This window comes from Rhopilema esculentum, chromosome 12 (genome assembly GCF_057945365.1).
Source record: "Rhopilema esculentum isolate cy_ngs chromosome 12, ASM5794536v1, whole genome shotgun sequence".
Classification (NCBI taxonomy): Eukaryota; Metazoa; Cnidaria; class Scyphozoa; order Rhizostomeae; family Rhizostomatidae; genus Rhopilema; species Rhopilema esculentum.
In genome coordinates, this window is record NC_142826.1 from 2764214 (window position 1) to 3009133 (window position 244920).

The following is a 244920-nucleotide window of genomic DNA, read 5'->3' on the forward strand; positions in this document are numbered from 1 at the left end:
ACAAAATAAGTAAGACAGATGTAAAACTATAAATGCAACATATGTAGAAATGGAAAAGTTGTAGAAATGGAAAAGAAAGGACCTAAATTTCTTATCTGATTTGAACAATAGACTAAATTCTTCCATAAATAGAGTTTATCTGATTTGAACAATAGACTAAATTCTTCCATGAATTCGTGGTACTTCAATAGCCATTGATTTAACGAAAGAATTATCTGTAACATAATATCAGCAAACTACCTTTTTTGTGGTTCGTCTGACCATAGTCAATAGAAAAAGTTTTTCTATTGACTATAGTCTGACTGAGTAAAAAAGCAATCCTAGTTTCAAGATTCTATGTCCAAGAATTCTAGATGTCCCAGAGTTTTTTTAAAATAGAGATATTTGTTTTTGACTGGGTTGATTGTTTTTGACTGAAAATCATAAAAAACTTCTTAGCTTTTCGCCTCACTTTAAGTTCTAACCAAAACGAGACTATTTCGGCCAATTCTGTTGTTTTCAATGAGGTGGCGCATGGGGTAACAGTGCAAATGAAAAACATTGAATGGTACGTGGCTATTTGATGAACTGCTCTCGTTTTTTAATATAAAATCTGTGAGGAAAATTAATGATATAAATTATTGTGGGTTTTAAATGAATTGTATCTACCATTTTTGTCCACGTAGGACCAAAAAAGTGTGTAGCTGTCTGCTGATGACGTAATTAGTTTACCCTAGCCCTAACCCTAATCCTAATCCTAACCCTAACCCTAACCCTAACCCTAACCCTAACCCTAACCCTAACCCTAACCCTTTACTTAAAATAATTAATCATACTAATTTATGACTATTAATCATGCTTATTTGTGACTATCAGGTCGAGCAGTATGGAAACTATACAATTCCTAAAAAAGTAGACTAGCTAGGCCTTCATTTTAGATTGCCTAAAATAAATACTGCTATGCCAAAACTTGCTGCCCCGAAATTAATGTGAGTTCCTATAAGATCTGCCGAGAGTTGTTATTTTGGCCACCACAGAAAGTGATAAAATCGTTTCATTTCTTGAAAAGAGATGAGCTTTAAAAACAAGACATGCTACCAGCAGATATCATATATACAATGATAAAAATGCACACTTTGGAATTATGTGTAGTCATCAAAGCTGTGTAGACACTATTTGCAAAGTTTGTTTGGGCAGAAAGTGAACAAACCACATGTCAAATTGAAATTGGAGTATTCTTGGATGTATTTTCCCAGTGCTCCAGATTTATATATGCCAAATAACAGCAACATGTGAAGGGTATTTTTTGTCTTTGTTAAAGCTGTTGGGAGTAAAATACACATGGAACAAGATGATCTAATTTTTTACCATGCACAAAGTTTTCAAAGTTTGAGCAGATTTTGGTTTACAGAAACAGTTCTCATCTGGTTGGGTTCACCTAGTTCTTATTTTTAGGAATTATGAAAAATGTTTATCATTGCTACATTGTTTTTATCACCACTAACAACGCTACTAATGTTTTTCTCTGAAATGTACACCTAAAAGTTACATACTGTGTTTTTATTGTTATTAGTCTCAGCCGCACACAAATTTTATCTGTGTTATTTGCAAATGTGCAATTTTGTGGACATGCAACAGATCCCCTGGGCATCTTTCAAAGATTCCAATCTGGCAAGACATGGTAAAGCTGAACTAGAAAGCATGCTAGGGGTGCACCCCATATCATAACCACCTAGAAATTTTCTACCAGAGAATCAGTGATCATAAAGGGGGGTCACTAACAAAGGTATCACAAAAACAACAAAGTGTAGAACTTTTTCATTCTCCATCTATTCTGATGGTATGAAGTGTTGCCTGATGGAAGCAGCATGGCACTCAGTGTAGCTACTTAGGGCCATCCTGTTTTATACACCAAAAGCATATTGTTAAATTTATATAATGCCCTTTCTTGTGTAAAATTATCCTAGTTAAATTGATAGGTAGCTATGAGAAATCTAAATAAAAAATCATTTGTGGCTCTAATGTTTAGCTTTGGTTTCTGATTTTTTCCTCATTTAAAGCTGCTTTTCACAACACCTCTTCATATGATTAAAAATGTTTGAGCAAGTCAGATTTTCAAACAACTTTTTAATTGAGAGAAATAATTTGTTGGACAATTTTGTGTCTGAATATTTGACATGCTAAGAATTTTTGCATTTAATGTTATTATTTTCACTGTATATGAATAAAAATAGTGCAATTAAACAAACAAATCATTGACACAGTACAGTTATCTTCTGATTCAAATTAAATACCTGACTTTGGAATTTTGCAAAATCCATTCAATGATTTCAGAACACATTTTACTGAAAAATTAACATTTTCAGACTTTATTAAGATTTTGTAAAAATGTTCTAGCAAGACTGTTTCTCATTATTTTATTTGTGTGTTGATATTTATGTCATTTCTATTCTCATTGGTAGATAATGCCAGAAATCTTGCTTTTTTGATTTGCTAATAGACTCTTCTTATAATGATGCTAATGATGGTTTATCATTAATAGGTAACAAAATGATGAAATGGATCCAAGCCATCACGAGAGACAAGAGGAAGAGCTGCAGGTTTTGCAAGCAATTTACATGAGCGAGTTTGAAGACCTAAGAAATGAACAGCAGATTAAGGTATAGATTTTTTAATTGTCAGATCTTCATTAGCATAGCACACTGTAAATATGAAATGATCAAAAGAAGTTAACATAACACCCCAACAAAAATGAGAGCCCATAAAAGTAGTTTGCATTAAGGTTTTTTGGCCTCTGTCACGAGAAAGCTTTGATAATATAATTTTTTCCAGAGGAAGAAAGTGCCTTAGACACTCTTTGTATAAAGTCATTCAAGTCTAAATAAAATTGTACTTTACTGAAATAAATTCTTGTCACTTAAGCAGTTGAAAGATTCCACTTCACTAGCTAGTCAAGTTGATCAAAATGCTTTATTTAGTTGCAGAAATCTTTCAATTTGTTCAATCTGGCTTTTTGTGGGTGTTCACCCCATCCCAATTCACCCCAATTGAAAATTAAACTGAAAATGGTAAATTTTCTGGGCCCCCCAAAATTTGATTTCCTGGTAAGGAAGAAACATTCAAGTCAGCTCTTTTTGCATAGTACTCTAGCAGAGTTTGAGCCGCTATGGTGGATCGGTGAATGTTCCGCTAGGAAATTTATCTTCAAGCTGGAGTTCTTCAGTCATGCTCAAAGACTGTTTATCATTGTTTTGGCACAATTATTGTGAAAATTTCCATAGAAAGTGAATAGAAAGCCTTCTGTCAGTGGTTAGGGTCTGAAATTGCTGTATACAGCGTACTATCATCACCAATTTTTGAAAATTTTTCAGTGCCCCCACTACCAATTGGCTCTCCTCCAAATTTTCTCTGAATCCGCCCCTGAATGTAATTTCAATAACTTTAGGTATTGGCTGTTATACTCATAGCAAAAGCATTTAGATACAATGCTGCTGGCTGGTTAAGATCATCAGCTGGATTATACTACACTTAAGTTTTGAAAAGGACTTTATGCCAAATACGGTCCATTCTTAGACTTACTCCATGAGCCTCTGTTTCGCTCCTGCCTCATTTGACGGACACTACAACTGTTATTACCAATAATTTTTAACAATTTTCAAAACCTTTTGTTTCTGCGTATTGAACTCAATCTGTATTGGTGAATCATTTTTGATTTTGGCATTTTATTATATCCAGGCCGGACACCCTCCAATTGTTTGTCTGAAGCTGACACCACTTCAAAGTATAGTAAACAGAGATGTTTATGCCAAAGTCGACCTTGTGGTCAAATACACAACAAGATACCCTATCGAGTATGTTACTTTTATTTTTTAATTATTTGATCTCTTGAAGGTTGGGAATACATAATTTTATATTTACAGGTTTCTTGCAGATCTTAAAATTTATCTATTTGCCCTGAGTAAACACTAAACAGTAAGTGTTTCTACAGCATTTGACTTTTCTTCTGTCGTTGAAGTTCTTCTCAAGTTATAGCCATTCGTCTTAGAGATGTGGATATTCTCAAACAAACAGAAGAAACAACCTTCAATTTTAGACAGCTGTTGTTGCATGAGTCATGCAGAGCAACAAGGTCTTGTTCTAAGTGCCTGCATGGTATCGATATTATAGATGGAAACTGAATCAATGACATAAGATAGAAATTTCAAGAGGCTTTAGTTTCATTGAGTGTTGAAAATGACAGGATCTCAATCATTAACAGAAGCCATTGCTCCCTCTAGATTGTATATTAAAGGCGACCCACTGTCTTTAACGAGCCTGAATCAGAGTGGCGAATCAGAGTGATAAGTCAAAAGCGATTTGCGTCTTCACTCATTGATCAGCCTATGTTTATTTTAGCCCTCCAATTTTACGCCTGGAAAACCCCAAAGGCCTTTCGAATGGGCAGATTGGTACCTTGAAGAAGGATTTAGATGAACAGGCCAAAAACCTCATTGGGGAGGTAAGTCTCTGTGTGAAACTTTTGTTGCTTCGGTCACTTTTATCTTAGCCAAGAATAAATGCTTAGAAAAAATGTCGTAAAAGTGGTTAAGCGTTATGATTTTTTGCTGCTATGCTTTAGCAAATCAACAAATTTTTCTGAACTTTGACTGAAAGCTGCAGCCTGAGATCTGTCGTTGGAGCCAAAAGCTACCAGAATGTTAAAAATATTAATTTCTTTCAGATAAGAGATTTCAGATTAATTTTTCTACTTCGTCAACTTTTTCCTCCATTTCCAGCAGCATTCCTGTGTTGAAGCTTACGTATCCTATATTCCAACGATATTCTATCCCTATCATCTTGATACTATGATCATGCAACTCCTTTTGCATTCTATATCAATCTTTTTCGTGGTCTTCCTCTCGGTCTCCTTCCTTATTGTCAATCCTCTATTTCGTTCAACTGCATTGCTATTCTTGTCCATTGTGGCCAAATATCGATGTCGTCCTAGCCATGCTTGTAAGACTTCAGTACAAATGTTTGTGACTCCAAGACCTATACCGAATATCCTCTCTGCTTATCTTATTTAGCCACGGCATACCCCTGGCAATCCGCTAAAATTTTCGTTTGTCTGGTCTCCAGCATCTGTTCCTCCTTCCTTTGTAGTTCATAAGAGCTTTTCCAGTAACAAATCTAGTTTCTGTCAACCTTCTTGGCCTTTTCTTACCATAAATTTTAAAACCTCTCCAGTGAGAGTTCTTAATGTTTTGTTGACTTCAGGTTATGGTTCTACAGCTGGCACAATCAGTTCAAGCTTTCCTTCATAAATACAATGTTCCTACACTGTCTTTCCACGAGCAAATGCTCAAGAATCTACAAAAAGAAAAGGAGATACAAGAATTGGAAAGAAAGAGGCGAATTGCGAAGGATGAGGCCCAAGCTAAAGAGTTTGATGATGATGTTGTTAGTATATCACTTGGTTTTGCTATTTTTTGTATCAATGTCTCTATTTGCCGCAAAATTTCCAATTGCGTGACAGATCATGAAATACTGGATGATGACAAAAAGGTTGATGCAAATTTTCGCCTAAAATTTGGATCGAAAAGGTCTTTGGGTCAATTCATTTATTTTCAAGTTTTGCTGTTGCGTCTGATAGGCTAATTCCGAACAACTCCTTGTGATCCTAGAGCACCTTTTTATGTCTGTTTAGGCCCTTGATGCAGTCTATTATTGAAATGACATTGGCATGAAAGGCAACTACGCCGGTAGTTATAAAAGAGGCTGGATTTCAAACTAGAAGGCTGTTTGGTTCATCCAACTCCTGTTTAACGCAAAATCTTGCCTCCTGTCCTTGCCACCAATTTCATTTTACTGAAGGCACGTGTCATGGAAGCTGATTCCTGTTTTTCTTATTTCAGAGCAAAATGGTTCAAGTTGCTTTACAAGAAAGAGAAGAGGCTCTGAAAGAAAAGGGGAAAAGGAGACAAGTGCTGGAAGAAAGCGTACGTTTTCATTATGTCATCAAAAATTTTTGCCTTTTCTTATCTATCATCTGGTTGAAATGAGGTCCATTTTGAATGCATTCCGTAGTAGAGCAGGACTCGGAACCCTCCTTTTGTCTCTCAGACAATTCATGAATTTAAGAAAAAAGACTTCAATATGAGAAGAATTCACCAACGAGATTTTTCGTATCTTTTCATACCTTTTAAAAAAGTTTCATGTTGATTTTAAGACAGTTTGCTTCCACACTGTTTGGACAGTAAGTTCGTTTTGTTTTAATATTTTAATATATTAAAAGAAATCATTATCTAGGACAGATGGGTTGTAGAGGCCCTCGCCCTACCCCTAAAAATACGCTGAAATTGTCCCTGGCCGAAGTAAAAACTCTGCAGAAATATCTGGAAAGATCTCGTGAACTAGCATTGTGTTTTTACTTTTTTTAGCTTCTTTTGATCATAAGTCCACAGTACCTGTGTGACCTCATTTTGTTTATTTTTCAGCGGGTTGGCTCATTAGAATCAGAGAACGGTGCCCCGCTAGGGTCTAGTCCCCCAAACAGTGGAAGAAGACGAAGAAATAGTGATAGCTTTTGTGAAATGGAGAAGCCTTTGGAACGGCGAAGGAGCATTAGCTGTACTAGAGTGAAGCAGAAGGTTGAAGTTGTAGATTTTTCAAGTAAACTAGGGGGAAAAGTTGTGCATTGTGGCAGGTGTATTGGTAAGCAGCATCCATTTTTGTTCACATTTTGTCTTCTATTTTGATTCTCCATAAATGGTCGGTCAACAAACTGGTAAGATCTTAAAAGGTTCTGTTCTGGAAGATTACCCCACGCCGCTCTAAAAAGACCGACTAGTGCTACATCTAGTGTTACCTTGCAGAGGGATGTCAGATTATTAACAAATTATTGTTTTGGATCTGAATTTCTTGTAGGACATCATTTCCAAGGAGCATGTACTAGAGATGGTTTGGACCTTGACAACGGGTGTGTCGTTACCGCTTGTGAATGGGCACTCAAAGCCAAATGCGGAAAGAAGAAGCCATCCTTAAGTTTTGCTGGCAGCTCTGAATTAGAGGACATCTCAAAACAGGTAATGCGACAATCTGAATGACGCGTTTTTTTAGCAAATAAGATGTCCTGTTATTATTTGTTGCTACCTAGCTTCCGAAGATAGTTTAAGGACACTGGGAAGCTACGCTTATCGAGCAGTCATCTGGTCTTTCCTCCCGATATGACCATACCTCGTGATTTTTACGGATCGAATTACAGAGAGCTGACAACGCTTCTGATTCCAAGTGAAAGTAAGCGAACCCCTCACCCTAACACAAGTGGCTAACCAGCTTTGTATTTTCACTTGTTGGTTAGGATGACACAGCAAGTAAACCCATTTTTTACAACACAATAAACAATAATTTACGTAAATCCTTATCTTTGTATGAACGTTTCATTTTGTATTATTTAGGTTCAAAACATGGACCAGGAACTCTTATATTTGTCATCAAAACTACAACACGAAAGCCTGATTCGCTACCACTCTATGTCCATCGAAGAAAAGAACGGAACTCTATATGTCAGGGTATGTTTCTACCAACCATATTACGAACTTTTATGGAAGAAAAAAAAACTAATATTATATTGCTACAGTCGTCTCCCGTTAGGTCGTACCCCGGATAACTCGGGTTTTAACTAAGTCGGACGGAAGTTACTTAAGTTTTCAGTGCTCATTGGCTTTTCCAACCTTAAGAGGCCAAAAGTCGTGTCCCAGGTAATTGGGACATTCGCCAAGTCGGATTAAATGAACAACTTAAAGGCCTGATTCTGTTGTAGTATGATTATGAAAAATGTTAATTAACTTGATTTGCTTCCAGATAATGAAATATCCAGTACTTTTTTTAATATGACCAAGAACGAATTAGGTTTTTCCATATTATTTTCTCTAATTTGGTTATTTAATGCCCCTAAAACGGCCCTTGTTATCCTGATTTAAAACTTTGTTTTTGTTTCTCAACAGCGTTTCCTGTGTAACGTGACAGTTTTTGCTAATCATATTTCATTGTAATTTTCCCCATCAGCTTTTTGCTCAGCCCTTTGCATTCTTTATAAGTCTTTTACCCTAATGAACTAATGCTAATTCAAAATTTACATTGAATTTAATCTTCGTTATTAAACCAGATTCTCACAAACTATATTAACTCCCTAGCTTATTCGACCCTCAAATTTTTATCGTAAATTATTTCCAAAAAATATCATATGAAGGATAGTTTGCTCCGTTATTTAAAGCAGTCTAAATACAAAGTATCTGATTTCAGATTTTGATGGACAACATTGATGGGTTTAGTATAGCTGACTGCATTAAGCCACCAGGTTTGCCAGTTGACACCATCAAGAACTATGCAAAGCAGCTCGTCCAAGTTATTAATTACCTCCATGGAAAATCAGTTGTTCATCGGGATTTAAATGTAAGTAAAAACCGATTTTTTTGCTCCTCAGTATTGATATAGAACCAAGTTATAATATAATGCCAGGGTTACAGTATGACTATGAAATGACACCCTAAAAAATGTTTTCGGAATTGTTGAATATGGACCATGTATTCTGCGAAATTTATGATTTACTGCTACAGGTGAAAACGTATAGAATTATCCAAAAAAATTTAGATTAGTCACATGAACACAATTGCCTTCTCTGTCAAATGCATTTGGCTTGGTTGTAAGATTCATTAATCAAACCAAACTAGTATTTCTTTAATAAACTTCTTGTATTTCACTGGCCCTATCTCAGCAAATTCGTAACACATTTGGCAGAGTTGATACAATCAATAAGTAATTTTCAACCGGGTTTTTTTTCCTGTTGACAGCCATCGAATATCTTTGTTTGCAAATGGAACATTTTGAAAGTCTGTGGCTACGCTGTTCTTAGAAGGTTAGTTACAGTATTTTTATGAACTCTCAAAAGCCCTTTGCCATTATTGTTTTAATCAACCTCCATTTGTCCTTCAGTTTTGTTTTGCACACTAATGGCAATCATAGCAATCCAAGACCTGGAAGACTCTTTCTCTCTCTCTTTCTCTTTCTCTTTCTCTTTCTCTTTCTCTTTCTCTTTCTCTTTCTCTTTCTCTTTCTCTCTCTCTCTCTCTCTCTCTCTCTTTCTCTTTCTCTTTCTCTCTCAGCAAGTCCATCCGAGGCCTTACATTCAAAACTTCTCTTATTTATATTCCTGCATATAGAGAGCCTTTTTAAATAGAATCGTCTTTTCTACTAAGACGAATATTGACCTGCGTTTATACGCTACGTTTATATTAAATGGAATTTATTCTTATATGATTTTAAATGAAATGCCTTGCGTTTCAGAAGTTATACCCCCTCGCATTTGTTCATATCTTGCAAAACAACATCGACCATTTATTCGTGTGTCTTGCATCGTTATATGCTCTTTGCCTAGGTTGTCTGATCTCCATAACCTCTTGCAAGAAGAAGGCACTTCTCAAGATGAGTTTGCAGATTACCGTAAGCTGGTTAAGCCTGGAAAGAAGGGAGACATCTTTAATTTGGTAAGCCACCTCTCTATGTGAACGCGTATGTATGATAGTGATCAAACATCTAAAGGAAATCCGTAAAAGATACTTTAAGACAATACTGCAAAAGGTACTTCACTTCGCAAAACACCGGAGCACGATGTTGGAAGAAATTTTCACCATTTTGAAATCTATTCCAAACTAATAACAGATTTTCTAAGCAAGTCATACTAGTTTTATTTCAAAATGAAACATGCTGGCGCTTTGTGATTGCATTTTCGAGATTGTTTTGTTTGAAATTTAGATAAGCCCTGCTTCGCTTGGGCCACATAGAATACAGTTTTATCATTATTGTCGTTCATTACCTGTTTACTCGTGTTTTGTGAATACATTTGAATTGATTTGATAAATTGAATTTAAGTGAATTGAACTTGGCATTGCTGACTTTTGTGGAATTAGTTATTTTTATCTCTAATGATTTTTATTGAAGACGAAGCGGCCTACTTTTTAAAACTTTTTAAAAATCGGTGGATATTTTTCCTCTTTGTATTAAATAGATGTTTATATTTTTTTGTATTTAATAGATAACTATATATCTATATATATATTATACAGTTGGTCAGTATTTTATGACACATCTTGTTTTAACAAAGAGAAAGTTTTAAGAAGACAATTTTGGTTGGGTTATTGAGAAAGCAGATCAAATGAATCTGAAAACTAAGAATAACTGGAATTACTCTATTAATTTGACTTTAGAATGATTTTAAACCTTAAAGTGTTTGTATTCAAGAAATAAGATCTATTTTAATAAAATTTACAATCTATCGCTTGCTAGATATTTTCAGAGCTCTGTTGGTCGTATATAATCTGCTAATCTATATTAACTTTTTCCAACATTATGATGTACTTTGTGACATCATGATAATTATTATTTATCATTAGTTATTCATCTTAAGCTTATTCATTTTTACGTCATTTCCAAGGCACAATCACACTTGATAATTTCTGTGAATTCGTTCCATAGGGCTTAGTGATATTGTCTTTGGTCCAAGGTAAAATTGCAACTGGTTACCCTGTGGAGCTTCCTGCTGGATTGCCTGACGACCTTCAAGATTTTTTGCTCAAGTACGTTCTCTTAGTTCCTCAAAGCTGCCAATTTTGTTTGCAAGCCTTTTATTCGTTTACTTTATATTGTGATATTTTATGAAATACTCTGCTATGATTTACTGTTTCCTGGGTTGTCTGCTATTTATTTATGCTCATCTAATAAATTCTATCTCCGAATCTTATTCTTGCTAATTTTTACTACCTACTTGTATCTACTTATCTTCGAATTACCTACAGGGTTTTTAACAGTGGTGTCAAGTAGAACATAACCTTATGCTGATCGCAGTTGGTAGTTATTCAGAGAAAATGCCTGCTCTTTTTACCCAAAATGTAGCATTCGTCGCTAAAGTTTTAGTATTGCATTTTAGTAAAAATTTTAGCCGACCAAAGCATAAATATTTTATTAACATGCTTGCAGCATCAACTTTTTAGTTGGCTCATGATCACAATTTTGCATTAAAGTGCAAAACAAAATTCTGTTTTGAAATAAAATATTCTACAATTGTGAACTTTCCCACAAAGAAACGACGTTTCTGAATGAATAAATGTTTTGATTAAATGAATGCTTCACCAGAGACGTGATTATTCTATGATGGTAGAAATCACCGAACAGCGGACGCTCATTGCATGACTGTTCGTTTTAGATAGGTGCCGCTGCTCGCAGTTTGCTTCTACAATGCTTTGGTCATAAAAACTTTGGAGAATGTTGTTCATGTCTTTTAATTAAGTGGCTTTTAAAGGCATTTGTCCGCTATAGAGAAGTGTCCGTTATTAGGAGGTGCCCATTAAAGGAAGGTGTCCGCTGTAGAGGACCTGTAATAGGGAGGTGTCCGTAATAAGTAGCTGCCCGTTATAGGGAGGTGTCCGATGTAGAGAGGGCCTGTTATAGAAAAATGTCAATTATAGAGAGATGTCTTATAGAGAAATGCCACCCCTTATAGGGATTTAGCTATAGAGAGATGTTTCCTTTATTTGGAGCTGTTCTTTATAGGGATGTGTCTGTTATAGGAAGGGCCTGTTAAAGGGATGTGTCCGTTGTAGGGAGTTTCATTTGTAAGGAGGGCCTGTTATAGAGAGGTGTCTGTTATAAGGAGGTGTCCGTTAAAAGTCGGTGTCCGTTTTAGGGAGACGTCCGTTAAAGGGAGGGCCTGTAAACGGGAGGTGTACATTATAGAGAAGCGTCTGTTAATTGAGTTTTCGCTGTAGCAATAATGACAGTTATCTTATAGATCATATGTCAGTAATTTTACTTCTTTCTACGTATTCATATTGACTTGCAGATGTCTGGTTATCGATGAAAAAGAAAGATGGACAGCATTACAGCTTGCGAAGCACCCTTTTCTCATCATTGAAACGCCTCACAAATCTCATTCTTTAAATAATGGCGTTGGCTCTAATCAAGCTATTGCAGAGGATGACAACGATGGAGGTGAAGAAAACCTGTTACCTATGATTAGTGTATTAAATATCCCAAGTAAAACACGACTGATGACTGACTTTGCAATCCTTGAATCGCTTGGTCAAGGGGGCTTCGGTGACGTCATTAAGGTATGCAAAGGACTATTTATTCTTCTATCATGAACAAATTTTTCACATTTTGCAGCTTTTTATAAATGTATTTCAAAATAGCACGGACGAGCGGAAACATATCATATCATACTAAAGGTTGACTGGTTTAATACGCAATACTGCTTTACTGGTTTATCCAAGGGTAGGAAGAAAGCTGTAAGAGTTGTTATAGCCATTGCATTGAAAGTGTTTTTAAAGCATCGATTAAACCATAATCAATAGAAAAAACTCTGGTCTGGAAGTCCTTTATTTTATCCTTTTGTTTCGTGCGCCGACTTAAAGCCAGCCTACTCGTAGGTCACGTGATCAAAACGAGTGCACAAACAAATTTTGATATGGTGGATGCTGATGTTTAAGTGCGGAGACAAGCCTTCAACTCAAACTCAAAGCTCAAAATCTTTTTCACAGCATCAGCAGGCCGATCACATTATACTAAAATGTAAAAAGGAAAAATGTTGGGTATGAATACAATAATAAGAAAACTTTTAAAGACGTTATATCGTAAACTTGTTGGTGAAGGATACATGGAAAAAACTCAAAAAGAGCTATCGGGTTCAATCAAGATTTTATTTTGAGGCCATGTATCCTAATGGAGGGGTTTAGATTTAGAAGCTACTAAGATTTTGATTGAATACTTAACAGAAAGTAATGACTAAAATTTGACTAAAATCAGAACAAAAACAATAACAAGATGAAATAGTACTAACACAGAAGTAGCGAAATGAAGTAATAAAGTTTTACCAACTGATAGTAAATCTACTGCTTTTGGGGCCACAACAGGCTCTAGCGTCCCAGCTTTTGACACGCAATCAGCATTCACAACATCAGCTGGACGTGTACCCAGCGAATAGTTTAGATTTTATATTTTTGTCGAAAAAAAGCTAGACGAACTGTTAAACGACGAGATTTTTCCCGACATGGATAATTTAGTATCAGAGAACTCAGTTGTGCAATTTGCAAAAAGCATTACAACAAGAAAAAGTGGCTGTTTCTTCAAGAAAAGCAAAGAAGAAACAATACATCGGTGTTGCCATTGCAGCTGGCCTATCCCCCAATCGGATATGTCAGATGTTGTAAAATTGGTAAAATTTTAGCAAACTGATTTGAAACAAAATAGCTGCTAATATTGGGTCTGCCCACAGGCAACAGTCATTCAGAAGCCTGCCAAAAGCGATTTTTCCTCACCAACTTTTAACGGACTCTTTAAAACAATAATTAATGGAATGCTATGCAGTCTTATCGGTCGGTAGCGAGGGCGAACAGTTTTTTTCTACTTTTTTACGGTACGGTTCTGCAGTTTGCATATGTTCTTATTCCAAATTGTGCAGCCAGCTTTTTTAACTTCTTTTTGTTGAAAATTTGGGAGACGAATTGTACAGCTTCTTCAGGAGACCACAGCAAGTGGCCTTAGAAAAGCCATTGCCGATGAGCGATAAAGATTTCGATTGCCTACAAGACTCATCTGGCTAGATTGAAAACAAATTTTTGAAAAAGCAAGAGACAGCCCAAAATACGAATATGACATTAACCAGACTTTAATTAGGTTGCTGGACAGCTTCATTGAAGAACGGCCTGTGTCCCAAGGACTGATAAAATCAAGGAGGTTTGATAAGAGCTAAAAATGAAATCGAGAAAATCTTTACTCAAGCAGAGTCAGAATGTCTTTCGCAGATACGCACTTTGCCATTCTTCAACCTTTCTCTGAAATTAGCATCAAATTCACGATATTTTAATAACACATCCAGGATATCCCTTCGCCGTTTCGAATAAAAACGTTTTTCTCTTCCTTTCACTCCACATTTATTAAACGCATCGTTAGCTCCAGGCATGTTAATAATATAGCATACTTGATGATATGATGATAAGTTGAAAATATCATGTTAAAACGACACGAAAATTAGAAATTTGAACTCTACCGAGCGAAAGTTGTGCACTCATTTTGACCACGTGTCATCGTTAAAATGAAACAAAAAGTGAGAAACAATGGGCTTCCAGACCAGAGATTTTTCTATTGACTACTGGCACTTTTTTAGTGACCTTGAATGTTCTCATACGACAATATACAAGAATCGAATCTCTGAATCCATCATACAATTTCGTATCAATTTCTCAAAAACCTGATGTTTTTTCCATTCAACAATCATGCATTCGGTCGATGTAGTTAGAATACCTTACCTTGTCAATAACAATGACTTTTTGGGTTTTTCAAACTTGCTTAGCAGTTGTGAGTTGGCCTAAATTATATAAAATTACCTCCATTGGCTATAAAGGGCACTTTTGGACCAGAAGAAACTTTTAGTATCAGATTATCAATAGTTTGTACCCCGTAAGTAATCTGTTGCCAAGTGAAAGTTTGAGCCAGTCAGCCACTGACGTAACAGTTCCGCCGGTCCTATAATGTTCTTTAAAAACAAGAAAGTCTTTTTAACATGTTTCTTCTCCCTGGAACCGTGGAAGCTGGGCGAGGGCGTGGCGGGGGAGTTTAGCCCCGATAATTTCCAAAATGTACTTAAAACCGTACCAAAAATCACCCTACTCTTGCATGCTCAGCCCCCCAAAACGTTTTAGCCCCCTCAAACTATGCTCTGCGGTCCTAGCCTTCTACGGATTGAACCCTGAGTCATTACCTTTTTTAATCCATCTCCACTTTTCGATACCTTTACCGATACCTATAGAGTAACGATATACACATAAGTTACTCTTTGGCTACTCCGTTGCTTCTCTTATTAATAGAAAGCTTTCTTATATTTCACATTTTTAAGATTAACCTAGAAATTCAAAGGCAATATGTCACGACGTTGATTGGTTATAAGAACAAAGGGATTTTGATTGTTTCCAGTCCCCCTTTAATTTATCGCATTGTAAAAAGTATGGCGGAGCGCTACGAGACAGATTGCCTTTAAGGTCTAGACGATATTTTCATCCGAAGATGTTCAGATTCGCGCGCTCAAAAGTACCACACAAGAAAGTTGAAATGATGTTGCTTGAACGAATCAGACATGGTAGACCGATTTGTGTCAGGCAGCAATGGTTGAATGGTTTACCGGGTTTATAAAAACGGAGCACATTTGGAGGACCCGGGCATCGATCCCGGTACCTCTCGCATGCTAAGCGAGCGCTCTACCATGTGAGCTAGTCCCCCATGTAGAAATAGGTTATTTTGGCAAGTATTTGGTCTCATATGGTTATTTTATCAGTTTAAGCCAAATCCCCTTCAAGCCGCACAAGCTCTTGTTGTTAACCTTGTAGCCACAAGTCTAGTAGAACGAGAAAACGAAATTTTATAGCACTTCTAGGGGTTTACGCTGTTATGGAAGAAAGTTTCCTATAGCTACATCTAAGTTTCTTTAAAATTTCAGTTAAAGTGTCTTTCCTGTTATTAATGAATTTTTTGCTCGCGAGTAATTTACCAAAAACACAGCGTGATCTTTATCGAACTTGCCAGAACTACTTCGCAAAAATAGAATCTCTGGACAAGTCATGTTTGCCTTGTTTGCTCTCAAACTGCTTTGAATGTTGCAAATTAAAGTTTTTTTGTTTTTGTTTTTGAAAGGTCAGGAAGAAGCTTGACGGCTTGTTGTATGCAATAAAAAGGATCAACTTGAATCCGAAAAGTGCCCAGCTGAAGAAAAGAATTATTCGAGAAGTGAAACTGCTGTCGAGATTGAACCACGAAAATGTGGTTAGGTAAGTTCAAGGGCCTTCATGTTTTTCTTTCTTAAAAGGACGTAAACATGATAATCAAATGCTGCTAACTGTAAGAAATCTTCTATTGGGGTTTCTCAAGGCTCATATATAGGCCCCATCTTTTTTATAGTCTCTTTCAAGGATCTCAGACTACACAAAACTTCGTTCGTGTTGCAAGAACTGCATATTTTGATAGCAAAATATTTTGACGCACTGGGAAACTCATTGCTATAGTTTTTATCTCAATTATAAGACCATTTGATAAATATATAAACCTATAAATCTATACATGTAGATTTATAAATCTTTTCTGCTGACTAGTTAAAGGTGTTAATTTTGAGTGAAAGGTTAGATGAAACTTTGCTTTGTTTTAAAGTTTTGCCAAAATTTGCCTTAAATTAAGAACCTTGACAATGCTAAGAATTGTTAGAGTGAAACGAGTTAAGTTGAGTTAAGTTGAGTTAAGTTGAGCTAAGTTTAGTTAAGTTGAGTTAAGTTAAGTTAAGTTAAGTTAAGTAAGTTAAGTTAAGTTAAGTTAAGTAAGTTAAGTAAAGTTAAGTTAAGTAAGTTAAGTTAAGTTAAGTTAAGTAAGTTAAGTAAAGTTAAGTTAAGTAAGTTAAGTTAAGTTAAGTTAAGTAAGTTAAGTAAAGTTAAGTTAAGTTACGTTACGTTAAGTTGCATAACCTGGAAAACAAAACTAATGAAATTAAAAGAAATTAAAGTACGAAGCCCAAATTCTGGCCTATTTTCTTTGCTTTTTGTGGAAGGAGATTTTCATGAAATAAATTTAACAAGTTCCATAAACGAAGATAGACGGTTTACCTCATTTTGCCGAGATTTGCTGTATGAGTTTTTGAATGGTCTAGCAGCGTTGAAGTGAAAAGTACCTAGGATTGGAGGTGTGTTCGCAACTGTACCTGTGCTATATGTGTATTCAGTTATTGGGGTATTGTATTCATGATACCTAAAACTCTAGCATAAGCTATTTCTGTTTTTTTCAAAAGTCATTGGCCTTTCTATCCGTTCTTATCCTGACTTATTTCCCTCTTTCAAACTTCCCTTCTCTCCCAAATCCCTAGCCTCGAGGCGCCTCTCCCTATAGCCCTTGTTGGGACTTGCTATAGGCTCCTCAGCCCCTCTTAATTACCAGCTACAGAAAAAAGTTTTGTTTCAAACATAACATGCGGCTCTAATTTTGTCCTAGGTACTACAGTTCGTGGATCGAGGCAGAAGATATTAGCAAGAGTGAAGTTAACTCTTCGGATTCCCGCAGCCGCACCGAGAGTATGCAGCGTAAACGCGCGGGCAACAGTGTAAATGAGAAGGCGGAGAAGGAAAACATGGAAGACAGTTTGATGAAGTACAATAACTTTGAAGAGCCAGCTTATGTAGATGCCAGGGATGATGCGGATAATTCATGGGCAGACGACGAGAATCATTTCAGCGAAGCCTCTGGTACTGAATCTGATTCTGAATCCGATAGTGAATCCGATAGTGATGATGGCGGGAATAGCATTCACAGGAAACCCAAGAGTCCCGGTGGCAATGCGAGTTTATTCTTGCAAAAGAAAGACGATAGGACGGAATCGTCTGAGGGCGTTGTGTTTGCTATGGATGAATCCATCTTTCTTGAGTTAGGAGAGCCGTCAGATTCAGAGGTCAGTATATGCTTTGAGCCCTTTGCTTACTGCAATAAATCTGACGAAAACTGAAGACGTTTAGCTAGGCTTCTGTTTAAAGGCAATCAAACGATAGTTATGTGGCATTAGGCATCTCTCAAACAACAATTGGGCAATCAATTAGCGTAACACTACACAAACGTTTTTACTGGCCAATAGTTGATTGACAGGTTGCTGAAGCCACTTTGGTATTTTTGATTGCCTTTAAGTTAGAAGCGAGTGCTAAATCATATAGTTTCTCTCTCTCAGTCAAAAGTATCCCTGCAGGTCAAAGATTTCCAAGATTTCTCTATTACCATCATTTTGTATTTACAAAACTTACAAAACGGCATTTGGCAAAATCATTTTGCGGCTTAAAAATGAGGAGCCAGTTGTTCTGAGCTTCATACAAATGTTAGCTTTGTTATAGTATATCGCTGTCGCAACGTTTTCGATTACGTCATTTTTACGTTCCACCGTATTGTTTACTTTCAGGATGAATGGAACAGTGATGATCTACCAACTGCAGAAACGTCAGAAGCAATCTCCTCAGAGGCAGTCCTTGCGCAGTACCTGTATATTCAAATGGAGTATTGCGAAAAGAGCACATTACGCAATGCTATTGATGAAGGATTGCATCAATCTGCTGATCGCATGTGGAGGCTTTTCAGAGAAATTGTCGAGGGATTATCTCACGTCCATTCCCAAGTATGCGTCTATTTTGGTTGCTTTAGTTTAGCTTCTCTCTGCTCTACGGCATTTTTGCATTTGTTTTATTAAGTAGCTGCAAGAGTCTCAGGGCTACCACAAGAATCCTCGCTAGACTCATTCTTCATTTTAAAATTTAGCAAGATAAATAATCGGAATAATTTCCAAATCCCATTCAAGATTTGTCTACCTTGTCAAAAAGCTTAACTTAAGTTGGAAATCCCCTTTGTTGGACCATATCCTTACTACCCCCCTCCCCGCCTCCCTCGAAGGATTCAACTGTACGGGCTTAAACCTCACTGGATTAGCATTTCATGAACATATTTACTTTTCGATACCGTGAACATAGTTGTTTGTAGTTTCGTTTTTTTAAATCTAAAGGGAATCATACATCGTGATTTGAAGCCATTTAACATTTTTATGGATTCACGTGATCACGTGAAAATTGGCGACTTTGGATTGGCTACATCTCATCCGACGGTTCCAGTCGATTTCTCCTCCGTAACGCTTAGTTTAGCCTCGGACAGCCGAGTATCAACAGATTCATCTAATAGGATGACCGGGAAAGTTGGGACTGCATTGTATGTCGCACCGGAAATTGACAATTCAGGCGAACGTGTCAAGATAACGGAGAAAGTTGATATGTACAGTCTTGGAGTAATATTCTTCGAAATGTGTTACCCGCCGTTACCAACTGGGATGGAACGTGTGAAAACTCTTGGTCTACTAAGAACAGTAAGTATTCATAGACCGTATACTGAGGCAAAACGATAAACCAAAGCATTTTTTTGCACAACCTCATCTCTTTTTGAGAGCTTTCTAAACAGAAAAACTGTTTGTTTCCGTACTCATTCGTTACATTACAAACAGTGCAGTGTTGTCATGTGGTATCTAAAACTCTGTTTGCATGTTAATTTTTCAAGCCCTACCTTGCATGATGTCCCGTTTAAGTATACCGAAGGTTGCATTCATCAAGGTTCATAAATATGAATTCAAGAACAAGGTTAGTGCTAACCCGATTCTCTAGGATACTTTAACTGACTAGTGTCAAAGAGGCCAAATTTCTCTTGATCATAAAAATCATAAGGATTAAACCAATAACCATTAGACCTTTCCCCTAATTACGTCATGGCGCAATACATTCTGGTACTTGTCGTTAAACCCGCGAACATTTGTTTATGTTTTGTACGGCGATCAGGCGAAGTTCTGTTATTATCCAACGCTCTTTGCTCGAGTAATCAAACAGATCACGGAAAATACGGCAAAATATACCGAGCAGCACATCTCAAGGTTTCCACAAAGCTCTTGCCTGGAAATCATCGCTGCAGAAAGTCGTTCCGACGGCAATTTAACCGGGATCTACGATACGAGAAGGCCTAGGCCAAACGAACGGAAAATTGAAAAATATGGGACCAAGGGGATAATGCTTCTAGTACTATGTAGTTTTGATTTCAGTTACTTTAAAGCCATTTACAATGGTTGGATATAACCCCTTCTTTTATGGGGGAGGGCAAGAATTATATGTCAGCACAAGAAGAACTCAAGACAAATTTCTGCAGTATAAACAAAGAAATTCATCATTCTTAGCAGGGTGCTGCAGATTTTTCTATCAGATTGGAAACAGAGCTTCCTTAATACTAGATGCATTTAATTGAAGGACAAACCTTGGCCTTTACAAGAAATAACAGTTTCCTCCTAGGAATATTGGGTTTCACGAATATGGAACGTAAATATCCTTCTTTTCATAATTTATATCCATGTTTTTTACTTCTGTAACTGCCATACCTAAGGTGCACTTACGCTGTTCAATATTGTTAGTGAATGCTCAAAGTGTCTTCCATTGAGCTGTTTACTTCAGAAATTTGGTATAACCCTAAAAGACTTGGTCCAACCTTTCCTGTCAATTGCATATCTTTCGAGGCCCGTATCGTCTTCTTGGCAATCGAGAGTGAATTGCTTGTTTTCCTCATTTGGCCTAATCGCAAAACCAGAAAGACTTTCTTTGACATCAGTTCCAGGACAAGAGCTGGGAGAAAAACTAGAGATGTGCTGTTCGGTACATTCTGCCGTATTTTCCATTATTTGTTTGACTATTTGAGCAAAGAGCGTTGAAAAACGACAGAACTTCGTACGATCGCCGTACAAAACGTGAACAAAAGTTCGCGGGTTTAACTACAAGTACCAGAATGCATTGCGGCATGACGTCATCAGGGGAAAGGTCTATTATATGGACGCCAGCAAGTTTTGATTTTGCTTTGAAGGTGTTCTGAAAAATACCAAAAAAATTCAAAAGACACTGTTCAATGATTCATTTAGTTCAAATCGCATTTTTTTCACAGGAAAAAATATTACTACCGGATGATTTTGAAGAAAAACCGCGTCCGGTTGAAAAGAAGATCCTTAACTGGCTGTTGAATCACAACTCGGATGAAAGGCCTACGGCCTCCGAGCTTCTTGAAAGTGGATTGGTTCCACCTAAACTGGAGGATCGCCATTTTGACGAGCTTCTAGCCCTTACACTAAAGCAACCAAGCTCCACGCGATACAAGCGTCTTACAGCAGCTTTGTTTAGCCAGAATCCTGACCCTGTTACAGAACAAATATATGACTTGCAATTCGAGAAACGGCAAGAAGGAATGCTGCTTGCATGCAACGCGCATGAATATGTCGAGAACGCTTTACGTACGCTGTTTACGCGGCACGGTGCTGTACACTTGGATATACCATTGTTAATGCCCCAAAATCGTGTATTTGAACAGCAAGATTGGATTGCCAATATCATGGATCCGGAGGGTATAATTCTATCGCTGCCGTTCGATTCAAGAGTAAGCCTTGCGCGTTATGTTTCGCGGAATAACATAAGGAATATTAAACGTTATAGCATCAACAAAGTGTTCCGTGACACAAAAATTAGTCGCACCCACCCTAAGGAAATTAAGGAATGCTCTTTCGATATAATCAGCGATTCTTCAAATTCGATGGTGCCTGATGCGGAGGTTCTTTTCGCTGTGGAGGAGGTTATTAAGTATTTCCCATGTCTGAGACAGAGAAATTTTTACGCACGGGTTAATCATACGAGTCTTTTGAAAGCAATTTTGTTACAAGCTAATGTAAATGAAGAACAGTTAAGCAAATTATTGACATTATTGCAAAGCTCAAAGGGCGATAAGGATTCAATGCAAAAATTAAAAAACTTCTTGACTAGCGAAAATATACCGGAACACAGCATTGCAAAAACACTCTCGATGTTAGATATTGAGGGTCCATTGAAGAAAGTTCGTGAGTCTCTACATAGCGTTCGAAAGTCAAGAGGCCTGGCAGGGTCTCTTGCAAAACAGGCGTTTAGCGATCTGACAGCGCTCTGCAAAAGCGCCGAAATGTTCGGTCTGCAAATGCAGGTCCAAATTCAGACACGCCTTGCTTATAACCTCAATGTTTTCTCTGGGGTTGTGTTTCAAATCGTCGCCGAGCATAAGCGTAAAGGAAAACTTGGAAATGTTGATATATTGGCGGCTGGTGGGAGGTATGATAATTTGCTGGAGACATTTAAAAGGTCTGGTGAGCAGAAGTACGTGCCACACGCTGTTGGAGCAAGCATTGAATACGAGAAGATTGTCAATGCCATCCTGCTAGATGCGTTGGAAACCGAATGTGTCCCCCCTGAGTTGAGCAATTGTGACGTCTTGGTTGGAGTTATGGGTGAATCGATACCTGCAGAAGAAAAGCTCAGTCTTGTTAGAGATCTCTGGGGACTGGGTACCTTTCTTTTTACACTATTTTGACACCTCTCTTGTTTTTGCTTTAGCTCATTAGAGCACGTATAGGTATTTTACTGGTTGTCAAACTTTGTCCCCCTTTGCCAAATGAAACATCATTAGATTATCATAATTTTTATTATCAATTATCATCAATCATCAAAAATCATAATTAATCATAATTAATCATAATCAGTTATAATCAATCATAATTAATCAACGATCATTTCAATCATCATAAATCACAATGAATCATAATCAGTCATAATTAATCATAATTAATCAACGATCATCATCAATCATCAATAACAATCGTCAGTAATCGTCATAATCATGATCTCTTTCACAGACATACGTCTGTTCTTTTACTTTCTGTCATCCTTCTTTAGTTTTTTATTGCTCCTCAAATAGATACTTTATTGTCTTAGACTGGAATTAAAACAGTTGTCAAGATTTCGTTTAACTTATTCATGTATGTAGTCGTTTCTGTTTTCTCAAGGTATTAAAGCGATGCTCTCAACCTATGACGCTGATAACAACTCTACACCTGAAGTACTTCAAGATATTTGCAAAGAATCTGGCATCAATCACCTTGTTCTTCTCAAATCTTCAGATATGGATGTCAGAGTAAGTGTACTCGGCATATCGCAAACAAGCATCCAGGATTAGTTTCATAAACCACACAGATAGCATGAAATTGCAGTTTATAATTGTTTAAAAGCCAAATGTTCCAATATGAGAATCAGTTGTCCTATGGTTTAGAACAATTTCTGGAGGTTTCTTTAATTTTTGTTGCTGGGCATAAAAGGAACGTTAAAATCTGTTACGTAATCGTAATTTTCTTTATTTCAATTACATTCCTTGTTTGCAGTCATTCCCTTTTGAGACGAAATTCTCTTCCTGTGATTATCGTGCCCGCATTCTCCCTTCTACGTCATTCCAATCCTCTGACAATTTTCCACTATGTCCCATTTCACTACCTCTCATCCTTGATTATGTTTGTCAATTACCACAACCATAACTTAAAACTTTTGCTATGAAATCTGATGAATTCTTATAAAGTTTTGTAGATAAGTTTTGCTATTAACAACAATCTGGTGAAAGTGTCGGACGGATCCTTGGGGAGAATAATACCCTATGCTTCCAGCTGAAAGCATTTTTTTTATTAGTTTACCTCCGTATCTAAATTGCTTTAAGGTACTTTTAAAAGTAATTTTGGTGAACGTTCTCTTCTAAGAACATGTTGAGACCAATTGCCTCTGATTTTGGTAATGCCAACCGATGCTACCAATGGAATTGAGAGTTGAATCACATAATTTGCTTTTTAGGTTCGAAGCAGAGAGAAAGACTGGTTCACCGAAGTCAAACTACCAAGACAATCAATATGTGATTTCTTGCAGCAAAAGATTTCTGGTAAATCTGAAACAAAAGAAGTCGAATCGATTGTTTCAAGGGTAAGAAGTTTGTTATTTTTCCCACTTAAAAAGCCAATGAAACGAAATTTCACATTCGCTGTTTAAGGCCTAATTTATTAGACTTAAATTTGCTGATTCAAATGATGTGTATCATGGCTGAACTTAAGCTTAGCACCTTCGCAGAAAATGCGTTCGAAATCCTTAATTCACCAGCTTTGCATGTTACAACATCGATTTGCAATGTGACGTCTCAATGTTTGCACTCTTTAAACTACTGAAGCATACTTTTGAAGGTTGGATTAGAGGCGAATAAATATACTATAGCAAAGTTGATCTTGTACAATGAAAAATATTGATACACGATCACGTTTAGAGCATATGTAATCTTTGTAAAGTGTTGAGAGATTAACGCAGTACAGTGAATAGAAATATCAAAGAATGCTGGAATGAAAGAAATATGAAAAACAAGGTGATGCCGACGAGAGAAGTAGGTAGATGTAGAAAGATGTGGGCGTAGCTTGATTGCAGGAAAGTCGAAAGCGAGCTTAGAAAAGAGGAGATAAGTACGAAGCCCACTCAAGGCTAGAAATTCGTCCCTTCATCCAGTTTTGAATTGAAGATCTCTCAAATTAACTTAAGATTTCTTATAAGATTATCTCTCAACCAAAACCCTCTTCGACAAGTTTCTCTGTAATCTTTGATAGGCTACCATCATTGTTAATAGGTTTCATGAGCTAAGGTTTCATGGAAATTACTGTTTACCTGTCGCTCATTTTGTGTAAGTGTCGCTCATGCACCGTGTCTTGTAGATACAGCTGTACTCTCTTTGGTTAGTAGTGTGGTATATGTTTAAGCTGCGGTTTTGATGCCTTATAATGCCTAATAAGATTATCTCTCAACCAAAACCCTCTTCGACAAGTTTCTCTGTAATTTTTGATAGGCTACCATCATTGTTAATAGGTTTCATGAGCTAAGGTTTCATGGAAATTACTGTTTACCTGTCGCTCATTTTGTGTAAGTGTCGCTCATGCACCGTGTCTTGTAGATACAGCTGTACTCTCTTTGGTTAGTAGTGTGGTATATGTTTAAGCTGCGGTTTTGATGCCTTATAAAACTTTCAACAGGAAACGTTTTAGATTTTACATCGTTGAAGGTTTAGTATAATGGACTGCAATGTTTACCCTCTTTGAATTATGAAAAGTAAAATTGAGAAAGTATTTAAAAATATTGATTTATCCTTAATGATTAGGTAAGGTTGTCGACTTGTGACTGTTTAGGCGATTCCCACCAAATATGGTTGCAATTTTCACTGAATGTGGTTGCAATTTTCATTGAATGTGGTTGCAATTTTCACTGAATGTGGTTGCAATTTTCACTGAATGTGGCGTCCGTCTTGTTTCTTAACATCGCAATTATAACTTTACCCGACTTTACCCATCCTATTTCTCAGTGTTCAAGTTTACACGTCACCCTTTGTTTTTTGATCCTGAAGTGGATTGAGAATGGGCGCTTACTTGTCGAAATGATCAGCGCTCCCTTACACAGAAGGATTTTTCATGCTTGTACTCATGTGGGCGCTTAGTTTTTAGAATGCTTAGTTGCTTTCTCACTGTTTGTAAAGGTTACTGACACATTTAAACTTTCACAAAGTTTTCCCACAATTGACCCCTTCAGAAGTACTTGATCTACTCTTCCAGTCTCTACGTTGTGTTTTCTTTGCTTCGCTTTGTAAATCATATGTGTATAGCCCATCTCATTAAGCCTTGCATTATTTTTAGTTTAGACGTAATATAATAATAAAGGCTTCAAATGGAAGTTGTTAATAATTATTGGTTTTACTGTCCAATTTTTTCTTCCAGGTTTCTTCTACTCAACAACTCCAGCTTAATGATACGCAGTTGATGAACATAACTTATATTCTTCAAGATAAATCTCTGAAACGAAAGATTGAAAGTCAAGTGCAAAGCATTTTGTCCACTGTCATCCACCAGTCGTTTCTTAAAACACCTGTAGAAGTGGTCGTGGTACGTATGCAACCAATTTTGTATTATGTCAAGTTGGTATTTTAGATCAGGTCACTAGGTACCGGAGCAATAGCAGTCTGCAGAATTGTATTCTTATCATGTTTACTGAAAATGCAGCTTTTGGTAGGAACCAAGTTAGTTTCTTTGCCTTAATTTGCATGTTTTGTTTACAAATGCAGCTTTCCAAATTAAAGAAAGAGATAAAGAAAATATACTTGCCTTTCTTGATATTTTCGCGTTTTTTATTATTCATCCCTGTTTCATCCTACAGTAGAATCCCGTTATAACGTACTCAGTTATTACGTACTTTTGGCTATAACGTACTGGTGTGCTTGGTCCCGGCAAAAGGTGTGCTTGGTCTTAGTCAATTTCTACTTACCCTCGTTACAACGTACTTCGGATATAACGTACTTAATACGCTGGTCCCTTAAAGTACGTTATAACCGGATTATACTTTATATTGATAGGAAATCTGATGACATTTTTTGCTGTGATAAGATTTCCTAGACAACATTAATGCATTCTTGTTTTCTTTTTCTAGGTTGATCTCCAACCCATAGTTATGAAGAACTTATTTGCACACTTAGATATAGACGCAGAAGACGATGAATTTGAAGCAAGTGTTTCGGATATAATAGACAAACAAAAGCTTAAGAAATCCGCATTGTCTATACACAGAATTTGCTCTACTTTAAGGGAAATCAAAAAAGAGAGGAACGTCGTATTGCTATATGGGTACAAAGATGATTTTTACAGAATTTTTATTTAAGATTGTAATGCTGAAATTTTTGGTAGATTTGTATCAATATTTATTAAAAATGAAATGTTTATCTTAAATAGGGGATTTTAATTTTAATGGCGTATTTCTGTTTAACATTTTCATATATACCTCAATTTTCTTTAAAATATTTATTTAAAGTAGGCATATAAAAATAGCTAAAAAACAAAAGCTAATTCAAGCCTACTACAAAGTACAGTTGTTTAAAAATAAAAAAATAAAAATACATATTTATCTAACATAAGAAATAAGTATAAATACATATATACATATTTTACAATGTTTTTACAGCATTTTTGGCATTTACAATACAATATATTTATCCGTTCAAGAACCCAACCTGACCCAACCTGACCCTTCGGTCAAATACTATCGTGGAAGCAATTCAGTTTCATGGATTTCATGGAGTTTACTATTGGTAATGTAAAGAATATTGAATATACTTCGAAGAGCTTGATTCATTGCGTGCCACTGCCACAGCAAGACGAACTCAATTTAAATGGCCTTCTTCAAATATCAAAAGCCTTAAGAAGAACCACAAATAGTTTGCTATTGTTGAAATAATTGCCACAAATAATTGCCACAATTTTCATAAAACGTTGGCAATCAAAGGTACTTTAAACCTCAAAGCGAACTTCTTAGAATCAGACATTTCATGATAAATCTATTTTGCATTGTCCGCCAAGACTCAATTGTTTATAGCAGTAAGGTTGTCGTCAGTTTATTCAAACTGTTTCTTTGCTGCATGTCAGGATAGATTCTATTTCTCAAAGTTGTAAGTAATCGGTATGATATTTGATTCCCTTATCATCGTCATCATATAGGGTAGGCTAAAAAACAGCAAATTTACAACTTATCAAGGCTTAGTATTTGCATTTCAATTAAAATTGAAATCTAATCAAAAATTGAGCCTTAAAATTGAATCTTTTAAAAGCAACATAAAATAAAGTTTAAGTTTGCACTGTTAAAAGCCTAACTTGGATTGTGTATTTTGCAGAGCCTAAATTTGCATATGTTCCCTTCAAACAATTTTCTGGAATATGGAAGATACTTTATTTCTTTATTTGTTGTGGTAAAATCTGCCACAATTCTTCTCCAATCTAGGGTCTGGTCTCAACTCCGAAACACGTGGCTCACATCTCTTGGGGCCAGTGGTGGAGCCACGGGGGGAGGGGGGAATGGTGGGACTAGTGTTTCAAACAGGAAGAAAGTGTTTCAAACAGGAGAAAAGGGCATGGTCAAAAAAGGGCATGGTCCCTAACACACCTTTTGTCCCTCCCCCGCTTATCCCAGGCTGGAGCCGCCACTGTTTGGGGCTGGGTGTCATTTAGATTGTAGCTAAAATTTCGTTCTTCAAAAAGATTCTTCGTGGAAGGTAAGACTAGATCCAATTGGCTTTTTAGATCTCTGTCAAAAGCAACTGTATGCCTCTCACATGGATGCACCTTAGTTTGCCTCAAGCGAAGTCAAGACAATTTGCATAATATTTGTATGTAATGTGTAAATAAAAGTTTTTCTTTTATTCGAGGCCCCATCATAAAACGTCCAAACATGTTGGCTGTAACTTAAATGATATAGGAGAACTCATTTACTGTTGTAGTTTTCCATGTCCACACAACAGCATACGCGGGTAAGGGCGAGGAGTTTTTGGCTAGTCTTTTTTACCGAGGCTTTATTTTTTTCAAGGTGGTGATCAAATTTTTACCCGAGAGGATTCTTCTCACTACTTTTCTTTACAGATGCCTCGCCGTATTGATAAACAATTCAGTATTTCTCATTCCAGAAATTGCTGCAATGGCATTTATCTTCATAAAGTTATTGGGAAACCATTCAAGTTTCGTGGTATTATGTTCGAAATTGACAATGACCACTTCTATGTTGGGGCCACGCGCAAAAATAGTTGTATCATCTGCAGATCTGCAAATTTCTAGAAACATTAAAACGTCCATGTTATTGGAGTATGTCAAACAAAACTGGCCCTAAGACAGAACCTTGTGCTACTCAATGCATGATTCTTGTCCATTTTAACAATGACAGCAGTATCTTGGAAATGGCAAAATAAAAGAGAATTTTTCATCAGCAGTAGCATAAAGATACCTCTGTTTAAATTTCTATTTAGTAGGAAATTAGTTTTAATCTTTGATCACACAGCAACACAGATGATATCGATAAGATTTTTAGAATATTCGATTAATATAATATTTGCCGCGATCGCAGTAGCGTAGTTAGGGTGGTAAGACCTAGGGGGCAAAGGCAAGTTGAGCGAGGGAAATTGGGGTCCACACCCTGAGTAATGCCAGAAAAAGCCCATTGTCAAAGATACTTTTTGCCGTTAAGGGGCATCGGCCCCTTCCCGCCTCCCCTCAATGCGCTACTACGCGAGCCCTGTTCATACACTCTGGTAGCTTTAAGCATACCAAGTGGAAAATACATCTCCAAGGACTTGTAATCAATCTATAGGGAGAAAAATAGACTGCCATCTCGAAATCTCCAAGCGGGAGCCCTTCTTTATAAAAATGCGCTAAATCCCAGAAGAACCTATTCCTTATCCTTTGGGATCATGGCAAGAATGGCTGCACAATTTTTGAGGCTACAGCAGGGCCTAGTCATTGAATTCAAACTTTAGAATTTTGCGATCAAATCTCCAAACAAGGAGTCAGCTGTCAAGATAGGCCATGTTGCTCGTTCCCACAGAGGCCATTCCTTAGGTAATGTGCGACTTTTTCTTCATCTAAAATTACATTCTTCAACGTGCGCAATCAATAATTAATCTGGAAAATGATCTGCTGTCAATTCGCCAAACTTGGTCACGTTTTTTTATGAATTATGCATTGATTTTATGAAGTTTCTGTGACTCAGTTAAATGTTCATCAAATCCACGCTACCGCTCGTCACAGTACATTTCGTGAGCAATTTACCATGAAAGAGCAAGCCATCTGCTTTTTACATGCCTGGCTGGATGTTAACTGGTAGCTTTCAAGCGTGTGTTTACAAAAGGATTTGCAAACAAACTCTTGTTTTTGCAAAATGAATCTGTCATGCAAATCAGGGTTTAAAAACTCAACTTTCTGGCATCGCTCATTCTGACCGACCAGAGATACCTTGAAAAACTCCGATGTAAATAGTGGATAAAATATAAACTCCGTTTTATTGCCAGGGACGCTGGAACAGCCAAGGGGCAAGGAGACAGGCTTCGGCAAAAGGCTGTTGCAGAGCCATGGGGGAATCAATTCTGTATTTTGTCTAAATTCGACAAAAAAATGTTGGGGGGAAGGGTTATATTTTGGCAACGTACTTTTAGTGACGTAATCCTATGATCTTCAAACTGCCTTTATATAGCCAAAAGTTAGTCTTGAATGTTCCCTTCAGGTAAAATTGGCGTTCCTTGCTGGTAAAATGGCGTTTTTTGGTGCTGTAAACGGCGTGGTATAAAAATGTTTTCCTTGTTACGCCCCCCCCCCCCCCCCCCCCAGGTCGTAGTGGCTGGCGCCGCCTTTGGCGAAAGGGCAACCAAAAAAAAATTCCCAGCTCCTACTAATTCTTTTGTAACTGTCTTATAGAAACTTTTTGAGAAACTTCATCATTAATAAGGCCCGCCGCACGCCTCCTCCCCGGCGTATCTGTAAGTTGCGTGTCTGGTTGGAGTTATTCAAAAGATGCTTAGGGTCAGATTCTGAAATTATCCACTGGCAAATAAAGTACCAAAGTATGACATTATAAGAAATCTATTTTTTTTAAATTAAATAATTTTGACCGATTCACCTTCAATAGCACCACGAAATAGCTCTATTATTGCAAAACCAGTAAAAGCTATTTCAAATTAACTGAGCTATAACAATTGAAAGAAGTGAGTTCGGTTAATGGACTTCTGCTGTTTTGGCCTGGTTCATAAATTTACAACCAAGTCTGTGCTCATGACGCTATATCTAATAAACAAATTACAGTTTCTTATTTTACAGTATCTAAAACTTAAGGGTATTTTGTAGTGCTCTTTTGGGGTTTTTGATTCAAATCTGAAAATAATAGAAATTGATTTTAATTGCAGCATTACTTTTATTTGTTCTGATCCGCCAAGAGAGGGACAAATGCCCTAGGCCTCAAGAGAAAAGTTAAACATGTTTGCTATCTGCTTAGATTAAAAAAGATCTGAATTATGCTTACTGCTTCCCTGATTACAACACGGCACACAATGAAGAGAGCATCAAATGGCAAAATGACGGGATATGCTTAATCTCTACCTAGTTGTAATGACGTCATCATAGGCAAGCGACCTCATTGCAACTAGGCAACTTTACCAATCGGATTTAAAAACGCAAACATTTCACAGCTTACTAAAAGCTTTATCGTCTCACACTCCTCAAAGTATAAAATGTCAGAATAAGGGTCCGAAAAAGCAATATGGAAAATATATACCCAGTCATGCATCAAACTAGGCCAATCAGAAAAATGCAAGCACACGACTGGCATAGTTGTCCAATCAGTGTTTCGTGCTTATAGAAAAATTGCCACTGGAGTCCAAGAAAGAAAACGAACTCCTTCTGTCTAATGGCGGCTTTTTCGTTTGTATGTAGATCAATTCGAAAACTGCTAGATGGAAGGCCGACCGGGCACTGCCCATTATCTGAAACATGTCGTCATTATAGAATTTGGCACTATCTGGGTTTTGTAAAATATGTTGACCGATGGCAGAATCAATTGTTTTAACAGTGTTTCTAGACCTATAAGATCAGGGAGGCTGTTCACTTTGAGGAACAGTTTTGTTTTTTATGTTGGAAGGGACATGGTGTTTTATTCTATCCACCCATCTTTAGGTTTGTGTCCCACCCCCAAAAGGTACCGATGGTAAGGCATTCGCAGCAATGCTCTGATGCCTTTCCCTTTTTGATGACAGGAAAAAAAATAAAGTAATCTTGAAGGTACCCCCTTTTCCCCGATAACGATATGGTTGGACTTCTAATCAATGCCTCCACGTCCATCTCACTGTTTCCCTTCATTTTATGAATGATTTTATTGAGACCCTGCATGTTAATATAATAATACTCGCATTTGAAGACTGGATTCCACCATGAAAGATAATATGACAATGGTTTGCCATAGGAGTGTAAATATTTGCTATATGCAAGGCATCAGATATTGCTTTGATAGTACAAAACGTAAAATACAAGCATCTGTACCAGGTAACACTGAAATCAGTATGACGGAGCCTGCCATGTTGACAGTTGAAAAATTCAACAAAGCACAATAGGCAAGAATCATTCTGAAAAATAAAGCTCTGCTATTCTTATTTGTAAAGACGATAAAATGCAGTTAAGTTAAGTAGAGTTAAGTAAAGTTAAGACTGCATAGTTTCTATGCATAGTCTAAAAGTATGTATAAATTAGGGCCAGCCTAATGCTTCAAATCTGTCTGAATCTTTTTTGGATTGTTTTTTTGCATCGTGTTTTAGCAACACTTTTGAGAAACAGTGTTGTAGCAAGCAACGTCAATAGACTGTGGGGAATTTGAAGAAATTAAAAGGGGGCTATCATTTGGGGTGGGGGAATTCAAAAAAACTAATGCACTAGCATTCAAAAGTTGGATATTCAAAATAGAGAAAACCCAAAAACGACCTCGGTATTGTGACTTTAGTCTATCACGGTATTCGTTGACGCAAAAACTTTTTTTTTGGTTAGTGTAAAGCTCTACCATTGGATGGGAGGAAGATTTTGGAAAAAATTAAAACATCAAGTGTGAATTGCTCCCGGTATGTGCCTGCTAGAAAAAAATTTTATGACCCTGTCCTGGAATAAAATTCTGTTAACATGATACCTGAAAACATGATATCTTCTTTCGGCATACCTGTGCCGGAATAAATTATAATCCTGTCCCGGAATTTTCAGACGAACTTCTTTTACTATTCTACCCAAACTTTCATTAAAAAGATAAAGATTTAGTTATCTTGAGAAAACAAAAGCATCAAATTCTAGTATTTCATTTTGAAAATCAAATATGTTTTTCTGACTGTATATATTCCCTTGTTACGAAACAGCGCCCCACATAGTTTACATCAGATGTTGATAATGCCTCTGAAGTTAATACTCAAAATATATTTTCTCAGCTGAGGAAAAAAATAATAATTTTCTGTACTTTGTTTTAATGAAGATTTTACCCATCATTCACATCAAAACTAATAGGAAATACGCTACTGCATTTTTTCGAATTTCCTTTCGTGATTCTCTTAGTTGGAAGCATTAAATACAAAGCTATGACGTAGTATGTATTAGTCATATGATGTGGAGGGGAGCGAGCTGACAATGTGAATGCAGGTACTTTTGTATGATGTTTTCAGGCAGAAAATTTGCATACTGCTAGTGTTTTGTGTTGGATTTCATTGCAAAAATTGCATCTCGGAAACACATGGATTGGTATGAGTAATTGCCGAGAACAGCTAGGCAACCTTTCGTGTCTGTAACATCCCGTTTCCTTCGAAGGATTACCGAAAAAACAGAGATAGCTGGGCAATTTTTCAGAAAAACAAACCGCATTTGCTATAGAACAATTCAAAACAGTGAAGATTGTAAATCTCTTGCTTTGTAACCTGTGGTTTATTCGTAAATATCTCTTTAGGGGAAAGCTGTTGCGAATCAATAGACATGCGTAGTAGCTACCCGGATAGCATGTTAGTGCGCAGTTCATCTATAGCTTGTTACAGCGGAGCATGTCAAAGGTCAGTTTTGCGAGGACAACTTGGACGTGCAATGAAATGATCCTTATTATCCGCGCAACTTCAAACTATAAATTGTTTTAGTTATTTGACGAACTTCCATCGACTATCTCAATGTTCGGAAATGTGATGTGGCCTAATTCTTACTGCAGCTTGTTGCAAGACAATTCGCGTGCTCAAGAAGCAGTTTACAACAATCCCCTTCAGCAGATTTCACCAGAGTTTCTCTTAGGGAGGCAGACATGCAATTATGAACGGTATAGAAGAAGACCGAACCATCGGCCTAATCAACAACAAAGGTTTGTTTCACTTGCCTCTGTTAATAACCGCATCTTTATATAATCTCAACTGCTTTTTTTGGAAGCTCCTTCACGGAGTTCAAGCTCGCGTGATAAAAGCGTCCAGTAAAATTAGCTAGTTATGGGCGCGCCTGATACAAGCATTTTTTCGAGGCTATTATTTCGGGAAAACTCATCTTTTGATGAACTATGTTAAAGCGGTTCAACGAATAGAAAGAACATTTATTGCAGTGTTTAATTTGAGTTTTGTTTTGTTTATGTTAGCATTTAGCTGCTTTTTGGATTTTCTCGTGACCAAAGCCATGCTAAATAAACTTGCACAGAATTTTGAAAACAACAGCGTGGCCTATGAACGGTTGTTATAATGGCCCAAGGCTTTATTTTGTTGTTTAGCAGTCCTATACTGATCAAACCTTCCACCGCACGTTCTTGATCAGTTCATCTCTGATCGACTGTCTATGATTCATGTTCTGAATACTTTCTTTAAAGATTAAATGCAATCTAATTTTTTCTGTGAAAGGCAAGAAAGATTATTTCCCTACCTATGATGCGGATTACTTCTTTTATTGTGGAAACGGCTGTGGCTAGAAAACATTGTTAAAACAGCTATTCGAAGCAATTCAATTAGAATAACGTCTTCTCCGCACTTCTTTCGATTTCATTTAGTCATCATCAAACGGCATCAGTTATAAAAAGATACAGATTAAGCACTTCATTTCAACTTTATACCCGGAGAACGCTAAATCTGACTTCCAACTGCCAAAGCAAGGTATTACTAAGATATCGTTGCCATATACTTTGCTCACGTTTCTGTGGTTTATATTCTATGCGTTTACAATTAGCACAGTCAGAAGTTGTATCACAAGCTCTCGGTTTAGCCTCTGCTTTCCTTGCCAAATGATTAAATGTTTGCAACCAAATCAACTAACATCCACTTGTTTTACTAAGTAAAAAGTTGTCCAATGCTGACCAAACTGCGTCAAAGCTTGCATGAAAATTCCCCGGAGCCCTCAACCCGCTCATTTCTTATTCTCTGTCAACATACAAATGCTCCTCTAGCCTCTACAGAGATATCATTTGCTATTTTGCTTACGATAGAAAGCATGCTTTTATTGGAACATGATAACTTAGTTTCATGGCAGTGCTTCACCAAGAATATGCTAGAGTCGACTAATTTGTAACCGCGCTTGGTAACCTATGGCCTATGGACAGTGTTTAACCTATTCGGCCTTGCCCGAGATTGCTACAATGGCACGTCACATTCTGTGATGTGAAAGAAAGCAATAACGCCATTGGCGTTACATTTTAGAACATTTTAGAACAAGAAGCATAAAAACTTCTTCATAAGACATTTATGTTGCTTTTTGTAAGATAATGGATTCTTCCAGATAAGTTAAATTTTTTCGCGAATTAAGAAGAGTTCTCCTTGCTATGGACGATAATTTCAGTGAGGGACTTCCCTGTCCTTTCAGAAATTAAGAAATCGATCTTGCGGGCTAGGATACAACTTTTTCCTTGAACAGATGAATGTTGAGCCTAAGAATAGACATTTCTTAACTAATCTTGACTCGGCGCAAAATGGCGGTCGTGTTTAGAAAATCAGTCATTGCTTGATTCTAATATAGCAATCTAAGCAAAATAATTTTTTGAAATGAGCATTTTTTGCTGTTGATAAAAATTAAATTATTGGTTTTTCTTTGCATGTTTGCTAACCAATAGCTATGATACAACTGTACAAATTTTTGTGGATTTCACAATCAGTGGACAAAAGCCTGCCACACCCTGATTTCACTTGTCGTCAATATTCTTGCAGATGGTAGTCCAATTCATTAAGTGTAGAAATCTATTAGATAGCAAAAACACATGAAATTATTCTTCCATCGTTTATGTGCATGAAAACTGCTTTGGTTGATACTGAATGAACCAAAAAATTTTGTACCAAATGGGGATGTAATGCTAATAGGGGGTTAATGCACTAATTATAACGCCACGATAGTTAAATCAGTCATCTAATTGTACTAGTTATTTTTATGAATAATTTTGCGGATCTACCCCCGCTACGCTTGTTCTTTTGCGAGCTCCACGCTCCAGATGACTGACAACTGTTAAATGAAAAAAGATTTGACAGTCATATACGGATCATAATGATAATCATAATGCTTGACGTGGCATTTTCATGGTAAAGCTATTTAAATTAGCTGAAGTTCTCTGCTCTTAAGAATACCAAAATATTGCAGTTGTCGCTGTCTTTGCAATTGATTCTTGACTGATTACTTTAGCGTCTAAGATCATTAACGCAACCGCAAGCCTGAAGTAACATTTGACCAATTATTTAAAGATAGCGTTTTTTCACTTTTAAAAAGGAGGCTGAACAGCCTACATTGAGATCGGCAGAGGAACTTCTTAAATCTGAAAGCTGACATTTCTCAGAAAGTTGTAAACCAAATCCCCTAGCTGTATGACATGCATTGATGTCAAGGATAACAGTGATTGGTTTTGAATGCCATGTGAGTAGAGGTACACATGTAAGTGAAATGTTTAGCAGTGATTGGGTCTATTGGGTGTGCTGCTGCACCATACTGCGAAGACATGTGCAACCAAGATCAGATAATGCATATCGATTCATCACCACACCAAGTTTCATTGTCTGTGTTGGGATGTTCAAAATAGAATCATCAATAGATATGGACCTGTTTTTGTTTACTTTTATGTAAACAATTTTCATTGAAGCTAAATTGTGAACTAAATCTTCACTTTGACGCGAACCTGTTTAGCTTGAATCTAGACGACGCAAGCATACCTTTCTTTAATCTGTCTATGGCATAGCCAGAAATCTGTAAAGGCGTTGTTGAATAGAAAATCAGCAGTGGCTGATTCAAGGGGAGGGGGGGGCAACTAGGGGCAGTTGCCCCTCCCTCAACGAGTTGAAGCAAGTCTGGCACCCCTTTTTTGGAAATTGTGCGCCCCTTTTGAAGAATGAGAATCAGGTGAAATAGTTTCTGAGACCGATAGGTTAATTTTCGTCAAAGATTACCTCAAAGTTATGTTGTTTATTCCGAAAATGGATCTGAAATTGTTGTATACACCGAACACTCGTCACTAATTTTTGCAAATTTTTTAGCACCCCCACTACCAACTGTCCCTCCTTCAAATTTGCTCTGGATCCGCCCCTGAAAATCAGAGTAACTTTAAACTGGCCTGAAGAGACAAAATTATCACAAAATATCGGCCTACATAAAACATTTCACTATACTAATGTAAAACAATGTATCATTACAATTCAACATTTGTTTCGAGGACTAGAAATAATAGCTTTTAAAGGAAAATCTTTTGCTAGAATTCGCCAAAGATTAATTTTCTCCAATGTTTTGATGAAGATGAGGGCAAATCAGTTATAGACAAAAGATTAGGCCAGATAAAAATTTCAGCTTGAGATACGAGTAATTAATGTGGAGTTGAAGATATTCAGAATTTCTCGTTGCTGATAAATCTGTCTTTCAGCAAAAACATTTTTGATAGCTAGATTATTTCATCTTCATTGGTAAAGATTGATTAGATTTGATTAAAAGATGAGGTATTGATTTTTCATAGAAGGAAAATCCAGCTGCAATCTATAGCCATTTTTGACGGTTTTCTTTGAGATGAGACCGGTGGTTGCCTATATTCATCGCATTTCATATTTCATTAATTTATATTTAACTCGCTTTATAGCTCTTTGAAGCATTTTTGGAATCATACCAGGAAAGCAGAAGTTCGCGGCTTGCTTTGTCTTGGTGATTCATTAGCAAAGGTCAAAAGCCCAAGAAAGCAATAAAAAGGAAGGAAAAAATAAATCTAATGTCACGACTCAAGGTCATCGTGTAGAATAATCTAGAAGTTAAGAAACTGGATTGTTCCATCTGCCTAAACATGCATTCTGTGTGGTAGTAAATCTGTTCACAAATCCATTCAAACTAAAAGTGACCCCGTTGAAGTCTTTGTGTGGATCACCAGCACTGCTTCAACTGGTTCTCAGACACCGGTTTCCTTTCTAAAATTCACGCTATATAGATCCAGACCAAGCAGTCTTGATTGATTGTGACCTTATTGTATTCTACCGGTGATCCACTATGAATGTTTGTTCGTACCGTCTATTAAACATACTATTTCTAAAAATCATTTTTGCTAAATACTGGTTTTCTATCGTGATTTCTAACATGCTTTCTATAGTTTTGATCAATCATTGGGACGTATTTATTTTTTATGTTAATTTATTTTTATCTACTTCCACATAAACAACTATTCAGCATCAACAACTTATAAAATGGCAAAAATAACAACTACAAAACAAAATAAAATATAATGACAATACACTGGATGAAATATAAATAGAATGTATTGGACGAGTGGGCAAGGCCACCGAGAGGTTTCGGAGGCTTTGGGGGAAAAACAGAGAATTTTTTGAGACCACGCCCTTAAGATTACCTCAAAGTGCATTTCAGAATATTTCTTGCAGTAATTTCTTGCAATTGTTTAAAAAGTTTTACTATTCTTATTTGCTACACTTGATTTATTGCATTCTTAAAAAATGGAATTAATTACTTTATGAGGCCCCCTAGACCTCCTAGTACCAGTAAATTGAAGTTCCGGCTGGCTGTTCTTAATTTTTTGCAAAACTTTGAGGCTGGATGGTTCTTGATCTGTTCTTAAATTATTTGGGTTGTAAGCAGTGCAATCGCTAGCTTTTGTTCTCAAGGGAAGAGTTCGGAACCCCATTTGCCAACAAAGTGAGTGAGCCATCCTTTAATTAGTGACAAGTATGAAAATACACCGAAAATGCACCCCTGAATGGTAAAATACTCCTCAATTTTTTAAGGGTTTCGCAACTTTGTTCAACTTCACATTTAACTGATACTAAGCCTCGGCTTGTTATTATCTTTTACCTTAATTTGGGGTTCCTGTTTTCATAAATTTATTATTCCTACAAAAAAGAGTGTAATGGCCTTTAAAAAATTATATCTTCTTGTAACAAAGTAGAGCATCAGCACAAGAGATGCTTTTTGAAGGGGGAGGGGGAGGGAAAGGGGGAGGGTAGAGGTGCTGGCTCTAGGAAAGTTTGCAAACTCTTGTGGTAGTTTGCTTTCGTTATCTTAGATGCTGCAATCTTAATATTCTACTTAACCATCAAAGTAGTGGAGGACTACAGCCCTCTCCTCCAGCCCCCCCCAGCCCCTACAGCTCTGGCCTGTAGTGCAAATGATGCACTCAACAGCGTTTACTTCGTATCTGAAATATTGAAAAAGCAAAATTCCCTGACGTTACACCATGAAACTCGTTAAAAATCGTGAGAAGAAGTATAAAAACTTGAAAGATGGGAACATGTAACATGGATGTCGCGGCACTGGGTCCAGTCAGCATGTCAAAATTCTGTTCTGTTCCGTCCGGTCACTACTTTGAGCAACTAGACAGGGAACAGTCGCGTGGAATGACCTTTTAATGAACATGAGACCGAGCGGATCCCAACCTAATTGCCTCTCACAGTTAGTTGAAAAGCCATGGTTTTTCCTGTAAAGGATGTTGTCTGTTATTCTCGGTATATTTAAAATTGATGAATCAGCCCTTGACTGACAATAGTAAAAATTTGTATCAAAGCTAAGCCTGATTTAGCTATTCTGTTTCCTCGCTAGATTTGACTGTTTTCTCGCTAGATTTGACTGTTTTCTCGTTAGATGATTTGACTGTTTTTGCAAGTGAAAACTTAAATTATTTCAACTAGCGCCACACAGAGGTTCTGTCCTTAAAAGTGCTAGGGGGCAGCGTTTACACGAGACCGGTTCCATTTGGAACCGTACTAAAATGGACACGGTTAGGCCTTCAGTTTACACACGGGACCCGTCGGAGCCGTTCCAAACAGAACTGATAGCCGTACCAAACGGGATCACTTCAACTTCAATTTGGAATCATTTCAAATTGCTCGTGGCCCCACCCAAGACCATACCTATCATAACAGCCTGTAAATTTGCATTTGTGTTGAAGGTTCTCTAATGGGTATATGTAATCGTTCAAACTATTCACCGACGCTAAAACGCTAATAGAAATTTTTCAATCGTGGAAAATCAATAGCCTGCTAAAGACCTAATTCACCATGCCAAGTTAAGAATTGGCCCAACCACACACTTACTGGCTTGTTAAGGGGGCTAAACCCCCAAAATCTCTCCTTATCTTAACAAGGGGCAGAGACCCCTCCCCCCCCCTCCACGGCACTACTGATGTAACATTTTGTTAACTCCGGGCCACCTGTTTTAGGAACCCTCTTGAAACCTCTTTTATGAATATAGAGCCAAAGAAAAAGGCTTCTTTTCAACAGTAACCATTCAAACAAAGTTACTATCGAGGAAGATAACGACACTCTGACGACTCTGCACAAAATTCTTTCTTGCGAAATTATGTTGGCTTGGATAAATGTGCAGCAGACTAAAACAATAATAGGCTTTTCCTTGAATGATATAGTCGAATGTTTACTGTTTAAAAAGACGTTTACTTCAATCATTATTTGAAAAGAAAAATTTTAAATATTGACAGAAAATCGCCACAAGACCCAATTCCTAAGAAATTTAGCATTCAATACCATGTTAATCCACTGCAAATAAACATGCTATTCCGATTCGCTACCAAGATTTCTTAAGATAATCTTTAAGACGGAAATTTGATCGATTATATTAGAAACCTGACTGACAATAAAATGCATTTTACACATTGGAATAATCCTTCCTCTGACGTAATTATGCCATATTGATGGGTAGGGCCTGGAAGGGTGTGTAATGAGCTTGTAGAATTAGTGGGATAAAGAAGCTGCAAAGGGCCGTTGTATCCTGAAAGAAATTTCTTGCAAAGACCCTATCCGGGCAATAAATTTGCTATGATATTTCAAGTGTTAGGTGATGCAGATAGAATATTGGCGGAGAAACCTAGCAATTTCTGTTTAGAAATCGCAGTTTACAGCAGAAGTCTACTTGTTTAGATACCTGAAAAATCTTATAGGAACGCTTGTTGGTGTTGATTGGTTCAAAAGGACATCTTGTGAGATATAGGAATACCGGGAATCCTCGAATTGCCCCCCCCCCCTCGAAAAAGCCCCCACCCCTCGAATAAGCCCCAATCCTAGAACTACAAACTGTCAATAAGCTCACTTTCGTATAAGCCACCCTCGAAAAAGGCCCCCATCCAAAAATATCAAAAATAAATAAATCATGGCACCAAATGTGCGTTTAAAATTACGGAACTATTAAGTAACTTTCAGTACTATAACTTGATCAAAAGAGGTCCAAAAATAAGGAACTTCAAGAACTAGGCCTCGAGCTAGGGTCCAAACATAAAAAGCTTGTATTGAAAACAGAATGGAATCATACGTTTAAAACATAATTTTCTGATGTTAATTGCTGCTTTTTCAATTTCTGGTATTAGTAGTTGTTCTCTAAAATACAAAAACAAAGGAAAGGATCAGAAGAGTGCAAAATTTCCCGATCGGGCAGTTTTTCAGTTTCCCCAGGTCCCATACAAACTGCGTTTTTGTCCCCAGTCAATTTGAGTTTCGGTTTTTTGTACGACATCTTATCCCTGCCAGTCTACGGCAATTTTGGTGCTGCTGATATGAAGAAAAATGCTCCTAGGTTGTTACACAAGGATGAATCAGGACCTCAACTCTTTTGTTTCAGGGTGAAGTGCAATTACAATGATGAATTATAGTTATTGTTGGTAAATTCAGGCTCTTGGTATTTGCAGCTCAAAGGTGAAAGGCTTCTTTCAACTGAGTTGGCAGCCTTCCCAAAGATCTACCTAATGTTTGAATACCTACTTGCTAGTGGATTACATATCCAGCATCACGCAATCCATTTATACAGGAAATGGGCTTGTTCCTCCGTATGAAGCATCCAATATACTTAAAATATGTTAGCACCGAGTATTTTGTCACGTTACGCAAAAAGATTACCCAACGCCTTTGAAAGCAAATTTTGTAAAATCTGTTTTGATTTTGAATTCTTCCCTAAAAACTTTCTTTACTTTTAACAAAACATTTAGCTACAATCTTGTCTCTAGCGTTTATACACAAATTTGTAGGGGAAACTGTGATATTATTTTATCCTACATTTTCAGTTAGTTGGTGGAGCCAAGTTTTACTATTGACAGATGCTTTTGCTCACAATCACAAAATTTATGACAAAATGTTTAAATGTCTGCTTACTGATGATATACTAGTGAGCAAAGCACCTAGAAACCTTGACACCTAGCTTCACGAATTTATGTTGATCAGAAAAATTTATGAAGTGCTAACCCAGCATAAATACTATTTAAAATTAAACGTAATAAAAATTAGTTACTGTGACGATTCCTTTTGCAGCAAATCAAGATTTCATTCAAATTTTAGCGGTTTTTTCACTAGAAGCGTCAAGATTTAATTCCTTTTTGCGTCATTCTTAGGCAGTTAGTTTTACTTCTTGCATTTATTAATTAACAAAAACAGGCTGCAGCTAACCAAAATAAGTCCGATTTGCTCTGTCGTCACATTATCAAACCATTTGTTGTTAATCAAAACATTTGTTGCTAAAAATCAAATCGAAAGACTATGTGGATGACATTTTAGTCTCCACTAAATTGTGACCTTTGCGATGGTGGAAGAGTATCTCATTGCTTCTCGTTTTAGTGTGAATTATTTTAAGATTTCAATATCTTTTTTTCAAAATACCTGGCATCAGTGCATTTGAGAGAGTTTTTCATGAAAATAAAACCATTATTGATATTTGTGTCTGACTAACTGTCATTGCCTAGAGATGAACCTTGAAAGTGAATTTGAAGGTGAAAGTGAATTCTTTACCAGGGCTTTTTGTTGTTAAGAGAATTTGGACGTAGTTTGTTATGTTCACGCTTGAAGCTTAATCTTGTTCAATAATTTCGGCATTCATTGGCATGTGCACATAATCTTATTATCAGAATAATTAATTAGATCTACTCCCATTAGCTAGGTTTGCAACTGCACCGAGGTAGAAGTTCTAGGTAAACGCACTTTCAAATACGGTGTCATCGCCAAACACCATGTCTTTGCGATCATAATAGAACCGTGCAGACTTAAACCTTCGAAAGAAAATACATGAGAGTTAATACGCATTCAGCGCGAGCAATGTGGGACAATTTAAATTCACCATTAATCTGGCGCAATCCTGATCCACCAACTTACATAATGGGCCTTTATGTATGGCAAATCGAGTTGTTTTCTTAGATGAGGAAATTCCACTAACTGGTGTGATTTCATTTCCTTTCGTGATGTGAAACTAAATTTGCCAAGCCACCAAACTGAAAGAAGGTCAATGGTGTGACCTTCGTGACGATCAAATTGATTGTTTGATTGAGCTTGACGATAAACCTGTATTCCAACCATCTTGGAATCACATGCTCGTCAACTCATTCCTAGTATTAAAATTAAAAATGCTCTAAGTATCTACAGAAAGCAAATATAGATGACATTGGCCTCTCGCTAACTTGATGCTCACGCCATCAGGTTGTTTGGAAACGCAATGATCACCATGACAACAGAGCAGATGGCATAAACAGGAAATCCAAAATCTTTGTTTTCGTGTGTGTTTTAAAGTCCTTGAATTTCCTAGCATCATAGAGGGCCTTCGGAATGTCACATGCTTTGCAGAACAGTATGCCTTGCTTGCTAACACAGGGGAAGTTCTTCAACAAAGCACACGAAACTACCACTTTCTTTTTCTTGGTGTAACAGGGTTTCTTGGTGTAACAGGGCTGTTTACCTGTATTGCGAATAAAAACACTAATTGAATTTTAGTAACATTAAAAGGCTGTTCTCTATAATCAAAGTTAAAGCTGAAGCCTAGGTGCTCCTTCCAAGATAAGAATCATTATCATTATCACACACTAATTAAGTCTAACATAAAGTTATTCCAAGGATTGCATAAGACAGATTACTTACTGCAAAAAGAGCACGCGCACTTGTTTTTAAGGAACCAGGTTAATCAAATTCTTGAACTGTCTAGTATTTTGTGCTGTCTCTTTTTATTCTGAGAGTGAATTCCAGATTTTAGGCCCTTGAAAACTGAATGATCTGATATTGTTGGTAGATATGAATTTTCTATGCAGAAATAATCGGTAAAAAAATAAAGTTGGTCACTTTCTTTCTAAACGCCCCCCAAACAAAACTGTCTAAGCACATCACTGTTGGTAGTTCTTGCTCCTCTCTCGAACTGATGATTCCTTTGCTAGAAATTTTCGAAGCATTTCAGTCTAGACATGTTATCTTTGTATGAATCAGAAAAGGCAGAAGTTCAAAGCTACCGCATGATAATTTCATAACTGTCTGATAATACTACTTATGGGCTCTAAAGAGTCAGCTTTCGCAGATTTCCCTTCTTGGAACGTTTTCAAATCATGCGCCTTTTAACCTTTGACCTGCAGACCCAGATAAAACTGAGGTCATATTTTGATATTCTGTTATTTTGATAGTGCAATAAGCCGGTGAAAAGTTTGCATTTCGCAATGTTTACTTCCTGTTACTAGAATCTCGAAATGGCAAAATGCTTTTTTCTCAATCTTAACTATCTGTCTACAGTGAGTATTTTTAAATTCCAACTTTGAAGCTTGACAACTTTCCCTTGTTTTGTCAACTTTATGAAAATGATTCTCCGTCATGTAGCCACTGCATGGAATTTTCATTTTAACCATTCAAAACTATTATGAATTTTATTCTGCTAACAATTGCATGAAATGTTCTGCATAATTATTTTTTTAAATATGCTTGTGAAGGTTAGCGTTTGGAATATTACGATTTAAGCTGGTTTCAGGTGGCAGTGGCTCTTCGTTTGCATATAGTTGTTCTGTTGGAGCAAACAAGAATTGTGTTGAAGTTTTGTGACCTCAAAAGCGAGCTCAAAAGTAAACGAGAATGAAAGTAAACAAAATATTTGCTGCTGGCTTGAATCAAGGTCGATTCTCCGCCATCATAAATTCGTATTTGGCCAACTTTTGGTGGGAGGTAACGCTCCTTAATCGCCATAAGTTCCCCTCTGCGTAAAAAAAGCCACTAAAATTTAGTAGATATATGGATAACAAATTTTGCGAGAGCAATGTTTATATGCTAATTGGTTGAAAATTTCTTCATAAAAGGTGAAAGTTAGGATGGGTTTTTACCGATCTTTTGGAATTGGTTACAGAAAATGCCCAGATTCTTTCTATGTACAGCATGTGAAAACACAAGTCTGTTTTTTGGCATAAAACACAATAAAAAACAGTACAACAATAACATAATGGGTTTATATATTGCGTCATTTTATAGCCTGTTTTCACGAGATGGTAGAATGTCCACCTTGTACTAGTATTAAAATTATAATCATTAATGGTCGACAAAAAAGAAAACGTGTCCAAAAATTGTTGGTATAAAGAAGTAATGAGTGAACTCAAAATGATTGATATCAACCGAAAAGGATGCCAGGTCAAAGATCTAACAAAAGAGCAAAGGGAAAGAACTACAAAGGAAAGTACATTGATTCTCTTTGCAGAAGATGTGGTTCTCATGAAGAATACGTTGAGCACCTAAGGGATTGTCCTTGTTTCTTTCAAAACCCCAAGATGGAAAAGACTTGTCTAGCTACAAATAAATCCAAAGTTTTAAAAAAATCAACAAAGTCCTACAAATTTTCTAAAACAAAGGGGCTAAATTTACTCAAAATAATGTTGCGCCAAGCTTTTGGTACCAAGTTGCAGGGTAATATAACTGCTCTGAAATGGAGATTTATTTTTCTTATTACTACAATTATTAATAAATTTCACTTGAGGAAACCCCAGAAAAAATTTCTATGGGAAGACAGACACGCCACAACTGCAAGATTTAACCCAAGTTAAGTTTAAATACATATGGCTAGGGCAATTCCTTCACAATTTTATCTAGGGTGTATTGCTAAAACGATTTGCTATACTAGTATATTAATATCGATATAAATATGTCTAGAGGTAGTTCTTCTTTGTACTATAACTTATATTTTAGTTAAAATCTTTAAAAGGATCTACAGTGGCATGGCACATTTGAATTCTATTATTGTCCCACAAGGCCACCCAAAAGCTTTGATAACTTTAAAATCCCCATGGCGGCATTGTATGAACTTATCTTTGTATAAGAACTTAAACTCTTTGTAATACAAGAGAAACAGCGGAAAATCATTGCCCGTAAAAATGCAAAATTCACTATGCCTACTAGTAATTTCTGACAAACCACTTAAGTTTCAAATTTCTTCAATTATCGATGCAAACAGTGGACTTGTGTATTAACCCAACATGATAATATAATTTGAGAGATAAAGTCGATGCTATGCAGCAATAATTTGCCGATCTTTTGTGGTTATCATTACATAATATACTTTCCACTGCCCTTATATGCTTGCAATGTCCGGCATCTACTAATCTAATTTCTATTGTTTTTCTCGAGAACTAAGAGAATTGGCGTCTACAAGGAAAATGTCTCATGCCTTTTCTCCATTCACAAATGGCAACATTGTATATTGTATTATGACTTAGTCATTGATCCTAACTAAATTATTTTTGAGTAATAAGACTATATTGAAACAATCCTAGGGCTCAATGGCAATAGCGATAAGGAGGTTAGGGTAAATTCCTGCGCAGAGGTTTTTTTAACGACATTGTCGCAAGTGGTCAAACAGTCTTTGGGAGCTGGGACACCTGTAAAACCACGCCAACATATGCCAAAACGAAAACGCTTGAAAATAAACGGGGCCACAATTGGTTATGTCCCTCATAGCTTATAATCTAGAGTTGATACCCTAATGTTCGACATCAAGTATGGGGCTCCACAGAATGCTGCCTCTTAATGAATAACCCAAGCCCCTTTGCTACTCCTCTGACTGCACAACATGACCTGGTATTTGTGTTGGTTATGTTTGTTTTCAATAGTTTCCTTTGAGGTTTGCTTTGTGATATTTGTTAAGGATTGTTAAATCTCTCCTTTCGAGCTTATCCCATTGAAAGATAGAATGTTGGTATACCCCGATCAAAAGATGGAAATGTTTCAAGTGGGTTGATGTTTCTTTGATCTTTTCAATAATATTTATTATTGTCATCATAAATAATTATTGTCAACACCCTTTAATCGTTTGTAGACCCGATCAGTTTCTTGGTGTTAGTATTCACCTAACAAAATATAAAAATGAGAAAATAGTTGTTGAAACTTTACATTATGGATAGATCTATGGAGTCAAATTGTAATTTTTAGGTGACTACTAAAATAATAAACAACTCGCGATAGGTTCCAAACTTTCTATTATCCTTGCTTCGCATATATTTCACATGGTGTTTGAATTTCAATACTTAGCCATGTGGCATGTGGAACACTCGATTGTTACGTAATTTTCTCGCAATCCAATGTTTGCAATTTTGTGCGTTTGTATAAATGACGTTTGAAGAATCTAAGTAGATCCGACCAAAGGTTGCAATATCTAAGTTTTGGTTAATATACAGTATTATTAGATAGGTGATGATGTCTTTGAAAGTTCGGGTCGAAAAGCTTTTAAGTCCTAGGCCAAATTAAAAGGGTGGAGAGTTTGTGAATCTTCGAGAGCCCGTCGGCTTAGAGGATCCTTTAGATTGACGCGCATCTTTAATATTCTGTCCACTTTTATTTTATATTATCCATTGATAACCATAAGTCACTGCCTTCCTGTCCTGTTCGTTGTAATAAAGTTTGTAATATATGTTATCTAGTTTGTAATGTATGAACTTCAAATGACAAATAAATTATACAGTTTTTCATGCAATGCACCTGGGACTTTGTCACTTTTTACATTGGAGGTTACATTGAGGCATTTACATTCAGCATCACGCTCCTCACTTTAGCAGAACCCAAAAACCTCATCCGTAGTTGGATATCGTCACATTCATGTGCACGTCTTGCTGCAATGTTTGACAGCATGGTCATAGGCATCAGGAGTGCTAGAACCCACCAGAGCTTTTACATTTTAGTACCCTGGGTACCAGACTCACTATATATAAATATGATATGAAAATATTTTTATACATAGTGAATCTGGTACCCAGGGAAACATTTTAGAAAATAAAATTCAGAAACAAAGCAAAACGGCGACGATAATCCAATGTAATTCGAAATAAATTAAATGAAACGTCTACTAATATTTTGCACTGCATTGAATCGGCATACAGGGCTTTATCAGAGTAAATACTATACATTTTGTACAGCATTGTATAGTTTCATGGAGTGACTTGAGTAAATTTATTTCGATCAATGTTTAGTGAAACGAAGGAAGCAAAAAGCCAGTTATTAAAACCTCCAACTAAACCAAACTTGAACATATAATATGACATGTATTTGATTTTTATAAAAAAAAGTACATCTTTTTTTCTTTTATAAATCGCTGCTTACGAAAATCAGTCATGTTTGAAAGAGTGAATTGAATCTTCCTTAAAGTATGACGTTTTTTCTTCATTTTTTTTAAGTAGCATCATCAGTTTGCTCATCTGTCAACAACCAAGAGTAAAGCAACAACAACAGGAATTACAAATACATTCATTTTTTTATAAGAAACAAAGGTCGATGTTGAGTACTCCAGGTTCTTAATGTTCTGGAAATTTCAATACTCATTGTTTCTTAAGAGTTTCTTAATTATGATGTCATGAATGATGTTATGAAATGTTCGTGACCTTTTTTATCACGTCAAGAGATTCACTTCCGTTCTGACACAGTATTTAGATGTGGGAAGTATACTTTTATCCCTTGTGTCTTAAGTTCATGTTCTTGATTTTTTCAAAATTTTCCTTGTTCTCAGTTTTATCACGATTTCATATTTTCTTAACTCTTTTTCTTGTACTGGACTGTCTAGTACTCGTTTCTTAAAACCAATTTCTTATAAGAAAATGAGTGTACACGTGACTTTTAAGCCTGGTAAAAATCTGTTGGGGCGATGAGATCTCACTCCAATTGTTTGAGACAAAAGGCTTAATGATTTGTTCGTCGAGCCAATCAACGTCGAGGGGCAGGGACGCATGCGTATTCTAACGAGTTATCCCTACAAAATCCCTGGCCATCCTCAACACTCAAAGCCAGGGAACACAACGAAATAACGTGAAAACCATTTCTTTGAACCTTTTAATAAAGCCTCTTCCCATCTTCACCTCGAAGAGTCTTCTAGACTTCCACACTTGTAAGCTCTAAGAAACTTTTTATTTTCGAACAGAAAAAGATTCAATAATTTATCTCCTGTACCAGTTTTCTAACGAGTTGCCTTGTAGTTAATTATTTTTGACGTATTTTATGAAATGTTTTTAAGTGTTTTTAAATGATCTAAAAGTGGGCTTGTTCACAAACATTTTCAAGGCCATCTCCTCCCCAGACAATTACTTTTGTCATGACCTTCCTTTGCTCTCGTTTTTCCATACTCGCAAAATTGCTATGACCTAGGGAAGTACAAGCACTGACTGCTGAGGATGCTCTCGAATGGATACGTGTCTCATTCAATAATTCTAATAGTACTCGTAGATGTAAATGGCCCAGTTATTTGTTTTGCCCTAAACGTATGAGATTTGCGACCCGTGTCCAATTCAAATCCAAGTGATGCACCAGTAAGTCACGGTTGTAAACAAGGCTGCTTTCTGGCTAACAATGCTTTTCCCAGACAGAAATCGGTGCTGATGTTTGTTTTCTACGACTGGTTAATGGGGTTCCCCATGTAATCCACTCTTTTGTAGTTGAGACATAGTCATAAAAAGAGTAAGATTAGAATGAATGAAAAAGCAGCTGCGAAATACAAGAATGGTCTACGTTCAATGTAAGTATGAACTGTTTAAAACGAAATAATGACCAAGGATGGGGAATCCACGACTTACATTTTCGTGATCATCTCAGACATTGCCGGGCTTTGAGAAACCATATGCGAATTTTCGGAAGGACCAAAGGAACCCCACGTGCGCAGAACATTACTGGCTAGACGGTTAATCATTTCTATAATGCTGGTCTAGACTTCAGCATTTTGTTTAGACTTTCTTGGTTCTAGCCACTTCTTTGAATGTCAATTGTCAACAAACATCCAAAACCGCTTTTTGAAGATGTAATGGCAAAAAAGTAAAACAGAAACAGTTGCCCTCTATATTTCTTCTTGCGATTTCCAGAGAGAAAATCAAATCAAAATCAATCTCTGATTTGGTTTGGCTTGATTTGATTGTTAAAGTTGTCTGAAAATGAAGCTGCATCATTCCTACCGTAGACCAGCTTGCAACAACAACAACTGTCCTGTCGCTGCTTTGATATGTGGTTAGTGGCTTGGAATAAAAGAGGCTAAGAGTTTGGCCCTCATTAAGCCTTTCCAAATTTTAGTTCTCTTTATTCCTTGATTGCGCTGAGACATTATATCCTGAAATATTGATAAAAATTCATATAAGGTGCTGGAAAAAAGAATATAATTAGTAGTAGGGAGAATATATCTGTATTCTTTTACACCGTGCCCCTTCGTGACCAGATGCAAAGCCATTCTTGCAATGTTAAAGAGAAATCTCTCGCTTCCCCGGGTCTCTTACCCAGGGTAATAGAGATGTTAAGTGATGACGTCACAAAAGTCTATATTTAGAATTTTTTAAATTTGTCCCCATAACCTGAAATAGCATCATGAAATACCTCTAAATCTGCAAAATCAGTTAAAAGGCATTACGAATTGGCAGAGATATGACCAGATGAGCACAAGCTCTGGCCCCATCAAACCTCTGTAATTTGATCTCAGTTCATAACTTTATGAACTTAGCCGAAGAAAAAAAATCCGTTAGCAAACTTAAAATCTTGGCCATAGCTCACCCGATTTTTGACAAATTTAACTGATTTTGCATCTGTAGGAGTATTTCATGGTGTTCTTTCATGTTATTTGGTCAAAATTCGAAAATTCTAAAAATAGTTTTTCTGTGACGTCACACTTGAGAACTCTATAGCAACGAATTCTATTTTCACCATCCGTGCATCCCTAGCGCCACTCCGTGAATCATGCGTCAAAACATCTTTGTATTGAATAGCAATATTATCAAGTTTTTAATAATATATTAATTTATATACAATTTCGCCATCGAAATATTTTGCTTCTAATTCTAGTGAATATTTAACTAAAAGATACCAGTCTTGTTCTGGGGTTATACACAGAAACAATAAGGTCGCGACTGGGGTAAACATGATCTTAGCATAAAGCAACGAGTGCTAAAAGTAACCAAAACAAACAAATGCGTTTTATATTTTCTTTCATGTCGAAAATAAACAACGTGATAAATTTTGCGCGACTTGGCAGTTCAGCAACAATAAGATTGTGAGCTGCTTAGAAGAAATACCATGGTTACATAAGCAGCTCAGTTTGCAAAGTCCGGTGAGATAAAACATCCGTGAAATTTGAAATTGAATAAGCGAAGCAGCGCTGTAATTGTGGCATCAAATGTTGCAAAAAGATATAGAAGAATGAAGTATAAGTTAGTTCCAATTGCTTAACATGTAAATAAATAAAATCAAATTTAGGATGTATTGTATACATACATATATATCCAGAGTAGAATTAAATTTAGATTCAATTAAATTCATACTGTGATTCAGGCTACATATTGAATTACGAATATACACAATAAAGTTTTTGGTACCGTGAAATTATGTTTCCGCTATTTCACACTATCTACAATAAATATTGCTTATATAAGCTTTGATCGATAAAAAGAAGCTATAAACAGAGCTGGGTTATTATCATGGACATAAACTAAAAGAAATTAACAATTTAGCTTTGGGTGTGAAGTTAAAATTTTTGCTTTGTTTACAATTCATTACATTTAGCAAAATGTTCATGACATTATGGCCAAGCTATTTTCAAACAAATAGGTTTTCTTAAACACATGGACGTGAGAACGAGAGCACAGGGAACACGTACCCCCTCCAGGGCTGCCAAAGGGTGAGGGGTGACGGCAAATTGCCCTAGGGCCTTCAAGTTTAGAGGGCGCCTCGAGGTTTCCAGTTTAAGAAGCAATCAGTAAAACTAATAAAATTCCTAAACAATGGTACAACGTTTTAAACGATTACAAGAAAATGACTGCAAGAAATATTCTGAAACTCGTTATAGAAAGGGCATGGTCGCCAAAGATAATAGCAGACCTCGTCTTTCAGTTTTGCAACAGGGCCTCCGAAACCTCTTGGCCGTACAGCTCGCAACTAAGCCAGAAAATTGTATCCATATGATCATTGTAGCTAGGCCTCCAGAAACAGCCTTTCTCAACCTTTTTGGAATCTTTGTTAGGGTGCCAGTTAAACAGGTTTTTTAACCTTATAGAATACTTGTTAGGATGACCCTCTCACTTTTCTAATGCTTCCTATGTCCTAAATTAAAACGATTTCAGTGAAGAATCTGAATGTGCTCCCTACTGGAGGCATAGCTTTTCCACTGCTTGCAATTACAGTAGTGGAGCTATTTCACCAAATCATCATGATGAGAGAAAAATATAATGTTATGTTTCTTTTGGCAACACATTTGCATTGTGTTTACTCTTTGGAACGGGTCCGTCAGTGGTTGGGCATCTAGGGTAAAAGTAGAATTTTGCTTGTCAGTGGTGGGGGAACTCGTAGGGCCTGGTGGGGGCAATTCACCCACCACTGAATATGTTAAAAAATGCCCTGGTTATAGACTGTTCGGGTTATTTTAATCAGTTGGTTTATATAAGTGCACAAAAATAAAATAGCATTCTATTGTATTTTAGGCAAAATGTAAGAGAAATGATTTAATAGTTTAAATTACTAATTCACTTATTGCATTTCAAAGCTTGTTTGAATATTGACATCAAACGTAGTAACCCCAATTCAAGGTACATTTACTAACCCCAATCTAGGGTATTTAATTGCCATGTTTATGCTAAACTGGATTTAAAACGTATCTTAGTTCGTGGAAGAAAATTGTTCATGATCCTAAAAAATCCAAATTCATGGATTTTTAAGCTGTGTTTGATGAAGTCTTTGCATTATTGGTATAGAAGAAAATAAGGCAACAAAATAAAAAAAACATTCACTTTGTTTAACCATTTAAGAAAAACCTTTTCGTTGACGCATGAAGATTATTGTGGAAGATGTCTAATAATTATCCGAAAATGTCTAATTATTTCAAGGTGCCATGGCAGCATCAGGGATGTGTTAAGCTATCTTAATTTCCCTTTCTGTCTGAAATTCAGGAAAAAACACGAAGAAAAGTTCCAATTAGCTTTTATCTAAATGGATTGTTTTCATTTATATCGGTATTTCATTCTCTGTAAACAAATCCAAGTTGTAATAACTTCTGTTAAAATTATTCAACCAACTTGCAACTACCCTTTTTTCATATAAACCTGCCCTTATTCTACTCAATTGGAATCAAATTCCCCCCAATAATGTTTTATGCTAAGTTCCAAACATGTTTTTTGATATTTTGAAGAGACTTCAAAGTTTCAGAATCCTTCAGCACCAAGAACAAAGGTTCTTTGATAAAATGTGTGTGCTTGCAAAAAATGACTATGAAAATCTTTCCTGCTTGTTAGAGTTGCAATTAATGAAAATTGTCTGTGATATTGCAATTAATGAAAATTGTCATGAAAATCTTTTGCTGAAAATTTCAAATCTATTTATCTTAATTTAGTTTAAAGTTTTCTAAATAATATGCATTTTTCAGCAAGCGAATAAAAGCAATTCATGGTTTTTATCTATATGAAACAGCAAAGATAGGTTTATGCTATTTGAATTGAGTTTTGCAGAAGTCAATTCCTCGAAGGTCAGTCCATCTTGAGGCACATACTTGCAAACAGGGCCACAGTGGCTTGATGGCGGAGGCTACAACCTCAAAAAGCTAAAACGTTTTTGCAAAATTTCAGATACCTTGCTATTTTTTTGTGCTCTGTGGGAAGAATTTTATCGTTTGCACCCCCCCATAGCTCCCATTATGTTTTTTCTCTTAGCTTCCTTTAAATTTTACAAAGCCACAACCACCCTTTCCAGGGCTTTGGGGGCAAGGGGCTATTGCCTCCCAAATTTTTCGCTAAATAAATAAAATCGACTCAGATTATATCTTTAGATAACAACAAATACATTGAACCACAAGAGGTCCACATGTAAAACGACATCAACAAAATGTTTTTCGCAATTGGGGCTAGAGGGGGTAAGAGTAAATTCTCTTTACATTGTTGACCCCTCAAGTTTAGGATCAGTAGCGCGGACCCTGCTTTCTCTTACTGATAAATGCCCCTCGGTAATCCCTGTGCCAAGATTTTGTAGGTAACTAGAACAACACAACATTGAAGAAGAAAACTGAGTAGGAAATGCCGAAAATGTATTAAAATGAGCCCAATACAAGGGGTCCAAAAGCCGTGAATCAGCGCAAAAAACAGCCAAAAGCCACAATCTGCAAGCATATTAAGCCAATTAACACCGAAAGACGCAAGATGCATCTTGTGTGGAACCGCAATTCGTGGAAAACCAATTGCGATACAAACGATACTTTCAGTACCAATAAAAGATCGGGGCCCTAATGCTGGCCTACTTTTCTAATATCCCGGGGCATTCCCTGTTCTTTAGATTTGTAATTCAATTCAAAAATATAGTTTCAAATTTCTGGATATTGACATGAAATAAACATGGATTGATCAAAATTTATTTTCTGCAAATTATTTCATTTTTAGCATATCAAATTTCATCCAGACCCATTCGTTTTTCCGGGCACGACCTCTGTCCTGGCCCTTTCTGGAAATTGAGCCTCTGAACCTATAGGCTGAGGTTAAAGGTGCCCTAAACAATAGTTTCATTGTCCTTTTGTCCAAAACATGTCTTGAATTCATGTAAGGTGGTTTTGTTGTCCAATCAAATTACGCGGATTTCTTTAAGGTGTCAATACTCCATGACCATGACAAGAATGAGAAGGAGAGAGCATGTTTGAGGGAAGCTGTTTTGTTATGATAAATCAGGCCACTTTGCAAGTTTTTTGCCTTGATATTTAAAGAATCTTTCAACGATCTGTTGTGTAAAGTCACGCAGTTTAACTTTGGCATGTCATACGCCACACGATGAGCGGAAATTCGAGTAAACGACGACGAAAATCGCAAGGGTAAGCCATGTTGTGTTGTGATGATATAGGCCACATCAAAACAGCCATGATGCGCCCTAAATTCAGAAAATATCTGATTTATTTTGCATTCATTATTGCCAACAGGCAAGATTTTTTGAAAATAGAGATTCATTTTTGCTTTTTGTCTTTAATATTTGCCAGTTTTATCGTAAAACTTATCCTAATTTTGATGACAAGTAAAGGCAATGCACGAGCTTCTAGGAGTTGTAAAGCTGTGAACTACGCATGCAGGGCAAAGTAGAATTCCCAAGGGCCACTCGTATGAATATTTGTATTAATGTAAGATAATCCACTTGAAACGAATTTGAATAATTATCTATCTAGTTTTCTTCACATTACCTCAGGATCTTGCGAGTTTATTGATACACTTTCAAAGTGCTTGACCAACGTGCAATTATTGCGTCTCAGTTCACGCCCCGCTACTTCAATAAGATCTTACACCAAAATCTCAGAGAGGTAGAGTTCATACCATTTGATATTTTCAAACTTGTTTTCCTAAAGTTATTAACTTGCACGTGCCCTTGGTTTCATAGTTGTGAAACACCAACGTTAGTAGCGATGTTGATGTCCACATGCCCTTTCCCGCTCCGAAATGTTATTCTTGATTACACGACCAAAATTTTCAATACAAAATCTATACCTACATTTTTTATGATATTTGCACTTGAATCAAGAACCTTTCTTTATGAAATATAAATATTAAAATTCGACTTTTGACAGAAATTTGAGCTATCAGCAATGTATGTCTTGCAATGAGTTGCCTGCAATCTTGCATCATGAAATGCCAGACAGGATAATTTCACGTGCGGTGGACCGTGGAGAAATTCCTGTCTGCTTCCAAACAAAAATGAGACAATAATAAAATTCCCAGAAAAGCAGCTATCCAGTTTATTCTAGGCTTCATGCTAAAAATTTCATCAGTAAAATATTGCCAGATGCCCTTGCTTTACTTCTGATATCGTTAAAATGGCGTGCGATTTCCCGTTACTGGAATCGTGGTTGCGTGCAACCCAGGTACCGTTGCTTTTGCTTACTTTCCTCAAACACGCTTCAAGCATGTAGTCTGTTTTGCATAAACAACAAAAGTGTACAAAACCGTCCACAAATAGGCGGTCTCAATCATATAATTAAGATTTCCAGCTCGATCACATTCTTACTATGTGTACGTAACCACGTGCTCTTCGAATAGGTATTTAGATTGCAAGACAGAGCTATTATTTTGTTCCAGAATGACACCAGATCAGACATCGTTCATGACTCAAATTAGTCTGAAGAGAAGCTATTGCGAAACCGCAGCACTGCATTGTAATGCCCTTGCCCTTGTTTTGCATCCCTAAGTTTATCGAATCAGACCTTCATTACGCCAATCTTCAATTCTGCTTCCTCGTACTTTTTCGCTTTCAAATATTTTCCCCAAACGAAATTTAGTTGGTGCCATTCCCGAAGATGCAAACATTTAGTGAATTACCCATCCCCGTGATTTCTCGACTCACATGTGCAGAGGTGAAGCTTGCCTGCTCGTTGTATATAACTTTATATTAGATAATATGACTTCTTTTTAGAGAAAAAGCGTAACATGGTTCAGACTCTTATCTTCAAGCCCACTTAAAGAGAGGAAAGACATTGTCTTGAAGTTTGCTTCTAGCTTTTTCAAATTGTGTAATTTTGCTTTGAACTTTAATTAAGTTATTCCTGTTTACAAAATGAAGAATTGCTAGAAACACTCAAATATAAAAATTAGTTCGATGTGCACAATATAGCAAGGCCTAAAAACAGTGGTTATTTCTTGCCTAAAGATTTATGTGTTTAAGACTGGTTATTGGTCTGCAGTCTAATATAATGTCTTTCTTTTCATTTATCATTTGTCACTGACGTCATCTAGGAAACAAGTGGGTGGATGCACAAAGTAATTGCTCCTGTTAAAAGTGAATTTCCATAAATTTAGATGCATTTGGATCTGTTGAACCATTAACAGCAAATTTTAGACATCACAGGATTAAATATCATGTAAGATATCATGCGATTGCATAACATTGTGCACAAAGGTGTAGGAAGCACTTCAAAAGTGGGGGGGGGGGGGGGGGGGGTTGGTGCTTTACCACTGTTTCTGAACGGGGCTCCCTTGTTCCTTCGTCTATGACTGTGCAGTTTTGTACATTCAAAGCAAAGGTACAAAACTATGTGAAAGAAGGAAATAATGATTGTATCCTCTCTATTACATAACGTTAATGTAAATACTCCTGATTGTAGTTACATGTTTGTCAAAATGGTACCTATGATGGTAGCCTTGTATTATCAGGAGTTTTGACATTGCTACTTGTTGAATGATTTGCCAATATTAAAGTAATTAGCTATTAGGTATTTATTCATGATAATTTTGTAAATATTTGATCCTAAAAATTGTTCTATTTTGTTGGAAGATAATTTATGTAGGCTTTCATGCTTCTTGTTAGGTAATGAAACCAGGGGGTATAAAACTGAGAATTTAGGCTATGCTTTCTGTTGTTTCTGCTCCACGTGCTGTCGTACAATATATTTGCAGTGAAGCATCTAGGAATGATAATTGTTTAGCTGAAACCTTGATTATACTTGCTAAACTCTTTGAAATTTAAGAGTGATGCAGCATGCAATGCTCATGAACGATTTTAATACTGAGTCCTGGTTTGAATCAAGAGCTCTTGAAAACCCTTTTGAGTTTGCCTTCTTTAAATTATTGCAAAACAACTGAATTTTGCTTTTCACAGCATCCGAACCCAGCTCGTTGTATAAAAGTCATCGTGTAGTCATCTGTATTTTTGAACAGTCTGGACAAATCATATGGAGACAGCAACAATTTAGCGATATCCCGTGGACTAGATAATTTTCTGCCTAAACGTTTTGGTTTGTTTTATTGCGTTGCCTCTTCCCGTATTCACGCAACCTTTAAATGAATAACTGGATGACTTTGAGCTAGCTGAAAATGGAATTTGAAGGCAATTAAAGGACTGCATTTTGACTTTTTGTATGCATAAGTAATTGGATGAAATAAAAACCTCTATCTGTCTGGCCTAACAGCGGTATTGTAATGGTATGAAAAGAATAAGGGTGGTGCTCATTATGAAGTTTGGACATTTTCCTTTCATCTTCAGTGACATGGCCATTCCCGCTTCCATGCAGTACCGTAACAAGGATAGAATTATTGACAGGATAGTATTGTTTGAGAGCAATGAACGAAATAAAGATTGTTTATTGGAACAAAGAATTTGTGTGATTTTAAGAAAAGCGCGACCCCCTTATGTAAAATAATAGCTACGGTCCTGGGACCACGTGTTTCTGTTCTAATTGTTGAACATAACTTCTTTTGAATGTTTAAGACACTTCAAATCGTTCAAATCAATTTATTTCAAAAGTTTAATTTGTTGTATAGCATCCGACCTATGCAAAATACATAAAAAATTCGCAAGAAAATCCTGTCTTTTTCTCGCTGGAAAACTAAAGTGAAAAAATATCACAAGGGTTATACGTTTACGTTTAAAGAAAGTGCAAATGATTTTAGTTCAACTCTTTGCTTTAAAAATGACGCTTAACTAATTCCTTACATTTCTTGTAAAATTGGAATATTTTTAAAAAATCGTTTTTCTTGAGTGTAAAATATGTTGGTGCTGTCGAGCAGAATTCATTGTCTTTGAAAATTGTAAAAATTTGTCTGTTTTCTCCAGTTACCGCACCTCGATAAATCCTTCGAAGCGACACAGAGACAGGCTCAATCAAGAGCTCGAGAACCTCTCCAAGCTTTTGCCATTTCCAGAGGAAGTTATTGCCCGCCTGGATAAACTCTCTGTACTGAGACTCAGTGTCAGTTACCTACGGAACAAAAACTTTCTCAAAGGTAAGATAAATACTGAAATTTTTAGCGAATTTTGCCAGAATCAAGTGCCCTTAATAATGAGGTCCGATTTTGCTGTATGATCTTTTTCAACGAAGAAAAATATGAACAGCGAATCACTTAAAAACGATAGAATAATCGCCTACTGTACATTGCGTTTGAATCGGTATTAGATAACCTTGACCGCCTTGCCAAAGAATTTCAGGCTGCAAAGAAATTTGGAAAATTACAGTTTTTATTTCGATGCCTCCTTTAATGACGCTGACCAACTTCTGACCTGCTTTCTACATACGCTACTCAGTATTTGAAGAAACTGGCAATTTTTTTTGCTTTCCACAATGTTCTGAACATTTACGCAAACAGCAATTCGAATATCCATCGTTGCGACTACTCAATGCTTTTTGCATAGTATTATCAAAATAACTTTGTTGAACAAAGGGTGAAGATATCTCTGATTATTAAGAAAATTCACCAAATATACCATAGCTATAAACAGAATTGCCCCCTTAGGGTTGGTTGTTCTAGTGTGGCATTATCTCTTTATCCTCTTGCCCTACAGGACAGAATAGCTTACTTTTTTGTTCTTAGATTGGTACCAATGTTGCCTTTTTCAACCTGACATACCTCTATGTATAGCATGACAAATACAGGAACATTGCTAAGGGGTTTCAAGCATTTACCTAATCGGCAATAACTCCCCTTGATCCAAACAGAAATCAAATGTAATGTTAAGCATAGCTAGACAGTTTGTAAACCACACCCACAAGGCGCTTTTATCAGCTTTTGATAATTTAAGTAGGTGTTAAAACTTTTTGATAAACGGAAGAAAAACTATGTCCTTTTAAATCTAGAATCTGTAGGTCGTAATACGGTTGCAGTAAACGGATTTAGGCGATCTTGTTATCCGATCAGAAAAACATACTGTAATGGTTCGAATATTCACATAAGGTTAAATTTAAACTTGATGCTAAAGAGAGAGCTAATTTGAAAGGGGTGCTTATTGGAGAAGGGGCTTTCTCCAGTCGGACATATTCAGAACTTAAAGGAGATGGCATATTTGACCCGCAGGATGTATTTGAAAAGAAAAAAATTTGCGACTTAGAATGTGTATAGAAAATCTCTTGATAAAAAGGCTATAATAGCCAACTGCATCTAGATGCTCTAATGCAGAATAAGTTTCAAAGCAGCTGTAACTAATTGGCTGCTTTTTCCGATTCTGACTGCAAAATAGGGAAGGGCTTGTTTGAGAGGCCTATTCGATAGTTGATGTCAAAAGGCCGGGCTTGATAGAATTTATTGCCATAAGCTGTCATAAGACATAAGCCTTGTCATTGTTTCAAGATTTCAGAGGTTTCTCTTGTTAATGTTAGCATTTACGTTTAGCTTTTAAAGATGACCATAATGGAACTAGATCGAGAATAGTAAGCAGCTCTATCCCCCCCTCCCCCCAATATTCGCAGTCTTCTCCTCGGATTGGAACCCCTTTTTATCTAATTATGCATCTAACAGTTATAAAGTTAATGTATTCTTATATTAATTTTCTAACTCGTGAATAAGATACCAACAAAATGAAGGGCAAAAAGCTCCCTCAGAAATCATGCCCTAGACATAAAAAAATCAGTCATGAGGCTACGTTCCCACATCATCAAGAGCGAGCTGGGCCGTTGGTGCATCGGCGCAAATCGCTAAACCTACCACTGATTTAAACAGGAAGCGGTTACTTTGGAATTTTCCATAATAACCCCCAAATTTTATTGATAAAGGGGAGGGAATGGACAAGAAAAGACCTACCTAATAGCATCCAAGTGAATGCTAAAAACATAAAATAATGCCTAAAGGTACGGGAAGTTTTATTGAAGTCATCAAGAGAAAACAAAAAAAAACAAAGAAAGGGAGGGAGGGCTGGAAAAATAAACAGCATTCTCTATTCGTCGCCTTTGACCAAGCAAAGTGAAACCAACACTATGCCAAAAAACCTTGAATACCCCCAAGAATAACCTAGGGAACGAAATCGTGGCACATGAGACCAAAAATATGAATAACAGTCAATAATCAACTCAAGAGTAACAGCCATTGCAAAAGCCCCTCGTGAAATTAACTCTGATTAAATTTCATTAAATCATCATTTCTACTAGTTCTGTAATAGTGTGCTCTTATAACAATGCTCTGTAATGGTGTGCACTTCCCAGACTGCATTTTAACCTACCAATGTTTTCGATAATGCTTGGTTTTTTTTATCATAACACAACAGGTGCTTTTTTTGTAAGATGATGAACAACAAATAACTGTTGAATCTTGAGCTACTTTAATGTTTTAATTGTTAATTAGTGATACAATCGAATTGAAAAAGTATTGTTAATTTTATGAAACAATCAACAACGTGACCTGATTGCTTAAAATTGGAAATTTAGGGTGAGCAGAAGTATTTCAGGCACATGGCAAACAGTTAAAAAGCGGATTAAAGTCTTCATTCCGCGCATGTTTGTTAAATGGAAGCCTTAAAGCTTCTTAGATATTGTCAACGGAAGAAGAAATGCGTACAAGGCAAATCATTCTGGTTACGGCAGGTGTGATTCGACCCTGCCATGCTTGAATCTATTAAATTCAAATTGAAAACAATGAAATTCCAAAGGCTAATCTTAACCTATAACAAGGCATCTAACACCCCAGGGAATGCTTCTTTCGTTTGCATTGGCATAAGTGTTAATCAAGATATCAGCTTTCTTTTCATTGGGATAATGGCATTGAGATTGCGCAAATGAACACAAATAAAATGAATAAATTATGCATGGCATACCAGCTAGCAGTTCAGGTTCACTTCGCAGATACCACTTTATATTTCGCAAACATTCGATAACGCAGCTCGTTGGCTGGTATCACTGGTAGTGTTATCTACAAAAATGCTAGCTTAATTGACTCGATTGTATCATAGCGGCATCATTGGCCAAATTTGTTTCTATTTTTATCAAATTGATTGTGCCTTCTGCAGGACTCATGCCGTTGAATTTAATTGTATGTTTGGAGTTGCGATAGGTACAACTACACGTTATAAAAACTGGTTTATAAGAAGCTAGTGCTAGGATGGCCAAAAGTTTAAGAATCTTTAGTACAGGCACAGGAATATATAAGAAACTGTAAAATTTTCATTTTGAAAAAAGGAGTCCATTAAGTGTAAGCTTTCCAGATGATCATCCAACGCAGTTGATGATTTAGAATATAGAAAAAACACATGTTTTAACAAACAAATTTTGATATTCATGAGTTTTTTCATGACAATCTGCGTTTATATTCTTCCGACTATGCTCAACCTAAAAAAAATTAGGCAATTTAAGAAGAAGAAATAAGGATGCCATGCATAATTAATTCATTTCATTTGTGTTCATTTGCGCAAGCTCAATGCCATTATCCCAATGAAAAGAAAGCTGATATCTTGATCAACACAACTAAGAAACTTTTAGTATTAAAACGCAAATATGTGGAATGGATGCTAAATTTAGAATTTATTTAGTACTTAGTGCTGATTCAAGTTTCTTGTAAGAAATTGTACATACAGAGGATGTTCTCAGTTTCTTCTTGCGATTGTAAACATTTTAATAGCACTTTTGGTTGTCTCCATTTTTGTTTTGTGGGGATGTCGAAATTTTCTGTTTGGGAACTAAAACTAATTAAAAGCTGGTCACACCATATCAATTCAAATAAGTTTGAAAGAACTTTTTGGCAACTATTTAACTATAACTTTCTCTGTTTCAGAACACTTTTGTTTCTCTGTTTCACAACACATTTTGAAAACGATCGGATGCTCTAACCTTCGGTTTTTCCTTTATTTACTCTATGCTTAACAGTTTTTGTTGTACATTTGGATGTGTGAGTCAGTTACAGTTTTTTTATACATGTAAACTATAGATAAAATAAACTAGAAACTGTAACACCGAGAGAAACTCTACCAGTTATATCTCACCCAATAATTGACCAATTTAACTGATTTTCTATCTATAGAAATATTTTATGATGTTTTTTAGGTTTTGTTGTCAAAAATAACTATTCTAGAAATTAACTTTTTTGACGTCACATTTAAATTCCAAATTTACTCCGAAATCGTAAAAAGCCATTTTTAGTTGACTGTAAATCTGAAAAGATCGCGACCTAACTAAAGAGGAGATCATTGCTTGCTGTTCAAGTACGAGGTTTAATGGCAGGCAGATAGATCGATTTACCTAACAGTGACCTTTGAAGATATATTCTCAAGGCCTGTTCAAGCCTTGGCTCGATATTCTGCTAACAATACATCTAGCCAACCAAAAGCAGCATTTCTGATAGAATTCATCTCTGATGCCTACATTTATCGAGTCAAGTTCATTTGGCGAAAATCCTGTTAACGTTAAATACAAGATTTGATGCAGGTCAACACAATGAAATTTCAAATTCGCAATGAATATTTAATTCACAGCGTGGATTATTTAGTTATCAAAACAACGTACACAAATTACTGTTAACTCGATAAAACGCAATTATGAAAATACAATTAGGACACAAAAATAACGAAGATAGACGCAATTAAAGTTCGATTATGCAATCTTTCCGACACATGGAAAAAACTCGCAAGACTCTTGTAGCCACATGTCCGTGTTTGACATACGCACAGCTAGGTTTTAATCAATTAAGTTTTAATTTGTAAATACCTGAAAGATAATTTCATTAACCAGTATTAGAGAATGACCAGTTAAGATAATATATAGCGCATGATTAAAGCATAAAAATATAATAGTAGAATGCGATAATAAGAATTATAATACTTAAGTGTCAGACGAAAAGTTTAGCATGTTTCAAAATGTTTGTTTTTTTGAAAGCCATTTTTAAATTTTATACCACAAAAAGATTATTTGCAAAAATATTTCTCTCGAAAGACCTTAAACGATCGTTCCAAAAAGTGAGTTGGATATACTGGATTTCTTATCATAATTGTTGGCGGTCCCATAAGTACACATTGATAGGGTGGATGCATTCGATGTGTTTTTATATCATTGTTGGCATTATTCACAACTAGCATAGTCCTTTCTGTGTGCTCCAAAAGAGGTCAGTTGGAACAACATATCTTATAGTCAGTGGCATCGCTTGACCTTCAGATTAGGGGAGGGGGAGGGGGGGGGGTTGGAGAAATGAAAAGTTACCGACGAAGACATAGATCGAGGAAGATCTAGGTGTCATTTCACCTACTGATAGATGACTTACCGACGAAAAAGTGATTTTGTGGACAAACTGAAGATGTCCCGACCCATTCATGAAGTATTGGGGGTGTCACACCCCCTACGATCCCCCTATTGCTACGCCCCTGCTTGTAATGCCTAAGTTATTGTTGCCAAATCTTGATTGGATGCTTTGTTCTCTTAGTACAACTTGTTACTTGTAAAGAATACCGATAGTTGCATTGCGGTGCCTGCTATTTTCATGCGTTTTTTTCTGCAGGTGCTGCGGCGGGAAAGAGTCCTAAGGCAAAAGAAATAACGCCGCCTTTGGCATTGCCAAATCCAAAAGGGATTTTCTCGCAATTGTTCAACGAGGTTTGTTATTCGAGATTAAAATTCTGCTGCAATTATTGCGAAAATCATGTCAACATATTCGAGCATTACTAGGTAAACAATAGACAACTTAATACTTGGTAATAACTAATCGCCTACTATAAAACCTTTTTCATCTAAACATCTACTGTAAATGGACTACGATAAATAATTTCATCACGGGATTTGCCCGAAATGGATCATGTGGGAGCTGTTCGGTCGTCAAAGGGATCCGACAGACTAGGCCACAGCTGTCGTCACCCAGACCGCTTTGATCGCCAAGTGGAAAGAGAAATGAAACCTTCAGGCGGTTTTAGATTTGCTAAACCTCCCCAGATACTTTCTTGCCCGGATAACTCGAACTTTCGCTAGCTCGAACTGTTTTTGATTCCTCTTTGAACCTTCTCCAACGCACCAAAACCCCAGAAATCGAACTTTCAACAATAAGAACTGATTTTTCGTTCCCCTTGAACCTTCTTCAATACGCTCGCATATCCAAGAGTTCGTTGGATCGCATAGGTTGTCACGTACATCTGGAAAGGTCCATGTCAAGATGATCGGAAATGTTTTGGGCGTTCAAGACCGAAAAAAGAAGCCCCTCTCTTGATGGGAACAGGTTTTATGCAAAGTGTGGCTTTGAGGGTGCTCCAGCCCTTTTACAGTGACAGCTAGTAATGCTAGCCTTAAACGATTTGATAGTCCTATAAAACATGCGATGGCAGTATTTGTTATATGTTACAAGCTCTAAGGCAGTATTTCCATACATGTACTATTTTGCTCTGTCTAAACCAACTAGAGTACAAGATAGCTTGGTTTAATACAATCAAATAAAGAGACACTGTAACTGAACTTCTTGTCACCATTTCATCAAAGGTTCAGCGTCAACAAAGTCTGTAAGACCACTGCTTTGAAATGTTATATCAATTTTAAAAACACTAATAATAACTTCTCTTTTCAAAGATTTCTTCGTGAATATTTTTCCTATCATCATTTCGTTATGAATACTATCTAATTTCAATGAACTTCAAGCACTTTCACATTTGCGGACTGTAATCTTTTTATGTTTTGTTTGTAGGCCATCGACGGATTCCTGATCATCCTTACGTATACAGGTGTAATATTTTTCATATCAGAAAGTGTGAAATCCCACCTTGGCTACTCCCAGGTAAAAATACTATGACGCACATGTAGCGTATTTCCTATTTCACGTATTAATTGTCCAGTAGACTTTCACTACACTTTTTTATTCACCTTTCCGTGTGATGTTGTAATAAATCTGTGAAAGTTGCTGTCTCAAACTCTGACCATGTTGTTTGTTAGAAAGTCTGTGAATTGAAAGTTTTTTTGCTTCCATTTTCATCATTTTTTTAGTTAGGTAGCCTACAATCTATGAGAAATAGGTGTTTAATGTCTTCAACCCTATTAAGAGAATCGTTTTATACATTTCTGCTGTGTTGCTTTAAACCGCTATATTATTTGGTACCAGAGTGTATATGATGTGACGTCATACCCTCTTTGGTTAAGTAAATCGACTGGTTAAGCTTTGTGTTGCTTTGTTGTTAAGGCATCGAGTCAATGAAAATAATCGTCCTTGGAAAGAGGTATCTGCCTTCAGTCATTTGTTTCGTCACTTCAACAACCATTTTTCTGAACTGGCTGTTAGCGAAGCCCGAGCTTTAAAATTACGACACAGGGCCTTGGCCTATACCATTTCCTTTTGCCATTGATCTCTAGCTTTCCATGTGACTCCCTTTCGTCATTATCCTTGCTCTTACCGTTTCAGTCACAATACCTCCATCAGAGTTTGTACTCCTACATTCACGATGATGATCATGACGAGCTCAGGGCTGGCCTGGAGCCAAGCCGAAAACCAAAGGTGAAACATCGCATATAAATCCTTATTCAGTCATATTTTGCAAAAACTGCTCACAAAATTTTTGATAATTTGTCTTTGTTTCTGTGAAGAACCTGGTTGTTTTATTTCAAATGCATCTCCAACCTTTGTAATCATGGAATTGTATTGAAATTGAACAATAATGCAAATTCTAACTAGCGATTTTCGCGACGTGTGCAGCTGTTGGATGATCATGTTTAGGCTGTATCAACTAACTCGCGAATGTTCTTAATTTTTCATAAACTAAGCTCCCTTCAGTTTTTGATTTTCACTGCTTCTAAGCTGATGCATATTCAGGAGAGGCATATTCAGAACAAAATTTTGTTTCTACCTTCCCTCTTTAGTCCGGATAGCTTAATACTTATTAAACTATTTATTTATCAACGTCTTCTACTTTAAGCTGCTACTCAGAGTTTCAAGCTTAATGCGATCATCAGAACAGTTGCCTGACATAATGCGTGTACAGCTCTGCCTAAATGGTATGGAGCACTTTATGACAGACCAGTAAACAATAATTCTCATTATTAACATTTTCCAGATTGTTGAAATTGATGAAGATGAGAACGAGGCTGAAGACGAAGCCGCTATTGGTAAGACCATGCTATATCTTACTGGTTTGGCTGTAGGATATAACTTATTGGTTATTTGGGACTTATTTCTATTGTTGATCAAACCGAAGAAAGATAATTCTGTACCAAAAAGTGTGACAAATTTCATTCACAACTTAAAGTTCACTCGATCAAAAAGTGTGACAATTTCATTCACAACTTAAAGTTCACTTGATCAAAAAGTGTGACAATTTCATTCACAACTTAGAGTTCACTCGATCAAAAAGTGTGACAATTTCATTCACAACTTAGAGTTCACTTGATCATGTAGGTTTTTGCAGTGCAAAGTGTTTATGGATGAGCAGTTTTTATTGTCATGTATGTTCTATTCTAGAATTACAGCACAGAGAGTTTGTTATTCGAATGAAAAGTGTTTTAAATTCAAGCTCTTCAGATATGTACAAGGTAAATTGAAGTTCGTGAAAGATTTGGAAATCTTTCCCCAAACCACTCCTTTTTTCATTACACTGTCCTTTCTTCAATTCGTTCTAGTCAATCTGTCAATTTCTTAGTTGTTCGAAAATAATTATGCCCCTGAAAGGCCTTCAAGTATTGTCTGAAAGTAAAATCAGTGCCTCAACCTTTGAAATAAACTTGTTAAATTGAAAATTATTAAATTTGATATCATGATTTTAAAGGCAATCTGTCTCGTTGTGGATTGGTTAACAAGAACAATAGCTGGAACAATAGCCTAAACACGATTCCAGCGCTCCGCCATATTTTTTACAATGCGATAAATTAAAGGGGGATTGGAAACAATAAATAATCCCTCTGTTCTGATAATTAATCTTTGAGTGCAACTGTAACCTGCTGGGCCATTCGCTGTTAATTGACTTTGGTTAAGGCCCTGCTGCTTTTCCCCAAAGTAATTTTGTTTGAACTATTAGGAAGTTTTGTTTACAATATCTGGTGGTGAAAGATACCTGAGAACTTCATATTCATATTCCAGTGAAACATAAATGGACTACTATTTGCATTAAATGTTTTGAAAAGCGCCGATGTACAATTTCTGGCTTCATGTACGTAGGCAAGGACATCCTATAAACTGTGATATCAAATTTTCTCGCAATTACATTAAACTGCAGCACATGCAAACGAAAATATTTGAAGGCAATATAACGGTTTGAGAGGCCCTTAAATTTAGAGAAATTTAACCAGATTTTGCTATTTTTGAGAGTTTCTTGCTTTTAAACATGTTAGTTCTACGTACCATCCTCTGCATGACTTTCCACCGCAGTTGTAACTTTTTTGCGTCGGTTTTTGAAACAAACAACAATATAAATAACGAAAATTTAAGACATCATCTAGACCGTCAAGTTTCAACCATGAAAATTACTTTGCACAAACAATGACAAAATTCATTCTTTTTTACTAAGATCGAAATCAGGGCTTATTATCAGTTTATCGCTATGCAGTGCAATGGTATACTCAATAAATTTTTCAACAAGATTCTAACATGCTATTTGCATTCCCCATATATATCTATAATGGTATCGTTTTTCATCTTGCAGCCTTTTAAAGTAAGCGGGTACATGAGAAAACTAAATTATATGCTGGATGATGGGCCAGACCAGTACGGTTTATTTGCAGTGTGTCAGCCCTCACGGCCTACCTACTCGATGCTCGAGGTGCGCATGAAGAGCATGCTTTTCTGCAGCAAAAACAAAATGGACTTCACATTCCTTGATATGGATGCAAGGTGAGTAATAAAATACTCTAACCTTGGCTCTGGTAGCAACCCAAAAGGGCGTAATGAAAAAGAAGCCTGCAAATAAGGTCTTTAACTGCACGATTTTAATTTTTTTTTCTAAGGAGAAAGATTCTCGCAAAATTATAAGTTTGTTTTGTTAGTTAATTATTAAGCAAGAATCTTCTAAGGGAATCTTGCTACCAAATGCTAAATTCAGATAGCTAGTCCACACATTATCTACAACGAATCTCATTTAGCAAATAAACGATATAGGTTCTTACGACACGTAAGCTTTTGTAGCCCTAATTATTTGAATTGGCCATTAGCCAGCATTGTACAGTATTTCATATCCTGAAATCTTGCCATTCCAAGTCACTGGCTTTGATATAATCCTTAAAAAGAAATTATACACATCTATCAGTGTCATGTGATTTGTGAAACCAGTTGTGGTTTTTATATTTTCACCCATTGATGTATACGGTATATTTGTTTTAAGAGGGAAAGACTTCTTTGGCTACTCAAAGAAAGATTTGTTTGGCAGATCGAGTTACGTCATGGTACATCGCGCCGACCTACAGCACCTGCGCTGCAAGCATACTGAAAGTTAGTTCGCTACTATTAATTTTGCCTTCTCGCCTTTCACCAATTCTTTTGTGCTATATTTAACATTCATAAGGTTCTCTGAACCATGATGTCCTTAAAATGTGAATAATACGAGCCTCCATTTGCTTGATTTAGGGACAGAAAGGCGAAAATGTACAACTGCGACCATCAGTAAGAAAGTATACATAGCTCCCAAGTTACCACAATTCGCGGGTCAGACCCGCATAAACTTTTATAAACCTGCTGACCCGCGAGGCAATTAAAATAGTAAATTATAGCGTTACAAATATCTAAGCCTACGATAATAGAATGTTAGCTCAAAAGATGACTTGCCATATACACGAAGGGATATTGACACTCTAATGAATTCTAAAAAGTTGGGAGCTATTGTCTAACTACGACCATCAGTAAACCTAGACCTTTTAAAGTGTTCTCCCATTTTCCGTGTTTTGTATGTATCAATATGGACGATGTTAGTTGGAACGATATATTTCTGAAATAGATAGAGATTGAAATTAGAGTTTACGGAAGGGCCAACAATCTCCAAATATTTCTAGTGATTTTTGCCTTGGATTTTGAGAGATGGTTAGTTTAGGCACAAAGTAGTCCATCGCCATGTTTTGTTTTCGAGATTACGAAAAAAGTCCGAGTTTTAAGCTTTATCTATCATTAGACTCAATAATTTGCCAGTGAATGTAAGCCGACTGCCTGAGAATTAAAATTAAGACGTTGTCTGCAATTTTTCTAAACAAGTGTCAAAGCTGTCGAGAAAGATACTTGCCTTTATAAAACTGCCCAACATTTTGTCCGCTAACCAAGCAAACGTTGTATGTAATAGGCACGAGCTTTAACACTGAACTCTCTTGACCTCCGTCAAATCTTGTCAAGTGTTTTCGTACAGGTAGAAAAAACCCAGACAGAAATCTGCTACAAGCAAACTTGAGTGGTCTAGTCAAAGTAAAATCGGATCAGCCGTTGTACCGCCACGGCGTTTCAGGGGGGCTCGTACTATTGTCGTGGTAAGGTATTGTTCTTTTGAGAAAGAAGACAAGTTGATCTGGAGAATGAACAAATTGATAGAATGATAGCTCCGGTGTTGAAGATTTAGAAAAGTGTGTTTTTAAATGCGTTTCTTTTTGGTATACAGTTAGGATTTATCTTTGAAAATGCTTATTTCTTGTTTTTTCCTTATTATATAGGCCACAGCACATTTTGTTTTAATCGATAAAGACAAATTCTGCGAATTTTTCTTTATATGCTTGCAAATCTCATTAACTCGTCATTACACTGTTCTTAATTTTGCATGTTGTTGTTTTTCATGTCGTACGTGTTGTTTTGCCTTTTGATTAAAGGCTTAATTTTTCACCGGTGGATTTGTCTCTTATCAGGTCTCGTAGCCTTGTGTTGCCTGGTTCCGTTAAATGTTTTTTAGGCTAAGGGATTGTCTAAAATCCTCTTACAAGTTTTTCATTAATTTTGACAATTATATGACAAATCATTATTTATTTTGTAAAGTATATTGTCGTAGCTTTGACATTTTGAGGCTAGAATTATTTATTATGTCGAAATATTCAAGGTTATATATTGGTCCTCGATTGGAGAATTGCTACGTAACATCTGTGGGGTGGGGTGAGTTTTCCAGCGCGTTACCGAGAGAGTGGGCATCCCTAATTCATTATAGCTTAGTTTTGAAGTAACCTATGTTATACATACAATGATTCGCATTTTGTAACTGATAATTACGCTTTCTCGTTAGTTATTCACCTCGGAAGGACCACAACAGCAACGTTCAGACTGCTCAGCAAGTCAAATGACTGGACATGGATTTGTGGTTACGCAAGAGTTATTTATAAAAATAACAAAGAAGACTTTGTTGTCACAACCAACAGGGTAATGAGGTGAGTGGCTCTCAAATATATCAACAATGTCCTTGAAATAGTTAAACACCACACCACAGTATTGTCATTTTCATTCTCCAACTCGACTTGCCACAACCCATTCCTTGCTTGAGTTTTACTAGCGAATAGGATTCAGAAAATTCTTAACAAATCCACAGCCTGTTCTGGGTTACTCTGATTTGATATTTTTCTTGCATCTATTACATTTGTTTGGCACAAAATCATTTTGATATCTCCATGAGTGTCAGCTTTAAGTCCTCTTTTCTAAATGATGTCATGGCTTGCCCCATCAGCCAGTGCAGTGTTGTTGGGTCTTCTTTTTGCAGTCTTCACCTTATGTTTTTTCCTTTAACATCTTTGCATGCATCGTTATTTTTTCTGTTAGAGCAAGAGTGCAATCCATGGGTGTCCTGACATAGTTGGAGGGCCTCGCGGTTCTCAGTTCTCCCACTGTTCTCTGTCAACTAAAGGAGCTTTTTACATAATCCAAGCCTTTTTCCATCACTGCTCCGGTGCTAGTTTTTTATGCTTCAAAGCGGCTCATGGCCTTTCAGATACGGTTTTTGTACTTAGTTACTTTCGCATGGTTTCACTGTTTCCAGCGTAGTCATCTTAATCTCTCTGACCCTTGTTTCATCAAAATGTCCTACAGTGCAATTTAAATAACCATGTTGTCCATTGCATTGTCTGGCCTTCATTCATAACGGGGGTCAATTTTGATAAGTTATTCAGAACTGTCTACTCTGCAAGCTCATTGGCTTTCTTGTTTCAGCTTGCTCATCAGGAAAATGGCTTGTTTTTTTCGTCACTTGCTTAAAATCCCTCTAGAACACAAGTTTTTGTATTATAATTTCATCGCACCCCGACTCAGAGATGCTTCAGCCTGTATTTTGTTGTGTACCATATAGGTAATATCGGAGGGCGTATCATCAACTTCCTATGCATTTGAAGGGTGTGGCACCCAAATCCAATCATTATCAAACAACCCCCCCCCCAATCATTGTCTTTAAAATCCGTCCAAGATATTCAAGTTACATTGTCCCTCTCCATACCGAAAATACGCAGGTCGACTTCTATCCATTTGGGTTGCTACTACGGAAATAGTTCAAGTTATATGTTAAAACAGAGTACAGTTTCACAATTCTTACAGTTTTCGAGAAAAATCATCGATTTGATTTGACACTATTATTGTCTGTGTATGATATAAAGTAACCGAGGAGAAATTTCGCTCCAGAGAAATTGCGCCTATGATTGAACAAAATGTTTTGTTTTTTAGAAAAATCCCCAAAAATCTGTAAATGCCAGAATTCTTCAAAAATAATTATTTGCTGTTAATGTAGAGGAGTATAACCTTTAATGTAACTGTCCTTAGCTCTTTGGAAAGTTTGCTGTTCGCCTTAAGACTTGACTCATGCAACCATAATATATCACCCGGGACACGAAAAATGTTTGCTTAATGTAAGATTTTCTTTATTTAAAAATACTCACTAACCATTAAATGGATAATTTTGGAATGGTTATAAATCAGGTCCTTTTTAACATACTAACTAGGGGGTAGTTGCTTCTAAGCCTCAGTGACTTTCAATTGTTTCAAACAATAGGCTATTGTCCCCCTCTTTGAAAAAGGAAAGGCCTGCCCTAAAAGCTTTTTTGTCTTCGAATAGACTGTTATAGATAACATAACCTTAGATTATGACAGCAAGAAATCGATGATATTAATTTGGCCTCACATCATTATTTGATCAAGAATATTAATTTGGTGAGACTATTGACGGGCTCATAGGTCGGAACCTTGATGGCTCGAAGTAAAACTGGACTGTCTGGAAATTCAAAACCAGATACGTAAGCCCACTTGGATAGCAAAGGCATAGACCCCCGGCTGTTACTGACTGGCCTCGTAACAAAGAAAACGACGAATGAATTATTGATAAAAGGATTTCATGTCAGTGGAAAAAGTCCATGTCATGTTTCTTAGACATGAAACAATCGAGGTAGTCCTGGGTCTTTTCTTTGGCTTATGCAGAATATTTTTGGTCGCTTTCGAGCCTGCATATATTGGACTAGGTAATTATTTCAGACTTCCCTGCAGCTTTGTTATTCGATTTTTCCGCTTTTTTGCTTTTTCCTACGTGTATCTCATTCTAGACAGTTAGGTTTGGATTCTCTGAGCTTAGTGCTTCTCAATCTTCACATTTCGTATACGGCTGCAGAACTGTTGCTGTTAGGCTAGGCAGTATTTTGTCTCCGCTTCCCTGCTGCAAGGCTTTCTGCAGTCGCAGGCGACTTTTTGCCGTTGACCTTGACTGTAACAGCCTTTTGTTCTGACATTGTTACGATAACAGGGTACGCTTGTTTTGTCTTTTGTGACGTATACTGTTTCGAAGAATGGGGCATTACAAGCCCTCGCTTTTCAATGTCTGAACCTAGGCCAGTCGCAAGGGGCTTGTTGGAGCGTCAGAGGTAACCGGCTTTACGTTTTTCAAGCTCATTTTTTATGCAAAGTTAATAATACTGAGTACCTTGCCACGAAATATTAAATTGGGGAACTTATTTCATTAACTGTTATGTTGAGACCTGCTACTTGCAGGCTAAAATGACATGTTATGTCCAAGTAACGGATTAATTTCAGGATAATGCATCGTTTATTTTGTGACCCAGTACACAGAAGTACAATTGATTCAATGTTTTTGGGCATTTATTTCTTTAGTTGAAGTTTCAATTTTTTATTTTTTCAAAGCACGTCCATCTTTTATGCGATCCGATTCTAATTTAGCCTTCTTATCGCTAAATTTTGCAGTTTTTTACCACGCTCAAAACTTTGCAGCTAAAGAAAGAATTTGACCCATTCACCCAAAGCCGAAACCCCTTAGGCTCGCTTCAACCTACCCAAAACAGTATTTATTCGGGGATAATTATTCATTCTCTGCTGTTTCTCATTCAGCTGCCAATGTATAGTTGTTGCATGTTATCAGACTCTGGAGTTAGGCTACCCAAGAGGAGGGTCACTGCGTAAATTGACAAGAATATATAAAGTGACAGGAATTTGCCATCGTGCTTGAACTTTTCTTTTTTCTGTTATAAAATAAAACAAACTGTACATAACTTCCATTTATAAGAAACATCTATATAAAAGATGCAAGGAAAACTTCGAAAAGGGCAAATATGGCAAAATTTCATCCAGAGAAAAGTTCAGGCGTTTTCTGTACTCAGATAAGACTTCTATTTGTGTATTTGAAGCAGCAATCGCTTGCTGTAATTTCTTGTCTGTGCAATATATTTGTCTTTATGTATATTCGAAGATGCCTTTTTGACTGCTCAGTTGTGACTCACCTTGGCTGAATAAGACATTCATCCAGACATTACATGCATCCTCTGCTTTACACTGTCTTGCTATGTCTAGCTTTGCGACTAATGTAACGCCCAACTTTGGTTTTAGTTTGCTTGCATTGTGCCCTTATTATTAACGTGTTCGTTGTAGTTACGTGGATTTTTTGCTAATGTCATTGTTAGGAAAAGGACTTCCTTTGGTTAGGGTAGCTGTACATGGCCTAAATGTTTTGCTTTATAGGCTCATTCTAGCTCTCTCAAGTATTTTGTAACGAGTGCAGTTTCGATTATAAGAAAGGTATGTGCAGCCTCAATGAGATTTCAGTAGGTTCCTTAAAAGGTGCCATGCTCCAAAAGGTGCACCTTTGTACCTAGGAAGAAACATCTAATGAAGGTTGCTATTTTTTTAGCAGAAGTATGCTTCTCAAACAAGAAATCTCTATGTACTAGCCAATTATTTTGGCGAGAAAATTCAGTCTGCGTCATGAGAAGCAGTTTTTTTGCATAGAGCCCGTTGAAAATCTGCCCCTGGTGCTTTCCAGTTAGCAACAATTCCCAAGAAATCACAGGTAGTCTGGAAAATGTTTGAAACGTTTGAAAGTCTGGGAAAAACTGATGAACCCTGAAATAAATTTTGCCAATACAAGAAAAACAACATTTTTGGCTTCCTTTTACCTTACAAAGATTATCAAGTAATGCCCAAAGGCAATTTTATGTTGTCTTCAAGCTGTGAGTGTAAATGTTTATAACATGCATATATGCGCGAAATCAAGCAAAATTATTAACCGTGTCTCCATTTTAAAAATTCTCCTCCTACGATTATGCTGGTATCTTATTTTGTAAGTACAGCTTACATCAATTTTTATTCTTCAAAATCCTTTATGTTACTTTAGATTTCAATCAAAATTATAGATAACAAATTGTTGGGCTCATTAGTGAATTAAAGTTTCTCAAACTATTGTCACACAGTTGCAAGGATCAGTCTTCAAAAGCATGCTTTTTAAATAGCGATATTTGTGCTCCATACATTGAAAGCACATTTTCACGGGTTTGTTCGTCGTGTGAGTTCTTGTTCATTCGGGTAAACCTGAAGGTTCGCAAACGTATTTTCCGCCTTTACCAGCAATTGTCAAGAAATATCACAGAAAACTGGGTCAGGCCAAACAAGTTGTTTTTCAAAAATATTTGATGTTTTGTTTTTCTTAATACATTCATGGCTCCTTTCTCCTTTGTGAAAGTTTTTCCATTTTCACATTGCTTTCCCACGTCACCAAATTCTGTAGCAATAAACATTTTGCAATCTTTTGAAGGGGGTTTGTATATATCGTTTCTCCCAGTAGTCTGAAAATAATTTCATTTCCGGTCGGTTCTGTTCATTTTCTCTTTTCACATCATTTGAGCTCGATTTTATCAGTAAAAAGCCTTATTTGTAAATATAAAATACGCTATAAAGTATGAATATAGATATAAAGTATGAATTCCTGAATGAGATAAAAACAGCCAGTAAACAAAAAGTAGTTTTGAGCACACGTGTAGAATAAGATTATTCTAGACAAAATTATTGGACTAGAAATGAATGTGTTTTCAAATGCAAGCTCGTTATTCAATGTTTTTTAATGTTTATCTGCAAGTAGTTTTGCAAATTACAATGAAGGCATTGATATTTGATTGTGGATTTGTTACAGACATGAATATAAAGGCGTGCCTTCCTAAGCTCTTCGGTAGCTGTAAGAACCGCTGTTTATAAAGCCGCTGTCCAGCCTTGTGATAGCTTTTAGCAAGTACTTTGTTTTTATGGGGGCAGCTAGACCCAGAATTAGTTGTGTAACGGAGAAATCTGGGGAAATAAGGTAAAACTGAAGCGGGGCTCCTATCTCGGACTTCAAGAAAATCCAATCAGACGATGTAGAGCATGTCAAATACAGTAGCAAGTCAAAAAACTGAAAATTGTTTTGGCTAACCTGGGGAGCTGAGTTATTTGCTTTAGTTAAAGATCTTTCAAACTTTTTGAAAGTAAGGTGAAAGTAGACATAGATTTAGAAATAATTTTAGCTCCCCTTTACTTCGGAGGCACTTAGTTAACGAACTAAAGTGCCCTAAACTGCGTTACGCCACTGCCTAAAAGAAATCATAGCGCTCGATGGCCGAAGTCTGTCTAGGTGTTCACTGAAAGAAGTGGTTGCTAAAGGGTGAGATACGTTGGTATATCAAGATTATTCTTGCGAAAGAAATATTTTGTAGATAGATAAAAATCCTGAGAGTTCTGAGATGGAAATTCCCTATAAATTTCATAGTCTCCAGTATATATATTTAGATATTTGTAGATAGATGAAAATCCTGAGGGCCCTGAGATGGAAATTCCCTATAAATTTCATAGTCTCCGGCATAAATGTTGAAATATTTGTAGAAAGATGGAAATCCTGAGGGCCCTGAGATGGAAATTCCCTATAAATTTCATAGTCTCCAGCATATATGTTGAAATATTTGTAGATAGATAAAAATTCTGAGAGTTCTGAGATGGAAATTCCCTATAAATTTCATAGTCTCCAGCATGGTTGGCACTCAAGGTTGGTATCGTACGATTTTATTGGTTCGGACGTCTTTAGTAAACAGAGTAATCCTATTCAGCCATCTTCAACCGGACACCTTTGCTGCAAAATAGTCTGTCTAAAAATACCCGCTGTCTGGAGATTTTCCGTAGCCAGACAGCAACCTTTGACTTAAAAGGGTGGAAAGCGAATTCGGCGTGTTTCCACGAAACAGTTTCGAGTGTGTTTCTTTAGAGGATTTAGTTAAGGGCGCGCAGGCACGCACCCAACGTGGGTTGCGAGAGCGGTTAATAGATATTAAGCGCAGGCACGTTACAAGATATGGAAAGGGAATTTTAAAAACCAGCATCTTTGTTAAAGGTAATGTGTCCATATAAAAGGACTGCGTATACCCAACTTGTCAAGCCACCCATCAAAATAACAGCTTGCGATTGGTTAGTATTCTTGCAATGCAAAACTGCTCACTTGAAAAGCTAACCTCGCAGCAGGATAGATAAAAAGAACGACCGTAATGGCTGAGGCGATGGCGATTCGCGCGCCCAGCTGCTACCACGCGCGTCAATTTCTGAAAGCGAAAGCTCTGCAAGTTATGGATTTAAGAGTCAAATTAAATTCTGATTTTGAAAAGGAGCAAACTGTTCAGACATCTTGGATGAAGTAAACCTTATGGTGTACCTCAACGGTCTGGTTTAGGCCCTCTACTGTTTTTGCTACATATAAATGATATGTCGTCTTTATACAGATGACACAGACATTATCATAGCTGAGAAGAGTTCTAAAATACTTGAAAGCCAAAATATAGAGCTAAGTTACTTAGTTACTAAATTTTCCCCACCCCAAAGCATTTGGCATCTTTTCACGTGTAACCCGAGCTCTGTGGAATCGTCGAAATGTTCGAATTATACGAAAAGTGTTCGATTTAAACGATATGTGTTCGAGTTATACGAGAAGTGTTCGATTTATGCGTGTTTCCAAAAATCCTGGATTTTGCCTCAGTTATCCCCACATCAGCTCTGTTTAGCCCTTTTCCATGTCATCGCAACTTGCATAGAAAAACGCTTTTGTCAACTTATCTGGTCTTTTGATAAGAATGTAACATAAAAATAGGCAATGGTGCTAATCTTTCAGAGCTCAGCACATGGCTGGCAAAAATTCCTTGAACTTACACTCTTCATCCCCAAAACAATTATCACTGGAAATGACTTGAGTGACAGCCAAAATGGCCCTTCAGTTACAATAACTTTTTTTAGGTAAGGTTACTTATACCACCACCAGAAAAGTTCTTTCTCGAGAGGGAACAACAAAATTGGTCGAATTTTGAAAAGTTTGAATTAAAGAGATCCGAAAAGTTCATATAGGTTTTATGAGTTTGCTAGGGTTTTTGAAGGGACCTGAAAATTTTTTTCGAATTAGAGAAAGTTCGAGTTACACATAATTGAGTTAAACAAGAGTTGGCTCTATTCACTTAACTAGCTCAATCGATTATCTTTTGGAAATTGCGTTCTAAAGAAAATTTTTATTAGATGTTGCAATAATTCATTATTGGTCCTTTCCCAGTTGCTTCCAAATCTAAATGCCCCTTCTGAATTTGTTATTGTAGCGATGAAGAGGGTGATGCAATGATGAGGGTGAGGGATTCCGAGGATATTAAGAGTCTGGCCCGAATCGGATTGAACAGAAACGATTTCGGAGAGGAAGAGTCAATGGAGTATGGGTTCCCACTCACTGCACCCATTGATTTTCACGCAATAGACCTCGGGCCTTTGCAGTTGTATCACGGGAACAGTGATGCTGTTATTGCAGGTACATTGTAGTTTTTTAAGTTCTTCTATTTCTTGTTCCTCTTTTATAGCTGTGTTATTGTTTGAGGAGAGTTTTATTTGACTTTCAATGCGTTGCGTGGTTTACTTCAAAATTTCTCAGTCAAAATACAACTTCAGACTGCAGGAAAACTTTTGCATAAAAAATGTAAAGTCTGTTTGTGTGCTGCTATGATAAACATCCACCATGGGTGTTTTGGAATTTTGCTCATCCATGATACCCTGCCAAACGGAGCAAAACCGTGCAGTAAATTGGATGGATGAAACTTGCGTTTTGTTTGTTGCTTCATTCATTGAAATTGCTCATGTACTTTCTTTAAGCTTAAGTTTGAGGTAGGGACATACACTTGGTCAGATATTAGGGGGCCAGCCTATTGTTTTGAGAAGATGACATCACATTTTCCCATTGTTTTGGAACAAAAGACCATTGTCCTCCAAAATATTGGGGGGCAGCTGTCCCTTCGTTTCCACCAGTAGTTTGGTGTTATTGTCATCAAGGCTAGAACATTCTTGAGTTTTTGTTATTTAGATTTTGATGATGATTGGTTTTCTTGTTATTGTCTTGTTATTGCATACCACCAAAATTATATAAAATTTAGGTTTTAAAAAAATTGACTGCAAGTTTCCCTTTCAATTCTTGCACCCAGAGAGTCTACATCACCCTTCCACTGGTTCTGCATTAATGATCAGTTTTTGCAGTAATTTGTATTCTTGTAGACTGATACAAAATCTTGAGTCATGAGTCAGAGTTTATAAAAACAATTCAATTCAATTTATACTTTGAGGCTTTTCATAGATGCACACGTATGTATAGAAGACATACACTTTTGCATTCACATTTTGTCACTGTCAAAAGCAACATTTTCCTGCAGGTTCAATAACTGAGCATTCAAACCCAGATGATATCTTAAAAGAAAATCCAGAAGAACTGTTTGATGTGTCTGAAGATCTTCTCAAATCTTCCCCAGAGAACATTCTCGATTCACCAGAAGATTTCTCTGACACTTTTGATATGTCTTCTCCTTCACTGCAAGATCCAGGATGCAATTTCAATCTTGTTCAGGATAATAGAAATCCTACCACGTGTGCTTCTGCTAGATCAGAGTCTATTAGTACGATGAGTGATATCAGTGTTGAGCAGCAGATGCTTGCCCAGTTTCAAAGGCAGCAGTCTACCAACAGCAGCATTTGCAGCCCTATTAGGCCAGATGGTAAGTGGAATTTGCTAGTTTTCTTGAAATCTTTTTAAACATTTCTTTAAAGAAACTGACCTTAAAACCCAAACCTTGTTTATGTTTGTCAAAAGCAGATTTTGGTACAAAAATACTGATTGCATAGGCTTTTGAACTGCTTTTGAAGAAGAAAAGGTTTTTGATGAAAGAGATGACAAGCATTTGAGCCTAGATGTTGAACTAATGTGCCATTTGTTTTTATTTCTCCTGTCAATGTCTCATGTTTTCCTTAACCGAATTTTGAAAACATTCCTCGGCATGGTAACTGCATTCTTTTTTGTCCAAAATCCAACAGCATTCTTTACAAGCTTATGAAAATGATAAATAATTTAGCATTTTCTAATCTTAAGTAATTATCCTTTCCAGTAATAGAATTCTGTTTCACAAGTGGATTTAAAGCATTAAATTGTTTACCTGTTGACAAAGCATAGCATTGCATATTAATTGATTGGTTTTGTAATACTATTAGGTGAATTTTCAGTAGCATAAGTCTAAGATTTTAATGTTTTCTATCAATTGCTGCTGCAAAGCAGATCATTAAACAGCATACTTCTGTATATTTTTGTAGTCAGTCCCTTTATGTTTTATTCAGTGCCAGGGTCAGGCAAAAATCAAGAGGCTCTGAGTCAAAATACATTACAGTGCCTTCTTCATTCTGCCTGGGGCATTGTTTAGTGGTGAAAAAATTAACAAATAGAAATGGTCTGATGATTTGTTCTTGAGGGATTTACCCAGTTTTATAGTGGCTGTAGTGCAGTCACTTAGCAGTTGAATTGTGCATTTATGATGCAAGTATGAAAGTTGGTACAAGTACACAATTTGACATGCTGAGTCAGATGAGATGCAGACCCCACCTCAAAAACGCCCCTAAAGCTATTTTTAGACTGGGGTACTTGTACCCAGTCCTCCTTTGGATCTTCCTCTATATCTTTTAAATTATGCAAGTTATAAACCCGAAACTTAGTATTCTGCCGTAATTTGACATGCTGAATAAGATGAATCATCTTCCGTGAAATGGGCCTGCTTTGCTTGATACCATTCTGAAACTTTATTGTCTAAGTTCGTACGTAGCTATTGGTCACTAGTGAGCTCAAAAACAAGTATCTAATCTTACCCTTATTGAAAAGAGGATTGAAGTATGTTTGATGGGAAGTACCCTATTTGGTGGCATTGCTTCAAGGAATCTTCAAGGAACCTCATTGCTTCATTTACTGAAATACGGTGACACGACGGATCGTACAGCAAAACCAGTGCCTTTGAAACAATAAAATCTGTTCATTGTTATCCTTTGGGAATACTTTGTTCGGAGGCTCTTGAACAATGATTTTTTTCCAAAGCCAGAAAAATTTATGCGATAAAAAGATGGAAATATCATTGAGAAACAAAACAGATAGTGAAAAATATCAAAGAGGTTAATTATCAGGCATTTGCTCAAAGTCATTCATCCTGGCAAAAGTGTCGCTTAGCAAAGGAATATTCGGCAAATGCCACCAATTTCAAAGTGGAGAGTTAAAATTAATGAGTCGAGCTTGAATTTAATGGTTTAAAATCTTTGATATTTCGGGGTCAAAAAAAAAGGATACTGAAGGTCAGAGCTGCAAAAAATATTTTGCTTTCTGGGAACCTGGGAACTGGACAAGAATCTGTGAGGTGATAGTATTGTGTACAATAGCTGTATAAATACCACACACAAATTCCTGCAATCGCGTCTAATTCATTGGGTCTAGAGAATGTTTCCAATAAAACATTGTAAATTGACTGTTTATTGCATCTTTTTTATCTTTGGCGAATATTGACTATGCGAAAAAAGTAACATCTCAATATTCAAAGGACAAATACGTTGTGAAAGAACACGAGGATGTATTTCAATACCCATCAAAAATGGCTTTAAAAAAGCCAAACATTTCACAGTATACTTGTTAAAGCTTAAATATATATATAAATATATAAGAGTATAAAAATTAAAGAGTATAAAAATATATACCCAGTGGTGGATCAAAATAGGCCAATCAGAAAAGCGCAAGCACATGGCCGGCATAGTTGTCCAATCAGTGTTTCGTGCCTATAAAAAAATTGCCACTGGAACAAGCTTTTTTCAAAGCCATTTTCAAGTTCTGTACCGCCGATAAATTGTTCACCAAGACCTAAATCAGACTCAAGTGCCATTACATTGTATTTGGGAATTGCTGCCTAATGTTTTTTTCTTCTCTTGAAGGCTCTAGCATTGGATTTTTGAAGACATCTTATCCGTATAATATATTAAAAACGTTGAAGATTGAAACGGACGTTTCACACAGTAAACGTGAATAAATTATTGTCTCAGTTAAAAGGAAACTACTGGTGTATGTAACATGTTACAGAATTTTTGTTTCTCAAATCACTTTTCACTTTAACTAATGCAAACAAACCTTCATCGTGAAAACCTTTACGCGGCCCCTCCCTAGGGGACCTTAAGGTGTTGCTCGAACTCCAGCCTACATCGGTTACGCCACTGGTCAGTAGCACTTGATAGAGCAACGAAAGAACTGTTACCTGAAGAAAAATCGTCCAAACAGATTTTGCATCTTTTACAAAATGAAGAAACTGTGTGACAGCCAGTAAACGCGTACCTAAATAAGAAGCCAAAGCAAACCCTTTCTTTTAGTGCGTTTGTGTAAACGTGGAGTGGTAGCCTGTGGTAGCCATCTTTTGTTATCTCCTGTTCCAAACTCAACCCAAAGCTGTACTCCGCTGAGCTGACGAAACAATGCAATTGCTATTATGAAAACATCAGTGTCAACCGTTTCGATTGCGACTCTTCCATGTCCTGAACTGGAAATACTCTTCACGTAGACAAACATTCTATTATCAGCTTCTTCGTGGTTACAAAGCTCTTGGGGACATTTTGGGGAAATATCATCTTATTCAGCATGTCAAAAAAGGTATGAGGTAGAACAAGACGGAACTGGATAAGAGTATCCCAGTCTAGAAATAGCTTTAGGGGCGTTTTGAAGTGGGGTCTGCATCTTATCTTATTCAGCATGTCAAGTTATGGAAGAAAAATAAGTTTCGGGTTTATAACTTGCATAGTATAAAAGATATGGAGGAAGACCCAAAGGAGGACTAGGTACAAGTACCCCAGTTTAAAAATAGCTTTGGGGCATTTTGAAGTGGGTTCTGCATCTCATATTATTCATCATGTCAAATTGTGTACTTGTACCAACTTTCATGCTTGTATCATAAAATGCACAATTCATCCTTTTTTGAGGTTAAGCAGCTGCACTACACTTCTGGTCAAATTTTCTTTTTTAAACTTTTCCCATTGAAATTGCCAACTTTTTGTCAGAAGGAAGACAGGGAGGATGTTTTTCTGTTCAAAAATCCTGTTCAATGAGGGATGGTTGTATAAGTAGTAAGGAAAAATAAAGCTAAACAATTATAAAATCCAATGTGTTGTAAATAGAGTTGTAAAATAATTTAAATGTTTAGCTGATATTTTGGCCCAGCATACAGCTTTGCCAGAGTAAAATCCCTGATGAAGACCTGTATGCTGGGGCAAAATACAAGTGTACTACAAAATTTATTTCAAAATTCAATTGTATGACATATTGGATTCTCATCATCGTTTTCCTCCCTTTCACTTATCTACAACTTTGATGGCAAGAAATTGTGACAGATTTGCATTTTTGACTGTGTTTTCTAATTAATTTGTAAAACTTTGCATAATTTCCATTTTTTGAATCAAGAATCATGTATTTTTAATCAATCCTGTGGCTGGAAAAGTTCAAAAGCATTTGATCTATCAACAAAGTTACTCAAATTTGATTTGATTTTTGATAGAGTGTGATTTATGCAAAGGTCATTTTCTTGTAGGCCCATTAGATCGCGCAAGAGAGTCGAAGAAAAACTCACTCACCCATCTAGCAAAATCGTTAACTGAAATGGAAGTTAATTGCCCACCTAATGTTGTTGCACCACCAACTGAGTCAAATCCATATTTAGAGATGGCATACATGCAGAATGTGCAACAAAATAACATGTCAGCTATTACTGGAAGACAAGTATCACCTCCACAGAGTCAAGGACGATCAATTACAGACCTGACATTCAGTGCCCCACAGCAAAGAGGTTACACAAACTTTGATGGATTTATGCCTAACGGTTCATATTATGGTGCTCCCCCAAACACAACATGTGACTTTCGTGAATTTAAAAGCCCCTTATCAACATACCAAGGAAACATACGTACAAACACAGTTGAATACACCAACAACTCAATGCATACATCACCAAATTCATTTCAAAGTAATTACTCAATGGGTAATGGAAAGACCCCTTCGACAACAATGCATTTCTCCCAGTACAATATGGAGAGGCCTCCAAACGTCACCATAACTACTCCAGAATCAAATTTGCAGGATTTGAGAACTGTTGTTGCGACAAATGGCAGATCTGAATCTTCTCCAAAGTATCCCTTCTTGAGCCCCATGAGCCCAAACCTAAATTGGAGTAACAGCCAAGGACATGGAGATGTTAATATGGAATCTGTTGACCCTATAACACTTTCAATTTATAATGGAAACATGCAGCAAAGTCAGTTAGCATATAATATGGGGCAAATAATGAACATGCAGCAACAACAGCAGCAACAACTTGCCTCCCTTCAAAGGCAGGAATTTCCGCAAGGATTCTACAACCATGACCAAGTGTCCTTTCGAAATATACCACTACAGCAGAATCATCATCCTGGGCTAAAATAGATAGCATTTGTTGTCTGAAAATCTGTTGCAGGATCCTTTATGGGTGCTCTTCATGATTCTGCAAAGGGGTGTGACACTTTCCTAAGACATGAAGTCAAGTGACCCTAGACAGTGAGTGCATTTGCGCAGCCATTATTTGTGAGTAGCCCCAGAGGACTTTTCTGTGACAGCACATGATGCCATAAAATGGGTGCTGTTTGGGAAACAAATGTGGCTGACTACTCAATATTTTGAGCACAAAAGGTACTTGGGGTGTTTAACCCAACACCCAACAAAGAAAGCTGCTCAGAAAATCAAAACTCATCCTGTTTGTAGGTTAAATCTGGGCATTTGTTTGCCATATTTCACTTGCTAAGAATGATGTATTTTGAAAAAGCACATGCAAGTTGCCCACAATGCACAAACTTCAAATTTGACAGTTTTTCAAATTGTCAACTCTTGATGATTGAAAAAAACTTGTCACCTGTAACCACAGGAACTTAGCAATTTTTATTGCCAAATGAAAAAGAACAGTGTACTTGTAAACCAAGGCCCTTCACAAGTCAGTCTTAAAAATGAGGGCCAAAGCATTCATAGTTTAGATTGATTGGTGCTTTTTGGTCAAATTACATCATTACTCAGCAAGTAATTGGTAGTGTGAATTTGCATGGTAGTATAGCTTTGATTTTTACTTGTTAACTGCTCTGGACTTTTAGATTTTTCATTAGGCAAATATGCTGAGTAAGTGATGACTTTCTCTGTTTTTTAAAAGGGTGGTTTTTCATTCAGTAACCATGATTTTAGTTTCAGAACTGAGCTTTAATAATGTTAAGATTTTAAGCTTTGTTGCAAATCTGTAAAAAATTGAATGCTCCATGCGATCAAACAGCCTACTTCTTCCTCAGTTTAAATGAAATATAATCTAGGAGCTCTTCTTCTTCAGTTTCTGTTAAAAAGATAAAACGAAAAAAGAATGTCCTTGAATTATGAGTTTTTACCAGTTATTTCTGTCAAGCAGGCATGTTTGAAGTGCCTTTTGTAAATATAAAGTCTTTTCTTTGTGCTTGTTATTGTAGACAAATAAACTATGGTTGTCATGTGTCTAATTATGCTTTACATCTTTCTGTTGGACAATAATCAAGGACAGATACCATAATTTTGTAATTGTGTGCTTGTAAATAGCTACTTGGATGAGTGTAACTGTTGAGTATTGTAGGGCTTAGCATCCATGACACTGAAACTTATACTTCATGTATATATGTGATCGAAATATGCATGCCTAAAATAAATTCTTTATCACTTGTTGTTGTATTCTGTTGCTGGTGATATTGGGCTAGGCAGGGATTTCTAAAGCTAAAATCTACAGACTTATTCTATTCAGGTTTCTGACAAAGTTGTCTTTCAATTATGACTCTTTAAGAGGACAAATAGATGTCTTATCCTAAAAAAGAAAGGAAAAACCTTCACAATAACTTGATTGTTTGACCTATTAGATATATTGCTCTTTAGATATATTTTTGAATTTTGAGATGTCTCCACTTCAGCAGACAACTACCTCTTAAAAAAAATCCATTTTTGAAAATGATGTGTACATTCGGTTCAAGAACCTTAGTTTTCAATATTGATTTGAAATGTCCATGACAAACCTGTCATCTGCCAATGCTGTCAGTCTATGTTTGCAACAGTTTTTCAAAAAGGGAATCACAACATAGCATGGAACTGATGTAATTCATGGCTCAGATCTCAGTGAAAAAAAAACCATTTCCTATTTGAATTTTTAATATATAATTTACAGAGGACCACAACATATAATTTTTATAAACTAGTTTATGAAAAATCTTCAACCCCTTGTGTATTTTCCCCAGATGTGAAGCATGAAGACAAAAGCGATGAACAGCAAACTCATGACCAATACAGGAACTGGGCCACTGAAAAAATAAACAAGATAATTAAAAACTTCAAGTATTTTCAAAGGGAGTTTGAAAACAAATTTTTTGTAGGAGAAAAACCTTTCATGACAACTTCAGTGTCAAACTTTTGGTTCTTATTTTGCTAATAACAACATAAACATTTGATGGTAAAGTTTGAAAAAGTATGAGTTTAAATTGTTTTAAGCAAGTATTTTAAAAAATGGATACAAATATGCTGACACAAATATTTCAATGCAAAAGCTGTTATAGCACTGTTATATCAAGACATAAAGGTCCCTATCACAAGTACAAATGTGGTACAAAGATGATACAAATTACTTACACTTTTATTCCAGGGGAATCCTCTGTATAAAACCTCCACATGTTTTGTGGTGAACTACCAGTTGTCCTCCTTGCAGGGGCTGCACTGGTCCCCTTCCTGAAATAGTATAATTTGTTATCAACAATGGTGTCATAAGTCTCTGACAGCTATTTTCCTTCATAGTATGTTCCTTCATATTTAAACAAGCTATTGTTTATATGACAAGTAATTGAAGAATAAAGCTTGAACATATTTGCTGTCATTTTATGTGTAGTATACATATAAAGGAAACCTAACATTGTTATCTGTGTAAAGAAAAGTCTCCTTATGATGTAAGATAGAGGTTATAACATTGCAGATTTCAAAAGCCGTTAGAAAATAACATGTTGCTGAGTGAGCTCTCATTAAATCTAATTACTCAAAATTCAAGATGAAGATTCAGTATAAAAAACTTTTCATTCCCAAATATGCTGATTTAACATACTGCTGTTATTCACAAAATGGTCGATAAAAGGGTACCTATTTCTAACTGTTGATCCTGATTTGGGGGCACCACCACCTGCTTTGGGGGATCGCCCACCTGAGCCAACAGATGTTGCTGATGATGACTGAACCTGTAAGAAATAAATTAAATTACCACACTTTAAATTCTATTTTAAGGTGATATCATTTCTGTTTCAATTACTTGATATTTTTGGATAAATCTGAAATGATGGTTTAAAACTGCCAACATTTAGCTGGGTGGCAATTCAAACATTACAAAGTTGTCATTCAGAGTTACATCATAAAATACATAATCGTGCCAATTCTCAGTAGTCTGTTGCATACATATCCCTATTTATACTGAGAAAAGGATTATTATAAAAGCTACCTGTAGGTGGAAATTTCAATGAAAAATAATATAATTTTTACAGCCTCAATTTATTAAAAGAGGTCTAAGTGGTGATTTGAAGTCTTTTTCTCACAACATTGTAAATATTCTAGATATAAAACTGAATTGGAAAATAAACTAAAGGGGATTATTGCATTTTGCATGCAGCCACAAAAATCCCAAAAAACTGTTATCTGAAAAATCTCTAGTATATTTCTATTTCTACATTCATTAATACACTTTCTTAAACAATGTGCTACATTGATGCTCAGATGAAAGTTCCTTCTAAATAAATTACTTAATTCGGTCATAGCTTAAAGTTATAAGATTTGCTTAAAAGAAAATAAAAAGAATTCATCGAGAACAAAAGTATGTTGTAAAATTGCATAGCCCCTGTGGCGAAAATTTGAAATCAATCTTTTGGTCAAATATACTCAGTAAAACGAGCCACCAACAATACGTTGAGGAAAATATTTCACCCGTTGGGACTAAACGATTTAGGCCATTCGTTTACGAAGGTTGACGACACAAATTCTATCTAAAAACATCGAGTTACCGTTTCCACTGAAGCAGATAATTCTCTTTGCAACTGTAATTCTAAATGAATAACTTACCATTTTGATAATTGATTATGTATTCTTCGTTTTGTCTATAGAGATTTTGTCAACCAGCAGAAACCCGTGTTTGGCCAAAAGGAAGTTTTGAAGTTGAAATTTCTAAATGATTCCTTTTGTTCTCGTGTTGCTGACGTATGTTACCTGAAAGAGACTATTTCCTCCGCAGCAGCGAAACCGAGACTGTGATTGTTGTTGTTGCGAAAAATGGTTGTATGAAACATTTCGTTTTAATTTTTGGAGAGAAAAGCATTGAGAGAGATGTCATTTTTCAGTAGATTTAGAAATCCTTCAGATAAAGATAAGGTGTGTGATTTGATAGCCTGTTTTATAGCTTGTCTTGGTCTTTGAGAATTTGAAAAGCGGATGTTACCCTTGTTGTTGTTAGTCATTGTTGATATTTTCTTTCGTATGTATCCCAATTGATTAATAGAAAGCTCTAGATAACTACGATAATTAACAGGGACTGCGGGAGTGAAGGCAGGGCTATGGGTGCTATTACCCTCTATTGATTTCCAAGATGTACCTGAAACCATAAAATAAATCAGCTTGCTCTTGGTTGGGTTTTTAGCATGTTTAGCCCCCCACCAATCTGTAATATGTTTCGTGCTCTTTGCAAAAATGGATCAGTGTAATCATGAAACGATTGTATCAAGAACTAGATTGGGACAGACTCTTCCAGAGACACTGACTTCAAGAGCATATGGTATGATAGGAGCTCCAGCTGCCTGCGTTTGGGCAGCGTATGACATATAAACAACCATTGGTGGTGAAAAGGATGTAGAATCAATATCATTATTTTAAATCACAAAAACTGAAATTTGAGGTCAGGGACAAGGGTGTAGAACTGGGAAGGATCAGGGGACCAAGGGAAGCTACGCCCCCTTGTTAATTTGAAAATTAGTGGATATTGTAAATGCTGTTTTATAAGTTGTGCCGTGCCGTGCCGATCCATGTGTTTTTAATTATTTATTTATGCTATTTTTTTATAATATTTATACAGGTTTAAGGTTCATACATATATATATGTTTGAACCTATATATGTATGAACCTTTTAGGGCTCACAAGGACGTTGAGATGCCTCAAAATTTTCTCAAGCTTCTGACAAAGAGATTAATAGATTCTTTCTGATGTTTGCTAGAAGTTACGGACACCTTGAGTGTGAAGAGCAGGCTTGGATTCAGGGCATTGGGAACAGTGACATCAAGATCTTCAGCAGCTATAGAGCTCTAATAACTGCTCACACTCAAAGCAAATATGAAGGGGGTTTATGAAACAATATGTCAATATGTTACCCTTAGTGATTTCAAAGTGGTGAAATTGGAGTTCCTTCAAAAGAGCTGCTGCCTTTATTGAGCAAGCATTGAACAGAGCTAACACAAGATTCAGTTGACAAATTTGCAGTTTTTATGGAGAGCATGTCAACCAGGGTTGGATCATTTTTTGTAGAAAAGCAACAACTAAGCACTTAAAGAGGATCATGAAAAGACAAAGAAGACAGTTAGCATCTGAATGGAGTTCTCGTAATATACATGGCTTCCCAAAGGAGCTTTGAATACTTTGCAGGGCACTGAGAATGGTTATGGAAAGACAATTCCTGCATCTAGTTTTTTCAAGCATCAAGAACCCTTGCAAGGTGTTTGATCATGAGGCAATGGTTTGCAAAATGTCTGTCCTTAGTTCTCTAATGGAAAGCTTTCAGTTAGCTGAGAAGACAAAAAGCTTGATGATAGAGGAAAGATGAGAACACACCTTTCTTCTCTTCCACAAGTTTATGCACATTGCCATAATTGAAGATGTTTTCTGATGAATTGCCACTTCTTCGTCTGGTGCTTCATTCATGCAACATATAGAAGAAGCTTTTCCCCACCACCAATTGGCTTAGCTTCTTAGAAGCAGTTTAGAAAATTTTATATCTTCAGTTTTATAACGTTAGTTGTTATGTTTATAATATATAATTGATGGCTCAAATATCTTGCTAGATCTTAAATCTGTCAATATATAGATTAGCAAATTTCATGTTACTATGATAAAATGATAAAAGTTATGTCATTTTTAGGACTCAAAAAAGGGCTGGGAGCCTCCAAAGATTTTACCAGCTGAAGAAACAGACAGTCAAGTCACTTCAGATCAACCTCAAGATACCAAAAGCAGTTTCAATTTTATCACAGGTGATGATGAATCCTACACTTGATATACACTGAATGATTTATAAAGGATGATTTCCATTTGCTTCTTTGTCTTGCATGCAAAATATTTTTTGGGAACGGTTTTATGAGCTGGGATGCATGCTAGTCAGGCCTGTCACTATTGGGGGTGTGTGGGGTGTGACACCCTCCCTTGAAAAATAATTCCATTGTAAAAACGAAGAGTTTTTTGCCATCTTTGGGTAAATTGTCGCCAAATTTGCAAACTCACAAGATGGTTCACCCACTTTGTCAGCAAATATGACGTGGAAACCCCCCTTGAGCACAATATCTAGTGACGGGCCTGATGCTGGAGCATCAGGTTAGAAAACTTCAAGGATCAAAGAGATACCTGCATAGTTGTAGCCAAGAATAGATAAGGGGAAAGGAAAGTGTTATCAGTATATTTTAAGCCAAGGTTTTAATATCAGTATAGCAGTATAGTTTAAGCTAAGGTTTTAAAGAAAAAGGAACAATTACATAATTGTGCTTGTTTTTACTTTGAAATAGATATATACCTTGAAGCATGCTAACAATCTCATTATGTTGAATGCAAAATGTCATTATCCATATCAGATTATGATTTACAATACCCTACTTGAAATATGGCTGTTTGAAAATATTCAGACTAATGCCATAACCCGAATAAACATTCATTAAAGATTTTGAAGCTAAGAAATTTAACCAGTCCTTATTGAGTCAGTGCCAAAATATCTTTAACAAAGTATTAAAAAATTTGCAAAGTTTTTATCAATAGAAGATTCAACTTAAAAACCACTGATGTTCTGTGTATGATATTGGTATTTAGAAAGCATTTTAAAGCCTGCTCTTGTGGACAGAAAAATTAATATAACATTAACATTAAGTCACTATAACATTAAGCATGACACTCAAGAGTTACAACTTAAAACTATTCTTTCTACACACTAATACTTATATGTGTAAATTGAGCCTAAAAATATTGAGCCAAGTACAATCAAAGAAGAGCAGCAGTAAGATAACATTCTAGGTTCTTTACAGTTATGAAAAATTGGGTTTTTTTTGCTAAACATGTATTTTAAGTAGCCAAAGGTGCTTGGTCCAAAATAATTTTTCTAAATACAAATAATTTTTTCTCTTGTTACATAGAGGCAACAGTCAAAGAACCAACGAAAACAAGTTTTTCATTTCTTGATGGAGGTATATGGACTGCATTAGCTCAACCTCTGACTTTTAATTTAGCAACTAAATTTAATGAAATTCTTCAGCATTCTATCTATATTGGCTTTACTCAGAAACTGACAACAGAAGATTTTTCTGTGAGCCAAAGTTTTGCTTATTTTTAAACTTTTTTGAACAGAAATTTTTATTTTATGAAATGTATCAGAATTTTGATTCATCTCATAGAATATCTCATAATATGTAAGTCTATGGAATATCTAAAATGTTATTCTTAAAATATAAAACCTTTCCAATAAATATTTAGGAATGAAATGATTTCTTGCTTATATGCTCTTATGATGTAATATTTATTGCAGACAATCAGGCCTTACATAGAGAAACTGACCTTCCCACACATAATGCTGGGGAGGTGTCACAGTTTTCAACATTATTAGGTAACTTTCTATCATTTTTTATACTTTGAGCTTTCCAAGAATAAGAATCATGCCGTGTTACTGTCTCCCAGTAATTGAAAAATTTAGGCTAAAAGCATATTGGCATTATAATTTAGGTTAAAAGCTTTTTCGTCTGACACTCCTCAGAGCATAAAACGTCAGAATAAGGGTCTGAAAGAACACGATAAAATATATACACCCAATGGTGGATGGAAATAGGCCAATCAGAAAAATGAACCTCAAGACCAGCATAGTTGTCCAACCAGTGCCCCCCTGCCTAAAGAAAAATGACCACTGGAGTACAAGAGAGAAAACGAACTCCTTCTGTATACACAATAGCAGCTATTTTGTTTGTATGTAGATTAATTCCAAAACTGCTAGATGGAAAGACGACCGGAATCTGGCAATTATCTGAAACATGTCGACATTATAGGCTTTGGCACAATCTTGATTATCTAAAAGATGTTGTCCGATGGCAAAATCACTTGTTTTAACAGTGTTTCTAGACCACAAGATAGAGGGGGCTGTTCTCTTTGAGGGGTAGTTTTGTTTCTTATCTCGGAAGGAACATGTTGTTTTATCCTTTCCCCCATCTACTATTTAGGAAAACCTCAGTGGCAGTTGCTGTTCTTTTAGTCAATCTTTTATAAAAAAATGAGGTCCGCATAATAATGAAGGAAACATGTTTTTTCCTTGTGCCTTTTAAAGATCAGTGACTTGAGGATGGCGGTCAACATTCTTGGTGAATCTTTTCATTGCGCCGTAAGATTGCTAAAATATTCTAATCAAATACAAATTTAATTAAATACAATTTCTTGGATTTATAGAGCGAAATGAAACACAGCCAGATGAAAAATTATCAGAAGAAGGCCCTGGAAAATCACAGTTCTCTTTTATATCAGGTATTTTTAGCAATGCTGCTCTTAAATATATATTATGTTGTCAATTGAGAAAACTGAATTTTTACCATTGATGATGTTGTTTCATTATTTGTCATTTTTGGGCAGGTATACAAAATTTACTCAGTTGATTTATCTGTCAGATGTATTTTTCGTTTAAATTTCATTTTTCCTTCATTGGTCTAATCATACATTGTTGGATGATTGGAAAAATCAAAAAGGCCAATGGAAGAAAATGTGCTGAAATCGGCTAAATTTCATGTTGTTCTATTTTTAGAACAGATAGCGATATTAAGCTGAAATCTTCAGCTTGTCTTAGTTTTTTGTTAGGCAACATTTATACAAAGAAGTAATTGATTCTTAGGATGCTGGGTTAGCAACCTGTTTCATTTTGAAAAGGAATGACCCATTAGCTATGTGCCTGCGGAAAATTACAATAAAGCGCCTGCTTGGCTTTTTTGCATGTGTTAAAAGTGGATGAACCATTTGAAAAATCTGACAAATTTACTTTATGCTCTTTCCAGAGACCCGTGATGAATCGATAAACTGTCCGTAAATATGTAGGATCACACAACAAAGATTTTTCGAAATAACACAATTCTTGAATGTATACCAACAAAAAAATATTTATAAGCGATACAAGAAAATTACAATAATTCCAAATCTCTCTTTCGTCCAATAATCAACGAGTCCTTTTCTTTAATTTATCACGTAGTGCAGCCAGCGGCTAAACAAGGGCGTTGTCAGTTCTGTCTTAGATAACGTAAACCTCTTTACGATAAATCAACATAGTTTAAATTTCTCCAATAAATTCAGGTAGCACAGGTAGCGGCTAAACAAGGGCGCTTTCAGTTCCATCAAATTTCAAATTATACTTTGTGCATCGGCACTCAAAATCCTTTCGCAATCAAAATATACTTCGTGCATCGGCACTAGATTCCCTTTACTTTGTGTGCATCGGGACTAACTTCTACTTTACTCGGTATGCTTCGGCACTAAATTCACGTTGAAAATTTAGTGGCTTTCCTTGGGCTTCGGCCCGATAAAACAACCTTTCGACTGTTTTACAATTGTGTTTTCTCGCAAGAAGAGCGAACGAACGAGTGCAAAACAAACTTTTGTCCATGCTTCAATCGGGTTCGAAACGGAACAGCATTACCATTATTTATTGCTAAGTTTAAATTCTTTTTCAATAGCAGGCCTAAAAAGGTTTTTTTCAATTTTGGTTTATAGCTAGTGCTGCTGCCAAGACAGCATCCACGGAAAAGAAAAGGGTGGAAGTTACGCCAAGAAAGAAAAAGAAAAAAGCGGTGCAACCTGGCTATGGCAAAACGATGGAAACAGCATCAAGTGACATGTGCGTTTCGCCACTTTAAAATTGTCCAAAGTGATAAATGTGTAATTTGTCTATAAATCGAATCGATTGAATAAAATGTTTCTGACTATTGTTATTTTATCATTGGAAACTCATCTTAATTCTGTATGTGTTGACAGATACACGTTTAAAACTGCAATCTCTGTGTAGATCCTCATTTAAAAAACCTTTTGAGTCTGTTTAGGCCATGTGATAATGTTATAAGCTTCAATAAATGTTGATTGGATTTGTTTTGCATTTTAGAATACAGAAAACAAGATCATCATCAACTACATCTGCATCAGAAACAAGATCCGAAGGTAAATGGATTCTTAATAGCAATATTTATCTCACCGAACAGGAGTGTTAGTTAAGCCACCCCTCCTCTGCTCCCCCCTCCATGGTCTCTGATCTTCTAGAGACAATATGCATGGTACTAGTTCTGAGCATCTCAGACATGGTATAAATGGAAGTATATCTGGGACAGGTTTTAAGCTGATTCTCGAGATTGTCGTAGTTATTGCCACGCCATTATCATCAGCCATTGCAATCATCAGCAATCATCATCAGCCATTATCATTAGCAATTTACGTAGAATTCTAGTACATTGAAACCTCCAAACAAAGTCTTTGTTGTGGACAGATTTTCCTTTGTTTGTTTGTTATTTGTTAATTGAAAAATCTTTGGACAAAACTATTCATCCGCTGTCTGGAGATGTCTGTTTGTGGATATGTCCCTTATTGTTCGCTGATGAAAATCCACGATGTACAATACGCGAAGGTCCAAATGACAATGCAAATTTCTTGTCCTGATAGAAAGCTGTTAAAGTTTGTTTTTGGAATAGTAGGACTCAATGACTGCTCAAAACTTAGCGATTAGAAAGCGACCAAGCCAATTTATTGGGAATGCTTTGACTTTAAGTAGGACCAAGCCATTGCGAGAATGGATCGACACTTCTAAGTCAAAGTTACATAGGAAGCAATATTGACAAAATACCGTTAACAAAATTCGACAAAACTCTAATTTCGTCTTTGACTGACATTTTCAATGACCTGAGAGTTCGAACAATCCCAAATATATCCGATAAATTGTTCAACTGGCACAGATGTGAAGAAATACTTTTCTACTTTTATCTACAAAATACTTTTATCACAAAGTGCAAGAAGGTATAAAAATGCTGTAAAGAGTATGGATTCATTTCTTAGCCAGGAATATTTGTAAGATTTAAGTCTATTCTTAGAGTAATTCCATATTGATCTAGGACATTTACGGAACTGATAAATTTGGTACTTTTCTTTTAAGGTTCGGTTGAAAGCGATGTAATGAAAATAGACGAAAGCAAAGAAAATGACAACGATATTGAAAATAGAGAGGAAACGTTTATGCATCGCAAAGAGTCAACAAGCAGTTACGATAGCAGTGCGTTTACTGTTTTATCGGACGACGACGGTGTTAGAGGTAACAAGAAAGCAGAAGATATAACTAGAGACGATGGTTCTAACGTTGCTGGAGCCAGAGATGACTTAGCGGGAGACGGCGAAGCAAGCAAAATGGTTGATGCTGTCGAGCGCAAGGAACTGGTTGGCAATGAACAAATAGATAATATGAATCAACCAACTGAGTCAAATGTACTAGAAATAAATGAAGAAAGCATGCCTGATGTCGATAGCTCTCTACATGAAGTACCTAATGTGGCTTACGAAGACACAAAGCCTGATGTTGTTGACCGTACAACTGCCACTGGCAACGAAGAAACCCTTTGCAATGGGAAACTGAATAATAAAACAATAGAAATCGAAACGCATCTGGATCAAGGACAATTTTCTTGTTCAGAAGTAGCAAAAGAAATTATGAAAATTGGTGATGCTATTGAGAAAACTCTTCTGAATAAAGAAGAAATTTGTGTAAGAGTAGAAAGATTGAAAGAACTTGGTGATATTTTTGATAAATCATATTCATCGTATCAGCTAACACTTGACGAGGAAGAAAAAACAGAACTGTACTTGCAAACGTTGGAATCAAGAGAACAGCTTTTAAGGTATATTGTTTCAAGTCTACCTGTATTAGATCAAGCTCAACGCAATCAACTGGAGTCTCTGTCTCTTGTTGTCGCTTATTGCCTCTTATTGTCTCTTATTGTCTCTTATTGTCTATAGCTATTTGTCTCTTTTTGTCTCATAGTGTCCCTTTTTTGTCTTTTAGTGTCCTTTTTTGTCTCTTGTTACCTCTTAATATCTCTTGTTAACTCATACAGTCTCTTAATGTATTTTAGTGTCCTTTTTGTCTCTCGTAATCTTTTGCTGTCTCTTGTTAACTTATACTGTCGCTTATTGTCTTTTAGTATCTTTTTTGTCTCTTGTTATCTCTTCATATCTCTTGTTAACTCATACTGTCTCTTGATGTCTTCTAGTGTCCTTTTTGTCTCTCGTTATTTTTTGCTATCTTTTGTTAACTTATACTGTCTCTTATTGTCTTTTAGTGTCTTTTTTTGTCTCTTGTTATCTCTTCATATCTCTTGTTAACTCATACTGTCTCTTTTATGTCTTTTATTGTCCTTTTTGTCTCTCGTTATTTTTTGCTATCTTTTGTTAACTTATACTTGTAGTGACCATTGTCTAAACGTAATCATGTCCTCCATTGTGTCTCTGTCATTAACACTTCCCATTGTCTTCGTATCCACGTAACGTAATAAACAACACATTTGTAGCGTCCCCTCGTTTTTTTTTTGTATACGCCATGTATTTAATTCAGTCAGTAAATTTATCAAGACGCAACGGTCACGCAATATCGTCTCTTGCTGGCTCCGTGTTTTCTGCACGTTAAATCAGACATAAAAACGACAGCATTCGCAACAACAAAACCAAAATTAAATATAGGAACTTCGCCAATCAGCGTTCCTATATACTGTCCCTTATTGTCTTTTAGTGTCCTTTTTGTCTCTTGGTATCTTTTGCTGTCTCTTTTATCTATTGAAGTTTCTAGTTTTCTCTTAGTATCCCTTTTTTGTCCCTTATTACCTCTTATTGTATCCTTTTGTTACTTGCAGAGTCAATATTAAGTTACGGGTATTCTTTCAAGCCTGGCTTTTATGTAATTTTATCATTTGAAGCTGCCGTTTGATAAAATAATTATGTATTTAACATCTTTATTCGGCAGGGAGCAGTTGAATAGTTTGCGGAAATCACACATTGGACTGTTATGCGATCTAAAGGAAACGACGTTTTCAAAAAATTATTTAGTGTCCCAAATAGCACAACTACAAGATCAGCAACAGTTGGCAATAAAGCAAGATGATTTTTCTTCAGCCGAAAGTATCAACCATCAACTGGAGGAAAAGCAGAACGACTTGAACAATTTCAAATACAGGCATCCGATTGTAGAGCGACGGGTTTGTTTTTTTTAATGCTGTTGATTTTATGTGTCTAGAAACTTCTTTTTTTCTCAAAGCTGCAATGCCTGCCAAAAATCTTGGTACACTGTTAACAGTGTTCAAGGGCAAATTTAGCCAACGCAAATGAAAACACCACGAAGATTTCTGGACTTTTTGTGTACTGTTTGCAGGCATTGTACATAATATTGAAGTTCAGTCTTTATTGGCATTTTGAGATTCACTAGAATGTTCGTCTCCTATAATAGAACTAAAGAAACATTTATTTGTTGTACCGCGACTTTTACTGTGATTGTCGCCCCCAAAGATGGATACTCACCCTTTAACGACCAGTTGATACAGCCTAATTCACCACAAGTATTTTTTAAGGCATGGAAACATTTTTTTGCCTTAGACATTTCTTACGTGCACAAGCTATCTCGTGCTTGTATTCTTCATTTTTGAATTCTTGCTTCTACCGGGTATTCAAAGAAATTTTACTTTGGGAATTGGAGCATTAATTTTGCTTATATTTCTCGAATATAATTTACTTGCGAGCAAGCTACAAATACAAAGGCTCTTTATCTATAAATTATCGAGCTTCGGTCTTCCACAATTCATGCAACGCTTTTTGCTTTGTGATGTTACAATTTTCAGCTGCTTTAAATGATATTAACTTATTAATCTTTTCTAGGTATCCGAACTTTTCGAGCAATCTAACTTGACCATAAAGACTAATTTACAGGAATGCGATACTCTAGAACGTGAATTCGAAGAAATAATATCAACAGAAAGAAAAAGTTTAAATGAGAAGATAACTAAGAATGACAATAGCCTCTACAAAGCTAAACTGTTGCTAAGCGAGGAGAAAACTAAGCTTGATCGAGAAATGGGACACATTGCATTGGATAAAGAGCACCTTTGTAAAGGCAAAGTGAAACTTGATAAGGAAATTATGGACAGAACTAAAGAAAAGCAAGAGGAAAAAGTTAGATTAACACAGGAAAGAGATGTTATACGAGTAAGTAATGAGATTTGATAAATTTGTTTGTTTGTAAATATTGATCATCTTGGCATCATCAAAAGACCTTGTAATATGCCAAAGGTACAACACAAAGGATCTTATCAACTCTTGATAGTTTTCTTAGATGCCAACCGCTTTAAAAAAAACCAAGCAGTTTGGGGCATCTAGATAATTGTGAAAATATTCAAAATTCATGCCTAAAAGTTTATGATTAAAATTTTGCCGAACTCTCAAGTTCAATTTTTTGTATTTTCTTCTTTTGCACTTTGTTTGTTCTCCCATATATTATTACTTACGTTAGTTTAATCACTCATTGCCATTACGTGTTCATATATCACAATTTCTTTTACCTTTTACAAATACTGCTAATCTTTATGCATTTTCATGTCACTCTTTTTATAACGACCAAAGTTCTGTTTTGATTGAAAATCGCTTCTTTTCGATGTTCCTGTTTCTTCATTTCAGGTGTAATTCAAAACTTTGTTTGTTTGTTAGTTTTTTGTTCTTATCAATTCTATATTTATGTCTGTTAATTTTATCCTTGATAACCTTCCCTGCGATTCTTTTCAAGATCATCTGTTATTGTATATTGCAGATTTGAACTGATGGAAAACAGCAATTTTTTGTTATCTATTTTGTTTCCATTAGAATGAAATTCGAGAACTGGAGGTAAGATTAGAGGTCTTGCGAAAGAAAGAAGATTTATTCAATTTGGATATTGACACGGTAAATCTTGCTATTCAAGAAATGACGAAAGATTTTCTACCACAAATGGAAAGGCTGGAAAAAGAAGAAAAAGAAATAATAGCTAAAGAAGTAGAAAACAATTCGAAACTGGTTGGTCATTTTACTCAATATTATGCTTTCTATTTAGGGCTGTTAATAGAGAACTCTCTGTAAAAAAAGCCAGAATTTAAACCAAAGGTATGACTTTGGCAAAAACTAAGCTGCTTTTGTCGTACATGTGGGAGATTTTCTGAAAAAGCACACCATGTTATTCTCTGTGCTACAAATGCTTACTGCTTTGTCTATGTTTGGGCTATAACGTCTAAAGCTGGAATCTGACAAAAGTAAAATTTATTGAATTACCCCCTTAAAATGTAGTTTGGTAGCTTCCATTTAATTTTTTTCTTTTGCTTTCATTTCGTTTGATTAAAACCATCTAAAAACTGTGGTTTTTTCAGGTCTCAGTTTCCCTGAAACCTGTTCTTTTTTTACTTTGACACGACCCCCTTACCACAATTCTTGTGCTATGAAAATATTAAGTTGGCTCCCACGCAAAATGATGTTCAATATCCACTACTTTTCAAATTAACAAGGGGGCGTAGCTCTCCTTAGCCCCCTTATCCTTCCCGGTGCTACACCCTTGCCCCCGATCTCAAATTCCAGTTTATGTGATTTGAAACCATCTAGAAACTTTACTTGTTCTTTGTAGGAAATGCTTGAAAAGGAGAGCAATGATTTGAAAGAGAGGCAAGAGAAAGAGGAAAATTTTGAGAGACGGTAATTAAATTATTTCTAAATGGCACGAAATGGCGGAACAAAAGCTTGGGTAACTGAAATATAGTGTTCATGCAACATTCAGAGCACAAACTGTGGAATGCCGGACGAAAAGTATACTTCAGCTACATGTGTTTTACTTTCTTGCTTTGTTTAGTCCTAGCGCTTTTTTGAAGTTTGTTAAACGCAAAGCTTTTTGATTGATTAAATTATTTAACGACTAAAGAAGCAATTTACAATATAACAGTCTTACAAGTAGGATATTCTTGAAACTTATAAGAAATATTATGTGGAATATTTTTAAGGCTGAACAAGACTGCGCATCTCTTCAGAAATTGTCGCTAACAAGATGAAGGCGTTTTTGCCCAGCCCTCGCTAGAAGCCCCTTGACCGCTGTCGCGTACATCGCAGTCCAAGCCTTTGCATTAAGCAGAGACTTTTCAAGATCTTCCTGTTGTTATAACACTTTTCAAATATGTTTTGCCAGTGACATTTTATTGCCCCTACTATCAGGTTCAATGTTTCAAAATTTGGAAACAAAATTATTTTGTTCACATCTCTGTCTGAAAAAATTGACATTGCCTAGGAGGGTTTGCATTTTTTAACGGCAATTTTTAGTTGGCAACTATGCAGTAAAAACAACAGTTTTGAGTTTGAATAATCGATTTTAAGTGTTAAGTTTCACTTACAATCATATGATGGGATGGGAGCATTCTTTTCAAAAGTATTCGAAACGCCACAATATCCTGGTTTGCTATAAGACTAAACCAGACGCATATCTTCCCAAAACATTGCCGTCACTTTGAAATTTTGTTTAAATATTTTGCCTATTTGGTTGAATGATTACCTTGGTGTTGACAAACTCCATCGTCGAAAGTTTTCAATGCCTTTTCAAGGTAACTCTGCTTTTAATGCCGCTGTATAAGTCAAGGTCTCAAGGCTAAAAGCTATGCTCCGTAATTCAAAGCACTTACAGTACAGTTTCTAAATGCTGTGGTTTAGCCTGGACTGAGGAGTAATCTCATTATTTTATATATTTTGCAGCTGCAAAGATAATATTGGAACCTTATCGACAAAAATAGCGTCATTGAAGCAACTAAAGTTAGAGTTGGAAGAAAATGTCATACATTTGAAGGATGTCATTGACTTAGATCTTATTTGCTTTTCCCCAAGTGAAGAGCATCAAAGGTTTGAATCATTATTATCTAACATTATGTTATGTTTCATTGTGTTTCATTATGTTATGTTATGTTATTTTATGTTATGTTATGTTATGTTATGTTATGCTAAGCTATGCTATGCTATGCTATGCTATGCTATGCTATGCTATGCTATGCTATGCTATGCTATGCTATGCTATGCTATGTTATGTTATGTTCTGTCATGTCATGTCATGCTATGCTATGCTATGCTATGCTATGCTATGCTATGCTATGTTATGTTCTGTCATGTCATGTCATCTCATCTCATGTCATGTCATGTCATGTCATTTCATGTCATCTCATCTCATCTCATGTCATGTCATGTCATGTCATTTCATGTCATGTTCTGTCATGTCATGTCATGTCATGTCATGTCATGTCATCTCATCTCATGTCATGTCATGTCATGTCATGTCATGTCATGTCATCTCATCTCATCTCATGTCATGTCATGTCATGTCATTTCATGTCATGTCATGTCATGTCATGTCATGTCATGTCATGTCATGTCATGTCATGTCATGTCATGTCATGTCATCTCATGTCTTGTCATGTTAATGTTTTGTCATGTTAATGTTATGCTGTGTTAAGTTGCATTATTTCATAGCAGTTAGTGTTGTTTGATATTGTATACTATTAAAAATTCTAGCTTACAGTTTAAATTATGTCTTTTATTACGTTACATGCATATAAGAGATTTTATTTTTAATATAATTTCTTTTTGTAGTATGATTGATAAATTGAGCAAGCTTTCAGAAGAACTAAGCACAGCCAAGTACAAGGTTTGGTTTTTGTAGATTTGTTTGTTGTTAATAACAGTTTTGACAGTCGACAACATTTTAAGTCTTATTGTAAGTGTGTGTCTCATATTAACTGGTATTTCTTTAAGGATATTGATTGCGGTGCACAAATTGCAAGGATGAAAAAGAGGCTTGATGATATCGAGGCTCGCGTGGAAGAGTTAGAAAAGAAAAAACAAATTGCTGCATCAGGTACTTGTAATATTTGATATTCCAAATTATTTTCGAATGGATATCATCTTTGGAATGGCAGTCTTGCACAAAGCCTGCCATGCCTGCTAGAAAGTTCCAGAACTATTCCGTGTTAGAATGTGTGTGAATGGTTGAAGCGCCGTTCAAATTTGAGCAGGAAGTTTGAGAAGGATTTTTCCTGTTATCTCCGATCTTCTAGAATGTGACAAAATTCCTGAACTTTTAGACCTTTTCTTTTACGTATGTAGCTGTTTCAACCCAAACCTAGCGTATTTTTATCATTCTAGCATCAACTAAGTCTTGATTCTGTTAACTCATTGTTGATATCTGTTAACTCATAGTTTACCATCAAAGTTTTAGAAAGTTTTGACCGTCGGCAATGTAGTAGTTTTAATCAATTTACAGTCCTAGACACATTTAATCAGTTTTACACTTTCAGCGAAGTCTTCAAGTAAAATTGGCTATACCTTTTGTCATTTTTGGGCATTTCCAGTAATTTATCTTCGTATTTTAGCGCGTAATTTCAAAGCGGCGAAGAGTATAATTGAAGAAAGAGATAAAGTTTTAAAAGAGGGACAAGAACTTCAAGAGCAGCTACGCCTTATTGAGTCTGAAAAGAAAACACTGAACCTGTCGATAGAGGAACTAAATAACAAAATTTCCCAGACCAACGAAAGTATTTCTTCAACTGAGGCTGATTTGGGTAAGAAATCTCTTAATATTCTTTCATGAGTAAATAATATGAACATTTTGTTGATCGATGCATTACTGATACAGTCGCTGTCAGAGAAGTAAGACGTTTTTGCCTAGAAGCAATGAATCTGTATCTCATTAAAGCAATAAAATTTGTCAAAAAGCAGTATGATTCTCCTTTGATTGCATTCAAGGCCTTATATATAGGCACTATGTTCCGACGAATTTCTGTGGTCACCTTAATTCCCATTGGTTGGATTATACAATAGGGTATTGTTACCTATCCCAGTCGGCATGGCGGGAATTAAGGTGATCCCCTTCGTACTCTAGGCTGGTAGGCTCGTATCTGAGAAAAAAGCGCAGCTAATGTAAAGGTTCTGTAGTTCGATAATAGAGGGCTGTATATTTCTCCAGATACTAGGCCCCTTGCGATAACAATTGCAACGAACGATATACATATTAATTCAGTTTCGCGATACTCGTGTTCACTTCAATTCTTCAGGTTACAATCCTTACTCACGATTATAAGGACGGTTTCGCATTGCCAAAATATTCAACTATCGTTCTACCAAATATGGTAAAAATGTCCTTATATAACATGCAAATTCTTACACACACTGCAGAGCTTAAAACGAGACCTGTTGACTGATGGGACATGTTTCATTTAACCTTTAGAGGACACTTTATTGCTGTGTGTTTGCATATGTTAGAGGATTCCAGATAACGTAGTTTTGTTTACTTGGTATTTCAAACTAGTGAGTGACCGTTGTTTCTATTACCGAGTCCCCATTTCTTTGAAATCTGATAGAGAGGCATAGGGTCGATTTCTTCGCATTGTAGAAAGGCACTGTCGTGATTTATTCACAGCTTCTGTTGATATGAGAGTATTATCCTTTCTTGAATGATTTCTTCACCATAGTAGACAGTGTCGTTGTGAAAACAGTGGTAAAAACCTAAGTTTTCTTATGCGGTTTACTTTCGTCTCTCATGCCTAAATTCTTAAGTCGAAAGTCTATGAATTAGTTGCTTACATAAAAAGAAAATATACATAGTCATACCAATTTTTCAGTTTCGATTCTTCGACCAGCATTTCACATAAAACTGCAGATGAGTTTTTAAATTGAAGTGCCAAAACGAACTAAAATAGCAAAAAACACTGCTTATTAAACTCTTTCGCCTCTAATTACTTCAACAGAAGAAGTCTTGAGCATTTCTCGTTTTTATAAGAATTAATTCTTTGGTTTGTTAAAACCCAGTTCTGCACCTGTTAATATTTTTTATTTTGATGTTCCAAGTTCCCAACTCTTGGTTGACTTTTATCAACTAATTGCTGTTGTCAATTAAGAGGGAACTATGACTCAGCGCACACTATGACTCGAAGCTTTGTTCACACTATACCGGATTCGTTTGGTATCGGATTCACGTCGACTCAAAATGAATCCGGTATATTGTAAACAAGATTCGAACTGCCTCTATCAAGCGTGTGAATTGTAAGAAATTTAGAATCGAAATGGGGTTTCCCTCATCTCTCTTACATAGTGAAGAAAAATCCTCTCTTTTTCCGTTTACAGACAAAAATATAAGCTCGTCTTTAGTCAAAGCGATCAGCAAGTTACAAGAATATTTGACAAGGTAAGCGGATATTTTTTAAGTCGACTTCAGATGAGTGAATTATTTATTAAACATTTTAATTTTTAGAATCATAGTCTAGTTTCTGATCGAATTTCTGATCTCTAACATCTCTAACATCCTGATTAAATATCTGACTTTGACTGTTGCCTGAGAAAAACTGCTTCCTTGAATCTGTTTTTCTAACCTGTGTTTTTCGATTCTTTGCAAGTGTTTTTCGTTAAGCTTGCCTGAAAACAGTAATAATTTCTTATGGCACAAGCAGCTATTGAGCATCGGTCATTACTCGTGTTTATAAGAACAGGTTGTGAAATCTTCTGCAAATACCGAAAAAAATCACTCCGAAGCTCCTCGATATGAAGGTTACTATTCAACACTCTGTGCCCGATTGATCAATGCCTTAAGGATTGCATATGGCATTCTTGAATACCAAATAATGAGAAATCATTAAGGGTATCTCGCATTGTTCTAGGGGGCATTATGCCCTCTTCTAGCACCAGTCTGCCAATGTCTCTTTTTATTGATGGTACATTTGGGTTGCAGATACGCAAACCATAACGAGAACCGCGAAATTGAGAGTCATATCCTTGTTCGTAGTGCTTATTTTGCTACGAAAAAGCACCATCCATGCAAGACTGGTCTTTGAATGAGGCTAAACCCGTTTTAGTTACGCATACTCAGCTGTGCATGTTAAAAAGAACCATTTAATCTATTAAGCACCGGGGCAGTGTTTAGAACTTTTGGCTTTGGATGGGGCGACTAATAGATAGAGGCGTTTATTAGAGAGGGGTATTTATTGAAAGCTGCAGAATAAATCATTTTTTTCAAACCAATCAACGCTAAATCTGAAAATACAAAATCTAATTGATTGTTAAAAAATCACCCTCCTCTTTTCCTGAATCCATTTCAGTTGCTAAATTCTCCTCTACGATGGAATCTGATATTTGAAATGGATGCCCTTTTTAAAACATTGTAATTATCCTTTGAGACATTAGTTTACAAGGGCAATGCTCAACCTGGAAATGATTTTATGATTTTTTCAACATTGCTTATAAAAGTGATAAAAAAGCACGAGATTGCTCTTTTTTGCAATATTTCAAAGAATTGTAATAAAAGTGTTTATGTGAGGTTTGGCGTTTATTATACGAGTTTTGTTTTATAAGGGTGTTAATTTGAGGGGGGTTTTTGTTAGAGAGAGGGCGTTTAATGGATAAAATCAGGTAATGACAAAAAAATATTCCATGTATGGTAACACAGGACATGGTACTGCAAAAGTGACTAAACACTGATCTGAGGTAACGAAAAAGCGACACATTTTGAAAGAAGATAATGACTTATAAGAAGGGGTTTTGTTATCACTAGCTTTAAATAAGACCGTTTTAGCATTTTTATTTGAGGATTTGCCTTAAGATAAATGGAAACTATATGGGGATGTTTCACAGATAAATAAAACTTCCTATGATGTTTGATTGTGACGCAGAACTTCCTCAAACTAATATTTCAGCAAAAGGGTGTGTTTATCGTCTGGGTATTTTCTTCAAAGCTTCATTAACCGCAAAGATTTGCTCTGTTCGTACATCGGTAGTTTTAAAATAGCATTTCACTGCAATGAATGTCCAAAAAAATTGAAGTGTGACCCATGGCTGCGTCAGATATTTTTTCGCTACAAGAAGTAAATAAATTGTTACGTTAAAGGGGGGGTAAACTCTGTTTTTATAAAAGCAAGATAATTTTTGGCGAGCCTCGATGTTCTTATTTTTCGGATGATTATTCAAGGCGTGGATGTTGTTAACGTTGTTCTAATTTCAACATTGATTTTTCTAAAACTAGATTATACTGATTCTGATACCACTAAATAAATGTTTGCGTGGCATTTTCAGTAGCAACATTTATCAGCTGATAAAATCTATTCTGTATTTTGAACACGAGAGAACATTTTCAAAATCTCGTTGTTTTTTCTTCTTATTTTTCATCTGAGGCTTGACATGTTCTTATGCTGTTCTTATCTTTTTGGCAAATCGAGCCTCTGCTTGTCTGCATTCATCGGTGGCGTAACACAGTTTAGGGCACCCTACTACGTTAACTAAGGACCTCCGACATAAATGGGCCCAAAGTTATTTATATATTCATTTTTAAAGACTTTCCTTGATTATATTTACGCTCAAATAAACCTTATTTTCAAAAACTTTAACTATTTAAATAGCTGAGCTACTCCTAGTTAACGACAAAAAGTCAATTTTATAATCTTGCTATTGTGTTTGCATGCTCTACAGCGTGGGGCTGGACTTTTATGCAGACCGTGAGCATCCATAAATAAGGGCCCCGTCTCAGTCTTTCCTTAGGGCTTCAGATATCTCCGTTACGCCACTGATTATGTTAACTTATGTTGTTTATTGAGGTTGTCTGATTGCAACTTAATGTCGAATTATATGTTGTTACGTCACAAAGAACAGCAAACGTTACTTTGTTTATTCTAGATCAAATACCGATTCCTGGATACGACCATTTATCCAATTCGAAATTCAAATTTGTAAGGTAAGCGTTCTGGGAACCGATAAATGTCTCAAGCTATCTTTCGATCAATTATTGGCCAATGAATAATTGTGTGAGAGGTATCACACTCACTGATTGGCCAATTAATGATTGACAGATGGCTGAAACTACACCGTAGAAATCATCCATGCTGTCTACTGCCCAATGTGTCACTTCTTACAAACCTCAAGAACCAAAAGGCAAGGCGTGGCCCTGGTATGGCAGCTTAATTTCCTTTGCCTTCGATGGTTTTCTGCGGTCGTCGGCCATGCGAACGTAATTTCATGATTTGCTCGATGTGAGTCAAAATGGAAGTAAGGAAGGGAATCGATTTTTACCAATCATCTGCTATGTTTGCTCTTGATGTAATTTTAGATACCTTTGATTCTTCACTATGGTTTAAATCAGTGTTTGCTAACCTCTTGGATCCTTGGCTCATTTTTCATTGAAAGATCACAAGACACTCCACCAACAGAAAATGTTAAAAAATGAAACTCTGTCGCCAATATTAACAATTTAAAGTCATCAGTGGCGGATTTAGGGGGAGGGGCAACTAGGGGCAGCTGCCCCTCCCTCGACGAGTTGAATCAAGTCTGGCGCCCCTTTTTTGGAAATTGTTCGCCCCTTTTTTGGAAATTGTGCGCCCCTTTTGAAGAATGAGAATCAGGTGAAAAAGTTTCTGAGACCGATAGGTTAATTTGCTTCAAGAATTACTTAAAGTCATGTTGTTTATTCCGAAAATGGATCTGAAATTGTTGTATACAGCGTACTCTCGTCGTCAATTTTTGAAAATTTTTCAGCGCCCCAACTACCAACTGCCCCTCCTTCAAGTTTGTTCTGGATCTGCCCCTGAAAGTCATTATCGTCGAAGTGTTTTGAATAGGAATCAAATAAACACAAAGAATGAGTATTCTATAATCGAATAAAATGTTTTTATTCGCTCATTGTAAAACCTGGGCCTGTTTTTAAACCAATTAGGTGAAGTTGGAGAATTGGAGAATTTCCCAAGGTGCCGCAGCACAGTGGTTGAAAAACGCTGGTTTGAGTTGTCATAGGGCTCGTATGATTGCCTCTTCAGCCGGTTAACTTGGTCATCTGATAAAACAGCTATAAACTTAATTTATAAGACGAAATCTAAATATTGAATAAAATTGATAAATACTCTAGACTATGACAGATAAGGTAACGTACGTTGTTTCAATTCTTTTCAACAGTGAATACATGAAGTGATTTGCTGGGCACTAGGTTCACATAGTCACTGAGCCCTCCAAAATTTGTGTCAGTTGTCAATTACAAATTGTTTCAGCCTGTCAAGCTCTGAAGTCAACTTCGTTTGAACAGATCATAAGGCTGTTTTAATGAGACCATTTATATACATAGATTTCATACGAGAGAGGAGTGTAGAACAGGTTGTTGTTATCATATTGCGCGATTATAATTCATATTTTCCGTCAAAATTTATGAAGTGATGAATTTTTACAGGATGGGCTGAATTTTATAATCAAAAAAGTGGATTTTGGTTTTTGGTTCTGTGGACTTTTTACCTGGCCATTTTTTAATTCTGTTTTAAATGTTCTGTTTGAGGATGTGAATTTATTCTTGAATCGTGGATTTGTTTTTAGCATGGCGAAAAATTGCTTGTTGTGGTGAATCTTAATGTCTTTCGTGAATAATACTATTTTAATTGGGTACAAATGGCTGAAATTCAGACTTGAGCGATGTTTTCAAAATTATTACATTGATTTCGAAATAATTTTTGAAAATTTTGATAGGCCCATTATGAAAAGGGATTCTTAGTACTAGGTTCTCAAACACAACTTCCTGGAGGATTAAATAAGATTTTAGGGCTTTATGTTTGTATTTTAAGTTCTGTAAATTGTAATTATTTGTCATATATTGTATTTGCCGATGGGTTAGTCTGTTTAGGGAATATTATAGAAAAGGTCTAAATTACAGCAGTTAGAGATAAGCTAACATTCTAAAGTTCAAATAAATTTAAGACGAGGTTTACGAACTGAATAGTTGTGAATAGGGTTACAAAAAGATAAAGTTTTTAAGTGGTATGAACTCTCAACGACAAAAGAATTCTACTTAAGAAAGAGGGAAAAATTGTCCCTTTAGCAGGAATCCGGACCAGTCTAATTCTATCATTTACTTCAGGCCATCTTTTTTTTCGGGCTTTAATTTGTAGACAGTGACACCCGCACTTTAGCTCTTCTATAATTTGCTTCCCTTGACTGGAAATAAAGACTGCCTGCCTGTACCAAAGAAAATCTTGCTTAAATATCTGTCAAACATGTGTTGTCTGAAAGGGTCTTAAGAGTATAATCTCTTCAATTACCTTACGCAACAAAGGATTCATTTCATTTCATATTTAATTATTTGCGGCTATCAATTAAAAAGGTAAAGCTATCAACTATATATCCAGAAATTGCTTTCCAAACTGCCCTGTACAAAGAAAAAAGATAAACCCTAGAATTTAACAATACAAATATACAAAATGAAATAACAAAGTAAAAGCAGTTAAAAGTACTTGAACGAACGCCAGGAATAAAAAAGGTCGCTTTATGTTCTGGAGTTTTCGAGACAGGATTTAAATTATTTTTGTTAATTTAGATTTTGCGTCCAGGCCATTCCATAGTTTCGCCCCTCTTAAAGAAAAGCATTTTTGGCCACATGTTGCTCGTAGAAACGGGACACGGAGATCGGTTTCGGTGTTTCGAAGTTCCCGGCTACTGGTTTCTGATAACCAGTCGAACAGGCACGCAAGATACGAGAGAGCCTCATTATTTGTACACTTGTAAACCATTTTCAAAGTTTCTTTTACAATCAAGTCATGAACTGTCTGCCAGCCCAGTTTCTTTATAACTGGAAGAGCAGAATCGTTGTACGGGCTTTTAGGATTCTGGCCGCACGATTTTGTAATTTCTATAGCTTTTCTAGTGCCGTGATTCCGCATACCCCCCCCCCTCCCCCCATACTGGGCAACAATATCGAAATTATGGCTTTACCAGACTAATCAGTTATAAATAAATAGGAGGTGCTCTCTCCTCGATTAGCCTAGCTACTGAGGAGCCCCTCCTTAAGAAATTCCCCTACATACAATTCCTTTGTCTTCTTGATGTAATACTATATATTGTTTCTTTTAGGTTTCTTGTGTAGCATTTATCTTTGTATTAATTAGTTAAGCATGCTATATTTAATTGTATTTAAATTTTTTCTTTTTTGGATTGTACGTAGTGGAATTTTAAAATTATATGAAACTGAAAACTGGAATACACTCTTTGCACTGACTTTATTGGGAGTTTATATAGTAATTTTTGCGGTGCGATTTTAAACCTGCCTTTACGTAACCATAAGTTGGATAAGGGCGTTCCCTCTTGGTAACATTGGGATTCCTGACAATAAAATGGGATTGTCCTGATATTTTTATTTTGCCCCTCTCTTATGATCAGTCTCAGATTATATTACTCTCCAAACTTAAATATCTGTAAGCATCAAATTTTTAGCATTTAACATATATAATGTTTTTTAAGGATATTATCAATGACATCCATTTGAAATACGGTTGGTCAAAGCCAGAGATAGAAGAAATTGATAAGTGTCATACTCCTTGCGGTGTTCTTGCATCGGAAGATTTAACTGCAACTGTTGGAATACCTCCGGGAGAGCCGGTATGTTTGAATTTATACAATTGATGTCATGTGAATTAAAACTGTATTTATAGTTGATTTACATCTGTTGCTACCTGTCTTTCGACGGTTGTTTTAGGACACTGAGATGCTATGGGAGCAGTGTCCTGCCCTTCCTCTCGATGTGACCACACCTCGTGATAACTTTGGCTAGGATTACAGAGATCTGGTGACTCTCCTCACTCTCTTTGTGAAAGTTTTGTCATATAGTGATTCCGACCTCGTACCCCTCCATGTGTAGTTTGCAAACCTAATCACTCAGCCATTCCCTCACAAGTTTTTTTTGTGTATTTAAAACAGCAAGTTAGAACGGGGCGCCGTCCTAAAAAGTTCGAAATGGGGGCTGTGCTATAGGCAAATTCAAGAGGGCACACCCATGAGCATACCCAATATACTTTCTGTTGTGTGTAGGAACCATGAGCCCCCCTGTGCCCATACCAACCCCCTCCACGGCACCACTGTGTTAGACGAAGACGATATATCCAATAACCGATCACCTCTTCCCCATACACTGGCCACTTGCAATCAAAAGTCAAACAATTTTACACCACATTTTCTTCTATGTGGTTGTAGCTTTGTATTATTGGCCAATAGAAAAACAGACAAAAACTCGTCGCTTTTCGATCTTTGTATTGAACTTCAATTTAATGTATAACGTGTTACCCACTCTGCACTTAGCTTCCCCTTATAGCAAATTTAAATCTTGCAAGGGACTTTTCTTCGTGATAATAGCAAATTTAATTCCTACTGGGCCCAAGTGATTCTTTGCTTGCAACTAATGGCTTAACTATGTGCAGCTTTGCTGTTTTTCATTTTCAATCACTTCATATTATATACAGATGTTTGAAGCTGGATTGGGGGCTGAATCCCCCTTGTAAGTGCCAGAAAGCAGCCCTTCTCTACTCTTCGCTATACGTTTTTGCCCATTTTTGGAGAATTTTGGAGAATTTCTTCGCAAGCCCCCCCCCCCCCCCCTCCCCACACCCCTTGCACTGCTCAAAGCGCTTTTTTGCTTTTATACCATTCAAGACGCAGATAAAAAAACATACGGCAGCCGAGACAGTGGACTTGCTACAAGTCTCTCTGTTCAAAAAAAGTGAAAAAAGAAAAAATGGGAGGGAACGAGAGCTATTCCTTCCCATCCATTTTTCCCTTTTCCCTTTCTTTAAAGAGAGAGACTTGTAGCAAGTCCACCGAGACAGAGGAAACGTTCACAAAAACGTCAAGATAGCGAAACCATGCGCTTAACTGAGCTTGTTATTGCCGTTCCCTTAGCCTTATTGCGTCTAGTTATAGACGTGTCTTTACAAAGTGTTTGACGTCACTCAGAGAAGCTTGTTTCTATTTCTGCTCTTTCGAAACTTGTTATTTTCATTGATATCAGACTGTTATATCTCCGCTTTTCCCAATTTTTTCAAATTGTGTTGTTACAAAAGCTTATTTAATACCAGGCTAATCTTCCTTTTGATTTACGAAACTTTGTTTATGTATTTTTCATCTATGACTTACTTTGTCGCTTTCACTTCCCACATTAACTGAGTTTCGGGTTCTCCTGGCTACTAAAAGTGCTTGTTTGTCGCTTTCACTGCTGCGGTAGAGTATGGCATTACAGGAACACAGTTAGGTTTCGTATCGTAAATCGCAGAGACTTTCGAAAGAGGAAAGAGTGGCTCTTGAAAATATGCTGCTTTAAATTCAAGAAGAATCAGCTAAAAATAAATTAAGAAATGCTGAAATAACTAAGGAATAATTCAAAAACAACAATTTAGCAAAAGAGAAAGACATGTTTTCTACTTTTTTTTGAAAGTTCAGTTTTGAGATAAATATTTCCTAGTCCAACTTTTCTTGTTCCATCGATGACACTTCTGTTTGCCTCTTTGGTGTGTCCCCAACCCCGATCACCTTTATATGTTCTCCCAAAGTGCAATCAAAGTATTTTCTCCACTCCCTCGTAATGATTTCACTGGTGTCGTTGAAGGAAAATTCCCTTTTTTTATATTAAAAGTAATGACACTATCCCCCCTTCCCATTTCTGATTACACTGTAATAGAATCTGCTAAATCCTTCACAATGCCTTGGCGAATACACTCTTTTTTTCTCAAAGAGCCAGTGAATTGTTCTTACTTTATTCTTAAATTATTATGGTTTCAACAGCGAAATCGCTAGCAAGTGCTCAACGGGAGTGTTCAGGCATGAGTGACCCAACCTTCATTTGCCGAAAATTTTGAAAAATTCGCTGACAAAGCACCTCCAGATGTCCAAAATCTCATTTTTTAGATGCAATTGGGGTTTAGATGCATGGGGTTTCAGCCTCTGGGGCTTTTCAGGACAATAAGTCAAATCATAATATTAGTTTACGATGCGTCGTTGTACAAAGTTGTTGCTATATGGATGTTATTTATTCTTAACATTCAGAAAATACCGAACCTGGTATATCAGATCCCTCTAGAAATTGTTCCGCAAGGAGTTTTTCTTGGCTTGCACGGAACTTTCCGGCATTTTCGAAAGCTTGCTGGACATTGTTTTTATGTTGAGCAGTAAAATCTGACTCATTTGAAAGACCAGGTTAACGGTATGGAGCTGCAGTTAAGAAGTTTTAATCGGCATTTGATTCTCGCTTTTGATTCACATTTGAGGTCTCTCCGCTTGCGGCTTCAAGTTGTGGCATGGGAAAAAAGGCCGCTGTGTGGGTTTTGTTCATCTCTGTGGTTTTGTCGGACCTTCGAAATTCCCCTCTGCTCTTCTTTTTGACCACGGGGATTTCCCTTTGCCTACCTTTTTCAACCAATAACGTGGAACAAGTTAATGCGATCACAAATTGATGCGAATAGCGAGATTGGATTGCAAAGTAATTAACGCCAACCAACGGAATTTAAATATTCGAATGGTATTTTTTAACGCGAATTTTCAATGTCAGCAAAACTTTTTATTCAAATAACTTCATATTCAGTACTGGAAAAACAAAAAATGATATAAAAACTTCAGGTTTAGGTGGATTTTAGATTCCGAAAAATTTATATCATTCGAGTGGGACGAGCCTGAAACATTGTCAATTTTAGTGGCTAAAGTGAAAGAGGTCGAGTTTCCCCTGAACAGAGAGTTTTTGGATGACTCGAAAAAAGCTACTAGGGATTAAGCAAGATGATAATGACGAAGAAAATGTGGAATTTCAGACGAAAACAGTCGATGACGAGGATATTCTTGGATATATATGTTAGGTTTTTGTATATATATGTTATATTTTTGGATATGTTTTATGTTATATGTTAGGTTTTTGGATATATATGTTATATTCTTGGATATATATATGTTATATTCTTTGATATTTTTTATGTTATATGTTAGGTTTTTGGATATATATGTTATATTCTTGGATATATATATGTTATATTCTTTGATATTTTTTATGTTATATGTTAGGTTTTTGGATATATATGTTATATTCTTGGATATATATATGTTATATTCTTTGATATTTTTTATGTTATATGTTAGGTTTTTGGATATATATGTTATATTCTTGGATATATATATGTTATATTCTTTGATATTTTTTATGTTATATGTTAGGTTTTTGGATATATATGTTATATTCTTGGATATATATATGTTATATTCTTTGATATGTTTTATGTTATATGTTAGGTTTTTGGATATATATGTTATATTCTTGGATATATATATGTTATATTCTTTGATATTTTTTATGTTATATGTTAGGTTTTTGGATATATATGTTATATTCTTGGATATATATATGTTATATTCTTTGATATTTTTTATGTTATATGTTAGGTTTTTGGATATATATGTTATATTCTTGGATATATATATGTTATATTCTTGGATATGTTATATGTTATATTCTTGGATATATATGTTATATTTTTGGATATATATGTTATATTCTTGGATATATATGTTATAAAAAGTATTTTCAGTTACTCTTGTACCTAACTCAAAACTAGAAAAAGTTGTGACTACCTTCCGGTCCTTCCATTTTCGACGTTTTCTAATGTCCTCTTTTTTTCAGGTATAATAATTTTTTCAGACATAATCGTAAAATGTAGCTATTTTCAAAGGTTTTGAAAAGTTACTTAGAAAATTAAAGTGGGATGAAATTATTGGACGTTAATTTGACTATTTAAGATATTTAATAACGGATGAGAAATCTACGCAGAAATGAATTTAACGGGGCTTTAATTTATACTCCTTTTGATTTTTCTTCTCCAGTGGCATATCACTCCCAAAAAATTCCCTTGGCAAAAATCCTTTTTTATTCGAGAAAAATCCCCCTTAATTCCCAAAAATCCTATTAATGTAAGAAAATCTTGTACAGTGTGGGATTAGAGTGATATTCTACTTGCTACTTCTCTCCATTTTCTCCCACTTTCCTTCCAGTGGCGGCGCTAGCCTCTAGGCTTCGAGGGAGGAGGCAAAACTAGAAATATATGCCACGCCCTTTTTCCTGTCGGGAAACGCCCTTCTACCAACAGGAAACTCTAACTTTACCAATTGCAAACGTCCATGACATACGCTGGGCTATGTAGAGGAAGTTATCAAATCTGAGAATCACGTCACAAATATAAGAACATGCCAATATATTACCCCTCCCCCTCCCCCCTCATTTTCTCATCGAATTCGGACGAACAACAAAACATGTTTCCTGTCAAGAAATGGATGTTCATAACTGCTATAGGAATATCTTTGGAACAGGGAAGATAAATAGTAGAAAAGCGAGATTTCAATCAGAAAAAAGGATTTCCAAGGAATTTTTTTAGATAAACAAAAGGATTTCCACAAAATGTTTACATGATTTTCAGGGAATGATATACCCCTCGTAAAAAGAGGATTTATTTTAATTTTTTCTTCTATCAGTACTGGAGTACCTATATTTTAAGACCAAATTTTAAGCGAAATGTTTGACAAATAGGAGAATTTCTGACTGACTGCTTATTTCCTCTGACTGAATCTGTGTGATAGTTTTGTCAGCTTGTGTGTAGACTTCTTTTTATACGAATATTGCAGGCACTGCGGGGAGGGCTGGGGCTAGGAGGCTAAGTTCCCCCACTTTTTGCCAAAAATGCAAAAAAAATTAAAAAAAACCACCAGTCATAGTCAGGCCTCTTTTTATTTGGTTTTAGCCCCCCCCCCAACTTTCTAGACCACCTCCCATTTTTCTAATCGCTCCGCGGTGCCTGTCAATTGTTTATAAGAATATTCAGGAACAGAATCATTCAATTTTAAAGAATATTATAAGAAAATTGCTCAGCCCCAGCTCGCATATTCCTGGTCTCATTTTCAACCTTTTACTCAAAATGCTTGGTATCTATTCGGGGTAGAGGATGTTCCTCTGAAACCATATCAGATTTAAAAACGTTTTAAGAAAAAAATTCAGGCTCGTATTTGAAACTCCCAATAATCTAGATTATATAAAACATCTAGGAAACTGGCAACATTTCACATGAAACGTAAACCACTATCTGTGAGATAACCATCCTCATCCATCATCTATACTAACAAACTGATTTATCAATCATTTAATGGCGTTTAATGAAGTAACATATAACAAGTAAAAATATATACAATTCAAAACTTAAAGCCAAATGCAATATGCTTTTCTAAAATAAAAACTTGTAAGATTTTCAAGTTTAGGTATCAGATCAAGTAGGGAATGTAATGTGATGTGGAAAGCTTTTATTATGCTAGAAAGAGACGGGGTGAGGATTCTGTGCGTTTGGCCTAAAGCCTTGAAGCCATTTATAGTTTTCTTCAATGGAATTTCTCTAGTTCACTGCCAACTGTTTGCTTAGCTATTCTGACACTAAAGAATAAATTCAAAACTTTTGAATAAAGCTTGCGATTTTGATGTGTATCTTTGCAATAATGCATCGTCAGTAGTGGATGATTTGGGACAGAAGTTGATGAGTTGGGACATTGAGAGTGGCAAAAGATTAAACCACGCGATCTTAAGAATATCTTGACGTCATTTAAAGACTCGTTTGACATAAGAAAAGGTTTCTCGAATTTCTAGATTAATCTAGTTAAAGGATATTGGAGCTAGTGCATGAAGCAGCCTGTTCACATTCCACTTGGTTTGAACCTTGTGATGTCATTGTTTGGAAATGTCCATTCTGCTGTACTTCACTGATAGATCTTTCTCAAACCTAAAACCCTGTCTGTTCACATTCCACTTGTGTTTGAACCTTGTGATGTCATTGTTTGGAAATGTCCATTCTACTGTACTTCACTGATAGATCTTTCTCAAACCTGAAACCCTGTCTGTTCACATTCCACTTGTGTTTGAACCTTGTGATGTCATTGTTTGGAAATGTCCATTTTACTGTACTTCACTGATAGATCTTTCTCAAACCTGAAACCCTGTCTGGCATTTAGTACAGGATTCTCTGTCAGAAAAAGACCTCCTTCTGAACCTACAGTCTCGGGTGCAATGCAATCGTTCGTGTTCAGGGACGTCGATCGACTGATCAGTACCAAATTTGCAGTGGCAATTGGCTCGGGACCAGCAGAAAAGGACCGTTGCATTGGAGGTAGATTTTGTTGTGGTTGAAAGAAAAAATTTCGGGTCTGATGGGTGGTTTGACTGGCAGCGTTTACCATGTTGTGAGTTATCTCATTTAATTGAGATGAGGAGGTCTGGGTTGCAGCGCCAGTTGCCAGACTCCTCTGTCGTTGTACCATTCGTGCACGAATCATACTACAGAATACGACTTTGCAGTTTGGAGTAAGGCATGCTCTAGCATGCAAAACGCAAATCCGAATAACTTGTCTGCATAGTTTGCATTGCATCTTTCTCTTGCAGTTCTTCGCGTGCCATAAAACTTTCTTCATTCTTTGGCACCCTTTAACAGTGCATGCTGCAGATTCACAAAACGAAATATGTTGCATTAGCTGCATACAGTCTTCAACTGTCTCGATCTTTTTTCTATGCACATTTGGGACGTGCCCACCAACTTGTCCTGTTAAGTGACCAGTCATTTCTGCAAAAAAATGAGCAAGGTTATATGCGCGATTCTCGTTTAGCAAGTAATGAAGCAGGTATATCCAAAAAAGAGCCCGTACACTTAGCACGTTATCTTGCCTCGAGTTCATTCAAATATTTTTCCCAAACCTACAATATATCCTAACAGGGCAAATTGGTTGTGGTTTGCCGAGTGGGATTCAAGTGAGACGGGAGGGTAGGCTTCAGACTATAGTGAGAAGGAACAAGATCGAGGTGCGGCAGGAACGAGGTCAACTGTGCTCCTAGTGCGGTGGAGATTTGCGTTCATCTAAATCCAAGCGCAAAATTTTAATTCATCTGCTTTGCTTTGTTCTATGAAAACCTGAAATTCCAATGAAGAAGCAAGCAGGTTGAAAACCCTGTCTTGTGTATTAAAATTTTAAGAAAACTCGAAATTAGGTTGGAACAATATAACCGCCTGTGGCAATGATATACGGGTATTACGAGGCTTAAAAGAAAACTGGTTTTACCTGTTTTTATATGCTGGCTTTAAATTGGAATGCAACAAAACAAAGATATTTTTTTGGATTACTGGCTGTGGGCATCTCGTTTAAAAGTCTCCTAGGGGGAATGTTTTGTGTCATTAATCTTTGCATTAACTTTGATTTTGTTTTAAAAATATGAAGATGAAATAATCGAATAGACAAAAAAAAGCTTAGAAACAAAGCACTTAAATTAGGCTCGGTATCTTTAGCCACGCACATTACCCTCCCACTTTGCAGTAGCTGGTGCCGCCACTGGGCCCTAGTGAAAGTTAGGTCTAGCTGTGCCAGGAAATGGCTTATCTTTCCCATAATATTTAACAAATTGCCGGGTTAAATATTGTTCATGTTCATTTTCGTAAGGAGGGGCTCAAGCCCCGGAGCCCCCGAAGTCTGTGCCTATGTTATCAATTCGCCTGGCTAAAGGATCGTCCTAAATTCATTCTAAAAGCAATTTAGAACTTTGTCTTTTATTAAGTAGTCTTGTGTCTAAATAAAATACCAAAAATAATTTTAAGCTAGTTTTTTGTTGTAAGATAAAAAACCGTTCTTTTGCACTTTAGTTTCAGTTCACTGAAATTTTGATTATTGATTACACGATAAAAGATGTAAAATTCAATCTCAAAGTCGTTCAGATTAGTAAATGAGGATTGAACAAAGTCTTAACTTGGAAAACATGCAAACCAAAAACATATAAGAAGAAGAATTAGAACTACTTCCTGGGCTTCCTACTCTAAGAAACAGAAATATATTCGTTCCTAAGCTTGCTTTTCGTCGAAACAAATAACTTCCTCGAATATTATATGTCTACAAACTAAACACGAGGTTCACAAATTATAATTTCTTAGAATCCCTTGTTGTTAAAATAAATTTCACTTACTCGTTTATTGCGACCTGATCCCGATGTATGAGGAACTAACTGTGTTCCTCGCTATCGTTATTACGCTATCTAAAGGATGACATTGCAGTGAGTCAACAGTTTGGAGGATGTGTCATTTACAACCCACGTGGATGTTTTTAATTCCTTGTTCTTGACTTACTTCCGCGTATGCGAAACTTTTGTAATTGGCTTGGGGTACATATAAAAGAGGCACCGCGGAACATTGAAAAAAGTGGGGATCTGAAACAAGTAGGGGGGGGCTAAAACCGAATAAAAAGTGGCTTGACTGATGATTCAGCGGTAATTTGTTTCATTTCTGGCAAAAAGTGGGGGGCTCAGCCCCTTTTCTCCGCAGTGCCTGTAAAATGATACCCTGGCAATTTTGTTTTGTTCTGCGATTGAAAAAATAATAAGCTGGGCCGTTGGGGGATACTGTTTCTGAAAATTCTACAATATTTCTGCATGTGTTTTTACTTTTTCATACAGAAGGAAAAATAATGGATTTTGCACTTTGTTAACGGTGTCTTTATTTCATAACATTATGTTTGGAAATGGTATTTGATCTTCTTGTATTCCCGATGTTTTCAGAAAACGATTTTTAGATTCTGTAATGAAGGGCCTAATGCGCATATGTGAATATAGTTTTCCTCTACAACTATCTTTGACCCCGGTTTTGGATGCCCCCCACCCCCCCCCCCCAACCAGCCAACTTTGCCAAACCTATGAATGATACTAGTTGCAAATTTGGTTGTTGTTATAGTGACCACTTTGTTTGTAGACGATCGATTTATCAACTTGATCTGCAGGTTTGATTTGGTAAGAAGATTTTTCTTCTCTATTTTTCTGTTCATCTATTGTGGCTGCTGCTTCCATACCAATTTCAAACTATCTTTTTAAGAATGTGTGCCCCCCTCCAAAATACAGGGAGGGTGTATTTTGAATCACCTAATGTTTTCACAATGAGTGGATCTGAGTCAGCCGTTGTTTTCCAAGAAGAAATTTGACCTACTTAAATGGAGAGCAAACGTAGCTCTTTTTCTCTTTAAAACAACGCAAGTTTGATTTCTAAGAAATCAAGAAAGATGCCACGTCGTAGGAGAGAGTAGCGAAGCTTTTGTAATTTGCGTTCTACAAACTGTTCGGCCACACCAATAGTGTTGTTATAATTCTTTCGAGTTACATAACGTATTTTCATCTCTGGACATGAATTTTTTTCAATTTCTTTTGGAATTACGAAAACCAAATCAAACTTTATCATTGCTGCATCTATATATTTGGTACATTTGGAAAATCCCTAATGCCGCGAAATTAGAGACTTGAAATTCCAAACCGGCAGTTTTAATTAATTTTCTTAAACGATTCGTAAGCGGAATTTTCGTTTTCTCGAGGTGAAACCCCTTTTATGAAAAATTCTCAAAAAATAAATTTCAATGTTTATTTTCGTGAGGAAGCCGTGAAAGAGTTAAAATTTTTCACAGGAATTTTGATTCGTGTGTAGCCAGTTGTTTTTTGGTGAGCTTTTTCTAGTCCTGCCCGCACCACCGCATGAACAACCCGATTTTCCTTGTATCCTCACCATTCTTGAAAATGTTAGTAGGTTACAGTAAACGGAAAACAAGCTTTGCTTCCAGTTTGGGCATAAGTGATATTTTAGGTTTCTTGAGACCCCATCGTTAGAGTTTTGTATTTCGAGAAATTCAACGAAGAAACTAACATTCATACTTTCTAGCGCGTTGGAAAAGGCTCTGCAAAATGATAAAGAAAACAGTTTTGATGTGAAATGCCAAACTCGAGTAAAAGTTATATTCACAGCATTTGTGGAAACTTTGCCGTTTACCGAAATACCTGGAGAGGGACATGACTTGCTCTACGCGCGTTGCTTCAAGAAATAATTCATAATAAATAATATTTGTGATAAAATTTTTTATCGAAGCAACCTTAGCATATTCCTGTCTGTTTAAAATTCTAAACGCTGATGTGCTCAAAATCTATAATAAAAGCTGAGTTTTCAGAATGCAGTTCCGCGTAACCTTTATTTAAAGCACCTTCTCGTGTAATTCTGTCCTTTTCTATAGTTTGCAGATCTTGCTTTTCAATTTGCATCCACCTCCGAATTATAGCTCATAATTCTGAATTTTGTTACTTGCTTCAATTGCGTTAGTTTTTATTATCTTATGACCTAGATTTCAACATACATTCAAGATACTTTGCTTTTCAAGAGAATTACCTTAACACTAAATGTCTAGCCATTTTGAAATCTAATGCATGAAAAGCTCCTCAAGAAATATGTATCAGCTTCATGTGTTAATTTGCTGACTTACCAAATCTGACGAATATTGAGATTTTTGTCTTCCAAACTGGAGAAGAAAGGTCTTTTCTTTACCGTCTGGTTACGAGTGTCGGCTACACGTCTGCGCTGCTGAGCGGCAGGCCACATCTGTCCCTGCAGGTCTCATTGCGGTGAACTTATTGTTCCCGGCAAAATAAGTTTTCTCAGAAATAAATATTAGCTCGAGTCATTCATCCGGTAATCTCGTGGCCTGAGTCGCAAAAACTCAGTGATCTCACTCACTCGAATGCTGTGTTTTACAAGAATTTTACCAATCTGCATTTATCTTTTTTGTTTTGTCATAATTTGCAGCCGTTTGTCGTCTTTTAGTACATATTTTGTTTAGTTAGATAGACCAGACACATATATAACGTTCTGCTTCACTGATTTTCTGCATATTTTATATAACCAATGCAGCCATTGTAACTTTCTTACCAAAGTTTTCTTACCAACCCCATCTTTTTACATGTTTTTATCATTTTTATTTTTTCGTGTTTCTAGATAATCATTTTTGGTATTTCTTCGCTCAGAAAGCTGTAATTTCATATTCTTGAACATCAGCGTTTAAACTGTTTTGTTTAAGCTTATGGAAAATGCTTGATGGAGAAACAATTGTAGGTTATAAACGTGCTTGCATTCGAACTCTCTCCGACTTTCTTGAATCGATTTGAAAAGTGACAGTGACTAGACCTCATCACTTTCAAGTATCTTTTTCGTTTGTCAAGTATCCTTTGAAGAGTATATCGTTCCTACAAACTGCAAATTAGACTTTTTAAAACAAAAAGATTTTTAAAGATTTTAGGAGGATTTTCTTGATCATCCCCCCCCCTGGTGTTCTTTGCCAATTATGAATGCACGTTAAAACAGTTCGGCGTTTTGCAGTACAGGAATGCTCTTGTTTTTCACATAAAAGACCAAAAGCTTGTTGAGCAACATTCCAACGGTCCGAGGTGTATCTGAAGACATAGGCATAGAACCCAAAGTCACAGGGGAACACATGCCCACCCCCGCCCCCAACTTTTCAGAAACGGAGATGAAGTAGCTATTGACAGTTTGCCTAAATTTACCCTCAACACTTTGAAATTCTTCCTTCGTCTGCCTCTGTTAGTTTTTCAGTACAACTATTTGTTTTTGGGGGTAGCTAAGATAGGGGCAGTAATTTTTTTAATGTACATCACGTGTGGTCAAGAAGGTCAAGGTCCACCACTGCATACCACCCTGGGTACCAGATTCACTTTATATAAAATTTTATATAGAGTGAGTCTGGTACCTAGGGTAGTTCCCCTGTCACTTGATTGGCATAATTTCCTTCCTCGTTTGCTTGTACATCCTTCAGAAGCCTAATGAAGCCTAACTGAAGTGTGTAAAATCTCCTGAATTTGTAGTGAAAGTTTCTTGAAAGTGAAATAAAGTAATCTACGGAATTTTTAGTAGGAACCAGTCAGAAGAATCGATTCTCGGGATTTTCCAAGTTTTGTTAGGTCATTTTGGAGAAGTAAATTTATCTAAAAAGATTTCAAAATTTCAAGCTAGATGAATTCTTTTTTCTTGAAAACATTCATCTTTTACTATATGCAGTATTTGGGTAAGTTTCAATAATTCTAGATCTGTATTCCCTGTGATTTTTAAACATGACAACGACGTACAACAGGTGATAAGAAAACTTGAAACTGCCAGAAATAAGATTACAAGCTTCAGAATCATTGTTAGAATGAAAGACATGCTATGGTGATTTGCATTTTTTATAAAAAACAAAAGATGCTTAAATTATCTGCGGTTTCATCCCTCGAAGCTTCTTATGACCGGCTAAACTTTCTTCACGCGGAAAAACAGGTACCAGCCCACTTAATAAGTAAACTTGAACTTAGTTTTGAAAGAATCTTTTCAATGTTGTCACAAATAAATTCATGTGTCATAAGGAATCCAAGGTAGCAAGAAACGATAACAAAATGCGACATGAATGTTAGATAATTGATTTTTCTCAAACTTTTTAATTGAAGAAATTAAAAATTGAAGTTACAGCTTTGTCGACGAGCCCTCAAGTTGCTAAAATTTTATCTAGCTCACACCTGATTGCTTATCAACTGGTTGCTTATGTAAAACAAAGTGTATCCCTAACACCCGCTGTCTCCCCGCTGCCCCTAAAACCACAGCTTGTACACTTGGACAATAATTCCTGTGTATTATTAAATAGATTACGAAATATTCAGTAATATTATTAGAAATTGCCTTCTGGTGAAGCAGATTAACAACTCTTTTGTATAAAGGCCACGTGAATGGCACTTCCAACGTCAAATTTAGACTTCCTATGAGCAAATTCTTACTTCTCAGAAACCAAAACAGGTGGTTCCTCTGACAGGTACTATGCGCGCGCGTCTCTTGTATCACTCATGCATTGTTAAAAACAAAGACTTGTGTCTCACGCGGGTAGGTTGCCATGGCGGCGCCCTAGTGGTGCGGGGACATCACGGGGGCAGCAAAGTGCCCTTTTCAAGAAATTGATTTCAGAGGAATATTAATTCATATAAATATTTTGAATGCTAATAAAATATAGGTTTCAAGCATCTCTTGATAACTACATGCAAGGCAAAAGTAAATATTGATGAGAACTGAAAATCGATTTGCAAAGCAATTTGACCAACAAAAATAATTTCGTTGATAAGTTCTCTTTAACTTTCATGATCATTCTGAACAGATTTCGTACCTTTCTAAACACCGAAACCGATCTTTGTGTCCCGTTTCTACGAACAGCATGTGGCCAAAAATGCAATTCTTTTAGAGGGGCAAAACTATGGAATGGCCTGGACGCAAAATCTAAATCAACAAAACATTTCAAACAAGTAAAATGTTATCTCGAAAACTCCAGAACATAAAGGGACCCTTTTTATCCCTGGCGCTAGTTCCAGTATTTTAATAGCTTTTACTTTGTTATTCTAATCTGTATATTTATATATCTGTATTTTAAATTTTAGCGTTTATCGTTTCCTTTGTACAGGGCAGCTTGGAAAGCAATTTATGTATGTAGTTGATGGCTTTACCCTGTGTAAATAATTAAAAATGAACGAATGAAATGAATGAATTTCAAATTGCTACCAACCTTGGTTTGCATATGTTCGATATGAGAGTCAAGGCATCAATGATATCTTAAATTCAAGCGAAAGCATAGGAACCGGGGGACACACAGTGGGCACGTACCCCCTTTTTTCCAAAATTTAGTTGGTCTGCTCCTTTGCAGCTCACCAGCCTAGGTGTTATATGAAATGAGCAAAGAGGTAATTTTTTTTGGGTGATGATCTAAATGTTTCTTTTCGATCTGCTTTTAGAAACACCAAAAACAAGCTTACAATAAAGGTTACATGGCCGGCGAAACCGGGGGGTCCCCAACCTTTTTACAGAACTAAAAAAAAAGTTTTAGGCAAAAGTGGAAATAAATGTAGTATATGATTCTGTAAGTAACTTGCCTTGTATTCTCTTAGATATGTCCTTAGTTTTACCTTGGTTGCTATGTCTTTATCATAGAAGACAAACATAAAATTGAATATGGGAATTAGATTGAAGAAATCGGTCATTGTCTAAGTTTTACAACGAGTAACAACTTAGCTTAGCAAATAGATCGAGAAACCTAGTCCAGAATAACTTGGTGCCAGCACAAATTGACGGAGTTTCGTCTTCTACGTTGCCTAAACTTGGCACAAAAGGTCTATTTGTTAACGAAAACTTTCTCAGAAACATTACAAAAAGCGAGAAATCAGCTGATGAAGGAAAAGAAACAGCTGGAAAGAACTTTTTTGAGGATATGAGAAATAAAGTATGGGCAAATTTGCTCTTAAAAAGTATCATCAAAAAAGCTTCAGAGTTTGATCGTTTCGATTATCCATTTCTACTAAGAAAAAGAAAATATCGACGCAATTATAAATTCTATTTAAACTCATTTTGTCAAGCCCAGTTTGAAGGTTTTTCAAATTTTTGTTAAAGCACTTAATTTCCGAAAAAGTTAAGATCAGATTTTACAAAGTTATATCTTAACTGTACAAAATTGCTTAACTTTATATTTTTAGTTGAAAGTTCTTCTATTGATATTTCAACGTTAATGTTTTTTATTAATCCGTGTTTCATTTATTTTTCACCCCCATCTTATTTCGGGTACTTGTAAAATCTAAAAATGGTTTCATTACGAGCCATATGATAGTGGTTATTCTAAAACTTTGCAAAACTTTTCTATTTCAAGTCAACATCACAATAGATGTGACACCTTCAGTCAAAGTTCATTTTAGATACAATTTCTGGCCATCCCTAAGACACCATAATTCTGAAATTTTTCTTGCCAACAACCATGGTGGCAGGGCCGTCGAGAGACGGGCCGGGCCCCAGGGCTGGGACTGTCATGGGGCCCCACCGTCGAAGGCTGCAAAAACCATTTTTTGGGTTTCGCCCTTAGCAATGCAGTTAGATGGACTGTAAAAGGCATGAATTTTGAAATCAACGCCCCTGAAACACTTGAATTTGTATTTTTAGGTTTTTAACAGAACATGTAATTAGTGACTATATAAAACAAATCATTAAAACAAATCAGAGTTAATTTAATTTTTAAAAAACTGCTTTTCTTGCTTTCCTCAGGGCGAAATCCTTAATCTTTTCCCACAATCTTTTCCAGCTGTCGTTCGCTCCCTAACCATCAGGAGAAGCCAATTTTGATTTTGAACCATTATTAATAGTGTGCATGGCAAACAATAGAGTGCAGCCTTTGTAGGACTGAAAACAAGCCAGCTTCTTCTTACTACCTCCCAATTTTGCTGCTTCACATTTAGGACCGTTGTTGGAAATTTGTGGCCGTCGCAATCTTTGGGAAACTCTGGAGGATGAGGCAAATGACCAGTTCTAACAACCTTTTCTAACTCCTTTATCGTTGGAAATCCGGTCAATGTGCCGACATCAAAACTAGATGATCCACTATGAACAGTATCTTGATTTAATGATGAATCAGTAGTGCTTTCTCTACTTTCTGTGGTGTCTTGGTCTACCGAAGCAGCCAAGCCGTTTGTGTCTTCTTCTTCTTCAGCGGTGCTTTGAACAGAGCTTTCACCAGGTTTATTTAAAGTTGAATCACCTTCCTTGTCTCTTTTGTAAGCACCTACCTCAAACAATGTGCGAGAGGCTTTCTTTGCTTCTTTTTCTCGCATCTTTTTTCCTGCCTTTTCTGAGCACCAGACTTGTGCCTGTAAGATGACATCGCAGGGGTTGGTTGGATCGTGATCCCGCTTAGTGATTTTGATAAAGACTTTTATAGCGTTTGGATTTGTCTTGGTTCTTCGCATGTGCTTTTTCTCTGGTGTACGCCATGAATGGAAGATTTAGTTCTACGTTTATAGGAAGTCCACACAAGGAATAACTAAAACATTTGACCTAAAAGTAGATATATGTAAGTGCAATCGAATTTTTCGGCTTCCGGAGAAGTATATTATGATCGTATCGTCAATGTTTTAATTATAAACCTTAACAAGATAAGGCCCTCATCATAGACCAGCTTGTTGATTCCGTGTTGAAAGATTAAATTTCGAATATCAATCGGGTCATGGGCCCGCCCTGCCAATGCTGCTAATTGAAAACTCATAGCCAAAAATACATACCTTATTTTCTACGGGCCCCTCAAGGCCCCGGGCCCCCTGGTAACTACCCTGGTTACCTCCCCCTCTCGACGGTCCTGCATGGTGGTGGCCTTTTCTGAACTCTTTCAAGACTTTGATATTTTGACCCCTCTATTTTCAAATACGTTTCGCCGGCCCTGGGTTACCGAAAGGTGGTAGCGACTGAAAATTGGCCTTGAGCCTGAGGTTTAGGGCGCTCTCGGGGCTTCCCAGTTTGTGAAAGCAATTAGTAATCGACATAACAAAGTTGTACAAATTTTTAAATCTTTGCAAGAAGGTGACGGCAAAAATTATTCTGAAATGAATCATTAGGTTATAAAAAGGGCTTTTTCGCCAAAATGTTTCTGCTCGCTTCGCTCGCAAAGGGTCTCCTCCATTCTGCCGCAAGGCCTCCGAAACCTTTCGGCGGCACTGCACACAACTAAGCCAGAAAATGATATCTATGTCACTCTGGCCAGGCTTTATGTACATAGCCTTTTATCAATAATATAATGATATGTTTCCTTATCCTTGTCAAACAGATCAAGCCAAATATGGAACTCAGTCCCAAACGAAATACGTACTCCCCAGAGTTACAAAAATTAGCGAAAAAATCTCTGAATTGTAGTCGTGCAATTGTATACTTGTGACCTTTGCAAGGAATATGTATGCAACATCAGTTATATTTGATTATATTTTATTTAGCGTTGGTAATTTAAATTAATTGGCTTTAATTTAGCTTGAATATAGCTGCATGTTGTACCAACTTTGAATATAGATAGAAAAAGACAGTAGTAGTTCAGAAGAGTTATATCCAAAAGTTATATCAAGCCATGTAGATGGTCATTAGAACAAAATTTTGTTTTTATGTAAGGTAGAATAGGGTCCAGCCTCCCTTGATGGTTGATGTTGTGGTGAAAGAAATTTCGAGAATGAAACTTGACTGTAGTCTTGATTCAAATGTATTTTTGGGTGTTGCCCCCATTTCTGAGATTCTTTAGGACGTAACAACGCAAAATTTTCCTGGGGGCCACGCCCCCAGAGAGCCGACCCTTTCTCTCTTGACAGGCCTTTCACCTACAACCAGGCTTCGTCATTGGCTAAACGATGATTTCCGAATTGTTTCTTCAGCAAATTTTGACACCCCAAAATGTCCTTTCTGCTGTTCCTGCCCCCGCCGTATCATGAAGCTTCCGGTGCCTCTGCAATTGAGTACCAGCATATATTCAACATAAAAGTGCCAGGGCCGTTTTCCCCTGTGATTACAACGCTCCTCATCAAAACGAAATGATTAATTACCATGATCAAATCGCTATTTTCCCTCAAATTTGTCCTGCATCCAAGGGCACTGATTTTGTCGCATTTCATCAAGATCGATACGAGGGGCAAGTCACCCTACAAAAATCTCGCACACCTTTTGTGAAAATCCCATTGTTATAGCTGAAAATCCCCAGAAATCCTTTTGTTTTTGGGAAAATCTCGTACGCTTTTTGCAAGAAGGAATTGCCCCTCGGATTTATAGCTCGAGAAACATAACCTTATTTTCAAGGATTATTTATGACTCTAGTCAATAGAATTTGGTCATAGTTCGTATGTTTTTCTATTGACTATGTTATAAACTCGGATGAAATATCATTCATAGTCTTGAGGCAAAGCAAAGTTTCGGACGCATAAATCTAGTCAAATATATTTTTACTTAGATTCGAATATCTTACCATAGAATGTGTGATTTACAAGAAATTTCCATCACTTTGAAAAAGTTCTTTGATTTACAGGGAAATTGTATACGATAAGATGTTTTCTATTATTTGTGTTTCTTAATCACTGTTAAAAACATGTTGTTTCGGAAGGTAATATTCATAGGAATCTACCTGTTCCTGTCCCCCCCCCCCCCCCCCTCAGCTCATTGGCTCTTTATTACTTTATATCTATAAATAAAGTTGTATTTTCAGGGTGCACCAAACGAAGACGTAACAAGACAAACTGAAGCAAATGAGACTGGTGAAGACATAAAGGCTGAAATTGTAGAACTGGAGCGCCAGTTACAGGTGGCAGTTGATAATGACAACTTTGATGAAGCTGGTATCCTTTTCATGTGATCATCAAAAAACATGAGAAATTTTTGTGCCACCTTGTGGGCTTGAGGGTCAGGGCCGCGGAGAAGGGGGGGGGCAAATTACCCCAGGGCCTCGAGGTCTGACGGCCTCACAAAGTTTTTAAGAGTTTTAAGAATGGAATTAATCAAATGGAAGAAAAGCATGGCTGAAAAATAGTTAAATGTTTTCAACGACTGCAAGAATGTGACTTAAAGGAATATTCTGAAATAAATTTAAGCTCATTTAAAAGACGTGGTCGCTGAAAATGTTCTGCTCACTTCGCTTGAAGGTGGCCTAAACTATCTGTTTTCTCCAAGTCCTCCGAGACTGCTCAGGGCATCAATTTGACATCCCTTTTTATACCACGACCCTTGTTGTTTTTGTCTGCTCTGAGGAAAGAACAGTCTGTGTGCAGCCTTTACAAGACTGAAGATTTAAAATGAAGTCTACATCAACTGTAAAAAAGCTCTGGTATTTTTTTCAACCAGAGAACGTTTTCAGTTGTTTATTAGTTAATATCTGGTAATTCCATTACTCAAATTTACCTTAACAGCATTTCAGATGAAATAAATACTCGAATCGAGGAATACAAAATACGTCTGAAATGTTGATTTGTTTCACCCAAGGACGCCTGGAGAAGTTATTTGCATAGGATGAGCCTTCGTGGGAACATTGTCCGTCGCAGTTAAATCAACTGGCTTTTGACGTATCACATTTGCTTCATTATCCGCTAATTAAAGTTTAGAAAGAGATTCATATATTTTTGATTTAAGTCTATTCTGTTTATAGTTTTTTGTAGATGTTTGTAACGGGATGATTTTCCTCGTCGAAGGCAGTGGAGTTGAACCTCTGTCGGACTTACTAAATGACATTTAATGCAATGGGAATGATAATAATGATAATACCTTTTTATTGTTAGTTTGACAATAGTGTGAACACTAATAAACACTAACATGAAGCAATTTAAGAGATTGCATTTTTGAAGTTATTGACTGCAAGTGTTACAGACGCATTGATTTTCAAAATACTTTTGTAAGAACTTTTAATTGACTTGCATTTTTGGATGATTTTATTTCGTTTGGAAAAGAATTCCAAAACGTTGGACCCCAAAAGCTAATTTTTTTATACCATAACTTGTAGTTTTGTCCTTGGGAACAGATACAGTATCCATTTTTCGAAGATTATAGCTATTGGGTTTCGGGAGAAAGTATTCTTTCATAGAAACTGGATTCAAGTTCTACTGCTAGTAACCGAATGGAGTGAATATGAATTGTAGTAGATTTAGCCTTGACTAGAAATTTAGAATACGATGAAGTGGTTTTGCCAGCCCAGCAAATCTTGGTAATATCTAGATAAGCTGCAGACATGGCCAGAAAAATTACCAGAAAGTCAAATTTTCAGAAAATTCCTCTTATGTTTACTTTCAGACTTAATGCTAGAAAGAAATTTGTGCGCATGCCTCAGCGTAGCGCTCGCTTCATTTGAAGTTGATTTGTATTTTCCCAAAAGACCTTGCATTGACCCAGTGGTACCTACAAGATGCTCTGCAGGGAAATGAAATCTATTTCAAGGTATTTCTCAATCTCCTTTGAACTTGTTAATGCAAGGTAACGAAAAACTCCTTACTTGATAAAACTTACGTACGTATAAAAGATGACTGAAGGCAAGGGAATTACATCCTTTCCCAGGTAAATGATTTAGAATCTATGTGATTAATATTTCTTGCCACTTTGAGCAGCATTTGTTTATGCATTTAATGTTGCAATTGAAGCGAACACAAATTCTATCGATTGTCATTCAAAATGGGCCTAAAATTGCAGCTAATGGCGAACGTTTGCCCAAGTTGAGGTTGATTATTTTCTTCATGGTTTCATAGTTTGAATGATATGGAATGAATTCATTAATGTATTAATATATTTCTGTGTTGTCTATAAATACATTTAATTTTATATGATATGTTTATATTAATTTTAATTGTAATTAGAACGCCGAATCGATGTCGTTTTTCTATGGCTTAATGATCTTTGTCATGCTGAAACAATACTTTAGTTTATCAATAGTGGGTCCCTTTCAAGCTTTTTTGTTCATCTCTCGCAGTCAAATGGAACTTGTGCCCTTTTTGTGCTTGTTGTACTCTCCTGTTTGATTGAAGAAAAACAAACAATGTAGAGGGATTGGTGAAGATGTCTAAAAATATTGCTGTTTCCCGTTGCTCTCATCCTGTCAAATACTGAATTCAAGCAAATTTGATTCACCAACCAATTCAAATTCATTGGCAAAATACATTGGTAAAGATTAGCATGCCTTAACAGGGTGAACTGCTCTCGGGTATTAAAAAAAACCTTGGTTGCTGCTAGCCTGCGATACAAACCATAACACCTACCATGCTCCTCCTCATTGATGGTCTGTGATGCAGGCTAGGTTGTTGCTCACATGGGTTTTCTACATGCTGCGAACTTGGTTACATTGCATCAGGGTTAATGTAGCCATAGACAGCCACGCTGTTCAATGATTCAATATAATGATGTGATCGGAAAGTAGAGTTCTAAAGTGTGACGTAATGAGAAATAGTTTTTTTCAGTTTTTTACTTTTGACCAGATACTCTAAAAGCACATCATGCTTTTAGCACGTTCCACAAAATATACTTCAAATAATGAATGATCTCTCTCCAGCTTGTATCGTTATTTCTTTGATGAAAATATTCCTGACTTTCGGAACTTGGGTGCTGAGTGCCTCGTTGTTGGTCTACTCCTCGCCTGATAATATCTAGAAATAACATCTAAAAACTTAGCCATTCAATATGGACACTCGATCAATGAAAGACTTCTAACGGACTAGTGTTATTTTGGTTTGCTTCATAAATGTATCAACATGAACCAAATTACATTCATTTGCTCTGGAAAGAGCTATTGCTTATGTGGTCAAATTTCACTTTATTAATAAACACATTTAGATGACTTCGCACGTTTCCCATGATGCTCTTCAAGGTTATGAGATCCAAATTTAAAACTCGTAAATTGTTTTTTGTGACGTCACCCCTTAAGAACTCTATCACAATCACAACCGAGTTTGAGAGGCTGCATTTTTCCAACTTGTACTGTTTCAAGTGAATCTGCATTTGCATTGATTGTAATATGAACAATAATAGGCCTAGACACTATCCTTGCGGAATAGCAGAGATAATTCGTCGATAATTTGACTGGACACAGTTGATTGAGCAGTGTCTTTTTTGAAAATTGTTTTGAAAAAAGGAAAGATTTTACAACATATTGGCTAAAAGCTTTTTCGTCTGACACTCCTCAGAGCATAAAATTTCAGAATAAGGGTCCGAAAGAACACGACGTAAAATATATACCCAGTTGTGGATTGAAATAAGCCAATCAGTAAAACCCAAGCACAAGACCGGTATAGTTGACCAATCAGTGCCGCGAGCCAATCAGCTGCTGCTTTTTCCTATCCCCCAATCTTTGAGATCCTAGATAGCCAGAATCACACTGGCACGTAAATTCATAAACAACGGGACTTTTTTGATTGGTTGGAAGGGCTCTTCTGGTGCTGCAAAAAACACGGGGATTGACAGCAAAGAAACATCTTGCGATGGCTTGCCAAATCTGACTCTCGAAACGCAAGGAAGTGTTACCAATCCATGGTAGTTTCAAATGAACTGGGCACTTTTGCGGATCAAACTTTTGAACAGCCGAAAAACTTGCGATCTTCCCTCATAGTATAAGTGTATTTTCTGTTTTAGGGGAATGATTCATACCATTACCCTGAAGGATGTCTTAAGCCATATACTTTAACTTCTATTAGTGAAAATTACTGTTTAATCGGTCTGTCACATAATACGCAGTGCCGAGTAGGCAGAGCTGTACACGCTTAGCGCCTTCAAGAAGGAACTTGCAAAAAACTTGAATACTACTTCGGTTGTCCACTGCGTATAGAAAATTCACAATCAGCCCACAGTCGCAGTCTGCAACTGATTCACTATACCACCTTCGGCATTAATCTCATATCTGTTACGGATGTTTTCTCTCGAACGGACTGCCAATTTGAACTAAAAATAACCAAGAGTATTCATATACCTAAACCAAATTGTAAAACACTTATTGAGCGAATTGGGTAATATGGTCAAAAAATTCAGATACTCTCCTCTAAAATGTAACTTTTTTAAAGTAAGTTTTCAATATCTGAAGCAGCATTTTAATTTGTGATTAAATTGTGCTAAAATTAGTCTCTGGCTAAGTTTTATTACGCTTGCATCGTTGAAATGATTATCGCATCAAAATGCAGAGATTCAAACTTCTTTTAGGCGAACAGGGGGCTTCAAACTGCAAAATAATTTCTTTCACAGCACCCAGACCATTTCTTGTTTACACAGCTTTTTTAAGGAAGGCTTTGGAAATTCTTAATTACTTAAAACATGAAAAGCCTCTAGATACTGCTGCTTCTGTATTCTTGCACGTAAACAAGAAATGTTGAAGGAGATTTCTAAGGCTGATAGAGTACTACAATACTAGTGAAATTACAGAAAGTAAAAATTTTGAAGACCTAAATTAGATTCATGTGCACATTGAAATTGTGAAGTGTCGGTTGCACAAAATTCTGTCTGAGAAGACCAACCAGGGTGAAGCAAAATTATTACAAAGAAAAAAATCAAAGGCATTGGATTTGACAGGAACAGGCGAGCGGATCAGAAAAGGAAGTGTTGCTAAAACGAGGCTTTGTGTTCCTCTGGTTTGCCCTGATCGAATTCCGAGTTCCAAGAACCAAATACAAGACATGCGTACGAATTAATCGAGCCAAATAACTGGAAAGTTGATTTAAGAGAATGTTATTGGATAAAAGATATGAATAAGCAAACTTGTTGAATCCTGCTAAGCTACTGTGCACAGGCCATGGACCATTCTTTCTCTTAAAACTTGTTGCATCAAAGCGCAAGCAAGTTCAATTTATCGATCAACAATAATAAAATGCGCCGATGCAAATCATAGACAGTGATACACCTTTGAATACTTTTCAATAGAAATGTTAGCTAGTATTCATATTAAGCTTTAGACAAATAGTTCCACAAAGTATACTTTAAATAATAAACATCTCTTCAGCTTGAATCGTTATTTCTTTGATGAAAATATTCCTGACTTTCGGAACTTGGGTGCTGAGTGCCTCGTTGTTGGTTTACTCTTCGCCTGATAATATCTAGAAACAAAAACGAACGATTTTTAATATCTCAATGAAGTTTGTTTGTAAGAAACAGTGACAAGATTCCATAAAAACAGTCTTGTTATTCCTGCTACTCTAAAGCAAATACACAACATTTGGTTGTTGCTCGTGAAGATTTGGTACAATCACCGCCAAAATTACTTGGAACACCCAACACTTTGCGCTGTGCTTTTCTATTCTTCATTTGTTTTCCCAAATACAACTACTTCCGTCCCCCTTTCCCCCCAAAACAATGTTGAAAGTATAGAAAAATATCATACAAGGCACACGAAAAAACGTACTCCACAGCCCCTTAGGGGGAGAGGGGGGTGGCTGAATTTGCCTTTGAAAACTGACGTTAGTGTTCCAAGACTTTTTGCAGTGATTGTACTAGAGTTATCATTCACCAAAGAAAACCGGGTTTACTTGCTAGGACTATTTCCTCCAAAAGCTTTTATTATCGTAAGGCAAGTAGCAAACTTTAAATTCTTTCCTTTTTCATCGTCATAGATAAATCAACTATGTCAATCCATAAAAGTAGCATGTTTTGAGAAGGGCGAAACTTGATGAAGACAAATCACCGTACAAGTAACAGCTGACGTCACGAGAGCATTTCGTCAACAGTTTTTAGATTGTTTATGAAACTGTAATCTATATGAGCACATTTCCTTTTACATGCTCAATGGCAAACATTTTATTTTCCACTTTTACAATTTCACTATACCTTTGGTTTCAGAGATGGTGAAGCAATCACTGATATTATCCGTTGATAACATTGTGACATCATTGAAAGCACGGTCGTCCATTGGCATTACTTCAAAGGTCAGTGCAGTTTCTTTCATTAGTGTACATCATCGAATCAAATCATAAAATTCGTTCTCGTTTTATATTTCATTTTTAGAGCAAGTTTTTTAAGATTTTCTTAACTAGCTAAATAATCTGATTCGATACCGCAAAACGCACGCATTAGGCCTTCAAGTGCAAAATATTACAAATAAAAGTCAAGTATGCCATGGCCCTCTAAAACATCTTTCTAAACTTTCAGACAGATCTGAAGGACAGATCTTGCCTTTTTTAAAAACCTAACATTTTGGTAACGAAACAGAGAGAACAATATCAACAAAGTACCTCATTTACGATTACAGACAACATCAGAGTTTAGAAAACGCCCCAACATCCCCCCCCCCCCGGATGAAGTTTTGCCCAATTTACCTATCGTAGAATTTTCCTTGAATCTATGGAATAGAAGTTTCTTAGAAATAGAATTTAAGAAAAGTTATACATGATTTGTTCTTTAAACTTGATCGAGAAAAAGGAAATCCAAACGAAATGGATCTCACTTTATATACTGTTGTCGAAATACCGTAAATACTCGAATTAGCCCCCCTCGAAAAAGCTCTCCCCCTCGAATAAGCCCCACTCTAGAACTACAAATTGTCAAAAAGCCCCCCCGAATAAGTCCCCACTGCTACCGTAAATTCTCGAATGGGACCCCTCCATTTGATGATTTTTGCTATCTGATTTTTGCTGCCTATGGCGTTTTATTGACATACCACAACAAATTCATATTTTTGGTAGTAATTAATTATTTGCTCATAAAGAAATTCCTAACAAAATAAACAAGGTATTTTAATAATGTCTTCTTAATGTCTACAATAATTTTATAAGCCCCCCCCCCCTCATATAAGCCCCCCACGGCTAATTCGAGGATTTACGGCTCACAGCCACAGAACTGTGATATTTTCTAGGTACTGGATAATAACGGTGTTAGGTGTTACACAAAAAACATAAAACACAATTTGTAGGTAGAAAAACAAAGATGGTACTATTACCTTCCTTTGTCGCACATTGCTTTCAGGCGACCCCTCCTCTTTGGCCTCAGTGGGTTCGGAAGCCTCTCTATCAGAATCAAGGTCTTCTTCTCCAATACTGTCATCTTGCATTTCGGCAAGGCTTTCCTTCGCTGAGGCAGATATTCCAGCGTCGTCCATGTTTGGATAGGACGGTGGGCATGGAGGACCAAATAAATAATCACTCACAAGTACCATAACCTGCAAAGATGGCGTACGAGGGAATTTTAATCGATTTAAACAGCGAGAGTTCGGTGAATTAAATGAATTGACTTTTTTGGTAGTTGCTCGAGGAAAACTTATGAAAACAAGTTGTGTGAGGATGGCCCAGTGATAGGTGTTGGGATGACACAGTAATTAAGGTTAGGGATAGCTTTTCCTTTGAAATTGGGGTCTGCTTTTCAGGCTAGGTCAGGGATGACGGATCCAAGATTCTGGAGCCGTGACCAACCTTTCACTTAGAGAATCGTCAGATGAAGTCAGATCAAAAACGAGCCAGGTCACTTGTCGAGCATAGCTTCTCATTGTCTTAAGAACTACCTTCGGAAGCTACGTAGATATAAATACAAACACAACCGATAATTTTGAAGAAAAGCGTCGACATATCTGGCTTTTAAATGGCACCGTGGCAGAGGTCCTCTTCTGTGTATAAAATCCATAGCTTTCTAACATATTTCAAATCCCAATGAGCTGGTTAACTGCGCAATAAAAGACTAATCGAGTAAATGAAGTGAACATTTTTTTAGGAAGAAATTTGTTTACTTCCCAAACGGAAATTGTAGCATTCAGCAAAACGTCAAAAAACTCTTAAGAAGTGGCCATTTCGTTCAGTTTGAAGTAAAAAAATTTTGTTTCTAAGAATTCTGTCGTTGTAAAAATGCTAAAATTAATACTGAGGTGGACCGTAACGAAATTTCTGGTTGGCTATAAACCCATTAGAGGCCACAAGGAGCAAGTAACCTTTCATGATTCAATGAATCTAATACCAAGAAGAGGCGAAATTGAAGAATCCGGTTAAAATAATCCGATTAACATTTTGTCATACACGTCGAGGCATTTTTTCACTGGATTGACGAAGTACAGGTCGCCTAGAATGAGGGAACGCTCTCGAATATAACATCTAGCAAAACATGACACCTATCCGGATTCTTAGCGCCAGGAAGGAATTGTGTAGCAGGAAGTATTGTTGATGACACGGAAAAAAATATGCAAAAAAGAAAAAGTGCTTGATAGGCCTTGCGATGAAAATAAAAATTAAGCAGGAACAAAACGAATTGACTAACAAAGATACAAAACAGAGAACATTAACTCGAGGTACGAAAATATTTGCAACGAATAAAAACAAAAAGCAAATAAAGAAAAAGTAAGGTTTATTATGTTTTTGAAGCTGCTGTAGGAAGCACTTTTGTAAGTAGCTCTTGACTTATAGAATAAAATCAATTCGAAAATAACGCGACAATAGCTCTCGGACAAAATATTCTCATCACAAAACAGAAAGATTTATTAAAAACTCACCAAGCCAAGAATAAGGCCAAGTGCAACAACAAATATACCGAACAAAACAAAGGACGCCCATACAGGTATCCCGTATGTTTCTGTAATTGACGTATGTAAGTTCTGCGATGTAGAAATAGCACAAATTAGTAGGAAAAATGGTCAAGCTAATAATTGCAGGCAAAAAGTGATATTTACAAAATAATAAGCATTTGGGGCTACATAACTTCAGGGTTGCACTAAAAAGCAGGGAAACTTTGCAACATGCTGAAAAACGTTTTCATTCCCCATTCTGCAGATTATAAAAAGTGGGAGGGGGGGGGTAAGACTTAAAGGCAAATATAAATATATACCAAGAGCTGCTTATACACCAACTCGAGATGCCTATCTAGTGAGTTCTTTTTGCTCAATCTGCTCAATTTTTATCAGCCCTAGATAGTATATTAAAGTACTTTATCATGGTGTAAAAAATGTCATCCTTTTCATAAAGCTCTGCAAATTCAATATGTAATGAGTCAGTGAGAATTTGTTTACACTGTGCAAAAATGGCAAATGAGCCATGGAATGTGAAGCAAATCACAGAGTGTACTTGAAAGCAACTTGCAAAGAAGCAAAAAACAGTTTCAAAATATACACTGCCACAAATATCATAGCAGATGTTCAAGGCATCATCAATTTGAAGTGCAGTAAAAACAAAAAACTTAAAGTTAACTGCTAAAGCACCGGATATAAGAGAGGCAATTCTAATAACTCTGGAGAACTCTATCTTAAAAAATTTGAATTACCTTCAGCTCCATTGACATACCAAATAATCTACTAATGGCTGACATGCTTGAAAAGAAAATGTAATAAATATTTTACTTTTTAAGCCTAAATGTGAAGAATCAAGTAGTTATGGAAATAACAAAATAAGTTTTTGGTCCGAAACGAGTAACAACATCAGAAAATGACTGTAGGTAAGCTGAACATTTATTATTAATCGATTAATCACACTAGTCAGCGATTAATCAATAGAATAAAACAGCAAGTTCCCGCGAGCATCAGGCAAAAAAAGGTCCTGATAAGAGAACAGCTACGGCGTATTTGCAAAAACCCAAATAAAATTTGATTTGGCAATTGATCAACATTTGCTCGCAAGTCTAGTGTGCCAAAACATATAGTGACGACAATTTCAAAATCATTTGGCAGGCAAGGTTGTCTTTTCATCTAGGAGTTTTTGAATTTGTTTACATCAAAACAAAGGATTCCAACTTGTGTAGACAGAAAGAGTTCGTTTCCTCTCTTGGACTCTTCAATTAGGTGAAAGTTTGGCAGTCGCTGATTGGTAAAAACAAATAACCAATTAAACGTGTCTTTCTCCCTTTCACGCTTTCTTTCGATCCACGCGTGAATATAAATTTTCAGTTTACTTTTCTTCATTATTCGACGCTATAATCTGAAGAGTCATGACTATAGTCGGACGAAAAGTACTTTTCATGCAATCTTCAAATTTATGGAATTGTAAGACGTGTGATCCCAAAAATAACGAGCTGTTGAGGGATTATATCAACTGTTGGGATATTATCTTATCTTTTGTTAGCTGCAAAGAGACGCTTTATCATCTGGTACTGTTTGCTTACTATGCTGGATAAATTTGGTTTCGATTGAAATACTGCACTGCTGTCAGATGAGAGGTTTGGTCTATCTTTGGAGCTTTTTGCTCTTGCAAATGCACGCTTTTATCCTTGCATAAACATAAAGTGGAACTCAGAGCTGCAACTTAGCACCTTCCTGAGTCTTACATCCGGGGTATTCCATGTCAAATCAACACAGGTATGACACCAATGTACTCAGATTGATTCATAACTTTGGTCAGGTAGTCCCTTTTATAGTTTGAAAATACACAGAAAATTTCAGCTCAGTACCTTGTATCGTTTCCGAGTTATGAGATGTTACATATTGATGACCACACCCTTATGCGAAGAAAGCCACCGCCCATTTTTTACAAGAAATGGCTGTAGAATAATGGTCTGCAATCAAGTACTATACTTAAGATCTTGTTGAAATTATGCAATCTGATGGAATTTGCTATGGAGATTCCAAATATCACATGCACAATTCTGTAAACCCCACAGTTATCATTCTACAGCTGATTTAAATTGAAATAGTTGGTTAAAATTTTTTCGCAAACATTGCATTCTTTAAGTGTAAATAGCCAAAATGGGTCCAAACAGATCATAATGAAATTTGACATGAACCAAGTTGACATTATGCTTAAACAGACTATGAAGTTTGGTGATGGTGTTCTGTGTGCTTTTAAAGATACAAAGGGTTTAAAAAATAGGTTTATTGTGTTTTTTGTGCACAGACGCTGACATACTGCTATGTTTCAAATACACATAATAATTAGCACTACTTTATATTTATATCTCAGTTATTAAGAGGCATATTTTGTTGTAGCTTTAAAGCAAGAAGGACCCCAATAATAACAGTATAAAGAGGGTAGGATGACCCTGTAAAATATGGCTTAGTTTTCCTTGTGTAGATTTACAAAGAAAAAAAAATGAATAACAAGCATAATTCACATATACTTGTGTATGAAAGTTCAGGGTCTGTCCATATTTTTTCCTACAACAATCAATTAAAAGGGGGTACAGATGGTATTGTAGAAAGCTTTGAATTTGGATATGGCTTGTCTTCATCATTAATGTTACTATTATCATGTAAGAAACAATTTCACTCTCTCAGCTTTGCAATAAACTAGCCTATGGCTAATCTACTCAAACAGGATATTCAGAGAATACAACACACGTTGAAAAGGAAACAGATAAATAAAATCATAGAAAACTTATTGGAATTCCCTGTGCCACCTTGCCTGTTTTGGTACAATATCAATGCATAAACTAATCTGATAAATTTTATCACAGGAACTTAGTATTGTAAAAGGGTGCCCTGTTTTATGTAAACATTGTTGCTAGGCAGATTATTTACAAGAGGAAATAGGGTATGATGTCATACCCATAGGATGAATGGATTGTTGACAGCTATTGATGAGAAGCAAGCTGAGAGGCAATTCAGGGCATGAATTTGTCACATTTTGCTAGAATTTATATGGAAATGATGCAATGGCCAAGTTTAGTTTCAGATCTGAAGGTGTCATGTGTCATGTGTTATGATGTAATTATACCTAAATTTAGCTGCCTGAAACTATAAAACCCATGCTTGCTAAGTCATAAAGTCAGATTCTGAGAAGTGGAAACAGCAAACTATGGTAAATTTTGGCCAGTTTTAACACTGCATATTGAATTAAATGGAAGCTTCAAAGGAAACCTGCTCAATTGGGTATCATCTGAAGGACCCCTGTCATAAGCTTACATTTATCAAGTTGAAAGGTTTAAAAAGAATTGATACTCTTGATGATATTTTAAAGGAGACTCTTATCTTACGAACGAATTTTGTTGAAAATATAACAGGCCATAACATATGTCTACACCATGAACAAAAGCTGCTCAACAAGTTCCACCTTGGGCAAAAAAAATGCTGCAACCCTTTGGAAAAAGACAGCCATAAAGGAAAAGGGTCATTGCGTGAGGTCACTTTAGAGATGGCAAAAAAACTCAAAGAGAGGAAAATATCAATTGTTCCAGGCAAGAAAATTTGTCCCAGCTGCCGTAAAGATATTAATGAAACATTGATTAATGAATATGAAGAAGCTCTGCCACATTCGGATGAAGAGGTACTTGACTTTGAAGCAAATTTAGATGGTGACAGAAACAGAGAGATCTTGAATTCATCTCTAATTGAAGAAGACATCAGCCCTTTAAAATTACATGCTGTCGCATCTCATTCAAGAGTTGCCCACGGAAAGAGAAAGATAGCTCAGGTTCAATCTAGATTCAGACAAAAACAGCTGGATCTGCAAATTACAATGGCAAAGGCTATAGATGTCGAGCCTAGAGAATTGGATCTAAGTTCAGAGGAGGAAAAGACACTAACCGAAACTGAACAGAAAGCAAAAAGATTTTGATGTCTTGCTTTTTCTAATGAAAGAGAAGATAAGGGCCTCATCTCGAAAAGAAATAATAAAAATTTTGACCCTGACACCAAAATCTTGGTCAATACGGAAGACTGCTGACTTTTTCAATGTATCAAATTATCTAGTTAGAAGTGCATTTAAATTAAGAAAAGAGAAGGGCATCAGAATCACAAACGAAGAGGGGAAAATGTTTACCAAATGAAATTATCCAGCTTGTTGAAGACTTTTACTGTGATGATGAGTTTAGTCGGCAGATGCCAGGAAAGAAAGATTACGTTAGCATTTCACGAGGGGTACATCGACAAAAAAGACTGATCATGATGAATCTGAATGAACTTTATGCTGTCTTTAAAACTAAGTTTCCAGAGGTAAAGATAGGGTTCTCCAAGTTCTGCATGTTGAGACCCAAGTGGTGTGTCACAGTTGGGTCTTCAGGTGCTCACTCAGTCTGTGTTTGTTCAATTCATCAGAATGTAAAGCTGCTACTGAAGGCAGTAGATTTGGAACAATCTTATCATGAACTTATTGAAATGATTGTGTGCAACAGAAACAACAGAGAGTGTATGATACATCGGTGTGTTAATTGTCCAGGAGCAAGATGTTTAAAAGATTACCTGATAAGAACATTAAAAGGAGAATTCGAAGAAGACAGTTACAACAGTGACACCATGATGTGTGAAGCAGAGACAGATAAGGACAGTGAGCAGGTAGCTGGATTGCAAAGAGATGATTTTTCTGAAGAGGAGCAAATAATTTTTAATCAATGGTGCAGTACTGACAGAACTGAAATGATTAAACAGACAGCTACTGTTGATGATTTTATTGATTTACTTGTGGAAAAGCTTGATAACATCACAAAGCATTCCTTCATTGCAAAAAAACAGGCTGAATATCTAAAGGAAAGAAAAACAAATTTGAAAGAAGATGAAGTAATTGCTATTCTTGATTTTGCTGAAAACTATCAATTTATTGTTCAAGACGAAGTACAAGGATTCCATTGGAATAAATCACAATGCACATTGCACCCTGTTGTTCTTTACACCAAAGAAATCTGAATCCTTGTGTTTTATCTCTGATGATCTAGATCATGATGTTGGCCTGGTGTATTTTATAATTCAAGAAACAGTCAAATACATAAAAGCACAAAAAACAAACTTTAATAGAATTGAATACTTTTCAGACGGTTGTGCAGCTCAGTATAAGAACTGCAAAAATTTTGTAAATATGTGCCATCACTATTCAGATTTTGGTTCCACATGCTGTTGGTCATTCTTTGCAACAAGTCATGGCAAGTCAGCTTGCGATGGACTGGGTGGCACAGTTAAAAGAATTGCAACAAGAGCAAGCTTGCAAAGAGCATATGATAACCAAATTTTAACAGCAAATCAACTGTTTCATTTCTGCCAAAGTGAGGTTAATGGGATAAAGTTTTTATTTGTGGAAAAGGAGAATTCAGATGTAGTTCGACAAGAATTGAAACCAAGATTTGAAATGGCTAAAACTGTACCTGGAACAAGGTCATATCATCATATTTTTCCTTTGTCCAAGACATGCATTGGAACAAAGCTAACATCCTCAGATAAAGAATTTTCATCAAAATTCGATTTTCTTATAAATTTTGGCTTCAGAAAGGTTTCAACTTCAATTAACTCTTTTGTAATTTGTAAATATGATCTCCAGTACTGGGTTGGCTTCATTGAAGAAACAAATAAAGGTGACAGTGAAGTGAAGGTTAGATTTCTCCATCCTAAATGTCCCGCAAGGTCATATTTTTGGCCAGAGAGAGAAGACACTTGCTGGTTACCAGATGAACATTCAAAATCTGCAGGTCCTGTCTACATCCACTGGAAGGCAATACAAGTTGAGCAATGATGATGAAAAGATATTGTCGAAACTTCTCAAGAACATCTAAAAACCTTTTTGTATCTAAAAACATTTCAATTATTGCTTAACATTTAAACCTTATTTTATTATTCACCGTGTAGGCTTAAAAGCGGCTCTATTACAAAATCCTTTTTTCTGTTAGCACAAAATTCATGACTCCAGAGTTTCTGGATATAAATGAGTTGTCTGTATTTATGATATTTCTCTTACACTCTGATTCTGAATTTTCAGGTCAAGACCAAGTAATAATGCTAATTATGTGTATTTGAAACATAGCAGTATGTCAGCGTCTGTGCACAAAAACACAATAAACCTATTTTTTAAACCCTTTGTATCTTTAAAAGCACACAGAACACCATCACCAAACTTCATAGTCTGTTTAAGCATAATGTCAACTTGATTCATGTCAAATTTCACTATGATCTGTTTGGACCCATTTTGGCTATTTACACTTCAAGAATGCAATGTTTGCGAAAAAATTTAAACCAACTATTTCAATTTAAATCAGCTGTAGAATGATAACTGTGAGGTTTACAGAATTTTGCATGTGATATTTGGAATCTCCATAGCAAGTTCCATCAGATTGCATAATTTCAACAGGATCTTAAGTATAGTACTTGATTGCAGACCATTATTCTACAGCCATTTCTTGTAAAAAATGGGCGGTGGCTTTCTTCGCATAAGGGTGTGGTCATCAATATGTAACATCTCATAACTCGGAAACGATACAAGGTACTGAGCTGAAATTTTCTGTGTATTTTCAAACTATAAAAGGGACTACCTGACCAAAGTTATGAATCAATCTGAGTACATGGGTGTCACAGAAGTGAAGGCTGTGTTGATTTGACATGGAATCCATTATTACTGGTCAGTTTAGCATTTTGCAAATTTCAACTTAAATTTCAGTTTAGATTATTTATACGGGCACAACACAACAACTTGAAATCACTATCATTCTTGCATGCCCAACTCTATTGTAACATTCTTAAAGACTCTACTCTTTTCTTTCTCCTGGGACTAACTAAATTCAGTTTTTTAATTTAAAGATCTTTCAAACAATGTTGCCGGGGTATAACCCAATGAACAAAATATTTGAACACTTCATTCAAATTGAAATAATAAAATCTAAGACTTTTTCCCAGCACACTCCAAAAACGAAAAAAATTTAACTTACATAAAAGAGTTAGGAGATTTCCACTCAGAAACTGGTTCAATGTCTTTCCACTTCTCTTTGGTGATGAATTCTTGGAATTCTTCAAGGGCTCTTGATCCAACATATTGCCTGAATTGTCCATCTTTTACACTACAAAAATAAGTATTTAGTTTTGTTTCAAAATAAATATGTTCAGATTGCAAAAAGAATAGATCAAGTGAATTCATCCCTGATATGCAACATAGATACATCCATGTAAGTAATCATTTTGCTTAATATGTGCAACAATATTACCCCTTTCAATTAATGCTTAATATTTGAAGAGATACAGCAAGAATCAACTTAAATGTACCAGGGTGGTAGAAGGCAATATTTACTCTCTTGCAAGTGCTTATTACAATAAATCCTTTACAATTAATAAAAGACATTGTGTGCTTTGAGACAAACGAAATGAACTGGAAGAGACTTGGAATAAATTACTGTAGAGCATCATTAGAAATACATAGTAAGCAAACTCTTAAAAGACCCGAAAGAAACAATTACAAAACTGTCTTCTTGCTGCATTATTTATTACTGTATACAAATATTCAAAACTATTGATTAAACAAATATTTAAGAGCTTTCTATTAATTTGAACATTTGACTTGAAAAAAGCTAATTTCTTACTGGTATAAAGTTGGCAATGACGTGATAACAAATCTTCCACTTAAACCTAAAAAGTGAAATCTCTCATCAAATACTCTCATTAAACTGTAATTTCACTTTGAAAGAGTTTTTATGTCTGCATGAAATGTGTAACTGCCAAGTAAATAATTCCAGTCAAAATATTACTAAAATTTTTTACCCCCACCTAGTTCCGCAGTCTCCTTTTTTATACAAAAGAGGTTGAAGGCCAGAGAGAGAATCTTCCTTGCAGTGCCAAGACAAAAAAGATTCTACAGGCTTTCATAGAAGCAGAAAACTTTGTAATCTATTTGAATTCTTGATTGGTAGTGACACGATCTTTCTGAATAGCTAGGATCATAACATTGCTTATTCCTCAGTACACTGAATAATTAACAGTGAAAAAAATATTCACAACCTTTTTAATTTGATGCTAAATTTTGAAAATTTCAATTCAATTCATGTTCAAAAATAATAAGGGGAATTTTAGTGGCCAAATATTTCCTTCAAGGAATCTGGGATTTGCTTTAAATTTTGTTACACTTTCACATAGATTTGAAGGAAATCATTAGTACCTTAAGACAAATGTTTAGATCATGTTTTCTTTTAACCAAGACTGCAACAAAGCTAGAAATACCAGTGATGGCTATTTTCAAAATGCAAAGTACTTTGTGCATAGATCTGAAGTTAGGTTTCCAGACATCAAAAAGTCATGATAATAATTAAGTATTTCACCCTGTAGATGCCACAACACATCACAACATCAGTACTGATACTTTTATTCTTACATACACATCTTTACTTCCGGAAACAAAGTAAAAAGAAGCACAGAAAATTACAATAATAAAAATATATATTTTTAGATGTTTCATACCAGATTCTGTTGTAACATCGACCCCACCAAACTTCAATCCTCTATCTTTTGACCAATCAACTAGCAAGTCCCATGTTGACTCTAAGCTTCTACAAGCAGGACACCATGGCGCATAGCTAAAATTTGAAAAAAAAGATAAACACTTATGATTGGAAGTGTCACACAAAAGTTATGGTTAGTGGTACCAGATTGAAAAAACCACACTGTCAAAGAAACTTTGGTGGTAGTTTCATCAAAATGGAAAATAATTTAATGATTCTATGTAAGACCCCTCTTTGTAACCATCATAAGAATTTGGCATGTGATATGCAGGGACGCTGGAGAGGCATGCATGAGGGGTCAACTGCCCAGTTGCCTTTTGATAGGAGAGGAAAAGGGACCAGAATATCCTTTTCATAAAAGTGCTCTCAACACTTTTTAGTGACTTTTGTCATTTGTAATTAATATCACTGTCAATTTCACCTCACATTGCCAAGTTATGAAATCAATAATAGATTTGTATTGTAGCCACCCCCTGTTTAATGTAAACAGGCCCAATTTTGTATTGTCTCAGAAAACTCATCAGGATGAAAAGACCATGCAACTGTATTCAACTGACTATTTTTTTTTCTGCAAGTTTAACAAAATATAAGCTATGATACTTCAAGTTTAGATATGTGAAGCAGAACTACATCAACATTGTCATGATGTTGCCAAGTGTTGAGCTTTCAAAGATTTTTCCACTCATCTACATGGTCGGGACATGTTCAACCAGTTCTTCATGCAACATCCTACCATAAAGTCCAGCAAAACATCACCATTCCTCCCTTTCTTGACAGAAACACAGAATTGCTAATGACTTCATTCAACAGCAAAAAGCTGATGTTTATCACACAAAAATGCTAACATTCCTGCCCCCCCCCCAAATGTTTTGCAGTAGACCAAAGACAGCACCATCTTATACAGTATCGCACTTGCCTTACAAGCACTTGCACAGGCACTTGCAAAAGCACTCATAGGTTCTAGCGATCCCTACAAAACCTCCCAACACGGGTCCTGATCATCCTTAAAAAACTGCCTACATGGTCCCTGGTTATCCTTTGAAAACATTGCAGACACAAGGAAAGATACTGGAGCACATCAAAGTCAAACAAAGTTAAGAAAACCAGAGACTTCAATAAAACATTGTTAAAACTTTGTATGCTTGTCATTGGACATTTGTTTTTCACATTCAACAGCTTACATATTTCTTTATTATATAAATCCTTTTGTTTTAAATTTTTAGAGTAATTTTGAAATAACTTTGGAGTGCCAACAGCCCCACACTTTAGACATGGGTACACAGATATTATTCAAAAATGCCAGTTGTACAAGCACTATCTATTTTTTTCATATTTAAATTGAATTTATCTAGTTCTTATATGTGGAAAGCAAATCTCTTTCTAGTGGCATTGCCAAGCTTTGCATACTGGTAGGTTGGGGCTGTGAAGAAGATGGCCAACATTTTGTTAATGGCTTGGCAAATTGATAGAAAACATGTCCAAATTCAGTCATTTGAGAATTTGACAAGCACTTTTCGACAGTCTCGTTTGGATGGGATATTGTGGAGTTGCACAAGAACATCCATATCAAAGATGCAAACCATATGACATGACTTTATAATAGTTGCCTGTAATCTAGATCCACTACACTTGCTTTCCACTTATTGAATGCTTGTCACAAACAACAACACCGTTTCATACTTCTCGCTTTTAAGGATAACTTCCAAATACTGATGTGATGCCTGACAACCGCCAGCTGTCAGCTATCGTCGTTGTATCAAATAAATCTAAAAATAACATCAACAAATGCCAAAACGTAAATTCATGCAACAAATAATGTATGGCAAGAAGACCCAGAGTAGACATATAAAGAAGCTTACAATTTCACAAGCCATTCATCCTGCAGCATAGCTGTCCAATTTTTATCTGTAAGCACAAAGTTGTTCTTCTCTAAAACTGATGCTTTACTAACTGTTGCAAATAAAGAAATACAGAAAATCTTAAATAAGTCTGGTAACATCTTGATGGGTAGTTACACAGTGTTTCCGTTGCTTTGAACTAGACAACCTGTGGTTGGCATCGATAATGAATATAAGTAGTGTCTGTCTTCCTCGGACCAGAATGTTGCATCTAGATGCCATGTTTTTGCCTCGTTTAGATGAGTGGGCTAAAAATGAATCTCGTATGATATCGTAACATCTTCTCCATTATTCCATTATTTTATTTCAAGTATCAAATTATTTGTAAAGGCTGGTTTACACGATCATATTCAGGTCACATTTGCATCACATATTTTATGTGATCACAGAATGTGATCGTGTAAACGACCTTACAAGTTGCTTAAAGTTGTACGAAGCAGCAAGAATTAATTGCCTGTTAATTCGATGTCACAGATTTTTCATTTGACCAGCGATCAAATGGAAATGTCTGTGATGCAATTTTTTTAATTTTTATAAGAGACTGTTCCTTTTTAAGTTTATTATCATTTTCTAGAAAATAATTTTCCGTTATCAATGGCCAAATGCAAAAGAGAAGGACTTTTTTGTGAATTATCTACAAGATTCTTTAATCTTTTGTTAGGAGTGAACATTTAAGGGCACTGCTTGCCCCCTCTGCCCCTCCTGGAAGAGGGCAGGAGGGGCAGCTGCCATGTGAAGTTTGGTGACATAGGAGGACCCGACGCGAAAGAAAGTTTTTAAAATTATAATTTAACATTATAATTTCATTTCTCTATATTTCATTTAAAATACAATTAAAATTACAATTTCATGGGCCCAGACTAAAATTTAACAAATCACTATACCGCTTAGAATAGACAATTCGACGATTCTCAGAAAAAACATTATTTATTTATAGAAACATTTTTGAAGGGGAGGATTCATGCGTTTGGGAATAGAAGAAAGATAGGATGATCTTTTTTCAGAGTGCACATCAATGCAAATAACAAGAAACTGTTGTATTTATTGGTAGGGTACATGACATTTCCATGTACTTAGGTCCAAAGTTCTTCGGACAGTCAATTTTTTTGGCGTTCCGAGTGCAAACTAATAAAAACATTTTTGACATACGTAAAATCTTTGTTAGTTGGCGTGCTAAACATGAAGCCATTTACATAGTTAGCATGAAAAAAAATGAAACAAAGACTCATACACCACAGTTTTCTTTGTCTCGAAACATCGAAACAAATGCCCCGGTGGACTTTTGGGAGAGGGGCGTACAGTTGGCACCGTGGCGGTTTTAGGGATTGCAGGCCCTAGAGCCAAAGAAAAATTGCATAGCCCTTTTTCTTTATAATTACTATAATTACTACCGCCACTGAGTTGGCAAGAAATCCACCATAGATTGATTGAGAGGACTTTACTTTCTAGACAGAAATGTGCATCTTATTTGTATCGAGTATTTAAAGTAGGCCATGTTTACGCATCCAAAGGGCATAAATTGCAAAGATATAGAAAGTTATCTACTGAATTGATGAAAATAATCGACAAATAAAAGAAATATACCTAAACAGTTTGTGTCCTTTTTTATTTCATACTCTGTTTATAAAAATGATAAAAAAACGGTTAAAAAATTTTAATCTCTGAAAAAGGGGGGGGGGGGCTTTAGCCACCGTAGTTTCAAGGTTGTTTGGTTTACATGCAAAAATTTTGCAAATATTTTGAAGTTTGGTTGATGAATTGTTAAAAACTCAATCAAACTATTATATTTTTATTCTGGTACTAAATTTATTTGCTAACTATATTATCGTTATCAGTCCTTTGTTTCGAAACAATACCGTCTTAAATCAATCAGTGTTGCGGGGTCATAGCACATGCACATTGATAACAGTATTCGCACAGCTGTTCTGTCTGTGACCACATAATTCTTGAACTTCCTGCCAGGGCTTAAAGTGATAATTTGCACGTGCAATGACCCCGAAACGGGGGCTAGTGCATGTCTGGAAAACGGGCATGATTCATCTCCCGAACAAAAACAGCTTTAGCCCAATCGTGTCTGTCGTTGGGATGGGAAGATTTTCTTCAAGTCTTTGTAAGAAGATAGCTGGATATTTCATCTCTCTTTTGGTCAGAAGACCAGTAATCTCGAGTTATTTTTTGATACAACTTACCCATGTAGCGGGTGGTCTGCCTTCTTGCTTTTTGGCCTCTTCAAGGGCTATGCTTGCTGGTGTTTCATGGGTTGGTCGCATCAGAAGTCGAAACCATGACAAGTGTCTTCTTTTTATCGTTTTGATATCTTTATGATATAAATTGAAGATTTTTTCGGAATCTCCCCTCATCCGTAACCTAAAATCTAAAAAAGAAACTAAAAGAATAAACAGTTGTATAGAGCATTAACAAAGGGCCTCTGACAAAGAGGGCCGTGGCCTATGGTCCCCCTCCCCCCACTTGTCTATAAAACAAAAGAGCATTTTTCAAATCTTTGTTATGGGTGCCAAAATTGCCAAAATTGGGAGGGTGAAAGAGAAATACACATAACCTTTGCCTTAACTTGAAAGATACTTAAAATGTACTTTTATCTTGTCTCTATTTCTTCATACTTACTGTGAATGTCCCTGTTGTCTCGCAACCCTATAGATTGATAGATTGAAGGATAGAATGTAGTTACTATATATGAGGCGGCACTATGGTGGCTGCCGAAAGAGGAAATTTTTGATGATGTTTATGCTTAAAGTTCGCCGGAAATTGCATTTTTGGAGCAAATTTTGATGATAAAATTTTATATACTCAAAATGAATATCCACTGGCGGAAGACGATGGTATTGATCGACTTCTTCCTTGTTTTCTCTTATGAAACATAACTGCATGAATTTTTAAATCTGGGACAAAATTTTCAAATCTGGTGATAGGCAAAAAATTGGCACTGTCCCGGTCTTCAATATCAAATTCAGATACAATTTATGACCAAAATTGCAAATTTTCATAACCAAATTTGACCCTTAAAGATTCGGATTTTAACTGAAGAAATCAGAACAGCAAATCACTCTTTGGTAGAAATAGGTAAATACCATAGAGTTAAGAACGCTAGAGTGCGCACTCGGACCCAATCTATTGTTTTGAAGTGTGGCGAGTATGCACAGGCAAGATGGCGGATATAGAGTGGCAAAAGAGCACAGAGGTAAAATTAGCTGTTTTTGGTCAGGTTTTTAACACAAAAGTGACAATTTGACAAGGTTTACCGGCAGGATGTGACCGGAAAAGCAAGTAAGGGATATGAGAAGGGCAAATAATAATCACATTATTGGAAAAAGTAGCTGTAAATGGTCAACAGCGACGTAACGACGTGTCGTAAGCCCCGTTAAATCAAGTTTGGATCAAGGTTTGTTGTTTAAAGTATGTCATAAAACTAAATATAGCTTTTAACGCTTAGTTATCAAATATTTAGGCTAATCGTGATAAAATAGGACATTTTCAAGTAGTTTCTGTTTTTTTGAAACTCTGTTGGCCTTAACAATGCGTTCAGTGTGCACTTTTCCAAACTGGCAGATGAAAATTTTGAGATAATATCTCGAGATGTGCTTTACAAGAGTAGTAATGTGATCCTCTTTCATCTCTCCTAGTAAATGGGATTGCATTGAATGATCTTCTAAGGACAAAAATACCCGATTTTTCACAATTTGTATAACGCTGACCACAACCTTTTCTACACTACTCCTTGATACATCTTGCCAGTGAAGTAATAGTTCCCTTGCCAATTTGTCGGTCACTTTCACCACTTCAAAAGTGGATAGAGAAGGAACAAATAAATTGCCATATGCTTTGAATGACAGAAGAGTGGACTTCATCTTGAACACTTGATCCCTCCGTGCACTTGGTTGATACAATGCAACTGCACATTCAGGACATTTCATGGTGGCAACCATTTTTTTGGCAATGTAGCCACTGATGTAGTACAATGCATCAAACCTCCAGTTTGTGGATGTGTTTAACAAGGCATGGACAGCAGGATCAATAGTTTGGCTTTTGTCATTAAAAGTTGTATCATCAATAACATCATTGGTGCCCTCTGGCAAATCATTCAAGGCTGTGATGCAATTGGCAGTATTTGGAGCCTCAACATTGTTCCTCAAAAGAAGTGCTCTTATTGCATGTTTGAATTGCAAAGCATTTGGATTGTTGTTCCATCCAAAACGACCTCTGATCTTACTGAAGAACATTTCAAGTGCATCTTGGGAGAACCTGTATGACATGACATAGCTAAAACTATTGGATTCCCTTGAAAGTAGAGACCTACTTATTGCTAGGATGGACTTTGCAGTGGTAAGAAAACCAACTATAAATGTCTTTCGCCTACCCTGATGTATAAGATTGCCCTCTGAATCACGCAGTTTTGTCAAGTAATCTCCAGTTTCTTGTACATAGTTTTCTATAACGTCAATATTATCTAGAGATATTGGTTGTTTTGTTTTCTTTTTACAGCAATCTGACTTGGGATTTCAAGGCCATTACAGCTGTAGTCAGATGCTTTGAAATGTTTCTCACACAAAACTGAACTCTTAGTGGGTGTCCAATTTTGGCATCTTGTGGCAGTAACCCATTTGCATAGCAAGTCTGGTTTATTTATTGGAAACCTGTAAAAGTTGTTTAGTAGTTATCAGCTTTCTAAAGCAATCTTGTGTCATGATTATTCTGTTTTTGCAATAATTTATTTTAGTTCTGTGTACTTAGAATGAAATATACCCAAGTCTTATCATAGGTACATTAGAAAAGTTGAAACATTGAATAAATGATTGGTATTTTTACATTATTTTCCAAAGCTAAGATATTTGTATTAATGAAATAATTTCAAAGAAATGTAAGTAAATATATAGAACAAGTCATCAAATTAGTACTGTTTCCATTCTTTTTTAATGTTTTGATTTCTGATATAAAAGATTGTTGTAATCCTTTAGTAATCCTACCCATAGATTGCCAATAAGAATTATCTGTTCACCAAAGAAAATTGTTAATATTGCTGTCAGATAGTAAAATGCCTTTAAGAACAAAGAAAATATAAATTAACTGTTAACAGGGGTTTAAAAACTGGTGATTCAAAACTCAAACAATAGCATATGCTGATAAGTCTGAAATTTGAATGACAAGAGGGGAGGGTTTCTTGTAGAGAACAAATTGTTTTGTCCCACTACTGGTGGACTCTGTTTGGTCCAGCATCCATTGCTATGCTCATGTGTTATTCTATAAAAATATGCTCATATGATAGGCCCCACTTTGTGGTTTGCCCTACTAGAATTGCATCATTTAAAGATATTCTTGGGGGGGAGTTCTCAATCCAGTAAATTTAATCATGTATCAAAATTAAATCTCAGCAATGTTTGACAATTGCCAGGGCCATGGAAAGGATAGCCAAGGGCCCCGGGTCAGTAACCCCCTGACCCCCTTGGCAATGGGTTACATGGATCCGTGAGATATTTGCAACAGGCATTCAGACCAGGTAGATTTCCCTGCCTGGGTTGCAAGCTTAGGAAACAGTTTAAAATGGTATATTTCCCTTGATGTATATACTATGTACATAGGGATGAAAGTGGGGGTGGGGGGCAAGGGCACATCCAAGGCTCATAATAAAAGATTTTGCTACCAAGCTCTCTTTGTTTGAACAAATTTTTAGGTGGTCCTGTTGTTTAACAACATTTTCTTGTGCGACCCATTCCCGTACACCAGGGTATTCGACCATCACCCTCCCCGGTGAACCAAGTCTCCATACGAAATTATTTTGGTTTTTGTCCACTATATTTTAAAAGCTTGAAGATCGATGAGAAGCTCACGTCCACTGATATTCACTGCTACGTCGTCAACGATGAAAAGGGCGGGAAAATGAAAGATGCATCATTTATGGAAAATTACTTTGCTGTGTTTAACATTTCATTTTCTTACATTTTTTTTGATTGGGGATCCTTTTGAATCTTTTTCAGACAACCAGAAGATTTTTTGTGCAGAAGCGGTAATTTGAATTCATATGCATACATTTATCTTCTTCCAGTGGTGAATTTTATTCAAAGACCTATTTGAAGATAATTCTATTACAATAAAGATGCTAAAGCAGGACTGTAGACAGTGGCGGCGCCAGCTACTGCCGAGTGGGAGGGTAATAGGCGTGGCCATTGAGGCCACGCCCTAATCGCCTCGTTTCCGTGCTGTGTACCAGGTCAAATTTCCTTAGGAAATATTATCTACCCCTACCTTAGGAAATATTTAACCCGTTTTTAGACGAAATATGTAGACCATGTTTCAAAAAAGTGGTTACCCCCCCCCCCCCCATACCACCCCCCTGGTACCGCCATTGACTGTAGATACGGAGTGGGGAGCAAAGTGAAAGGAACCCCAGCTAAGACTGAGGGCTGTCTACAGGCAAATGAGACCTGGACACCCTCTTGACCAAAATAGCTAGCAATGGCCCTCGAAAGAAAAAGGTGAATGCCAATAACATGTTACAAATGAGATATTTTTCCAAATTAACCAAACAGACTGTCACAAGACAAAGACACAGCTTTATAAAATTTACTCCCAAGACTATGACAGATAAAACAATCTCTAAAGGTGAAATATTTCAACTGAGGTTGCTAGTATAAAAGTACAATCATTTGTGAGCAGTCTCGATGTTTACAACTTCTCACAACACTATGATTTAAATTTTTAGTAGACCGAAAGTGATAAAAATTAAACTTTTCAAACTGCAAACACAATAAGATAATATATTTCCTATGATTGCCTTAAATCTATAAAATAATTATGCTGAATCTGTAAAATACCTTTGGTCTTTATTATTACTTGACATTTCTCACAATCACTGTATTTATTGTACTACTACTTCAGGCTAGGCCACTGTACAAAGTCATATGAAAATTATTACAGTCAACTTGAAGTCATCACAGTCTAATACTATCATTCATCATCTTCAACAGCAACATTAACATAGTGCCAGGAGTTATTAAGAACTCCACGAAGGTTCCAAATGGGCTCAACTCTTTCCGGTTGAGAATTATATGAACTGTCTACAGCTTTGCAACAGATATCAACAGAGCCTTTGTGCTTTTCTGGTATCGGCACAACTGCAGTCCATAATGTCCAAGACCACATTCTATTCAAAGGCTGATCAGCTTGCTTCAATTTTGCTGTGTGCCATGTCTCACCTGAATCTGCTGATACATCCACTCTTATAATCCCTCTACCCCCTCCACTGTAAGCATAACCTTGGACCACAATTTCCTCATCACTTTCAGAGACTATTGTTCCATTACTTGGAGAACAAATAGCTGATGTTACTGGCGATTCCTGAATGGCTGGTGCTGATTTGAAATCAACGTTATGCCAATCAATGTTCGGTGAAAAACCTTTATAGTCATTCTGTTGCCAATGACTAAGGCTTTCATGTTTGCTAGCCACAATTTTTGAAAGCCATTTGACATTTCTTGCACCAACAACTCCAGGGACAACAACCCTCAGTGGAAAACCATGATCTCTAGGCAGAGGTTTCCCATTCATACTGTATGCAACTAAAACATCACTGCTTGGATCAAATGCTTTGTAGGCAGGTATAGATGCTCCATAAGGTGCTTTTGTTGGGTCAATATCTAACCCTTCAAACTGGATATGCTTTATTTCTGAATCCATATTTGTCACATCTACACCTGCATACTGCAAGATATCTCTTAATAAGACACCTTCCCATTCTGCATTGCTAATTGCTGTAGATGTCCAATTCAGCCCCCTCACAGCTTTAGCATTATTCATTTGACTCCTTCTGTTACCAGCACATTGTAAGGTTGCAGTCACTTTATGTTTCTTAAACTTCGTCTTCAATTCATCCAATGACAGGTTGATTTCTTTCATACCATCTCCAGACAATTGTAATTTAAAATTTTTCTCATCAATAACTGGCACTGGAAGGTGATTTCGAACAAAGAACAGTTCGTTTGGAGTGATTAGGTTGTCAACAGCAAGTTCTGGTGGAGTCTCAGCATTGAAAGGCTCTTGTGAATTGGCAATCAGTGCTGGGTGCCTGCGTGGCTCATTGGCAAAAGGCCCAACTTTTGTTGCTTTCCTTTCAACTCTGTCTTCAGGCCTGACCTCACCAATCTCATACTCATTTAGAATTTCCAACACTTCCTCTTTCTTATGGATAGCATACATGTCCCAGAAAGGCTCAAGGTCTCCACCAGCAGCTAACATAATTTTGCTGTTGCCACCTGGATGGCCATCTACAAAGTCGGTTATATCATAAACCTTGTTTTTGTATGTCACCCAGATTCCTGTTTGTTTTGTTTTATGGTTAGATATTTGTTCTTTGCTGTAAAGTTTTTCTTTGCCTTCCAAATGGATCTCTGCCTCTTTACAGTTCTGCTCATCTTGTAACAAATAAAAAGAAGCCAACACTCCAGCTAATGCACCGGCAATTAGAACACCGTATTTTCTACTCTCTTTTCCTCTTAACGTATTTTCAGGCGGTAACTCTGAATGTTTGTGATAGTCTTGTCGAGACCAGACAGCAAGAGGTGGCCTAACGTGACCTTCAAGTGGCCCCAGACGTCTGGCAGCAAAAACTACTTTACCCTGCAAAGCAAAACGAGCAGAGCTTGAGATCGCTAGACAGCCTCTCAACAACATCTTGCAGCTTCAGGTCTGCGAAGAGAATCTGTCTCTTATCTATGATGTCGTGCTTTTGCAGATTGAATTACTGCCACCACCAGACAGGTATACGGTCAAGCGAGGCAAAACATTGGTTCCCAGGCTCAAACGTGACGAGACACTGTAGGTTGTGTTGCACTTGTAGACAAATAATTTTTTTGTAGAAAAAACTGGTGAACTGCCTAACCTCAAATTTTTTTTCACGCTCCAGCTAAATCAACCATGGAGATTTCAAATCCAAGATAGGCTGAAACGAATGATCACCAGAAAATACTTGTTTTTGATGACGTCATTAGAAAATTAAAAAGCATTGAGGACTTGGCCTCAACTTTTCTGGCATTTTTGCACCAAAATAACTTTGCAGGTATCAAATCCGAGATGGAATGGAAAATATTTTGAGCGGAAGTCAATTTTTTTTGATGACGTCAACAATTTGGAGAAAAATTCACTTTGAACCTTTTTAATTGTTTTCTCACAACTATAATTATCGAATAAGTTCCATATTCGAATAGCAAACACTCTGTGCTTATGAAAGATGTATAGTATTACTATTTTACTTACTTCTAGACGTTAGTTCATGACGTCATCATCAATTTATGACGTCATCTTACTAGGAAAGGTTATTGAATATCACGGGAATGTAAGGCTAAAAAGTTTGAGCTAGTGAAAAAATCATTCAAAATTAAGATTAAACTGCATAGGAAATGATAGGGAATCCATTCATCGCTTTCACTTTCTCCTTTGTTGGAATTCCCAAAGAAGATGTAATTCTACTCGTCATGGCCTGCCTCAAGCTGATCACCGTTTTTTCCCAAGGCCTGATCTTTATTGGATACGGAATTCTCTTCATTTTCAACGCTGGAGCGAGCGCTGCAGATCTTGTACCCTGGGTGCCAGAGCCTCAGAGAGTCAAAGGATGAAGAACGGGGGAAGGAATTGCGAAGGAGACCCTTTCCACTTCCATTTTTCGCATTTCCTTTCCCCCGTTCTTCATCCTTTGACTCCCTGAGGCTCTGGCACCCGGGGTACAGATTTTGCAGTTATTGGGCGTCGGTGTCCGGGACCCTGCAAAAAACGAAAATAATTTGCGTGATTTCGGCAATTCGGTGGCAAACCCCAATATTTTCTGCAGATGTTCACAGCTCTTTTAAATTTAACGGTCGAATATTTTCTCGTCAAGCCGTTAAAAACGTTTTACTCTAAATTCTCTCAGTGCCGGTTCTTATTTATTTATCAAATGTATGTTTCAGAATTAGAACATATAAAGAATTCAGAATATATAAGGTTGTATGCATTCACTGCAGGTGCAGCACCAACATTGCTTTACAACTAACTCTCCCTTTTCCCCTTTCTCGTTGTTCTAATTTTGCCGACTTTTGGACTCCAAACTGCCTCCTAAAAACTGCCGCTGGTTGTACAGCAAAACTGGTTTTACAAGTTTTCTGTGAAGCTCGAGACGAAGTTTTTCGCTGACATAGTCTTTTCTGATCCAGATGTGATTTAATCTATTCTTGGATGACTGACATGGATGGACGATTGACGTTGACTGCATTATAATTTTGAGAGTCATTTATCAACAAATCTTAGACAGTTTTATGTTACATTGAAATGTGCATAAGATAAATTTTGATTAGTGCGATAGCCAGCATAAGAATTTCTGCCACTGAAGTTGTTAAAATACTTATAGCAGCATTATTGTGACTTATTGCAACAAAGTGCAAAGACTTCCTTATAAGGTCAAGGGTAAAGTGTTATCACGTGACCCTTTTTAATTCCGAAAAGGTACAAAGAAATGGTCTCACATAGTACATACGATAGTCGAGTAAATAATTTACCTTGTGTTGTATCCAAAGGAAATATTATATTATCTCCTCCGCAGGCGGCATAACGTCTCAGTGCTAGCTGTTCCACCCCCGTTTTCACCCCTCAGGTGCCAGCAGATCACCGTTCACCATCACTTTACTGATCCCCTTGTTAAAATTGGAGAAATTTTGGGGGCTAAGCTCCTTAACAAATGAGCGCATGTTTGGTTTGACAAATTTTGTGCTGGCAACCCTTTTTTGCTAAGGATTTTCGGTGAATAAGCATTTTCCTGGCAATCTCTTTTAGCCAGTGGATGTACATTGAATGATTCCAGGGCACTCAACGCATTCAATGTAATGTAAACAGTAGAAATTTTTTGCAAAATCTTTTGTTTTGCATCTTTTCTTTGCCCTTGGCCCCCCCCCCCACCACTTTCCAACTTGCGTCAGAGTCCCTTGATTTAATATACACAGCAGAGTACCTTTATCACAGATGCAAGTATATTGGGTGTGATCAAGATTGTGGTTATGTACATGGCTTCTAGAAGTTTGCACAGCCACCACCCAACTTAAGGACGGTCCAGAGGCTACCTTTTTGCATGCAGATCTGGTGCTACCTTTCAGCTAATTACGTGAGTATTGACAGACTTAAATAAGAAGTGACCTGAGAAAGAAATTCTTATTGATTCTTATTTGATTGATAATTGCATTTGGAGGAAGTACTTTCTCAATCTCGCTTTAGACAAATTTTGAAGGTTCCAGTAATGTCAACAAAGAAGTCATTCATGATTTTGGCAATCACCTTTTTTATATCTCTCTCTATATATGAAAATAACTGTTTATTGGTCTATCACAAAGGGGCCAGTGCCATAGGCAGAGTGGTACACGTTTTTTGTATATAGAACAGGATAGTTCCTGCTTGCTGATGATGGCATTAAGCATGTGTTTAAAATTCAAGAAAATGTAGTCTCAAAGTCTTTTATTGATGTATCTTTCTCAGCAAGAATTTTTTTGTTATGTGTAATACACTTATTAGAGAAAGCTGGTTTCCTTACTTCACAAAAAACATTTTTCCCAATCAGGTAGTTTCATATTTTGAATACTAAAATTTTTCTTGTATGTCTTTTTTAAGAGTCTTTTTACGTCTGAGAGCTTAATAATTTTGACAGGTTTTCTTGTGAGGTGGCTCAAAAAATTTGTTTCTTGCCATAGGTCTCTCTATATTTTATATTTTATCAAATGCATTAGATCTATAGAGTTCCGCTTTGTGATGAGCCATCTCCATTTCCCGTTCTTGCAAATCAGCACTCCACCAGCATGGAGACAACAATGGGAGGAGCAAGAAAAGCAAATGCAATGCAGATCCATGCTGACGATAACAGTGGTGCTCAACCATTGACCACCTGTCGATCTGTGGCCATTGTCCCATTTGTAGCCCTTCTGCCCAAGGTTGATATCCGATGTCCTGCTGTCAATGTCACAAAAATCTAAACTGATGATGCCACAAAAATCTATCTTTAGAATTTTGATAACTTAGCCTGAAAGCGCCTCATGAAATACCTCAAATGTGTTACAAATTGGCTGATATATTGCTACATGTGTATTGGCTCTGTTCTGATCAAACCTCTGTATTTTGGTCTCTGTTCATAACTTTAACAGAGCCAAAATAACAGTGGTTAATTAGCAAATTTCAAATCTTTCATTAGCAATATCTCAACTGGTTTTAGAAACATTTGATAAATATTGCATATTGCGAAGTATTTCATGATGATCTTTTATGCTATTGGTTGAAATTCTAAAATTCTTAAAATTGGTTTTTGGTGACATCAGATTTTATAAATTTATTGTTCTACCTCTTAAGTTCTATTGTTTGTATAGTTTTTTACATACATGTCATTGGAACCAAGTTTGTATTTAGTGGATTAGACTGCCCTCTATAACTCTCCATTCTCAAGATATGAAAGTACAGTTTGACAGTTATTGCCCTCTTCTGATGGCCCTGTGTAACTTCAAACTATTGGTGACAAGTCATGAAACTCACATTTTCAATGAAAAACATAATCAGCTATCCTAAGGCGTTATGTGAAACATTTGATTTTCCAAGTCAAAGAAGGTTGCACCAAAATGAACCAGAAAATATATAACAATCCTTAAGCCTCCTATAATATAAATTTATGTACTTTTGCAGTAAGGTTGCCAGAAAAAAACACTTGTTCGAAATAATATGTTCAGTATATACATAATGATCAATCACCACTAAAGAAATATATATCCTTACTGTTCTAATAAAGATTGATAAGGAAGATTACTAACAATATCTTTCATTTTAGTAACCAGTTCTTCCTTGCCACTTAGTCCACCTGATGTTACCATATCTGCCATTTTGAATATACAATCATCAATGTTTTCCAAAGATACGTTTTCACCAAGATTAGCAAGTACTATCTCTGAGAAGGAATCAACAAGCTGTGAACGTAACCTTTCTAAGTATGACTGGAGAACAATGCTCTCATCTTCTTGTTGGGTAATTTCCGCCTTCAGCTTGTCCTTTGCAACTTTCATGCTGTCAATCTGCTTGTTGAGAATGGAATTCTGCTCCTCTAAATCAGTGTTAATTTTTCTAAGCCTTCTAAACACAGACTCTTTAGATCTGGTGTAAGAAAGAAACTCTTGGGTGAAGATAGGTATAGTAACATCGCCTTCAACAGTAAGTTTTGGACCTAATGAACTCTTGCCCTGGCTACTTGGGTTGGCAACGTTTACTGCACTTGACAATGGTGCTGACAAACTCTGACTCTTTACTGGGAAACTATTTGTAACTTGATCTAAATTGTTCAAACTTGTTCTGTTTTCTTCTTTGAAAGATGAAAGCCCTCTTCCTGAAATTTGTTCACTTATGACTTGCAAATGTCTCCGTCCACTTAAATGTTCTCGCTTATTATGGTAAGAATTGAAATGCTGATTACAAGGCCTGCAGTAGAGCTCTTCATCATTGTCTGATATATTCATTTCAACGGCCTCTTTCCTTTTGCGCTGCATGAAATCTTTGTACCTCTCTGATTGTTGGTAATCCTCCAATTCACCCATGTATCTTTCTTTATCTTTTTCTGCCTCGTCTAGGTATTGCTGCTTCTGTTCTTGAGGCAGGTTACTCCACTGCTGGCCTAAAATTTTCGTGATTTCATGGAACGGCAAATCGGGGTTTTCACTTCTGACTTTATCTCGGTGGTCGTTCAAGAAACGAACATAACCAGTCAAAGGTGCTCGTGGCGCATTTGCATCTTTTAGTAACTTTCTCCTTTTCTTACTTGCTCCACCTTTCGATGACCCTGGTCCTGAACTTCTTTTTGTCCCCTCCTCGCCTGCCATGGCAGGACTATCGAGGCTCGATTCGCTCATTAGCGCATCTGGACCCTCCGAACTCTGGCCAAGCTTTTCTTCCTGTGTTAGACTCGGAACGATGCTTGGCGTCTCGGTCTTTGGAGCTTCCTCTTCAACATCAACTTTCATAGAGTCATTTGATTCATCCATTGCTTTCGATATCCTCGTTGACTGGCTTTTTCAATTTTCTCGGCACGACTTTTGAGACTGATAGATAAGATGTCAACAAAGAGCCCTTTTATGAAGTGAGCAGGTGGCCTATCCGTTCACATTCAAAAGGCCTCGTTTCCATGTTTCACACATAAGAAGATGAGAAGGAGGTGATTAGTGTTGACGTCATAAATAGTATGGCATTTTACATACTGAAAAACGGGGTTATAAACCCAAATATACAAGCAATCAAATACAGAAGGCTTTCGAAAAAACTAGACAAGACTGCCTCAAGACCACCAAACCACGCACAAATCATCGCACGCCATATGTTGTCACCTACCACCCAGCTTTGTCACAACTATCCACCATACTCAAACAAAACCTTGACATTCTACAAAACTCTAACACACGCAAAGAAGCCTTCCCCGACGCACCCATACTTAGTTACCACAGACCGAAAAACCTCCGGGATTTGGTTCGTGCCAAAATAAAATGTGCCACACCCAGTGATCCCAGAGGCTCTTACAAATGCCACTCGCGACGTAACTGTTTAACATGCCAACATATCATAGACGGGACTACAACATTTACCTAACTTTCCTAACACTGACAAAAACTACGACAAGAAACAACGACTGGACTGCAACTCCACCAACGTCATATACGCATTACAAAGCAAACGCTGTATACATAACGGAAACAAAAACTGCCAGTACATCGGACAAACAAGTAGACCACTTAAAGACAGATTTGACGAACACGGACGAGATATTATGAACAAAAAAGATGACAAGTCTGGAATTGCAGAACATTTCTGCAGCCCAGTATACTCCATCAATGACCTTGCCATTACACCATTACTTAGACTTTATGACAAACGAGAGAATATTCATCAAGACATAACTTCTATATAACTTACTAATATAACTTACGTGTGTTTATTGATCTTTGTTCTCGGTGCGTTGCGATGTTCCTTATTTGCTACAAAAAGAGGGAGCCTCGTTCAATTCCATCTATTGTACAAATTAGTAAAGAAAGGAGTATTGAAACAGAAAGGAGTTTCCTTTATCAGCATTAATTACCAGTTAACATTTTTCGATTTTGGTCAGGGCTCTCAATTCTATTATCTATATATGGCCAATTCAGGTGCAGTTCAGGAAAAAAATCTGACATGAACAGGGAGGAAGTGGATTCATTCTTTTTTACATATTTTTTAGCAACATCCTTCATAAACAGGGGCGTAACTTGGCCAATAGGTTTGGGGGGGCTGAAAAGGGTTTCTGCCCTGCAAAACTGAGTGGTGCCCTGCAGACCTCGTAGCAACGGTTTGTCTATAGGTTACTAGTGAAAGCTTTACCAGAATCAAGTTTAGTGAGGTAGGAGGACCCACCATGGTTGGGTCCGACGTGAAGAAAATTTTTGAAATTATACCTAAGGGCTAAAAAGCATCTTTCAGACAAAAATTTAGCAAAATACTATTGTGCTAAAAGAACTGATTGTTTATTGAAAATATTATTGTTTATTGGGAAAAATAGGGAGGGGATAACCAGGGCTGGAAAATGTCCGGCGCTGCCAGGAAATTTTTGGCCCAAATTCATTGCAGGAAATTGTTGATGCTTGCCAGGAAATTTTTAGCGTGAAATCTCCATTGCTTGAATTTAATATGAACATTAAATTCATGTTAGAATATTTCTATGGAATGCTGTTTTCTTGCGATATACATACATACTGTATAATTTTTGTTCTGCACTACTAACAAAAAACGAAGATTAGCTTTCAATCATATGGTATTATAAGCGTCTGTTATGCCAAATTTCCGTGCATGATTTTCAGCTACTAATTTAATTCCAGCAAGCCAAAACAAAGTTCATTCCTCTTTTTACATCAGCCATTCTATTTATGTAAAAACACTCAAAGACAGCCAATCTTGTTACGTCAATTGTTTTGAAGGTGAGCATGCCCCAAACCTGTGTGGATGTGTCCATCGTTATTCGTATTTTTCTACTGGCATTCGCATATATTTTTCATCACTTGCTTTATAGAATGTAAGCGTTTTGGTCTCAAATCTTTGCCTCTAGCACCACCCCTGATTTAACAATTTTATTTCAACCATTAACAAATAAAATAGTATTCTTATATGTTGTATGAACTGATGATAAAAATGAGCAGCAAACATGAAACCCAGAGCAAGATGTATCGATATATCATTAGTATGAAATTGATATGATATGAAATTTAATCAAAGTTATTATAGATTTCAGATCTACTTTCTTTAACCTTGAAAACAAACTATGAGTATCGTGCTTGATCACGTTCTCCTTGATCATCTAATACAGTATAAACAAAATGATTCCTGTTCGAATAGCTATGATCAAGATTGCAGGACCAACAATTAGTTCTTTCTAGTGTGACAGTTTGTTTTTAGGACAAATTTTTAAACAAATCAAGCAACTTGAAATATCAATTTCAGTGGCTGGAAACTTTCTCGAAGCTTCACAGGAAATCTTGAATTTTTTATTTTGCTGCCAGGAAGAAAAATATCTTTTCAAGGCCTGGGGATGTCATGCTAAAACTTTAGTATTAGACGTTGGGGAAGGAAAGAAACGACAACCTTTCGTTTCAGATTGCACGTAGTTGTGAATGACAGAGGGAGATGTTGTTTTGATTGGGAAAATTTTATTTCCTGAACAGAAATGTGCAGTTTCTTGCATCGAGAAGGCCATGTTTACACATCCAAAATTAGAACATTGCAATGATACAGAAAGTGATTTACTGAATTAATGCAAATAAAAGAAAAATAATAAAAATATACGTGAAAAAGTTAGCAATTAGATGAAACAAAATCGGTATCTTAACGATTTATTATGTTTTTTAGTTCATGCACTGTTAAAAAGTAATAGAAAAAATGAAAAAAAAATTCTTATCTTGACCAAAGTGAGGGCCTTCAGCCTCTTATTCCCCTCCAGTGACGCTGTGCTTGTCATGAAAATAATTTACAACTTAAATTAGCTTGTGTGGACTCAACCTTGCCCTCGTAAACATATGCATCAATTTGTGCATCCATTGGCTATGACTTTCGGTAAGAAATGCTTTCGCTTTGCAAATAACGGAGCTTTTCCTTACATATCTGTTCCGTTCTCTAAAATGCAATGTCAGGAAGGGAGGTTCATAACAAATACGATATTTCCATTTCAAAATTCCTAAACGGCTCTTTACGAACTTCAGAGGTGGCATTTCTGCGTGGCAATAAAGCTCTTCTTGGCGCCCTGCGAAATCTTCGATTGCCCTGCGAAATTGACTATTTTTTGGATTGGTGGGGTGTTACACCCCCCCACACCCCCCCGGTAGTTTCGCCCCTGTTCATAAACTCTCTCATATTAACCAAAGACCGAGGTACAAATTTTTATTTGGGGGGGGGCAGCCTTGATAGATAAATGTAACAACAGCCATATCTTACAAAATAAAAGTATTTCACTTATGCTAACTTTATAAAAACTCCCTCGACAGATAAACAAATAAAATGACGATTTCGTACAATACAGGTCCTTTGCCTTGCCAAATATCGGTTGATCATTGGACAGCCTCACTTTGAACTGAATACAAAAACAAGCGGGACCGAACCGAAACTCTCGGCAAATCCAACGGCTTCTGCTGGAGGAAAGACCAAAGGAGCAACTTTAGTTGTAACATTTTCAAATTAATTTATAAGCTAATTAAGCTATTTACTGTGCTTGGTTGACTTCTAAGTGTGTCATCTACCACTGAGCACAAATCTGTCCGACTAAGTAGCAAGCAAAAGGTGAACTTGGAGGATTCTGTTGTCCTGTCGAAAATAAGCAAACAATCCATTTCCTGAAAGGGAAGATTGACACAACCATGCCTTCAAGCAGACTTGAGGACTACGATGTAGTCGAAACCATTGGTTCTGGGTCTTATGGTACATGCAGAAAAATAAGACGACGATGTGACGGAAAAGTAAGTCGCGTTTTTAGAAACTTTGTATGGAGAATTGAATGCTGCAAAGTCTGCAACTCAAAGTTTTTCATATCTTTGCTTTGAATATATTATTCCAAAAACTATTTGCATTTGGAAAACTTTTTTACTTTCCTGTCTACATGCTCTTGAAAAATAAAGTCGTGGCCTAAATAACATTACATCTGTGTTCAGTTATGACAGTATATTAGTGTATGAGAGCCCGGGTTTGAACCAAGTTGAAATAAATTATCGTGCTATTTACTTTACTGATTGCTTACTAACTGCTACTTACAAATTGAACGATTGTCTCTTAGGTACTTGTGTGGAAAGAGCTGAACTATGGACAAATGACAGAATCTGAAAAGCAGATGCTGGTATCAGAAGTTAATTTACTGAGAGAGCTGAGGCATGGCAACATTGTGCGGTACTATGACAGGATCATTGATAAAATCAAGGCAACAATTTATATTGTAATGGAATATTGTGAAAAGGGAGATTTAAACAAAGTCATTTCAAAACATAAAAGAGAAAGGTAGGCTGGATATATTTATAAGTTTTTCTCGCATTATTGCTTGAGGAGAATCATTTCGAATGAAACTCCATAAAAACTTTTATGAATCAGTCACAGTGATAAATAAAAGGCCTAAATGGTTTAGACAAACTTTCTTAGATGTGTTTTTTTGGGAACCATTCCAACATTATTAGATATTTTGGAATCCAGTTGCATTTCCTGCCAAAGGTTCATCCATGTCTCATAATCTTCCTATTTTGAAGCCAAAATTAATTTTTGGAGCTTGTCTATCTGATATAAGCAAATGTTTCTATTTAACATACCACAGAGACTTTGCAGAAATAAATAAAATTTTCTTTTGATAAAAAAATATACAGAGCATATTCTAAATGACAAGCACACACCTCCACATGCACCTAAGAGTGAAATTTGTCACTGGATGGCAAATTGTAGTATTTTTGGAAAAATTTGCTCCCTGCCCCCCACAGTCAAGGTTGATATGCTTATTTCTACTCTTTTTGATTGCTGTTACTTGGGTATTTTTAAAAAAACTTGATAATATTTTTGGGATAAAGTTGCAATTTTAGTGGACCAACCATGTTTTTTCCACCAGTCCTCTAGCCTTTTGGCCAGGATTGTAGCAATGTTTCTTAAAAATTTATTGCCCCAACACTTGAATGCAAGAAAACAATTTAAACCTCATGAATTTCCAATACTTATTTAGTCTTATGCCTTCCATCCAATAAAAACCTTTCATCTGCCGTTTCAGAAAACCAATCGAAGAGCAATTCATTTGGAAAGTGTTGTACCAGCTCTCTCTTGCACTGCAAGAGTGCCACAGGAAGAAAGGAGGTGGCCATATTTTACACAGAGACTTGAAACCAGCCAATGTTTTCATTGATGCTGAAGAGAATTTTAAACTTGGTGACTTTGGCCTAGCAAGAGTATTACATGAAACCAGTTTTGCAAGGACATTTGTTGGTACTCCATATTACATGTCACCGGTATGTACTTTTTATAAATTATTTAACAAAGCTAGACCTGGTTTAATATCTTTTTAGCTCTATTGTTCCTCTGTACAAGTGCCCTCTTTAAAGGCAGTATGTCCCCCATTGTTCTCAGAACCTCTTTTCATGGCCACGATATTCATGCATCGTTGATTCAATGCACAAATAAACAATCAGGATGAAGAACCACAATAGCGTAATTACCCTGAGCATCACGAAGGGGACAGACTGCCTTTAAGGGTTGAATTTATTTTATGCTGCCCCTGTTTGTAATCCATTTTCCCCCAACGGGAAGCCATTTTGTACACTGGAACTCCTTTTGCAATGGTCACACTGTTTTCACAATGTTTATCATTCCTCATATATAAAGTAACCTCAAACTGGTCTTCTTATCATGATGATTAGGTAGTTTTTCCTCAAAACCTTTGCGTGACTCCTTTGTCTTTAAATACATGCATGATTATTATTCATTCTTATGTTTTCTGGATACCAGTTTTTCTCACCCAACCATAATAGTACCAGGGAATCATGAGATCTGTTAGTAACAATCAAGTTATCAATTCTTCATTCAAGCAATGGGGCCTATAACTTTTGATTTAAGAGGGTCCTTCCCAAGTCCCAATAAAACACTTCAGTGTTTCTTCATTGACAAAAAGCTTCAAGGATTTTACAAAAGTTTTGCTTTTTGTAAAATTGTACATTTCAGATGATGCTTATGATGGTCTAATTTTACCAACAGGAACAAGTTAGCAAAATGTCTTATAACGAAAAATCTGACATATGGTCATTAGGATGTTTATTATACGAGCTTTGCGCTCTGCATCCACCCTTCTTGGCCATGGATCAGCGCTCACTGGCTGTGAAAATTCGTGATGGACGATTCAAGCCAATCCCAAATCACTTTTCTGATGAGCTTGGAGAATTTATCAAGTGGATGTTACAAGTAGAAGCAAGTGTAGTTTATATTATTTTACTATTTCTATTCTGGTTTCATGGATTGAATTGAGCCAACCTAGTCAAAACAGAGTTTAGCTAGCAGTGTAGGCACATGGGTTTGCATAATGGAACTGCGCATCACTTTAACTACATGTGGCCACAGCCGTAACTAAGTGCGAATGAGCCCCATTTTATTCAATTTTCAAATACTCTTTGGTCCGGAATCTTCTCCGGCTACCTAATTTTTCAAAAAAATCCACCCATGACATCCTTATTCAAGACCCAAATTGGGACATTTTCTACTATTCCTCTCGAAGAGATCACAGCTGGTAACACCTACGCCTGGAACAACAGCTGATGACACTCTTTACTCTGGGTGATAGTTTCGCCATGACGTAACTCGAACCACAGATCCTTCTATCTGCAGTCCGTGACCCTAGCAATTGAACCATCCACACAAACGTAAAATATTGATATACACACTTTTTATAAGAACCAGTAAATTTAAATTCAGGCTGAGTGTTCTTAATTTTTTCGAAAATCTGAGGCTGGATTATTCTTAATTTGTTCTTAATCTAATAGGGTGTATGCAGTGCGAGTGCTAGCTTTTTCGCTCATTTACCAACAAAGTGAGTGAGACAGCGTTAATTTGCTGACAAATTTGAATATTCAACGAAAGAGCACCCAGAAATCGCTAAAAACCCTCGATTTTGAGAAAAAACGTTGTTCAAAATTGCATTTTGCAGAAGCTCAGCCTCAGCTTGTTCTTAATTTGTTCTTAACTTTGACCAATTTTGAGGCTCGCGTTCTTATAAAATTGTTCTTATAAAAAAGAGTGTATATTGACATATATATGTGAAATTTGCTATTTAAAAATATTACCCTGGATCGAATGTTTTTCAAATCATGATACTTCAGTTGTATCAACTATCAGCCACAGGAGAATATTTTCGTGTTGGTTACAACAAAGTTCTTTCCCTCGTCCTGCACAGTTTATAATGTTTTGAAGTTAGTTGCACATCTCTAAAACCTCGTCCAACCACAATTAATTAGTTCTCATTATTTCAACTAGATGTTCTTTTTCAGGATAACAAAAGACCTAGCATCGACGATATACTGAGGCACCATTCAGTTGCTAAGTATTCAAACATTTTCAATGCCAAAGACAGAAAGCAAAGCAGCACGGAACTCCAGTATGACTACTTCTTGTTTTTCATATTCTGTCCCTCAAATCTTCGCTTTTAATTGAAATATCCCCTTCATTCTTTATTGTCCACGCTTAAAGTTTCAAAATCCTGTCAAAAAGACTGTGCTAAGTGCGAGAGTGTCACACTGAGGCCAATTCTGTAGCTTGAAGCACCCATTTTAAGCAACCAACTACTTCTTGTTTTTCATATTCTGTCCCTCAAATCTTCGCTTTTAATTAAAATATCTCCTTCACTCTTTATTGCCCACGCTTAAAGTTTCAAAATCCTGTCAAAAATACTGTGTTAAGTGCGAGAGTGTCACACATAGGCCAGCTCTGTATCTTGAAGAACTCATTTTAAGCAACCAGTCAATGCAAGTTTGGTAAAAATTTCATAAAACGATCAAATATATCAGATAATTTATAAATCATATTTATTCTGAAAATTATAATTATTAATTAAGTCAGCTTAGCTTGATATCTCTCCCAGTATTCATATATAAATCTATATTCTTTATATACATTGTTACCATTTTTTGTTAATCGAATATCTGATCAGCATTTTAGTATAAATTTTTACAAATTTCAGGTCAGTTCAATTGCGACGAAAAGAAGAAGCATTAAGAACAAAGGAAAAACTTCTGAACGACAAAGAAAGGGAATTAGAGAGTAAGTGGAATATTGTGAAATATGCTGTGCTAGCGATACGCTATGTACCAAAATCAGACGCTATGCACGAGTTTGGTTCAGTTAGTTTCATTTTTTAATTTTCTACATACAAAATCCGTCAAAGATGCAATATTATGACTATATTTATTGCAACGATACAATATGTTACAGATTTAACAACATTAAACATTTAGGTAATTTTGTTTTCTTATGATTTTTTTAAGGTAGACTAATCAAGGAGAAACGCGTTTATGCACCGTTTTTTATTCGCTTCGCCAAACCCACAGCTAAAGTCGCATTCATTTCTCCAAACGATAGTCCTCACGGTCTTCCAGTGATGCAGTAGTTTCCACTGCCTTGTACAGTGGCGGATATCTGGGGGGGGTCGAGGGGGCAGTCGCCCCCTCCCGAATATATTGGAAGACAAAGGCCTTATGTTCTAAAAATGGAAAAATGTAACGTCATTTTATCAAAAAAATAGGCTTGCCCCTCAAATATTTTACCAACTGTCCGCCCCTTGGCCTTGTAAGTTTGATTCATGTTTACAGAAAAACTTTGTTTAAAACTACGACGATTGTGATGGCGGAGAAAGTCATTAACTGACCAAACCAATTCCTTCCAGGGAGAGAAAGAATTTTGAGTGAACGGGAAGCTCTAGTGGCAGAAAAGCTAGCAAGGTTTGAAAAATAATTTTGTTTTCTCTTCTCCAGGGTTTCGTTTTTTTTTCGATTCCCTCAATACTAACTTTAATTAGAACCTCAATCTTTTGATACCCTCAATCTAAAATTAAAAATCTTTGTTGGAATAAAATGTGGTGATTTCTAAAATCCTTTAAAGAAGTATCCTAATCATTATCACCCTGTTTAGTAAAATTCTTCTTGCAGGAGTCGTTTATTTCCTCTCATTTCTGGCATTCCAGATGGAATTTGATGATTCTAAGGTTATTGTTGTTATAAATCTCTTGCAAACATCGTGATCAAAATAATTAGGTTTATTCTTTGGGTAGCAGACACGACTACTTCCAGATCTTTTTTACCGGAGTTTTGCTTTAGTGAAGTGTATGCAGCAAGCTTTCTCCGAGCCTCTTCCAGGGGTGCTGTCCTGAAAAATTAAGAAGGGGGGCTGTGCTATGAAAGTCACACCCTTGGAGACACCCTGTTACTTGCATTTATGATAAAGATTCTCTATTGTGTATATGAAACCATCCAAATTATTCACTGACTCTAAAAGGATAACGGGAATTGCTCATTCAAGGAAAATCAATAGCATGATAAAGGGTTGATTCACAGAAAAAACTCATTTCAATACTAGGAACTAAAAGCTGATATAACATGAAGTAAATTTCATCTATAAATGTGGAGCTCTCTTAATAGGTTAAGTATTCTCGAGACTGACTCTAACAAAGGCATTAAAACATATCTGATTCAATTTTTTGGCTTATGATTTTTCCCGTTTCGATTTTCTGACGAATGATTAAAGTACATTTTCGAAATTTATTGGTCCATTTGTCCATTTGTCCATGTCCATTTCTAAATGAAACACAAACCGTGAATATACAAGCCTGGATAAATTTTTTTTCTTTATAAGAAACGATGATCGGCTGATATTTAACATTGAGTACTCCTGGTTCTTAACGCTGCAACAATACACGGAAATCACCGTTTCATAAGATTTTCCAAACTTTAATATCATCAATTCTACTATATTTAGTCCTGTGTGCCATTTTTATGCTAGGAACTGACTTGATTCATATGTTAATGTTACCATTATATTTCGTTACTGAACACAAGTGGGACTTACCAAGAATGTTTATTGCTAGTGTATATCTCATTCCAACCAGTAAATCACATAAATTGAAAATCATGAAAATTTAGAGGTCTTCTTTTTTCAAAATATAATTATTTTGAATTTTTTACTTTGTGTACTGAAGTTTCTTAATTTTTCGGAATGTCCAGTATCCTCTTTGAAAACAAGTTTTTTTTAAATGTTGATTCTTTGCTATAACTCCATCTTTCTCGATTAGGTACTTATGTCTAGTTACACTACCACATTGGATCTATGACTATGATTGGGTGAACTCAAAAAGCTTTGAATTCTATTTTATAACTGAATTTAATCAAACTTAAGAAAGTTTGCCTACAAAATAGTTCACAGTTGAGATGATTGCAAGAAAAAGGCGCCAAGAAATTTTCTGAAATGTATTCTAAGCTCATCTACAAAGGATGGTCGCGACAATTTCTGGCCTGGGCCTCGCCTTCAATGTTGCCTCAGGGACACCGAAACCTCTCGGTGGCCCTGCCAATCAATGCATTATCCTTTTCGAAGATAAGTTTAGCTTTTGTTGCCTTGCTGCTTTCAGTGATGATATTCCTGGTTTTCAGAGCTGACAGAATGATGCAAGAGGTTTATTCAAACGATTATAGAGAAGACGAGCCTTTCACTTTCAAAAGACCAAAACGCAGTCAAGTCTATCCATCAGGGAAAGAGAACCTTGACAGTGATCGCATTTTCCAAGAACGAAATTTTCCTGGAAATAAGAACATAAAAATAAACAGTCTCCTTCCAGCACAGCAGGGTATCAAAGAGCCAGGCTCACTAGACGTATTATGTAAGATAGATAATTATAGTGACCGTTTTCGACTAAGAAGAAACAGTAAGCAGCGAGGCACTAATCCTGTTTGAAGATCTAAGCTCCTTGTCATACGAGGTTTGTTGTGTAAATATTTCAAATATTGATGTTATGAACTATGTGACATATGCACAAAATATTTTATCCAATAATTTACTGCCGTGTATAGTTTGGTAGTTATTTTAGATTAACCAGTTTTACTCTAATTCGGAAAACAGTTTAAATAGTTTTCAACGTGAATTAATGTTAAATTTTATTAGGTTGTCAAAGAGCTAACCCACAATGTCTTGTTGTTGAGGTCTCTCAATTCCCTTTTCTTAAAGAAATGGTGAACCAAACGTAGCTTTGCTAGGTATGCCCAAACTCAGGCAAGTTTAAACTTCAATCCACTTAAAAAATTGGAAATCAAAGGCCCTCCTTCCTTATTTAAAGTTGCAAAAAATTTTTAAAGCTTGTTCGATTTTCTAGATATTTTGATTTTTAACTTACATAAGAGAGAAGGAGACGGATATTGAAAAATATGCTGGCCTCAAGAGTTGAAAAATATGCTCGCTTAACACAACTGGCACCCAAAAATTGTTATTCTCCAGATTCCAGCTAGCTGCTGGTTACATTAAATCATCGAATAGGGCCCCGACCCTTTTATAAGCTTTATTGAAAATACATATAAGATGAAAATGAAAAAAAATGAGATAATCAATTCATTGATGAAGAGACCACCAAAGACTATGAATCTATCACTATTTTGATCAAAAAATTGTTTTAAATTTTATTTATACTCTGCAGTGATATTTTGAAAAAACTGGAGTAAAAGTGCAAATAAAATGAACTTGAAAATGGTGAAAAGTTAGAAGACAAGCAATTTGTATGGCAACATGGAGAGGATTTTTATAGCCCTTTCAAGTAAGCCTACGTCTGAAAGCTGCCTAAATTAGTAAGCGTCCAGGGGGCTAATTCAAAGAATTAGGGTATGCTTCATCTGCTACTAGACTAGAATCTACTTGACTGGGAAGTGCTTGTGCTGCCCATCCCTTGGGTGGTGGGAGACTGGAATAGTCAATGTGCCAACATTTGGACAGTGGGGGAAGTGCAGACAACTATCAAAGGTCGGGCCAATAGTGTGGTGAAAGCAAATAGCTTGAATTGAAAATCCAATTGGATCACCAATTAGAACAAAGTTGGGAAGTGCCTATCTTCTACCCTTGTCACTGTGTCGCTGCTGACATTGGTGGCAACTGCAGCCAAAATATGGAAGGGGGAGGTAAAGATGACAATATTCTAATCAGGAAACATTTCTTTTTGCCCTAAGAAACTCTTAATGCTTATTTTACTTAAATAACTCTTATATAACTATGACAACAATTAGGAGAATGGTACCTTGGCTGGCACTTCAAGTAAAAATTATTTTGATGATTCTTACAGTAATGCAACAAAGTCTGCTTTTGGCAAAGAAAGTATACCCCCCCCCCACCCCCTTTAAAAAACATCAATTTTCTCAACATTTCTGTCACTGCCTATCCATGTTTCGTTCTGTAGGATACAAATCTTTCTGATGGATATAATTCTATAGACTGTTCTATAGAAGAGATAATTTCTAATTGTTTTGGCAGTTACACATAATATCAAATTGCATCCGTATGCTTAATATCAAGGTTTGGGGGTATCTGAGAGCTGAACAATTTAGTGTTCTACTTTTCTATAGAACAATTTAGAATTCTAGCATGCTTTGGACATGATCTCAGTTTTTCTTAATGCATGTACTGTTTTTGCATCTTCTGAAGTAGCACACAGAAACAAGCATCATCTGGTTGTTCCACTAGTACCTAATACATCACCTTCATCAATAGTACTTAATACATCACTTACACCAATTCTAACAAATGGGGGATGTACATATTTTATTCTTATTTGCAGAACAATTAATTATTTTAAGATTGTTAACTGTTACATATGTGAAATAAATATTTACTTATGGAGGATTTTTTCTGAAGTTTATTTCTCAAGCTGTGTTAGAGAAGCAGTTTGGACGACTCAAATATTCCATATATCTCAAATTCCCATTTGCTATATGGGTTGGAATTTTTTATGACTTTTGACAAAGCTGGCAAACCATCAATTTTTGAGGCTGTATCATCGACTTGCCTTACATAAACTTATTTTTTTCATAAACTTATCTACATTACCAGAAGCATTTAACACTCCATTTTTTAGAAAGTACATCAATGACAAATCTTGCTTAATGATAGTCTGGTTTGTGATAAAGCATAACTGGTTTGTCCCATCTCCCTACTTTACTAATACAGAACTGTTACATTTTCATGGCAATGTTGCTGAGAATTCCATCCCATCTTAGCTGTCTGGGATAAGGTCCAGGTCAAAACAGAGCATTACTGGAAAAAGGATTGTCTGCATACTGATTTTATTGTACTGATTCATTATAGTTTGGCCAAAATATGAAAGATGTGCTATCCATCTCCTTTGCTCAAAGGATGGAAACTTACATATCGTCCAGCAATCATAAATTTTCCTACAGGAAAGTAAAAAATCAGAATAATGTTGGAAATTCTAAACCAGTTTTTTGTACTTTGCTTAATGATTTCTGTAGCGGCGATAAATCTTGTTGCTGGGACTTTACTGTTGTCACGACACATGACATCAAGGACAGCTAAAATTAAACTAAGCAAAGCACTAAATGCAACCGAATAGAAAAGTTTTGCAACACATTATCACACTAATTATATTTCCACCTTTCTGGCATGTGGTGGTAAAAACATTAACTATATGTTCCTGGCTTCAGGTTTCTATCCAGAACACTTCTGGGAATGTCTTTTCTTTCTGCAAGGCTCGCAACCTTTGCCGGGTCCGAGATAAGTGTCTCTAATTGTCTATCTCCTCTTGCCTCTAGCGTGCTAGGCGCCTGTATCTTTCCTCTATTTCTGTCAGCTAGTCTTGACTCTACTAGATAACCAACTGTTCCCACAAAAACAGCTGCAGGAAACACAAGATACGGTGCGTAAGTTCTAGTAACAGCGAGAATAATAGGCCACATTTCGTTAACTTGGTTAGGCAGATATCCACTGCTGAGCCCGTTACAAAAAATTTTCAAAGGATTCCTCCACGAAATATATATTTCGATTAGCTGTTTATTAAATCTCTCGTTGAATGTCGATTCCGGTCTGCAAGAAGCTATCCGCGACCTTAAAATAGTTCTGCTCTCTTTGCTGCTTGTCTGTTTCTTCTTGTTTCGTAAACTTCGTATTCGTAATTTGGTTTAACGATATCGAGGTTTTTGATTGGATGAGAGGTTTCTTGGTGCGAAAGGAAATTATAGAAGTGGGACCCCGATATAACAGGCACCGCGGAACAGGGGGGGGAGGCTGAGAGGGCTTTAGCCCCCCAATTTTGTAAAAAATGCCAAATATTAAGCAATAAAATACCAGTAAAGCCTCTTTCTATACGGTTTTTGTCCCCCCCTCAAATTTTGTAGACCCCCACTTTTCTCAACGCTCCGCGGTGCCTGTATAACGGTAGCCTGTGCTCCAGACCCTTAACTTCTTCCTTCAGGTTAAGGGTCTGGAGCACAGGCTAGTATAACGGACTCTAAAGGGAACCAGAGAATAGCTCGTTATGTCGGGAGTTCGTTAAACCAAGAGATAACGTTTTTTTGGATCCTTTCGCAGTTCAAGCCTAAAAAACCTGCAGTATTTCTTGACCTATCGAAAGCATTTTATAAAGTATGGCACGAAGGACTTATCCACAAACTTAGATGCAATGGAGCATTTGGCAATATGCTCGTTCTTATTAGGGATCTTTAACAAATCAGAAACAAAGAGTTGTCCTTTATGGGAAGACTTCAGAATGGAAGGATGTTCCATGGAAGGGTGAATCTCCATGGTTAACTCTCAGAATTGCTGAACCTTGATACTTACAACCTTGATGACGATTTCATGACTTCTTTCTGTCTGCCATCCAGTGCCGCCGAGAAGTTTAGGAGGCCCGAGGGAGGGGGAAAATGAAAACAACAATGCCTCTTGCGAGCGAAGCGAGCAAAAATTTTGCCACCACAACCTTGCAAATAACTTAATTTCACTATTTCGTTTAAGATGTTTTACTTTTTAACTGTAATTTTGTTACTTTTAATAAATTCCATTTAAAAACGGAATTCATTGCTTTGTGAGGCTCCCTAGACCTCGAGGCCCTAGGGCAATTTGCCCCTTTGTCCCCCTCTCGGCGACCCTGCTGTCATCTCCTTTTCCCAGCGCCAGCTCACTTCTGAATAGCAGCCCATCATCTTCCATATCCGAAGACATTTTGCGCTTTAAAATATTATTATTGAATTCTTTGCTTCGCACTACAGATGGAAGGAGGTTGAACAGTTCCACGAGCCTTGCCTTCAGCTGATTTGTAATACTGACAAGGAACGGAACAGCTGAACATCAACTTTTTGTGCCATCTTTACTGCTTGCTAATACCAGTCCGAAAATATTTCTCTGCATTCGCTCGTTTCATGCAAAGGTCTTCTATGACCCTGTCAACTATGTGACAGGCTTGAAAAATGTCTTGGTTTCTTTCTTGTAACTTTTTACCAGAGGTCGTAGAGGCCCTATTCCGTTCAAAGTCTTGTGCCTTTATTTCGGTTTTTGAGTCCCAGAACCATCCTTCTTCAAAGCCAGTGCGTAGCGCATCATAAAACACGCTGTAGAGTTGGGGCTTGAAGATAGACTCTATTACTGCAACATGATGACGTTCGACCCAACAAGTACGTGAAAGTTTGACTAAATCATTTATCTGTATTCCTGCAAGGTCCATTACATCTCCGGAATGTGTCATTTACTGTATGACCAACCATTTTAGCGTAATAATCAAAATATTCAAGCAATTTTCCAAGAAAAAGGGCTCTTTTCCCCTTTTGAGAAAAAGGGCAGGGGTATGGACCCCCAGGACCCCCCCCGTAGTTGCGCGCCTGGAATAATTCTTGAAGCTACAAAGGGTACATGAAGTCGTCGAAGCGTTTTGATCTTGTAGATGATGAAGCTAAGCATCCTCTGGAAATTAAACTTCGTGGTTGATCTGTTAGTGACTGTATCTGCTAATGAATGCTGTGTGTGTTGGTATCTCTGTGCCTATGTGTTTTTGTATGCGTGTGTGTGAGTGTGCATTTGTTAACTTCATTGTACTTATTCAAAATTGTAAGTGTCCTCCGTAGAGGGAACTCGCTGACAATATGTCCTTTCCCGCTACGCTATGGATGGCACTAAGCTTAAAATCTTGTTGTTTGTTGTTAACTATTTTTAACTGAATAAAAAAAGGAAAAAAAGATATACAAAGAATTATCAATACCTTTTTTTTCAATGCATTCTCTTGACCTCGTAGATGTAATTGAAAATTTTCGTCGAGAATATAGGTATAGCTTCCTTTTGAGCAGAATGATATCATCACTTTGGCCAGCTGTGCTAGAGGAGTTGCAATGTTAGGAGGGCTAAAAGGAAATTTTCCATCAAATTCCGACAAAGTACAAGAATTTTTAGAAATTTCGGAAAAATTTGGCAGTAATCCCCAACCCTCTACCAACTACTGCGTTCCTATTTTTGCACATTTTATGCTTATCATCTTCAATTTATTGCATTAAAATATGGAAACTGAAGGAAACTAAACAATGAACCCTTTGAGTTATTTTTAAGCAATGAACATGCTTAAAGGGCATGTGTCGTGAACATGATTGGCAAATGCAATACCTATATCTTTTTTGTTTAGCACAAAGCATGGAATCGAGGGTGAATTTTTACGGCAGTAAAAACTCAACAACAAGAAACGAAATGTCACGAAACAATGGAATTCCATTCCGAGCGCTTTTGTTTTTTTAGATAACTGTCAGTGCAACATATGCCCTTTAAGTCAGTTTTCAAAGAGTAGTAAGTAAGTTTTTTGTATCCTAAAGGGAAATTGTGGTTGGTCAGCAAAACCACACTTGACCAATGTTCCATAATGTTTATTTGGCAAATTTAATACTTGGAACAGGACAGTTGAATAGGAAGAGTCAAAAAGAAAGTTCGAAGTTTAGTCACTTGTCCATGAAATCTGAAAAGCCTAGAAGTTATTTAATTTTATGGCTGATAAAGAGGAATATCGTATATCATCCATCTGATCACACCGTTCTCATTTAAGCGGCGACATTGGTTGCCCTCGTTTTCATTCAATTTTCTCATATCCCTCAGAAGGTACTGTTCATGTTCATTGCAAAAGTCAGTCGTTCAGTAAACCGTGACGTCATTACACAATGATGTCACCTTTGGATAGCCAGGGAAAACGTTCGTCTTTCAATTTCTATTAATACGATTGTTCCATTCCATATTTGTTTTCTGAGTTAAAATCAAGGGGGAGTCCCTATGCAAAAACGAACAGAGAATAACGAAGCTCCAGGACTTTGAAGGTAAGAAAAATAAAGTTCTAATGATTTTTTTTACATGGACCGAACATTTTTCAATTGCATTTGCATTTAGTTTCTCTGATCGCTGACATTAACATGATGTAGCATAACAATGCAACGTTTTAAGAATTCCATCAAAATATTTTGCCTTGGTTTGAAAACTGTTTATATATACCGAGATCCCTCACTTCTGCGGGCATTTCCAAAGTATCTCTCTGGACCACGATATCCAACGATACGCGATAGAATTTATTTCGAGCACTTTTGCAATTTACACGGCAACGACAGCACTGCGGAGACCATTGGGCTTTACAGATTCAGAGGGTTAATGGGAAACGGGACATAGGTGGAGGTGCCATTTAAGGCTAAATATGTAACCTGAATGACGTTAAAATGTATAGGGTTTAACTGAATGAATGTTGATAAAAACTATAGATTGTGAATCGCATTTCATATCAAATGGATTGATACAGAGCTGCTATTTTCTCCACGGTAGACCAATTTAATCCTGTTTGACCCTGTTCATGTTCAGATGGGTATCAAAGTTGCAAAAACCTATCACTGGTCTTGCACATAAGATTGTGAAATATACCTCCGCTTGGTGCACTTGAAGATGGACAGCCATATCCTTGGAAAGCCCCATCGGTAGACCAAAATAATGACAACATTCAATGTTTTTCTGGAAACATGCTATTTTACAAAAAAAACATGTTTCCAGATACTGGATATTTGTCTCTATCCAGCTTTAAAGCTTGAAACAAGTAGTCAAATTTAAAATTCTTGTGAACAAGAGGCGCTCAGCGCTCGGAATAACGTCTCTTGAGAAATGCAACACTGGATTTAAGAATGTTGAACATCTAAGTAAGATAAGATTTGAAATTAATCAACTTATGTCCCACAACTCAATTGATGTTTTGGTCGGTCTTGTTTTCTAAACAAAATTCAAAAATCCTTGTTGTTCCCATGGCCTTTTCGCCCCGGCAGTCCAATGTCCGTTTACCGTTGCTTCTGGTTTACCAGTGCCGTGCAAACCAGTGGTCATACTCAAATGCACCTCCATGCACGAAGCTTGTCACAACACTTCAAGCAGCTTATTCACAGCAGAATACAACAAGACCTCCAGAGTTCGACGAGTTTCGATTCACCTGTAAGAGGTTCATGGTTGGAATTTAGCAACTGGGAACGCAGATAAAAGTTTGTAAGCGAATTTGCTACAATTAAAATTTTTATCGTTGAGCTTTCGGATCCATGATGCTAGTCACTTTGTTAAAGTAAGTGCAATACCCTTCCGTATTGTATAAAAATTTATCCACGTTAAGGCAAGTTTTACAAATAAAGGGGTATCGATCCGTGTAAATCTGCACCCTTCTTAAACAAGAATGTTGTTTATAAAAATATTCAGCTTTAGAATCATCCAATTTTAAGAATATTGTAGAAATAATGCTAAGCTTCAGCTTGCATATTTGTGCCTCATTTTTCAGCAGTTGTTTGTTTTGCGATGTTCATAACAGGGAATCTAAAAACTGAAATATCGTGGCTTTTCAAAAAGCCTTGATTCTGTTCGAGGGCGGGCGATGTTCCCCTGAAAACATGTCAGGTTTGAAAAAAATTGTAATACCTAAAAAATATACTTAGATGCGAAACGTAATTTGCTCAGAAATATCGGGACTCGGTAAAATTTATTAATTTCTAGTCTTCACTGCAATATTCTGTTGGTAGTGCACTCCAAATTATTTCGCGTTTGAAGCGGCCAAAGAATACGTGGTTTGAACACAGTCACAAAGAAATACGTAGTCTAGAAACTAATTATTGTCCTTATGACTATGGTTTGAAACAATATAAAAGAAAAACGATCAAGTATTTTTATATAGAGTTATTTAAAGTTTAGCAAGAAGTTAAAGTGCTTCCAAATGGTAAATTTTCGTTCTATACCTCCGACTTCTTTCTTTCCTAAAACATATCAAGCATTTTTGAAAATTTTTCTCTTAAGATGATGTTGAAAAAGTTATCTAAATATCATTAAATTAGAAAATAATACACTATGATGCTTTTCTTTGCAATGAATATAGCACAATTGAACAAGCTCTTAATACAAACTTTTGCGGTTTTTTGGTGAACTTGCTGGTAAATAGAGTGATCAAGAGTCCTTTGTCATGGGAGAAAGATTCAGAGCGAAGGAGAAAAGATAAGAGATATGAGCGATGGGGAGTCAACTTTGAAAAAATGCCTGTAACAGTGAATTGACTGTTCAATCAACGATAGAAACACGTTTTGAGCCAAGAAGTCGATCCATTTGACATGTGGTCGTATGGATTCCCGAGATCAATAGCCGTTTTACTTGTGTTCAATAGTTACTTATTGGCACAAGAAGAAACTAGGACCAGTAAAATAATCAAGGGCTCAATCTAGTGAATTATCAATAATACAAAAGTAATGGTTAAAACTATTTTTGGTTGACCTTGGTTAACCGCGTATCGTTTCCTTGTCGCCAACACCATGCCAGAGTGTTGGGGACCTGGGTGCCACCGGGGGTTCCACCAAGGGCAATGGAGGAGCCGGGAGCACGTGCCTTCTTCACGTAGAATGTGTCCAAGACCCCTAACTATTTTCAAGTAAGAGGTTTAGATCACAGACTACCTTTCATCGATCCTGAACAGCCGTTAAAAGTAGAATTGCTACGTTATGGGCACATGTAAATATCATAGGAAAAAATGAACTGAAGGTTGTGATATGGGAAGTAAAAGAAATTACAAATGTGCAGGGTTTTGATGCAGCATAACTTTAAACAAAACGGGGTCATGAATTAACCAGGGGAAATTTTCGAAATATCAAACCGTCTTCCAATGTGTGCTTGGCACCTTTGAAGGCTAAAAATTAAAGATGTTTGAAGAATGAAAAAAGTTTTAAAGACATATTTTTTCTTGTTTATCAGATTCATAATTTCTAAACACGAGCTTTGTTGAATTTCATTTTAGGTTTTAAACTAGCATGGGTTTTTTGGCATCTTTCTGACTTTATTCTTTCAAACTCAACAATTTATCAACTAAGATGTTTAATACGTGCATTTATTTTGAAAATATAGTACCAATGTCCGCAAATAAAGCAACAAAATTTCGTTTTCATTTATTTCCGAGGAACCCCAAATACATTATCTTGGCGATATTCCCCACCTCTCACAGGTTTTGACCCTTGGCGAAGAGTAAGTTACCAACTGTTACAGAACCCATTTAGGGGCACATGGCAAAGCTACGCGAATCGCATTGTCATTGCACTTTAGTTATCTTATCACTTCATAGGTAGTTTTTCAACCGAGAAGATACAATAATTTCAACCACGATCCTCTCTATCGAAAATTAGAATAAACATGTTTCCTGTAAAAATCTTTTCCTCCTCTGCCCTATTTAAAATGAAATAAGGATTTGGCCCTAAAACTGTTTGTTCAGCTACCCTGCATGTTACTAAGCGGGCATACAGTTATCCTGAAGCACCTCGATGTGGTTATTCTCTAAAGATTTGAACACGTGAGGGGAACAAAACAAGCGATGTGCTCCCTATAATTAGAATTTCCTTCGCCTTTGTCCACCTGCAGGTTGTACTTAGGGTCAGCCCATACAAACTTGCTCCTTTTGTGATTGGTCCAACCTGCTGTAAATATCATTCTATTCGGACGATTGGTTAAAAAAGAATCCTTTTGTTTGATCGTTCATTGATTGGATCTATAGGAATGACCCTTTAGTCTAAGCGAGAGCCTTATTTGATTGGTCTAAGGGGAGTCCTCTTTAAGAAACCTGAAAAGCTTATTGGCTGCTGGGTAATTCCAAGGCTGTTGATTGGCTAGATCGGCATGTCCTTGTGGCCGGGCCGGGACAATGGAGAGTTTTCAAATTTTAGAAATGATCTTGTTTTGGTCGCTCTGTACGATCAGGTGTTTTGCATAAAGGAACTTTTATTACATGCCACGATGTCTGCCAGTTTTCTCAAGCAGTGCTAGAACAACATACGTGATGTCCACAGCTCGTAGACGGAACAACGTCGCCGTTAAGGAAAAACGTCCCATTCGAATACCTAGTAAGTTTAGATTGAATACCTAGACCTCTAAAAGGCCTCCATTTACACCATCTCTAGGAGACCCAGATCCAGTTAAATTCAGTCAATATTAGAGTTGTGATTTCTTGATATTGTGTAACTTGAAAATTCGCTCAGTGGAATCCTAAACTTCATAAGTGGAACAGTCGAATCTTATGGAATTCTCCTTGAATCTAGGGGCATCGCTGCTATGTAAAGAAAGTAGTGGACCTGGAAACGGGAAGAGACCCAGAATAGATATCAAACAGGTGAGTTTTGTTCCTGATTTAGTAAGTCTATTAATTGTTTTAGTGATAAACAACAATTGTCGTTAAAAGAGCAATAGTTATTGATTTGAAATCTAATTATGGCAAAGGTTAATGTCTATCATTATAGTTGTCTTATACTCATGATATAAAGAACTGTTTCTTCTATATAATTAATTACATTGGTAGACAATAAATAACTTTTATGAATAAATTCCATAGGTGAAGAATAAATTTAAAGAGTACATGAACATAAATGACTAGTTGTTTTGATCTTTTTGGAAGTTAGGCCCGTGTTGATACAATATAATTGGTTCATGAAAATTTATTTTGCCTCCAAATTTGCAGTCTGTTTGCTTTGTATGTAGAAATTTGAAAAAAACTATAACTGTCAAGAGAACACAAGAAAGAAATGAACTAGCAACTCTAGCTTTCTATTTAATGGCTGCTTTCCTTACTCTCAAGTATGAGCCTGCTCAAATTCCATTGTTGTTTTGTTTACTCAGAATAATCCATAGTATTTGACAGTAGACATGTGCTTGCTTTTATTAGGAAATGGCAGATGAAACTACAATCTGTTCAAATATCACCAAAGTCAGAGGTACCTTCATTAATCTTATTGTCTGATGTTGTCTAATTTGATTAAGGCTTTCTACTTGAGTTAAAGAGCAAATTAAAATTATGCTTGGTTGTTTAGTTTATATTTCAGAATTGGCTTTAATTCTGGAATTGATCAATATATTCTTAAATCAAAATTCGGAAACTGTTTACTTTAAAACTTGGTAAAGGTGGGCCATATTTGGAGCCATGTGCATCTCTTATTACCAACAAAGGAGCATTACACAATTCACAACCTGTTATATTGAGGCTTGTGTCTCCTCTCACACCTGTAAACTGTTACTGACCTGCCCTGAAGCTTTCCTATTAATTATTAAGCAACATGCACTCTGGTGCCACAAATTTCAGCCTCAGTCTCCATGTTACACAATAGCAAAATCCAATGATTTGGTTGCTCTCTTTTATATTGGATTTCTCTCAAAAACAGGCAATCTGTGTTTTGGAGTACAGCAATTTTCATGAACTGGTGTTGCAACATTTTCTGCATTTTATGGGATAGTATTGTGGCTACATAAGTTTTAGAATTGTGGTTACCAAATTTTTTCCATATCCCTATTTGAAGAATTGAAAGTTTTTGGCTCTAAGGATACAATGATATCAGAACCAATAAGTGCCTTAATACTTGATATCAAAATTATATTTAAGAGTAACATACTTTAAGATATGAAAGCAAAAAAGGACACTTTAGTACTTGGTGATAATATGCTTCATTCATATAAACGAATTAACTATACAAAATATGATTTTAATATCTTTATCAAATATCGCCCACACATTCATGAAACTTGACACTCTTTCAATTAGATAATGGACTTAGAAATGCTTCAACTAATCTGCTGTTCTAGGCCACATGAACCAACAGTGGTCTGTAAAGGACTGCTACTGACTAAATATTTTCTAGTGCTTCTAAGCACAGATAAAAATATAAAAATTGGAACCTAAGTAGGCTGTCCTGTCACAACAGCAATTGGTATGTAGAAGATTTAGGGTAGGAGGAGCTGGTGAGCCTGAAAACTATTTTCTGACCTCAACCGAGCCCTTTCAAAGCAGTATAACTTGACCTTTATTTATTTATATATTACAATTATATTGGAAGGTGATATATCAAAGAGCCTCTAAAATTCATTGCTATGCTGCAATCACGCTACACTTGATATAGTTTCTAAAAAAGAATCTAAAAGAGCTACACCAGAATATATATAGGGCAAGTGCAATGATAAGATATAAGAGAAACCTCTTGCTTGGTAGATGTTGAGAGTAAAAAGTAAAAATATACTGACAAACTATTAATTTTATCTATCTTTGGTGAATTTTATAGACCAACCTCAAATTTTCCCTCATAACTAGCAAAATATTATGGAGGTCTAAACCCCAAACCACAAATATTAACATCCCTGCTTATTGACCTATAGGTCATCCTCAAAATATATTTTCTATGTACCCTTTCTGGAAGTTTAGGCGAAAATAGTTACCCCCAACAAACCCGGTTATATCCTGAAACAAGCAACTGTGCACTTGTGCTTTAGAAGCAATTTACCCGCTTTCTAGTGGAAGCAACTGTCCCACCCCCAGTATGTAACGAAAGAACCCGAGGGTTTATAGCGAGTCCCCCGCGAACCCCTGACTAGATGGTTACCAAGATTGTGGTTTGTCCTTTTTGTAACTAGATGTTGGCCTTTTTAAAAACTAACTCTTCTAGCGCATTAAGTAATTTTGGCAACTTCAAAAGGCTCGGAAAAACTACTGCAGTATCTCAGCTTTTACAGTAGACTTACTGTCTACTGTAAAACCTTAGATAAACAATTTCTAAAATATTCACTTTGCTTCGGTGTTCGTAAAACAAACCGTTATCATATGCGTTTCTACAACAGGGAGCCGAATCATTATGAACATTGAAAATATCTTTTGATTAACGGTGTGAAGATAGACACCAGAAATGACCGAAGCCTTTTGTGAAATTTTCCGCAACAAACGGTTTGCAAGGTGCTCGTGTTATTGAAACTCATCCCAAACACGTGGTATTCTTTTACACGTGCGTAAGTCTTGCGATTGTTGTGTGCATTGTAAAAACAAATTTCATGTTCAACAGTGGATTTCATGTTCAGCACTTATTTGTTACCAATGTTTGGTTTCACTCTTTGCTCCGCCTACGAAATATCTTTTTCTTCTACTGAAATATTTCGATGACCTTTATGGTTAATAAAATGGCCTGTTGCCTGCCCTACCTGTATGCAAATTCCGAACTTGACCTCTGAAGAGATTCCTTTATCAGAGCGTGCTATTTGTTTCCATTCCTTGTAAAGACTTTTATCTGTTGTTTAGTTCGTTGAAGCAGAAAAAGCAAGCTTAACCAAGCCTATCATTTGTGCCTTCTCACTAAACGTATTTTCCTAATTAGGTTTATAGTGACAAAATATGCCCACCTCCTGTTTAAGTTAGGAGGCATGCAAAGTTTGATTACGGAGATCAATTCATCAAAACTTTTCATTTTGCTGAGCTTGATCTACCATGGCTAAGCGGGAAGAGAATTAGCCAACTGTCTCGTAGGAAATGGTGCTTTAAGAATGGAATTAAACTGGATATTTCAAACATATGATAGCTTTAGGTAGCCTCCTGCAATTCCTATTATTTCAGCGTGTATAATCTTTTTTCAGATAAGAAAACCTCGTTAATTATTAGCAGTCACATGTGTAAAATCTATTCTTCATTTTCTCGGTATACCAAGATAAAGATCAATTTATTTGTCCGTTTGTAAATAAAAAGGTTTGATAGTGGCAGCAGATCTTGTTATCAACTTCAACTAAACTCGGGTATGGTTTGATTTTCAAGGTTCACGAAGGAAGCACATTCCTCCTGGCTACTTCCAAAGAATGCTACCTGACGAAGTGCTGTTGAAAGTATGTTCCTTCTGCCCGCCAGTCGAATTGTCTCGCTTGTCAATGACATGCAAAAGACTCAACGCTCTGTGCAGGGACGACTCACTCTGGTACGTGGTAGCTTTTGCTTCATAGTAATAATTCACTGTAGTAAGGTGAACTCTCTTAAAAGTTCCAGATGCTGAAATTTCAATCAAAGTGTTAATGTACCTTCTAGAGAAGAAGACAAATTTTTCTCAACTCCAGTTTCTATTCTTGTCCCAGCGAAATACATTTTTAAGATATTTATGAGCTCCTGGCTGTCTTTTAAGGCAGCCGCTAAAATGTTGTCTGTCGGGAAGTACTTTCGAAAAGATCAGAGAATTTTTTTGGAGCTATGGCCACTCACAAAATACGCATGTTTTCTGACATGCTTAAAAGAACAAAGTGGCTTTTCGATGCACGACAATGATCACAAGCTTTTTTCTTCAACGTATATGTTTGTTTGTTTATGCTGCCTCCTTTGCGTTTTAGGAAAACGCTGTATTGGCGCGTATACAGAATGAGACAGCCACTGTTAAGAGGCTGCAGTGGTCTTTACGAAATAGCAGATAAGAACCGTTTCCTTGGCTTGACTTGGAGAGGGTCTTTTCCTCTTTTGTCAAACGCCTGTCATGTTACAAAAGATGAAAAGTTGGCAGATGACTTGAAATACCTAGAGAGAAAGGTAGTATTTTCAATCTATACAATCAACGTTGAAAGCCTGTGATTTGACACTAGTGTACTTTAAGTGCTATGTGGCAAAAAGTCCTGTCGACAATGTCCTATAATTATTACTTTGTTATGATTAGATTTGGTAATTTCTGCGATGGAGGATAGAAAGCCCAGATAACAACAAGGCTGACATTTTTTCACAAGGAGTAGAGTCCCAGTCGCTATAGGCACCGCGGAGCAGGGGGTGCTGGGGGGCTTTAGCCCCCCTCCCCACTTTTGTGAAAAATGCCAGATATTGAGTATCAAACTACAAGAAAAGCCTCTTTTTATACGGTTTTAGCCCCCCCCCACTTTGTTTAGACCCCCCACTTTTCTCAACTCTCCGCGGTGCCTGTATGCATCTTCATTCTATTAAACTGTGCTTCAAAAACATTCAATTAAACACTGCATCATATACTCAGGTACAAATTTTTTTTTATCGTTTTCAAGTTTCTTAAAATTGTAATGGTAAGTTTTCTTATAGTGTTACTCGACAATCAACGATGCGGTCGGTGCCACATCTCCTGGGGGAATTATTTTGGTTCACCCTGGATCGTACGATGAGGAAGTTACACTGGAACAGAAAGTTTCAATCATTGGGACAGGTAATGAAGTGACAGTTTTTACAGTGAACCAAAATACAATGTCTGCCTTGGTTTTGCCTCACTTGTATCTTTTGAATGTCATCTCATAGCCTAGTTGACAATAATGGTTTTCTTACGTGTGTATTTTATTCAGCTGAAAGATATCGACAATTTATAAGCAGTGTATAATCACTTTTAGCCCTATAAGGTCTGACAATTCATTTCTGACTTCTTGCTAAGTTTATTATAAAGCCAAATGAATGGTTTGTATTGCAGAAAACCCGGAAACTCAAGCTTACCCAACGGTCAGCTGTTCCACTGGCACCTTATTCAGAATACGCCCATCAGCAACAGGATCATCGCTCGCATATTTACGACTTGAGGTAATGAACTTTATAAGTTTACACTGGGTGGCAGTATTTCAATTATTGTTTTGCTTCATCTAAGGGTGCTAAAGTTTGTTTGAAGAGAGACACGTTGGGGAGAAACATCTTTTGCCAGCTAGACTGGTTTGGTCTTGAAATAAGCCAACTTTTGTTGGTTTTCGGCCTTAGATGAGAATTCTCTTTGCTAACGATGCCATTTCTTCTACTTTTTAAGATAACAGCACAGGAAGGAAACAGCCAAGTTAGAGGACACTGTGTTGAAGTCTGTAACGACTGTTCTCCGACCATCCAGGACTGTTATATCACCAGCAAGAACACAAGTAAGTTTGCCAAATACTATTGCGTATTGCAACAAATTCAGAAGAGCTTGTTAAATAAGTGTTTTGCTCGCAAGAGAAACATCAAGAAGAAGATCAAGGCAGATGCTCGAGTTTTGATTTGACAGTGCTTTTTGCATTTGATGAAAGAAAAATTTCGAGATGTTTTTGAACACATTCTGTAATGTTCCTAGGTTCTTCTGCAATTTTTGTACATGGTGATGGTGGAAAACCAAAGGTGGCAAGGTGCAAAGTAGTTGAGTGTGAAAATGTAGGGATATTCGTCACTGATGGTGCTCAAGGCACTTATGAAGACAATGAAATATACAATAACAGACTGGCTGGCCTCTGGGTCAAAGGAGGGGCAAATCCAGTCGTACGACGAAACTCGATTCACCATGGCAGAGATGCCGGGCTCTTCATCTTTGACGGGGGTTTGGTAAGTGATTTAATAATTACGTTAGAACAAGGACATATTTACCTATATCGAAATTTCTGATAGTCATTTTATTTTGAAATTAAAGTCACGGTATTGATGTACTTACTATGTTGATGATGCAGTAGAGATGCAAAGAGTGACTTTTTGGTTTTTTCTTGGGACAAATTTAGAAAGTTAGAATTCATGAAACAGCAAAGAGGCAATATTTACAATTTTTTTAAAGAAAAGGATTGTTCCTTTTTAATGTCACGGTAAACAACATAACTGTTTTATGTGACATTCTTTTAATAGAAGAAAAATAATTGCTTTAGTTTACTACCACCTCGAAGCATGTATTCATCTTTCGATACTTTTGCAGGGATATTTCGAAGAAAACAATGTTTACAGTAATAGAATTGCCGGCTTTGAAATCCGATCCGGAGCGAACCCAACCGTGGTCAGATGCCAGATCTACGGTGGATCAACTGGTGGAATATATGTGCATGATGACGTAAGTGAATAACTGTCATCGTCCTTTGATTAGTTTTAGCTCCAAGATGATTTTGTAATGGTAACGTGTATGCTATGAATATCAGCTACTGTAGTGTATCGGTAAATCACAGAAATTAGAGACTCACCTCTTCGTCAATAGCACTCCCAAATCTACTGTCGCTGACCTAATTATGTATGTGTCTAAACGCCTACTGCGCCTTGGAAACCTCTTTTGTTGGGCATTTCTCACTTCCTCTTACAAAAATTCCAATTTGAAGTTTCATACTGATATGTTGAGTTAACTGTTTTGTTATTTAACCTATACAGGGAAGAGGAGAATTCATAGGAAACAAGATACATTCTAATACTTTTGCTGGTGTTTGGATCACTTCTGGCAGCAATCCCACTATCAAGTAAGTGACGTCATTTTAGCTAGAAGCTAGAAGCTTTGATATAGGAATTTGGTCACCTTTTTTAACTTGATAGATTGTCTCTTACGTGCTGGCTGTCATTTTAGCAACCTGAAATTTGTATATAATTTCTTGTTATTTCTGTAAATCTAAACATTAATTAGGTATAGTTTGTCATTTCAATGATTTCACCAACCCCGGGAGTTGTCTGGTCATGGAGAAAAATTAATCCTGGACTACATTGTAAAACTTGAATTTCTTTTCTTTCTTCAGAGACAACGAAATTTACCATGGTCAGCAGGGTGGAATTTACGTTTTTGGAGACGGACGAGGTCTTATCGAGAACAACGATATTCACGGTAAGATTGTGTGAACTACTGAAGGAAGCAACCTTCTTCAAGGAGGATGATTAAAAATGTTTGCTAAACTAATATCAAAAACGGAAGACCAAAGAACTTGTATTTTTTAATGAAAAATAAAGAATATTTAAAATAAAGTAAACTTTTTTTGAAATTTTTAGAAGTATTTTATAAATAATTATTTTATGACATTTCTTGGTGAGATTTAATTGTGAAACATCAAAGTCAAATGCATTTTTTCCTTATTTATATTTCTAGGCAATGCATTAGCTGGCATTCAAATTAGATCAAACAGCAATCCAATTGTTAGAAAGAACAGAATTCATCATGGGCTTCATGGTGGAATTTATGTGGTAAGCAACGTGTATGAGTTTAGATAAGACTTCTTGAGCAATATGGCAAAGATGGTGTTAATTTAGAGGACTAGGCTAATATTTGCCTGGTCTTTAGTGATTAATGGCGATTATCGAGTAACTTGCACCATGAGTTTTGTCGTTGTTCAGTATAAAGAAGTTTGCTTTCGTGGTCTTGCCGGTTGCTCTCAAGAAATTTTACTCGTTGGAGTGTTTCTTTTATAAATCACTTTCGACGAAGGTTCCTAAACAGTAACATGGTCTGAGTCATTTTAATGAATTGATAATTAAGCAAACAACGGCATCACCGAATTACTTTATGTTTCTGAATGCAATTTTGCAGTTAATTCACTACCTTGTAGCTAATGACTTTTTCATGCTAAAATTCTGAAATAATTATCACATTTTTTCTTCTCAGCATGAAGGTGGACTTGGCTTGATCGAAGATAACGAAATTTTCTCAAATACGCTAGCGGGTGTCTGGATAACTACAGGTTAGCATTTCAAATATTCAAAAAATCCTAAACAGCTCTTTGGTTATTTCCTTCCTTCAAACTGCCATCGTTAGATTACTTGAATTACCTGTCTTTTAAATTAATACGACCTAATGAGAAATTAGTCCCCTGTAAATGACTTTTTGGCTGTACGTTTTTTGATGGGCCTTCAGAAATTTATCTATCACCACGCCCTACGGCTCAACACCTGGCCCCATTGTTATGTACTGTCTAAATCAGTGCTATAATTTGTTCTTAAACAGGGCCTAATGTGTTTTGAAGATAGTTTTGAGGTTGTGTTTTCGAAGCAACTGACGAGATAGCAGAGCAATTTGTGGATAATATATTTCATACACCTCACTGTGTTTCACATCAGTCCATGAAATATTTTTGCCTGCCAAATAGCCATTAACTTCTTAAGATTATAATTTTGTTTTACTATTCTTTACCTCAATTTTCCCCTCTCCTCTATTTAGGAAGCTCGCCAATTTTAAGACACAATAGAATACACAGTGGAAAACAGGTAATTAATCATTAATTTTCGAAACATCATTAATTCTACGAAATACTTCAGCTTGCTTTTTGCCAAATTTCCAGAAAATTTCATTCACCAAGCCTTTGTTTCAGAAATTTTTGAAAATAATGTTTCTTCCGTTTATTTGAATTTTGCACAAACATAGTATTCAGAATGTTGATTCTATGTTCATGTAAACATCAATTAATAAAACAATTTACAATGAACAATACGATTTTTGATCTTTTTCTGTCAGGTTGGTGTTTACTTCTACGACAAAGGATGCGGTACTTTAGAAGACAACGAAATTTACAATCACAAGTATTCAGGAATACAAATAAGGTTAGTTATTTTATCAGTTTTATCTTATGTACGCCGCGACCTCCACTGCTATTAAGTAAATGGACCTAATGAAGATTAAAGTGGTACAGTTTATAGAAACTTTATACACAAGACCCCTTGTAACGTGGGGTAGGGAGATTGCCCCCAGCAAAATTACTGTTAGCAAATCCTCGATTTAGGTTAAGATTTGTGGTGTGGAAGTATCAACTATTAATCGAAGGCTTTTGAGTAAGCCGAGATAAGCCATTTGCATAGCTATTTAAATTATCTATGCGAACGAGGAATGATGCAACGACAGTTGTTTATGTATAAACCCATGCTTACCATATAGCTTGCAAAAAGTTTGCCCTTCCTTTATGTTTTTGTCTTTCTTAATGATAGAAAACTTATCAGTTTTTTTTTTATTATAGAAGTGGCAGTAATCCAGTTATAAGGCGAAACAAAATTTGGGGAGGCAAAAATGGCGGAGTTCTTATATACAATGGTGGCCTAGGTATAATTGAAGACAACGAAATATTTGATAACGCAATGGCGGGTGTTTGGATAAAGACAGAAAGCAACCCCATTTTGAGAAGAAATAAGATCCATGACGGCCATGAAGGTGGAATATGCATTTTCAACAATGGCAAAGGTTTGCAAATCCTGTTTTCTTTGAAAAGAAGTTTGATTAAAATAAATTTCATTTTGACACATGTTTTCTAGTTATGATATCTATCAAAAGATTATTGTTTCAGAGAAGTAAAACATCTAATTCTTGACGTACATTATATTTTTGAAAAAATAACCCCGAATAGAGAGGCTAAGTTATAAATGATACAGTAATGTGGATAATGCGCTGTGCTTATTCGTCATTACGATCGAAGCTTATGAAAAGAATTCAATTTACTAAATCGAAAGGCTTTTCTCGCTTAAGAGGTCTTCCCTCTTGACAAAAAATGATGACATTGTATTTGCCTTTCAGGTTTACTAGAAGACAATGATATTTTCAGAAACTCTTTAACCGGCGTTCTCATCAGCACATCTAGTTTTCCAGTTCTAAGAAGAAACAGAATATTCGAAGGGGGTGCTGCTGGCATTGAAATAACAAACAATGCAGGTATGGTAACAATTTTACCATAGTAGAGATCAGGGGCGTCGCCAAAGGGGGGAAGGGGGTGCGATACCCCCCCCCCAAAAAAATTTTTTACTATGGTAGTGGTAATGACTTTTTATTTATTCTTCTGCACATTTGAGAGGACAGGTGTTTCTACTTAGATATTTTTTCGTTTTGAGTTTCAGAGCGCTGCATTCTTCTAAACAGACTTTACGTTTTTCGCAACTCTGATAAAATCCTTTAGCACAATGTCACTGGAATGGTTATAAGTAACTCCTTGCAGTGTTAATCTAATGTATTCCACGTGTTTTGATACATTCAGAATTAGCTCCCTCTTGCTTAGCTTCCTCTCATTTTCGTTGTCACATCTTTTCTCAGGTGGAGTGTTAGAAAAAAATGAAATTTTCAACAATCGCTTTGATGGCGTCAGTCTTGCAACTGGAGTTTTGCCGAAAATGATTGGTAAGCTAGTTTTCATAATTTTACCTCTATAGTTTTGTGGCTTTAAATCCGAGTTGTTTCTTTTATCGACATAGTTTTAATGAAAGTATTCTAAAATCAGTGCCTTTGGAATGAAATTTACATTGGGAGGGGCAAGGGTTCAGTGGCTGAGAAGTTGAGGCATCTGCTGCTTACCATTCAATATGGTATTATAAATGGTAGTTTAGCAATTGTTACCATTAGTGGCATTTACTGGGGGTTCCAGCCTCTCCCGCTTTGGATGACCTTGAAAATGAATACTTACTCAAAAATGCCTACTCAAGAAATTTGAAAATGTTATGTTTCTTGTTAATTTAGAAAACTTCATCCACGATAACAAGAAAGTTTTGACGGAGGCAATAAACACTGGGAAGTGCCTTTATCAAGTTTCTGGAAGTCTGTGTTATCCAATGCACGATTTTTACAAGTAAGTTCTTATTATCTTATCATTTTGCCAAAAGTGCTTAATTTTATCTAAGTACGAATAATTAGAGCATGACTTTCAACTTTAAAGTACCGATAGATTAACAATGGTAGCAAAACTCCATTGAAGATGATTATTCAAATCTTGAATTTAGTGATGGCAGCTGAAAATTTGCATGTATGACTGTTGTGATGATCTATTCTGCCTGAAATTTGATTTAAATATATGATGATGTCATACAATATGATATTCTGGTAACTTGATTTTTGATTTGACTCTTTCTTCTGTCTTTTTAGATGTCTGACTTGCTCATCAACCGAAAGCTTAGCAATTTGTGTCAACTGCATAAGAACGTGTCACGAAGGACATGAAGTAGAATTTGTAAGGCACGACAGGTAAGCCTACGACATTTTGATTTCAAAACAGCAATTTTAAGGGTTTATCCAAATAAGTAAGCAAGTACATTGGTTGACATCAAGGCCTTCTTTAGCGTAAAGGGCAGGACAGCGGGTCTTCTTGTTAGAAATATATGTGGCCACGAATTTTTTATGTTAACTAAGAATGATGTTTGCTCATAGACATAGGAAGCGTTTCAAGAGTTGGGGTGGGGCACCTGTAGTCAAAATAGGGGCACTACTTTTAGTTGCAAGTGGGTACTTTCATACTGTCTCTGAAAAGTAGGAGGCACATGCCCCCTGTGGTCCTCTGGCTCCTACTTCAAAGTATTTGTTGCTCAATCAAATAAATTCAATTTTGTAGTTACCGACCTACCATTAGCAGGCCAGTTTATTACAGATTAAGGTTTTGTAATTTCCCCGTGAGCGTGGGGCTATCGTGGACCTTAGATTTTTTATTAGAATATTTGCATCATCTGACATACTTGCTTTGTCGTGTTATTATGGTGACTGACATTCTTATCTTCTTCCTGTTTATTAGATTCTTTTGCGATTGTGGAGCTGGAACAACAACAACTTCTTGTCGACTTACCAACAAGCAAGTAATTTCATCTCCTGCCAAAGCTCGTTCTTCAAGGTCACCAAGGACTCAAAGAGCAAGACAAAAACGTACGGGGGGACGTTGCCTCCGAAATAGCAGAGGGAAAGGCGCTAAAAACTTGCCAGAAAGTGTCTCAGAAACTCTTGTTAGGTGATTCATATTATTTGTGCTCGTACAAATTCTTTAAATGTAAATAATCAAATGATATTGTTTTTTGGCGATAGTTGGATTTGCCATTGTTGGCAAAAAAGTAACCCAATGCAGAAACACAGCATTTGAAAGCTGTGTGATGGAAAGGTTGTTGAATAAATCCCATGTTTGCATTCATAAATTATTTTTGAAATCCGCTACAATCTTTAGGTTAGAATCAAAATTGTTTATAAGGCTTTCCGGTTGTGGAAATTTCTTTCAATAAATTTTAATTCCCTGCATAGAATGCGGTTCAAAAACCAACTGAAGATTCAAGTTGTGAAAATTTAAACAATCCACTTCAAAACCTGAGCAGCTACAACCATAAAGGGCTTTATTGGATACCAACCTATGCCTTCCCTTCGATTTTTTCTTCCTTGATTAAAAACCCAGTTGTTTTAATGGCAATTGACAGATGAATATAAGAATTGCTTAAGCAACCTGTCAATCAATAATAGCCAATCAATGCGCGCATGTGTGAAATCACACTCACTGATTGGTCGATTTTTCGTTGAATAATAGCTCAAACCCCTGTTGTATCTATCGACTGCCTCTAAGGACATGAATTGTATCATCCAACAATTCTAATTAGCTTGTTGTCTGTGTCGTTCAAGCTTGCTTTGAACTGAGTCGAAATTAAATTCCAACCGCACACAAAGGCAGATAAAAGAGGTTCTTGATATAAAGTTGAATCAATTCTAGATAACTGACTAGAACAGTAGTTTATGTTTGTGTATTTTATATGAAATGAAGCCAGGTCAGAATTCATCTGTATAAAATTGATAAAGCATCAGTAATAGCTCTTCAAATTTACACATTAGGCGAAACTCAAATAAAAATTTTATCGTAGATGCTTTTTAGTATAAAGAGATTTTTAGACTAATTATATTTACCTTGTAAAATAAACTCAACACAGATCTTTATTTATAGCTCAGCCGACATCGCATATTTTTCTGTTTTGTTTGTTTCATTATGAAGAACATATGTAAAAGCAATTTTTTTGTCTTAAAATCTTGGTTTATACAATATGCGATGTTGGCCGTTTTTATAATATATGTAGAGAGAGAAAATCAATTATTATGTAATTAAATGGCATTGGATAGCCCTATTTATTATAGTCATATATCCTTATCTATATGTTACAGGAATTTATGTCTTTGTTTCCATGATTCACAACTCTGTACGCAGATGATTATGCCATTGATTTAGTTGCGGAGGAGGCTTGGGAGGAGGGTTGAAAGAGCAATGGGATGTGTGATGTATATACAAGAAAAAAGAAATCATAAAGTGTTTTACCGACATAATACCATCCTTAAATGGCTAACAAGAATGCCTGTTTTTCTACCTTCCGTTTGATTAGCTTGCTAGGCCGTCCGTGTGCACAATCTTCTTGGAAGAAAACTTACCGAAGGCCTTTTCAGAACCAAAATTTCTATAAGCAAACTTACTGTGCACCAGTGGCGTAGCTAGATATTTTTAGAGGTGGGGCTAGGTCACGACAATTGCCTTGGCGTGCGCGTGATATTTTATCAATTTTATATCTATAACATCAAAAACATCAAAACAAGAAAATATGAAATTGACTTCTTAAACACAACACACTCAAATAATAAGGGCTCTGGCATCGAAACATTGCTAACATCATGCTATCTAGAATGCGAACGTTTTCATGACTTACACTTGTCATGTCACTTTTAGGCTTCTTTTATTGGACCACTATTAGGCAATTCATGTAAGTGGTCCAGACTCCACTGAGGTTAATTTACCCAAAGATTTCCATGAATTTACCCTTGCACCCTTTTGTAACTGCGCAGGAGCCTGCTTACAAATTTTGGCGCGAGGTGCAGTAGGCATACTACAGAAACCTCTATAATGCCATTAGAAGTTTTAACGGTAAGATAGTTTCTAGCAATCTAAGATATTTACAAATGTTATTGCTTATACATTCAGTGTATGATTTAACCTTTCCTATCTTTAATATGATACAAAATCGTACTGTTGTATCAAGTACATTATCGTCATTACTTGCACTGGCCTAAAAGTTGGTGGGTTTGCGCAGTCACCGCTCATCTATCATCTTTGGTCATCTCCACTCTCAAGAAATTGTTTTACTACAATCTAATTTGCACTTTAAGACACCTGTGTATCCAGATGCAGTCCCATATTGTGGCAAACAGATACTTATTCACGAATCATCGTCTAAATTGTGACCTTCCACGTTTTCATTTCGTTTTAATAATACATTACACTGATTTTTTTATAAGAAACTGGCCATAACAAACGAGTACTGGACAGTCAGAAAAAATTAAGAAACTTCAGTAATCGAAGCAAAAAAATTAGGATATTATTAATTCGTGATAAAACTGGGAACAACGAAATTTTGTAGAATCCAAGCACATGATTGCTCTCTTGGCCTAGAACTTAGGACACAAGGGATAAAAATATACTTCCCACATCTAAATACAGGATCGGAACGGAAGCGAATCTCTTGACGTGATAAAAAAGGTCACGAACATTTCATAACATCATTCATGACATCATAATTAAGAAACTCTTAAGAAACAATGAGTATTGAAATTTCCAGAAAATTAAGAAACTGGAGTACTCAACATCGACCTTTGTTTCTTATAAAAATGAGTGTATACCAAAAATTGGAAAAGTGTGGCTCTCTTCTTGTTTTTTAAAACAACTTAGGCAAAGAAGAGACACAGACAAAACAGGTCTCTCTGAAAATGAAATTTGGTCGAAATTTTTACTTGTACTTGAAGAGAACCTTGGAAATACTTGCATAGAATGGCATGTGTTCATTATTCCTGCATTTATGGTGTCAGTTAGGTTGGAAAACATGTAAAATATTGGCTAGGGGTAGTTGCAAGCAACAGCCCTCTTTCAGTTGCAAACACTGTCATTTGAGTTGCAAGCAACAATACTGATGTACACATTACTGTGGTAATGGCATGATTTGATTAATATTGTGCAAGATCCAGCATAGCTGTAAGCAAATCCACAAAGCCTGAGCTGTCAGGAAAAAGATGAATGGCCATAGGCCCTCTATGACATGTATGACCCCAAGAAAAACATCCCAAAGATAACATAAGTTTATATAATATGTATTTTCTATGAAAATATATTCAGAGACTGATGCTAATCTTAAGAGGTACAGTATTTTGATTGTCTACTTATAGCCTCTACTGTTTTCTATTTGATTATTAGATGAAGCTTATAATTATTATATCAAGGTCCTGCCAAGCTTTCCTGCTATTCTTAAAGCTAAGGGTGATATTTCTAGATGTTGTTGGTGATCCCATGCTGGCCAATTTTGTTGTTGGTTTGAACTTCTAATATCTATTTTTGGTTCAAGTACACAATGAATATATGTTTTCTATCATTTGTTCTTCATTTCATGTGTCCTGTTCATTTCATTTGTTTCTATCATTATCATGTGTCCTTCATTTCAAACCTGCATGCATGGTTTTTGGGTTTGGCTTATAATAAAGTGTGGCTTATAAACAAGGACAGCTGGTTATGGAATAAATATGGTATATTTGCTTAGATATATTAAAGTTAGCAACCAACACAGGAGCAGCTAAAATGACTTTGCAGTTAGCATTCATGCTTATTCTAAGACCTCTTTAGGTTGCACTTCATTTTCACTATCACATGAACATTGCTTGTTTCCTGTTCAGTGCTAGAGCTAGCTAGTAAGAGCTTGTTTAGCAGGCTTTTTTGATCATCTAATAAAGTATATAGTTAGATATCATATAGCTAGATATCATATAGCTAGATATTATATAGCTAGATATCATATAGTTAGATATTTTTAGCACTTTACAAACTAATTCATCTTAGCCTTGAAACAAGTGAGAAGATGTAATGGCCCCAGAAACCATAACGGGCGTAGATATGATAGTAGATGGTAATTGGACAGAAGCAGCTTCATGTCAGTGAATGCTTACTCAAGGCTTGAACCCATTTAGATTAGCCTCTTGAAGCAAAAGAAAGTAGTCCAAACAACTTAAGAACATCATAAAAATTTATTAATTATCCTACTGTAGATAACTATATGCTCAAGCTGTACTTGAAATTTCTCATGAAATTACTTGGTAGAGGCTTTGGGATAGTGAGTTCAAAGGATGAGGTAAGGAGGAACAATTAGAGAGCTTGTGTCCATTGATGCCTCGTTTTTTCGAGTTCAGAAACATTATAAGCTGTGCAAAAACATTAAAAGATTAGATTTTGTAATAATCAAATCATGTATACCAGTTAGATACAGTTTTACTGCATAAATTTTTCCTAGGCGATTGATCATTTGGAAAAGTCAAAATGTACAATTGAATGCATAAAGAGCAGTTTTACATTTCTCTTAGACATCTCAGAACGTAACATGATTGTATCCTTACTGTAGATCTTCCAGTTGGTTTTTTCCGGTTGGGCTGTTGTCCTTTCGCAGAGCTGTAAAGACTAATCCAATCACTGCCAAGAAATGCGCCATTGCTCTACCAAAGCTCTCGATTTCCTCTTAAAGTCGATAAGTTTCACTCAGCATTTGTTTCTGTTTTATTAAGGACAAGCCAAAGAAACGGACAGAGGTATGGACTTCGAAGTTTGGAAAATTAAAGAAATATGAAGATTTCAAGGTATGTATAAAGGTTCATATCTTTGTGCAAAAATTTTTTGCAGTTTGGCTTTCATGTTTAGAACTTGTTGAAATCATCCTTACCAAATGAAAATTTTTGAAAATAACTAAAAAAGTAACAAGTGTCCTGTGGTTGTCAAGAACTGGAAAATGAAATAAATGAGAACAGAATTACACTTTTGCAACCAGCGATCCTTTTCCAAAGGTCACGTGCCTTTGTGATGTCCAGACTGTGCCTTCGTTCATTATGGATTGTTGCAGCCAAAACGATACCTCTTAACATACGTTCTCAGCTGCCTGTTGAATACCAATAGAATTATGGCATTCAATGAAGAATTTAGAAGCAGTATCAAATGCGCCCATTGCCCTGCAAGCCCTATCTCCGTTTTACCTTTATCAAATAACGAAGCGATGTAGATGGATAAAGTCGGTAGGATGCACAGTGTTGCTGTAACCAAGACAACTAGAATTCCTTTTCGTAACCCTTGGTCCACCCGCGTCACGTTACTACTGTCGAAATTGAAGCTTCTGACCCTCTTCTTTACTGAGAAATATATCTTTGCGTATATAATGGCAACAGTGCCTAGTGCTACTGTATGAAAAATTGCGAAGCAGCTAAAATGGTATTCGAAGATCGAAGGGAATATTAATAGGGACATTTCTATCAAGAAAAATGCGAAGTTTCCAAATACCATAGATCTGTAAACTCTCTGTGTCATAACTGTAGCGTAGTTGGTAAGATACATCATATGAATGGCACGATCTACTGCCATTATGAACAAATAGCGGCTTGAGTGGCCAACAAAAGACCTGATGATAATCTTTAATACAGACATAGGGTTGCCCATGCTCTCTCTCGTGATTGCTGTACTTGCCAAAATGCAATGATGTATAAATCCAGTGAGTCCAACAGCCGTGTCTGACAGGCTTAGAATGAACATGTATTTGAATGACACTTGCCTTAACCTTGTTGCTCCCCATACTGTTAAGGCTAGCAAGATGTTCAATGAAAAATTTGAGAAATCAACACAAAGAAATAGAATTAGTAAAATCAGCATTCTTCTTCTCCTTACTATACCCGCTGCCTGTTTTCATATAAGTTGGTATGCCGGTAGCAGATTACCCTTCGCGTTTGGGCCTGATTCCCACTTTACTCAAAAGCCCTGCACTTCAAGGACAATCTATGAAGTCTGCAATTATGTCAACCTTGCGAGAAATTATTAAAAGAGCGTTTATAATCGAACATCGATGAAATAATCAAACATTTAGCCATCTGCCGTCCTTCTATGATCAATTATCAATTTAATATGCAAGCACTGATCACTAAATCTGCTCCAATTTTTTATTATCAAAGTTTCCTTTCGCGCGTTTTTCAAGTGATTAAAGAATGCCTACCCACTACTGTTTACGAAAGGCAGTAATGCAGCTGCCTCTATTAGCAGTCACCGTAAAAAAGATGATGAAATTTGGTATTTGGACTGCTGCATGCAAGCTGCTTGATATGAAATGGACACGGAGATTGTAGACAATTTGAAAATGGCTTTGAAAAAAGCAAACATTTTACAGCTTTTAGTATGTTGTAGAATGTTTGCTTTTTTCAAAGGAGATTGTAGAGGCAGCTGCTTTTTTCAAGGTGCCTAATCTCTATGCTGCAAATGGACACGTTTAAAGCTGCAAAAAGATTGCGCCTCAATCGTTATGGTTCCTTGCTTGTATTTTTTCTTATCTTGCCCACTTTTTGAGGAAGAAATATAAAGGACTTTGTAGCTTAGTATTTCTTGTAACTTCTTATATCAGAATAATCGTTTGGTACTTAGTTATTAACTTTCTCATTGTATATAACTAATCATTTCTTTGTTTACCATCGTAGATAGGTAAAGTGTTGTTTATTTCACATTTAAAACATTCCAGAAAAATACAGAGAACAGGCTTTTCAACGTAAGAATAAACAATCGAAGCAATGAACAATAATAATCTTGTATACTATTGATACATTAACGCGTTTGACAATCATTCGCGCAACAGTTCTGGGCAAGTGATTGTCATAAACAATGTAGTGGAATGTAATGTGTTCGGCAACCATTGAGGCGCTTGATCTGGATTAAAAGAAAAATGAGACCCAGGAAGAAATCCGCGAGAAAAGTAACTCCCGTCTCGAGACTGTGAGAAGAGGTGAATATCCGTGAGTCTCACGGCCAACCGTGAAACTTGACAACCTTGTTATTATTCTCGAATATTTATACAGGATTATACTTCAGTAGTGATATGCATTTATACATATTTACACTGTTTTCCTAGTAGTCCTGGTAAAATAAACAAACATAGGCAAAAATGAGATTAAAAAATTAGTTTACAATCAGCATTTATAAAATATAATTTGAAAGCGGAAAACAAATCCGGACAAGGGGGATAAAGTAGAGTTGTATAAAAGAGAGTTATAAGGTTGAGAGTTTACGTTAAAGTATAAAAGCTCTTCAATTTATTTTTGAAGGAAATAAAATCATTTTCTGCTCGAACTTCTTTTGGAAGTTTGTTGAATAATGAGGCACCTTGTTAGTAACAGGATGCTCTTGCTTTTTCCAGATTAATTCTCTGGTTTTAATCATTGTGCCATTGTTTCTGGTATTTACATTGGAGTTTTTCATTGTAAAATACAATGCCTGCCAAAAGTCTTGGAACACTGACATCAATTTCCAAGGTCAAAATCAATCATTCCCCTCTCCCCTACAGAACAATGTTGGTTTACTATAAAACGGGTTAAGATTTTAGGAAGCACTTTCTTTTGCGCTTCCATCATGAAATTTCTCTAAATCATCAACATTTTTTTAGGGGGAAGGGGGCGGAAGTAGCAATTTTTTTTCATGAAAGGAATGAAAGATATCAAATGCAGCGTAAACTGCTGGGTGTTCTGGGTAGCTGTCAAAGATAGCGCCTTCGTTATTAGGGTGGAGGCATTTGTGCACATATGTTCGTATTCGTTTCATTGTGATTATTTCATTACGTAAATCAGGAGTAGTTTAAGAAAATTTTAATAAATGGGATATCCCTATTCGTCACTTACAAAAATTAAGCTTTTCAAAGCCATTTTTGATATTTGATTTTAATAGTTCCTTTTTATATTGTTTTCCTGGTTTGTTTTATCCTGTTGAATGTTTCAAATTCAAGTAGCCAATTCGTGAGGCTGTTCATTGTTGACCAAATTCATCTCATACTTTGGCCAAATCCCTCAAGATGATAGTCAGACTCGAAAAATACAGGGCACTGGGCTTGCAAATAGTTTTTGTCCTCTCAACGTCCTGGGCAACTTTTGCTTTATTTTGAAAAATTACCACGTGCTTCCATTAAATGTAGCAATATTACTGAATTATATGAAGCTGAATTTAAATTAATCCCGAAACATGAAATAATCTTTTCAGAACAACATAGTTCCAATGTTAGTTTGCTCATTGAGTAACTACCTGCAAGGTAAAATATCATTGGACACATTCACCGTGGGTAGATACATGACAGGTTGTGATCTCTACCAGCCTATTGCTTATCGGTAAAGCAAAATTTGTTATATTATCTGTTTATATTTATATTATTGCTACAAATAAACAAATGTTTGCAAAGTAAAGGACTTGTATTTTCGATGCTGCAATACAATTAGCTCTCAATGCCCAAAGTTAGACGGTGTTGCAGGAGTGTCTAGACATGAAGGGTAGGTTAGCTGTAACCTTTTTATTGAATTTCGTATTAAAAAATACAAAGTTTGGCATTCTATTGATGTCTCGTGAGAAGTTTTTTTCTTATTAGTCTTCGCAATTCCACTGGCAGCATTAATCAAGAGTTGCCCTTAACTCGTTCACAGATGAAGCAAATAAAAAAAATCTGCTAATCAGCTTTCTGCATACGAAAATCCTAGAATATGCTATTTGCTAGCTGCAAAGCGATTCGGATAGCTCGCTGCTGAAAGTCTGACTATATTTTGAAGTCCTTTATATCTTACAACGGAGTATATAGAAGCTTTAATCACGATAAGTCTGGAAAACCATGCCAGTTAGAGTAGCTTAAGTCGCCTCCAAATGATACCATCGTTTAACATTATGTTTTCAGCTGTCTTATTTGCATCTTGCCTTAGAGTACGAAGTATATCCTTGAAGTATACGAAGTATAATATTTTCTGAGCTAGGGGCCTATGGAGTAAGACACTGTAAAGAGATTGCTCACCCATAACGTAAATTCAAAATATAAAAAAAAGACAAAACTTGTTGTTGCGCCCGCCTTCAAGTAAAATCTATGATCCGTTGTTGTTAGAAAAAGTTTTGTATTTCAATTTTTTATAAAAATTTGAGTGTATTTTGTGATACAAATCTTTACTTTCATTTTAGGCCAGACCTTTTCGCTGGTCCTTGCTGTCTTTTGCACCTCATTTGTCACATTGACCCAATCTGGAAGTTGGGAGGTGAATAAGATTAAAATAACCAGTAAGTCAAATACTTTTCGAACCTTGACGAGACTAAACCTGAACATTCAAGCCACGTTCCATGCTGTAAGATAAAATTTTAGGCTTGTGGTGTCTATGTTAAAAACCTAGTCACCACTTAAGCAACAGAGTTGTTTTCGGAGTTAGATGTGCCCTTACCCTGGGTTCCAGAGCGTCAGGAAATAGGGTGTTGCAACCCCCTATTTCCTCGACGCCCCACTTGCTACACTTGACGCTCTGGAAACCCAGGGTAATGTACCCTCCCCCCTTTATCGTCATCGTGCGATTGACGAATTGTCCTAATGTTCTCAAGAAAAGCCTGCGTGTATATTGCACATTACAGTCGATAGTAGCCGCCCGTATTACAGCTCTTAGACTTTTCAGTTACCTCCAATGCGTAACAAACTGCTACATTGATTATTACAGCCGGCGGCAGTAAGTGCATCGATCCCGAGGACTGCCATAACAACGGAATATGCAAGGCTGCAGTTGGTGGTAATGGGAATTGTAACTGCCTGGTGGAATTTGCTGGCCCTAACTGTGCAGGTATTTCTAAAAAAGCTTTTGCGCTGAGCCCCACTTACTGATGCTGAAAATTGGCAAATTTCTACTTTTGCTATGATCTTTTGCTTAAAATCTCCTAACAAACCCCTACAAAAATCTTTATAATTCGAACTTTTCGTATTTCGACCAATTTTGTTGTTCTCCTCAGAAAAATTACCTTTCTATGTAGTTCGAACTTTCGGCGAATTTTACGAAGAACTGGCGATATATGTCTTTCTTCGATTAAATTATCTAAAAATCGACGAAGATTAAATTATTTGCGGTTATTGAAGTCGTTTCTTTCAATAATGGAGAGACGAAACGAATAAGTGCGAAGTGTATCGGCCTGCCCCGTGTCGAACCCTGAAAAATAAACGGCATTTCCTATCGAATAAAGTTAACATAACTTTTTTCTATTTACAATTGCTGTACAAAATGTGATTTCATGGACAAAGGCTATATATAGCTGATGTAGGGATAACTGAAGCAAAATCCAGGATTTTTTGAAAAACTTATTTAAATCGAACAGTTTGTAATTTGAACATTCTGAAAATGCCCCGATAGTTGGAATTATACAGAGTTTATTGTTTATAATGACTGTATATCTTTTTTATTATCAAAATTGTTGCAATTGCTTAATTATTTTTTTGTGCTAGGAAGTAAAGTTTATTCTCGACTTCTCTAGACTAATGTGAGATTTTGCTTCTATAAAGTTCCATCGAAAGACAACTTAGGCAAAGCTTTGCCGGCCACTGAAAGTAAAGGAGCCAGGAATGTACCGGCTAGAAAACGAGCAAGGGTTCATACATCTTTAAAAGGAACAAAGAGAAAACTTAACTATGACGCTGGCTCGAACATATATGGCCTAACGCCTGAATCCTTGGCGGAAGCAGAGCAGCCATTTTTGATTTACAACCCTGATAAGAAGGTCTACTGCTATGTGTCCTATGATGAAAAGGCTGTTGGTGAACATAGTCCTTACGTAGAGGCAAGGGCTGATCGATTTGGAGCTAGAAATCTTTTCAAATTTGTTAAAGTTCCAGCTACTAATGGCAAGTTCTACATCCATAACATCGATCAAAATAAATATATTTTTGTAAGCTATAGCAAGCCTGGACTCCTTAAATTCTGGGATAGCAATCTACTTGCTGCTGAGTCAATACCAACTGAACCAGATCTGAAAAAGAAGTTCATGTTTGAGTTTGAAGACGAGGATGGTGATGGATTTTACAAAATTAAAAACGATGGAAAATACCTTTACATCTCCAGTCACACAACAGGGATACCCGCAAGCAATCTAGTGAAAGCAACCAACGGAAAAAATCTCAAAAGATGGAGCTCACAATACTTTCAATTTGCGCTGAAAGAGGTAAGTGGGATTGATAGAGCTAGCCATTACTGAAGATCGGGTTTTCTAAATTCTTTCTTCTAAAAGCTAACAAAGATTAAAAAAATATCGGCCTTTTACAACAATTGGTTCCGTTGTAGAAAGATTGTGATATAATAAATGTTCCTTTGAAAGCAGTATCAAGATCTTTTTCAATTGGGAAATATTTACCGGTTACCGGGATTGTTTGAATGGGGATGGGGGCAATGTTAATATTAATGACAGAAATGCTTTTGGTTTTCCAAACCTTTGGCTGCCATTGTAGTTGAATCTTGGAACCATCCTGTTCTACACACTTAATCGCGTACAGCTCTGTCCAAACGTCACTTACCACTTTATGGCAGTCCAACCAAAAATAATTGTCCTTCATTATTCTTCCTTTGATAAACGTACATCAAAATTTTATACTTTAAATTTTGAAAAGTAGAAGGACCGCGTAGCATATCTGGGATTCTCTCTCTTCCTCTCTCCCTCAGCCTCTTCTCTGAATTAAATCTTTGTGAAGAAAGATACTCCATACACCCTTCCTAGTAGCAGAAATATTTTGGCACTAAAACCAAACACGACAGGGTATGGTCTTGAAAATGCACGTTCCCTTGTAACCTAGGTATCAGAGGATCATGAATCCTGGGATTACGTATTGTATCCGTCCGTGGTGGCAAAGAAACAGTCCTCGCTCAAAAAATTATTTCTGTGATTAATTTCGAGCTATATTTCTGAGGCTAAACACTAGAGACTCTGTCACCCAGGGTAGTTCCTTAACAGAGTGCGTTGCGTCTTGAAGAGATTGTTCATCATTACAAGATTTACGTAGTTTGGAGCTCGTAACGGTTGCTAATGTTTCTTGCTTGATACTTTTTAGAAAATCAAAGATATAGTGTTCAAAGTAACCGGCGATGCTGTACCAAAAAGTAAATCTGTTGACACAGTGATCGACAACCAGCAGAGTACAAAAGTCTGCTATAGAGGCATCAAAGGCGAAGCCGATCAGGATACAAAAATCGAATTTAGAGATGACTTCTCAGAAATACGTTCGTACTCAAGGCCTGATGGGTTTTCCTTCAATGGAGAACTGAAAGGTAGCGCCTCGTTTCCTTACTTAACTTTCAGGATATCATATTTTTACCGCAGTAGTGAAGAAAAAAGCAGGCTTCCAAATACATCCTCTTGTTCAGGCCTTCTCTCCAATTCTATATTACATACAGTCTATCATAGTTTTCTGGGTTTACTGGTCTTGTATTCTTGGCCAAAAACACATGTCTGCGAGAGCTGATAGAAACGTCACTGTGACTTTAGTTGTGACTTCGGTAGGCGTTTATTTGGTCCACAAAGCAATAAAGGGTCGACAACGGATATCATTCTAAAACTTATGTATTTTTGCTGACCATGATTGTCAGTGAAAGTTTAATTAGGATGTGTCGCATAAAAGCTTCCAGCGAAGGAATTAGCAAAGTACAAATAGGGGAGGGGGGGATAGCGCTCACAGGGTGCATTCACACGGAAAGGCTTTTAATTGTACCGTTCCGCTCCGTTCCGTTCCTTTCCGTTCCAAACGTTGGAACGCTCTCAGAGATAATACAAAAAGTGGAACGGTACTGGATCATTCCGTCCCGTTCCTCTCCCGTTTGAACAGTTTAACTCGTCCGAAAAACAATGTGAACAGTATGCAAAATTTGCTCCGAAATTCGGAACGCTAGCGGGCCTTATACACTTCCTGATTTTCCTAGCTGTATATATAATCTTTCACTAATTAAGTGAACCTTAATTTCATCAATACTATTTTAAAAATTGATCAAAACCTGGGTCAATACTTTTTTCCAACTCATAAACAATAGCAATTGATGAAAACAAGTTAGGATGACTGTCCCTACTGAAATTACTGTCTCTATATTTCACATCGACAAACGTCATTCTCGGTAGGGTTTCAGGAAATAACATCCTTATTTCCCCAGACAACGTTATTCTTTTTGGTCTGTCTTGAACTAAGCACTACCCTGTAAATCTTCATGAAACAACTTTCACTTCTGCACCTGCTTTTATTATCATACAAATTTTGTCATACCTTTTATTGCCTTTGTCATACAAATGAATTCATTTTTAATTACAGCTACCTACGGCTCGGCCTCCTTTGATTACACGAGTACCGAAGCAACTGCTGAAACACAGAAATTCATAAAAACAACGTTGAAATCTGCCAGCCTAAAATTACCAGTAAACAAATGCGCTTGTGTCACAATTACATATGAAGCGATGGAATACATGCAACCTTATTTGCTTGAAGCAAAGTCAAAGGAAGGCAAGACCTTGCTTGCCAAAGGGAATATTGAAGGACAACGACTTAACAACTTTGAAGCAAATGCCTTCGTTTCAGACTTTAGGGAACATTTTAGATGTCCTCATGAGGTGTGATGTTTGAAGCTTTTTTAACTGGAACATGTGACTTAGAGATTATGACACTTGTAAAATATATTTTTCTTTCTTGTATTAATGTATATAACCAGCCTTACTTATTTATATATTTCTTATTTTTCTCCTTTGTTGCTAATTACTTGTTTAATTTTAAGTATCACTGGATAGCATAAAATTTAGCTCTATGTTTTATGACTATGATTGAGATACATTTTTTAATATCTATGAGTTATTGTATATTTGTCTTCCAATGCTTTTTTTGCATGTATACTTTACATATATCTTCTGAGTATTCGTAATCCTTAAATTTCCACACAGGATACCTCGTCACTTAAAAGTTTCAATGTTTGTTTTCACGGCAATCTTTAAAAATCCTGAGACAAAATGCTTTTTGCAGTTCATAGCCTCTTATGTTTGATGATGTAGAAAATATTTGTGTATAAAAGATTTTGCTTTACAAAGGAATATCTTTCAATTAGAAAAACGTGAAAGATAACTGTGCTTTTGAAATGCTAAATCATCTTTACCAGCCAAAGAACCAAATTGAGCCCATCTATAGCACATCCATGGTGGTAGACATTAACCATTTATAGCAATGAAAATTTGTTCAATAGCTGACACTGAATACATGAGGAAGACGTATCCAATATTTTCAATGGGTTAAAGGTGGTGTCACCAATTGTTTTCTTTTTTCACTCTCGAAAATGTGACTTAATGTACGGAAACAAGAATTGACTTGTATATAGCAAATGATGATTGATAAGGCCCGTTCACTATTAAGTGATTTCCCAAATGCATGGAGGTCGGTTTATGTAGAAATCATGTACTTTATGGCAATAAATGTTTTGTGTCAAACGAAACAGAGGTAGAAATATGGGAGGGGGGAGTGATTTCGGTGAACGCCTTGGTACAAGAAATGGTGAGAGTTTGGAAGCGTGTCATAACATAGGAACAAGCTTTGCTCGTTTATACCGACGATAAACACCGAAGACCTTTCTTTTACTTCCACCTTCTCTACAACGGTCATTTGCGTCCCCCATCTACTCTACCTTTACAAGCGAAAGAAAAAAGGGACGGTCACCGGTTGAAACTGCCGGGGCAAGAAGCCCAGACCGGACGTCAATCCCTTTGTTTCCGCTCAACAGACCAAAACAGAAATAGGTTATCAAAAATGTATATCCCAATCTTCACTGTATCGAAACTTTACTTCCACAGCGAGTACAGACAATGAAAAGATATTTTCAGGTGCCATGATTCCTCAACCTGCTGCTCATAAATTATTTTTGAAATCTTCAGATGCAAAATTTGCGTCAGTGCCTCTCTAAATTCGTTTAGTCGCTTAAAACATTTTACTGTTTATGGGCGTAATTTCGTTACTTTTAATTAATTTTGTTTCAAAACAGAATTCATAACTTTATGAGGCCCCTTCACCTCGAGGCCCTGAGGCAATTTGCCCCCTTTGCCCCCCTCTCGGTCCAAAGGCGAGCTGTAGACTCTAGGAAAAAGCTACCAGTAGAGAATGCCATGGGCACTTGCAATGTATGGACAAGACCCAGCAAGGAAGATTATGGATGTGAACTTCCGAGGACAGGAAAAGTTGGGGGTAGAGGACACGAGAAACTGGTTCTGTCTAGGTATGGAAAAGTTCAACATTTTTTACCATTCGTTCTATTTTGTTGCTGCATTTGTAGTCTTAAATTTTGTCATCACTCAGCAGTAATGTGAACATCAATTTATACTGTCACCAGCATTGCAAGTTGAGATGAAAAATGAAATTCAAAGTTCAATAACGCCAATTTTAACTCAAATAACTTGAAACTGACATAAATACAATTTCGAATATTATCGAGTAGATTCACCAGAGATCAGAGAAATCATTCTTGCCATGTTTGATGTTTGATGTAGGGACGGACACTTGGTCAAATATTAGGGGGGGGGGTAACCCTATTGTTTTTATAATATGACGTCACATTTCCCCCAATATTTTAGAACAAAAGACGATTGTCCTCCAAAATATACGACGGCCCCTCTCGCCCCCCAGTTGTCTGCCACTCGTTTGAAGCTTGAATGCATTAACCAAGAGCTTGGCAAAATCTCAGTATTGCTTGTGTTGATTACGGAATTCATTACCAAATAATGATTATCTCTTTCCCTTTTTTTAAACTAAGTTTTTATGTTACCCATGATATGTTTTATTTCAGAGCAATTAAACAAAAACAACATCAACAGCAACAACAACAACATTTTGAAACTTTGTTGTTCTTTTTGGCGGGTGTGGTGCACTGATCAGTGGTGTGGTGTGCTCATTCTAGTTGACCGCAAAGATGGCTTTGTCAGGTAACAGAGTATTCTCTATATTTTAATTAATTTCACTGAGTTGATATCGATTTTCACTCCACTCACTTGTCCTTCTGTCCTGTCACATTAATTAGTCCCATATTGTGAAATTGAATTGAAATTTTGTTTTTACTACATGTCCACTTATTTTTACATTCTTTCAGACTACATCTTCTCATTGCAACCTCTCTACTCAAGTCTGTTAATTTTTCAGACCAGATTATACAGCTTTATATAATTATAAGATTTCCAGCACCCCCCGGTCTGAGCTTTATGCTTTGGCATAATTACTAGTACCAATCAGTGATGGTGCTTGAGCACCTGCCACTGACAAACAGCCAATTGCCATTAGATGTTTCAGGCAGGGGCGTACCTACTGGGGTGGTGTACCACCCCCGCACCCCCAACTTTTGGAAAGTTGGTCGGTAAATGTTATGGATTATTGGTAGATGCGTATCTTGACTTTATACAGTATATTGGTGTGTATAAATTGACTAGCAAGAGTTGAATTTTGGTCAGGAAATTCACCTGTTTACACTCCCCCTACTCCAAATTGTCAAGGTATACCCCTGGTTGCAGGTGCTCAGTTTTGGCAGATTCACATGTATATGCCTGTTCAAAGTAAAGTTCTGACTGTTTACTGTTGTAAAATGTTAATCATGGGCTATAAACAACTGGAATCAATTTTGAGGGCATGTTATTCAGTCTATGATGACCTTAAGCTCAAAGCCATAAGGGAAGAATTTATTAAAGAAACACAGGCCATTTTTTTACCGTAGAAAAGTCAGCAAAGAGTAACAGTTTAGGGGTGGATAACTCAGCTTACATGCAGTTTCCAAAGTGCAAAACCAACAGACTTGAAGAAGAAAAGTTTTAGACCATAAGGTGGGTCCCCTTCTTGTAAATATTTTGGAGGTGAGCTAGCAGTGGAAGTGAGGTAGGGTGGCCTTTAGAACAATTAGTGGTTTAGGGGTGTGAGGTATGGACAAGAGGTTCCTCACAATTAATATCATGAGAGATAGAAATCATGTTTTGCAATTAGTATAAAATACCACAAATATGGATTTTTCAATCTGTAAGTTTTAAATCTTAGTTTCCTTTGCTCTTAGTTTTGGGCAGACTTGCCGCTGTACTTTTGGTTTTGCAGATAGATATTTTTTGAAACCCTAGGGGCAGCAATGTGGGCAGGTACACACTTTTACCACATCATTGCATGACAATTTCCATGAAAATGTGAACTTATGTCACAGAACTAGCAGTGAAATTCTTCAATGATTTATTTGAAAATTGTACCATAAAAATGTGTTTCAAGAAACCAAAACAAGTCTTGAGAATGTTTTGGGATGCAAATAAAATAGACAAGGGGTGATATTAAAATGTTTTTATTTGAATTTTTGTTTGAAACCAAATGTGTTTGACTTAGAACTTGTGCATGTATTGTATATTTTGGCAAACACCCAAAATAAAATCTGAATTTTAATGATTTGAAAGTCCAAATTCATTGATAGAAGTCAATATGTTTTAATGTGTTGCAGGCACCCCCTCATGATTTCATTGTAAGACCAAGCAGTGGAAGTAATTGAAATTTCGATAGGGATATTTGAACAAGTCAGCAAAATACAAGGTTGAAATTTCCTTTGGACCAATTCATTCAGAATTCTTGTTTGAAAGCATTTAAGAAATGACGACAAATTATAAAATTTGTTTACTAGATATTTCAGTCATCACATATCAAATACTTCTATTCCTTGATTTGTTGTTTGCTGATAGAATGAGAATATTTTGATGCAAACAAAACAAATTTTGTTTGTTGGACCAGTTCAAGAGGTTGATGTAGTGTCTTTTCTTCATGTTTGGAAATTTACATCTCATGTATACCAACAGTCACTTATTGAATTGGAAACTTAGTTAAATATGTGATTTTCTGATCAATTCATTTTTGCTGCCCAATTTCATATGCAGGTGAAAACAAAATGGAAACTGCTTGTATAACTCTTGATTGTTATCAATAATTGGAGATGAATGTTTGTCACTGCAACTTAGATGCCTCAGCAACATTGAACTTCTTCTGCATTCAGGCTATTTTGTTAGTTACCATCAGACCTCTGGCTTAATAAGAGATGGAAAACCTCTTGATGAAAACACAGTTTTACCCTCATGTTGTCTCAAACTGCATTTAAAGTCTTTGAAAAGAACAACAAAAAATCATGTGTGCAGGCTGAAGGCAGATGCCCCAGATCCTCCTTTTAAAAGAAGAAAACAGTCAACCCTGGAGAATTTCAAAACAAAAGGTCTATCAGCTGATTTTTCCTTCAGAATCAGTGAGATCCCAGCAAGAGTGTTCGGCCTCAGATAATTCTGTTTCTCGTACTTCTCCCGAAATGCTCTCAGAGAAGGATCAAATAACATTCAACTCTTTTACTGTTCCTTTTCAAGTTGATATTGGTGAATGCTACAAATACTGTAAAAGTTTGAACAATGAGCAGAAATACGAGGTCCTTCAGAATGACTGGAAACCTGAGCCTGGCTATCTATTTCCTGCACGTCGTCAGTTTCAATACAAAAGGCTTGCAGAGTTTTCGTGGCTTGCGTACTCAAAGCATATTGATGGTGCCTTTTGTATCAACTGCGTAGTTTTTTGGCATTCCTGATCAAAGTCAGCATGGAAAAAGCAAGCTTCACCACTTATTTACATCAAAAGTTCCGTGGCCATGCTGCAAAATCAAATGTTCACCGTTCCGTCACGTTCAGAGCCACACGATTTTGTCTCGTTATGGAGCGAAAATGCAAGTCCATCGATCATCAAATCAATATTTTAGTTGATGAACAAATTAGAAAGAATCGGGCCCAGCTATTTCCTATTATGAAGGATATGCTTTTGTGACGTCAAACTATTTTGTTTCAGGGTTTCAGAGACGATTCTGCTTATAACGATGACGATTCAAATAATCCTGGTAATTTGAAAGAATTGTTGAAATTTCTCGTCCGCTGTGATAATATAAAGCATTTAAGGAGTAAATGACAAATGCCGCTAAAAAGATGACATACAGATCTAAAACTACTCAAGAAAAGATAATCAACATCTGTGGCGAGTTCATCATGTCTAAGCTTCGGTCAGAGAACCACGAAGCTCTTTTCTGTTATTGCCCATGAGGCAGCAGATCTTAGTAATATTGAACAGATGCCCTTCGTTATCCGGTTTGTAGACAATCAGGCAAAAATACGCGAAGATTTAATGGACTTTGTTCCCTGTTCCGAAAGAATGAAAGGCAAAGGTATAGCCAATAAAATTCTTCGGGCTGGTAGAGGTATTGGTTTAGACATGAACCTTTATCGTGGCCATCGGTATGACGGTGCTGGCAACATGGCAGGCAAATGCTCTTGAACCGCTGCTAACATATGCCAGTCCTATCCTAAGGCTCCTTACACTCACTGCGGATCGCATGTGCTAAATCTTCGCGTAGCCTCCGCTTGTAAGATTCAGGTTATCAGAAACATGATGGGGCATGCGCGTATTGTCACAGAGACAAAACTTTTTCAATTTAAGCACTACACGATTTGACATCCTGGAGAAATTCATCGGAAAGGTGCATCCTGTTTCGCGTCACAGCCACCTCATCGATGTTTGCCGGACAGGGTGGGTTGAGAGAATTGATGGACTCGATGTATTTGTGGAGCTCTATGATGCCGTTGTAAGGTCTCTCGAAACTATCATGCTAAGTTTAGACAATCGTGGAATTCTGATTCTGTCCGTGACGCGAATGGATTGCTCTATGCAACAGTATCTCTTCAGTTCATATTGGTACTTGTCGTTGTTTCACGCTGTCTTTAAATTACCAGACCTCTCACTAAACAATTTCAAAAGGTCTCATTTGATGTTGCTGCTGCAAAAGAGAAGATTTCGTTGACGTCTACTTCTCTGCATCGCTTACGATCTGAAATTGATGAAATTTATCTAGGGTGGTATGAAGAGGCAGCATCTATTGCTGAATCAAACTCCATTTCTCCTGCGATGCCTCGAACTGTTCTATCGCAAGTTAAACACTCTAATGCTCCTTATGAATCAGTATCTCAGTATTATAAACTAAGTGTCGCAATCCCTACCCTAGATACCAGACTCACTTTGGTACGCAATCCCTTTTTTTGGATCACCTGTCAGACCGAATACAACCTCGTTTCTCTGATAGAAACATGTCGATTTCAGACGGATTTACGATATGCCGAATATGATTGCAGCTTTTCCTGAGTAGGAAAACAGATTCGCTTCTTTCGTCAATCTTTATATCAGTGATCTTCCTGAGCCAAGAGATACCAAGACCGAACTGATGATGTTGAAGGACCATTGGCAATCCTCACAAGACAGCCCATCAACATTATGTGCACTTCTTACGAGTATTGACAAATCAACATTCCCATATATATATATGCTTGTTTCCAGTTCCTCGCAACATTGCCAGTAATAACATTCACTCGCGAGAGATCTAATTCTATTCTTCAATGGCTAAAGACATACCTTAGAAGCACCATGTCGCAACACAGATTAAACGGGCTAGCTCTGCGATGCGTTCATAGAGGAGTCAGGATCAATACTGATGAGATAACTTTTGTTTTGCAAAAAGGAATCCTAGAAGGATGAAGTTGATCGATATATTAAACACAGATCCTTACAGTGAATAAGTACCTGCAAAGTACATACTGTAAGCTACTGGCTCTGACCTATGTAAGGCTGTTTCTGCTTTCAACATCAGTCGTTGTTTACTGTACTTTGACTTTAAAAACTCATGAAACTGTTCTACATTAGTTTCTAGTTTAATTTCTTGCTTCTCAGCTAGGAGAGGCTTTCATTTGGTTCCCAATCAAAATCTGAGTCATTGCTGACTAACCAAAATTCTGCGTTGTTTTGCATTAAACTATTAAGCCTTCGTTCCTCGTTTCAGGTCCTCGTTCGTTGCTCATTTGAGTTTTCTTTGTTCAGGATACCCTTAATTTGTTCGTCATTTAAACATTTTAGTTGTCGTTGTTTAAAATAGCCTTGATTTGATCCATCAAAATGGCCCTCGTTTGTTGGTCATTTAAACATTTTAGTTATCGTTGTTTGAGATACCCTGAATCTGACCCATCAGAGTGGTCCTTGTTTGCTTCTCTTTTGAACATTTAAGTTGTCGTTGTTTTAGAAACTGTCAAAGCTATATGCAATTGTTGCTCATTAAAACGTTGAAGGTTTTTTTTCTGTTTGATAAATATGTTTTTATGATGTCAAAAATGTTATGTTTATGGTTGTTGAGACTTTGCTTAGTTAAAGACTTCAAGCAATTGAATCAAAACATCTGCCGCTTGCATATTAAATGTAAATGAATTTCGTAATGAACGTTTTGTCAATGTAAATGAATTTCTCTGTAGTTTTCTTGGTAGTTAGTGAGACTTCAACCCATCGAGGAGAATTCTTTAAGTAAGGTCAAAGTGCGTTACCTGGCAACTGGATAGGACGTTACCTGGCAACTGAATAGGGCGCTACCTGGCAACTGGATAGGGCGTGGCATCTTGCCTCAACTGCAAAAAACTGCAGCATCCCTCAAAATTTAAGCTGGATCCGCCCTTGAGTGACTCTCCTGCTTCAGCCAAGACTCCCTGCTTTTCTTAAGAAAAAATCTAGGTTTTGAAAATGTTACAGGTCTATGATGCTTTTTAAAATCGGGAAAAAACCAAACTCATTTACTAACTTATTACTAATATCATAAGATAAAATGAATAGCTTACAGGAACATGGGGGGAGCCATATTTCAGTTTCAAAAATCTACTCATTCATTTATACATGGAAATATAATTGTTTGTTTATTTATACATTGTTTATTTAACATGGAAATATAAATTTAATTATATTTCATAATTAAATAATTAAACCTTAAAATATAAAGCTATTAAAGCAGCTTATCAAAGTTGATAACATTTTTTTAAAAAGCATATTAGTCTTTTAGCAAAGAAAAACTATCTGTAAATAGGATATCTCGTATGCTCATTTTTCTGTAAACTGTCCTTGTTTTTATGATAGGCCCATCACCCATTTTGATGTGTGCACCCCATCAATTTCTGTAACTGAAAGCTCCGGTGTTGACTAGATTTTAGCAAATTATCTTCAATAAAATAAAAATCAACAAGCTTGATATTTCAATTAACTCAATTCTACTACTACCACTATAATATATGAATTTTACATAAAATTAATGAAGCTTACTACATATAAACAACAATATTGTTATAAAAAATAATTAGCAAATAAAAATCTTTCCCCCTTCTTTTTCATCTTCCCCCTTATCCCTATTTTAGGGCGTAGCTGTAGGCACATGAGCTTTTCCCTAGCATTACCCTCTAAAATGATTCATATCTAAATGGTTTTTTATTCTAGAAACAAGCATGTTAAGTGAAAGCCTGGACAAAACTACAAACATATTGTGGGTTGACCCTTCTGCATTAGCTGAAGCTGATCAAGAATTTCTCATCTACTCGCCTAGTACCAAAAGTTACTTGTTTATGTCAAAAGATCCTACCTTGTCACATAGTATGCATACTAAAGTGGAAGCTCATGAAACCAGATTATTTGAAAGGAATTTGTTCAAACTGGAGAAAGCCAATGTAGAGGACACATATTATCTTTTGAATTTGAAAACTGGCAAACATGTTTATGTTTCTGGTGAGAATGTGTTAGGTGTGGATGACAACCCAGTTGATCATCCGAAAATTGAAAAGTTCCAGTATTCATTTGAAAAGGCCAATGTTCTTGGATTGTATACGATAAAGAATCAGGAAAGCTTTTTGCATGTATCTTCTGTTAGGGCTGGCATCCCAGCCTGCTGCGTCATCAAAGCCAGTAGAGATCAGCCAAGTATTTTCCAATTTGTTTTAGAAAAGGTAACCCATTTCTCAATTATCTAAGCTTTTATCTTTCAATATGTTAGCAAATTTTTTAAAATAACCAAACTGTCAATGGAAAGCTCTTAAAAGTGCAGAACTGAAGTACTGTGAAAGAAAAAAAAAATTTTCTGGCAGGTGTCCACAGAAAACATACAAAATTTCAGCAGTTTGGTTACACATAATTCAGCGATAATAATTCATATCACTATCTAAATGTAAATGAAATCTAGGTTTCAAGTGTCTCTTGATGCCTAAATGCAAGAGCAAAATCAATATTTCCGTGTTGATAGAAACTGAAAATCGATTTGCAACCTAGATTTCCTTAGCACTTAGATATTGATATGAATTATTATTGCTCGGAAATCAATTTCGTGAAAAAGGCACTTTGCTGTCCCTGTGCTGTCCCTGTGCTGTCCCTGTGCTGCCCCTGTGCTGCCCCTGTGTGACCCCTGTGCTGACGCTCCACCACATGGTTCCGGCGCCCCTGCTAACATGTCTTATTCTATATATTAAAGTGGCAACTTTTTATGCTTCATTGTGCCATGTCTTGGGTCTCTAATTATTCTTCTGGTATAAATTTGTTGAGTTACCACCTGTAATTTACTGTAGTACTTCGAGTTTGATAGTTATTGGCTACTTTTTGTTGGTTGTTAGCTTGTTTCGGTCATTTTGTGTGGTTTAATCGCATTTTGGGTGGTTTGGGCAGGTTTTTGGTGTTTTCACAGGTTCGGGCTTGTTTTAGCTTGTTTTCGATTGTTCCATGTGTTTTAGTTAGCACGATAAACTAGTAACTAAAAAAGGCTTGATATTGAATACTGGCCAGGAATCATTTACCTTGAATCCTCAAATTGTCTCCCTTTCTTTAAAGTCCCACCACTGGAACAAGCCCTCTTCCTTGAAGTAAAGTTGTTAATAAGCTACATCGCTAAAAGAGAGTTGATAAGTAAAATTGCAAATGAAATGAACAAAAAAATCGTGAAAACGAGCTTTTGGTACGGCAGCTTGTAGATGGTTTTTGAAAGCCACTCGTGGATAAGCCTCCCCCCCCCCCTTAAAGTAGCCCCAATCTTAAGATTGCCTTTATAAATAAACCCCCAGGGGGCTAATTTGAGGATTTAAAATATATCTATAAAGATTTATATCACCATTTCTGGATTCTGAAGCTAGAAGCCTAATGCTCAAATACATTTTATGCTTCTTTTTGGTAAATCGCATCACTTTATATGCTTTTTTAACTTAGTAAGTCTTGTGATTTTCAGGATGTGAGAGATGCAAAGATAGAGTATGATACTGAACATTGGGAAGTGCAAGTTAAGGAAATACAGGATCTTTTGTATGAATACCCAAATGAAGGGGAAGAAGAAATTTCTAAATCTGTCGTTTTTGAAGAGCCACCAAAGGGAAAGGATTTGTTTCAATTTGAACATGGTTTTGAATACACTGGGACGTTTACTGGAGGTATATAGCTTTTTCAGTAATATACATTTAAGAATATGTCTTGAGCCCCTCTTTTGCTTTGCTATTGCAACCAATTAACAAATAAACATGGTACCTGATTCCCTCAATTAGTTGTTTTTTGTACAATCCATTACTTTATGATGTCACTTTACTCACAAGTTAATCTCTCTTATACCAATAATTAGAGGAAAGCTATCAATCGCAAAAACTAATTATTAGAAATAAAAGGGAAGTAGGCTTCAAACTGACAAAAAATGCTAGACAGACTGGTGCAAAAGTGGAGGAAAGCATTTGAGTTTTACGTCGCTTGGCGGGATAGTCAACTTTTCCACCACTGTTTTGCTCCACAGCTGGTTAAAATTTTGTCCCAAAACTTGGACCTGGATACGGAATTTGGCTATAATGGTAGCAACACATACACAAAATGTTTCATTTTTTTCTTTGACAAGCTCATAACAAATCTTTAGACTTGGGGGATCAAGCTGATAGTGGGATTTTTGCCCAAGCAAGAGACTATTACCTAATTTCTCAATATGAAACACCTTCTGCAACATCAAAAGGTACTTTTATTTCTGGCAATATCGTCTCTACTTTGCGTGACCTTTTTACTAGGTGTTCCAGTGCGTACAGTTACTGAGGATGGAGACAAAAAGCTAATTGTTTTTGGTAGTATTATGTCGACGTCTTCTACTACGGAAAGTGGAATTTCAAATATGAAGCACACACTGAATATCAAGGTCCCTCCTGGAAACAAGACTATCGCTAAAGCTACAATGACTGAAAGTGTGTGCAAGGTTCCTTTTTGCATTGAGGTTGAAACAAGAAGCAAAAAAGTGCTAAAGGGTAAAGGAACATGGATTGGCGGAAGTACCCCCTTTTCTGCTTATAGCACTGAAATGGTAAGTTTGGAGGGCGAGGAAGATGAAAGCATTTAAGTACTTTCGGGAGATTTAGACGTTTTTATCTATATATCATTGTGACTTGACTGCTTTTGAGAATAATATTTGATAAAATTACATATTCAACTTTTATATTTATTTTTATTTTGCCGTCAACATGATCTTCATAAATGCTACAGTCGAAGAGTTACAATGCTCTCCGTATTTGTGATCACAATTAGACATTCTTTCAAAACTTTAGCTAGATAAAACAATACCTTTTGTACTCGACGCGAAGATAATAGTTTTCTCGTTTCTACCAGTGGTTTTCTAATTTTATCTTAAGAATCTAGGGAAAGGATTTCCAATATAGTACTAACAATCAATCAAAAACTTTATTAATGTGTCAAAAAATATTTAGCTTACAAGCTAATTGAGGACACATCAAAAACTATCGAATGCAATATTGCACTTATTTCTTCAGGGTTATAGATTTAAAAGTGAGAGTGGGTAATCGTGACTGAATTTAACTAGATATATCCAATGAGTATAGATTGTTTTCTGTGAATATGGCCTTAAAACTAAATTTTTGGTGAAATGGAAAATGGCTAGATGACATTATAGGAAGCCCCTCGTTCCCCACCCCTCATCGTGATGGGTTAAGTTAAAGTATTGTAAGATCAGGGTTTGTGTGAAAACATCGTCATGGCAAGCCCTAAATGACACGTATTAAAATCTTTACAGCATTGAAATCGTGAGAATAATGTTGATTGTTTAGAAATTTTGATAAATCTGAAAATTCATAGCTGACTGCACCTTGAAATGCTAATTACAAACATACTTGAATTTTAAACATAACTTAGACTGTTTTGATTAGAGTTGTCTGTTATTTCTTAATATTATGTCACTTTTTAATAAAATGGGGTTAATAATATCAAAGCTTATGAAACTAGAAAATTTATGTATTGATAATTGAATATTCAAATAATTTTAATTTTTTATATTTATCACATACAAAATGTAGAATCTATTTGATATTCAATTTGAATTTTTTTGGCATATAGTTGTATAAACGTCATTACTCGTAATAGAGACAAAAATGTCAGTTTATAAGATGATAACGATAATCAAATACTATATTTTATCCCTTTTTTGGAGAATTTTTCTGTTGTTTTTCATAACTCGAAAAAACTATCATTTACATAGTATCAGCAATCTCTTGATGTTTGCTAAAACTCATAGTGAGTTTCATTAATTTTAACAACAGTAATGAAAATATTGAATCAAGATGTAGGAGTTGAAAAAGTTATTTTACACTAAGCGTAGAGACGAAAGAATATTTTGCGTTATGAGAATGCCTGTTTTAGGAAATATTTACTCGCTTTCTCAGGAACGCTCTGCAAAATGAAGGTAATGTTTTTAGCATAGATACCGTAACGTTAGAACACCGAAGCAATGTATTTCTATTTCTGTAAGCTTTTGTGTGTTTAACTATTGTAGAAGAGGTAAAGGATCTGGTTCAGGAAAACCGTTTCAGAAAAACTGTTTTTAAAAGAATTTTTATGCTTTATCAAGGCAGTTTAGTTGATGCTTTATCAAGGCAGTTTAGTTGAGCTAACATAAAATAAAAAAACATTTTTGACGAGAAAGTTGGAAACCAATCATTTATAAAGACTTTGTGCAAAGAAACTGCTTCATTTCATTTCAAGACTTTTTTTTAATTATTCTTCGCGCTCCCCTGGATGTAGTCTCAAATTTGAGGTATATTCCCATTAGAATTTTACAATAAAAAGCTTTTTTTTATTTTACAAAGTTACATGTTTTTTTCATAGGTTAGTTACGAAAACGTCAGAGGAGCAGTAGTTAGAAATTGACAAAATGCTGCCGATGAACTTTTTTAGTTTCTGGTATTAAGGCGCTGACCTCTCGCAATTTTTGACTAAATCTGTATATCTAGACTATTTAAACTTGGGGGAACAACACATCAGTATAGTTTTCTTCTTAACCACCAGAAACGGCCGTCTAGGTAATGTTTTGCGACAGACTGCTAAGAAACTTTACTGTCACATGACAACAACTTTTGCCGCAAGACCTGATCTTCTTACTGTTAACAAAAAGAACCATTTGTTTGTAATAAAACTAACAGTAGGTCACAAATTCAGTACGAATGAAAATATGGCAAGAAAAACGAAAAAAATGTGAACATATCTTGAAAAAGAAGTATCTAAATCGGAGAAAAAATAATTACTCGTATCCTTTTTCAAGAACATGCAATACAGTCAACAACATGCATTCATTTTTCCAGGATAAGCAACCGTTTAAAAAAGGTTAAAAAATTATCAATCGTGTCTGCTCATTTTTGTGTTCATGTATTTGTTGCTGCGTTGCTGCGTTGCTGCGTTGCTGCGTAGGAGATTTAGAGATGGGAACGAGGATGCGACTCATCTTCTCTTCGAGGCGCGAAATGCAATTTGTTTTCTCTTGCACCAATGTTGTCGTCTTGCACTGAAAGGCAACGTTGATGATGAGTTCCCCATCAAAAAGAGCTTCAAATAGGTCGACTTCTTCAAGAACACCAACGAAAAGAGGAACGCCAGAGAAAAGAAGCTCTAAACATACTAGCAGTCAACCGCCACCTATCTCTTTGCCTGATCCAGGTATGTGAAATCGATTTTTTTAGGTATCTTTTTAATCACGGCCTTCCTTCTTTACTTTTAGCCTACTTTCTTCTTGGTGGTAGATTCGATCTTTTTTTGATAGGATTGTATAATCTTAATCCATTAAGAAGTGTTTCAGCAATGATATATTGTTAATGATATATAATGATATATTTTACACCATCATACAAAACCTAAAGGAGTAGAAAAATGCGTAAAGATAATGAGACTTTTGACCATCGGCATTGAATAGCAATGTATGAATGTCCTGTCCATACAACAATGGATACAAGTCATATTGTTTATCTATTAGGATTTAATTAAGGCAGGATTTCCTCTATTTATAGAACGGATGACTCTTTTATCATTTAAGGAGAAGTTTAATAAACTATTTTTCAAATTTATTTGCAGGGTTTTAGCCTAAATGCTTCTATATATCTTCGATTCTATTTTATATCTATTCAAATGGTGTAGATGGGAAAAGGAAATTAAAAGCAATAAAGATCAAGTTCAAGTTTTATTGAAATCCAGATTGAAGTTCAAAACAATAAAATGTGTTAATGCTGAAAGCCAAAATTTAATCATGTCATTACTTTCTGTGTCATTACTTCTTTCAAAGTGCATTTCAGAATTGTCTTTATATGTTATGTCTTTGTCTCTAGATTTTGACACAAGCCTACAGTCCTTACTATGTAGTCAAGAAACTTTGCGTTCTTCTCCAGAGCTTTGGCCGGAACAAAGTGAGTATATATATGAGTACTTTATTTACCTCTAATATTCCTGCAGATGGATTAGTATTTCAACTTGCCAAACAAGGATTGTTAAAGAGACTGGTATTTTGGAGAGGTGGAATTAATTTTTTTGATCCTTTGAAATTTGAGGACAGTGGCGGACACTTGGGGGGAGAGGGGATGGGAGGCAACCACCCCCAATACTTTAGATGACAATGGTCTTTTGTTCTAAAACAATGGGAAATGTGACATCATCTTATTAAACAATAGGCTTGCCCCCCCCCCAAATATTTCACCAAGTGTCTGCCCCTGTTTGCGGACACTGTTGATTCAATCAACAAAAAAGATTCAGGCATTTACTGTTTCACCACACTATCATCAACGCTTTTTCTATCCTTTTCTTCCCTGCTATTTTAGGCACATAAAAAATGTTTTCAAAGAAACAAATGTAGTATAGATAGATGTAAGTAGAATTATTAGAGACAGTGGCGACCCATTGTAGAAGTACCAATCAAGGACAAGTAGAGTGCCACTAGATTTTCATAGGACCCCTTGTAAGATTGTCCCAGGGTCCATGGTTTTTCCAGTTAGAAGTTTTCTTTATATCAAGAGTCCTCTAATGCACAGCCCTTATGAAATAGGTCATATATTTATATCTAAAATTTAAAGTATGTTGTTTGTGTTAATTTGGTCTTATACTTATACTGCGGGGTAAAGGTAACTACAGAGGTCTCATGATTTCTATTTTCATGAACTCAAAGATTCTCCCTTGACATTTCAATCTAATAGAAACTGCAGTAGAAAAATTAATTCAATATTCTTTAGACAAATGGTCTCTTGCTGTTGGGAAACATAAATTTAGCAGGAATACACAAAGGAGAGATGAACGATGATGTGAAATCCAAATTTAACACAAAACTGTTAGCAAATTCAAAGATTAACAAAACCGCATTTTACTTTCTCAATAAAATCAAAGCAATCAAGGCTGCTTTTCATAATAAGTTGAAAAATTGAAAAATTTCCAATAAGATTGTAGCTTGAAAATTTGACCAGCATTTGGCATAATTTCAACAGCTAGCTTGTCCTATCAGCTGGTCTAAAATATCCCACTTCTCTTTGGGCATTTTGAAGCAAAAATGACTAACTCTCTGTATTCTTCATCAGATATTTCCCCAAAAATTTCAGAAAATGCCTCATTTTGATGGTTATCAGTATCAGAACTGTTATCATACTCAGAACCGAGAACTGTTATCATACTTCAGTTAAATAGAGCTGTCTTTGACTGGTTTTGTGGGGCAAGGGGATCAAACATTCTTATTAGCGGACCAATGATCCAAGAAGAAGCCAAATCTATTGCAAACGGTTTAGGGTCAAAGACGTTTAAGACCTCTAACGGCTGGTTGGATAAAGGGGAAAAATATCACAATGTTGCCCAGTTTTGTGTCTCTGGAGAGGAAGTTATCATACGCAATTGTTCAAGGCTTGCCTTGCCATGTTCTGAAGTAAACAATGGCGGCAGTTGAGAATTGCTGTGGTTGAACTTCAAACAAGGATTGCTCATAGTTGATATATTATGACCCATGACATAAGTTGTGTCAATCAAAAGCTTAAGCCTTAAGTCTTCTTTTTATATAAGACAAAGGTAGCTATGGAAACATTGTCATTGAGTTTATTGATAATATGAGCCTGCTTGATAAAATATCTGATATAGTTGGCAATGATATTACTCAACTGCCCAATGACCATTTATGTGATCTATTTCTTTTTGGAAGTACGGTTTACATCGAGGAAGCCAATGAATTTATACTAAAATGCACAGTTGAATACATCAAGTAAACTAAACAATTTCAATGAATTTCTTTAGTCGTTGTATGCTATATCATCTGGTAGATTGAATCCTGTGGTCATGAACTAACACAATGACCTATACATAGTTGCATATTGTACAGTATTTTACTGTATTTGTACTGTATTGTATTGTATTGTATTGTGCTGTATTGTGCTGTGTTGTTCTGTGTTGTTCTGTATTGTGTATTTATAGTGTATTTATAGTGTATTATGCAAAGTTTTGGAATATTTGTAATGTTGGGTGTGGAGGCAATTTGATAATGTTATGTTTTTTCCCCCATCTCAACAATGATAAACTTGAGTTTTGTATTTGTTTTTATTGTGATGAAAAAACATCCTTTTCAGAGGGTTTCAAATACTAGATACATCACATTCTAGTATAGCATTTTATTATTCAACATGTTAAAACAACCACCCCCAATACTTTAGGAAACATTGTCATTGAGTTTATTGATAATATGAGCCTGCTTGATAAAATATCTGATATAGTTGGCAATGATATTACTCAACTGCCCAATGACCATTTATGTGATCTATTTCTTTTTGGAAGTACGGTTTACATCGAGGAAGCCAATGAATTTATACTAAAATGCACAGTTGAATACATCAAGTAAACTAAACAATTTCAATGAATTTCTTTAGTCGTTGTATGCTATATCATCTGGTAGATTGAATCCTGTGGTCATGAACTAACACAATGACCTATACATAGTTGCATATTGTACAGTATTTTACTGTATTTGTACTGTATTGTATTGTATTGTGCTGTATTGTGCTGTGTTGTTCTGTGTTGTTCTGTATTGTGTATTTATAGTGTATTTATAGTGTATTATGCAAAGTTTTGGAATATTTGTAATGTTGGGTGTGGAGGCAATTTGATAATGTTATGTTTTTTCCCCCATCTCAACAATGATAAACTTGAGTTTTGTATTTGTTTTTATTGTGATGAAAAAACATCCTTTTCAGAGGGTTTCAAATACTAGATACATCACATTCTAGTATAGCATTTTATTATTCAACATGTTAAAAGACAAACATCAATTTTGATGAACCAATTTAAGATATACATAACATGTCTCTATCTTTTACTTGCTTGTAACCTTTGTTGAATGTATCTTGCAGTTAAAGTTACATTTTTTTAACTCTATGTTCACTTTTTCTTTCAAGTGCCTGGAGCAGTGGAATTTGCTACAATCTATGGTACAAGTGTGAGTTAACTTGAAACTTCTTTTGTTATAACAATAATCTTTAGCCAGAGAACAACATGTTTTGTCTTCATGAGAACTGAGTCCAAATCATTATGAAAGACCTTCTTATTTAACCTTTTTTCATTACCAAAACTAGCCTAGGCTGGATACAGGCTAGGCTAGCACAGGCTGAGTTCTAGTTTATGGATGTGAATTCGACTGTATGAACAAAAAACCCAGGCAAGGCCTTAGTTTTCTGTTTTAGTGCAGAAGAAAAAAATGAAAATAATTCAATTCAATGCAATTTTATTGGAACACTACAGTAATATACACGATTCAGAAAAATATGGACATATCTAGCTTAGGCAGTTTGCAAAAAGGTATGATTAAAAACATAACACCCTTGCAAAATGAGATTTGTCAAATACTTTTTAAACTATACAATATATCATGTGGATTACATCACATTTTCGTCTAATTTCTTAATTCTAAAATTTTGACAGCCTTCGTTTTCTCAGTGAAAAGGTAATTTGAATAGGCTTTAAGAGATTTTTCCATATTTGTGCTGCCCTATTTTCTTGCATGAAATCACCCCCAATGCCTATTCGGTTTACTTTTCTGAAATTTATTTAGTTGATGAGTTTCATATTTGTGTTTACAACTATTTGTGTTAATGAGATGACACAAGGCTTGTGGCACCTTGTCATTTTATTTCTTATTTGATGGAAAACCTGTAAGTCATGTAAGTTCCAAACCCAGGCTTTTCAAAATTCAAGATCATTGGTCAGTCTTTCTATACAGAAAACAATAAAAAGCTGTGTTCAAATGTTGCCAATTTTCTTTGAGAAGAAACAAAACACAATGCACAATTTTTCTCTTGGGTCCTAGAGAATTATAATCAAGGCCTGGCCGGAGTTTCTGTCAACACAGCAATAACCTGGGCCTGACCTGCCCTAAGCCCTGGGAAAAATTAGCCTAGGCCCAGGCCTTCTTTGTCTGTACTAGGCAAGGCCTGAGACAGATCTAAAGTTGACCTTGACTAGGCCCATGCTACTTTTTCAAAGTATGGGCAGAGCTTTATTTACAATTGTATTTAGATGCCAGTAAAAGAACTAAACACGCTAATCTCAAGAGAATAAGCAACAGAAAATTTTATTGCAAAACAAAGAAATCATTCAAATTTGAAAATAAACTTAAAAAAAACTAATGGCAATTGTATGTGAAAATGATTGCTTTCATGCAGTAACAAGTAACATGTGACTGAGTGCACAACACAACCAGGGACAAATTGCTATCAAAATGACAAGGGGAGCTCTTGCATAAAATGCTTCATAAAATAGTTTTTGAATGTAGAAATTTGCTACTTTTTAGCATTAACGTGATGGGCTCAGCCTCCCCTGTGCAATTAACACCCCTAGCACTACAGCCCTAACCACAACACATTACATGTTTAAATATTGCACTAAGATATGTTTTCATGGCATTTTGAATTATGTCAGAAAACAAAGATTCTGTTTTTAGAAAAAATCTCATTGAAAATTTGTAGCACAAAGTTAATTTTATGGAGGCTGTTTACAATTGGTTAAGGTACTTGGATGACTATAACCCATTTGCAATACCATTGGTGCCCTGATGATTCTTAATATCAGCAATCTTGAAAGAAAAATTAACATACTGAATTGCCAATTTTAGCCAATATTGTCGAAAACAGAGACTGTTGCATCAAGCCTTGACTCAGCACTGGATAAAGAAGACCATGATATGCTTCAAGGTATTTTTTTGACATTCTTTTACAATGCCAAATTCAAGCAGTTTTGTATTCATCCATTCACTACTGCAAAACTTTGTTGTCATGTTATGTGTCATGTTACATTTCACCATCTGTATCTGGCACAAGTCTGTGTTTGATGTTACTTTCCAGGCTGTTTGAGATTAGTGATTTGTAACATGAACATCAATTTTTTAGGAATATTTGGAACAAATTTTCATTTTTGCTCAGAAAGTGCTCTTCAATGGATTTCATTTATTTCGAAAGAAGAGTCACAGAGAAATTAGCATGGGAGAATTGTGAAACCTGGAAATTGTTGAGGAGAGATTAACTGGCCTTCTTATGCATATCATTTGAAAATGTCTCTGTCATAGTACCCATGGAATATTATCTAACCTGTCAAACTTTACATGAAAATCTTGTGTTAACTTGAAATGAAAATCTCTGCTTCAGCTTTAGGATATTAGGACATTTAGGATAGGTTCTCTTGAAAAGTATTCCTAACACTGGGTACAGGAGAGCCTAAAAAACTGGGGATAAAGTATTTTCTGCCACTGGGATTGCAAATGATGAGTTGATGTGGAAGAAGGGAAGGAAAGCTTCTAGCCTAAAAAACTGGGGATAAAGTATTTTCTGCCACTGGGATTGCAAATGATGAGTTGATGTGGAAGAAGGGAAGGAAAGCTTCTATTTTCTACCTCATTGGATAAACAGGGTGCTGAATATTTGTTGAGGGATGTTTTGATTAGAATGTAGATTAATTTTTTATGCTACTTAATTTTTCTCTGCTTGTTTCATAATTGTTTGAGTACTGTCTTTTCAAATATTTTCTAATCTGACTTTTGTTCATTTTACTCAGAATTTGGCAGCTTGACTACTTCACAACTGATGGACAAAGTCAAAGCATTGCAAAACCTTGCTTACCAACTTGGTTTAGAAGAAGGTAATTGCTTCTCTTTTCGAAAATTATTTTTCTTTTGCTTAATTGTTTTAAAAAGTTTATTTAGAAATATTTTGTTATGTTTACTTATCATGAAAATATAATTGCACTATAAAATTAGTGTTGGGACCACTATTTCTAGCCGTGCCCCTCGCTCAAAATTTAACGATGAACAAACTATAAGATGCAGAATCAAAGAAAAATCATCACTTTGTGCTTTACATATCCGCCAATCGTAATCCTTATATCAACTGTAACTCCAACCAACTACTTAACTAATTTCGTGTTGCAATATACATAATCATGATCACTGTGACTTGATTGACATTTACCATGTGTATGTCCTTATCTGGTGTAGAAAAACACTACTTATAATTCCATACTGTTCTAAATCAAATATTAAATCAACATTTTAATTATTACCCTACATGCTACTGTGTATATCAGCACGTATTACACTACCGAATATAATAGCACATAATGGGGATATTCTGTGATGATAGTTACTGTGTGGGTTTTAAGAAGATTAAGGAGGGTCTGTGCCCCAACAATTAGCATGCAGTCTTTGGTTTTTTGCGTGTTTGATAAAAAACATTTTGGTCTGTGAGAATCTGTAAAGATTATTTGCTAAACCACACGACTCAACCAAGCGTTATGTAACTATCTTTTTACCTCAAATTTAAAAACAGAAACACACCTAAAAGAATCATCATTTTTGAATCCATAACGGCCAATTTTTGCACAATTCGAAAAAGAAGAAACAACATTCCATGCTATAACATCTGTATGAAGCAGTCATTGTGGAGCTTTATTGACCTTTAATTAAATCTTGTTTTAAATTCAAATAACCTTTTAATTTTCCAAGTTGAAATAGGCTTTGGTTACTAAATTGCTAATTGCAAGGCTACATGTAATTTATTTTCTCATGTTTCTCTTCAAACTCTCTTTAAAAGCACCATATCATACCAGTCAACCGCTCAAAGTTAACAATAGCCTTTTTGGTACGATTGTTATTTAAAAGAGATAAAGAAATAGTCTCACTATGCCGATCTGATACGTAACAATAGGTCTATTGTATTGTCTAACCAATGGGAATTTGAAAGACCATCGGAATGCGTCGAGACATAGTGCCTTTAAAGGGAATGGTGGGCTAATAATATGCGATGAAATTAAATCTTTCAGTTGTTGCTGTTGTTGTTAATGATGTTGTTGCTGTTGTTATTTCTGTTGCAGTTGTATTTTATGTTCTGCAGTATATCTTGTTCTTTTCCAGTTATATTGTACTGTTATGGCTCTGAATTGAATCAAACTTTATTCCCAGTATAAACCTTTTTTTGTCTTTCTTAGCCCATGAAATGACGCGTGGCAAGTTCTTAAACGTCCTTGGTAAATCAAACATCGGGAGGTGAGAAGTTTTGAATCAAGGCAAATCTGCTGTACAGCTCTTGGTTCGTGCGCTTGATACTTGGTCGCTGATGTAACAACTGACTTTGCAATTTTAGAGAGACAGCCGCGCGGTGCTTGCACTGTTCCAAAGCAGCTGACAGATCTTTTTGCAAAGGAAACAAAACCACAATAAAAAGGCCTACTGTCCATCATTCTACTTTTGCACTAAGGTATCTTCAACTTTAATATTTCATTAAATTCTTATCGATTCACCTCTTTATGGTCTTTCGCATATCAGGATTTTTCCGTGACATTTAAAAATAATATAATTGTGCACAAGATATTTTTACTCTGTTTCATAGCAATATATTACATTTTTATGAAAACATGAATCTCAAAGTCAGTGAGACGTTATGAAAAAACTAAAAACAAGCTTAGACAGATATTACAAACTCTATGTTAGACGGGTATTAGAAACGGATATTAGACGGATATTAGAAACAAGTGCGCTGGAGTCTAAGAAACTGAACAGCAGCAGTTAAGCGTATCAAACTGGAAAGCTATGACAGCCTTAAAAAATATTTTTATCTTACATCCTAAGAATTTAATAGCAAGTTGAGAGCAGCTCGACTTCAAAGAATTTGTAAAAGTTTTGTCTTGAGTTAAAATTCTGTGAAAATTAAGAACTGCCTGCTTGAGACCAGAATTTACTTACTCTATAGGAGATTGAAAACAACTTTGCCAAGTGTAATATGCGATAAAATGCAGTTTAAATAAAAATATGAGTCCGTAGACACTAGTCTGTAGAATCTCTGTCAACCCTTGGAGATTTTTTTTAACATTAATTCTTGTTCAGTATAGAAATGCTCCCTCCATAAATACTGTAAAATTAATTTCGATAATGTCAGTAAAGAAATTTAATTTGGAGTCATTTGGAATGGTTTTTTATATAATCACTACAAGAAGAAAATTCAATAACATACAACTATTGGGCCTATCATGGCGGGAATTGACTCTAGGTCATCGAAGTTCCCACCATGAAAGGCACTTGCAATTCAAAATTTGACAATATTCTAAATAAAAAGAAACGCAGTGAATTAGTTTGTTCGTTGTTAAAATTAAGACATATTTCCATTTCGATGCTAAAGTTTCTCGAATCTCAATTGATTTGTTTCTGAAAGATTTCCCCCTTTTTATTTAAATCCTTAAAAAAAACTCGATTAATTTTGAGCCTGGAAAAATACTAACCAGATATCTCAACTGCCAGAATGGCTGGATCATAAGGTCTCAAAGCTATTCGCTATCATTTCTTATTTGTATGATATTATGATACACCCTTCAGTCAACCTTGCTTTTTCCACATTTGATTGGCAAATGATAGCTGACTTACTGCCACACCATACAACTGCTGGGCTTGACTTTTTTCAGCAATAGAAGTCTACCCCAAAGGTTTACCTTACAAAACATATACAGTGCACCAAAATAACTAAATAAAAGACCATAATTATGGGAAGCATTGCATGTTATGAGTTAAATATAGATGTTTTTATTTACGTCGTAAAACTCCTTAAAGTTAAAATAAAAGTCATTGCCTTTCTTCTTTAATTTCAAAAAAGAAGATCATATTTGTTAGATCATGTAGTTATTTTTTGTAAATCTATACACTATGATATCTGAATTTTTTTCGGAAGGTTCCTGTTAGTATGCGAGGCACCACAAAAATTAACTTGTTTAACCGTGTGACATTTTTGATGATCTTATCATTTAATATGATTTTCTAGTATCTTTGATGCGAGACTGCTTACCCCTTTAATACCTCAATATGAATACAATTGATTTTCGAATCAATAAATGTTCCAAAGTTACACTTAATATAAGCTTTATTTACTCTTGATTAAAGTTGAAAATGTGAATCTTTTGTCGACTTGCCTTTCTGCTTTAATGTGTTCACTTTTTCCCTCTTGCTCTTCAAAATTTGTCCATGTTGCCAGGTTTTAAGAAAAATTTTCACGTCAAATGTGGATCAAAGTCTTAGAGTATAGCCTTACGAAAGTGTTTCCTTTCTTCGCGTCAAATTTTGGCAAGAAATTGAAACTATAGACTTTCAAGGTCTAAAGAATTTCAATATTTTTAGGATTGTAAAAGTAACTACTTTCTTCGGTCAAATTTTAGTCGAAAGTTTAAAAATTAAGTGGCTTTGGTAACTTCGAATTTTCTTCAAAAGTAAGGCTATAGGCTTCGCAAAATCAGTCGTTTTGGTTACATCCAATTTTGGTAAAGAGATAAGGCTGAAAGCTTAGGAAAATAAGTGATTTTAGTTACATCAAATTTCGATCAAAAAGTAAGGCTATAAGCTTGGGAAAATGAATGGTTTCTGTTTTAGCGATTTTTAATCAAAAAGAAAGGCTGAAAGAAAAATAAGGTGTTTTGGTTGTATCGAATTTTAGCTAAAAATTAAGGCTATAGGCTTAGTAAAAAAAGGGGTTTTGGTTACATAAAATTTTGGTCAAAAAGTAAGGCTATAGGCTTAGTAAAATAAGAGGTTTTGGTTATATCGAATTTTGGTCAAAAAGTAAGGCTATAGGCTTAGTAAAATAAGGGGATTTGGTTTTATCGAATTTTGGTCAAAAAGTAAGGCTATAGGCTTAGTAAAATAAGAGGTTTTGGTTATATCGAATTTTGGTCAAAAAGTAAGGCTATAGGCTTCGTAAAATAAGGGGATTTGGTTTTATCGAATTTTGGTCACAAAGTAAGGCTATAGGCTTAGTAAAAAAAGGGTTTTGGTTATATCGAATTTTGGTCACAAAGTAAGGCTATAGGCTTAGTAAAAAAAGGGTTTTGGTTACATAAAATTTTGGTCAAAAAGTAAGGCTTAGTAAAATAAGGGATTTTGGTTACATAAAATTTTGGTCAAAAAGTAAGGCTATAGGCTTAGTAAAAAAAGGGGTTTTGGTTTTATCGAATTTTGGTCAAAAAGTAAGGCTATAGGCTTAGTAAGAAAAGAGGTTTTGGTTACATAAAACTTTGGTCAAAAAGTAAGGCTATAGGCTTAGTAAAAAAAGGGGTTTTGGTTACATAAAATTTTGATGAAAAAGTAAGGCTATAGGCTTAGTAAAAAAAGGGGTTTTGGTTTTATCGAATTTTGGTCTAAAAGTAAGGCTATAGGCTTAGTAAAAAAAGGGGTTTTGGTTACATAAAATTTTGCTCAAAAAGTAAGGCTATAGGCTTAGTAAAAAAGGGGTTTTGGTTACATAAAATTTTGGTCAAAAAGTAAGGCTATAGGCTTAGTAAAAAAGGGGTTTTGGTTACATAAAGTTTTGATGAAAAAGTAAGGCTATAGGCTTAGTAAAAAAAAGGGGTTTTCGTTTTATCGAATTTTGGTCTAAAAGTAAGGCTATAGGCTTAGTAAAAAAAGGGGTTTTGGTTACATAAAATTTTGCTCAAAAAGTAAGGCTATAGGCTTAGTAAAATAAGAGGTTTTGGTTTTATCGAATTTTGGTCAAAAAGTAAGGCTATAGGCTTAGTAAAAAAGGGGTTTTGGTTACATAAAGTTTTGATGAAAAAGTAAGGCTATAGGCTTAGTAAAAAAAAGGGGTTTTCGTTTTATCGACTTCTGGTCAAAAAGGAAGGCTATAGGCTTAGTAAAAAAAGGGGTTTTGGTTACATAAAATTTTGCTCAAAAAGTAAGGCTATAGGCTTAGTAAAATAAGAGGTTTTGGTTACATTGAATTTTGCTCAAAAAGTAAGGCTATAGGCTTAGTAAAATAAGAGGTTTTGGTTACATTGAATTTTGGTCAAAAAGTAAGGCTATAAGCTTAGTAAAATAAGGGGTTTCGGTTTTATCGAATTTTGGTCAAAAAGTAAGGCTATAGGCTTAGTAAAAAAAGGGGTTTTGGTTACATAAAATTTTGCTCAAAAAGTTAGGCTATAGGCTTAGTAAAACAGGGGGTTTTGGTTTTATCGAATTTTTTATCAAAAAGTAAGGCTATAGGCTTAGTAAAAAAAGGGGTTTTGGTTACATAAAATTTTGATGAAAAAGTAAGGCTATAGGCTTAGTGAAAAAGGGGATTTGGTTACATAAAATTTTCGTCAAAAAGTAAGGCTTTAGGCTTAGTAAAATAAGGGGTTTTGGTTTTATCGAATTTTTGTCAAAAAGTAAGGCTATAGGCTTAGTAAAAAAAAAGGTTTTGGTTACATTAAATTTTGGTCAAAAAGTAAGGCTATAGGCTTAGTAAAATAAGGGGTTTTCGTTTTATCGACTTCTGGTCAAAAAGGAAGGCTATAGGCTTAGTAAAAAAAGGGGTTTTGGTTACATAAAATTTTGCTCAAAAAGTAAGGCTATAGGCTTAGTAAAAAAGGGGTTTTGGTTACATAAAATTTTGATGAAAAAGTAAGGCTATAGGCTTAGTAAAAAAAGGGTTTTGGTTACATTAAATTTTGGTCAAAAAGTAAGGCTATAGGCTTAGTAAAATAAGGGGTTTTCGTTTTATCGACTTCTGGTCAAAAAGAAAGGCTATAGGCTTAGTAAAAAAAGGGGTTTTGGTTACATAAAATTTTGCTCAAAAAGTAAGGCTATAGGCTTAGTAAAAAAGGGGTTTTGGTTACATAAAATTTTGATGAAAAAGTAAGGCTATAGGCTTAGTAAAAAAAGGGGTTTTGGTTACATTGAATTTTGGTCAAAAAGTAAGGCTATAGGCTTAGTAAAATAAGGGGATTTGGTTTTATCGAATTTTGGTCACAAAGTAAGGCTATAGGCTTAGTAAAAAAAGGGGTTTTGGTTACATAAAATTTTGATGAAAAAGTAAGGCTTTAGGCTTAATAAAAAAAGGGGTTTTGGTTACATAAAATTTTGATGAAAAAGTAAGGCTTTAGGCTTAATAAAAAAAGGGAATTTGGTTACATAAAATTTTGATGAAAAAGTAAGGCTATATGCTTAGTAAAAAAGGGGGTTTTGGTTACATAAAATTTTGATGAAAAAGTAAGGCTTTAGGCTTAATAAAAAAAGGGGTTTTGGTTACATAAAATTTTGATGAAAAAGTAAGGCTATAGGCTTAGTAAAAAAGGGGGTTTTGGTTATATCGAATTTTGGTCAAAAAGTAAGGCTATAGGCTTAGTAAAAAAAGGGGTTTTGGTTGCATAAAATTTTGCTCAAAAAGTAAGGCTATAGGCTTAGTAAAAAAAAGGGGTTTTCGTTTTATCGACTTCTGGTCAAAAAGGAAGGCTATAGGCTTAGTAAAAAAAGGGGTTTTGGTTACATAAAATTTTGGTCAAAAAGTAAGGCTATAGGCTTAGTAAAATAAGAGGTTTTGGTTATATCGAATTTTGGTCAAAAAGTAAGGCTATAGGCTTCGTAAAATAAGGGGATTTGGTTTTATCGAATTTTGGTCACAAAGTAAGGCTATAGGCTTAGTAAAAAAAGGGTTTTGGTTATATCGAATTTTGGTCACAAAGTAAGGCTATAGGCTTAGTAAAAAAAGGGTTTTGGTTACATAAAATTTTGGTCAAAAAGTAAGGCTTAGTAAAATAAGGGATTTTGGTTACATAAAATTTTGGTCAAAAAGTAAGGCTATAGGCTTATTAAAAAAAGGGGGTTTTGGTTACATAAAATTTTGCTCAAAAAGTAAGGCTATAGGCTTAGTAAAAAAAGGGGTTTTGGTTTTATCGAATTTTGGTCAAAAAGTAAGGCTATAGGCTTAGTAAAATAAGGGGTTTCGGTTACATTGAATTTTGGTCAAAAAGTAAGGCTATAGGCTTAGTAAGAAAAGAGGTTTTGGTTACATAAAACTTTGGTCAAAAAGTAAGGCTATAGGCTTAGTAAAAAAAGGGGTTTTGGTTACATAAAATTTTGATGAAAAAGTAAGGCTATAGGCTTAGTAAGAAAAGAGGTTTTGGTTACATAAAACTTTGGTCAAAAAGTAAGGCTATAGGCTTAGTAAAATAAGGGGTTTCGGTTACATAAAATTTTGGTCAAAAAGTAAGGCTATAGGCTTAGTAAGAAAAGAGGTTTTGGTTACATAAAACTTTGGTCAAAAAGTAAGGCTATAGGCTTAGTAAAAAAAGGGGTTTTGGTTACATAAAATTTTGATGAAAAAGTGAGGCTATAGGCTTAGTAAAATAAGAGGTTTTGGTTTTATCGAATTTTGGTCAAAAAGTAAGGCTATAGGCTTAGTAAAATAAGGGGTTTCGGTTACATTGAATTTTGGTCAAAAAGTAAGGCTATAGGCTTAGTAAAATAAGGGGTTTCGGTTTTATCGAATTTTGGTCAAAAAGTAAGGCTATAGGCTTAGTAAAAAAAGGGGTTTTGGTTACATAAAATTTTGCTCAAAAAGTTAGGCTATAGGCTTAGTAAAATAAGAGGTTTTGGTTTTATCGAATTTTTTATCAAAAAGTAAGGCTATAGGCTTAGTAAAAAAAGGGGTTTTGGTTACATAAAATTTTGATGAAAAAGTAAGGCTATAGGCTTAGTAAAATAAGGGGATTTGGTTTTATCGAATTTTGGTCAAAAAGTAAGGCTATAGGCTTAGTAAAATAAGAGGTTTTGGTTATATCGAATTTTGGTCAAAAAGTAAGGCTATAGGCTTAGTAAAATAAGGTGTTTTGGTTGTATCGAATTTTGGTCAAAAAGTAAGGCTATAGGCTTAGTAAAAAAGGGGGTTTTGGTTACATAAAATTTTGGTCAAAAAGTAAGGCTATAGGCTTAGTAAAATAAGAGGTTTTGGTTATATCGAATTTTGGTCAAAAAGTAAGGCTATAGGCTTAGTAAGAAAAGAGGTTTTGGTTTTATCGAATTTTGGTCAAAAAGTAAGGCTATAGGCTTCGTAAAATAAGGGGATTTGGTTTTATCGAATTTTGGTCAAAAAGTAAGGCTATAGGCTTAGTAAAATAAGGGGTTTCGGTTACATTGAATTTTGGTCAAAAAGTAAGGCTATAGGCTTAGTAAAATAAGGGGATTTGGTTTTATCGAATTTTGGTCAAAAAGTAAGGCTATAGGCTTAGTAAAATAAGAGGTTTTGGTTATATCGAATTTTGGTCAAAAAGTAAGGCTATAGGCTTAGTAAAATAAGGTGTTTTGGTTGTATCGAATTTTGGTCAAAAAGTAAGGCTATAGGCTTAGTAAAAAAGGGGGTTTTGGTTACATAAAATTTTGGTCAAAAAGTAAGGCTATAGGCTTAGTAAAATAAGAGGTTTTGGTTATATCGAATTTTGGTCAAAAAGTAAGGCTATAGGCTTAGTAAGAAAAGAGGTTTTGGTTTTATCGAATTTTGGTCAAAAAGTAAGGCTATAGGCTTCGTAAAATAAGGGGATTTGGTTTTATCGAATTTTGGTCACAAAGTAAGGCTATAGGCTTAGTAAAAAAAGGGTTTTGGTTATATCGAATTTTGGTCACAAAGTAAGGCTATAGGCTTAGTAAAAAAAGGGTTTTGGTTACATAAAATTTTGGTCAAAAAGTAAGGCTTAGTAAAATAAGGGATTTTGGTTATATAAAATTTTGGTCAAAAAGTAAGGCTATAGGCTTAGTAAAAAAAGGGGTTTTGATTACATAAAATTTTGATGAAAAAGTAAGGCTATAGGCTTAGTAAAAAAAGGGTTTTGGTTATATCGAATTTTGGTCACAAAGTAAGGCTATAGGCTTAGTAAAAATAGGGTTTTGGTTACATAAAATTTTGGTCAAAAAGTAAGGCTTAATAAAATAAGGGATTTTGGTTATATAAAATTTTGGTCAAAAAGTAAGGCTATAGGCTTAGTAAAAAAAGGGGTTTTGATTACATAAAATTTTGATGAAAAAGTAAGGCTATAGGCTTAGTAAAAAAGGGGGTTTTGGTTATATCGAATTTTGGTCAAAAAGTAAGGCTATAGGCTTAGTAAAATAAGAGGTTTTGGTTTTATCGAATTTTGGTCAAAAAGTAAGGCTATAGGCTTAGTAAAAAAGGGGTTTTGGTTACATAAAATTTTGATGAAAAAGTAAGGCTATAGGCTTAGTAAAAAAAAGGGGTTTTCGTTTTATCGACTTCTGGTCAAAAAGGAAGGCTATAGGCTTAGTAAAAAAAGGGGTTTTGGTTATATCGAATTTTGGTCAAAAAGTAAGGCTATAGTCTTAGCAAAAAAAGAAGTTTTGGTTACATAAAATTTTGCTCAAAAAGTAAGGCTATAGGCTTAGTAAAAAAGGGGTTTTGGTTACATAAAATTTTGCTCAAAAAGTAAGGCTATAGGCTTAGTAAAAAAAGGGGTTTTGGTTTTATCGAATTTTGGTCTAAAAGTAAGGCTATAGGCTTAGTAAAAAAGGGGTTTTGGTTACATAAAATTTTGGTCAAAAAGTAAGGCTATAGGCTTAGTAAAAAAGGGGTTTTGGTTACATAAAGTTTTGATGAAAAAGTAAGGCTATAGGCTTAGTAAAAAAAAGGGGTTTTCGTTTTATCGAATTTTGGTCTAAAAGTAAGGCTATAGGCTTAGTAAAAAAAGGGGTTTTGGTTACATCAAATTTTGCTCAAAAAGTAAGGCTATAGGCTTAGTAAAATAAGAGGTTTTGGTTTTATCGAATTTTGGTCAAAAAGTAAGGCTATAGGCTTAGTAAAAAAGGGGTTTTGGTTACATAAAGTTTTGATGAAAAAGTAAGGCTATAGGCTTAGTAAAAAAAAGGGGTTTTCGTTTTATCGACTTCTGGTCAAAAAGGAAGGCTATAGGCTTAGTAAAAAAAGGGGTTTTGGTTACATAAAATTTTGGTCAAAAAGTAAGGCTATAGGCTTAGTAAAATAAGAGGTTTTGGTTTTATCGAATTTTGGTCAAAAAGTAAGGCTATAGGCTTAGTAAAAAAGGGGTTTTGGTTACATAAAGTTTTGATGAAAAAGTAAGGCTATAGGCTTAGTAAAAAAAAGGGGTTTTCGTTTTATCGACTTCTGGTCAAAAAGGAAGGCTATAGGCTTAGTAAAAAAAGGGGTTTTGGTTACATAAAATTTTGCTCAAAAAGTAAGGCTATAGGCTTAGTAAAATAAGAGGTTTTGGTTACATTGAATTTTGCTCAAAAAGTAAGGCTATAGGCTTAGTAAAATAAGAGGTTTTGGTTACATTGAATTTTGGTCAAAAAGTAAGGCTATAAGCTTAGTAAAATAAGGGGTTTCGGTTTTATCGAATTTTGGTCAAAAAGTAAGGCTATAGGCTTAGTAAAAAAAGGGGTTTTGGTTACATAAAATTTTGCTCAAAAAGTTAGGCTATAGGCTTAGTAAAACAGGGGGTTTTGGTTTTATCGAATTTTTTATCAAAAAGTAAGGCTATAGGCTTAGTAAAAAAAGGGGTTTTGGTTACATAAAATTTTGATGAAAAAGTAAGGCTATAGGCTTAGTGAAAAAGGGGATTTGGTTACATAAAATTTTCGTCAAAAAGTAAGGCTTTAGGCTTAGTAAAATAAGGGGTTTTGGTTTTATCGAATTTTTGTCAAAAAGTAAGGCTATAGGCTTAGTAAAAAAAAAGGTTTTGGTTACATTAAATTTTGGTCAAAAAGTAAGGCTATAGGCTTAGTAAAATAAGGGGTTTTCGTTTTATCGACTTCTGGTCAAAAAGGAAGGCTATAGGCTTAGTAAAAAAAGGGGTTTTGGTTACATAAAATTTTGCTCAAAAAGTAAGGCTATAGGCTTAGTAAAAAAGGGGTTTTGGTTACATAAAATTTTGATGAAAAAGTAAGGCTATAGGCTTAGTAAAAAAAGGGTTTTGGTTACATTAAATTTTGGTCAAAAAGTAAGGCTATAGGCTTAGTAAAAAAAAGGGGTTTTCGTTTTATCGAATTTTGGTCTAAAAGTAAGGCTATAGGCTTAGTAAAAAAAGGGGTTTTGGTTACATCAAATTTTGCTCAAAAAGTAAGGCTATAGGCTTAGTAAAATAAGAGGTTTTGGTTTTATCGAATTTTGGTCAAAAAGTAAGGCTATAGGCTTAGTAAAAAAGGGGTTTTGGTTACATAAAGTTTTGATGAAAAAGTAAGGCTATAGGCTTAGTAAAAAAAAGGGGTTTTCGTTTTATCGACTTCTGGTCAAAAAGGAAGGCTATAGGCTTAGTAAAAAAAGGGGTTTTGGTTACATAAAATTTTGGTCAAAAAGTAAGGCTATAGGCTTAGTAAAATAAGAGGTTTTGGTTTTATCGAATTTTGGTCAAAAAGTAAGGCTATAGGCTTAGTAAAAAAGGGGTTTTGGTTACATAAAGTTTTGATGAAAAAGTAAGGCTATAGGCTTAGTAAAAAAAAGGGGTTTTCGTTTTATCGACTTCTGGTCAAAAAGGAAGGCTATAGGCTTAGTAAAAAAAGGGGTTTTGGTTACATAAAATTTTGCTCAAAAAGTAAGGCTATAGGCTTAGTAAAATAAGAGGTTTTGGTTACATTGAATTTTGCTCAAAAAGTAAGGCTATAGGCTTAGTAAAATAAGAGGTTTTGGTTACATTGAATTTTGGTCAAAAAGTAAGGCTATAAGCTTAGTAAAATAAGGGGTTTCGGTTTTATCGAATTTTGGTCAAAAAGTAAGGCTATAGGCTTAGTAAAAAAAGGGGTTTTGGTTACATAAAATTTTGCTCAAAAAGTTAGGCTATAGGCTTAGTAAAACAGGGGGTTTTGGTTTTATCGAATTTTTTATCAAAAAGTAAGGCTATAGGCTTAGTAAAAAAAGGGGTTTTGGTTACATAAAATTTTGATGAAAAAGTAAGGCTATAGGCTTAGTGAAAAAGGGGATTTGGTTACATAAAATTTTCGTCAAAAAGTAAGGCTTTAGGCTTAGTAAAATAAGGGGTTTTGGTTTTATCGAATTTTTGTCAAAAAGTAAGGCTATAGGCTTAGTAAAAAAAAAGGTTTTGGTTACATTAAATTTTGGTCAAAAAGTAAGGCTATAGGCTTAGTAAAATAAGGGGTTTTCGTTTTATCGACTTCTGGTCAAAAAGGAAGGCTATAGGCTTAGTAAAAAAAGGGGTTTTGGTTACATAAAATTTTGCTCAAAAAGTAAGGCTATAGGCTTAGTAAAAAAGGGGTTTTGGTTACATAAAATTTTGATGAAAAAGTAAGGCTATAGGCTTAGTAAAAAAAGGGTTTTGGTTACATTAAATTTTGGTCAAAAAGTAAGGCTATAGGCTTAGTAAAATAAGGGGTTTTCGTTTTATCGACTTCTGGTCAAAAAGGAAGGCTATAGGCTTAGTAAAAAAAGGGGTTTTGGTTACATAAAATTTTGCTCAAAAAGTAAGGCTATAGGCTTAGTAAAAAAGGGGTTTTGGTTACATAAAATTTTGATGAAAAAGTAAGGCTATAGGCTTAGTAAAAAAAGGGGTTTTGGTTACATTGAATTTTGGTCAAAAAGTAAGGCTATAGGCTTAGTAAAATAAGGGGATTTGGTTTTATCGAATTTTGGTCACAAAGTAAGGCTATAGGCTTAGTAAAAAAAGGGGTTTTGGTTACATAAAATTTTGATGAAAAAGTAAGGCTTTAGGCTTAATAAAAAAAGGGGTTTTGGTTACATAAAATTTTGATGAAAAAGTAAGGCTTTAGGCTTAATAAAAAAAGGGAATTTGGTTACATAAAATTTTGATGAAAAAGTAAGGCTATATGCTTAGTAAAAAAGGGGGTTTTGGTTACATAAAATTTTGATGAAAAAGTAAGGCTTTAGGCTTAATAAAAAAAGGGGTTTTGGTTACATAAAATTTTGATGAAAAAGTAAGGCTATAGGCTTAGTAAAAAAGGGGGTTTTGGTTATATCGAATTTTGGTCAAAAAGTAAGGCTATAGGCTTAGTAAAAAAAGGGGTTTTGGTTGCATAAAATTTTGCTCAAAAAGTAAGGCTATAGGCTTAGTAAAAAAAAGGGGTTTTCGTTTTATCGACTTCTGGTCAAAAAGGAAGGCTATAGGCTTAGTAAAAAAAGGGGTTTTGGTTACATAAAATTTTGGTCAAAAAGTAAGGCTATAGGCTTAGTAAAATAAGAGGTTTTGGTTATATCGAATTTTGGTCAAAAAGTAAGGCTATAGGCTTCGTAAAATAAGGGGATTTGGTTTTATCGAATTTTGGTCACAAAGTAAGGCTATAGGCTTAGTAAAAAAAGGGTTTTGGTTATATCGAATTTTGGTCACAAAGTAAGGCTATAGGCTTAGTAAAAAAAGGGTTTTGGTTACATAAAATTTTGGTCAAAAAGTAAGGCTTAGTAAAATAAGGGATTTTGGTTACATAAAATTTTGGTCAAAAAGTAAGGCTATAAGCTTATTAAAAAAAGGGGGTTTTGGTTACATAAAATTTTGCTCAAAAAGTAAGGCTATAGGCTTAGTAAAAAAAGGGGTTTTGGTTTTATCGAATTTTGGTCAAAAAGTAAGGCTATAGGCTTAGTAAAATAAGGGGTTTCGGTTACATTGAATTTTGGTCAAAAAGTAAGGCTATAGGCTTAGTAAGAAAAGAGGTTTTGGTTACATAAAACTTTGGTCAAAAAGTAAGGCTATAGGCTTAGTAAAAAAAGGGGTTTTGGTTACATAAAATTTTGATGAAAAAGTAAGGCTATAGGCTTAGTAAGAAAAGAGGTTTTGGTTACATAAAACTTTGGTCAAAAAGTAAGGCTATAGGCTTAGTAAAATAAGGGGTTTCGGTTACATAAAATTTTGGTCAAAAAGTAAGGCTATAGGCTTAGTAAGAAAAGAGGTTTTGGTTACATAAAACTTTGGTCAAAAAGTAAGGCTATAGGCTTAGTAAAAAAAGGGGTTTTGGTTACATAAAATTTTGATGAAAAAGTAAGGCTATAGGCTTAGTAAAATAAGAGGTTTTGGTTTTATCGAATTTTGGTCAAAAAGTAAGGCTATAGGCTTAGTAAAATAAGGGGTTTCGGTTACATTGAATTTTGGTCAAAAAGTAAGGCTATAGGCTTAGTAAGAAAAGAGGTTTTGGTTACATAAAACTTTGGTCAAAAAGTAAGGCTATAGGCTTAGTAAAAAAAGGGGTTTTGGTTACATAAAATTTTGATGAAAAAGTAAGGCTATAGGCTTAGTAAGAAAAGAGGTTTTGGTTACATAAAACTTTGGTCAAAAAGTAAGGCTATAGGCTTAGTAAAATAAGGGGTTTCGGTTACATAAAATTTTGGTCAAAAAGTAAGGCTATAGGCTTAGTAAGAAAAGAGGTTTTGGTTACATAAAACTTTGGTCAAAAAGTAAGGCTATAGGCTTAGTAAAAAAAGGGGTTTTGGTTACATAAAATTTTGATGAAAAAGTAAGGCTATAGGCTTAGTAAAATAAGAGGTTTTGGTTTTATCGAATTTTGGTCAAAAAGTAAGGCTATAGGCTTAGTAAAATAAGGGGTTTCGGTTACATTGAATTTTGGTCAAAAAGTAAGGCTATAGGCTTAGTAAAAAAGGGGTTTTGGTTACATAAAATTTTGATGAAAAAGTAAAGCTATAGGCTTAGTAAAAAAAAGGGGTTTTCGTTTTATCGACTTCTGGTCAAAAAGGAAGGCTATAGGCTTAGTAAAAAAAGGGGTTTTGGTTATATCGAATTTTGGTCAAAAAGTAAGGCTATAGGCTTAGCAAAAAAAGAAGTTTTGGTTACATAAAATTTTGCTCAAAAAGTAAGGCTATAGGCTTAGTAAAAAAGGGGTTTTGGTTACATAAAATTTTGCTCAAAAAGTAA

The 244920-nt window shown here is 36.0% G+C and overlaps 12 protein-coding genes, 1 long non-coding RNA gene, 1 other non-coding gene and 1 pseudogene across 19 annotated transcripts; 9 read left to right on the plus strand and 6 right to left on the minus strand.

Annotated features, from left to right (window-relative positions):
• The first annotated feature begins 459 nt into the window (after positions 1–459).
• On the plus strand, positions 460–26225 carry LOC135681554 (eIF-2-alpha kinase GCN2). Its single transcript, XM_065196092.2, has 23 exons — positions 460–547; positions 2522–2639; positions 3715–3830; positions 4375–4477; positions 5236–5418; positions 5874–5957; positions 6456–6672; positions 6886–7043; positions 7416–7529; positions 8263–8412; positions 8811–8875; positions 9395–9503; positions 10492–10592; positions 11855–12122; positions 15697–15830; positions 17035–17488; positions 17984–18196; positions 18578–18931; positions 20536–21952; positions 22451–22578; positions 23280–23405; positions 25226–25390; positions 25932–26225. The coding sequence occupies exons 2-23, from the start codon at positions 2538–2540 to the stop codon at positions 26157–26159; spliced, it is 4989 nt and encodes a 1662-aa protein (XP_065052164.2). The 5' UTR covers positions 460–547; positions 2522–2537; the 3' UTR covers positions 26160–26225.
• Trnaa-agc (transfer RNA alanine (anticodon AGC)) lies at positions 15213–15285 on the minus strand. The gene has a single exon. It is a non-coding gene; the product is annotated as a tRNA-Ala (tRNA).
• A 6599-nt stretch (positions 26226–32824) lies between the features above and the next one.
• Positions 32825–84940, plus strand: LOC135681556 (uncharacterized). Of its 2 annotated transcripts, none has more exons than XM_065196094.2 (13): positions 32825–33170; positions 58027–58196; positions 63657–63751; positions 64824–64913; positions 65532–65624; positions 66181–66232; positions 66585–66655; positions 67762–67949; positions 68437–68543; positions 70300–70441; positions 77918–78120; positions 79010–79348; positions 83222–84940. In XM_065196094.2, the coding sequence occupies exons 1-13, from the start codon at positions 32986–32988 to the stop codon at positions 84106–84108; spliced, it is 2622 nt and encodes an 873-aa protein (XP_065052166.2). In that variant the 5' UTR covers positions 32825–32985; the 3' UTR covers positions 84109–84940. The 2 variants fall into 2 exon arrangements, with proteins under 2 accessions (XP_065052166.2, XP_065052167.2); XM_065196095.2 differs by lacking the exon at positions 32825–33170 and adding an exon at positions 53295–54307.
• A 908-nt stretch (positions 84941–85848) lies between these two features.
• LOC135681558 (protein transport protein Sec61 subunit beta) lies at positions 85849–87951 on the minus strand. Its single transcript, XM_065196097.2, has 4 exons — positions 87805–87951; positions 86839–86933; positions 86341–86436; positions 85849–86015 (listed from the first exon to the last, which is right to left on the minus strand). The coding sequence occupies exons 1-4, from the start codon at positions 87805–87807 to the stop codon at positions 85928–85930; spliced, it is 282 nt and encodes a 93-aa protein (XP_065052169.1). The 5' UTR covers positions 87808–87951; the 3' UTR covers positions 85849–85927.
• A 19-nt stretch (positions 87952–87970) lies between these two features.
• LOC135681555 (uncharacterized) lies at positions 87971–131401 on the plus strand. Its single transcript, XM_065196093.2, has 21 exons — positions 87971–88110; positions 89865–89976; positions 91120–91170; positions 91509–91586; positions 92414–92488; positions 93719–93842; positions 94104–94159; positions 95142–95877; positions 96996–97227; positions 97901–98227; positions 98879–99067; positions 99666–99733; positions 100775–100918; positions 101660–101714; positions 101822–101924; positions 102439–102627; positions 104189–104249; positions 106724–106781; positions 110315–110452; positions 128762–128891; positions 129467–131401. Exons 1-21 carry the CDS (start codon positions 88066–88068, stop codon positions 129514–129516), a joined length of 3021 nt encoding a protein of 1006 aa, XP_065052165.2. The 5' UTR covers positions 87971–88065; the 3' UTR covers positions 129517–131401.
• On the minus strand, positions 115876–124274 carry LOC135681559 (uncharacterized). Its single transcript, XR_010515619.2, has 2 exons — positions 121178–124274; positions 115876–117471 (listed from the first exon to the last, which is right to left on the minus strand). It is a non-coding gene; the product is annotated as an uncharacterized LOC135681559 (long non-coding RNA).
• Positions 131402–131548: 147 nt separating the features above from the next.
• LOC135681557 (thioredoxin-related transmembrane protein 1) lies at positions 131549–148214 on the minus strand. Of its 2 annotated transcripts, none has more exons than XM_089111792.1 (8): positions 147939–148214; positions 146039–146154; positions 145168–145213; positions 144523–144651; positions 138235–138280; positions 137471–137572; positions 135938–136156; positions 131549–131672 (listed from the first exon to the last, which is right to left on the minus strand). In XM_089111792.1, the coding sequence occupies exons 1-8, from the start codon at positions 148076–148078 to the stop codon at positions 131652–131654; spliced, it is 819 nt and encodes a 272-aa protein (XP_088967918.1). In that variant the 5' UTR covers positions 148079–148214; the 3' UTR covers positions 131549–131651. The 2 variants fall into 2 exon arrangements, with proteins under 2 accessions (XP_088967918.1, XP_065052168.2); XM_065196096.2 differs by lacking the exon at positions 131549–131672 and adding an exon at positions 133886–134102 and having other exon boundaries at positions 147939–148212.
• On the plus strand, positions 139708–143784 carry LOC148958697 (uncharacterized; annotated as a pseudogene).
• Positions 148215–154543: 6329 nt separating the features above from the next.
• On the minus strand, positions 154544–156788 carry LOC135681373 (sulfite oxidase). Its single transcript, XM_065195821.2, has one exon. It carries the CDS (start codon positions 156657–156659, stop codon positions 154938–154940), a length of 1722 nt encoding a protein of 573 aa, XP_065051893.2. The 5' UTR covers positions 156660–156788; the 3' UTR covers positions 154544–154937.
• Positions 156789–160702: 3914 nt separating this feature from the next.
• On the minus strand, positions 160703–162150 carry LOC135681375 (high mobility group protein 20A). Its single transcript, XM_065195823.2, has one exon. It carries the CDS (start codon positions 162011–162013, stop codon positions 160757–160759), a length of 1257 nt encoding a protein of 418 aa, XP_065051895.2. The 5' UTR covers positions 162014–162150; the 3' UTR covers positions 160703–160756.
• Positions 162151–165435: 3285 nt separating this feature from the next.
• LOC135681374 (serine/threonine-protein kinase Nek2) lies at positions 165436–174901 on the plus strand. 2 transcript variants are annotated; one of them, XM_065195822.2, is made up of 9 exons: positions 165436–165991; positions 166306–166523; positions 167272–167506; positions 168249–168458; positions 169532–169638; positions 170221–170300; positions 170923–170977; positions 172682–173007; positions 173716–174901. In XM_065195822.2, the coding sequence occupies exons 1-8, from the start codon at positions 165893–165895 to the stop codon at positions 172980–172982; spliced, it is 1305 nt and encodes a 434-aa protein (XP_065051894.2). In that variant the 5' UTR covers positions 165436–165892; the 3' UTR covers positions 172983–173007; positions 173716–174901. The 2 variants fall into 2 exon arrangements, with proteins under 2 accessions (XP_065051894.2, XP_088967921.1); XM_089111795.1 differs by having other exon boundaries at positions 165438–165991; positions 172682–174901.
• A 5272-nt stretch (positions 174902–180173) lies between these two features.
• On the plus strand, positions 180174–196912 carry LOC135681289 (uncharacterized). Of its 2 annotated transcripts, none has more exons than XM_089111793.1 (22): positions 180174–180554; positions 183620–183690; positions 184240–184288; positions 187135–187291; positions 187695–187887; positions 188398–188518; positions 188774–188880; positions 189098–189203; positions 189395–189639; positions 189998–190129; positions 190438–190523; positions 190794–190879; positions 191138–191232; positions 191651–191726; positions 192203–192249; positions 192497–192582; positions 192993–193213; positions 193544–193678; positions 194054–194137; positions 194474–194582; positions 194876–194974; positions 195516–196912. In XM_089111793.1, exons 3-22 carry the CDS (start codon positions 184243–184245, stop codon positions 195727–195729), a joined length of 2445 nt encoding a protein of 814 aa, XP_088967919.1. In that variant the 5' UTR covers positions 180174–180554; positions 183620–183690; positions 184240–184242; the 3' UTR covers positions 195730–196912. The 2 variants fall into 2 exon arrangements, with proteins under 2 accessions (XP_088967919.1, XP_065051741.1); XM_065195669.2 differs by lacking the exon at positions 180174–180554 and adding an exon at positions 181795–183424.
• Positions 196913–200146: 3234 nt separating this feature from the next.
• LOC135681290 (uncharacterized) lies at positions 200147–209379 on the plus strand. Of its 2 annotated transcripts, XM_065195670.2 has the most exons (7): positions 200147–200401; positions 202271–204100; positions 204771–204866; positions 205292–205411; positions 206122–206777; positions 207658–207874; positions 208903–209379. In XM_065195670.2, exons 2-7 carry the CDS (start codon positions 204094–204096, stop codon positions 209202–209204), a joined length of 1398 nt encoding a protein of 465 aa, XP_065051742.2. In that variant the 5' UTR covers positions 200147–200401; positions 202271–204093; the 3' UTR covers positions 209205–209379. The 2 variants fall into 2 exon arrangements, with proteins under 2 accessions (XP_065051742.2, XP_088967920.1); XM_089111794.1 differs by lacking the exon at positions 200147–200401 and having other exon boundaries at positions 201611–204100.
• Positions 209380–209834: 455 nt separating this feature from the next.
• On the plus strand, positions 209835–222116 carry LOC135681291 (uncharacterized). Its single transcript, XM_065195671.2, has 4 exons — positions 209835–211541; positions 217945–218447; positions 219710–219908; positions 220521–222116. The coding sequence occupies exons 1-4, from the start codon at positions 211529–211531 to the stop codon at positions 220841–220843; spliced, it is 1038 nt and encodes a 345-aa protein (XP_065051743.2). The 5' UTR covers positions 209835–211528; the 3' UTR covers positions 220844–222116.
• A 1127-nt stretch (positions 222117–223243) lies between these two features.
• Positions 223244–233245, plus strand: LOC135681292 (protein lin-52 homolog). Its single transcript, XM_065195672.2, has 6 exons — positions 223244–223443; positions 224106–224183; positions 227190–227230; positions 228902–228980; positions 229837–229920; positions 231265–233245. Exons 1-6 carry the CDS (start codon positions 223308–223310, stop codon positions 231324–231326), a joined length of 480 nt encoding a protein of 159 aa, XP_065051744.1. The 5' UTR covers positions 223244–223307; the 3' UTR covers positions 231327–233245.
• The last annotated feature ends 11675 nt before the right edge of the window (positions 233246–244920 follow it).

Coding starts and splice junctions, on each gene's coding strand:
- LOC135681373 (XM_065195821.2), bottom strand. CDS start 156,659: ATGTTGTTGAGAGGCTGTCTAGCGATCTCAAGCTCTGCTCGTTTTGCT.
- LOC135681555 (XM_065196093.2), top strand. CDS start 88,066: ATGTCATTTTTCAGTAGATTTAGAAATCCTTCAGATAAAGATAAG. Junction 88,111..89,864: donor ATCCTTCAGATAAAGATAAG/GTGTGTGATTTG, acceptor TGTCATTTTTAG/GACTCAAAAAAGGGCTGGGA. Junction 101,925..102,438: donor AAAACAAATTGCTGCATCAG/GTACTTGTAATA, acceptor TTCGTATTTTAG/CGCGTAATTTCAAAGCGGCG.
- LOC135681554 (XM_065196092.2), top strand. CDS start 2,538: ATGGATCCAAGCCATCACGAGAGACAAGAGGAAGAGCTGCAGGTTTTG. Junction 3,831..4,374: donor ACAACAAGATACCCTATCGA/GTATGTTACTTT, acceptor TGTTTATTTTAG/CCCTCCAATTTTACGCCTGG. Junction 5,958..6,455: donor GACAAGTGCTGGAAGAAAGC/GTACGTTTTCAT, acceptor TTTATTTTTCAG/CGGGTTGGCTCATTAGAATC.
- LOC135681556 (XM_065196094.2), top strand. CDS start 32,986: ATGTTCGGAAATGTGATGTGGCCTAATTCTTACTGCAGCTTGTTGCAA. Junction 66,233..66,584: donor TGAAGACGAAGCCGCTATTG/GTAAGACCATGC, acceptor GTTCTATTCTAG/AATTACAGCACAGAGAGTTT. Junction 78,121..79,009: donor CAGTGATGCTGTTATTGCAG/GTACATTGTAGT, acceptor ATTTTCCTGCAG/GTTCAATAACTGAGCATTCA.
- LOC135681290 (XM_065195670.2), top strand. Junction 206,778..207,657: donor TTCAATTTGCGCTGAAAGAG/GTAAGTGGGATT, acceptor GATACTTTTTAG/AAAATCAAAGATATAGTGTT. Junction 207,875..208,902: donor CTTCAATGGAGAACTGAAAG/GTAGCGCCTCGT, acceptor TTTTAATTACAG/CTACCTACGGCTCGGCCTCC.
- LOC135681289 (XM_065195669.2), top strand. CDS start 183,310: ATGCCACGATGTCTGCCAGTTTTCTCAAGCAGTGCTAGAACAACATAC. Junction 184,289..187,134: donor AAATATCACCAAAGTCAGAG/GTACCTTCATTA, acceptor TTGATTTTCAAG/GTTCACGAAGGAAGCACATT. Junction 189,640..189,997: donor TCATCTTTGACGGGGGTTTG/GTAAGTGATTTA, acceptor ATACTTTTGCAG/GGATATTTCGAAGAAAACAA.
- LOC135681375 (XM_065195823.2), bottom strand. CDS start 162,013: ATGGATGAATCAAATGACTCTATGAAAGTTGATGTTGAAGAGGAAGCT.
- LOC135681557 (XM_089111792.1), bottom strand. CDS start 148,078: ATGTTACCAGACTTATTTAAGATTTTCTGTATTTCTTTATTTGCAACA. Junction 146,155..147,938: donor GATGAATGGCTTGTGAAATT/GTAAGCTTCTTT, acceptor TTCAAATTTTAG/CTATGCGCCATGGTGTCCTG. Junction 145,214..146,038: donor CGATGTTACAACAGAATCTG/GTATGAAACATC, acceptor TTCACTTTTTAG/GTTTAAGTGGAAGATTTGTT.
- LOC135681374 (XM_065195822.2), top strand. CDS start 165,893: ATGCCTTCAAGCAGACTTGAGGACTACGATGTAGTCGAAACCATTGGT. Junction 168,459..169,531: donor AGTGGATGTTACAAGTAGAA/GCAAGTGTAGTT, acceptor GTTCTTTTTCAG/GATAACAAAAGACCTAGCAT. Junction 169,639..170,220: donor CAAAGCAGCACGGAACTCCA/GTATGACTACTT, acceptor TACAAATTTCAG/GTCAGTTCAATTGCGACGAA.
- LOC135681291 (XM_065195671.2), top strand. Junction 218,448..219,709: donor TCCAATTTGTTTTAGAAAAG/GTAACCCATTTC, acceptor TGTGATTTTCAG/GATGTGAGAGATGCAAAGAT. Junction 219,909..220,520: donor CACTGGGACGTTTACTGGAG/GTATATAGCTTT, acceptor CCTTTTTACTAG/GTGTTCCAGTGCGTACAGTT.
- LOC135681292 (XM_065195672.2), top strand. CDS start 223,308: ATGATGAGTTCCCCATCAAAAAGAGCTTCAAATAGGTCGACTTCTTCA. Junction 227,231..228,901: donor CTACAATCTATGGTACAAGT/GTGAGTTAACTT, acceptor TGCCAATTTTAG/CCAATATTGTCGAAAACAGA. Junction 229,921..231,264: donor CCAACTTGGTTTAGAAGAAG/GTAATTGCTTCT, acceptor TGTCTTTCTTAG/CCCATGAAATGACGCGTGGC.
- LOC135681558 (XM_065196097.2), bottom strand. Junction 86,437..86,838: donor GGATCAACAGTTAGAAATAG/GTACCCTTTTAT, acceptor ATACTATTTCAG/GAAGGGGACCAGTGCAGCCC. Junction 86,016..86,340: donor GATTCCCCTGGAATAAAAGT/GTAAGTAATTTG, acceptor TTATTTTTTCAG/TGGCCCAGTTCCTGTATTGG.